This window comes from Tachyglossus aculeatus, chromosome 20 (genome assembly GCF_015852505.1).
Source record: "Tachyglossus aculeatus isolate mTacAcu1 chromosome 20, mTacAcu1.pri, whole genome shotgun sequence".
NCBI classification, from domain to species: domain Eukaryota; kingdom Metazoa; phylum Chordata; class Mammalia; order Monotremata; family Tachyglossidae; genus Tachyglossus; species Tachyglossus aculeatus.
The window spans coordinates 20,001-301,559 of NC_052085.1; the positions used below are offsets into that span (position 1 = coordinate 20,001).

A 281,559-nucleotide genomic window follows, 5' to 3' on the forward strand; every position below is an offset into this window, starting at 1 on the left:
TCACAAAACATCTCCCTCCTCTCGTCCCCAAAAACAACCTTGTGATGCAGAAGAGTCCCTTCACAGGGGCCGGGGATGTTCAGAGTGATTCTGGAGACGGGACTGTGAGCACCCAGAGATTAGACCCATCTATAGAATTAAAGGGCCCCCGGGTCTTCTCAGACCCACAGTCGAGTCAAACAGAACCAGTTCCGTGCACAGAGCCCCAACCCCCATATCCAGAACAAGCTTCTGGGTGAACAGTGGACTCCTCTTCCTCACTGCTCTCTCTCCCCCCCAATCCAGCTAACCCTATCCATTCAAACACACACGGGACCAAAAAATAAATAAATAATAAACACACAGACCTTCCCTTTGAGGTGACAGCACAGCCAACAGCTCCATCTCAACAACAGGGCAAGTCTGATACTTGACCCGATGGTCCAAACCACAGAGGGATAGTCCATGAGGCTGGGAAATGCGCTGGACATCTGCTATAGAGAAATTAAGAGCTAGTCAATCAAACAGCAAAGAGATGGTCCTTGAGGCTGGGAAGTGTGCAACATCTGCTGTAGAGAGTAAGTTAAAAAAAAAAAGTCTCTTCAGCAACCCAGCCCCCACCTTTGCACTGCCAGGCTTTGAGACTGAGGGACTTCTAGGAAGACAATGTAGACCTGGAGTGGAAGTTTACATTTATTTTGGGTTTTTTTATTTTTTTAAGATTGGGGAACTGAGGGCATGTTTGAAAGCACTGAGAAATGAATTAATTCAACACAGCAAGTGGTTGAAAATGAACAGGAAGGATGAGGGGGGTGGGAGAGAAAGGGGATTCAAGGCTTTAGGAGGGGTGTTAAGGGTAATCATCATCATCAATTGTATTGAGCGCTTACTGTGTGCAGAGCACTGTACTAAGCGCTTGGGAAGTACAAGTTGGCAACATATAGAGACAGTCCCTACCCAACAGTGGGCTCACAGTCTAGAAGGGGGAGACAGAGAAAACCAAACATATTAACAAAAATAGAATAGGTACGTACAGGTAAAATAGAGTAATAAATATGTACAGACATATATACATATATACAGGTGCTATGGGGAAGGGAAGGAGGTAAGGTGGGGGGATGGAGAGGGGGAGGAGGGGGAGAGGAAGGAGGGGGCTCAGTCTGGGAAGGTCTCCTGGAGGAAGTGAGCTCTCAGTAGGGCCTTGAAGAGAGGAAGAGAGCTAGCTCAGGGGGTTGCATAACTAGTCAGTTTGGAGGGGAATGATTTAGAATTCAGGCAGCTGTGAAAGCTTGAAAAAGAGTGAATATGATGTGCAGTAGGTGAGGAAGGTTTGGGGACAGGGCAAATCTAGTGGCTTCAGCTGTCACTGGAGTCTGATAGTGATAATAGTATTTAACACTTCCTCATTGCAGACCACTGGCAGTTACTTCACTGACAAGGAGTAAGAAGGACTGGGGATTTAAATCTATACCAGAGAGTGAAAGCAATAGGAATGGAATGGGAGTCCATGAAGGAGGTATACCATGGTTGCTGAGCAGGGGGAGAAAGTAAAAGTGAATTACTTCTCACCTCTGAAGTGGTCAAGGTAGTCCTAGTGCCCGGATTTCCCTCAACAGCAGTCTGTGGGATCGGTGCAGGAAAGGAGGTGGTCTAATGGTGCTCCTGGGGGCTGAAAAGGAAGGGGAAAAAAGTTTAAGTGCACACAATGCAGTTTCTCAGACATTCCTCCACTACCCCAAAAAAAAGCTATTATTCAACAGGCATCAGAGGACATTCACCTGGGCTTCTCCTCTCCCCCTCCATCTCCACACTCCCAAGGCAGGGAAGACTTGCATATACAAGGGCAAGAAAGCTCCAGGGCAACTGCTGTCTTAACAGGGGTATGTAAAGAGCTACATTACACACACACACACACACACACACACACACATTTGCCTTCCACACCAAATGCAACAACCCTTCAGATATGGATAGGTTCCTTCTGTGAGAGTCACAGATGGGCAAGGCAGCTCCAATGAAGGAGACTGTTGATTATTTTTTGACTCTTCTACTGGACCCCTCTCTCCCCCAGGTCTCAGACCTGTAGGCCTGGTATTCCTGAATTCAAATAACCTTAACTTCTGGGTATTGTAAAGTCAATTTCTAAGACAATACCTGCATTTTCACCTTTCCAGTTCACTCACAGCATCTCATTCTGTCTCTCACCCCTGACGTCGATCTAAAGTCCCCATAACTCAGTTTCTCAAAACAGGATAAAGGTGACTGCAACCTTCCCTGCCTTTCCTGACAGAATCACCTCCCACCTCTCCTCCCCTGAAGCAACTGTCCAACACAGAAGAGTCCCTTCATGGGAGATTGAGGACGTACAGAGTGACTCTGCAGACGGGACTGTGAGCACCCAGAGATCAGACCCGTCTATAGAATTAAGGGCCCCGGGTCTTCCCAGACCCACAGTCAAGTCTGAACAGAATCAGTGCCCTGCACACAACCCCAGCACCCATTTCCAGAAACAGCTTCAGTATCCACAGTGCCCACCTCTTGCTCACAGCTCTCTCCCAACTCACTTAAGCATAATCCCTTTCATTCATACACACACACACACACACACACACACACACACACACTCAAAAACAAAAACCCTTCCCTTTGAGGTAGCAATGGCTCCAACGGTGACAGGGCGGGTCTGAGATTTAACATGGTCCAAAATGGCAGAGGGATGGTCCTTGAAGCTGGGAAATATATTGGACATCCACTGTTAAGAGAATAAGACCTAGTAAATACCTGCCTTCAATCATCCCAACCTGGCCTCTGCCAGTAATTAAGGCTGTGGGACTTGTAGGAAGACAGTGTAAGCCCGGGCTAGAGAGCTTTTCGGAGGCGGGGGTGGTGGGGGGAGGGGGGGAGGTAAGATGAAGAAACTGTGGGCATGTTAGAAGGCAGTGGAGGTCATAGTTTGGCACAGCAGGTGAGCTTGGAAATGATCATCGGAAAGGGAAGAAGAGAGGATGTGAGTGAAGAATGGGTAATCAAAAGCTTCAAGAGACTAATCTAAGTCGGGCAAGTGTGACTTATTTGGGAACAGTGAGGATCAATGTGGAATACATGAGGAATATTTGGGGATGGGATAAATCCAATGGCTTCGGGTATCAGATTCCTGGGTAGTAGTAATAGTTTTTATTAAACACTTCCCAAGTGCAAAGCACTGTATTAAGCACTGATAGCTACCTCAGTGACAAGGAAGGAGTAGGGAAAACTGGGGATTTACGGCTTCAGTTAGGTCTGGAATCCATGATGAAGGCAATAGGCAAGTAAGTCAATGTCGGAGGGGAACCGCGGTTGCTGAGCAAGGGACAGCAGAGTTGAATTCCTTCTCACCTGCTAGGAGATGGTCCTAGTGCCCAATTCGCACCAGCTTCCCTCTGAAGCATGAAAGCAAGAAGGTAAGAGATCTGCTGGTGCTCCTAGAGGCTGAGAAGGAAGTGGGAAGAAATGCAGACAATTCAGTTTCTCTAAAGGACACATTACTCCACCCCCACTCATCAACCTATCGATGAAGATGTGAGAGGGGACACCCACAGGCAGCCTGGATTCCTCACTCTTCCTTCCCCCACCCCTAGGCTAGTTAAGGCCTCCATATAGATAACAGGAGGTCTCCAGGGCACCTGCTGAATAAATGGGGCTGAGGGAAAAACCTACAGTAGCCAGGACCATTTCTGCTTTCTGTGCTCCCTACTCCAACTCACGGAGGAGGCTATAGGGCTCCAGAGAAGAATGGGGTGGAACACACACACCCTATCTTGACACTGACCCCTCGCTTCCTCGTAAACAACCCGACAGATATAGAAGGGTCACTTTGGGGGGCACTGCAGATGCATAAAGCAGATCGAATGAAAGAATTGTTCACTATGTTCTACCCTACTCCTGCACTGGATCCCTCTCTCCCTCAAAGATTCCTCACCACCAAAAAAGTTTCAGACCTATAGGGTTGATATTCTTGACTCTAAAGATACCCCACACTTCTGTATATTGGAAAAATGAATTTAATAGCACAAATGCCTGCAATTTCAGCTTCCCAGCCTCCATGCAACTCATTCACTTTACCTCAAATTTGTCTCATGACAAGTATTTCTCACTAGAGAATGAAGTAGAAAGTGAACTTCCCTGCCTCTCTCCTAGAAGTATCCCCCCCCCCCATCTCTACCCTTCCCACCCCCAGAAGCAACTGCTAGACACAGAAGAGTTCTTTTGAGGGAGATTGAGGATTATAGAGTGACTCTGCAGACAGGACTGTGAGCACCCAGAGATCAGACCCGTCTATAGAATTAAGGGCCCCAGGTCTTCTTAGACTCACAGTCGAGTCAAACAAAGCCAGTTCCCTGCACAGAGCCCCGATCTTTTTGTCTAGAAGCAGCCTCTGTGTCCACAGTGGCCTCCTTTGGCTCACTGCTCTGTCCCACAACTCAGCTAATCTTAACCCCTTTCACAGATGCAAAAAAAGGAAAAAAAAAAAAAAGTCCCAAAACCTTCCCTTGGAGATAGCAATACAGCCTACAGCTCCACCTCCAGGACAGGGCAGGGCAGGTCTTAAAGTTGCCCTCTTAATCCAAGTGCCAGACAGATGATCCTCAAGGCCAGAAAATGCATCAGGCAGCCTCTGTGGAGATAATAATACCTAGTCAGAGTCTGCCATTGGTCAACCCCACCCCTAACCTGTGCATAGCCAAGAATTGAGGGTGCAGGACTTCTTTCCTGGTTTCAGATTGGGGCAAACAGATGGGCAGTGGAAGACAGAGAATAAAAGGGCTTCTGAAGTACATAAAAATACCGATGATTGGGGAAAAAGTTTAAAGCAGCAAAGCAGATTGCATTTTAGTAGGAAAATAGATTTTTAAATGGAATGCAATATAGGGTCTGGGTTCTAGCTAGCTGAATAGCTAAAGAGAATAAAATAAAGATACAGTGAGAAGGTTGGCATTGGAAGAGTAAAAGCACATAGAGTTGGAGTACAGGAGGAAGGAAAGAGGACAGGAAGAGAGAATGACTGCCTTGAAAATGGTACACGTTCAACTCGAGGTTGGAAACGAGCAAGTGAGGTTAAACGCAATACCTGCCCCTTGGGGAGTTTACTATCTCCATTTCCTCATCCTCTCCATCCCATCTTACCTCCTTCCCTTCCCCACAGCACCTGTATATATGTATATGTTTGTACATATTTATTACTCTATGTATTTTACTTGTACATATCTATTCTATTTATTAGTATGTTTGGTTTTGTTCTCTGTCTCCCCCTTTTAGACTGTGAGCCCACTGTTGGGTAGGGACTGTCTCTATATGTTACTAACTTGTACTTCCCAAGCGCTTAACACAGTGTTCTGCACACACTAAGTTCTCAATAAATACAAGTGATTGATTTCCCTTTCACAGATAAGATCTTTGATGACCAGAGAAGTGAAGTAAACTTACCCAAGGTCACACAGTACACCCACAATAGAGTTGAGATTAGAACCCAGGTCCTTCTGACTCTCAGGCCTATGTTCTATCCTCTACACAGTACTGCTTCTCTAAGAAACAGCTGGTCTCTGTATTGATAAGAGAGTAAATTATAGGTATGGTGGGGGGGCGGTTAGTTGCTGGAATGAGCTTCAGGAGAGGAAAGGGCAGAAAAACCCTTACCACGATCCATACTGGATGCAAAAAGAGGAAAAACTAAGAAAGAAAAAACAGTATTTAAATTACTTAACTGCAGGGGTTAGGGTTAGGAACAGTCAAGTAACCCTCAGGCCCTGGGTCAGCAAAATATCTGAAAATTAACAGAGAAAATCAGTCAGAATGAATTATTGCAGCCACACAATAGAAATAAATGAATCACCTGATCCTCAAAGCCCCAGCCAGGGCCAGACCCCTCCCCACGCAACCACCACAGCTATAACTAATTACCCATTCCCCCAGAACAGTAGCCCCTGCCTCCCCCGCAAAAAAAAAGAACAGAGAAACCCCCACAAATGACCCTCACTCAGCCATTGCCAGCAAAGAAAGTAGACATTCAACAGAACCTGCAGAAACAGCCCAGTAAAGGTTGCCACCTCGCTGGAGACTTCTATGGGTCAGGGAGCTTAATTGGGAGCAGCTGATTCGGGGGGGGGGGGGGGGGTAAGCAGGGGCCGGACTGGCCAAGATTTGCTCATCTCCCGGGCTGGAGCGGGAACACCTGAGCTGGGGATGGAGGGGGCGGGGGGGGCGCCAGCCTCCTGGAAGGAAAGCACAGAGGCCTCCATGGAGGAGGGGGGCTAGGGCGGGGCGGGGCGGGCCCCAAGAGTCACCCCGGAACCCCCCCAAGTGAACGCACTTTCTGGAAAGCCGTGGTCACAGCGGGCTAGCCGCCCCACATTTGATCTCGTTACCGGGGGTTTGACAATGCCATTATTCCCTTTTCCACTGACATTTTGGCTGGATTTGGCCCCTCCTGAGAAGCAGGGGGTGGGGGGGTGGGAGGGATCTCGGGGAGATGACGACAAAGCCCTCCGCCCCCACGGCTCTGCCCGGCCGGCCGCCCTGGAGGGGGAGGGGTCCCCTGCCATCCGGGGAGACGGACCCCCTTTCTCTGGATCCTCAGAGAGAGAATAATGATAATAACTGTGGCATCTGTGAAGCACTTACTATGTGCCAGGCACTGTTCTGAGCACCGGGGTACATACGAGGTAATCGGGCCGGGCACGGTCTCTGTCCCACGTGGGCCTCACCATCCTAATCCCCATTTTACAGAGGAGAAAAGTGAGGCACAGAGAAGGAAAGTGATCTGCTCAAGGTCACCCAGCAGAGGGTTTAGTGGATAGAACACGGGCCGGGGAATCAGAAGGACCTGGGTTCTAATAACTGCTCTGCCACTTGTCTGCAGTGTGACCTTGAGCAAGTCACTTCACTTCTCTGGGCCTCAGTTCCCTCCTCCGGAGAATGGGGATTAGGACAGTGAGCCCTTTGTGGGACAGGGACTGTGCCCAACCTTGCATCTACCACAATGCCTGGGACATAGTAAGTGCTTAACAAAGGCAATTATGATTATTACGTGGCAGAGTGGGGGTGAGAACCCACGGACTCTGACTCTTGGGCCCGGGATCTTTTGGCCTCCTCCAGCTCCGATCGACCGATCATATCGATTGAGCGTTTCCTGAGCCTAGAGCAGTCGGGCAGTTTTATTTATTGAATGCCAACTGTGTGCAGGGCACTGTACTGAGTGCTTGGAATTTACACCTTGTATTTACACCTGAGCTATTTAACACCATACTAAACACCTGGGTTGCAGTGTTCACAGTTTGTGTATGTTTTCTGCATTAAAGCCACAGTTTTTGTATGTTTATGCATTCAAGCTCCAGCTTTCGTAGAAAGCCTCGGGGCGGGGGACCAGGAGCCCCCCGCCCCGGGCCCCTTCCCGCACCCCTGAGAAGCAGCGTGGCTCAGTGGAACGAGCCCGGGCTTTGGAGTCAGAGGTCAGGGATTCAAATCCCAGCTCCGCCACTTGGCAGCTGGGTGACTTTGGGCAAGTCACTTCACTTCTCTGGGCCTCAGTGCCCTCATCTGTCAAATGGGGATTAAGACTGTGAGCCCCCGTGGGACAACCTGATCACCTTGTAACCCCCCCCCCCCCCAGTGCTTAGAACAGTGCTTTGCACATAGTAAATGCTTAACAAAGGCCTCCAAGAGGCCTTCCCAGACTGAGCCCCCTCCTTCCTCTTCCTCTCCTCCCCCTCCTCTCCTTCCCTTCCCCACAGCACCTGTATATATGTATATATGTTTGTATGTATTAATTACTCTATTTATTTTACTTGTACATATTTATTCTACTTATTTTATTTTGTTAATATGTTTTGTTTTGTTCTCTGTCTCCCCCTTCTAGACTGTGAGCCCGCTGTTGGGTAGGGACCGTCTCTATATGTTGCCGACTTGTACTTCCCAAGTGCTTAGTACAGTGCTCTGCACACAGTAAGCGCTCAATAAATACGATTGAATGAATGAATGAATGCATTTGTGCGTTTCATTTTTCCAGGGCTGGATCAGAGGGCACAAAGACAGACCCCCCTCCTTCGGGCTATGTCACCCTGTATTTATCAATAACAATGATGGCATTTGTTAAGCACTTATTATGTGCATAGCACTGTTCTAAGTGCTGGGGAGGATACAAGATGATCAGGTTGTCCCAAGTGGGGCTCACAGTCTTAATCCCCATTTACAGATGAGGTAACTGAGGCACAGAGAACTAAAGTGACTGCCCAAAGTCACACAGATGATGAGAGGCAGAGTTGGGATTAGAACCCATGACCTCTGACTCCCAAGCCCGGGCTCTTTCCACTGAGCCACGCTGCTTATTGTTCGTCCCCGTGACTGGGCCGTGAAGAGCGAAAGGTGAAGACTCAAATATGAGGTTCATGACACGAAGCCAGGCGAGCACTCAGAGGGGAGGAGTTTCTGCAGGATACCGAGGTGGATGGACAACCGATGGATGGTCTTGGGGTCCGGAACCACATTCTCTGTGTACATCTATATGGCTAATATTTAAGTGTTTACTATGGGCCAAGTACTGTGGGTCAGTGGAAAGAGCACGGGCTTTGGAGTCAGAGGTCATGGGTTCGAATCCCAGCTCTGCCACATGTCTGCTGTGTGACCTTGGAAAAGTCACTTAACTTCCCTGAGCCTCAGTTACCTCATCTGTAAAATGGGGATGGACTGTGAGCCCCACGTGGGACAACCTGATCATGTTGTATCCCCCCCAGTGCTTTGAACAGTGCTTTCCACATAGTAAGCACTTAACAAATGCCATTACATATGTATATATATACCGTAGTAAGTACACGCTGGGGTAGATACAAGCTGATCAGGGTGGACGGGGTACCTCTCCCACATGGGGCTCACTGTCTTAATCCTCATTTCACTGATGAGGTAACTGATGAGAAGTGAGGTGATTTGCCCAAGATTACACAGCAGCCGAGGGGCAGAGCTGGGATCAGAATCCAGGCCCTCATTCTATCCCCTAGGCCCCACTGCTTCTTCAAGGGGTTAGGGTTCGGGCCTACCTGCTCTGCAGAGCCCTTGGACAGCTATAAGGAAGAATGCGGTAGAACCGTTCACTGACCTGCAAAAATGTTGGTTATGAAAGGAGCCTCTGTCCTGCCCGTCGGCAGACTCCACCCCTTAGGACGGCACAGACCCAATCCACGAACAAGAGACCACAGACAGGCCTGAGGCTGGGGTTAAGAGATTTTTATGCATTGTTCCCCGTATGAGACCAGAGGGTCCCAGGGCTTATCTCGGGGGGCACCCGAAGGCGGTCAGAGACGACCCGGGTGGACGTTCAGTGACCGAGGCTCGGGTGGTCACGGCCGGGGGTGTCGAGGAATGGTGAATCCAGTGCTTTGCCGGATGGCTGCCGGTGGATTCCGGAGGGAAGCGGTCCAGCTGGTGGGCCGCGGGCCCGCGGTCCACGATTGTGGAGTCGCTGCTCTATCTATCACTGGCTTTATTTCGGTGGGGGCCGGTGGGGGAATACTGAGAGGAGATGAAGTCAAGGGAGGGAAAGAGCACGGGGGCAGGGGTGGCGGTGTGCAGGGAGAAAGAGTCCCCAAGCATTGCCTGCCTCCCTGCCCATCCCTCCCCGTGACGGCCACTGTCCCCCCTGCAATCTCTCCCTCAGGAGGGTCAGGGGGCACTTAGTGGCAGAGCTGGAGGGAGTTCAGACCCACAATCCCACCTATTCCAACCCTGTCCTCCCACTCCCCTTCACTGTGCCACCTCTACTGCCCCCCCTGCAATATGGGGCTGCAGAGATGGCCTTCGGGAACAGAAGCAGACACAGTCGCACGACCCCATCGCCGGACACGGAGCTTCTCTCTCAGCCACCTCTTTGCCTCGTTCTTCCTGGAAGCGGGGACGTCCGGGTCCGCTCTCAAGCTAGAGGGTAAAAATGACCTCTATGCAGATTTTTTAGACAAAAACCCAAGACAGAGATGAGAGCCTCGATATGGAATCGGCCCGAAATTCCCTCGCCCATACAATTCACGCCACGGATCACCGGGGAGCCCTCCTCCTCTGGAAGTCTTCTCCGACCCGTCCTATCTCGGACCGGGGGCCTCCAGCCGTGCCGCCCTGGAAGAAACTGTCTGCTGGAGGGGATTAGAATTTACAGAAAAAAATCATTCTCTTACACCAAATCCTCTGCTGAAAACAGTCGCTCGCTCTAGGCCCGACACACAGCCGGAAGAATCCCACAGACCTGTTGGTTACTCCTCCGTCATTCTGGGAGTCACGGTTGAACCCTGCATCTACAAAAAAGGCGAGAGAGAGAGAGATTTAGAGACTGTCCGGTAACTGATGGGGCCACCGATATACAGAAGATTGTCAACTCCTCCTGGGCAGGGACCGTGTCTATCGGCTGCATTATACCTTCCCCCGTGCTCATTACAATGCTCTGCACACAAACGTCCATCGTGGACTGAGATCGGTTCAATAAAGGGATGCGGGAGGAATCTGATCGCGCGGTGACACATAGGCTCAACTAATCGTTGGACATTTTTTAAAAAACAACTTCTTTAGAACGAGCCAAAAGTGAGAGCTTAGGTCTAGACTCTCTAATTCTCTGGTAGGAAATCCAAAGTTTGTTAGATCTAGAGTAATTCAATCAGTGGTATTTATTGAGCACTTACTTTGGAGACTAAGCACTTGAAAGAGAACAAGACACTAGTAGACCCATTCCCTTCACCCAATGAGCTCACAGTCTGTAAAGGGTTACAGCCATTACTATAAATAAATTCTAGATATGGACTACATAATAAAAATGGCATTTGTTAAGCACTTATTATGTGCTGAGCACTGTTCTAAGCACTGGGGTAGATACAATGGAATCGGGTTGTCCCACATGGGGCTCAGTCTTTACCCCCATTTTACTGATGAGGGAACAGGGAACAGAGGCCCAGAGAAGTTAAGTGACTTGCCGAGGTCACACAGAAGACAAGTGGCGGAGCTGGGATGAGAACCCATGACCTCTGACTCCCAAACCCGGGCTCTTTCCAATGAGCCACGCTGCTTCTCTAGATAATTGTCATAGCACTTTGGGAGCCTTTTCGAAGACTTCAGAACTCAGACTGCCACTCTCCCAGAATAATAATGATAATAATAATAATAATAATAATAATAATAATGGAGGCCTTCCCAGACTGAGCCCCTTCTTTCCTCTCCCCTCGTCCCCCTCTCCATCCCCCCGTCTTACCTCCTTCCCTTCCCCACAGCACCTGTATATATGTATATATGGTTGTACATATTTATGACTCTATTTATTTATTTATTTATTTATTTTACTTGTACATTTCTATCCTACTTATTTTATTTTGTTGGTATGTTTGGTTCTGTTCTCTGTCTCCCCCTTTTAGACTGTGAGCCCACTGTTGGGTAGGGACTGTCTCTATGTGATGCCAATTTGTACTTCCCAAGCGCTTAGTACAGTGCTCTGCACATAGTAAGCGCTCAATAAATACGATTGATTGATTGATTGATTGATTGATTGTTAAGAGCTTACTATGTGCAAAGCACTGTTCTAAGCACTGGGGAGGTTACAAGGTGAGCAGGTTGTCCCACAGGGGGCTCACAATCTTAAGCCCCATTTTACAGATGAGGTAACTGAGTCACAGAGAAGTTAAGTGACTTGCCCAAAGTCACACAGCTGACAGTTGGCCGAGCCGAGATTTGAACCCATGACCTCTGACTCCGAAGCCCGTGCTCTTTCCACTGAGCCACGCTGCTTCGCTGCTTCTCAGGAAAAAACTTACCCTTGAGACTTCTACCATCCTGAAGTGCAGGCTGAAAAAGACAGGATGAACTTCAGCTGGGGTTTTGTTCCTCCTGAGGAAGGGTCTCTCTGGTGTTTCCCTCTTCCTCGTCGCCGATTCCAGGGCAGCTCCAGCCTGGGCAAGGCCAAACAACGGGTATCACGGGGTCCTTGCCACCACCTCAAGTCTTCTCCCAGATAGGTACGTCCCGAAGCCGGACCCCATGCCATGTTGGGCTGCTGGTTCTGGCCGTCAGAGAGGACACTGAAGACCCTCGTGGCTCCTTCGCCGGGCTGGAGCGGGTGAAGCATCGGGGCACCGGAAGTGCAATCGAGTGCTATGGGGTTGAAGGAGGGGTGAATAAAGGGAGCAAATCCAAGTGCAGGTATTGAATCAACATGTTACAGGCTAAGAAACTGAAGTACGGCAATGTTAAGTGACTCGCCCAAGATCACAGAGCAGGCAAGAGGAAGAGATGGGATTAGAACCCAGGTCCTCCAATGCCCAGGCCTGAATCTTTCCTGCTCAGCAACACTGCCCAAACCCAAGTTTTAAGAAAAGATAAAAAGCACCCTGCCCCAAGGTCATGGTGCTTCTAACCTGTTCGGTAGGCCCAGAGTCCGAGAAATACGGTCCATCCGGTCACTGCAAAGATAGTAGAGCGGACCGGTGGGAATGATACGGGTGGAAACTCTTCCGGTGATCGTCGTCAGAATGAGCGGGAAGCTCTTCGAACCGTTGGGCCTCAAATATGGCTGAGCCCCAATACCGAGGGTAAAGTCCGACCGAGGGCAAAGTGACAAAGCCAAAGCCGTCTTCCCTCTTCCTAAAGCCCAGGCCCAAAAACCCAAATTGAGAGAATCAATTACCCAAGGTTCTAAAGCCAGTCCCTCATTATTCTGACACCAAAATTTTTCTCGCTCTGCCCGATACTCAGGCCGTTTAGACCCAATTGGGAGAGTTACATCTGGGGTTCGTGGCACTGTCGGCCCCGCTTTTGCTGGAACTCATTTTTATCGTTCTTCCCGGCACCCGGACCGTGAAGGCCCACAGGGGAAGACTCATATCTGGGGTTCGGCGAATGAAGCCGGCCCCCTTTCGCTGACATTCCTATTTCATTGTTTTTGCCGGTGCCTGGGCCATAAAGCCCCAAATGGGAAAACTGATGTCTGAGGGTCATGGCCTGAAGTCAATCCCCACCTTTGCTGGCACCCGTCATTTTTATTCTTCTCAGCGCCTTGGCCGTGAAGACCCAAAATAGGAACACTCAAATATAGGGTTTGTGGCATGAAGTCAGCCCTCCATTTTGCTAGCGCTCATGTTACTATTGTTCTTCCCGGCACCGAGGCCACAGAGACCCAAATGGGAAAACGCAAATTTTTGGTTCATGGCACGAAGCTAGCCCCTCTTTTGCCAGCCCTCGTGTTATTATTGTTCTTACCTGAGCCTGGGCCATGAAGACCCAAATGGGAAGGCTCAAATCTGGGGTTCGTGGTGGGAAACCAGCCCACGTTTTGCCAGCACTCACATTATCTGTTGCCCTTTTTGCCTGGGACATGAAGACCCAATTGGGAAGACTTGAATATAGGATTCATGGCATGAAACCAGTCCCCTGTTTTGCCAGAACCCATGTTATTATCAAGCTTTCAAATGCCTGGGCCATGAAGACCCAAAAGGGAGTCAAATCTGGGGTTCATTTCATGAAGCCACACCCTCTTTTGCCACCATTCATTTTTATTGTTCTTCTCAGTGCCCAGGCCTGGAAGACCCAAATGGGAAGACTCACATCGGGGGTTCATGGCATGAAGTCACGCCCCCTCTTGCCGGAATCAATATTTCTCTCTCGCCCCGGTACCTGGGCCATGAAGACCCAATAATGGAGTGAAATCTGGGGTTAGCAGCATGAAGCCAGTACCACCCTTTTGCTGGCATATTTTTATTGTTTGTTCCGGTGCCCTGGCCGTTAAAAGACCCAAATGAAACTGCTCAGATCTGGAGTTCGTGACATGAAGCCAGACCCCCCTTTTGCCGGCACCCAAATTTTTTAGTTATTCTCCCCAGTTCACGGGCCATGAAGACCCAAATTGGAAGGCTCAAATCTGGGGTTCATGGCATGAAGCCACTACCCCCTTTTGCCGGACCTCAAAGTTTTTAATTCTTTTCCTCCGGTACCCAGGCCATGAAAACCCAAACGAGAAGACTGAGATCTGGGGTTTGTAGCCTGAGGCCAGTTCCCTCTATCTTTATTGTTGTTCCCAGTGCCAGGGTCATGAAGTCCCAAATAGGAAGGTTCATATCTGGGGTTCGTGGCATGAAGACAAGGCCCTTTTGCCAGCATCCACATTTTTTCCTCTCCCCTGGTACCTGGGCCATGAAGACCCAATAGAGAAATAAAATCTGGGATGCATTGCACACCCTCTTTTGCCAGCACTCATTTTCTTTGTTCTTCCCGGTGCCCGGGCGACAAGGACCCAAATGGGAAGACTCAAATCTAGGGTTTGTGGCATGAAGCCAGCCCCCACTTTAGCTGGCATCCATCTTTTAATTGTTCTTCCTGGCACCTCGGTCATGAAGACTCAAATTGGAGGACTTAAATCTGGGGTTCATGGCATGAAGCCAGTTATGCCTTTGCCAGCAGCCACAGTTTCATCGTTGTTTCCAGTGCATGGTCCGTGAAGACTCAAATGGGAAAACTCAAACTGGGGATTAGTGGCACGAAGCCAGACCCCTCCTTTTGCCGGAATCCATAGTTTCAGTTTTATCTGGCACCACAGTCATGAAGACCCAAATGGGAAGACTCAAACTGGGGGTTTGTGACATAAAGCCAGCACCCACTTTGGCCAGGATACATGTCATTATTGTTCTTCCCAGTGTGTGGGCCATGAAGACCCAAATGGGAAAACTGTGGCATGAAGCCAGTTTCCCCTTTGCCAGCACCCATATTTGTAATTACTCTTCCCAGCACATGAGCTGTGAAGACCCAAATGGGAAGACTCAAATCTGGGCTTTGTGACATGAAGCCAGTACCCCCTTTTGCCAGGATACATGTCAATATTGTTCTTCCCAGTGCCTGGGCCATGAAGACCCAAATGGAAAGACTCAAATTGGGGGTTTGTGACATACAGACAGCAACCGCTTTGGCCAGGATACATGTCATTATTGTTCTTCCCAGTGCGTGGGCCATGAAGACCCAAATGGGAAAACTCAAATATAGGATTTGTGGCATGAAGCCAGTACCCTCTTTTGCCAGCACGCATATTTGTAATTACTCTTCCCAATGCCTGGGCCATGAAGACCTAAATGGGAAGACTCATATCTGGGGTGTGTGGCATGAAGCCAGTACCCCCTTTTGCCAGGATACATGTCATTATTGTTCTTCCCAGTGCCTGGGCCATGAAGACCCAAATGGGAAGACTCAAATATAGAGTTTGTGGGATAAAGCCAGCACCTGCTTTGGCCAGGATACATGTCACTATTGTTCTTCCCAGCACCTGGGCCATGAAGAACAAAATGGGAAGACTCAAATATAGGATTTGTGGCATGAAGCCAGATTCCCCTTTAGCTAGCACCCATATTTGTAATTACTCTTCTCAGCATCTGGGCCATGAAGACCCTAATGGGAAGACTCAAATCTGGGGATTGTGGCATGAAGCCAGTACCCCCTTTTGTCAGCACCCATATCTGTAATTACTCTTCCCAGTGCCTAGGTCATGAAGACCCAAATGGGAAGACTCAAATCTAGAGTTTGTAGTATGAAGCAAGTACCCTCTTTTGCCAGCACGCATATTTGTAATTACTCTTCCCAATGCCTGGGCCATGAAGACCTAAATGGGAAGACTCATATCTGGGGTGTGTGGCATGAAGCCAGTATCCCCTTTTGCCAGGACACATGTGATTATTCTTCTTCCCAATGCCTGGGCCATGAAGACCCAAATGGGAAGACTCAAATATAGGGTTTGTGGCATGAGGCCAGTTTCCTCTTTTGCCAGCACGCATATTTGTAATTATTCTTCCCAATGCCTGGGCCATGAAGACCTAAATGGGAAGACTCATATCTGGGGTGTGTGGCATGAAGCCAGTACCCCCTTTTGCCAGGACACATGTGATTATTCTTCTTCCCAATGCCTGGGCCATGAAGACCCAAATGGGAAGACTCAAATATAGGGTTTGTGGCATGAAGCCAGTTTCCCCTTTTGCCAGCACCCATATTTGACATTACTCTTCCCAATGCCTGGGCCATGAAGGCCTAAATGGGAAGACTCAAATGTGGGGTTTGCAGCATGAAACTAATACCCCTTTTTCTGGCATCCATATTTTTAGTGTTCCGCCTTGCACCTGGGCCATGAAGACCCAAATGGGAAGATTCAAATCTGGGGTTTGTGGCATGAAGCCAGTGCCCTTTTCTCAGCACCCATACCTTTTTCACTCTTCCCAGAGCCTGGGCCATGAAGACCCAAAAGGGGAAATCAAATCTGGGATTCGTGGCATGAAGCCAGCTCTCCCTTTTTCCAGCACCCAGATTTTAATTGTTCTTCCGGGCACCAGGCCACAAGGACCCAAATGGGAAGACTAATCTGGGGTTTGTGGCATAAAGCCAGCCCCCTTTTTTCAGTCATTCTGCCCAGTGACCAGACCCTGAAGCCTCACAGGGTCAGACAGGTCCATTGTCCGTCACGGTGGCCCTGCCCCTCGGTGCAGTGTGGGGGCTCAAGGGTCAGACAGGAACAACATCGGGTGGCCCTGCCCCAGGGGGGCACTTGCAGTGTCACACAGGTACGACATCATGGCAGCCCTGCCCCAGGGGCCTCTCAGAGTGTCAGATGATCACAACATCATGGCAGCCCTGCCTCCAGGGAGCTCAGAGTGTCTGACAAGCCCACTGTCAGTTGTGGTGGCCCTGCCGCCTCGGTGCGGTACAGGGGGCTCACAATGCCAGACAGGCACAACGTTACGGCAGCCCTGCCCCGGGGTGGGGGGGCGCTCAGAGTGTCAGATGGGCACAAGGTACAACATCATGGCAGCCTTTCCTCCAGGGAGCTCAGAGTGTCTGACAAACCCATTGTCAGTTGTGGTGGCCCTGCCGCCTCGGTACGTTTCAGGGGGCTCACAATACCAGACAGGCACAACGTTACGGCGGCCCTGCCCCAGGGAGGCGCTCAGAGCGTCAGATGGGCACAACATCAGGGCAGCCCTGCCCCCAGGGAGCTCAGAGTGTCTGACAGACCCATTGTCAGTTGTGGTGGCCCTGCCGCGTCGGTGCGGTGCAGGGGTATCACAATGCCAGAAAGGCACAAGGTTACGGCGGCCCTGCCCCAGAAAGGCGCTCAGAGCATCAGATGGGCACAATATCACGGCAGCCTTGCCTCCAGGGAGCTCAGAGTGTCTGACAAACCCATTGTCAGTTGCGGTGGCCCTGCCGCATCGGTGCGGTGCAGGGGGCTCACAATGCCAGACAGGCACAAGGTTATGGAGGCCCTGCCCCGGGGGGGTGCTCAGAGTGTCAGATGGGCACAACATCATGGCAGCCCTGCCTCCAGGGAGCTCAGAGTGTCTGACAAACCCATTGTCAGTTGTGGTGGCCCTGCCGCGTCGGTGCGGTGCAGGGGGCTCACAATGCCAGACAGGCACAATGTTACGGCAGCCCTGCCTCCAGGGAGCTTAGAGTGTCTGACAAACCCATTGTCAGTTGTGATGGTCCTGCCGCCTCGGTGCGGTTCAGGGGGCTCACAATGCCAGACAGGCACAATGTTATGGCAGCCCTGCCCCGGGGGGGCACTCGGGGTGTCAGATGGGCACACCATCATGGCCGCCCTGCCTCCAGGGAGCTCAGAGTGTTTGGGAGCCCATTGTCAGTTGTGGTGGCCCTGCCACATCGGTGTGGTGCAGGGGGCTCACAGAGCCAGACGGGCACAACGTTACGGCGGCCCTGCCCCAGGGGGGCGCTCAGAGTGCCAGATGGGCACAACATCATAGCAGCCCTGCCTCCAGGGAGCTCAGAGTGTCTGACAAACCAATTGTCAGTTGTGGTGGCCCTGCCGCCTCGGTGCGGTGCAGGGGGCTCACAATGCCAGACAGGCACAACGTTACGGCAGCCCTGCCCCGGGGGAGGGGGCGCTCAGAGTGTCAGATGGGCACAACATCATGGCAGCCCTGCCTCCAGGGAGCTCAGAGTGTCTGACAAACCCATTGTCAGTTGTGGTGGCCCTGCCGCATCGGTGCGGTGCAGGGGGCTCACAATGCCAGACAGGCACAAGGTTATGGCGGCCCTGCCCCGGGGGGGGCACTCAGAGTGTCAGATGGGCACAACATCATGGCAGCCCTGCCTCCAGGGAGATCAGAGTGTCTGACAAACCCATTGTCAGTTGTGGTGGCCCTGCCGCCTCGGTGCGGTGCAGGGGGCTCACAGTGCCAGACGGGTACAATGTTACGGCGGCCCTGCCCCAGGAGGGCGCTCAGAGCGTCAGATGGGCACAACATCATGGCAGCCCTGCCCCCAGGGAGCTCAGAGTGTCTGACAAACCCATTGTCAGTTGTGGTGGCCCTGCCGCCTCGGTGCGGTGCAGGGGGCTCACAGTGCCAGACGGGTACAATGTTACGGCGGCCCTGCCCCAGGGGGGCGCTCACAGCGTCAGGTGGGCACAACATCACGGCAGCCCTGCCCCCAGGGAGCTCAGAGTGTCTGACAAACCCATTGTCAGTTGTGGTGGCCCTGCCGCCTCGGTGCGGTGCAGGGGGCTCACAGTGCCAGACGGGTACAATGTTACGGCGGCCCTGCCCCAGGAGGGCGCTCAGAGCGTCAGATGGGCACAACATCATGGCAGCCCTGCCCCCAGGGAGCTCAGAGTGTCTGACAAACCCATTGTCAGTTGTGGTGGCCCTGCCGCCTCGGTGCGGTGCAGGGGGCTCACAGTGCCAGACGGGTACAATGTTACGGCAGCCCTGCCCCAGGGGGGCGCTCACAGCGTCAGGTGGGCACAACATCACGGCAGCCCTGCCCCCAGGGAGCTCAGAGTGTCTGACAAACCCATTGTCAGCTGTGGTGGCCCTGCCGCCTCGGTGCGGTGCAGGGGGCTCACAGTGCCAGACGGGCACAACGTTATAGTGGCCCTGCCCCAGGGGGGTGCTCAGAGCGTCAGATGGGCACAATATCATGGCAGCCCTGCCCCCAGGGAGCTCAGAGTGACAGACAAGCCCACTGTCGTTTTCTGTAGCCTGGGGGCCACAATGTCACATAGGCACAACGTTGCAGCAGCCCTGCCCCAGGGGGGTGCTCAGAGTGTCAGATGGACACAGCATCACAGCAGCCCTGCCTCCAGGGAGCTCAGAGTGTCTGACAAGCCCGTTGTCAGTTGTGGTGGCCCTGCCCCTCGGTGCGGTGTGGGGGCTCACAGTGTCACAGGCTCAATGGTAATGGCTGCCTAATCCTAATCCTACCCCCAGGAGGCTCATAATGTCACACATTCATTCATCCATTCAATCGTATTTATTGGGCACTGTGTGTGCAAATCATTGTACTAAGCACTTGGGAGAGTACAACAATAAACAGACACATTCCCATCCCACAGTGAGTTTACAGTCTAGAGATATGCTTACAGTGCCAGTGCCGGGCAGGTCCAACAACGTGGCAGCCCTGCCCCAGGTGGGCGCTCAGAGTGTCAAAGGGGCACAACATCACAGCAGCCCTGCCCCCAGGGAGCTCAGACAGGCCCATCGTCAGTCGCGGCCGCCCTGGCCCTCGTGCTCTGCTGGGGGCTAGGGGGTGGGAGGGGGGTGGCGGCGGCTCCTCGGTTTCAGACGGGCACAACGTTGCGGCGGAGCTCAGATTGTCAGAAAGGCGCATGGGTCCGAGGCACAAAGCCGGCCCCCTTTTGCCGACTAGTATTTTTAGTGTGCTTCCGGGCACCCGGGCCGGGAATATCCCAATGGGTACCGTCAAAACCTGGGTATATGATATGGAGGTAGTACGGCCCTTTGCCAGCACTCATGTTATCGTTGTTCTTCCCGGTGCCTGGGTCACAAAGCCCCAAATGGCAAGACTCAAATCTGGGGTTCGTGGCATGAAGCCAATTCCCCCTTTTGCCGGCACACATGTCGTTATTGTTGTTCCCGGTGCCTGGGCCATGAAGACCCAAATGGGAAGAGTCAAATATGGGGTTCGTGGCATGAAGCCCCTACCCCATTTTGCCGGCACCCAAATTTTTAAATTGTTCTCCTCAGTGCCCGGGCCATGAAGACCCAAATGGGAAGACTCAAATCTGGGGTCCATGGCATGAAGCCACGACTCCTTTTTGCCGGCACCAAAATTTTTTGATTATTTTCCCTGCTGCCCAGGCCATGAAGACCCAAATGGGAAGACTCAAATCTGGGGTTCTTGGCCTGAAGCCAGTCCCCCCGCAACTTTTACCGTCATCCATATTTTCATTGTTTTTCCTCAAAGCCTGGGCCATGAAGACCCAAATGGGAAGACACCAATCTGGGGGGTTTGGCATGAAGCCAGTCCCCCCTTTGCCGGCACCCACATTTTTCGTTACTCTCCCCAGCACCCAGGCCATGAAGACCCAAATGGGAACATTGAAATCTGGAGTTCTTGGCATGAAGCCAGTCCCCCTCATTTGCCGGCATCCATATTTTCAGTGTTCTTCCCGGCACCTGGGCCATGAAGACCCACATGGGAAGACACAAATCTGGGGGCTTTGGCATGAAGCCAGTTCCCCCGCTTTGCCGGCACCCGTATTTTTTCATTACTCTCCCCAGCACCTGGGCCATGAAGACCCAAATGGGAACATTGAAATCTGGGGTTCTTGGCATGAAGCCAGTCCCCCTCATTTGCCGGCACCCATATTTTCAGCGTTCTTCCCGGCAGCGGGGCCATGAAGATCCAAATGGGCACATTGAAGTCTGAGGGTTTTTGGCATGAAGCCAGGTCTCCCTTTTGCTGGCACTCATATTCTCATTGTTCTTCCCGGCACTTGGGCCTTGAAGACCCAAACGGGAACATTGAAATCTGGGGTTCTTGGCGTGAAGCCATTCCCCCCTTGAGCCGGCACCCATATTTTTATTATTCTTCCCGACACCTGGGCCATAAAGACCCAAACGGGAACATTGAAATCTGGGGGTTCGTGGCATGAAGCCACTCCCCACATTTGAGATATCCATATTTTCATTGTTCTTCCCAGTGCCTGGGCCATGAAGACACAAAATGGGAAAATTTAAATGTGGAGTTTGGGACGTGAAGCCAGTCACCATTTTTGAGAGTACCCATGTTGTTGTTCTTCCCAGGATGACCTAAATCTGGGGTTCAGGACATCAAGCCAACCCCCTTTTTCTAGCACCCGGATTTCTGTTTGTTCTTCCCAGTGATCGGGACAAGAAGATCCAAATGGGAAGACTAAGGCCAGCCCCCTTTTGCCACCACCCATATTTTTTATCATTCTTCCCAGCACCCAGGCACTAAAGGCTTACAGTGCTACACAGGCACAACGTTGCTGTGGCCCCGCCCTATAACATCACGGCGTATAACAGGTATAACATCACGGCGGCTCTGCCCCGGATAGGCTCACGGTGTCACACGGGTAGAACATTTTTGTGGCCCTGCCCTCGGGGAGGGGGACTCACAGTATCCGATGGGTCCAATGTTGGGGCGGCCCTGCTCGAGGGCTCACAGTGTCACCGGGGTACAACGTCACGGTGGCTCTGCTCTGGAAGGGCTCACGGTGTCACATGGGCAGAACATTTTTTGTGTCCCTGCCCTCAGCGGGGGGACTCACAGTACCGGATGGGTCCAACGTTGCGGTGGCCCTGCCCTCGGGGGGGGGAGGGGGGTCCCAGTGTCACACGGGCACAGTGTCACGGCGGCTCCGCCCTGGAGGGGCTCACAGCTTCAGACCACTCCACAGTTGTGGCAGCCATGCCCTCAGCAGTGGCGGGTGTGGAGGGAGGTTACAGCCACAGGTCACAGCCAGCCACCCTGGCTACAAAAATAATACCACTATTATCATTATTATCATCATTGTTGTTGATGACGACGATGGCGGCCCCGACCTCAGGGGGTTCACCATGTCCGACGGCTCCCAGGTTGTGGTGGTCCGCCCTTAAGGTGGCTCCCTGTTTGCGATGGAGAGCCCGGTACACTAGAGTAAGCACAATTTTACATTAAAGGTATTTAATAATTGTAGTTGCGTGCTAAACCTTTGGGAGGATTCAGAACAAACACACCACCACTGTACTTCAGGTGTTTACAAGTACTCTGCACAAAGCAAGTGTGCAATAAATACCATGGATTCATTGAACTGTACTCTCCTACATGCGTAGTTCAGTGCCCTGCACATATAAAGTGCTCAAATACCACTGATTTGAAGGGACACAATGATGATGGCATTTATTAAGCGCTTACTATGTGCAAAGCACTGTTCTAGGCACTGGGGAGATTACAAGATGATCAGGTTGTCCCACGGGGGCTCACAGTCTTAATCCCCATTTTACAGATGAGGTAACTGAGGCACAGAGAAGTGAAGTGGCTTGCCCAAAGTCACACAGCTGACAAGTGGCAGAGCCGACATTTGAACCCATGACCTCTTACTCCAAAGCCCGGGCTCTTCCCACTGAGCCACGCCGCTTCACACAAGCATTATTATTTTTTAACAACATTTGTAAAGTGCTTACTATTTACCAGACACCGTACTAAGTGCTGGGATAGGCATAATTTATCAGTTTGGACACAATCCCTGTGCCACCTGGGGCTCACGGTGTTAATCCCAGTGTTACAGGTGACGCGACTGAGGCGGAGAGCAGTGGAGGGCCTTGCCCACGGCGACGCAGTAAACACCTGGCAGAGCTGGGATTAGAATCCAGGTCCTTCTGACTTCCAGGTCCAAGTTCTAGCCACTAGGCCACACGGCTTCTCTGTTGTCTAATTCCTTACAACCGGTGGAAGAGAAAAGAGTAAAAACCAGAGAGAGCAGGAAGCAGCCCCCCCACCCTCAAACCACCCCCCACACCCAGACCCGAGGAAGCGACCTGCTCTCTGCCCCCAGGCTGGGCTCCTCGCCCGCAACCCCGCAGGGGCGAGACCATCGAGCCCAGTACCGCGGCCTCGGCGGGGACGGCCCCTCGACGCCCTCGACCGGTACATACCGGGCATCATTTTGAGTTCTGGGTTCTTTGTTTACGGTACTTGTTAAATGTTTCCTGTGTGTCAGGTACTCTACTAAGCATAAGGATAGATACAAGCCTATTGGACTGTGTCCAACCTGATTACCTTGTAGCTACCCCAAGCTTAAAACAGCGCTTGATACATACTATTATTATTAGATTGTGTCCCACATGGGATTCCCAGTCTTAATCCCCATTTTACAGATGAGTTAACTGAGGCACAGAAAAGTGAAGTGACTCATCCATGGTCACACAGCAGACAGGTGGCAGATTTGAGATTAGAATGCAGGCCCGTGCTCTATCAATCGTATTTATTGAGCGCTTACTGTGTGCAAAGCACTGTACTAAGCGCTTGGGAAGTACAAGTTGGCAACATATAGAGACAGTCCCTACCCAACAGTGGGCTCACAGTCTAAAAGGGGGACAGTCTAAAAGGGGGGGGGAGGGGGAAACAGTCTGAAAGGGGGACTCTACCCACTAAGCCGTGCTGCTTCTCAAGGTTGGAGAGGACAGTGTCCCAGATACTAGAGAAGCAGCGTGGTTTAGTGGAAAGAGCCCAGGCTTAGGAGTCAGAGGTTGTGGGCTCTAATCCCAACTCTGCCACTTGTCAGCTGTGTGACTTTGGACGAGTCACTTGACTTCTCTGTGCCTCAGTGACCTCAACTGTAAAATGGGGGTGAAGACTGTGAGCCCCACGTGGGACTTGATTACCTTGTATCTACCCTAGCGTTTATAACAGTGCTTAGCATACAGTAAGCACTTAACAAATACATTATTACAATGATTATTAGAGGGAGTGGGACAGACAGACCAACGTTCAGATACACAGAGGTGTAGACAGACATCAAGACAGACAGTGAGCATGCATCACCCGACACTCAGCCCACACGCCCCATGCGTCTGTCAGTAAGGCGTCCTCTGTCCCGGCCCTGGGGGACCCTCAACCCAAGGTCAGCAGTCACCCCAAAACCAGTCCAGTTTTTCCCCAAGACCAAGTTTCCCCAAAACTTTCCCCCAACCAGCCCTCACCTTCCAGCCCCTCCCACCAGCCCCAAATTAACAATCAGCCCCCCACATTCCCTCCCCAATTTCCCACATCCTCCTCCATCCCAGGCAATGCACAACATAGGCACCTCATTGGTAATGTCACAACCCATTAGGCACCCAACACCCTCCTCCTACCCCTCAACATGTGCATTTAAGTCATTTCAAAACCCTGGAATCAACCCCTCCCCTACCACCCCCACCCCACCCCCCACCCTAATGGCCCTCCCCAACCTTCATTATCATTGTCATCATCATCAATACACTTGTCATCAGCAATCGCAACAATTTCAGTCCCACACCCACCCTAAAAAAAGGGGGGGGGGGTGTAGCTGGAACAGCCAGAGCCCCCCTCCTTACCTGGACCCACGGCGGGCCACGCTCTGTCTCCTATCCTCTTCTAAACTGAGGAGGGCCACCCTCAGAAGCCTTATATAGGGCAGGGAGTAACCCAGCAGCCTCTGGGGCCATAAAGGGCCGGTGCCTCCTGATGTCATTGGGACGCACCTGGGGAAGAAAGCGGTAGTTAGGCCTGGGGGGGTGGGGGCCGGGCTGTTCTACGACACAGAAAACATCTGAGAATACACTACAGCAGAATTAGCAGACACATACCCTACCCAAATTATTTTGTTAATTTATTTTGTTTTGTTGTCTGTCTCCCCCTTCTAGACTGTGAGCCCGTTGTTGGGCGGGGACCGTCTTTGTATGTTGCCAACTTGTACTTCCCAAGCCCTTAGTACAGTGTTCTGCGCACAGTAAGCGCCCAATAAATACGATTGAATGAATGAATAACGTTAAGCACTTACTACGTCCTCTAAACTAAGCAATCAATCGTATTTATTGAGCGCTTACTGTGTGCAGAGCACTGTACTAAGCGCTTAGGAACTAATCTCATCCTCTAAACAGTTAACTCATTGTGGGCAGGGAATGTGTCTTCTTATTGTTATATTGTACTCTCCCAAGCGCTTAGTACAGTGCTCTGTACAAAGTAAGCACTCAATAAATACGATTTACTGACAATTATTTACATTAATATCTGTCTCCCCCTCTATAGGCTGTAAGCTCATAGGCAGGGAGTATGTTTGCTACTTCTGTGGATTGGACTCTCCCAAGCACTTAGTTCAGTGCTCTGCACAAAGAAAGCACTCAATAAATACGATTGACTGAGTGACTTAATTATTAACATTATTATCTGTCTCCCCCTCTATAGGCTGTAAGCTCATGGGCAGGGAGCATGTTTGCTACTTCTGTGGATTGGACTCTCCCAAGCACTTAGTTCAGTGCTCTGCACATAGTAAGCACTCAATAAATACCATTGATAGAGTTTGTACAATGACTAGAAATCGATCAAGACAGTGAGTACTGATAATAGTAATGATAATCATAGTATTTGTTAAGCGTTTACTGTGTGCCAGTCACTGTATGAAACGCTGGGGTGGAGTCAAGAAAATGGGTTGGACACATTTTACAGATGAGGTAACTGAGGTTCAGAGAAGTGAAATGACTTGCCCAAGGTCACCCAACACACATATGGCAGCGTCGAGATTAGAACCCAGGTCCTTAATACTACTAATAATTATGGTATTTGTTAAGTGCTTACTACGTGCCAAGCACTGTTCTAAGCACTGGGGTAAATACTAGATAAGTAGGTTGTCCCACGTAGGGTTATAATAATGACAGCATTTATTAAGCGCTTACTATGTGCAAAGCACTGTTCTAAGTGCCGGGGAGGTTACAAGGTGATCAGATTGTCCCACGGGGGGCTCACAGTCTTCATCCCCATTTTACAGATGAGAGAACTGAGGCACAGAGAAGTTAAGTGACTTGCCCAAAGTCACACAGCTGACAAGAGGCAGAGCAGGGATTAGAACCCACTGCCCCCGACTTCTAAGCCCCTGCTCTTTCCCCTAAGCCACGCCGCTTCTTGCAATTTTTGACCCAATGCCACAAATGAAAGAGCAGGCCTATAATTTGGGGGGAAAAGATATGATTATCGAGGCCGGCAAGTTTGGGTACAGCATAACCGCCATCTTTGGAAAGGCCTCATTATAGCTGTTTCGCCAAATTTCTGAAGGGCGTGGGCGCCATTTTGTGGCTAGGCAAAGTTACTGACATCGCCATGATATAAAAGGGCACGGACACCATTTTGGGAAAGGACATTGGAGCCAATTCCCCCATCTTACTTAAGGTTTTAGCCACCATTTTAAGGAAGGGCACTAATACCGGTAGAGCCATGTTTCTATAGGTCACGTTTGCCATCATATAAATGGACGTAAAAGCCTTTGGCGGAATGGCGGAAATGTATTCCACCACCACCACCATGTTTCTTTAGGATAAAAACGTCATCTTGAGGAAAGACAAGGAAGCTACAGTGGCCATTAAAGAAAGGCACAGTTGGTGATTCTTTCATGTTATCAAAAATGGGTCGGCGTCACGTTAGGAATGCAATTTTCGTGTCGCTCTATTAGTGAAGGACATAACCGCATCGCATTCTGTCTGCAGGGCCGAACGCCATCTTGGAGGAAGATAGAGACGCTTGTTCCGTCACTCTTCAGCGGGACCTGAACGCCATTCTAAGGAAAGGCAATAGCGTGGATACTGCCATCCTGCTGACGTATATGGACGCCATTTCGGATGTGGGCAACGTTGCCGTCGCCACCATGCCGTTTGAGGGTATAGACGCCATCTTGGGGGAGGGCTGTGAAACCGGTGTCGCCATCTTTCTGAAGGTCAGAAACGCCATCTTGAAGCTGGATAGTTACTTCCGACCCTATGCTCGTAGAGTGAACAACCCGCCGTCTTGGGGAAAGTTAGATCTCATTCTCTTGTAGGAGGGCCGCGTTCCCGATACTGCCAGCTTTATGAAGGGGTTAACTACCATCTTGGGGATGGGCAAAATTCCTGACGTCGCCTTGTAATTAAGGGACACAATCCCTATTCTTGGACATGGGCTATGTGATAATCATCACCATTTTGGTGAAGGACAAGTTGCCCGAAAAAGCCTCTTTGGTAAAGCAAAAGAACTCTATCTTAGGGATAGCAGTATGGCCACTAATACCATTTTGGGGAAGGGCACCTAGCTGCCAGCACCACCTTTTTAAAAGGCAGCCCCACTGTTTTGGAGATGGTTTCAGTTGTTTGGCAAGGGCTGATACTAAAACTTTGCATAATTCTCCTCTTTCTCGCCATCGACCCCTGCCCATGTCCTGCTTCTGGCCTGGAACATTCCTCCCCACTCAAGCCTTGCAATTACTCTCCCCACCTTCAAAACCTTATTGAAGACACATCTCCAAGAGGCCTTCCCTGACTAAGCCCCCCATTTCCTCTTCTCCCACTCCCTTCTGCATTACCCTGACTTGCTCCCCCTGTTCATCTCTCTTCCCAGCCCCACAACATTCATGTACACATCTGTAATTCATTTATTTACATTAATGTCTGTTTCCTTCCCTCTAGACTGTAAACTCGGTGGGGGCAGGGAATGTGAATAATAATAATAATAATGGCATTTGTTAAGCACTTACTATGTGCAAAGCACTGTTCTAAGCGCTGGGGAGGATACAAGGTGATCAGATTGTCCCATGTGGGGCTCATAGTCTTCATCCCCATTTTATTCATTCATTCAATCGTATTTATTGAGTGCTTACTGAGTGAAGAGCACTGTACTAAGCGCTTGGGAAGTACAAGTTGTCAACATATAGAGACGGTCCCTACCCAACAGCGGGCTCACAGTCTAGAAGGGGGAGACAGACAACAAAACAAAACATATTAACAAAATAAATAGAATATGTACAAATAAAATAAATAAGTAGAGTAATAATACATACAAACATATATACAGGTACTGTGGTGAGGGGGAGGAGGGGGGAAGGTGGAGGAGGGGCTGAGGCACAGAGAAGTTAATTGACTTGCCCAAAATCACACAGCTGACAGGTGGCGGAGTTGGGATTTGAACCCATGACCTCTGACTCCCAAACCCGTTCTCTTTCCATTGAGCCTCACTGAATGTGTCTATTGATGGTTATATTCCACTCCCCCAAGCGCTTAGTACATTGATCTGCATACAGTAAACGCTCAATCCACCCCAGCACTTAGGAACAGTGTCTTCCACATAGCGAGCGCTTAACAAATGCCATTATTATTATTTTAGGTTTTTTATTTTTTATTGTTAGTAGTATTATCTTCAGCAAAGAGGGCCACAGGCTGGGGAAAGGCAGGATCGCCGATAGCGGCCAGATTTGGGAAGTCAAACAGCCATAGAGAAGCAGCGTGGCTCAGTGGAAAAGAGCCTGGGCTTTGGAGTCAGAGGTCATGGGTTCAAATGCCGGCTCCGCCACATGTATGCTGTGTGACCTTGGGCAAGTCACTTAACTTCTCTGAGCCTCAGTTACCTCATCTGTAACATGGGGATTAAGACCGTGAGCCCCACGTCCAGCGCTTAGAACAGTGCTCTGCACATAGTAAGCGCTTAACAAATGCCATTATTATTATTATATTCTGGAAGGGCAAAGTCGCTAATGCACCACTCTCAGGGAAGGGCATTTCCGCCTACCGTCAATCAATCAATCAATCGTATTTATTGAGCGCTTACTGTGTGCAGAGCACGGTACTAAGCGCTTGGGAAGTACAAGTCAGCAACACATAGAGACAGTCCCTACCCAACAGCGGGCTCACAGTCTAGAAGGAAGAGGGGCATTCCCGAGGACAGAGTGAACTCTCACGATATTTTGGTGAAGGAAGCACCATCTAGAGAAGCAGCGTGGCTCAGTGGAAAGAGCCCGGGCTTTGGAGTCAGAGGTCATGGGTTCAAATCCCAGCTCTGCCAATTGTCAGCTGTGTGACTTTGGGCAAGTCACTTAACTTCTCTGTGCCCCAGTTACCTCATCTGTAAATATGGGGATTAAGACTGTGAGCCCCCTGTGGGACAACCTGATCACCTTGTTACCTCCCCAGTGCTTAGAACAGTGCTTTGCACATAGTAAGCGCTTAATAAATGCCATTATTAATATTATCTTAGCGATGGGTAAATACTCCATCTTGGAGAAGGGCATTTCTGCCGTTTCTGCCATGATTGCAAAGGGCGGCGAGGCCATCCTTGGAAAGGGCCGAGGGGTTAGGGGGACGGACGCCATTATGGGAAAGGGCGGGCGGGCCTGGGACGTAATCTCCGCCTGAAACCACCAGGGGGAGACGGAGAGGCGCCACCTCACACCAAAGCGTCTCGAATTCCAAGCGTCAACGTCTTTCCCTGGAGGGGGAAAATTCTCCACCGTGGCGGGATGGGATGGGATGGAATGGGATGGGATGGGGGCAGCATGTGAGAAGGAGCGTGGTGTAGTGGAGAGAGCACGGGCCCAGGAGTCAGAAGGCCATGGGTTCTAATCCCTGCAGCTTGTCTGCTGCGTGACCTTGAGTACATCACTTCACTTCTCTGTGTCTCAGTGACCTCACTTATAAAATGGGGATAGAGACTGGGAGCCTCACGTGGGACCAGGGTCTGTGTGCAGCTTGAATAGCTTGTACCCACCCCGGCACTTAGTACAGTGCCTGGCATATGGTAAGCGCTTAGGGAAGCAGCGTGGCTCAGTGGAAAGAGCATGGGCTTTGGAGTCAGAGGTCATGGGTTCAAATCCCCGCTCTGCCAATTGTCAGTTATGTGACTTTGGGCAAGTCACTTAACTTCTCTGGGCCTCAGTTACCTCATCTGTAAAATGGAGATTAAGACTGTGAGCCCCCTGTGGGACAACCTGATCACCTTGTAACCTCCCCAGCGCTTAGAACAGTGCTTTGCACATAGTATGCGCTTAATAAATGCTGTTATTATTCTTCTTATTATTATTATTATTATTAACAAATACCACAATTATCATCATTATTATTTTGATTGTTGTGGAGCAGGAAGGAATGAGGCGGGGCCTGCACCAGCAACATCCTGCCACTGGATCGTACTTCCCTCCAGAGGAACTGACAGTAGCCCCGGTTCCGTGGGGCTGCAGTCATTCATTCATTCATTCATTCAATCGTATTTATTGAGCGCTTACTATGTGCAGAGCACTGTACTAAGCACTTGGGAAGTACAATTCGGCAACATATGGAGACGGTCCCTACCCAACAGCCTGCAGGTTTTCTGATTGAGCCTTCCCCAGGCCCTGTTCGCATCCCCACTGGCAGAACCTGGCCCTGCCCACCTCCTACAGGTTCCCGCTCTCCTTGCAAGCCCAGTGGACATTGGCAGAAGGGGACCCGGGATGCTGATTTTCCCCGCAGCAGTCCATCTCTGCGCGTCCTTCATGCCTCTTCCCTCCTGGCACTCCGTGCTCCAGCAAGAACACGACTGGCAGAGATGAGAGAGTAGGAGTGATGCGATCAATTCCTTTGCTAGATTTTCGGGCTTGACGTCTCCAGGCCAAGGTCTGTCTCCAAACGCGTATACATCTGTCAGTGCCGTTCAAGAGATGGTCGTCGGCTAATTTCCCAGACTTCTAATTTCCTAAGGTGGTATGCAAAAATTAGCAGCATGTTTCCCATTCAGTAGGAATCTCTCTCTGGGTACACTGAAATCCAATTTTAGTTTTTGGGTAGTCTAACAAATACCTTACAGATTTTTGAAAAGACCAGAAGAAACACTCTACTTTGATTTATACCAGTTTGGGCATCATTTGTATTCGTTTCATGTACTAAAAGATGGTAGGTCAAACAGGAATACTATTATCCCGAGTTTGGAACTACTTTCACATTCTCAAAGAATAGTATTCCAGTAAATGTTTGCTTTGAAGCTTCAGCTAAAGGCTCCAGGACTTTATTTTCAGATTATTCTTAGTCCATAAAGAACATAACTTACGGCAATCAATCCAACAGTCGATGGCATTTATTAAGCATTTACTGTGTGCAAAGCACTGTACTAAGTGCATGGGAGAGTATGATACCACAGAGGTGATACCCACAATCCCCTACCCACTGGGAGCTTACAGTCTAATGGGGGAGACAGACATTAAAATAGTTTGTGGCTATGTACGTAAGCGGTGTGGGGCCAAGAGTGGGATTGATAGGAGTGCTTAGAAGGGACGGAGCCAAGCGTGCATGAGGCGCAAAAGAGAGTGGGAGTAGGGGAGATGAGGGATGAGTTGGGGAAGGCCTCTTGGTGGAGAGCTCAAGGGTCACGTACCTGGGGCACGGGCCCTTCTCCGTTCCGGGCCCCAGGCATTCGATTCCAAGCGCTTAGTACAGTGCTCTGCACACAGTAAGCGCTCAATAAATACGATTGATTGATTGATTCTCGTGTTCGGTACAAATTACCCGTGGGCGGTGGCAACGGCAGCAGTGGTCTGTGCCCTGAAGTCACCTAGTAAGTGCAGGTAAGATTTCCCTTCCCAGGTTAGCCATCTTTCCTCTGTGCCCGCTTCCTTGCTCCCATTTTATTTTCACTGTTGTTTTCCGTGGGCTTAACAGACCAGCAGTTAAAACGCTCTCATGATCTCCCCCCCCACCTCATGTCTCACGTTTCGGGTGCTAGCTACATCTTTGTATTAAGTGGAAAAATATCTTAAAGATTAGTTTGGACACTGGAATATCATAGGCAATATCAATGTACTCCCGAAATGTTCACAGACGCCACCACAAAACTATAAATTGGGTGGTAAGGTTTTAAAACAAATTTATTTTACAAATCTGAAAACACCCACACATCTGCTGTATTTACATAATATACAACAGTAAGCGCCACATACTAAGTAGCTTAGAGAAACAGTTTTTCTGTTCTCAAGAGAGACAGGAAGGTTATTTAAAAAGGGAAATTCAGCACCGCTTCATGATCCGAGTAGCTTCGTGATCCAAGCTACAACTTGGTATCCATGAGTACATTTCCATCCTTGTCCTTAATTCTCACACGCCCAGAAATATATTTTGTTTCTTGGTGACCGTTAGAATACACAGTCTTGACGGTACCATCTGGATATTCACGCCTCTTGAACTTGTCTGTGTGGAGTTCTGTTTGGCCATTATTAAATTCAATGATTTTATTGCCATCTCTGTAAAAATCAAAAGATGGTTTCAGCAAAGGAAAGAATCAAATCCACATATTCTGAATAGAAAGTGAGTGACATTAGGGATAAGGCCACAAACTAAAATGACTCGAACCTCAGAAAACTACCTTGAGCGTTGGTACTTGAATCATGGATTTTTCTGCTGTGTTCATTTATCTTGAATGTAAAGGGGGCACCCCCTTCTAATGACAAAGATGCATGTACATTAAAGAAACATTAAAAGAAGAAGTGGAAAAATAAGACAGACTGATCACTTCCTAAATCATGAAGGAAAAAAAAATTATAAACGTTCCATCCTCTCCAGCTAAATTTACCAGGGATGATACGTTGTTCAATGACAACAGCTAGGAGAGAATGAAAAAATTACTAAATTTTATAACCAACCGTCTTACCTTTGAACTCGAACAACAGTACCATCTGGAAAAATGCTTTCCTCTCGTCCATCCACAAATAAATTTTTAATGGTCTGATCAGGAAAAGTAATTTCTTTTCTTCCATCAGGGTAATGTTTTTCTGTTTGAGAGAATATTTTTTTGTGTGTGAAAAACATTAAATCTGTGAAGTGATTAGTTTACAAAGGATAGAGATTTTTTTTTTCCAATTTTCACCTATTTGTCCATTTGAGAAATGCAAGACCTCCAGTCCCTCTGGATAAGTAGTGTGAGTCGTCTGGGCCACGGCATAGTAATAAACCTGTGAAGTGAAATGAGTCGGCAGCAGTGAGGGCTTTCTGTTCACGAGAGGAATGAAAACCACTGGAAACGATGCACGGGCAGGAACCTACCACCCTCTGGTCAGGCAGGATCTGTTTCACGTCACCGTTGAAGAACGTGATGGTAATGGTCTTTCCATCAGAACTCACTTCTTTAAGGGTTCCATTAGGAAACAAGATAACATGGCAACCATTTCTCAAGACTTTTTCTACCTAGACGACAAAAACAGATGAAATGTGACAATCAGAGACTCCCAAATCACAGCACACAGAGCAGATCACCGCTGTCCTGGCTGGCGCCTTCTGGCCCTCTATGTGGCCTGGTTTCCCTGCGCACGGTCCCAAACGTTGCTCCTCCCTGCCCTAGTTGTTGCTCTCCAAGTTTGCTAGTTTCTCTTTTTTACCGGAGAAGGGGGTCAGTGCCTGTGACAGAAACGGCTTAGCTTAGCGGAAACTGCAGGAGCCTGGGAATCAGATCATTCGGATTCTCATCCCGGCTCTGATGCTTTGCCTGCTGTGTGACCACGGTCAAGTCGCTTCACTTCCCTGTGCCAGTTTCCTCTTCTGTAAAATGGAGATAAAATAACTGCTCTCCTCCTACATGGACTGTGATCTCCATGGGGGACAGAGACCGCCTGACCTGATAACCTTGAATCTTCCGCAACGTTTTGTACAATGCTCTGCACCCAGAAAGGACTCAAGAAATACCACAGATTGATGCTGATTATTATTACTATGTGCATAAATACAGGGCCGGCAAACAGATTTTCCTTACATCTGAAAGGCCTCTGCCTGATATGGGGTCTGGGAGGAGGGGCTGGCACAGAGCCCCTGGTTGGATCTGGCTGGTGGGCATGACGAGCTGCTCCATTGCCCCTAGAGATCCAACTCACCTGACACTTACCCCGCATGTCCTTGCACATCAAGCAGAAACTTCAAACCACTTGTTTCAAATTCTTCACCAGTTAACTCCCCCTTACAAAACAGGCCTCTTCAACTGCTGCTCTGCCCAGGGGCCCCGACTCCTTATGCCTCCTCCTTTCCACGGCCATAACAACTATGTACACGTCGATTTATGCACTCTACTATTTCACCATTTATTCACTGATCCAGCTCTCCATTTCCCTTATTTCCCTATCATGGATTGTTCTCTGTCTGTCTCCCCCGTTAGATTGTAATTTCTTTGACAGCAGGGATGGTGTCTCTTGTTGGGAAAGGAAAGGGTTAATATTGAGACGGAGGACCCCGTTTCTAGGGGAACCAGCTCCCCGAGAATTCTGTAAGGAGCAGAAACTACAGCGAGGCAATACTGAAACAGACTTGCTGGCACCAGATGGAAACTGACTAGTGCCCCCTGCCTCCCCCCAACCTGCCTCAGTCTCCCCCAACCAAACACTACAGATCCCCACCCCCGGGGGGAATGGAGGTGCAGCTTGGCCACCTGGGAGCTAAGCAGTCCCCTTGCATTGCCACAGCAACCAGTCCTGGGCAGGGGCAGAGATGATGAGATTTTTACATGGCGAGAGACTCGGTTGAACGGTCACGCCAACAAAACACGCGAGTACAGACTGAATCGGCGCAAGTGGCCGGGACAGGCGGAGACAGAAGTGACCAACACCACTCCCACTCTGGGTGACGCTCACATGAACGGCAGAACATAAGACGTGAGCCCGACGGGAGGACGGGTTTGGTGTCTGGTTTCCTGGGATCGGGTGTTCCCTACGGGACGAGGGTGTGAAGGCAACCCAGCCAATAAATTTAACTCGCCACATGTCATGGGGGTCACTTGAGGATGGGGAACAGGAAGGGGATGAGCGATGGGGGCCTAGTTTACTGCTCTGACCTCTGTCAAACTCTTCTCCCAAGCACCCAACTCACAGCTCTGCAAATGGGACGCGCTCAAGAGATACCACTGAAATGACTTTCAGGCTACAGGTGATTATACTGCCACTTAAAAGGGAGAGAACTAAAACTCTGAATAGCCCTGCATTGATTCTAAGAAAAAAATGTCCATTTTGATTTTTGAAAATTCCTGCCAAAAAAGTCTCCTCTGGGTATGACTGCAAGAGAGAATAAAATTGAGCCCTTATCATCTTACCTTTCCATCAGGGTGACTAATTTCTTCCTGAATTTCTTCTTCTTTAGATCCCAGAGGTAGGCAATTTGTCGATTCAAATATTCTGCTGGGGGAAGGATTCTGCAAAAGAAAACATTTTCACTAATTTTAAGGAACGCAGAACCCAACAGAGAAAGTCTGGCAAAAACAATTAAGGGCAGTAGAAGCAGGAGGAAAAATAAGGATAAAATAGGGAGTAGAGGAAACATCCAGGTAATGTATCGGAATAAAGAACTGACTTATACAATGGTAGATAAGTGCTGGGAATGGATTAAAAATAAACAGGTACCTTGAGTGACTGTGGGGTTAACATTCACTCACACCCTATTTATAACCATCGAGGCAGTTAGCTGAAACATTAATTATAATGTCTGGCCATTCAACCTATCAGAATAAAATCTGCAAACTTACTTCCATTAAAATCTTAGAGGATTCTGCCACACTCGCCGGTCTCCTATCATCTGAATTACTTTGGTCATCGGTAGGCATTGACCTGCATCTTCTGGAAAGTTTTTCTGTCAAAGAGCAAATTTATATTAGAAAACATTTACCTGGTAAACGCTCACCAGTGAAATACTGGTGTTTATTCCAAAAGGGACCTATTTACTTACAAGTTACCGCACCAGGCACCTATTCTCGGGTGGATACCTTGTAGTACTCCAAAGTGATTACCCACATCCTCCGGTGCTGTTAGAATGATTTAAAATGGCACGGCGTCTACGAATCAATTTTTGGTCCTGTACTTGGTCGTACTTCGTAAAGAAGATGAAATGGAACCAAAGACATTCTACAACACAGCCGTCTTTCCTTCTTCGGATGTGCTTAACTCCAATACCGGCAGCCTGCTACACTGGTAGAGTTTACTCACTCTGCCCTGTTTTTGTAGTTAAAAGGGGGCGTCTTTCCATAAAATAAACTACAGGGAAGGGGGAGGCAACAGAGTTTAAAGATATGTTCACATGGTTAGCAGGGGTGGAGGTGTACCCAAGTGTTTAGGTGACCAGGAGTGGCAGGAGAATGGGAAATAAAGTGGAGAGGTGAAAGTTCAATTTGGGAAGGCCTCCTGAAGGGGACGGGATTTCAGAAAGGCTTCGCAATAACTAATGTTTGGACTAGGACTGCGGCACGCTGGGTAGGAGAGGAAGGGGCACACCCTGAAGATGTTGTGAAGAAAGAACAAATGGGATTTGGTGACGGAATAAATATGGGCCCTGAGAGAAAAAAAATCGATAATAATGCCAAGTATGCAAGTTTAGGTGAGGGGAAGGGTGATGGCGGAGTCAACAGAGATGGTAGAGTTAGGAGGGAGAAGATTCGGGAGGGAGGATGAGTTCAGTTTTGGACACAGTATGTATACATCTGTAGTTTATTTACTCATCAATCTATTTATTTATTTATTTAATGTCTGTCTCCCCCTCTGGACTGTGAGCTCGTTGTGGGCAGGAATGTGTCAGTTGTGTTGTACTCTCCCAAGCGTCTAGTACAGTGCTTTGCACACAATACGAGCTCAGTAAATAAATGCCATTGAATGAATTTGGGAGGGAAGATGAGGAGTTCAGTTTTGGACACACAGAGCTTTAGGTGCCAGTAGGATTGCCCTTGTAAAGACAATCTTGGACTGAAGATCAAGGTATTCAATTTCTAGTTCCCACTCTTCTCCAGACTTGCTGTGGCGACCAAAAGGTCTTGGCTTGCCTTCTAAATGTAAAATTTACTTTCCTCTTAAATAGGAATAATAATCTTCCAACTAGACATTAACTACTCAATTACAGCAGCGGTAATGGTCTTTACTGAAGGAAATGCACTCTCCTCACTATAGAAGCGGCACTGTAAGCTCACAGTGGACAGAAAATGTGTCCGTTATTACTGTGCTCTCCCAAGAGCTTAGTAGGGTGCTCAATACATCACGAGCGACCGACTGGCTGACACGGTAGGCAGGCTCCCTGAGACAAGAAGTTTACACACTAACGAGGGAGATAGAGGTAAAAATAGTCACAAATTTTAAAACTTCTCGGAACTATCAAGGACTCTATAAATATCAATCAAGATTTGACTCAAGACCCGATTTCTTACCTTTTACCGTCGGGTACCCTTCTCCAGGCTTCTTGTATTGTGTTACTGAAGATGGGCTTTGACATTTCTGCGATCCTATTGATGAATTCTGTGGTCACATTACACATACTTGTTTTAGCTTTAAAACAAAAATCTAGTAGATGGGTCATATTATTCATGAAATGAATGCATGCCTAGCTGGAGTGGCTACGAACGGCCGCCTAGTTCATTATTTCACAGCTCACTTGGAGGATTTTGACCAACTTGAAGAAAACACGCAAGGATTAGGAGGGGAGGGTGAAGAAAGCATTTTACTCTCTGAGTGGCCGCAAAAGATAACAGGTTTTCCTCAGCATTCAGAGAACTGGGGAATCACGATAGTATAGCACTTCATCATTCTCCCTCTGCAAGTGTGGGACTTGGTGTTCTTCTAAATTTAAGATTTGTATCATTCAAATATTCCATTTTCCCAGCAGCACCCGAGCACAATGCTGTGCTCTCGCTCCCCACATCCAGGAGTGAGGCTGGGTGGGGGCTAGACTTCGGGGGTCAACTTGGGCCTGGCCCTGGGATTTTGACCTAGGCAGGGCTCCAACTGGGAGTTGGGGCAAAAGGGAGGCAAGGGAACAAACAGGGAGTGAAGGCAGACAACCAAGAGATCAGAGTCAAAACGTACCCCCCATTCCCCTTTCTTTGCAGGACCTGTTGACAGCTCAGTCTTCTGGTGGCTTTCAACAGCTTCCGCTTTCTTCCAGGCTTCGACCCGGAATCGTTCGATGACTTTGATTTCTTCCCGGAGGTCTGAATTCTCCCTCGCTAATGTTTCTATTTGGTTTCTCAGACGGCCATGTGTACTGGACCACTTTGCTTCTTTTCGTTTCAGATCCTCTTGCAATTCCATAATTTGCTGTTTTAAAGCCTTGAAAATAAACATCGGTTACAGTCTACGAAACCCAGAGATTAGACATTTCTCTCTCGGGAGTTTAGGCTGTTTTGACACAGCTACCTTCCATAATCAGCAGTAGTCTGTTAGAAAATGTTTCTAAAAAATTAAAATCTGCTTTGGGTAGTAGAGAGGAAAAGGGATTTGATTTCTTAGTTTGATCGCTAAGGCTCAGTGAAAGCCACCACGATCAGTGGCAAGCCCCTCAAGTACCTTCTGACATACAAAACTGATGCATTTGCCTTCAAAATAGGAAGATTTCAAGTAAAAGCTTCTAAGCCTACAGGTGCCCTCTTCAGTAGAAACTCGCAAGTCAGTTTGTGAGTCCAAGTAATTAACAGACTGCAAACTTCTTGAGGGGAAGGATCATGTCTACTCTATTGTTTTGCCTCTAGGCACTTAATACAGGCCTCTGCACACAGTAGGTACTCATTATGACTGTATTTATACACATAAATGGATGTATGCTCTAAGTGTGCGTATGGGTGTGTGCGCATGCGTGTTTATTGTGATACTGTACTCCCCCAGTTAGTACAGTGCTCCGCAAACAGTAAGTGCTTGATACCATTAAATGAATGAACGCGCTTAGAACAGTACTCAGCGCTTAGAACAGTGCTTTGCACATAGTAAGCGCATAACAAATACCATCATTATTATTATTATTATTATTATTATGAACAAGAGTTATTGACTGACTGATGCAAGTCACTGAGCTGAGGAAATCAGGTTGTAAGACACATGGCAATTGGTCGGTCACTCAGAGACCAATTTACCACCTTCCAGTCTGCGAACGAGTGGATCCCACCAGGCAATCCATGGTCTTCAGCAATAGTATGCAGGCAGGATGATTACATGCTATGTTTTGACTCCATGCCAACATTCTGGGCCCTGGGAGCTGGGGCCACAGTCTGGCGGAGGATTGGCTTGGGCCAGAGAAAGGGAGGCCATTCAGGTCTTGGTGGTGCCAGTGGGAAATCGGTCTCTGAGGGACTGACTGACCAATTGCCTGGTGGCTACAGCTTTATTTCCTGAGTTCATGTGACTTGCATCAGTCAATCACCAACACTTTGCCATCCTCCAGGAAGGAAAGCCAGCCTTCTGCTTGCCAAGCGTGCTACCACGGGACAATGCTGAGGGACCAGCACGAGGTCATCCGGCAGGGCTCGCCAACCACAGGACGACGTGACTCGCTGCTCCGGGGCCAGGAGGACACGCTGCCCATCCACCTTAGGGAGCCGAGTTAGTCGGTAGTTATCTAGTTGATTAGGTAGCCCCAGAGAACCAAATCTAGTTTCTAGGTCCCGCTAAATTGTATTGAATTCCCCACTGGGATCTTGAAACAAGGTAGAGTTGATCATTTGACTTCTGTAATCAAAGTCCAAGAACCTAACAGCCTGATGACTTACAGAGAAGTGAACAGTTTTAAGGTGAGTGCCAAAGAATGAAGCACCAGTAGTAGGTGCTTAATAAATTCCACTACTACTATCTAGATGCATGAAAACGGATTTCAGTCTGTTGCCTGAATTCATTATTGGCGTGACGCTAAAACAAGGCTGGTGCCCCACTGGTCATGGTAAAGCATTTGAAACAATTTCCATATACCCTCGCAAACACCTGGTGTAGTGCACAGCGAGCACTTGAAGTGACTGGGAGTGAGCGATTAACCTTGACCGGCCACTGTGAACCAAGGCTCCCTATATAATAATAATAATAATAATGGCATTTATTAAGCACTTACTATGTGCAAAGCACTGTTCTAAGCGCTGGAGAGGTTACAAGATGATCAGGTTGTCCCATGGGGGGGGCTCACAGTCTTCATCCCCATTTTACAGATGAGGGAACCGAGGCCCAGAGAAGTTAAGTGACTTGCCCAAAGTCACACAGCTAATTGGCGGAGCCGGGATTTGAACCCATGACCTCTGACTCCAAAGCCCGTGCTCTTTCCCACTGAGCCATGTGTTTTGTTTGGTTGTCTGTCTCCCCCTTCTAGACTGTGAGCCCGTTGTTGGGTAGGGACCGTCTCTATATGTTTCCTACTTGTACTTCCCAAGCGCTTAGTACAGTGCTCTGCACACAGTAAGCGTTCAATAAATGACAATGAATGAATGAATTAATGTTAGCAAGGAGCGCTTCCATTAGGCTTTCAACACAGAAGGGACTGTGCCTAGCGCCAATGACGGAAACATTCAACCCTACACCTGATCATCACCAAACAGAAAGGAAGAGCTGTATTTCTTGAATATTAAGGGGGAGGAAATTCCGGCAAAGGAGGAGCTTGTGAGCAAGAAGTCAGTAGCGGGAAAGATGAGACAGAAGCACAGTGAACTGATTTTAAGCTCTTCCTCTAGGCTGTGAGCTCGTTCTCTAGACTGTGAGCTCGTTGTGGGCAGAGAACATGTCAACCGTCTCTATTATACTGGACTCTCCCAGTCACTTAGTATAATGATCTGCACACAGTAAGCGCGCAATAAATACGACTGACTGATTGACTGATCATCTCGCAAGGTATTTAGATTACCAACTGGAGTGAAGTGGGATACATAAGCCGACTGAGGGCTTGAACACCAGGGATCAAGAGATTTTGCTTGGACACAGAGAGAAATTGGCTACCATAGACTCGGTGTACCTTCCTCCCCATCCTTTAATTCCGTGATGAGATCTGGGTGCTTCTCGTCTCACAGTGAAATCACTTTCTTGAGCTCAGCTCCCTTAGATTCGACTCCCAAATCCGGAGCTCCAGCCCCAATCTCCTACCTGCTCTGAAAGCTCACACATTTCCTGTTTTAAGATGTCTCCCATCTGGATATTTGGCAGCACCTTAAATTCAAAATGAACAAAAGCAAACGCCTGTTCCCCTCTTGGGTCTCTGGTCCTCCCAAGTAACTCAATGTTCTGGCTGTCCACTTTCAAACTGCCTCTATCCACTCAAACTTTTTCCCTCCCCTTTCAAAGAAGCGGCAGGGTGTAGTCGATAGAGCACGGGCCTGAGACTTGGAAGAGCATGGGTTCTAATTCCAGGTCCATCACTAGTCATCTGTGTGACCTTGGGCAAGTCTCTGTACTTCTCTGTACCTCAGTTACCTCATCTATAAAAGAAAATGGGGATTAAGAGTGTGAGCCCAATATGGGACAGGGACTGTGTCCAACCTGATTAACTTGTAGCAACCCCAGTACTTAGAACAGTGCTTGGCACATAGTAAGCACTTAACAAGTACTATAATTATTATTTATTCAAAGAGGCGAGCGGGATTCCTTGGGTGGAGCGGAGAACACCGATGTGGTTGGGAGCAAAGTGCGGTCAAGAAGACGGAGTGGCTCCAACGCGAGGTCGACCTCCCAGCCCACAGCCAGAAATTTAAATTTAAGAAAGCGGTAACCGGTCACCGTTGTGAGGCTTTCTGAGAAATCAACTCATGGGACCCAAATGATACAATGTGGTGTGGAAAAAAAGAAGACAGGCAGGCAGGGCCTGACCCAGGGCTGGAATTGCTGGCAGAAGGGTATGAACTATTAGAGAAGAATCAGCATCACAAGGTAACACCTGGATGTGGGAAGCAAGGAGTTAAACGTGATTCTCAAAATTACAGTCAGGGGAAACTAACCAAGAGGTTGGTGCCATTTACAGTTTTGTGAGGGACTTTTCAGCTTGGCTTTCAAAGAATATAGAGAACTAAACAAGATAGCCAGGGATGAATGAAGCCCAACCGCCATACTGACAGTTGGCAGCTGCTATGGTCAACCTTCACCCGCTGCTACACGACCGCACCAAAGATAACTTCCATACCTGAATTTCTTCACGTTCCTTTTTATCGGGAATGGCTCTTGCGGCTGTGGCATACTTTTCAAAGACTTTTCGTTCTCTTTGTAGTTTTCTCATTTCTTCCTTTTTAAAGTCTTCAAATCGAACCAATTCTTTTGCCTTCTGTTTCTCAAAGTCTGCAATTTCTTTTCTAAACGACCAAACATAAATACCACCTATCATCAAGGGGAGGCCTGTAATTTATTTATATTAATGTCTGTCTCCCCGCCTTTTAGGCTGTAAGCTCGTTGTGGGCAGGGAACGTGTCTGTTTATTGTTGTACTGTACTCTCCCAAGCACTTAGTACAGTGCTCTGCACGCAGTAAGTGCTCAATAAATACAACTGAATGAATGAATGAATGAATGAATACAGTGATAAAACTGTTATTCTTAGGTGGGATTTCTGATCAACACTGTCAGGATTCCTAAGATTCTGACACTTAGGAAGCTTACATTCCCAACAGTGGAACCAACGGGTTAAAAATTTCAGAACTCACTGGGGTCACAATGAATCCTAAATTGGTGCCATAGAGTGTGGAACGGGAATTTGGGGAGCAACAGTAAGCACTTAATAAATACTCTACTACTTGCAAAGAGGCTTAAAAAAAAAACCTTCAGGAAAATCTTGCAACAATAGTGATTTGTCCAACTGATCCATGGCAAAGCATCCCCTCGACCGTGGGACAACCACAGAGGGTTGCTTTCCACCAGGCCGGGGAGAGCCGGGCTAGCCTGGAGCTGGTAGGCAGGCTGGAGGAACAGACAACAATGCAGTGCTGGGCCAGCTGGGTCCTGTCGCCAGCTACGATAGATATGACTCGGGGGCAGCAGGCCACACGCTTACTTGAGCTCTACCTCGCCTCCAGTTTGCTTAGCCAGGAAATCTACAGCTCCAGCCACCTGAGGGACGGGCATGACTCTCACCCAGCTTGACCAACAGAGACCTTCCCAAGCCCCTACCATGGTTGGCAGACCAATGCCGATTCAAGACAACTGGGCAGACAGGCAGAGGGCAGGAAATATTCATTTTTTTCAATCAATGGTATCTATTCAATTGGCTCTCGAGAGCTTACTGTGTATAAAACACTGCACTAAGCACTTGGGGGAGTACACTGCAATAGAGTTGGTAGACGTGATCTCTGCCCCCCAAGGAGCTGACAATCGAGTGGCGGAGGCAGATATTAAAATAATAATAACAATAATTACAGGTAGGCAAAACGTCAGAATATGAGGATATAAACCTAAGTGCTGTGGCCCAAGTATCAAAGTGCTGACGGCATATGTGGTACAGAAGGGAGGAGAAATGAGGGAATAGTCTGGGAAGTCCTGCTGTAGGAGACGTGCTTCAAGTAGCACTTGGAAGATGGGGAGAGTAGCGGCCTGGTGGATGAGAAGGCAGAAGGAGTTCCAAGCCAGTAGGAGGGTAGGAACGCATGGACTGCACTTGTGTGACCCATTCCCACCCCGTTTGTCTGATCACTCATCCATCATCTTACTTGAGATACACCACCATCAGTGTTTCCAAAGCAACAACTGTGTACAGAGCACTCAATGTACAGACAGTTTGGAACACCCAATAAAAGTAGAACAGGTCCCAGCCTGCAGGCACTTAGAATCTAAAGGGTGAGACTGGCAGATGCATACAGTAGGAATAAGAGTAAACACATACGTGCAACTGATGAAAACAAAAGCAAAACCAGGTAACCTGACATACACGTAAATGCTAAGTAAGGGTGACGGCATGAAATGACCAGAAAAATGGGAAGAATCTGCACTAAATTCTGAAGACAAAAATACTTTGTTGAACAATCACCTATATTTCACTGGAAACTTTTACATCGGGTAGCTGTGGGATCCCTAGGCTTAAAATATGCTTACATCTACCTAGATAGATCTATCTGTAGGCCTCAAGGGTCAACGGTATGGAAAGGAGAGTGGATGGTTTGGCTTCTGTCCTCTCTAATAATCCGAGGGATTAAGAGGGTTGTTTCAATGATACTAAAATGAAAGTGTTTCTCTATTAACGAAAGTAATGATAATTGTCTATTTGATAAGAGCCTATTATGTGCCAAGCACTATTCTAGGCACTGGGGTGAGGGCAAATGACTGGTGAAGAGTTTACCTGAGCTTTTCCAAGCCGCTTTCTCTTTCATGGCGAAGTCTGGCTAGACAAGCATTTTCAGCTTTGAATCTTTCAATTTCCGTTTCCAACTCAAAAACTTTCTCTCTCAAAACCTGAGATTGGACACCGTCACCTGCAAGATAACATCAGATCATATACATTCTGTGTAACAAAATGACATAAATAAATGGAGCAACAATCTCCTGTCTAATGAAACAACAGCGATTTGATTAAGCATTTCTTCGCCTCCCCCTGAAATAGTGACTGTTGATCACACCACATGCCAATGGTGGGTTATGCAATTTTGTCAACTGTGCTACTCTTTTGTCAGTTACATAAAAATCTCCAAATTGGCATAACTTTTCGCAGGAAAATATGTCTTACGGAAGACAAGCGCAAGATGAGGAACGACATGGCATACCCAAAATTTTACAAATCAAAATGTGCCCATACTAAATCGTCTGTTGGACACATAGCCAGGCCCTAAAAATGAAACACAAGTGAACCACATATGAATGCCTAGAATGAACTCATGACACTATGAACCCACATCTAATTCCACATTAAATTTCTAAAGAATCCTCAATACATTACTTCAAACTGGTTAAAATGGTTGGAGCTTCTTGATGGCATTAAACAGAATCAGCAATAACAAAGGCAAGTTTTAAATATGCCAGGGGATTTGGGAGATCCACGAAATGAATTAATTCAATCGCATTAATTGAGCGCCTACCGTGTGCAGAGCCCTGTACCAAGCGCTTGGGAAGTACAAATAGGCAACATATAGAGACGGTCCCTACCCAGTGACGGGAATGGAGTATGCTTCTGAATTTTCGAGGAAGACAGAATGTTTTGATAAATCTACAGACTTCTGTTCAACGACTTACCTCCTCGTCGTTCTTGCTCAATATCCAACTTCGACTCACTCCCCGGGGAAGAACCTGGCTTCTTTTTCGGCTTCAGGGAAGGGAAGAGCTTCATCATGAGATTGGAGGCGGAAGGAGAATCTGTATCCCTCTCTATTGTACTGGGCTTGCAGAACTCCTCGTCCTTCCTTATTGGAGCCACCTTCCTTCTTATCGCTTTGTCTGGGGAAGATATTTCACTCTTATTGGAACAGTCTGCCTGCGGCAGTCCACGGCCAGGGGCGTCCGGATCACAGTCGGCGTCTTCGAGGTCAGTCCAGGTTCGGTCATCATCGAACTCCATCTCGCTCCTATTCAGACACAAAATCCTTCGTGGAGACGCCAACACTTTCTTACTTATGCTTTCGCCCATGCTGGACTCACTGCTGCTGGAATCTTTATCTGACAAATCCAGATCCATATCCCTGCTTTTACCTTCTTTTTTGGTGTGTCTAAAAGGTTCTTGGCAACCTCGGTTTTCTGGGTCGCCTTCTCTACTTACGAAGAACTTATCAGCACCCGCACCTGCGGTCTTTACGGTGACGTCTAGTTCGTCGGGGTCAGCTCGGACATCACGGCTGCTACCCTCGTTCCCCTCCTCTTCCTCTTCGTCCCTCACCTGCCATTCTATTTGCTCCTCAGCAGCCAGACTACCTTGAAATGCATTCCTACTAGCTTTGCTGGCCTCTTTCCTCTGAGTAAGGGATGAGGCTCTTGATTCACAGCATGAATGTGGCATTTCCCATGGATTCTTCTCTTCCTGCAGAAGATGATGGTCTGACTTTTTATTCGGGTTGTTTGGAGAGCTCTCCTCTGCATTTGTTTTCTGTCGCTGAGCTGATTTCACAGGTGTAGAAGACATTCTGCGGCAGGCGTTCTGGTCTCGTTCCAGGATTTTCAGTACAAAGGAGGAATTACTAGAGAATGATATTTCATCAGCAGCTTGTTCTAAGAACAGAAATTCATCTAACTCTAGATTTTCTTTTTCCTTTTCTCTTTCCCAGTTTTCCCACTTCTTCTGGAATGAAAGCTCTTGGAAATGTTCCGAGCCCCTTACAAGACAGCACGTAGGACTGTTAGGAAAAGAGAGGGAGTTGGACGTTGGAGAAGGGTTTGCTAAACCCTGGGCCTGATTTTTCACTTGGCAGCCAACTTCAACAGGTTGTGAGCACTCTAATTCGTTTTCTTTATTATGTTCCAAATGACTGCTATTTTCTACTTTGCTCTGGTCTCGAAACTGTCCCTTAAGTTTCTTCTCAGGGGGAACCATCGTGGCTGAACTGAAGTGAATTTTTCCACTGAAACTCTTGAGCACTCTTGCCTTCTGAGTGAGAAGGCCAGAACCATTTTTAAGTCTGGCAGCTTGAAGACATTTTTTAATGGGCGCAGAGTTCTCTGCGATACGCTCTTTATTTATAAGAGAAGTTTTCCTCTGGATCTGCTGTTTTTCCACCCTACCTATAGGTTGGTGCTCTAAAGTGCTTTGAGTCATTGCTTCGTTTACTCCGTGTCTCCGAAATTTACATTTAGCATTAGTAAACCTAGCTAAACCTTCTCCTCGTTTCAAAAACGGCCTTCTAGGCATTGTTTTGGCAACAGTAGATCCTTGTACTTCCTAAAAATCAAAGAGTAGTAGAGTTAATTTTGGAATTAACTGTGAAAGTCACCTTAGCTCAATTTTGAGCCAGTTGGACACCAACAAAAGAGCGACTTTTGTAGTACTTGAATATTTTCATCAGTTTCAATGCTAACCTGCAGCTGTTTTTGCTTCAGTTCTTCCTCTTCTATTCGAATTTGCTCCTCTAGGAATTCTTCAAATGTCTGCTTCCTCTCTTTAATAGCAGCTTTAATTGGCCTTAGAAGTGAAAGAAATAAATCTGCTTGATCATTATATATTAATGAGAGGGTTCCCAAAGTGGCAGACAGAAAAATGGCTATGCAAGTGGATTTATCATTAACTGTCAAGATAAAATTAAAAGTATTAGCTCAGTAAAGTTGTTATTCAGACGGGGCAGATCAGAGTACATATTCTAAACTGCAGCATTCATTCACTGAGCTGTCTGTTTTACTGTTAGAAAACAGGATGGATTTTTACAACCAGAAGGATTACTAAGAGGGTTAATCATTTTTTTTGGTTTACAACATAAGATTTTATATTTTATGGCTTTGGCTATTAGCAACACAAGATGTAATTCTAATTTCCTTTAAAATGCACACTGTTCTATAATAGGTATAAAGAGAGCCATGTTCTATGCCAGAGAGAAAAAAATTCTATTGTCACAGACAATGCAATTCAACCTTTAATAATAACATGTACAAGGCTGTCTGTTCAGGAGTATTTTTACCACCCGGCTGGCCACTTTTTCGAAACAGATGTGAATTTTGACCTTTGTCATCATTTTTATAAGTGAAAAACAAGATTCTGTGCCAGATTTGCACAATCGCCCTCTAATTCAAGTTGATGAGATTGAGCACTAAAAGTTTTGGCCTCAACGCTTCATTACAAGATTGCTGCAAAATCAGACAAACCGTGCTCAAGGTCTGGTAATCGGAAACAGACTTCCAGGAGGATTTTGTGGTGGGTTCTCTAATCTGGAACTCCAACTGGGAAATGGAACTGCGGTTCACTTGCACTGAAAAAATACTCTGGTCAAATAATTAGTGTCTTAAAATATGTTCACTGACCTTTCTTCAAAATTAGCCCCATCCCCAAACTTGCTTCCAGTGTAACTGCCAGAAGAATCTTCCCTTTTTGAGTTTAGGACATCAGTCTCTTTTCCTTCTTGTAGCTGCTCTGTTGTTTTCTCCCAAGGGGCGCTACATTCCTCTACAAAGCGAATGGTGAAACATTTACTTCAGTTTGAAATGGTCATCAAATATCTGCCAGTTTCCGTAAAGTTGAAAAGGGGACTTTCATAGTGTTGAACTACTAAGGCTTACAAAACCAAGAACTAAGCATAAAACTCGTATTTGCCTGAGCGCTAAATAAAGCTAGAATTTTTATTGTATCTAAACGTATTCAGTTCTCCCACACTACATTTTGGCTAGAACATAAGAGCAGAATTAGGGAAAACTGTTCTGATGACATGAGCCTACCCAGCCAGAGTGCCTGGCACTGGACACCATGACTGCTACAACACAAGTTTATCTTTATGTGTAGTTTTCACTAGGACAGAATCCCTACATTCTAGAACTAGGTTTATGATTAAAACTTAGTACATAAATGAAATCAGGACGCTAGTTTAACCATCTGTACATCATTAAAGAGAAAACATGGGTTGTGAATAGTGGCAGGCCCAAAACATCATTAACGGAGGTTTCCACATCATCATCATCAATCGTATTTATTGAGCGCTTACTATGTGCAGAGCATCGTACTAAGTGCTTGGGAAGTACAAATTGGCAACATAGAGAGACAGTCCCTACCCAACAGTGGGCTCACAGTCTAAAAGATCTGACCAAGGTGTCACCTTCCTGGTAACAAAGGGGGCGGTCACCCCCAAAGGCTTGGTACCGGAAAGCTCTCGGCATCACCCTCACGGATTTTTGGGGCAGGACGGGCAGGTGCAACTACCCCAACCCACCCCTCAGACCTGGAACGGAGTCAGAGGTGGCCTGAGCTGGTTCCACGATAGGACTCCACATCTTGGTTCCCACCAGCAGGATGCGGCGCTCTCCAGCCCCGACATCCAGTAAAGTTGTCATCGTCCCTCCTGGAGGTGGCCTTGGCGCCAGCCCCAGTTGAGGTGAACCAGCTGGGACTATCATGCTCCTTCTCTGTCCCACGGGCTGCCATCAGCAAGCGGCAGTACCAGGTCAAATCAGCGTGACGACCAGAGCGGGAGCAGGAAAGCCTGCTAGACAGGGAAGGGGCACAACCGCCCTGGCCCGCTAACTCCTGTGGGGGGCAGGGACCACAGCGGCACCGCACCTTAGTGGTAACGATGGGCTAAGGGATGGCTACAGTCCCCGGAGAGGGTCAGTTAATTCACGGAGCGACTACTAGGGACCGAGCACTGCACTGGACACTTGGGAGCGTGTCGATGACGACGACGACGGCCGACTGGCTTGCCCGTCCGAAACAACTGATGCATCTCCGCCCCAGAGAAGACATTAGGACTGAAAACCTGCGCAAAAACTGATTACAACAGAAGACACAGAGAGGCTCAACTATCCTCTTACCTTCCTCTCCTGTCCCCGCTCCTTTCCTTCCCCTCCCTTCCCCCTTTGATGCTCCACCACTATGCACAAATGAAAAGTTGGAACCCCTGCATCCAGCCCAGGTGTACCCCCACCCCACTCCAACCCCTCGCAATGGTATGACTGATTGATTGATGGATTTAAAGAGCAGATTTGACTCTCTGAGACCACGGGATCAAGCTTGCTGGAATCAATTCGCTTGTGAGGGGAGGGACTCTGACAGAATTATCTTGTGGAACGGGCCACATGATAGAAATTACCCCTGATTTTTACAGCCAAAGCTGTTTTATCCAGAACTTCTTCAACCACAAATCTCTTCTGATCAATACTTCCAGTTTTTCCCCCAATCTTGGGGGAAATCTTGACTGTGAAAAGTCTTTGACAACTCACTAAGCATGTAGCTGCCCTGGAGCATCAACATGAACTCCGTGGAATTTACTTAGATTACCAAAGAGCTTCGGCTCCACCGATGACAGCTCCTGTTTCGCTGATGTAAAATAAATAATAATGGTATCTGATAAGCGCTTACTGTCCCACACTGATTAATGGGGAGGGAGAACAGATATTTAATCCCCATTTGCCAGGTAAGGAAACTGAAGCACAGAAGGTAAAGTCACTTGGCCACGGTTTAAGTGTGGAGTCTTCTAGACTGTGATCCCACTGTTGGGTAGGGACCGACTCTATATGTTGCCAACTTGTACTTCCCAAGTGCTTAGTACAGTGCTCTGCACACAGTAAGCGCTCAATAAATACGATTAAAGAAATACGATTGAATGGCGTGACCTGAGTCACTCCATACACATGATTACCTATTGGTAATAATCACCAATTGATAAAGGAGAGTAAGTGTCCATAAAGAACTTTGAAAAAATGTAAACCCCAAATGGTAAATGGTACCTGAGAGTGCCTTCTGCTCAGATACCATCGTAAGTAGCTTCTCTTGCTCTTCCATGAGCCGCTGAAGCTGCTTTAATTGTTGCCTCTTCAGCTGTTCCTGTTTCTTCTGTTGTATTTCCTTTAGCTTTTAAATCACAGAATAATTACGCTTTATTAAACTGCCATTTTCCCTTGTTGTGTTTTTCTCCTAGCTTTCCGCTCATGCCACCCAAATCCCACGCATAAAGAAAGGAGCCCTCCAGGGTGTGATTATGTTCTACTTATGTATGCCGGGTCATTTTGATATGAAAGCAGCTTATCGCCGGCAGGGATCGTGAACCCACCCCAAGTGGCAGAGAAAACAATTCACCTACCTTCGATTCATCCATCTTACTTCCAAAGTAAGCGCGGATGCAAATGCACACAGTAAGTGCTCAATAAATACAACTGAATGAATCAAAAACCATGGTCTTTCCATTATTTTAAAATGATCTTGTCTAATACTATTCAACCTGGCTTCCCCCCGTGGGACTTCACTTTAAAATCCCTCCGAGTTGTTTTCTATTTTACGTATTTTAATTAATGTGCACAGTAGAAATAAGACCAATAAATAAATTCAGAACAAAACTTTTTACCTGCTCCAGCTTTTGAAAAAGTGGATCTTTATACGCTGCTACTTTGACATCCCCCATACTATCAGATACAGAATCATTTATGGACTCTTCCCTTTGATCTGGAACTTCTTCGCATGCCACCATTTGTCCGGTTTTAGGCAAAGGAAACCCTGCACACGTTTCAGTTGCGACCAACTGTATTAGGTTGGGATTGCTAGGTGCCAAGATATGCTCTTCAGAAAGGGAATCTTCACTCATGAAACTCCAGCTGTCTGAAAAAGGTGTAGTTTTAACGGGGAAATGAGAAGACAAACTTCTTATAGATTGATTTTCTCCATCTCTTTCCAAATCGGGAAGGTCACAGTTCAGTATGACGCCAGCACGAGAAGGATCGGTCAGCCACTGAGCTCCCAAGCTTGGCCAGCAGTTTAAATCTGGTGAGGTGGGCATCTGGAAATTCTTAATGTATTGTACACACTACTGATTAAAGGGGTGCATAAATTTTAATAACTAGGGCACCGCACTGTTACAATGACTACCGACTTTCAATACCTGCAGAGTGGAAGGGGGAAAAAAACAAAACATGGATTAAATTATAATGGGAGGCAAATCTTTGGCCAAGTTAATCAATCAACTGTAGCTATTCAGTGCCTACAGTGTGCAGAGCACTGTACTAAGCGCTTGGGATAATATAACACGACAATATAACAGACATATTCCCCGCCCACAATGAGCTTACAGTCTGATCTCTGCATCTTCAAACCACTATTAAATGTGGACCTTTTAATCAATGGCATATATTGTGTGCTTACTGGGTGTACAGTAAGCTTTTCCGTCGACGGTATACTACAGTTGATCGACGCATTCTCTGCCCACAAAGAGCTCACAGTCTACAGGGGGAGGCAGACATTCATACATTACTGAAAGGGGAACGGGAGAGGATAAGGATGTACATAAGTGTTCCGTGAGTGGGGCGAAAACTGATCCAAGTGCATGGCAGGACAGAAGAGAGGGCGAATAGGAGAAGTGAGAGCCTAGTCAGGAAAGGCCTCTTGGAAGAGGTGTGAATTCAGCAGGGCTTTAAAGGTGGGGAGAATGGTGGTCTGTCAGATATGAAGGTGGGGGCAGGGAGGGGGCGAGTTCCAGGCCAGAGGGAGGACACGGGCAAGGGGTCGGTGGTGAGACAGACAAAATCGAGGTAGAACGAGTAGGTTGGCGTTAAAAAGTGAAGGGTGCAGGCTGAGTGAGAGATTGGCGAGTTAAGGTGCGGTGGAAAGCCTGTTGAGTGCCTTAAAGCTGATGGTAAGGAGTTTCAGTTTGACGCAGAGGCGGGTGGGCAACCATTGGAGATTTCTGAGGAATGGGGAGATGGGGACTGAATCTTATTGTAGAAAAATGATCTGGACAGTAGAGTGAAATAGGAACTGGAAAGGGGAGAGCCAGGACTCAGGGTGGGGTGGGGGTGGGGGTGGGGTCAGCAACAAAACTGATGCAAAAGTCAAGGCGGGATCTGACAAGAGCTTAGCTCAGTCAGTCATCAGTGAGGCAGCCATCTGGATGGAAAGGAAGGGACAGAGTCTAGAGATGTTGCAAATGTAGAACCTAAAGGATTTCGTGACACTGAATGGAAGAGATGAATCGACGATAATCATCATCATCATCATCATCAGTCGTATTTATTGAGCGCTTACTGTGTGCAGAGCACTGTACTAAGCGCTTGGGAAGTACAAGTTGGCAACATATAGAGAGGGTCCCTACCCAACAGTGGGCTCACAGTCTAAAAGGGCGAGACAGAGATAATGCCAGGTTTATAGGCATGTGAGACAGGGAGGATGGCGGTGCAGTCTACAGTGATGGGAAAGTCAAGAGGAAGTTGACTAGTTCTGTTTTAATAATAATGACGTCATTTATTAAGCGCTTACTATGTGCAAAGCACTGTTCTAAGCGCTGGAAGCACTGTTGTAAGCACTGAGCTTGACTTGTGGTAGGACATCTAAACAGAGATGTCCTGAGGGCCACAGGAAACGTGAAACTGCAGAGGAGAGAGAGTGGGGGTGGAGAGGTAGTTGGGGGAAATCATCTGCATAGAGATGGCAGTTGAAGCCAGGGAAGCGAATGAGTTCTCCAAGGGAGTGGGCATATGCAGGGAATAGAAGGGGACCCAGGACTGAGCCTCGAAGGACTCCCACAGTCCTGGAGGGTGGGAGGCAGGGGAAGAGCCAGGAAATGAATTTGAGTTGAAGCGGTCAGCGAGCCAGGAGGAGAACCAGGAGGGGACAGTGGTAGTGAAGCCAAGGTTGGATCACGTTTACAGAAGGGGTTTACTGGTCCCCAGTGTTGAAGGTACTTTGGAATCACTCCGAATGTTACCGTATTAACATAAAACCCACTCATGTACCTGAGCCAAGCTATGTAAAATAAAAACCTTCCCGCGCAAGGGCCATATCTAATTATGAGGTTTATACAACCCCCAAACTATTGTACAAATTCACTAGTCACAACACTGACTTTTGCTACCTCCTTTTAACAGGGTCATTTAGAGTACTGGAAATAGGAAAAGTAAATTAGGAATTACACCGCCTCAATGGGGCCCCTTCACGTCGCCGGAAGGGTCAGAAGCTGGAGTCGGAGCCGGAGCCGTGGGGGTGGCTCTGGCTGCCGTTGGAACTGTGGGCCACGACCGGCCCGAACTCTGCTCCTCTAGACACAGTACCCTACTTAATGCTTTTGTTTTGTTTTGTTTGTTTGTTTTGCCCTTTGTGGGTATCCACCCTTGTCTTAGGCTGTTTTGGTGATTCTACTGTTTCATTTCTCTGTAGGTATCAGTGGCCAGTACCCTTTTCCCCACTGTATATTTAGATTGTGAGCCCCTTGGGGGGCCATGGATCTAAGTTACTTCCCACCTCTGTACTCTTTCCCAGTGTTTAATACGGCGCTTTGCACTCAGTAAGTGCTTAATTCCATTACTACTACTACTATTGCTACAGCAACAAGAAATTAGGTTAACTAATTTACCCATTCAAAGTAAGCACTCAATAAATCCCACGGATTGATTGATCCAAAGAGTAATCCTTTTCTGCTTTGATGTGGATACTTGGCAGGCAGAATTCTAGGCATAAGACACCAGGTACGTCCCTAAGGTAGTACAAAGGGATCAACTTCAGCAGAGTTGATGGCAAATGAACCACAGATTTAACTCACAAGAAGAGAGAATTTTTCCCAGCTTTTTCTAACTACCTACTCCATCATAAACAAAGAAAAAAAGGAGTGCATCACGATCTCCAAATCCCATCCTTTAGCCCTTCAATACATAAACAGATCACAGTATATATCCCAACAATATCTGAGAGTAAAGGCAACATGCAACCCTTTATCAACATCAAACATATTGCAACAAAAGTTGAAATAGGTTGAAAGTTTCAAGACTTAAAGTAATGAATTATTTTACAGCTCTTTAAAGGATTCTTAAAGTTACATCAAAATAGCAATCTGAGGGAAAAATCACACAAGTATCACAGTGAGAGAAGCAGCAAGTCGATTGATTATTATTCTCAGTCACTGAAGAATTCCTTAGACGAATGATTCGGCGTGCCACAACATAAATTTAGCTATTACCTCGGTTCTAGGTTTTTGTATTTTTCCCCCTCGACTTTTTACTTAATCACAAGCACTCTAATGTCCCACTTTTTATCAACGGGAATCATTTGGTATTCTTTTTAAATTAATAATTCAAAATTAGGGATAGGGCATATTCTTCCCCGGCTGTAAAGATAACAGGGAGAAATGGCTATTTTGAACTGTTTAAGAGTAGCCAAATTTGACCAGTTTCAGGATCAAAGATATTCGTTCAATCGCATTTATTGAGCGCTTCATGTGTGCAGAGCACTGCACTATGCTACTGGGAGAGTACAATATAATAAACAGACATATTCCCTGCCCGCAGTGAGCTTGGTCTAATAATTGACAATCTCGGAAGAATATCCCCAAAACTAAACACGGACGTTTTCCCCATCTTATAGCTTTCCACAGAGCAGAAACTAGTCTGGTACCCTCATCAAACCTGCTAAGACTCTGAAATGGGTTTATACAGTGAGTCCTCTTGTCTGGCACTCAAGATGTTAACAGTTCTAAATCACAACTGTTGGTCAAATTTTCTCTTAGTAACAAAACAGATGGAAAATGGGGAAGACACTGGACCTCCGTTGAAACCCCGTAGCCCTTCCGTACATAGCAACTCATATGGTTTGCTATGTGATCACTGACTCGTCTACCATAACCCCCTTTTCCTCCTTCCTCCTTCTGCAAATTCTTTTAGTGGCCGTCTCCCCAGAGAGATAGTAAGCTCCTTGTGGGCAGGGCTCATCAAACAATCCATCGATTGAATTTACTGTGCAGAGCACTGCACTACGCGCTCGGGTACCTACAATGTAACAAAGTTAGTAGACACGTTCCCTGCCCCCACAACGAATTTACAGTCTAGAGGGGGAGGCAGAGCAAAACATAAATAAATGACGGATCCGGGCATAAGTGCTAAAGGGGCTGAAGGAGGGACGAATAAAGGGTGCAAATCCAAGTATGCGAGTGACTCGGAAGAGGGGGAGAAGTAGGCATGAGTCTAAGCCTACTCTTCTGTCCCAGGAGCTCAGGACATTCCTCTGCGAACAATATGCACTCGATCAATCAACAGATCAGTCAATCAATCAATCGTATTTATTGAGCGCTTACTGTGTGCAGAGCACTGTACTGAGCGCTTGGGAAGTACAGGCTGGCAACATATAGAGACAGTCCCTACCCGACAGTGAGCTCACAGTCTAGAAGGGGGAGACAGAGAACAAAACCAAACATATTAACAAAATAAAGTAAATAGAACAGATAAGGACAAGTAAAATGAAAAAATAGTGTAATAAATATGTACAGGCATATATACAGGTGGTGTGGGGAAGGGAAGGAGGTAAGATGGGGGGATGGAGAGGGGGACGAGGGGGAGAGGAGGGAAGGGGCTCAGTGTGGGAAGGCCTCCTGGAGGAGGCGAGCTCTCAATCAATCAATCAATCGTATTTATTGAGCGCTTAATGTGTGCAGAGCACTGTACTAAGCGCCTGGGAAGCCCAAGTTGGCAACATCTAGAGACAGTCCCTACCCAACAGTGGGCTCATAGTTTAAAAGGGGGAGACAGAGAACAAAACCAAACATACTAACAAAATAATATAAATAGAATAGATATGTACAGGTAAAATAAATAGAGTAACAAATATGTACAGACATATATACATATATACAGATGCTGTGGGGAAGGGAAGGAGGTAAGACGGGGGGGATGGAGAGGGGGGCGAGGGGGAGAGGAAGGAAGGGGCTCAGTCTGGGAAGGCCTCCTGGAGGAGGTGAGCTCTCAGACGGGCTTTGAAGGGAGGAAGAGAGCCAGCTTGGCGGATGGGCAGAGGGATTGGGGGCATTCCAGGCCCGGGGGAGGACGTGGGCTCTACCCAACATCATCATCATCATCATCAACCAAAACCAAACATACTAACAAAATAAAATAAATAGAATAGATATGTACAAGTAAAAATAGAGTAATAAATATGCAGAGACATATATACATCTATACAGGTATATATAGACACACACACACACCCCCCAACCTGGTGTCAGGGCCCTCCCCGGCGGGAGACGCTCCCCCCGAGTTGGAGGCCAAACGGCGGTGGCGGACGCCGCTCGGCGCGTTCCGCTTCCAAATCGGCCGCCACCGCGGCCGGTCCCTGCTCGGCCCCCTTCTGAGCCCGAAGGCTTCTGGGAAATGTAGTCTTCCCTCGCTTCTCCCCCGGCCGCGGGACGCCACCCGCCGCGCCAAAAACTACAACTCCCAGCGAGCGCCGCCAAGGCGGACGTTAGGGAGCCAGGCCCGCCTCGCGCAGCGCCTTCCGACGGGGCGGGGGCGCGCGCGTTGTGCGGGGCCCCCTAGTGGCCGTAACGGCCTCTGCAGGAGCTCTGGGGATTTCTGCGATCGGACTCCCTCAGGGGAGCGGCGTATCAATCAATCAATCGTATTTATTGAGCGCTTACTGTGTGCAGAGCACTGTACTAAGCGCTTGGGAAGTACAAGTTGGCAGCATATAGAGACAGTCCCTACCCAACGGTGGGCTCACAGTCTGGAAGGGGGAGACAGAGAACAAAACCAAACGCATTAACAAAATAAAATAAATAGAATAGATATGTACAAGTAAAATAAATAAATAGAGTAATAAATATGCACAAACATATATACATATATACAGGTGCAAAGGAATGGAGTCCGATGCACATGTGAAGGGGATGGCCTTTGAGAGGAAGCAGGAGATGATGTCCTCTGGAGATACTGCTGGGAAGGATGAGCACATAAGAGCTGGAGGCATTCGATTGTATTGGCATTGTCTGCGTAAATCGGTGTCCCCCATTAGGGGAGGTACCTTTTCTGCGCTCGATAACTTACATGTATATATGTTTGTACATATTTATTACTCTGTTTGTTTATTTATTTATTTATTTATTTTACTTGTACGTATCTATTCTATTTATTTTATTTATTTATTTATTTATTTATTTATTTATTTATTTATTTATTTATTTATTTATTTATTTTATACAGTGCTCTGCACACAGTAAGCGCTCAATAAATACGATTGATTGATTGATTGATTTTGTTAATAGGTTTGGTTTTGTTCTCTGTCTCCCCCTTCTAGACTGTGAGCCCACTGTTGGGTAGGGACCGTCTCTCTACTTTGCCAACTTGGACTTCCCAGGCGCTTGGTACAGTGCTCTGCACACATTAAGCGCTCAATAAATACGATCATCATCATCATCATCAATCGTATTTATTGAGCGCTTACTATGTGCAGAGCACTGTACTAAGCGCTTGGGAAGTACAAATTGGCAACATATAGAGACAGTCCCTACCCAACAGTGGGAAAATAAAATAAATAGAATAGATATGTACAAATAAAATAAAAAAATAAATAAATAGAGTAAAAAAAACGTACAAACATATATACATATATACAGGTGCTGTGGGGAAGGGAAGGAGGTAAGATGGGGGGATGGAGAGGGGGAGAGGAAGGAAGGGGCTCAGTGTGGGAAGGCCTCCTGGAGGAGGTGAGCTCTCAGTAGGGCCTTGAAGGGAGGAAGAGAGCTAGCTTGGCGGACGATCGATTGATTGATATTGATTTACGAGGGAATCGGGGCCAGCAGAATCCCACGTGCACACATGAAGAGGATGCCTATAAATACAAGAGCGCAGAAGAGCCGGAGGCATTCGATTGTATCGGCATTGGCTGCGTAAATCGGTGTCCCCCATTAGGGGCGGTACCTTTTCTGCGCTCGATAACTTATACGTATATGTGTTTGTATATATTTATTATTCTATTTATTTATTTTACCTGTATACATCTATTCTATTTATTTATTTATTTTACTTGTACCTATCTATTCTATTTATTTTATTTTGCTAACGTGTTTGGCTTTGTTCTCTGTCTCCCCCTTCTAGACTGTGAGCCCACTGTTGAGTAGGGACCGTCTCTAGATGTTGCCAACTTGGACTTCCCAGGCGCTTGGTACAGTGCTCTGCACGCAGTAAGCGCTCAATAAATACGATTGATTGATTTACAATTTTGTATCGGCATTGTCTGCGTAAATCGGTGTCCCCCATCAGGGGCGGCACCTTTTCTGCGCTCGATAACTTATATGTCTATATGTCTGTACATATTTATTACTCTATGTATTTATTTATTTTACTTGTACTTATCTATTTATTTTATTTTGTTAATATGTTTGGTTTTGTTGTCTGTCTCCCCCTTCTAGACTGTGAGCCCGCTGTTGGGTAGGGACCGTCTCTCTACGTTGCCAACTTGGACTTCCCAGGCGCTTGGTACAGTGCTCTGCACGCAGTAAGCGCTCCATAAATACGATTGATTGATGGATCGATTTACAATTTTGTATCGGCATTGTCTGCGTAAATCGGTGTCCCCATTAGGGGCGGTACCTTTTCTGCGCTCGCTAACTTATATGTCTATATGTCTGTACATATTTATTACTCTATTTCTTTATTTTACTTGTACCTATCTGTTCTATTTATTTTATTTTGTTAGTATGTTTGGTTTTGTTCTCCGTCTCCCCCTTCTAGACTGTGAGCCCGCTGTTGGGTAGGGACTGTCTCTAGATGTCGCCAACTTGTAATTCCCAGGCGGTTAGTACAGGGCTCTGCACGCAGTAAGCGCTCAATAAATACGACTGATTGATTGATTGATAACTTAGCTGTGCACCTAGCAACGCTGAGAAAAAGAGTTTGGACGGACGGACGGTCCGAAGCGGCCCGTAGCAACGGGCTGGCGGGCGCCCAAGGGACGGCGGCTGAGACGCCCGTGTGGGGGTCCCGCCCCCGGCCCCCGGCCTGCGCGCTGATTGGCTCCGGCCCGGGAGAGCCGCTTTCATTGGCTCCCGGCGGGGGGCGGCGCCCGTTGATTGGCGGCGGGCGCTGTCCCGCCCGGCGGGGGCGCTGCCTTCTTCCCCCCTCTCGTGGCCGTTGGAAACCGCCCGACATGGCGGCGGCGGCGGCGGGGGCCGGGGCCCCGGGGCCCGTGTCCGTGCCCGTGTCCGTGCCCGCGCCCGCGCCCGCGCCCTGCCGGGTGACGGTGACCGAGGCGGCCCCGGGCGTCCCGGAGGCGGACGAGGCCATGAGGGCGGCGGAGGTGGGGCCGGAGAGCGACGAGGACGAGGAGGACGTGTTCGAGGTGGAGAAGATCCTCGATGTGAAGACCGAGGCGGTGAGAGACACAGACAGACAGACAGACAGACAGAGGCCGGGAACCCCGGGCCCCGGGAGGGATCGCCCCTGCCCCTGCCCCTGCCCCTGCCCCTGCCCCCCGCTCCTGCCCCGCCGGTCTCCGCTCCGCCGCATGGCCAAGCTCCGCCCTTACCTCTCCGTCCGAACCGCTGCCCTGCTCCTTCAAGCTGTCTCATCGTCTCCCGCCCGGACTACCGCTTCGGCCTCCTCTCCGATCTCCCATCCTCGTGTCTCTCCCCACTTCAATCCATACTTCATGCTGGTGCCCGGATTGTCTTTGTCCAGAAACGCTCTGGGCATGTTACTCCCCTCCTCAAAAATCTCCAGTGGCTACCAATCAACCTGCGCATCAGGCAGAAACTCCTCACCCTGGGCTTCCAGGCTGTCCATCCATCCCCTGGCCCCCTCCTCCCTCCCCTCCCTTCTGTCCTTCTCCATCGCAGCCCGCCCCCTCCGCTCCTCCGCCGCTGATCTCCTCCCCGTTAGGCCTCGCTCTCGCCTGTCCCGCCATCGACCCCCGGCCCCCGTCCTCCCCCGGGCCCGGAATGCCCCCAATCCCTCCGCCCATCCGCCAAGCTGGCTCTCTTCCTCCCTTCAAGGCCCTACTGAGAGCTCACCTCCTCCGGGAGGCCTTCCCGGACTGAGCCCCCTCCTTCCTCTCCCCCTCGTCCCTCTCTCCATCCCCCCGTCTTAACTCCTTCCCTTCCCCACAGCACCTGTATAGATGTTTGTACATATTTATTACTCTATTTATTTTACTTGTACATATCTATTCTATTTATTTTATTTTGTTAGTATGTTTGGTTTTGTTCTCTGTCTCCCCCTTTTAGACTGTGAGCCCACCGTTGGGTAGGGACTGTCTCTCTACGTTGCCAACTTGTACTTCCCAAGCGCGTAGTACAGTGCTCTGCACACAGTAAGCGCTCAATAAATAGGATCGAGTGATTGATTGATTGATTGATTGATCCCCCGATCCCCCCCGGCCTGTCCGGGGAGCGCGGACCCGCGCACTGGCCTCCGCCGGAGGGGCCTCCCCACCCCTGTCAATCCGTCGGTCGTATTTAGAGAATTAGCGTGGCTTAGTGGAAAGAGCACAGGCTTTGGAGCCGGAGGTCATGGGTTCAAATCCCGGCTCCACCACTTGTCAGCTGTGTGACTTTGGGCAGGTCACTTAACTTCTCTGGGCCTCAGTTACCTCATCTGTAAAATGGGGATGAAGACTGTGAGCCCTACGTGGGACGCCCTGATCACCATGTAATCTCCCCAGCGCTTAGGACGGTGCTTTGCACATAGTAAGCGCTTAATAAATGCCATTATTATTATTGAGCACTGACCATGTGCAGAACAGTGAACTAAGCGCTTGGGAGAGGACACCATACCAGACGTGGTGGACACGTGCCCTGCCCATGACGGGCTTCTAGCCTGGGGGAATTGTAGACCAACCCCCTCCTTAGCGGGGCCCTCACCCCTGGTTTAGCTTTGTGTCACTCATTCATTCAATCGTATTTATTGAGCACTTACTGTGTGCAGAGCACTGTACCAAGCGCTTGGGAAGTACAAGTTGGCAACATATACGGACGGGTCGTACCCAACTGCAGTCTAGAAGGGGGAGACAAACAACAAAACAAAACAACCGTCTCCCCACTGCACGGGGAGCTCCCAGAGGGCAGCGATCGCATCTCCAGGATCTGGCTTATTTACTGGTCAAAGCACTTAGTACAGGCCTCCGCCTGGAGTAAGTGCTCATTCGTTAATTCTGTTGCATTTACTAAGCCCTTATGGTGTGCGGAGCCCTGTACTAAGCGTTTTGGAAAGTACAACGATAGTGACAATCCCTGCCCGCAATGAGCTCACAGCCTAGAGGCGCAGAGACAGACGTCAATACAAATAAATAAAATTACATTTACAGTGACAGGAGCTTCGTTAATTCTGGACAATACACAATTGCTGTAAGCCCAACGTTAGCGGTTAATAAGGAAAAAGTGAAATCGTAACTTAATCGGTAAATATCATTAGTTGAGGCCAGGGAGGGGGCGTTGGAGAGGATGAGGAGAGCGTGGGAAAGGGGCAGGGGGGGCGGCGGGGATGGGCTGGGGGTCCACGGAGAGGGGAGCGGCCGCCGCCTGGGGAAACGCAAGCAAGCTCTTACCCGGGGGCCACCGAGCTGTGGACCCGACTCGCCAGATCCGGGTTTTCCTTCAGTCAGACCCATTCAGGCCTTCGCTCATTCTAATTTTCCAACTATGAGCCCCCAGGGTCCCCATCCCTCATCACTTTTCCCCCGAAACCCAGCGCTGATCGGGCCCAGGAAGCCGGAGAGCCCGTAGCCCAGCGGCACCCCGGGAGTCACCCAGCTTCTCGGCCGAGGGGGACTCTCCAACATCCCAAGCGGTAGCCTTTGGTTACCAACTCTGTATTATTTTGGACCCTCCCAAGCGCTTAGTACAGTGCTGTGCATAAATACACTGATGGAGTAGTAGAAGCCTAGAACGAGTGAGGGGAGGAAAAAAAGGGGCAGGGAAACACTACCCCGCCCCCCCCACCACTGTGCCACTGCCCTACAGTCGCTGCCTACAACCTTCCGGCAGTCAACCAACATCCTTTCTAGTTCTTCATAGCTGGCAACGGATTTTATCGTTGAGAGAATTATGCCAGCAGCGGGATGGCTCACTTTTTAATTCAACTGAACAGGAGGGCAGCAGTGACAGTTATTTGAACCAGTGTCTCCTATCTCTTGAGTGCCCTCTGGGAGTTGGTATTTTCTGGGAGCAATCAGAGTATTTACCACGCTTAGACTAGATAGCAGCATCCCTGTACTGTGCCAGGGCAAAGAATTCAGGTGCTGGGTGTGGGATCCTGGAGACCAGTCAATCAGTCATATTTATTGAGCGTGTACTTTTTGCAGCGTACTGTACTAAGCACTTGGGAAAGTACAGTATAACAATAGAACAGGCACATTTTCTTATACTGCTATAACAATATACAGACTCAGGATCTGGTCCCAGCTAACTCATTGGTCTGCTGGGAGACCTTGGTCAACTCGGTCACCTTTCAGAGCTAGTTTTCTTCTCCTTTAAAGTGGCTGTCATGTATTTTTAAAAATCCCAAGATCAGTTTTTTTCTTGGATCTGACCTTTTTCTTTTCAATGTCCACCAAGGTACCTAAAATTCAAAGGTAATATGGTACAGGGTTATAAATTATGATATACAGTGAGTATATTCATGTAACTTTTGAGAAAGTTTTATAAATGTCACAACGGGCCGCAGGACCCAGTCTTATACACTTCCCAAAGGCTTTTCTGAAAATTGTTATTAAACACTGGGAAAAGTCTCCTGCCGAGAAATAGACACAGCCCTCAATTCAGTCGGAAGGGAGAGGTGAGGTGGCAGATGCATAAGAAAATGATGAATACTAAAAACACAAAACAAAGGCAGTGATCATTTTAACGAGCAATAGGACAGTGTGGCGAGAAAAAGCAAAGTTTCAGACTCTGCACGGATCAGAGTCCAAACAGGGCCGCCACAGTGATCACTCGGTAGTGTTTACTGAACCACCACCGTCCTCCCCATCGTGGAAGTCTACATCTTTGGTGTAACCCTCGACTCTGCTTGTGTTCAACTGACGTCCACTCCGCTGCCAAATCCTGCTGTTTTTTCTTGCTGAGCCTTTCCCAGATCCACCCCCTCCATGCCACCCTTGTACAAGCCCTGGTCTTGACATAGCTGAGCTTTGGCGTTTGCATCCTTGCTGGTCTCCACGCCTCCTGCCTCTCGCCTCTCCAGTCTATACTCCATGCTGCTACACGGGTCATCTTTCATAAATTTTGCTCAGCTCATGACTCTGAGACTCTCTCTGTCACCCCCACCCATTTCCATCTGCTCCCTGTGGCTGCATCAAACAAAAAGTCCTCACAATCAACTTCAAAGCTTTCCACCTTACATATCTGCTCTTTTCTCCTGCTTTCACCCAGCTTGTCTTTATTCCTCACAGGCCAGCTTGAAAACTCCGCCTTACTCCTCCTTAACTCTCGACTTTCCCTCCTCTGTCCCCTTGCTCATGCTGGTCCCCTGGTTAGGAGCTTTCTCCCCCCACATCAAACCACAGCTTTTGCCACATTCAAATCCCTCTTAAAATCAAGCCATCAGTTGTATTGATCAATTGCATGCACAGCACTGTATGAAGCACTTGGGAGAGTACAATATAACAGGTTTGGTAAACATGTTCCCTGCCCACAGCAAGCTTCCTGTCCCAACTTCAACAAGCTTTCCTTGATTAATTTCCCAGTCCCTGAAGACATATCCCCTCAGGTAACTTTAGCACGTATAAACTTCCCCACACCCTCTCAAGTATGTATGCACCATATATATATATAGTATATTATATGTACACATACATATATATAATGTATATTATATGTACACATGCATATATATAATATATAGTGTATATATATATATATATGACCACTCTGTTTTTGGCCTTCCTAGTTGTGTTCTCATGTTTCCCCTGTTTAGAGTGGAAGATCCTTGGGGTAGGTAACACGTTGCTTCGTTATTCCTCACTTTGCAAGTTCCTAATGCAGTGCACCACACCAAAAATGTGCTCAAAATCTTACTTATGCTGAAAGGTATACATTTTTTTTTAGTTTTAATGGGCAGAAAAAGTTAGTGAACATCAACTGATATTTGTTTAGGCAGTACTCATTCTCCACAATTTTAACACTTTTCAGACGGCATCATTTTAGGAACTACTGTTTAGAAGCTTTATCTCTTACAGCTTTTGAACTATATCATCCTAAACAAATTTATATTATTGTGTCTTGTGAAGAGATACTCTTGTGGCTTTGCATATTTTCAGGGTTTATTTTTTATTTGTTTTTTTTCTTCCTACTCCAGGGTAAAATCCTTTACAAAGTTCGATGGAAAGGCTATACTTCGGATGATGATACCTGGGAGCCCGAAATTCACCTTGAAGACTGTAAAGAAGTGCTACTCGAATTTAGAAAGATTGTAGATAACAAAGCTAAACCTGTTAAAAAAGACATACAGGTATTGTGTGTGGTGTTTTTGTGCTCTTCTGCCTTGAAAGATTTGTCTTAGGGGTTGGTTCTTGGGGTTAGTCTAACTTTCCAGTAGGTACTGCTTAATCTCTCCATGTTGTGTGGGGTTGCAGGACAAGAACACATTGGCCTCTTTGTGATTTAATCAATCCATCAACAGTATTTGTTTGAGCGCTTACTATGGGCCGAGCACTGTTCTAAGCACTTGGGAGAGTGCGGTGCCAGAAGAGAGGCGGGCATGTTCCCTGCCTGTAATGAGCTTATAGCAGACTGTCCATATTGCCTACTTTTGCGTATTTCCCTTCTCTTCTCTGTCTCCTTTTTTATAACCATTTCCCTGCCTTAAAGCAGCTACACCAAGTAGTAGTCTAAGGGACGGGCAGACTGAGAGCTCAATCTGTCTGTCCTGCTTGTCACTAGAATCCAGGATCAGAGGAGAGGCAGGACCGTGACAGCTTAGGACTAGAATGAGTATTTTATTTTATATGTGGATTTCATTCATTCATGGCTAGCTCTGACTCCATCCACTACCAGGCGGCTTTTAGAGACTCGGGTTTTAATAGTTTTATTCGTGATTTTTAAACATGCCGAAACGCTTTGGTTTTGCCTACCTTTAGGATTCTTGGGAGTCTTCCTCCTGAAAGAATGATCATTCAGTAGGAACACTGGTGGACCTTGAACTTACCTAAGAGGACCCCTGGCTTTAGAGTATGAATTTAAATTATTTTGAAAAACTGCACACTGCACCTTTGACTCTCTCAGCGTGGGCCTTAAATTTGACAAGCACATATTTGGAGAAAAGAGGAGACCCAAAACTTTCATTTTATTGCCTAGTTACTGCCAATTTACAATCATTTCCTCCCAAACAATTTGTTTTCTCCATTGTGACTTGAATTAGGTCAACCTGTTAACTAAGGGCCCCTTTGTTACTGGAAAGGGAACGCCCAGACCTTGTCAAGTGCAGGTTCTCTAGGAAAAGCAATATTTTTATGTCACAACTTCAGCCTCTCTACTTCTAAATTTTCTTGAATTGTATTTCATCTAATAGACTTCAGAAGAGACCTGGGTTTGTTGCGAGAGAAATCTTAGAGTGTAATACCGTGGCTGGGATCCAGAGTCAATGGTGTTCGGTCGAGTTGAATTTGTTCCTGAGGATTGGAAGTGAACAAGAGATTAGAGTTTTCGTGTACTGGGCGCTACAGTTCTGAGCATTCAGTTGACCTGAGAGACTAGGTATTTGAGGATCTGCCCATTCCAGACTGGTGGTGTCCTTTGTTCTGTTTCAGTTTTGAAGTTGAAATGCTACACTTGCTCTTTAAACTTTACCGCTTCATTTATAATTGTCAGGCTCTTGCCTAGGCCTTCAGAGGAGTAATTCTGTTGAACCCTCGTGCTGCCAGTTTGCTAGCTTCCAGATTTTAAGCCAGGACATTTGGATTCCAAAGTGACAAGGAACCCGACAAGGTGTATAACTTTGAGCAGACCCTCTTTTTCCAGTTACCCCCCTCACCCCTCCCTCCTATCATCCCTTCCTTCTTCCCATCTACCATTTCTCCTTCCCTCCCTCCCTCCCTTCCTCTCTCCCTCCAAGCCAAGTGAAACATTGTGTACGTGAAATAATGAGTGACCAGGCCTGTCAGCTATTTACTTGTCCTTCTAGATAGAAAGTGAGAAATTTTCAAGATTGGAGCAAACTGTATGGAAAGATGAAAAAGTAAGTGTCACTTATATAGTTAAGAGCTGGAATTAGAAAAAGTTTAAGAAATTTGTATAGGTCTTCTATGCTGCAAAAGTATTTAATCTCCCGTAAAATTATCTCCAGTATATAAAGCTTTACTGTATTTAATGTGGGCCAGGTAGCATCGTTTAATGTAAGATATTGAGATTTCTTGCTATGGGAGGAAAGTGTCATAATAATAGTGATAATAATGTATTAGGAAACTAGGCAGTGAACTTTTCATGTTTTATTGACCTCTTCCCCCAGACCATTTTTATACAGAAATTCAATCACCAGAGTAAATATTGTGCAAGCATGATGAAACTTGCCTCGTTAAGAGATCTCAAGATGTTATCTATAAACGGGATCCAACTTTCCAAAGATCACATTCCAGAATGTTCATTCATTTATTCAGTCGTATTTATTGAGTGCTTACTGTGTGCAGAGCACTGTACTAAGCGCTTGGGAAGTATATATCAGCAACATACAGAGTCAGTCCGTACCCAACAGTGAGCTCACAGTCTAGAAGGGGGAGACGGACAAAAAACAAAACAAGTAGATACTATCAGAATAAATAGAATTATAGCTATATACACATCATTAATAAAATATAGTAAATATGTACAAATAAAATAGAGGAATAAATATGTACAAATATATACAAATGCTGTGGGGAGGGGAAGGGGGGTAGGGCAGAGGGAGGGAGGGGGAATGTTGATTCTGTTGTTAACAGTGACCATCACATAAATGTGATAAATCAACAAGTGTTGACTATGGCAAAGTTAAGATGGAGCCACAAGTCCACAGACTCATTTGATAGTGAAAATGTTAATAACTAAAGTACTGTATATGTTTTCAGGTTTAAAACAATATTCTTAAATGATTTGGAGATATACAGACTAGTCAAAACCTTAAAAATTCAAACCGTAATTACTAGTTTTCAGCAGTCACTCAATCAGTGCTATTTATTGAGCACTGTCCTAGGTGCTTAGGAAGGTACAATACAACAGAGTTGGTAGTTGAGATATCTGCCTGCCGGGAACTTGCAGTCTACAGCACAAGGGCCTGTTTTAATTTGTTCAAATAGGAAAGAATGGAAAGCCTTTATTGCCAGTGAAGCACTGAGATTTTTAAGTATTTGAAAATCAATCAGTGGTATTTGAACACTTACTTTCCTGTGGTCGATGCAAGATAATCAGGTTGGACACAGACCCTGTCCCACCCAGGGTTCCCAATCTTAATCCCTGGTTTACAGATGAGGTAATTGGTGCACAGAGAAGTTAAGTGTCTTGCCCAAGGTCACAGAGCAGACAGGTGGTGGAGCTGGGTTAAGATCCCAGGTCCTGCGACACCGAGGCCTCTGCTCTTTCCGCCAGGCCATGCTGCTTCTCCCTTTCAGAGGAGAACCTGGGCCTCAGAGTCAGCTGTTGAAGGTCTCTCAAAACACATTTTAATGTCATAAAACAGTTTGGTGTTTTTCACCCCTTCGGATATACCCAATAAACACTACCTCCTCTCCTCACCCACCTCTGGAGAGTAAATCTCACCTCTGCTTGTTGCTTAATTTCTTTTCCATCCCTCTCAACTGCCCCTAACGGTTTTCCATAACTAACTCTTTTTTGCTCGGTTTACTTGTTTGCCATCTTGAAAGGACAATACGCTGCGGTTCATTGATTTCAGGTAGGTATCTACCGTTAATTATCATTGTCGGGAAGCGAGGCGTTAAAAATATCAGTAGCCATTTTTTGCAGTTTTTACCAGTGTAGATCGAACATCAAGTTGAAGAAATTTTCTGAAGATCCATTTTTGGAGAAAGGAAGAAAAATCTAAAAGTGCTTCTAACGTTTAAAAATTTTCATTTTGTAGAGGCTTTCTTTACGTGATGATGTATTTGAGGCAGACTCTGATAGTGATTGGCACAGTGAAACAAAAGATGATACCTCTCCAAAGAAGAAAAAGAAAAAATCAAGGCATAGAGAAGACAAAAGCCCAGATGACCCAAAAAAGAAAAAACTGAAGACCGGGAAACTAAAAGAAAAGCCCAAAACGGAACTAGACAGCTCCTCGGAGAGTCTGATATTCGACGCAAAGCCAAAGAAGAGGATCTTGGAAGCTAAGGAAGATTTAAAGGACTCCAAAAAGCTCAAAAAAGAGGATTTAAAAGAATTAAAGAAAGCGAAGAAGACCGAAATAAAAGACGCAAAGGCGAAGGCTAAAGAAGATTGCAAAGAAAACAAAAAAGTCAAAAAAGAGAAACTTGGAGACTCTCAGGTAGAGGCTGAATGTAGCAGTGTATTGTATGATTTTTCTGGCCTCCTAACTGATGATGATCAGGAGGATTTACATTCTGATGGCAAAGAGGAGAAACAGAAGGTGCCGGTGGGAAAGGACAAGTTAGAACAGGATGTAGCGGAAGATGCGACTTCTGATCCACAGCCGGAGGGCACGCCGAGTGCCGAAGAGGGGGCTAAGAGGAAGAAGAAAAAACTCAGAAAGGCTGACGAGTACAAAGAAGAGAGTAGACGACTAGAAAACAAGGACCTCTGTGTAGAGAGGAAAAGTATGCATAAAAAACAGAAAGGTCAAGCCAAAGTGTCCCCAGGAGTGGATAAACTCCTCTCTGGGTTTGGCCACTTTCCAAAGAGTTTAAAACCAGGCACGGAAGAACGGAGCCGCAGGTCCACCGACCAACTTGGCGAGGTAAATGATCGGGTGGTTTGTGGGGCAAGGTGGGGGAGAAAAACGGTTAAAGCAGGCAGGTTGCCAGGGCGTTTCTCAGCTTGCTCATATCTGAATGTCATTCGGGTGGAACCCAAGTTAACAAGCGACAGGTTCCAGCCACCTCCAGCAGGTAGAAGTCGTAGTATTTTTTCGAGCCCTTATTGGGTGCTGAGCACTGTCCTCAGCAGTGGGGTGAGCACATGATAAGTTAGTTTAGATCCTAACCTGCCTCACAGTGAGCTGACAATATAGGGGGGTGCGGACAGGCACTTTGAAAAGAAAAACCCCCCGAGAGGCAACGAGCCCATGAGCAGTGAGCCCACTCCTTTAGACTGTGAGCCCACTATTGGGTAGGGACTGTCTCTATATGTTGCCAACTTGTACTTCCCAAGCGCTTAGTACAGTGCTTTGCACACAGTAAGCGCTCAATAAATACGATTGATGATTTAAAATCTATGGATTTGTAGGAAAGGGTAGCCGAATGACCTCAAAGTGTAGTTGAATGGGCCTCAGTGCTCCTCCCTGCTCCAGGGCATCGGCCTGGGCTCGTCATCCTCATCGGTCACATGGATTGCGAACCTACTGTGTGACTAGCATTGGACAAACAGAGTAAGTGAGTACAAAAGAGAAGTCGAAATCCCTGCCCTGAAAAGACTGCAGTCTAGCTGAGGAGACGGGCACCTCTGTAATAATAATAAAGATAATGATGGTATTTGTTAAGCGCTTACTGTGCGCGAAGCACTGTTCTGTCTGCTCTGACCATGTATATACTCTTGCTCCCTCCACCTGTCTGCTGTGGACACAAGTGCCACAGGGGCTGGGGTAACTCTGATGCTTCAGTGGCATGTGGGGGATTCCAAGGGGGAAGAGGAGAGATCTTTTAGACTGTGAGCCCACTGTTGGGTAGGGACTGTCTCTATATGTTGCCAATTTGTACTTCCCAAGCGCTTAGTACAGTGCTCTGCACATAGTAAGCGCTCAATAAATACGATTGATGATGATCCCCCGGGAGAGGTCTCCTGGAGATGTGAGCTCGGAAGGGCTTTGCAGATTGTTGAGCTGTGGTCTCAGTTAAGGGCGGGTGGTGGCATTTCAGGAAAGCAATCAGGGTGACGGCAAGACGGCGGTGGGAGAGATGAGACCGAGGGACAGTGAAGAGGTTAGCTCAAGAGCAACAGAGATTGCAAGAAAGCAGCGACAAGGAAGGCAAGAGCTGATCGAGTGTATTTAAACCAATGGTCAGAAGATTCGGCTCGATGCAGAATATAGACTTACACGCTTAGTACAGTGCTGTGCACACAGTAAGCGCTCAATAAATATGATTGACAATGCAGAGAGGAATGGGCAATCATTGGAGGTTCTTGAGAAGTGGGGAGATGTGCAGTGTGATGTTTTGAAAAAACGAGCCGGGCAACAGAGTGAGGGGAGAGGGGAGAGACTGGAGGCAAGGAGATGAGTTAGGAAACCGATGCGTGAGTGGAGGTGCCTGGATCAGCGAGGTAGTCATTTGAATGGATTCTGGAAATGTGGAGGAAAAACTGACAGGTTTTGGTGACAGAATGAAAACGGGTTGAAAGAGAGGTAGAACTCAGGGGCAATGCCAAAGTTGGGGCTGCTTCTTCTTATTATTAAATTTGTCAAGTGCTTACTATACCAAGAGCTGGGGTAGATTACTATACAAAAGTCCCGATCCCACAAGGGGCTCAAAGCCTAAGGGAGAGGAAAGAGGTTTTTTTAGCCCCATTTTACAAAGGAGGAAACAAACACAGAGAAGCTAAGGGATTGGCAGCAGGCAAGTGATGAGGCTGCGATTAGACTCCAGATCTGACTCCCAGTCCTGACTCTTTCCGCTAAACCACAGCCAAAGCAGTCGACAATGTTAGGAACTTCTAGAAGGGAAAACCCCATTTAGTGGTGCTGACCCCTGGGGTCCTGGGCTAAGGAGAGCTAAGGTGGGTGTGGATGTTAACTAAATGCATGTATTGACGAAATGCCCCGCGAACGTATTACGTGGGCATTTCCTTCCAACTAGAGTGTCCTAAAGGTCCTGGCTTTGGTGCAGCTGGACTGCTTTATCTATGGTGCGCTGCCCCTGTAACATAAGAACGTTTTAAAATGAGGTCAAGCTGAAAATTACAATCAGCACAATTTGTTTAGAGTTGAGTCTTCCAGGAAATGTGGCAAAAGTCATTCCAATGGGGAAGGTAAAATGAATTTTTAGTTGCAACAGACTAATGCTGGAGGAGCCCCACTGCCTTGTGCAGACTTTGAAGAGCTAGTTCCCAGGGTCATTTTCTATACTGTTTTGGTTGCCAGGAAAAAGAATTGAAGAAAACTGAAGCCAAATTTTCCAAGAAGCATGATTCTGAGAAAGAAGAGAAAAGCAGAAAGGAGCAAAAAGGATTAAAGAGTGAGTGGAAAATGCTAGTATTCCATAACTGATTTTATTTGCTTTTGGTTTTTTTTTTTTACAAAGTTTGATTTAGAATCATAAAAAAAAGGATTTTTTTAAAGACCACAGTCTTTCAGTGTTCATGCTGTGATTTTCACTGGATAAATTCTATCAATTTGAATAAATTATAAAATCAATTCATTCTTATACACCCGGAAGTAAAGTTTAGGATTATAATGATAAAAATGCTGTTTCTCCCCCCGCCCTCCCCACCTCCTTTTCATTCTTTTGCCCTCCCACTAAAGTCCCTGCAGTCGGCTGAATTTTCCTCACTTCCCAGAGAGGCCAGGGCCAGCGGTGCATCCTCAGAGTGGAGCTGAGGGGAGCGCTACATCTCATCCCCTGGGCCCAAGCAGGAGTCAAAGCCGCGCCCCAGATGGTAGCTGCGTCTCCTCCAGCTTATCTCTGAAATGCGTGGTGGGCAGTGCCCCACTCCCCCACCCCAACCCCGAAATGGGGTTGAACCCTACCCACAGTACATATTATTGGGCCAAATCTTCTTTCCTCTCCAATCCCCCCCCCCGGGGCCAACCCCTGCAGGTAAACCCTCCTGGAATTTGTGCATCCCAGTATACAGCTCAGAGACCTAGATTCCAGGAGACAGGAAGGGAGCTGAGGAGCAGAGAGGAAACTAAAGTGAGGAGAAGAGCAACCTACCAATTTCCAGTTGCTATGAAACATGTTCAGTAATTTTCAACACTGATAATAATAATAATGAGGCATTTATTAAGCGCTTACTATGTGCAAAACACTGTTCTAAGCGCCGGGGAGGTTACAAGTTGATCGGGTTGTCCCACCCGGGGGGCCTCACAGTTGTAATCCCATTTTCCAGATGAGGTAACTGAGGCCCAGAGAAGTGAAGTGACTTGCCCAGAGTCACACAGCTGACAAGTGGCGGAGCCGGGGTTTGAACCCATGACCTCTGACTCCAAAGCCTGGGCTCTTTCCACTGAGCCATGCTGCTTCCACTGATGTATCTACCACTACTAAAGATCAGACAGTACTTCCAAAATAATTTTAAAAGCCCCCAAGGCTGACCTCTCTCCCTCTCCAAATCTACCCCGTAGGAGAAGGGCCAAATTGAATCGCTCTCCAGAGGCGGGGGAATAATCACTTGCCTGGGTAACTTACTTTCGATGTTAAAATCGCCCTTGAAACGCTACTGGGGTGCTCACTGAGAACGTGAGCATGCTCAGTAGATAAGGTGAGTTCGGTCGCTTGCCCAGGGCAGGTAACCGTGCAGTCTCCCTTTTCTTAGCCAGGGATGCGGGGAAGTGAGAAGAAACAATTGGAGAATCAGTCGGCCCCACGGTGTGCTAGAAGCTCTTGCAGCTCTCTTTCTCCTGTAAGACAGAAAAGGAAAAAAATTGCATGTTTTCACTAAATGTACGGTTGTCTTGAATACTAGACTGCTAGTTTGTTGAGAATCTCGGAGTTGTCTAGAATGTGAATGAAAATATTTCCACTACAGAATCGGATTTTCTTCTTGGTCTTTTCTCTAAAGCTTTGTAATTGTTTTCTTTCCCTAGCCTTTAAGGAAATAAGTGCCTTTGATTTAGTTAAGTTAACCCCAGAAGACAAAAATGATTACTCCGAGGGTAACCGAAAAAGAGAAGATGCATCACTGGACTGTAAATTTGTAGAGGATTACAAAACCAAGGAAAATAAAGAATTATATAAGGAAAGGAGGAGCCTTAGAGAAGAGACTGATACGTGGGCTTATATAGCAGCAGAAGGTGATCAGGAGATATTAGAGAGCATGTGTCAAGTGGATGACCATTCTGGTAAGTAGTATGAAATGTGAGACTCAGGACCGAAGAGTGTCCATCAGTCACCCTGCTCCTCCCGCTCCCTTTGAGGCAGCGTGGCTAAGTGGAAAGAGTCCGGGTTTGGAGTCAGAGGTCGTGGGTTCTAATCCCCTTCCGCCACTTGTCAGCTGTGTGACTTTGGGCAATTCGCTTAACCTCTCTGCCTCAGTTCCCTCATCTGTAAAACGGGCATTAAGACTGTGAGCCCCACGGGGGGCAACCATATCACCTTGTATCCACCCCAGCGCTTAGAACGGTGCTCGGCACATAGTAAGTGCTTAACAAATACCAGCATTTGAGCGGTCATTTCCCGGGAGCTTTGTGTTCAAACCCTCTCTTTTGTGTGGCCCCATCCTGCTCCCTCCCTCGCATTGTTGCTCCTCGGAACCTGCACCGCGAAAGAGGCTTTAGAGCTTACAGTTGGGTCTGTCACAGTTCTCTGACGCTTTTGAACTCTCATCTTGCCAAGAAGTTGGAGCTCTCCTTCCCTCCAGAGGATTATCCGCGGCCTGTATTTGGTGCTCGGGGAGGTTGCCACTGAAGACTACAAATATAGAGATTGTGGTCTTGTTTTTCCCTTGAGGCCGACGGAGAATTTGCAAGGCATCATCATCATCAATCATATTTATTGAGCGCTTACTGTGTGCAGAGCACTGTTCTAAGCGCTTGGGAAGTACAAATTGGCAACATCCGAGCGCTCGGCCTTCCTCTGTCTTCTTGGATGGGCAGCCCACCTACCTGGGCTTCTCTTGGCTTTGTGTACACTAGTTTCCACTTCTCCAGCCCTCAGGCCTCCCTTGCCTTTCCTACACTGGGTTGCTCTAACCCATGAGTGGCTTCCTCTCCTCGTCTACTCTGGCCACCGAGGCTTCTCTTCATCCCACATCCTCCCACCTCATTTATTCCTTTGTTTTTGGTAAAGCCATAAAAGATGCCAAGGCCTCATAAGTACCTTGAGTCATCATGCTCCCTAACCGAGTTCCAAAACCTTTCTGCTGGCAGTCACCCTAATGATGAGCATTGCTATTTATTGAGCGCTTCTCGTGTTCAGAGCACCGTACCGAGCGCTTGGGAAAGTAAAATAATGGAAGTTGTTAGACGCGGTCCCTTATGGCCCGCATGAGGAGCTGCCTGTGGGAAGCGACAGCCAAGCCTTGATCCGGTCGTGTTAGGCCAGGGGCAGAGGGAGTCCATTCTTCCCTAGAGCCAAATTTACGTTAACTAGAGCTAGTTGCTATATACTTCAGAATATTTGGTCGATTATTGTGGGAAATAGGACATCATTTTTAAGGTAGGGGGGAGAGCTGGTTTTGGAAGAGGGCAGTGGTTCAGTGTAAATGTTCCTTAATTTTGGTGAGGAAAAATACGTATTTCAAGATTAACGCTTAGGTGGTACAAGAGAGCAGCCATAATTAAGGTTAATGTTCTGTGTGACTGACAGATGGCAGGCAGCAAGTTTTGAGCTTGGGTATGGACCTGCAGTTAGAGTGGATGAAAATGGAAGATTTTCTGAAGCATCTCGATGGAGAAGATGAGACTGTTGCTGCAGCAGATGCAATCCCAAGTAGTGAGTCATTTTAGATTCTTGATTATCATCTCAAAAATGACTATCAAGCAAACAAATATTTGTTCATATATCTGTGTCTCCTTTAGCCCTTCTGAGGGATGCAGTGAAAAATGGAGACTATATTACTGTGAAGATTGCACTTAATTCGAATGAAGACTACAACTTGGACCAAGAGGTAATCTTAAGGGAATTCTCTTGAAAGGAAATTTCAAGGTAGTTCTTGTAAATGATCAGTGCATCCAAATGGTTAATCAATCAATCGTATTTATTGGGCGCTTACTGTGTGCAGAGCACTGTACTAAGCGCTTGGTAAGTACAAGTCAGCAATATATAGAGAAGGTCCCTACCCAACAATGAGCTCACAGTCTGGAAGGGGGAGACAGACAACAAAACAAGTAGACAGGTGAATGAGAGAGATGAGTCGAGATTAATGCCAAGGTTACAGGTTTGTGAGATAGGGAGCACAGTATGGAAAAGATGTCGGGAGGACAGCGTTTGGGTGAGACGAGCTTGATATTGGACATGTTTAGGTCAGATAATCCTATTTCCTTCCCACTCACCCTATTCCTTTTTTTAGTGATCTTAACATGCCCCATTTGCTTTAATTTTGTCTTTCACTTCAATTGTCTTGACATCGTCCTTAGACTGTTATAACCCAAGCTTTCACTGCATATTTGCCTACACTCACATTAATCCAAAATTAACATCAACCAAATCTGTCAACTTTCTGGAGGCCCAAGTGACCTCTTGATATCAGAGCCCCCTAAATTCGGTACAGTAAGAAAGAAATTGGTACTTTGCATTCATCTATCCTGTCAAAAAAATTAAAAGAGCCTTGGACCACCCTGTGAGCTCTGGTTGGGCAAAGAACATACCCACCAACTCTCCTGGATCGTTTTCTCCAAAGCACCTAGTTCAGTAATAAGTGCTCAACAAATACCATCAATTAGTTGACGCGACTGAAATGTTGGATTTTTTTGTTAGAGGTGGTGCATCCTGAGTGGCACTACATTGAAATTAATTTAAAGATGTTCTAGATCTATTGAGTACAACGATACTAGTTCTGCTTTACAAATACAACCGAAAGATCTGGGGGATGTTGTATCTTAAAAGACTTCCATCACGTTCGGTTTGAATAGGCATACCTGGCATACGTTTGACCTGAGAGAGAGCTAAATAGCATCAAAAAGGTTTGGTCCTTGGAAGGCTTTGGTCTTCAGTGTTAACGGCCTCAATTAATTTTGCACTGCCGTGACAGGACTCCAGCGGAATGACCTTGGTGATGCTGGCTGCGGCCGGAGGGCAGGATGACCTCCTGCGCCTCCTGATCAAGAAAGGGGCTAAAGTGAACGGCCGACAGCGCAACGGGACAACGGCCTTGATTCACGCGGCTGAGAAGGTCAGAGGGCTTTGGTAACCGGTGGGTCCGGGTGATCTCTTTAGGAGCCACGGAAGACGTCTGATTCAGGGATGCTTGATATAGAGACGTGCTTCTAGGACTGGTCAAAAATAACACCTTCACGCTTAACTTGCCATGAAACAAAGTCGGCGTTCTGTAATCGGGGTGGCGGTTGAGTTAGCAGCACCCGTTTCCTCAGCAAAACTCAACAAATATTGATGAGCAGACAAGAGAAGGTGACAGAGACCACGTGCTCAAATCTGTGAACTTCATGTGGAAGCTAGGTGTGATACCTTTTTCAGTTCTAGGAAAATATATAGATATGTTTCCCCTTAAATAGCGTTTAAAATTCTAAAATGTAGCTAATGAGAACTGAAAAATAGGGAACCATTCACTTTCCTTGTTGTTACCTGGAGGGCGAGCCCTTCCATCTCGTGCAAAAGGATTTTCAGCCTGCAGCTTCCCTTTTAGAAAATTACCATGTTAACGTGGACTTTTGATTGGGCTGCTCCTATTTTAGGGTAAAGGGGTACCAGTGAATCCCAGCTGAGATTAAATCTGGTTTGAATTTTTTTACTAAAATGAATTTCACAGCTGGTTTTTATGGTGGAGGTCCTGGTGAGGAAATCAATTTCCAAAAAAATTGAATAATTGAACACATCACCAGTTGGAGCAAATTGTAGACCACTGAGCCAGTTGGACTACTGTTGTCCCATAATGAAAGTAACCATAGCAGTGCAGAGTTACGGTTCAGTCCTCATTGGTGTGATGACCCCACACCAATGAGGTCCCTTGGCAGAGAGCAAAACCAGGTGTGGTGAAAGTAGTTGTTGAGCAACAAGAACTTTTTTTGAATAACAAAAAAAACCCAAGCAACTGTGCCCCATAAGCAGGGACATTCAGAACGTTTTTCCTGTCGCTTCTAAGCGCCTGGCAAATACCTTACTATTCTGCCTTGCCAACATCGCTAAAATCTGCCTTTTCCTCTCCGTCGACACTGCTACCATGTCGATGAAGTCAAGCATATTAAGTGCTTCCTGTGTGCAGAGCACTGTACCAAGTGCTTTGGAGAGTACAGTATAACAGAGTTGGTGGACACATTCCCTCCCTGCAATGAGCTCAGCATTTACTCTATCTCCCGTTGACTACTGCATTTGCCTCCCATCTGTCCCCACTTCAGTCCAGACTTCACTCTGCTGCCCAGATCATTTTTCTAGAAAACCGTTCAGTCCATGTTTGTCCACTCCTCGAGACCCTCCAGCGGTCGCCCACCCACCCACCTCGGCATCAGACGGTAACTCCAAACCACCAGCTTTAAAGCCCTGTAGCTGCTCGCCCCCTCCTACCTTACTTGGCCGGTCTCCAAATCCAACCCAGCCTGCACACTTCAAGCCTCTAGCGCCGGCCGACTTCCCACGCCTCAGCCTCATCTATCTCACTGCTGGCCCCTTTCCCATGCCCTCCCTCTGGCCTAGAACTCCCTTCCCCTCCATATACGCCGTATCACCACTCTCCCCATCTTTAAAGCCTTATTAAAGTCACATCTCCAAGAAGCCTTCCTCGAATATGCCATCTTTTCCCTAGTTCCCTCTCCCTTCTGCATCCACCAATGCATTTAGATCCGTTCCCTCTAAGCAACTGATATTCACCCCACATTTAGCTCCACTGCACTTATGTGCAGGTCCATAATTTGTTTATTTTAAAGTCTGCCTCCCCCTCTACACTGTAAGCTTGTTGTAGGCGGAAACCTGCCTGCCAACTCCATTGTATTGTACTGAATGAAGCACTTAGTACAGTGCTCTACACATGGCTAAGTGTTCAATAAATACCATTGATTGATTGAAAGATGAACCAAAAAAGCATGCAGATAAGTTGAAAAGCAGATCCAATTAGAAAGATCAGTTTCTGGGTTGGGAACCTTCACAGAGGAATGTTGTAGAAGAGCTGGCAGGACAGAAGGTAGGTGTAGCAGTTTTAGATTACCTTGCACGTGAATATTAATCCATGATACTGTGTTCTTCTTGTGTGGTCTACCAGTGGACTGCTAACTGAAAGAAATTTGTAAACACTTTAGAAGTTGTCTAAAACCATATTTAATGAGTGTTTATCCTTTTTTCAAAGAACTTTCTAACTACAGTGGCTATTCTTCTGGAAGCGGGAGCCTTTGTGAATGTTCAGCAGAGCAATGGCGAAACTGCTTTAATGAAGGTAAGACTGTTTCTATTATTGAAAATGCTTCATGACCGTCTTTCAATTTGTGCTTAACGCAGGGGTACGTGTTCTGTTGAGTCTTCAACTGTTTGAGGATTCCCAAATATCTGTCTCCCTGTTTTCTCTGAATTATTGGTTAATAGGAACTTAATGATGACACTTAACGATGGTCCTTACTTTGTGCTGAGCACCGGGGCAGATAAAAAGACGATGAGAACGGATACAGTTCCACACCGGATTGACAGTCAGATATTTCCCTACTTTACAGAGGAGGAGATGGAGGCCCAGAGCACGATTGCCTTTGACCACGGTCACCTGCCAGGCCAGTGGCGTAGCGGGGTCTCTAACCCATTTCTTGACTCCTAGTCTGCTCTGAGTGACAGAAACTAGCAAGCCAAATAAAAATTCCTTGCCTCTCACATCATCATCATCATCAATCGTATTTATTGAGCGCTTACTATGTGCAGAGCACTGCACTAAACACTTGGGAAGTACAAATTGGCAACATATAGAGACAGTCCCTACCCAACAGCAGGCTCACAGTCTAAAAGGGGGAGACAGAACAAAACCAAACATACTAACAAAATAAAATAGATAGAATAGAGATAGGCCCCTGACTCGGGCAGATACAGGTGAGGACGGGCACATGCAAGCATGCACGCACACATGGGCAGGATGCAGAGAGGAGGCAGCCCCCTGGGAGGGACATGGACTATGTCCAAATTGATTAGCTTGTATCTCTCCCAGTGCTTAGTACAGTGGCTGGCACATAGTAAGTGCTTAATAAATAAAAAAATTAAAAGCGATCTAGAACTGAACCTCGAGGGACTCCCACAGCCAGAGGTTGGGAGGCAGAGGAGAATTGGAGGAGACGAAGTGGAGGCAGCGGGTTTAGACAGGGTGGTGATAATTATGGTGTTAAGCGCTTACTATGCCAAAAATATTAGCAAAGAACAATCAGAATAAATGATTCTTTATTGAACACATCCATGTATACACATGCCGATAGGCACAGATGGATACATGAGTATTAGTTGGACTACTTGCTGGGGCTTGGTGGCGAAAGTAAATGAAAGACAGGTATGTGGTTTGAACTGCTCAATCTGCAAGCCAGTTCCGACTACAACCCAGTCCGCACAACATTGCTCGTCTAACAGCAAGTTACTCGCTGTTCCTCGATCTCATCTGTCAATCGGTTGTAAATAGTGAGCGCTTACTGCATGCAGAACATTGTGCTAAGCGCTTGGGAGAGTATTATATAACAGAGTTGGTAGACACGTTCCTAGACTGCAACGAGTTTACAACCCTTTGGCCCACATCATCCCTCTGGTCTGGAACTACCACTTCTGCTCCCTCCCTGTACAGCAGACCACAACTCTCCGAGCCTTCAAAACCTTATTTAAGTTGCATCTTCTCCAAGAGGCCATCTCTTTTGGGTTAAGATTAAACCCTTTTCCCCCTTTCTCTTCTGTATCACCTGAGCTCTTAGATCTATACTCTTTGAGCACTTACATTCACCCCATCCTCAGCCCCACAATACCAGTATGTAATTTATTTATGTATAGACTGTAAACTCCTTGTGGACAAGAAGTGTCTACCAATTTTGTTGTATTGTGTTCTAACAAGCACTTAGTACAGTGCTCTGCCCAAAGTAAGTGCTCAGTAAATACCACTGATTGATAGGCCAACTCTGAAGCTCTGAGTCCATTATCTTGCTTTTGCCCATTACCTTTTTAGAAGCCAGAAAGTTCATTTATGGGGAAAAAAGGTTGATTACTTAGGTACATTTGGACTTCTCAGATTGTACGTATATAGCATTGAAAAGGCCCTTGAAAAATCATCCAATCCCTGCCCTTGCTCTGCGACTGAAATCCAGGGAGAGGGTTCTATATACAGTCTTTCTTTTCACACTAAAAACTGGAGAAGCGCCTAGCGTCAGAATAGTACGTTCTCATGGTGTGTGTGATGAGGCTCAGGGCAAAGAAAAGAAAGAATGAATAACTCTTCCTTTGGTCACAGCTGCCTTCATTTTTCGTGCCATAGGCTTGCAAGAGAGGAAACTCTGATATCGTACGACTCGTGATCGAAAATGGAGCCGACTGCAACATCTTGTCAAAGCACCAGAACAGCGCTCTTCATTTTGCCAAACAGTGTAACAACGTGTTGGTGTATGACTTACTTAAGAACCACTTAGAGACGTAAGTATTCAGAGCGGATTTATATCGAGTCCGTGGGCTGCCAAGTGGATGGTTAAATCTTTCTAACAGGTGAAAAGCTTGTTAGTTTTTATCTCCTCCAGAAAGACCCTGACGACTCTGGGGAGGTGGAATGAAGCTGTACTCTTCCTTTGCTTAGACTCTCAAGAGTGGCGGAAGATACAATAAGAGATTACTTTGAAGCCCGCCTTGCCATCCTAGAACCAGTTTTTCCGATAGCGTGTCATCGCCTATGCGAAGGACCGGATTTCTCAACAGAATTCAATTACAAACCCCCGCAGAACATGGCAGAAGGTGAGCTTTTCTGTACTGTCGCTTGACCTTTCCTCAGAGGGCAGGTCAGATGCTAAGCTAAGTCATTGTGCAAAGTCTGTGGGCGGGCAGAGTCGGGGTTCCTGGGCCAGGTGAAGTCTGTTCTGTCCCCTGAAACACGTTTCGACCACAACACAGGTGGGGAACTTGGGGTCCGGGATCCTACAGCTGCCGGGCTGTAGCGCCAGTGCAGAGGTGCACGCGATACACGATATGTTATAAAACGTTACAAGTGCAGCTTTTCCTTAACCTGGGTCTTGCTGCCATGCAGCCCTTGCTTTCTAGGAGTGGAGTGGGGTATTAAAGACGAATTGCTTCAAAGTAGAGATCCATAAGGTTCTCTTTCTTTCCTCAGGCTCAGGAATCCTTCTTTTTGTTTTTCATGCTAACTTTTTTGGTAAAGAAGTAATCGCTCGGCTCTGCGGACCATGCAGCGTACAAGCTGTAGTTTTAAATGATAAATTTCAACTCCCTGTATTTTTGGTAAGTTTTCCACATACCTAAGATGACTGGTAAACTGCTCTGCCAGGCTGGGGGGCAGACGAGGTGCTTTGAAAGTGGAACTTTTCAATCAAAAGTTAACACAACCAAACACAGGACAGTGGGAATGTGTTTTCTGGCCCCGTTGATTGCAGCCCTGACTGAGCAGAAGCCAGTCGGCTTTCTGCGACTTAATTTGTGCCCCTTTTCTGACTGGGTCCCGAGGGACTCTCCTCCTCAGCCAAACACACCATAGTCTCGACGAGGCCGGCCAGCCAACCAACCGGCCCTGTTCTCACGCCTGTCCTGCACATGGGACAGGAGATGCTTTTTGTGCTCACGGTAAATACTCACTCTTGTCCATTTCTTTATTTCTAGGATAGTCACTTTGTTTACTCCTTCAGCCCTGTCCCTGGACTTAATAAACTTTTTATAAGATTGAAAGAAGCTCCCTCTGCCAAGGTGAGAGAACTACGTCACGGCTCTATGGAAATGCCCCTTTGAAGGCAGATGATGGACAAATGTGGGGTAGTGAGAGCTGTTGGGTACTGTCACCTAAAAAATGAAATATTCCCTTTCTTGGGCAGAGCCCACAGACATGACTTGAGTAGACAGTAAATACTATCACTTGATTTGAAGCCTCAGTTGGCCGCTAGTGTGGTTTCAATCCCTAAATGATTGAACGATCGTCACCTCACTGGATTGGCAGAGGAGTAAAAATAAGCAGTGAGAGATCCAGAGTAGATGATCTCCAGGGGTCTGCCAGACTGGGCAGGCCTGAATTTGACAGTAGCTCAAGGTGGCAGAAGACACCTGGAATTTGGCACGTCCACCGCCAACCCACTGCGCCCTGGCTTCGTACACTGCCTTAGCGGCAAGGGGACTCCGGGTCTGAGGGCTTGGGGTGGGTCAGTGGAGCGAGTTTGAGAGCCATTGCCATCAGTTTCAAAGTTCACTTATACAATATGGGGTGGGCAATGGTGTTTCATGACAGTTGCCAAGGTGAGTTTTGTAGACCTACCACATGACCTTTCTCGCACACTAATTGTACCTTTTCCCTTCACAGGTGAAGTTGCTAATAAGTGCATACAGAGTTCAGTTGCAGTGACTACAACAGAGGAATGAGGAGTGCAGTTGGGTTGCATCAATCACCGAGATCCTCCTGCTTTGAAACATCCGTGGCACCCACCAGGACTTTTCTCTTTTTCATCAGTTTTACCAGTAACCTGCATGCTAACTACTCTGGGACAAGACTGATCAGGGTCATCTGATGTTTCGTACAGCATAGGTGCAAATATTTGTAGTATCCGGATGGCATATTTGAGCTTTTCCACAATGTGGAGTGATGCTTACAAGATTTCTCAAAGAAAAGATCTTTCTCATTTATAAATGGGAGATTATCTGCTGGGGGGAATTATACCTGAAGATTACTGCTGTCTAAAGTAGCCTAAATACTGAATAAAGAATGGATGTGTGTGTAGTGAAAGCTGTGGAGAAGAAAATTGTTTGTTTAGGTCACGGTTCTGTCCCGATTAGGAAGATGAGAATGCATCGCCCTATTGACTCTGGGGTGATTGGTTTTTGTTCACTGTCATCCTTCCACATGAACTACAGGAAAGACGATACTCAAGATGCATTGTTAATAAATGAACCCAAAAGGGTTACCACCCAGATTTCACAGGGTCATTTTAAAATGCCAAGCATAAGAGCACATACAAGAGAAGCAAATTGGACACAGCCCCTGTCTCACCGCCTAAAAGACAGAGCAATATCTCATCTCCACTTTGCAAATGCAGACAGCAGGCCTGTTCTATTATGTTTTGGGTGATTATTTGGAAAGGTTTTAGTCTCACCTGTGCCTTACATTGCTAAGTATAATTTTACATACTACCAGGTGCTATGGTGGTTACCAAAACTAGTCAAGAAAGTTAGTGTTCGTGAGCGTAAAGATTCCTCACCAGTACGAGGGTTTTGATTTTTACGGAGAGAGCCTGATGTTTTGTGAATGTCAACATTCCACTACAACTTCTGCTTTTTTTGTCTGAGGCACAGACAAGTTAAGTGACTTGCCCTGTGTCACACAGTGGACAAGTGGCAAAGCTGGAAATTGAACTCAGTTCCTAATTCCCAGACCTGTGCTCTTCCCACTACACCACACCGCTTCCCTCAGTTAGATGTGTTCTCTTAATAAAGCTCTACAAGAGAAGTTTCTTCACTATCAAAATACTGTCAGTTTTCATGAAACATTTCAATTTTCTGGAGTGTCACCATTTAAATAATAATAGCTCCACCACCTGCTTTCAAAAGGCTTATTGGTCCTGCTTTTAGGCTAGAAATTTATATAAGTATCTAGCAACTGAATACCTGTCCTGCTTGCTATTACTGCGTCTACTGCCAACATTTTCTGAATCTCAGGACTATTATAAGGAGTCAGGAGAAAACATGAAACTCTAATATATTGTAGCAGTATTGGAAGACAGATGAGTGACTGTCTAAAAGTTAATGTAAAACGCAAATGAAAAGTTCAGGTACTAACAGCAGATATAATCAATCAATGGTATTGGAGTGCTTACTGTATGCAGATGACTGTACTACACAACTGGCTGAGTACAACACAATGGAGTTGGTAGACACAGTCCCCAATCACCAGGAACTTATAGTCTGGAGAGGGAGACAGACAGTAAAGCAAATTACAGGTATGTAAATAAGTGGTGGGTGTGAATAGCAAGTGCTTAATGTTCATGTAGCTCCAAGTGCACAGCTCATGCAGGAGGAAGATAGGGAAATTTAGGAGTTTAGTGTGGGGCGGCACTCTTGGAGTTGTGACTTTGAATTTGAACCAGGGGAAGAGTGGTGGTCTGTCATATGAAGGGGGAGTTCCGGGCAAGGGTTCACCCCTGAGATAGATGAGTTTGGTGTGGTGAAAGGAGTGAAGCATGAGGACTGGGCTATACTAGGAAATCAGCAAGGGAAGATAAGGGGGTGAGCTGAGTGCCTTACAGAGGAGTTTGCGTGGGGAAATACGAACTGAACGTTCTTTTAGCAAAAATCACCCACCAGGCCGGCAGCAAAGTGAAGTGAGGACTATAGGTGGGGAGACACAGAAGGCTGATGAGGTTTCTCAAAGGTCTGATACAAGTGCTTGGATTAGCGTAGTGTCAGTTTGGAAGGAGAGGAAAGGGTGGATTTTAGTAACATAGTAATTATGGTATTAAATGCTTACTGAATGCCAGCCACTGGGTTCGAGATAGAAGGTAGTCTCCGTGCTTCAGTTCACATCACTTCCATTCTTTTGTAGAACAAGGTTATTAAACGCAGAGTCAACTGGTGAGACGTCTTGCTGGGCTAGGGCTTCAATACATAAAACAGATGCATTTCACACATTTCTGTGGGAGATAACTGAATGGGAGTTACTGCTATGTGATGTTCAGAAAGGAGAACCTGGGTTATTTGGGGATTAGAGGGTAAAATAGGCACCCGTTCAAATTTATGCATTATTACGATCAATAACAATAATAGTACGTGTTAGCCCTTACTGGTGTAGATACAAGCAAGTCGGGTTGGACACAGTCCCAATCCCCATTTTACAGATGAAGTAACTGAGGCACAGAAGCAAAGTGACTTGCCCAAGGTCACACAGCAAATTGTGGAGCCAGGAGTAGAACCCCTGATCTCCTCCATCCACTACGCCATGCTGCTTCTGTTTCAGAGGAACTAGGAGACTAAATCTGATATTCAGTCAGTTAAGTCTCACTGGATTGGCTGATAGCCAAGAACAATACTGCGTCTAAACTCAGAAAGATGTATTCTGTAGAATTTACCTTCTGATGAGGCCACTGACAAGGGAATATGTTCAAAAAGCTGCAGACTTCTTTCATTTGTTTGGCATGTCAGTGCAGTGCTCACTAAATAGCTTACACGTGGAAAGCAGCTGTGATTGACCTCACACCTTACATGCTGCAACAGACAGACCTACTCTCAGACAAAAATCATCCTTTGTGTTTTGCATTTTATTTGATCTGATTTTGTTTTCCACTATACCTCACATATCACCTTCCTAGACTGCACTAGAAAACGTCTGCAAACAGGGCTAATTTTTCATGGACCTGAGGTGAGGGGTACCAGGGGTGGTATTTCTTTGGCGTGCCAATGGCAGACACCACAATTAGTTCCCAAAAGTAATCTCCCCACCACCCCCCCACAACCCAAGGAAGAGATGCTCACAGTGGACAACAATAATCAAGCTAAACTTGTTAATACAGCAAACAATGAAGGATGCTACATATTTTTAGAGGTGTAATTATAGATGTTATTTACATGTTCTGGTTGAGAATTATTTTATATTGAAATAAACCCAACATGTTCTTTAACTTCATCCAGGATTGAGTGGTAAGTACGAGTATCTATTATAATTTTCTGTTCTTGAACATTAGGTCCCACCTAAGCTCAACTGTTTTCCAGGGCATCCAAGTTTCACTGAGAGAGATAGCTTTCCACGTCCAACGTCCCCTTCACAAACCAGCATTTAAGTACAAACTACTGCCTCCTAGGTCCTGGGGAAAGCTTTATTTTGCTAAGGCAATATAGAATATACATTTTTTTTTCCCCTGGGAGAAATGACCTCTTAAGTGCTGCTGTAAAATAACACTTATTTGCTCACAGACCCATCTGGAAGCAAGCAGTTGTCTCCGGGTCTGGGTTCCCCACACACGAATCCCAGCTTTCCAGTCTGCAAAAGACAAGAACAATATAACCTTCAAGCACCTGAAGAGGCATCTCAGCCAATACGCATCTTTATATTATAGTGCATTTTCAGGTGAATTTTTTAGATCTTGGGAACACATTTTTACAGAAGCCAAAAAGGATGATTTCACCCGGGTGAATGGGACTGTCAAAAATAGTCTTTAAAGGCTTTTCTTTTTCCATTCTGTTCCTCAAATTTATACATTGCATCTCAACACCTTCATTTTGTATGAGGAAGCAGCAGCAAACACAATTCAAAGAAATCACTTAAGACTCGGTGGGGGGACAAGGAGGGCAGGATTTCTGTATTTTACTGCAATCATCAAGTCAGGTGCTGGAACAATACACTCAGACTGTTTTCTTTTTTCAGATAAAAGAAACCAAACTCTTCAAAGGAAGGAAGAAAAATAAGGCTGCCTCAACTGACTTTGTGCCTTAAAGGCAAAAAGCTATATACTAAGCAGCAACAGTATTTTGTAGCTACACAGAAGGGTGGAGTAGTTTAAAACGGACAAACTGTCTCGACCACAGACCCCAGTGCATACACACCCTGAATTAGGCCAAATCCACCCAAGAGGAAGGGAAAGGTCATTTTCAGTACAGACCTAGGTTTCCCTGGGAGTGGTAGGAAGGGCAGGAGCTTAGCTCATTCCTGTGGAAGGGTCCATCCGTCTTCCTGCCTGCAGAAGAAAGGCAAAGGAAATGTTTCCTGCGACCTGAAAAACACTAATCTCCAACCCCCTCTAGACTGTAAGCCTTTTGGGGGCAGGGAATGTGTCTTATATTGCACTGTACTCTCCCCAACACTTAGTACAGTGCTGGTACATGGTAAGCAGTCAATAAATACAATTGACTGATTGCTTAACCTGGCCAAACAAACAAATTCAATGCAGGGATTATCATTTAAATCTTGATTCAATACCTACTTCTCTTAATTGTTCATTTTCTTCTGAAACTTCCCCTGGGAGTTCAGCCCCTGTGGGCAGGAATCACATCTTCCAACTCTTGTACTGCATTTTCCAAGCTCTTCGTACCAAACAAAGTGCTCAATAAACACCCCTGGTTGACAGAAACCCTCTGTCTTTTAACTCACACTCCAACTGCTGAAGTTTCTCATACAAAATTTCCAGGATCCACCCCTTCCGCTACTTTTCTACACGCTAAATGGATCATCAAATTACATCTAGGCCGATGAGGGGAGGAGAGACAGGGGCAGAATTATTTTGTTAGTGAAATGATCCAAGTGGTAGAGTGAAGTATGGAGTGAGGAGAGGCTGGAGGCAGGGAACTTGGGAACAGCCTACCCTAAGTGCCTGAATCAGTGTGGTAGCAATCTGGATGGAGCAGAAGGGTTGAATTCTGTAGTTTTGGATATAAAAATCAACCAGATATAGTAACTGAATCTGGTCTGAAGGACAAAGAAGAGCCAAGGTTGGGGGCTTGTGAGACATGGAGGAGAGAGTTGGGGAGGACAGAGTTTGTGAGGGAAGGTGTTGAGTTTGACATGTTGGCAAGGTACTTCGCGTTACCCTTTTTGACCCCTTAGCTCACCCCTGCCTCCTGCCTAGGATTTCCTCCTTCTATATATCCCATTAATCAGCACTCCCACTTTCAAAGCCCTACTGCTCTCTCATCCAGGAAGCCTTCCCTGACTAAACTCTCATCCCCACCTCTCAACTGCTTCACCCATGAACTTAGTACCACCTACTAAGCAGTTGGGCACTCACTGCACTCCCAGCACCCTTGATTACTTCCCCTACCTGTAATTCCTTTTAGGGTCTCCCCTGCTAAACTGTCTGTACATTTGCCTTGCCATCTTAGTCTACTGTACTCTTTCACACAGTACAGTACTTGCAGAGTATGCACTCAATATCACTGAGTCAATGGTATTGAATGCTTACTAAGTGCAGGGCCCTGTATTAAGCACTTGGAGCACAACACAACAGCTGGTAGACAAATTTCCTTCTCACAATAAGCTTACACATTACTAAAATTAATTGACATGTGGATAGTGGCTTGAAGTGGCAAGCAACCATTGGTATGGATTACAGTGGCATGCATTTATGTGCACTCCTAAAGGCCATGGCTTGTCTTTTCCATGGAAATAGAGAAAAGCCATCAATATGGGCATTTCTTTGCAACCTGGTAGTTGTGTTCCTGCAAGGCTATCTATCCACCTTCCACTAGGCCCTGCTGCTCTTCCCTGAAACCTCAAGCCTGTCGATGTGGTGACTAAAACTGGCACTATCCAAGAGGCTGGCATTCAAGAATGGAGCTTCCCTTGCTGAATAAGGAAGCTCTCTCCCGCTGCCCATTACTGAATGCTTTAATTGCTTCCCCCTGCCTATGATTTATTTTAGTGCCTGTCTCCCAATCAATCATATTTATTGAGCACTTACTGTGTCCAGAAAACTGGACTAAGCACATGGGAAAATACAACAGAGTTGGTAGACACCTGTACTCCCCCAAGCCCTGGATAAATACCATGGATCGATCGATTGATTCAGAGAACAAAACTAACCCGAAACACAAAATACAAATTCCTCCTCTAACTAACCTACCTACAGTGTCACTTTAGTTCCCCGTTTAGGAAATGAAAAATCCTGAAATGAATCATATAACTCTTCAACAACGAGAAGATGTGGTAGAAAGCTTCTGAGGGAAGGCAAACAGACAAAACCCTACCTGAAAATCAAACTTGATTTCCGGGCTCCTATCCCACCTTCGGGAAAGTTTTACTCCCTTCATCTCCATTTTTCTATTTTAACACCCTAGAAAGGAAACGAAACAAAGTTAGCCTGCTGTGAAACGGTTCAACGGATCATAAAACAATCTGTTACTTAAAACTCCTAACTTAGCAAAGAAACCAATGCGGACTGGACCGTAACAGTAAAGTAGTACACCACATATATTTATACAATTGTGATACTCTCCCAAGTTGTCTTCTCCCCTGGAAAATAATCCTGATTTGCAGCCACCGAATTTCTCACTTGCGTTTCTGCTTTCCTCTAGTCTTTCCACCTGTTCCCCACTCATACGGCTGCCCCCTGAGAGGAATAACAACTGGCCCCAGGGAAAGCAGCTTCTGTAGGAAGGCAGGGCTGGCCAGCTGGCTGGGCCAACAGCCTGGAACTGAGGGCACTGCGGCTGAGTCCTGGACCTTTACAACACTCTGCTTAGAAACTTGTGGACCATTACAGACTCCTCGGTGTGTAAAACTCTGGGGAGAGGCCATGGGATCTCAAACATCACACCATTATCGCCACCTACAAGGAGTAAGACCTGGAGGCAACCCGCTAATCTCCTTTGCTGGTGAAATCCTCGCTACGGTCCCGGCCTCGCCAGTTACGACTGCCTGCTTCCAGGATCATAATGAACTTTCAAAGCTCAGACCACGGACCACAATGGACGCTAGAAATAGACGAAGAGAAAAGCATTAAACCTGGCAGTGGACACGTGAGGGGCAAACACAAAGGGTTGGTTTGGATCTGGGTGGAGGTGGGCACGGCTGGCTGGGACGGAGTTAGGGATGCCCGTTTGGATTTGTTCCCCATTGTGTGTGGTGTACACAGGTTGTAAAACAGGTTCTGTCTCAACCAATTTATTCTATGTGGCCTTGCTGGCAGAAACAAGAAGGGACCTGGACACTGGGACTGAAATCCCCTTCTGATCACCCAGGAAGCCCATCGCATTCAACGGGCTATGAGCATTTTCTAAGGTCCTAGAGATGATCATTCAAGAGTTGTTTGCTATAGGCACATGACAAGGCTCATCAGCTTGGCATCGAAACCCTACAAGCAACGAACCAAAGGTCTTCATGGGCGGCATGGAATTTAACACCATTACAAAATTTGGTTCTGTGGCAGCAAAAATAGGCTGGGAAATTAAAAAAAAAAAAACCCAATCTAATGGCCAACTCCGTTACACTGTCCTCTCCCAAGTGCTCAGTACAGTGCTCTGTCCACAGTAAGCACTCAATAAATGCCAATGATTGCTAAAGGCCAATTCCCACTTTGGGAGATACTCAGAATGTGGGAGCAACATGGCAAGAGGCTTCAGAGCGAAATGGAAGTCTAGAGTTGTACCACTGACTAACCTCCTCCATGGTGGAGAGACCACAACTGGCCTCCCTGCCCGCCCGCCACCATCACCATAAGCGCTTAGTACAGTGCTCTGCACACAGTAAGCGCTCAGTAAATACGATTGATGATGATCACCGCAGCCGACGCCCGGAGCGGTGCCCACAGACTCATTCAATATCAAGTACAAGGGCAGGCTCACAAACCTATCAATCAATCGATGGTATTTATTAGTCTCCTGGCATTGAAGCCAAGTTCTCCTCAAAACCAATTCAGTCTGGCAGGACTTACAAGGAGAATGGCCTACAGCTACTATATGCTCAGGGAAAAGAGGAAAGATGTCGTAAAACACAGTCCTAGGAAATGTGGCATCACAATGAAAGCTGGACCAGCTGGAGGAAGGAAGGGCTCAATAACAATAATATCAGCAACAAGATGATGACAATGGCATTTGCTAAGCAAGTACTATGGGTCAAGCACTGTTCTAAGAGCTGGGGTAGATATGAGTTAATCCCACTGGACACTGTCCCTATCCTACATGGGGCTCATAGCCTAAGTAGCGGGGAAAACAGATACTGAGCCCTCCCGCCCCCCTTTACAGGTGAGGGAACTGAGGGACCGAGAACTAAAGTGACTTGCTCAAGGTCACCCAGCAGGCAATTGGCAGGGCTGGGATTTGGCCCCCAAGTTCTCTCCATTCTACAGTATGCTCCCCAACATGCTCTCTGTTCCCGGTGGTCAATGAAGTGCTCAATCAATAATGTTGAAAGTGGCAGGATCTTAATTGACATAATCAAAAAAAGCAAATAACATGGTGGGCAAATCTCTGCATAAGCATGACTCAGAACTGCATTCTCCACACTCACATCCATAGGCAAAGTGCACTGCTGGCGACTTCAGCATTTTTGTGTAGGAGGTGAGTGGTACTGGGGTGGTGAGTGGTACTAAGCGCTTAGTACAGTGCTCTACACACAGTAAGCGCTCAATAAATACGATTGATGATGATGATGATGATACTGGGGGTGGAGGGGGAGAGAGTGTGTGTGTGTGTGTGTGTGTGTGTGTGTAGAAATCAACTACACCTTCTTATTGCACATTGAAACCTGCTTCTGACGACCCTGCCACTTCCACAGAAACAACCTTCTTTATTAACCAATGTTGCAAACTACTTGAAAACACTTCAGAAGTCACACATCCTAAAAAGGCACTTATAAAATGGCCTCTGGACCGATAAATGGTACAAGTGTTGGAGCAACTGCCCAATGCTGCTCCCACAGTCCTGTGTGAGCATGACTCCAAGAGGGAGTGGTGACCATCACATTTTCCTCCAATCATCCCATGGCATGATACAGGTGGGACCACGAAACAGGATTAAGGGAAAAGAAAACCCAATAAGGCACCACATCCTGCAAAGGGATCCAAGGCCCAAATGTTCCCTGGTCAAGGGACTGTGATATTCAGTTGTATTTACATGGCAGGTGGCAAATTCCAAGGGGCAGGAGATGTGGTATCTGGGGCAACAGGGAGGGAAGCCTTCACCCCTCCTTTCTGCTGACTTCCTCAGCTCCACTGTGGCTTACACATGGTAAACCGAGCTGGGAGTGAAGGCAGAGCACAGACAGAGAAAGGGGGCAGGGAGTCGGAGATATGCACAGGGCTACCTGGTGGAGCAAGGAAAGGACAAGAAGCAATTGCAGAGATTGAAACCAACTAATTGAGGTAGAAATTGGGGGGAAAGCCCAGGGAAATCCAGAGTATTTCTTTTCCATGATTTATATTCCAAAATCCTTCTGGTCATTTCCCAAATTGTAAGATTTTGTGATGCTTCTATTTAAATCATGCAATTGGTTGAAGTAGAAAGGGCCACAAAAATGAAATTGGGAAATTCCTGGAAAACCCTGTCACATAAGAGTACGGTTTAATAGGCCGCGTTTTAATAGGAAATGAAAGACCACAATGTTAAATGGCCAAACAACTTTCTAGAAGTGGACTTACCTGACTTCTCGCATCCCATTTCCCTCTCCGAGCTCCTCACACATACTTAGAAAAATAGTAAGATGAATGTGAAAATTTCAAATGAACGATGGCACCTCCAACTTCCAGCTTCCAGTCATAGTGGAGGCAGCCAGAAATCCCTGGGACCAGATACATATCCACGACTGGGGAAGCAGTGTTCTCTCCTGCTCTTTCTGAAACTCCACAAGCAGGACTTCCCCCTCATCAATCGTATTTCATCAATTGTATTTATTGAGCGCTTACTATGTGCAGAGCACTGTACTAAGCGCTTGGGAAGTACAAATTGGCAACATATAGAGACAGTCCCTACCCAACAGTGGGCTCACAGTCTAAAAGGGGGCGACAGAGAACAAAACCAAACATACTAACAAAATAAAATAAATAGAATAGATATGTACAAGTAAAATAAATAGAGTAATAAATATGTACAAACATATATACATCTATACAGGTGCTGTGGGGAAGGGAAGGAGGTAAGATGGGGGGGATGGAGAGGGGGACGAGGGGGAGAGGAAGGAAGGGGCTCAGTCCGGGAAGGCCTCCTCAGTCTGGGAACCACAGCCTCAACCGTGATCACGTAGAACCACTTCACAAGTCTGCGAACCCCAGGATGTGTGGCTACAGAAATCAGAGCTGCAACTCTGAACCTGGAAATCACCGCAGTTTGGGAGCTGGCTCATGGCCTCCCAGCAGGGAAAAGCAGTGTGGCCTAGTAGAGAGAGCATAGGTCTGGGAGTTAAAGAACCTGAGTTCTAATCCCAGCTCTGCCATGTCTGCTGTATGCCCTTGGGCACGTCACTTAATTCCCCCGGGCCTCAATTCCCTCACATGCGAAAACGGGGGTTAGGTCTGTGAGCCCCAAGTGAGCCGTGGACTGTGTCCAACCTGGTTGTTTTCTATCTCCCCAGTGCTTAATACAATGCCTGGCATAAAGTAAGCACTTAATGAATACCTCCCACTTAGGCTGTGAACCCCGTGTGGGACAAGCACTGTGTCCAACCCAATTATCTTGTATCTACCCCAGTCCTTAGTACAGTCCTGGAAATTGTCAGCGCTTCACAAATATAATTAAAAAATAAGCAAGCAACACACACACACATCCCATGTCCCCCCCTCCCCCCTGCCACAAACCACCAAAAAACCCAGAAGCTTGCTATCCCAGCTTCTACTTTAATGTATCAGACAACAGTTTGCTAAGAGCAGAAACCCCCAGAAATCCTCTTAAATTCCTTGGGGACAGTTATGGTAGGGGAGCACTTATCTATGAATAGTCTAGAATCAAATTTCTACTTTAACCAGCAATGTACTTGGACCAAAACCAAAAGCCTTGGTAAAATCAAGTAAACTACATAATTCTCTTTTACCTGACCTGAAATGTCAACTACCCTAGAGCATTTACAAATCAATCAATCAATGGTACTTATTGAGCACTCACTGTATGCGGAGCACTGTACTAAGTGCTTGGGAGAGTACAATATAACGGAGTTGATAGACTTCTTTCCTGCCCACAAGTTTACAGTCTAAAGAGTTGAAAACATGCCCCATTCTGCCTCCAGGATGCTTGCACATTACCTGGAGAATCTCCTCGCCCTCCACCTCTTCTGCTGCTTATCAAGATGTGCCAGTTACTGTTACAGAACAGAAATTCCCAGAGCCTCTCTTCATCTTATATTCTCTCTCATATATCCTTTTGAACTCTCAGTGGTAAGTTAACACTAAAAGAAATTCATTCATTCATTTGTTCATATTTATTGAGCACTTACTGTATGCAGAGCACTGTACCACGTGTTTGGGGAATACAAATTGGCAACATATATAGACCGTCCCTCAACAAAGGGCTCTCCCTTCAGGTGTCTTGCTGAATTCTCCAGTCGAGCAGTTTTGCAGAGCCACAGACTGCAGCTAATCTCTCGCTCCCACTCTAGCTGGTTCTGGCTGCATTGCTGCCCCTGCTCCTGCCAAGGCCTGATTTTAGAAAGGATAGACCATCACTCCACACCCTTGCTGCTTCCCATTACCATCAGGAAGTACCCTTCCCACCGCTTCTGGTCGGCTGTGATTCGGGGCAAAGCTCGCACTGTTGTTACTCCTGGAGCTACCTCAAATACCTACTAGGAGGATAAAAGTTGGGCCATGACTGGGAGGGGCCTATGAAGTTAAGGGCCCAGCTTTGACCTTTGATCCTGCCAGTCCAGAAGTGCTAATTCCCATAAATTAATCAATCAATCAATCGTATTTATTGAGCACTTACTATGTGCAAAGCACTGTACTAAGCGCTTGGGAAGTACAAATTGGCAACACATAGAGACAGTCCCTACCCAACAGTGGGCTCACAGTCTAAAAGTAGTTTTAAACTACTTACTTACTTAAAACTAATGAAAAATTAGTTTTCATCCATCTTCTACTCTGCTAGTTTTTCACCGCCTGATCGAGGGGTCGTGTGCTGCTGAACTCAGGGTTCTGTGAAAGGTAGTAATGTCCGGTTTTGGCATCACATCTTTCCCTCATCCCCTGATGGCAGCTGCATTAACATCTAGCCGCCTCTCTTGAGTCTTTGAATTACTGCCCGGATCTCCTTTCCTGCTTTTATTTTCTCACCTTACTCCCACACTCCTGGACATCTTCTTGGTACCTCAGCGGTTATCTGCCCCAATTTCCGCTCTTGTGTTCTTCTAGGTGTTGTGGTACTTTGTTAAGCCAAGACAGTACAGTCCAGCTCTTCCCACGTCTTCCCCTCCTTTCTTGGTGGGATTTTTGTATATACTGTGTATAGTGTATAGTAGTCTCATCGCAACTCTCCAGCTTTTATAGAAAAGTGTGCCAAGTACAGCCTCCTTCCTCAGGAAGATTGACACTCGGTTTCCTAGGCTGTTAAAAATCAGCTTTGATCTAATTAATTCTCTCGATCTTTCATGGAAACCCAAACCCATGGATCTGTATCTGGCCCCAGGGACACCTGGCCATCTCCGAAATGCCTGGAAGCTGTAAACTATATTAGGTGCCATCACTTATTGGAAATGTTCACATTCGTCTACCTACTTTTCCAAACATTTGTGAGGAGCTGAAAGGGCATGGGGATGAGAAAAATCAGCTATGTCCATTTCAAGAATGTTGTTTGGAATTTGAACATTAACTATGGGTAGGTTCCCTAGGGGGTACCTTTGATTTTTGCCAGCAAGTAGGAAACAACAAAATTCACCACTCTATTGGCTTCATCAGACCACTACGTCAGGAGAGTAGTTCCAAAATGCAAGAAAAAGTTCAGGTATTGTGCCGTCTAGGATGGCTTGGCAGTAGATTTCTGGTTGGTAAAAGTTTTCCTTCACCACAAGTTTTACACCTTGGAGTTCTTGCAAGCGTGCTCAAAAAGGCCAAGCAGTTTCTTTGTAAGAATGGCTACTCTAAGCTCTTAAGGCATTCTGCTTTTTTTTTTACTTCTTCACCTTCACTCAGAGGATTACTACCACTGTTGATGGCTTTCCTCTGCTCTCTGGAATAGGAACAACTAAACATTCGTAGAGCATGACTTCCATTCTACCAACCAATCCCCAAATAGTATATGAGTTCAGGGCACTAGACTCTTAAACCTTGCTTCTCTCTTTGGGACAAACTGCATAATATCCTTTAGTCTCTTCATTGACCTTAGGTACATATTGTGATTTACTGACACTAATGTCTGTCCCCCCCACTCTAGTCTGAAAGCTCCCTGTAGGCAGGGAGTGAGTCTATAAACTCTGTGGTATTGTACTTTCATAAGTGGGTACTTAATGCAGTACTCTGCACAGAGTGACTAGTGCCTGTCACAAAAAACTGAGGATACTCTCCTTGAGGACACACAGAGCAACTAAAGCTACTGTGAAAAAGATTTCACAAACAGGTTGCTACTGACTGTTTTACAAGTGAAAAAGTGCACATTTGCCATAGTTTTCCACTGAGCACCTCCAAATGACATTAAACTCACCACCACTCTATAGAGGGGTAGGAAACATGTGAAAAACAGCTTCAAACACTCTAGGGAGGTGTCCTCCAAGGTGAAACACGAATACTGATAGAGACTGAGCAACCCTATTCATTTGTATCATTAGCAGTAAAGGGCAAAGGTGTTCTAGGAATAGCTCTCCAGTTAAACAGCTAAGTGAAACAGCAGGAAAAAAGGGAAACAGAAGAGCATTACAATATTTACACAAAGTATTTACTTCTTTACAAGGGACTGATTAAATGACCCTAAAACTATCGCAACCTTAATTTTACATGACGTACAAAATGTCAGCTCAACAGAGAAGCACCCACCAAATCTACACTTGTTCACTGACTACTACCCCAGAGAAAGTCATCCTCAGTACCCGAAACAACCATGATCGAAAGTGTCAGAGGGACTCTATAAATTCTATGAAGCACTTGGCTCAGTCTGTAGGAGCCTATTTGCTCTGGTCCTCAACAAGCGGGCACTATCAATTGTGTCCAAAAAATAAACTCACACCTGAGAGGAGATAAACTCTATAGACATAAAAACGACTGGAGTGTTCGGTAGGGAGAAATGGCAAGATGAAAGACTCTGTATATCAATTTATTATAACTATAATTGTGGTACTTACCACACACCCTTACTATGTGCCAGGCACTGTACTAAACACTGGGGTAGATACAAGTAAATTGGGTTGGACACAGCCCAGTCCCTGTCCCACAAGGGACTCACAGTCTTAAGCTCCATTTTACAGATGAGGTAACTAAGGCACAGAGAAATTAAGTGACTTGCCCAAGGCCACACAGCAAAGGGCAGACCCGGGAGGCCCATGCTCTGTCCACTAGGCCAAGCTGCTTCTCTTATGATTACTTGATCATCAATATACGGCATCGTATCTATCAGTATACTGCAGTACATTACTGCTCAATTCAAGTAACATCTTTATACACAGTACACACAGATGCAAAGTACATGTAGTAAGTCCAATTACGCTAGCCAAGTTTAGGAATCAAATAAATAAAAATCAAAATGTCTTTAAATTGATGAATTGTAGGAGTCACTGCAAGGACATACGAATTTCCTCTCCAGCTACAACACTTCTTTATAAATATGAAATTCACAGATTCCTACAGGTATAATTCTGTAAATTCACATTAATGAAAAACCCGCTGAAAGTTCCCCAGATTTGAGAAACTCAAGGGTGCAATTATGTAAGATTAAAAAAGTGAACCCAGCTAATAAAGACAGCATATATTTTGTGACTGGAAAAAAAGCACTGTTAACAGAACCTAAGAAGATGCTGGGCACCTACAATAAGGCTTGAATTTGGCTTTCTTTATTCACTGGACAGAACCCTGGAACTTGCTACCCTTGAGACTGAGAACCCTTGGCACATGTGGCTCTACAATCACCTCTGTTCCTTTAACAAATTCCCCCACTGTCTCAGAGTACCTCTTGCAATCCCCATGTGACATTTACATTTGAATTATTACCACTCAGGAAATTTTACATGTAATTACTTGGAACGACAAAGGGCCCCTCTTTCCATTAATGTAGAATTGACTGGTACTCCCATCCTGAAGGTCATCTCAGGCCCTGCTTGGAAGAAGTGAGAAGCGCTTAGTACAGTGCTCTGCACACAGGAAGCGCTCAATAAATACGATTGATTGATTGAGAAGAGGCAGAGACCTAAAGAAACCCTCCATTCCAAAGAGGAAAACTTTATCAGATCAGCAGCAGCGAGAAAGTCAGAGGCCGGCAATCACCCAATGGACCTGTCCCTCTGCGTTCTGGGGCTCCAAGCTGCCGGAGGGGAGTGATTCTTCTGTCCAGACCACTGTGGGAGATCACCAACCAATGCAATGCGTGAGGTGAAAGGAAGAAAGGTGTTACACACTTAGATTTCTGCTTTATATTGGCCCTCTCTCCTCCCACAACAGCAACAACCAAGAATTGGCAAGGTTTGCACGCATGCACCCCCGCCCCCCCCAACATCTTCCTAAGGGAACACAATCCCTCCACAAAGTTACCCCTCAGGGGAGGCAGAGCCCAACCCCCCTGGAAGACAGGGCAGCACCCATTCATCCATGCCTCTGTCTCCCAGAATGACTCTCCTCCGCCAATCCTCGGAGGGAAACCCCTCCTCCAGCAGCATCTCCAAAGAAAAAGGCCACCAGGACGTTGGTGTTAGGTGCTACACCATGTGACCACTGTTGCAGTCCCTACGGACCGACCGCCTTTAGCCGACTTAAATCTATTAAAACCCTGATCTTACGTGGCTGAAAAATTAGACACTATTTCATGGTATATTGCCATGAATTACACATAAACTGAACATTGTGCGTGATTTACAGCCAGTCACAAATGACCACTTTCATGACTAAAAATCAAGCTGCTCAAATTACTCCCTAAAATGACCAATAACCATGGTTGGAAGAACACAGGAATTACGTGCCCGGGCCCTGTGCAACCTTCTTCATAGGACACTGAGGGCAATAAAAACATGTTTTTTTTATGGCACAATATCTCACACACAACTGAAAGAAATGGCACACATTTAGAAACAGATAGGTACCACCCCCTCCAAAATACCCCCAGTGAATACAATTTAGTTTTCTGGCTTTCCCTGACTGTAAAAGAGACAGTAGTCATGGAAAAGAGATGTTTGTTGAAATACACAGAAGAGCAACTACTAGTAATGGAAATACGATCTTACAAGCAGTATTAGGACAGACCCGTAGATTAGAAAGAAATATTCCCACTCGCTAAGTCACGTTGCGAGGAGAGGATGAAGGGAAACGTATTGTAATATGCACTAAATCATACCTGGGAAATCAGCTTTTCCTTCATTTCATGGCCAAACCAAAATCCACTTTAACTGCTGAACTTGCCTCATCTGGTAAAACACTCCTTAAAACTTGGCAGTTATCAAAATTCAACATGTTGAATATGAGATTTTTATTATTACAGTAGCAAGCAGTTCATGGTTGTAAGCAAAATAAAAACATTGTGGCTCATGGATGTTATATGGGGGAAATTATTCTAAAAGGGCAGTATATAAAGGAAAATTAAAATCTGATTCCTCAAGAAAATTAAATGGGTTTGTGAGGAAAATTAACGGTAACTAAATATAATAATAATAATAATGTTGGCATTTGTTAAGCACTGTTCTAAGCACTTGGGGGATACAAAGTGATCAGGTTGTACCACGTGGGGCTCACAGTCTTAATCCCCATTTTACAGATGAGGTAACTTAGGCTAAGAGAAGTTAAGTGACTTGCCCAAGGTTACACAGCAGACATGTGGCGGAGCCGGAATTCAAACCCATGACCTCTGACTCCAAAGCCCGTGCTCTTTCCACTGAGCCACGCTGCTTCTCTAATTCTAAAGGTGGCCCTTACCCTAATTACACTGCATTAAAAGAATTGAAAATCAAAATTGTCAATTACAATGGAACTAGACAATTATTCCGGACAATTTTTAGTTTGAAAAGTGACCAAAATAGATGCATAAATCAGAATGACTTGCCAGGGATTGAAACCTGACACATAGTTTGGGCTGTCCCTTCACTTGACTACTCCAAATGATGTCAAGCCATTTATTTCTACCTTCTAGAATCTTACAAGAGAATTTCAAAATGCCTACGGGAACATTTTCCCTTCTTGGGACTTGCAGAAAAGCACACCACGGTTCGCTCCAGACTTTGGGAAAGTATGTTTGATTGTGACTCAGTCCCTGGGAACCCCCTCCAAGAGGACCACCTCTTGGGCGTGGAAAAATCTTACCTCTCCAGCCCTTGCCGTGCAGGGGTCCCCGCTCTAACGCTCGCTCTTCATTTAGCGTTCTCTCACGACAGCTCTGTGAAGTTTCACTGCGGGGAGGCCTTAAAGCGTGCTCTCACTCTCACTTGGCAGAAACGCTCTGCTTTGGCAATGCATCATCATCATCAATCGTATTTATTGAGCGCTTACTATGTGCAGAGCACTGTACTAAGCGCTTGGAGCTTTACCTTGACTAAACCACCTCCTTCTTCCACTCAGTGTCTCCTTTCCCACCCCCTCAAACCTATGATGCATTTTGACTCGGAACAGAGATTAAAATTCCACTTCAACGGCAGTTTGTTTTTGCCTTAGCAGAAGATAATAATAGATCTTTACTATGTTAGCACAAAGTACTTTTTTGCTGGATATGCACGCTAACCCTCTCATGTGTACACATAAAAATATCCCAATTCGCGGCCTTATTGGTACAGAGTTACTTTACTATTCGATCATGTACCTGTATTTTGATTTATTCTTCCCAATCACTTTTTTTCAATATATAATGTTCTAGTCCATTTTTTGCATCTTGGGAGGGCATTAATTTACATTACATTGTTTCCTGTGGAAAATTAAATTTTACTTAGCACTTTCTTGTTTGATACTCTGTGAGCCCTATGTGGGACAGGAACTGTGTCCAACCCAATTACCTTGTATCTACCTAAGTGCATAGTACAGTGCCTGGCACATAGTAAGTGCTTAACAAATGCCACAATTATTAAAGCATAGCTTCCCATAGGAAATAATGTACGGGGCCATAATGCATTCCCAAGATCTGAAACACTGACCCAAATAATATGAATCTATTTGAAAAGTGATAGACAACCCAATACACTTAGTTATATGCTCAAATAGCATCTCCACAGAAAGGGAACCACCTCTCAGTTCAGTGTGAGCCCACTGTTGGGTAGGGACCATCTCTATATGTTGCCAACTTGTACTTCCCAAGTGCTTAGTACAGTGCTCTGCACACAGTAAGCACTCAATAAATACAATTGATTGATTGATTTGTTCATGGAATCCAGTACAAGAGCTATCCAGGAGACCCTGGCTATCAAGCTCATTTCTAGACTGTCAGCTCGTCATGGGCAGGAAACATGACCGTTAATTCTGTTGTACTCTCCCAAGCACTTAGTACAGGGCTCTGCACACAGTAAGCGCTCAATAAATACGCCTGACTAATTAAGCAGGCAGGCAAAGGGTCAGTTGCATGCTCGCTCTCTCTCTCTCCATGGAACAATAACATCAACAATACAAATCAATCTTTGACTTACCTTGGTAGCAGCAAACAAAATTGCTATTTTACAGGGCTACTTTCAACCACATTAATAAAATAATTGAGTAGTCTCCCAACAGATTGTAATGCCAATGTGAAACATCAGTATTTAGTAGGTGAAAACAGTCAAAGAGCGCAAATATATTTTAATCCTCTTTTAAAAATCAAGGTCTGAAAAAAATATTCCAATTTAAAATATGTACTTCTCACTAAGAAGTCCCTGAGGTGGTACTGTTAAGTGCTGGTCAAGTATGCTCCATAACACATTAGTGAATCAAAGTCTATTTCAGAAGTGTAATTTAGGACCCTTTGGAAAGAGTTCCTTAAACATACAAAGCCCGTTTTCTTTCCTACCGGGCAATCTTTGACTCCACACTTTCCTGCAAGGCTTTAAACACTTACAAAAAAGATCATTTTACCTGCTTAGTCCAAATTACGATATAAATTAAATGGTGCTGAAATCTGATACACTAAAACGTGGCTGTAGACTCCATGAGGGCAGGGACCACATCTTCTCGATATTACCTAAAATCCTCACCGCACATTCAATACCCTGCATGCAGCAGGTTTTCCAGAAATAATTTTTGTTGCTCTCACCTTCTCTTGGGTCTGCTTAAGAAATTCACTTTACGCTTTAATAGAAAAGCACAACCAAAAAAAATATTTATTTATAAGTCAATGTTCGGTAGTCAAAAATAATCACCACTCTTTTGTAAAAACTTGCGGGTGCACTTACATGACCACTTATACTGGCCCACCCAAGCTTGCTTGCATTCTTCATCAGTATAATTAAAGCAGGAATTAACAGGTTTAACCATTCATCCAATTGGTACCAAACATGTTGCAAATCATAACCAAGTCCAGTTCTCATTATCTAAAGAATCATTTTTTTTTCCCTTGGACTGTTCAGCTGCATCAAATATCCTTGACTTTGATGTTTCAGTCAGCACCGAATTAAGTCTGCTAGCAGCTCTTGCTGTCCCATCCGTTGAAACCCCTAAGGTCACAGGTCCCGAGAAAGCCAGTTAGCTGAATATTCGCCCCCATTTTCTCATCATTTCAAACAAAACACCAAGAAAGTAAATTCAAAATTCATGCAGGACAATTTCATATCTGTTTGGATTGAGAGTCTCAGATTTTTAGTCCACCTTTGATTAACAGGTCAAGCATAATAAATGAATACCCAACCCAACTTCCCTAGCTAGAAAACAAGCCTAGCTAAACTCTTTCTACATCTGTTTTGCATTTTCTTCGGCGGGGTGGGTTGGGAGGTAGTCACTAAATTATGTGTGTCTTTAAAGCAGGCATCACACGAACGCCTCAATATGATGAGCACGCATTAGAAAGCCAAACATTTTAGGACAATAAATAACATGAACAATGATGGTGGTACCATCTTGGCACTTTTACATATATCAATTGACAGAGTGATTCAAAAAGGTGGGGATAGATATAATTATGCCACTTACAGGTGAGGAAACAAGGACACAGACACTAAAAAAGGGTTTACTCAAAGTCAAGGTCAGTGGCAGAACTTAACCCTCTGGATCTGAGTTAAAAACTCCATTGGATTTCCCCTCCTCTATTTTGTTTGTTTTGGAAGGGTATTTACCAAGTGCTTACTATGTGCCAGGCACTCTACTAAGCGCTGGGATAGACACAAGCTAATAATCAGGTTGGACTGTCTCTGTCCCACACGGGGCTCACAATCTTAATCCCCATTTTACAGATGAGGTAACTGAGGCACAGAGAAGTGAAGCGACTTACCCAAGGCCACACAGTAGACAAGTGGCGGACCCAGGTCCTTCTGGATCCCAGGCTCATGCTCTATCTACTAGGTCACGGCACTTCTTGTTCGTTTTTCTCATCCTCAAACAGGTGAAAAGGTGGCTGATCTTATTCAAATTTTCTACTACTAAATCTGCCAAGTTTCCACAAGTCACAGAAAACTTCAAGTACAACTTTGATCTACTGAATGAATCACATAGGGTACGGGTGGCTGTACCCCCGGGCAGGGCATTTCACACTCGTTGGCCACTTCCCTGTGGCCAGTAAAAGAAAGGGAGAGGAGAAGGAGAAGAGCTAAGGCTAATAGTGCTCTGTACAGTTAGGGACGGGGGATTAACGCAGAGAAGCAGCGTGGCTTGTACATATCTATTCTATTTATTTTATTTTGTAAGTATGTTTGGTTTTGTTCTGTCTCCCCCTTTTAGACTGTGAGCCCACTGTTGGGTAGGGACTGTCTCTATATGTTGCCAACTTGTACTTCCCAAGCGCTTAGTACAGTGCTCTGCACACAGTAAGCACTCAATAAATACGATTGATGATGATGATGATGCATGGGTTCTAATCCCGGTTCTGCCACTTATCGGCTGTGTGAGTTTGGGTAAGTCACTTAACTTCTCTGTGCCTGTTCTCTCATCTGTAAAATGGGAATTAAGACTGTGAGCCCCACGTGGGACAACCTGATCACCTTGTATGCCCCCCCAGCGCTTAGAACAGTGCTTTGCACATAGTAAGCACTTAACAAATACCATTATTATTATTGTTGTTATTATTATTATTATTATTATTATTATCCTGCAAAAATGACCCCAGCTAAACAACTTCCTTTCCGATCCCTCTGTGATTGGACAGGAAAAGTGTCTGTTTACTGTTCCATAGTACTCTCCCAAGCACTTAGTTCACTGTTTAGCACACAGTAAGCACTCAATAAACCGAACTGAAGGAATGTATGAGTGAAGGAATGATTAAAGCCCAAATTCAATCACTCACTGGATAAGGACACTGACTGGTATTTAGCATGACAGAGCTGTACAGAATTGAAGGAATGTATAAGTGAATGAATGATTAAAGCCCAAATTCAATCACTCACTGGATAAGGACACTGACTGGTATTTAGCATGACAGAGCTGTACCATATTTACATTGCTAGCGCATATTTACACTGCTCTTTGATCACTAAAACAGATTTATTGCTTATCACTGCACTGTTACACGAATATTGTTTTGGTCATTTTTTGAATCTCACATGGTGTTTGTTTTACGTGGAAGGCAGCAAGGCTTAGTGGAAGGCACTCCTACTGGGAGGCAGATCTGAGTTTTAATCTCAGCTCTGCCGCGTACATGCTATGTGATACTGCAAAAGGGGGTTAAAATACCTCCCTTCCCTCTTCAGACTGGACCGGGACTGAGCACAACCTAATTATCCTGTCTCTATCCCAAGATTTAGGGATATTTACTTTATTTTGTTAGTATGTTTGGTTTTGTTCTCTGTCTCCCCCTTTTAGACTGTGAGCCCACTGTTGGGTAGGGACTGTCTCTATATGTTGCCAACCTGTACTTCCCAAGCGCTTAGTACAGTGCTCTGCACACAGTAAGCGCTCAATACGATTGATTGATTGATTTAGCACATCACCTAGGTCACAGTAAGCGCTCAATAAATACGATTAAGTGATTGATTGATGTAGCACATCACCTAGGTCACAGTAAGCACAGGATACCATTATTATTACCATTATTTTTATATCCACTGAGAAACTGCTTCTGATCCCGGCTCTGCCACTTGTCTGCTGTGTGACTTCAGAAAAGCCACTTCACTTCTCTGTGTCTCTACCTCACCAGTAAAATGGGGATTGAGAACTGTGAGCCCCATGTGGGACTGGGACAGTGTCCAACCCAGTTTGCTTGTCTCCACCTGAGCGCTTAGTACAGTGCCTGGCACACAGGAAGCACTGAAATACCACAGTTGTTATTATTATTACTTTGGGAAACTAATTAAGAGAATTAAGTGAGGATGTAGAAATATCATAGAAAAGCAATAAATGTCTACAAGTGGGATCAACAAAACAAGGGGAAAATTTCACCTTGGGCAAAGGGAAAGATGAAACCAATACATATTTATTCAGTGTATTTAAAGTTGAGCACAGAAATAAAATCTTCAACTATAGGTAAACTCAATGACATTCTCATTTCCATGATTAACAAGAGAAACCCTAATACTACAATTGAAACGTTCAAACAAGAATTCTAATTTCAACAACAATGGCTTTGGGAGGTAGACTTTTTATCCACAAAAAAAAAACCCAAATCACATCACTTCATCTGCTTAGGTCTTTAAATAATCAAACATAATCAAACATAGCACTGTATAAGAAAAAGTATAAGGTCTAACACTGCCCTCAAAGAGCTTACATTCTAATGGGTAAGACAGGTTACACTTGTCTCAGACTACATTCCTGCCCCCATTAGCATGTGCCCAGTAAGACTAGACTGGCACTAGCAGGGATGAGAGGGCACCAGCGACACGACACAAACCACTGTCAGAATAATCCAGTCCTTTGTGTGGGTTCTCAGTCTTTATGACGGAACCAAGGTTCTTCTGACATTTTTGACAGGAGATTCCCTATCAAGACAAGCTGACGTAATTTAGCAGACTAATATTCCAGTTTGAACATTTACTCTGAGATCAAAACTTCAAAACATCTCCCCAGATCTCCAGTTTCTTGTCCCATTGTTCAGCCTTCCCATCCATTAAGCCATTGCGGTCATTCCCAGCTGTTAGGTGTGAATGCAAACCTCCCACCCTTCTCCTCCATGAAATGGGTTGCTGCTCCATTTTAGGTACGGACCTCTTCTCCCACGTTCAGACTCTGCTACGCTAGTCCACGGGGGCGTTGGCTGTCTTCGTATTCTAGCCGGCCAGCCCTCATCCTTAAATTTTAGTTCTTGAGGTTCTGCTTTTTGATGTCAGCCTTCATCCTTAAGTCCTATTCGTTGTGGTTTTGTGCTCTGACGTCGGCCCTCCGATTACACCACTTCACAGCGTACAGCACATCCCCTTGGTTCTGCAGCTTGTTTTTTATTTCACCCTCCAAGATAACTCCACCCCACCACAAAATCTGTTCCTCCACCCTAACATTGTTCAAAACAGAACATCTGTTCTTCCCCCAGAATTAGCTTGGTTCGAAACAAGTTCCCAGGGACATGAATTTGAATCCTAGTTCTGGCCAAACTACTTATCTTCCTCTATTACTGGACAGCAACTATCTTCCTCTATTACCTACTGGACAGCACCCCGTGCTGTCATTCACTTAAATGATCTGTTATTTGTGATGTTTCGGCAGATAAAGTGAGGAATGACGACCCCACCTCTAGCTTACTGTATCTTTTATTCGCATGTAATTACCTGATCCTGTGCATCTTGAAAATATTATCTACCTACATGCTACTTTGGACAGTGCCATCTGTTCATGAGTTTTAGAGTTATTTCTCTTTGACTTCTGTTGTGCAGCTCCCAGGACATAACTGGGGGAGCCTTTCTGACAAACACGTAGTCACCAACCAGAGGCCCACAAATCTCACTTGGTAGTTGTAATATAAATGAGGAAGGTTACCAGAGCACTTAGGGCAGATCAAAAGAGTAAGTCTCTGCAGGCCAGGGAAGAATGTTTCACAGTATTAGATTACTCTTTTTCTAAGGTCGTTTTTATGACTCAGACCATTCAAAAGCTGAGGTTGGTGCTTGCAGAGGTTAAAAGAAAGTGTACGCTATGGCCAGTTACTCAGTGCAGAGCTCTCTCCATTAACATTTTGCAAGAACTGTGTCCAAGTGCACTAAGGACCACCTTTGAGCATTTACACAATTATGCTTTACAGCAATATCCCACATAAGCTTTATTATTGTAACCCATAAAAATGTTATCAAACTTTTCCCTATATACCTTCTCATCCACTCACCACAATGCTACCAGATTTTTAACAGCAGAAACATAACGCTTAGAGACAAGGAACAGACACCAAAACCTAGGAGAAAGTTAAGGATAATGAAGGAAACCAAAAAATTTAGTTCAGACAATAGGGCTCTTACAAATAATAAATGGTTTAATCAATGGTATTTATTGAGCGCTTACCATATGCAGAGCACTGTACTAAGCACTTGGGAGAGTACAATACAATAGAACTTGCAGACACGTTCCCTGCCCACACGAGCGTTCACATTTATTCAAATTCTCAATAGAGACCCCTAAAAGGTAACTGAGTCAAGAATTTATGCAATGATTTCAAAAAACTGACTCAATCTTTAAGAGTCAGGGTCTCGAGAAGGTCAAGCAGCAACCAAACTTAGTGGCTCTCAAATAATATGGATGGCTGTTTACAGGCCTAATAATATGGGTGGCTCTGGGTGTACAATACAAATTTTCTTTTGGAAAGCAAGCTCATATATGCTTCTTTACAAGTTTCAGAAAAATATGAAATTAAACATTTTGTTGGTTGATAAATGATTAATGCATCAATTTTGCTTGGTCTCTGCCACTGCCTCCAACGGACACGCTTTGCTGTAGAGGAAAAAGTACAAAAACACTCACAAAAGCTACACAGGTAACTTCTCATTAAGGAATTAAAACAAAAACCCAAAACACTGTGTTTAAAATATGAAGAAAACTGATTCTGGATAATGCCTGGGATGATCCTATCTGATACACATTCTACCGGCCTATTTGGAAGATGAGTCTAGAAAACTGAGCCGCCATGCATGACTTTACATTGACATGCAACTCGAATGACCCCATATTCCACTCTGTGTTCTTGAGAAGTCTAGAGGAGTTACAAAACAGAGCATTAATTATTCTAGAACTTATTTTTGAGATGCAAATATGGGCTTTATTTTTATGTGGTTTTGTTTTCAAGTCCAATTTTAATAATAATAATACCAATAAGAATAGTAATAGTAATATTTATTAAGTACTTACTATGTGCCAAGCACTGGGGTAGATAGAAAACAATTAGAAAACAATGATAATAATACCAATAAGAATAGCAACAGTAGTATTTATTAAGTACTTACTATGTGCCAAGCACTGGGGTAGATAGAAAACAATTAGGTCACACACAGGTCCCTGGTCCCTTACGGGGTTCACAGTCTACACAAGAGGGAGAATGGGTATTTAATCCCCATTTTACAGATGAACACACTCAGGCGCAGAAGTTAAGTGACGGCCAGGGTCACACATCAGGCAAGTGGCAGCAGGATTAGAACCCAGATCCTCCAACCCCCAGGTCTGTGCACTTTCTGCGAGGTCATGCTGCTTCCTTGGCTGCCCTGCTACTCTACAAGAAATTAATAGACGAGAGTAGAAAAGAAGATCTCAGAATAGAGACCTGGTGAGTGGTAAGAGAAGAAAGTCTGGCTTCATCACAGAGGGTGCTTCTTCCCTCACTGGAATATAACTATGATTCTTGGCCTTTTTCATTGCTCTGCACCACTAAGAACGGCCCCTCACCCCTACTACTTTATCAAGCTGCCCATTTGGTTTCCTCCCAGGACTTCCACGAGACTCACTGGAGCGGAGAGGGGGAAGGTCTCTCAGACAAAAATAAACCAGAGTTCGTGGCTACATTTCCCTCCACCAGATTTTGGAAACTCTGCGACCGGTCTCCAAAAACTCGCTTGGAACTCCCCAAGACCACTGGTATAAGTTAAAATAAGGACTTTCTCAGTCCAGGAGACCATCCTGAACAAGGTAGTGATATTTTACATTCGGAGCAAATTCTTCATACCATTATCTTACATTTATTATATACACTTCCTTAAATTAAAATCACGGTAAAAATCTAGATTTTGAAACGAAGTAAAATGGTAAAAGACCTCCCCCCATCCCTCCCACCACAAAATCCCTCTTAATTTGGGAGAGGAAAATGAAGGGAGGTTAAGATCCTGACCTAGATAAATTCCAAACTGTTACGATAATTTAGTGTTCAGTTTTAACCTGCTTTCAAATCCAAAAAATTAATATAAACTCAGATAATGAAGGGCATAAAATAAAAAATGCTAAAAAGGGGTGGGGGGGTGGGGGGCAATTCCCCACAGGCCATTTCATTATTACAATTAAAAAGCTGAGGAGGAAAAAAGTTCAGATTTAGACCTTTTAATTCAATATGCATAACAGAATGGAATTAGAACTAGTGAGGTTTTACCACATCCCAACAACAGGGTGAGACCACTTGTAGTACAGTAAAGAGGAAACTATTTCACAAAGCAATAAGTTCTTTACAAACAATACTGTTCCTGACCATTTGTTTAACAAAAAAGGAAAAAAAGTGTTTTGTGACCTGGGCCATGCGCTCTTTTGAACCGACATATCCAATACTCTCAGGAAGCTCAAGGATTAATCCCAAAACAGTGAATCTAGCATTTGGTAATAAATGCTAGAAATAATACAGTTGCTTGTAACCTGACACTGCACAATGACATCAGAAACACACCTGCCAAAGGGGATTCAAAAAACAAAAATCAAATTAATTTCATTTCAAAAGTTTTCATAGTTACAATAGGGATTTTTTTCACCATAAAATTTGATAGAACAAAAGCAACTCATCAAAACGGGTGAAGCTGAGAGACGATTACCTCATTCGTTCATTCAATCGTATTTACTGAGAGCTTACTGTGTGCACAGCACTGTACTAAGCGCTTGGAAAGTACAATTCGGCAACAGTTAGAGACGATCCCTACCCAACAACGGGCTCACAGTCTAGAAGGGGGAGACAGGCAACAAAACAAAATAAGTAGACAGGCATCAATAGCATCTGACAGTGCAGAGAACCCAACCCCTCTGCTCGTCTGGTCACGTTTGCGCCAAGACGTTGGAGCGTTCACAAGAACAAGAAAACCCAAACGTGAGCCATCACGGACTCTTGTAGGTCGGACACCTAGTTTGATGCCTTTCCCTTTACCCACTGGCTTTGTGGTGCAAGAGTATGCTCAAAAAAGCAATTGGGCTTTATATTGACAGTCATCATGAATTCTGAGGTCAAAAAGGAGTTTTAAAAATTGCATGTCCATGTTCTGTAAAAATTCGAAACAGAAGCCTATGCTAAAACAGGAAAAATGGAATTCGCTAAAACAAATCATACTCCTTTTTTCCATTCATGATATGGATTATCCACAAAAAAGATTACATATTTATCTACAAGTACCTGGATCTCCATATTACATTCAGTTCAAGTAATTGCCAAGCATGAAACACAATGTATGCAAATATGCCCTTAATACCTCAGAAAGAAAGGATACCAAAATTTTTTCAAGCCCCGAGAAAATTAACTGTTCAGGAATATAAAAATTAAGATTTGAGATTCAAATGACACACTTTGGAAAAGTTTAACAGGGAGAGCACAGAAGTTCGGGTGAACATTTTTCTTTGAATGACCCATTCTCATTCTATTCCCCCAGTTACCTCCCTACTTCTTTCCGCTCAGTAACTGTAGCACAGATAACAACCGAGGTCTTTGAAAATATTTGCAAAATCATTACATAGAACCATGCACAGCATAGCATTCTCATCCCCAATCTCTGACAACATTTTTGGGGACACAGTCACAGACCAGTGCACTATTTTGATCAGTCCAATTTATTTATTTATATGAGTCTTTAAAACATTTAAGTTTCCTTTTCTGAGGATGAAATGCTTTTATATTTGCAAATGAATTTTTGAAAATGATCCAAATCCACTTAATTTCAGTTTAAAAGCATACAATTTTTGCAGTATATCTGAGCCCCCAATTACAATTAAAAACAAAGGATTTTTGCCACATATTAAATGTTTTTCGGCAGTACAATATGCTATGCCATTTCATATGTTAAATGAATGGGGATCTGACACAAATTTTTTTTTTTTATGAGAGTGGGGGGCGCACACTTGCCCACAACTTACTCACTCCCAAAGGAGTGTCTATTTCAATTTGCAACAACAGGCCCAGTTTCATATCTTTTACAATTTACACACTGCATTCCTGGGGGAGAATTTCCATTGCAATCAAACTCGCACCAGCCACTAGCCCTTGTAAACTTTTCGTAAATCCTATTAGAAAACTGATTTTAAAATCACAGATGTTAAGAAAATTTGTAAATACACTGTACCGCAAAGGAGATTTACCTTCTGATAAACAGCTTTTTTTTTCCAAGAATCAGAATGTTTATTTGGAAAATTCAACACAGAACAAGTATTTTCTTGATACCCCTACTCTGACTTTGCTCTATACAATGACAGCTTTCATTTTACAGAACAGGGAATGGTTTATATAAAAAAAATGTGTATTTTTCAAATGCTAGTCTAGCCCTCCTCTCCCTTCTTTGCACGGGGTTACAGCTAAAAGGCATGGGATTTAGAGAGCTGGCTTGCTAAGTTAAAGCGCACACAATGTTACCGGTTACAGCAAAGTTAGTAAAACCATAAAGATACCTCTAAGAACATTTCAAAAGTCTTTAAAGTGATTTATTTATTGTGATCAGATAACTGCACGGTTTACAGCACGGTGGCATTTTTCAACTTGGCTGAAGTCACAAACACATTCGACGTTCACAATGATGACTCTCATCGTTTCTGTTCTAAACTACAAGGCTTGTGGCGAAAGGAAAGATACAAAAACTGGGGAACTTACAAAAGAAAGATTCTTTTTCAAGACTACATTAACAAAACCATTTCTCTCAAACAACAGGTAAAATTATAACGGCATACCCACTGAATTTGTTGGCGTTAACATCTAGGAATGAAAGAAGTTTTAATATCTGCGACGCTTGTTAGGTCCTTCAAAGTTGCCCCCTTGGTTTCCTCTCCCAAAGCCACCAGGCCCACCACTCACGGGCCCCACACCACTCAGTGGAGGCTGAGGAGTTTCAGTGCCTGTTCTACTACCCATAGGTGAACCCATCTGTGTTGGTGGTCCTTGTGGGAATCTATCATTATGCTAAAGCACCACATCACAAATAGGAAGTCCATTTGGAACACGCCAAATGTAAGTGATAAGAGATTGGCAAAATCCCAAGTGGTGGTGTCATGAAGTTCGGCAGAAAGTCCAGCAGAATCAGGATCATACATAGAAGGAAGAAAGGAGCAATTCAATTAGTTTCTAGGCAAAAAGCAGCTGAAGAATTACAACTTGCTACGGTTAAGCCCCAATTTCACGAAACAAAGAATCATCAATGGTAAAAAAAAAAATAAATAAATAAGAGAACTATTGTATCCAACTTAGTTTTTTCCAGAATTACATGCTTTTTAAAGAAATGCTCCCTCCAGAAAAGGGCTGTGTGCAGATTCGACCAGAGAAAAATGGTCACAAATTTTGCAACTCAAGAAAAAACTGGGCTGCGGCATCATACATTTACGTCAATTGAAACTGTCATTTACTCTATAAAGTACTATAAAACTGTTGAAGCAAAAAGGTATTGATTCACAAAACAAAGTATTCATGTTACGGGGTTGCAAAATATCTAAGCTGCTCTGGAATAATTCTTAATAAAAACAAATTACTGAAAAAGACTTCTAAGCTAATGTGCTACAGAAGGCGTAACTACAAGCCTCTGAAGTCAAATGCTTTCTCATTTTCTGGGTAATTATATGTTACAACCCACAAGAAAAAAAATCCCATTAGCCTTTGAAATGTAAAATGGCATTAGGGTAGACGGGAAGGGGAGAAAAGATTTTTAGAAAGCCACGCCAATGTACATCAGAATTCAAATCTATAAAACACATAAAAATGTCATCACATGCTCAACTAGAGAGTAAAGAGGCCACCCTCCCTCAATTCATTGCAAATGTTTGCCTTTAGTTCCATGTATATTAAAACTGATTAACCCAGTACATATGGTTGCCCACCAAAACCAAAACAATTTATTGTGGTTCGGCACTGTACTTGCTCATATTACTCACAGTACAGAGCTGATGTTTTTACCAATCTCTTCACAAAACAGAATTATTTTAGGGTTAACAGTTCCCAATTTTGCCATGGAACACTTCACTTAAATCATGGTTACAGCATACACCAACTCCCAATGTGGGAATAATCTGTTTCACTCTCAAACTAGCACACATGCCTCCTTAAAAAGTTTTTCCTCTATCCAAACTTCACTTGGCCATTCTTCAGCAAGTGTTATAAAATGAGACCTATCTTTCTCCTCCTAACCGCCCAATGTTCCTGGAAACAACTAGCTAACTTTGTGGAATTTTAACCATGATGACAAAAGGAAAAAAAAAAAAACCATCAAAATTTGAAGCACATTAACTTAAAATTTGAACCTACCCAAAGATACCTTCACACTATATTATGCTACCAAACACAAAATGGTGTTCCCTAAATTAATCCTCGCCACCAGGTTTAGTAATACTGAACCATTTCAAATATTCATATCAGCAAAAGTAGCCAGCATTTAAATTTTATTCTGACGGTAGAAGTCAGATTCTCTACTACTTTTAATACCCCGATTTAAAATTCATGAAGTGATTCGGGCTTAAACTAAATGTTGTTACAATCCTTACAAATTAAGGCCGCCTGCACTGACAGGTTCTTATGGGCCCCGGACCAAATTAATTTTTTTTTATAACTGAATGAAATACAGCCAAGCTGACAGCCAGCTGGCCCATTAAAGCTAGAAATCACGGCATTTGACCGAAGAGAAATTACAGGCACAAAAAAACCCGTGTTCTTAGCTATTGCACGAATATAGAATGCAACATCCTCTAAAATCCCAAAGACGATTCAGATTTACTGAATCAGGTACCCGATTCATCGCATCTCTCCGTACCGAAATGTTTTAGTGTCCTAAAACCATTTTTTTCCCGGAGGCCGTTCCTTGTTTTCCATGGAACGAGAATTTTTTTTGGCTTCCCCACCTAAAGTGCTGCTCTTCTACAGTAAGTGTGAAGTTATCTTTGGCGCAGAGTGTCTCGTGACAGAATTATGCGGGAAATAAAGAAGCTGTATGATACATTACCACGGCTCCATTATCTGGCATCATTGGCGTTCCCAGACTGGCAGCTCCATCTGGCCCCATGGCAGGACCAGGACCCAGAGGTGGGCCTGGGATAGTTCCTCGGTTGTTCATATTCATACCCATCATTGGAGGAGGACCTTGGTTACCAGCAGGTGCTGGGCTAAACGCATCTATGCAAAACAATCTATACTTAGAGCTGTCCTATCTTAACAAGCATTAACAATCACGTTACAATATTTAAGAGATCTACTATGCATAATTTCTTTGGCTCAAGATCATTTTTACTTCGAGACTGCACATGCGGTTTAAGTACTCGTGCTGAAATCTGTCTCTTTTGCCTGAGTATTGCCTCAAGTACCCAAGATCTACAATCCAAAAGGCAAATGGATTCTCTTCCCTACCCAAATTACAAAATACATTTCCAAGGGAGTGTTGCAGAGAGTTTACATAAATGCTCAAAAAGCATCAGGTGCATTAACTCCAATGTAATTAGGCCTAGTTTTTCATAAGGAGGCCATTTTAGTTACGGCACCATTGAGAATAAAGTGTAACTGTGTACACAGTGAACCTTGTCAAAAGAATAGTGACTAAAAATGAGTTTTAGATTATAAAAGTTCCTTAACTTTGATTCAAAGAATATATCTTCTTAAACACAAAGTAACTATTTCATTTCTCACAATGAACCCACTTTTGAAAAGATATGCTCTCTAAGGGAGACATTTCAAAGAGCCATTATGGAAAACACCAGGAAAGAGTTCCTGGGGGACTTTATGACTAGTTATGCAAAATGTAACCAATACTGAAATAAAGTTGATTCAAATTAGGATATTGAAAATGGATTTTTTTTGGTTCCATAGAGAATATATTTTTAAAAATTACAACTTAAATGTTTCCCAATAAATGATTTTTAGAAAATGTACACGAAAAACAATGACCATTTGATTATCAAAATAGAATGAGTGATTAATGTGTGTGTTATTAATGTGTGTGTTTCAAGACACGACTTGCAAGATTTATCTAAAAAATGAAATGCAACTAAGATTCTAAGAACCTCATATAATAAAGGTAAGTGCTACAGACCAACTATGGATGAGATGAATGCAGGCTTTGAGTGTTTGTTTTGTTTTACAGTTCCAAACAAAGCCCTAAACCCCTTTTAAAAAGACTTTGACTAGTAAAAGTCTCCGTGAGAAAGTAATTCCTGATTTTTACTTCCCCAATAAGTCGGGTTAGACCATTTGAAAGGAATTGAATTGGAAGTTGAAAAAGCTCAAATACAGTCAGTCAATCTTCATGACGACTTAGCCCCTTAAACATTTCCGCCCCCCACATTGACTTTGAAAATTCATCTTACCAAACCCACTGTTTAATCAATTGGGAATACAAAAGTCTTTGGCTCCTTACAAACTATCCAATGCCACTTTACATGGGCCACACTCAACAGTCTTTCGGCCTCTGGGCTTTTTTTTTTTATTTTATCTGATGGTAAGTGTGCTCAACAGATAGGGAATGGGCCTGGGCACCAGAGGACCTGGGTCCTTAATCCCGGCTCCGCCATTTATCTGTTGTGTGACCTTGGGCAAATCCCTTAACTTCTCTGGGCCTCAGTTACCTCATCTGTAAAATGAGGATTAAGACTGTGAGCCTCATGTGGGACACCGACTGTGTCCATCCTGATTAGCTTGTTTCTACCCCAGCACTTAGTACTGTACTTGGCACATAGTAAGCGTTTAAATACCATCTGAAAAGGGAAAAGGATGGAAAACTTAATTTTTATTTATATAATTTTTCACTAACTACACATAACTTAAAAGACTGACTTTCCTAAAATAAATAAAACCATGAACTAGAGAGAGAAAAGGGAGCAAAGAGGCATTTAGCATTTAAACTCTTCTCCCATAGACAAATTAAGGTAAGCCCTCCATATCTCTTCCCACTTTAATTTTCTGTCATCTCTTAGCTGTGCTGAGACAAGTGACGGGACATGTACTAAAGCATAGGTAAGCACGTCAGAACACACTGTCCTGAACCTTGTTAGTGGATAAGAGCACAGGCCTGTGATTCAGAAGGACGTGGGTTCTAATCCCAGCTTTTCCATTCATCTGCTGTGTGACCTTGGGCAAGTCATTTAACTTCTCTGTGACTTAGTTACCTCATCTGTAAAATGGGGACTCAGACTGTGAGCAACACGTGGGACTGCGACTGTGTACAACCTGATGAACTTGTTATATAATAATAATAATGGCATTTATTAAGCACTTACTATATGCAAAGCACTGTTCTATCTACCCAGCTCTTAGAACACTGCTTGACACAGTAAATGCTTAACAAATACAATTATTATTATTATTATTATTATTATTATTAATTACTATACGACTATGCAGTGGGGCTAGGGTCACTTGTCTGAACCCACCCCGGGATCTAGATCTATCAGAAAGGCCAATGGCCTTGAGGAAACAGAATTTTAAGTGTCCTTAAGATCATCTGCATTACCGTCAGTCTTTGGTGAGAGCTTCAGGTGTTCAAAAACATCCATAAGGTCCTGCTGAGCCACGTGGGATATAAGTCCTCAGCCCGATTAAGCTAGGCAGGCAGGTATGCTGGGACAAGTGTGGTCAGTGATCTAGTCTGGGGTTTTCTGGTGTAGATCTTAGGTTTGGGCTTTTAACTCTCTATTTGAATGCACATTCCTACATCCGTTTCAATTGTATCACTGACTAAAATATTATTTAAATAGCACTTGTTAGCCAACAGGTGTAACCAAAGTTTTACAACTCTTCAAAGGACCTCAGGACAAGGATGCCCTTTGGATTATGGTCAGATTCCATATTTCCTTAACCAATCGATAAATCACTAGTGCTTAATGAACGCTTACTCTGTGCCCGCACAGTATACTAAGCACCTGGGAGAGCAACTGATAGTAGAGAGTGGATATGACACCTGTCCTGAAGATATCCTTGTTCCTTTTTAATACCTGAACTGGTAAAGCACCTCACTGGTTTCTCACTCTAGGCATTTTAGCAAGCTGGCCTCTGCTTTACAAAACATGGAAGTCTAATAGTCAACTTTTCTTGGAAATCATCTAAAACACAGCACCAAAGTCACATGGATTATTTGCACTAGATGAAGGTGATGACAGTGATGATGACTGCATGAGGAGCTTTGAGCACACTTCTTCTTGAGACAAGAAGTCAGCAACAAGGAAATGATTTGAAGGACCTCTTACTTGGTATTTAGATTATCTGTGGGGAAGTGAGAGTTGGGTTTGTTTGCCTCATCATAACTGAGGTGGCAGCAAAGAAAAGGGACTTTAGAGTAAGGCCTCCTGATTGTTTCCCCTTTACACACTATTCAAGCTCAGATGATAAAAGAAAAAAAACTTTATGGGTGAATAACCATTATGTTTAACTGTTATTTAGACCTCTTTGCACAGATCATAACTTTACATGGGTATTCTGTTGGGTTGCATTTATCTTAAATTGGCAATACAATGTTGGGTGCATCTGCTTCATGTTGGATTAAAGTTCATTCACATTCGTTTGTGTTCTTTACTGTATACAATTCAATTTTGTATTTCATAAATGTTTCCAACTTATTTTCCCTTGAATTTCTTCCAAGTGCCCACAGTAATTAATGTTTTGAAAGTCAAAAAATATCTTACATTTCACTGTTCCTTAATATCTATTTCCTAACAGGGTTCAGTTAAGCATTAGCAAAGAAGGGAAAAATACTAAGTGGCTATTGTCTAAAAACCTCATCATAATACTTTACAGACCTTTCAAGATAAATAAAAAGGGTATTAATGGTAAAATAACTAAATGGTAAACTATTAGACTTCCCACCATTAACTTCCCCAGAATAGATGGTGGTACATTGTAATTCAGAAATATAGTTTTCAGTTTTTGAAAAGAGCCATACCAATACCACTAAAATAGCAATATTGATACAAGGTAAGCCATATTAATGAATGTACAAAATTAGAATTAAAGTTCTTGGTATTTACAGTGATCCAATATGTACTAGTATTTAACTGATGCAACATTTACCTCAACTGATACTTGCAAAACCTCGTTCATTTCCCAATGTTCTTACCCAAATTAAACGATATACCAAAATATGACTGCAATTTGCCCTGTTTTAGGAAGCAAATGCACAAGATTCTCTACCATTAAATGTACATTCCATAGAGTCAGTCTGTCACTTTTATACAGTTTTTACAAACAGTAAGTACAGTCCCGAAGAATCACAAGTAAGTTTCAGAAGCCTTTTGCTCCAGATCCCTACCTCCCATGTTTATTGCTCCACGGGGACCCATATCACCCATTCTCATTTCCTGTTCTCTCTGTAAGTAAACATAGTTGTCACAGTCAACCTATCAATCTTAATACTTTATAGTTCCCATTTAAATAAAACAGTAATATTTGGACAGTTTCTCTAGATAAAAACACATTTGAAAATATTTCAAATCAGTTACAAGGTATAGCAATTCACTACTGAAAAGACTTTCAGTTTAGCAAGCTTTTAAAGTATCTGACCAAGCCTTATACATATGTGCATTTACAAATGCAACAAGGATGCAATACATGCTTCAAAGCACAAAAACAACTCAACGATATTGGACTTCTTTCGCCATTGGAGTTTTTAAAGTTATGGTTTTTAATTTGTCACACTTACTTGCCTCCATTTTAGATCACGAAATATGAAATGATACACCTCTGCCTGGCTGCTAGTTAAATTCAATGTCTTGTGCTTTCTTCCCAGGTTCAGCTGTGCTACTAATGTTAAGGTCAGTGATTCAAATATAAAATACCTTTAACAAACTAAGTTTGAAAACCAAAACACTTGAAAACAAGGAAGGTACCCCAAATGAGTGCACATTCTACTAACAGTTTCCTTTCAGTGGAAAACAGGTTAAAGCAATCTGCTCCTTGATGCACAAGTAAAATTCATGATTAATGAAAGCAAGCCATTCAATTAGTTTAAACCTTCAACAGATAGTTCCTTCTCTGGTTGGCAACAGTTACCATATGTTGTCTGAAAATAACTTACGCAGCTTAATACTAATATCCACGAGAAAACAGATTGTCCATAAAATCATGTGAACTATTTCAGTGCAATTTCCTCAAATGCACAATACGTTAATTTAGTGCTTATTCAAATACCAGATAGAACACACGCAAGTTTCTCCAAGGATCTGACGATGAAAAGTCAGATTCCTGCTCTGCCTCAAATATGCTGGATCACTTCCAGGCTCACTTTCTGGTTCACCTCCAACCAAATCTTCCAATAAGGCCATCGGGTTGATTTGGTGAAGGCTATTAAATTCATTCTCCAAAGATCCACCAACTCTTGGTGGCCTTTTGAAGGAGGGACTTGAATCTCAAAAAAATAAAACAAAAAAAGCCAACAAAAAAATTGATAATGTATCAAAAGATTTAACTTGTTATTCTTCCGAGGAATATTCTGACCGTTCATCTGTTTGAAGAGAATTAACCTTAAACAAAGTACCAAGAAATCAAGTCAATATTAACTGCAAAGCAATAAATGTTATGTTAATTTGGAAATATTCCTCCACACAATTGGGAATTGGCCCACTGCATACTTTCCAAATTAAGTCCTATAGTGAGAACTGCTGGCTTAGGGTGCGATTGCATGATATGTGACAACCTCTGTTGCTTAAGAGAACTCCGGTTTGGGTGCCACCATCTTTGAATTAAGTAACACAGAAAATCTTGGACTCCATTTGAAAGCTCTCAAGTCACCTTTGGGTGCTTCCTCATAATGGTTTTCAAACTTCCTTGCCAGATTAAATAATTTATTCTGGACCTAAGCATCAATGCTGCCACTGCTGTGTGACAGGACACAATTCAAGATGCCATTTAGACAGGTTAATTTTATTAAGAGGGAGGCAAATGAGAGAACAAAAATGATTTAGGTGTACTGGCCGAGTTTAAAATGTCTACTAGTTAGACATAGAGGAGGGAGAGAGGGAGAGAGAGAGAAGAGAGGAGAGAGAAGAGAGAACTCCAGTCCTAAATAGAGGGTGGTTTTAACAGTACTATGTAAATTAGATTGGGATATAAAGGCCACATAGAATGGGAATCAAATAAAAATCACCAACACCTTCCAGTTTATTAGTACAGTAATGGCAACTCATTAACAACCACCCCAGTTGCTCTTCCTCCTGCCTTAGAACACCAGCCCTTGACTTTAAATTAACAGGTGTCCTGCAATAAAAATATTTCACCTAAGTCCCTCCTCTATACCAGAAGGGAAGTTTGTTGGGAAGGGTCATAAATGCAATTTCCCTTTGTAGGTCTAGTAACTTTGAGAATGATCACCTACTGGCCCTATGATTCTCAGGCTAATAGCACCAGTAGTAATAGCATTTATTACGCACTTATTGTGGGCACACTACTGTACTAAGTGCTGGGAGAGATACACAGTTGGGAATTAGAAACAGTCAAACAGTCCCTCGTGGGTCTCACAGGAATCCTGCTTCTGGTGACCAGCAGCTCTGTTTTCCTTCCACTCTGCCTCCCAGGATCCTTGTAAAGGTAAATTAGAGGAGTGGTAGTTGCAATAACTGCAGTAATAATCGTGATATTTCCTAGGCACTACCTACATACCAAACACTTTACTAAGTGCTGGGAGAGATATAAGATAATCAGGTAAGACAGTCTCTTTCCCTTACGAAGGTCGGAATCTAAGCAGGAGGGAGAACAGGGATTGAATAGCCATTTTACAGATGAGGAAACTGAGGCACAGAGAAGTTAAATGACTTGCCCAAAGTCACACAGCAGGCAAATGGTGAAGCTGGAATTAGAACACGGGCTTCCTGATTCGCAAACTCGTGCAGAAAGTTGGCACATTCTCTTTCACAGGGAAAGGGGGAATCCAGAGAGAAGCAGTTTGGGAGAGCCAGAAGATATTGCTCTCCCTCAAAAGCTAGGGAATTCACATTCAACAGCACAGATTCATCCTTAAAAGTTATCAATCTTCTAATACTCAAAATCTTAGGTTGAGAAAGTGTTCATTTTACAATTGAGATAACTGGAACAACTGTAACATTCACAGTGTTCCCAAAGCCCATAGTGTAAGAGGACAGAAATAAGCCCCATATTCAGGTATGACACATGATATACTAGAAAATGCCACTTCTAATAATTCAAAAACATACCAAAATATTTTGTGGGCCATTATGGGAGTTTCTGTTACCTTATTCAGACTTCTGTTCAGGAGGTCCAAATGATTTCCCTGAGTTATTGTGGAAATGGAATGTGGAAGAATTTTTACCTATTAATTATCCAAATAATGGCCAGCTAAGTCACTTCATTTCAGTTTTATATAGTTACAGAAGATATTTATTGGCAGTCATCACTTTCAGACTTATTTTGGGATGGTTTCAGAATTATCATTCATTATCATTCTCTACTTCACTCAACATATTCCTCAACAAAGCAAACATGAACACATCCAAACACACATATATATGCTCAACATATGCTCATAGCTGTAACTTGTCCATATTTAATCCAATACTCTACAATGGGATACACTTAGGTTTGATATGAAAACAATTAAGAACTTTTTTACACAGAGTTTCTGCTTCAAGTGCACTGACAATGATCTTCACTACATAAAAAATGTTAACAGTAAATCAGTTAGGAAAGAGAAGAGAAGAACCACCAAAGTTAAACATCCTTGCCCAACACAGCTCATTGTGCCGGGACTTGAAGTGAGAGGAAAATTGTGGCTCACTGAGGCGGAATAGTAGAGAGAAAATATTTTACAAATTTAATATCCATAGGCAACACGCCAAGATTCTGGCCAACATTTAAGAACATAGCAAAACAGATGATCTGAACTACAATATGTTAGGGGATATGTAGAATGGTATAGCTCCTTTTAGACAGCCTGCCTCATAATTCTATTTTATGCAAAGGAGTTTAATGTTCATCAATATTAAGTGATTGCAATTCTTGCTTCATAAAAACTCACCTTTTTCAGTAGATTAGCAGCCACAAAGTTAAGAACGGAGAATATACTGGAAAAATCAGTAACAAGACTGAACGAAATAGATCAAATAAAAGCTAAAGCAAAAGAATGCAAGCTTTAGTAATATTTCGAATTTCTGCCAACCTAAAACATACAAAGCGGGTAAGTCTGGCTTCATTTTCTACCAGGTACAAAGAAGTTGAAGACATTTTTTTTTCAACATGCAATTTTTTTAAACTCCACCTTGCAGCAACACTAAACAGCACCCTTGAATAGATATGTCAGTCAGTAATCCAATCATTGTTCTTGCTCCACTTGTACAATGGCTCTGAAATAAATTGTTTGCTAGCACAAGAGTTAACACATTTTTACATTAAAGTAACTACATTGCATTAGAATTCCCTCCACACTCTTCAATGGTTAGAAATAATGCGAATTCTCCTTTTGCCTACACAGGGCAACAATACTCACCTGTTATCCAAAACTGGTCTCTGGCCCAACCCGAACTAGAAAATGAGCACAAGGAATGGGACTGGAAAGAGAAACGTAAAGCCTGGGTGGGGCCTAAACCACCCCAAGTCACGTGGTCACAAACAAAAAGAAACTAAAAGGCAGCAGATTTCATTTGCATGAACAATGCTTTTGAAAGATTCAAGAGGTAAATAAGCAATTATAATGATAATCCATTCATTCATTCAATCGTATTTATTGAGCGCCTACTGTTTGCAGAGCACTGGACTAAGCGCTTGGGAAGTACAAGTCGGCAACATTTTTGAGGCAGAATAAGGCTACAGAATGGAAATTGGCCAAAGTGATTCCAAGGTCTTCCAGGGTTTCCTTTAATGCTGCCTATAATACCTGCCCTCCCCTACCCACCATATTATACACAGCAGCACTGGAAACATTTAGGGACTTTGGAATACTGCTGCAGGTAATACTGGAATGCTGCTCTATATGATATTGGAAAACTGTGATATGTAATTGGCAAACATTCCACCCTTTCCCAAGCAACACAATTTAGACACCTGTCAAATATAACCACTCCTGCCCCATCCCCAGCCCCCCAAAAAGATGGCATTAATATTTACAGTAATAGGCTACATTAAGGCTGTGGGGCATATTTCAAATAGCATTTGATGCAGGGAGAATGTAGTAGCCGAATACCTAATGTGCCTGTTTAGCTCTTGCATTCTCCCTGGGTCAAAGATTAATTCCAGCTTAAAATAAAAAGTCACTACTGTTTTCCAGGGAATTCTTTTTTGTTTTCTACCTCATTTTACAACTTTTCAAAGTCTTTGTTATTACAAGAACTCAGCAACAACCAAAAAAACCCCACAAAATTACCAGTTTGCGAGAGCTGGCCCAAATCTAATTCTTAAGTTAAGGCTTAGCTGTGCTGTACACACTCCTCTGAAACCACTGTGTTTACAATTAGAGGATCAGAGTGTCAGTAATGCACAGGCCGGTTCCCCTGCAAGCTTACACAGTCAGGAGTACCATCTTCACACCTGAAGACCAGCTAGATGACAGGAGAATGTATAACCTTCACTCTTTGTGATAATACTCTCAAACAGAGACCACGGAATCTAAACACACCAAATACCTAACAAATATCCTTCTGAGTTTCACAATTAATTCAGCATGAGGTAAACTACTATTTTATTTTACCATGAAGTCCAGAAACCTCAATAAATGGCATGCCCAGGGGCAGAGACACCCATGGGCCCAAGCATAGAATAGCACATTACAGGGGTGAAAAAAAGAATGTAAAAACTTAAAACTTTTATATTAATTACACATAATGCTTGCTGACAGATTACAAACCTTGGCCACCTGGTAAACAGAATGTGGGTGATCTTTATGAGGCTGAAGTGACCTACAAGTGAGCCCAACAATCAATCAATCCACCGTATTTATTGAACACTTGCCATGTGAGAGTACTGTACTAAGCGCTCACGAGAGTACAATCTAACAGAGTTGGTAGACACATTCCCTGCCCACAATGAGCTCACAGTCTAGAGGAGGAGACAGACATTAATAGAAATAAACAAACCGCAGATATGTACATAAGTGCTGTGGGGCTGAGGGAAGGGTGTGAATAAAGACAGAAAATCAGGGTGATGCAGAAGGAAGTGGGAAAAGAGGAAATGAAGGTTTAGTCAGGAAAGGCCTCTTGGAGATGAGCCTTCAATAATGCTTTGAAGATGGGAGAGAAATTGTTAGGATATGAAGACGGAGGGTGATCCAGAGATCAAGGTACAGTGAGTAGGATGGCATTAGATGAGTAAAGTGCACAGGCTGGACTGTAGTAGGAGAGCAGCTAAGTGACGTAGGACGGGACAAGGTGACTGAATGCTTTAAAGCCGACGGTCAGGAGTTTCTGTTTGATGCAGAGGTGGATGGGCAACCACTGGAGGTTCTTGAGGAGTGGGGACACAAGGACTGAACGTTTTTGTGGAAAAATAATCCAGGCAGCAGAGTGAAGGAAGGACTGAAGTGGGGAGATACAGGATCCAGAGGAGTCATCAAGGAGGCTGATACGGTAATCATGCTGGGTTAGCACAAGTGCTTGGATTAGTGCAGTAGCAGTTTGGATGGAGAGGAAAGGAAGGATTTTAGCAATGCTGTGAATGTTGAATCTACAGGATTTAGTGATAAGATTCAATATGTGGGTTGAAGGAGAGCGATGAGGCAAGGATAATGCCAAGATTACAGGCTTGTAGGACAGGAAGGATAATGGAGATGTCTACAGTGATGGGAAAATCGGGGAGGACAGGGTTTGGGTGGGAAGATAAGGAGTTCTGTTTTGGACATGTTAAGTCTGAGGTGATGGCAGACCATCCAAATAGATTTGTCTTGATGTCTTTCATTGCTACAACACCACATAGTGTGGAGCTCAGTATAAACAATTAGCTGTAGGGGGAAAACGTACCTGAAGGAATATCTTTGATCTACAATATCACCAGTTGCTTTACTAAGCATATGAAATGTGGATAACAAAAACTGGAACATTTGTAAAGCACTTACTATGTGCCAAACACTGTACTAAATGCTGTGGTAATATGATCAGCACAGATTCAGTTCCTGTGCCACATGGGGATCACAATCTGAAGGGAAGGGAGAGCACGTACCTTATCCCTAATTCTTATAAGCACAGAGCAGTGAAGTGACTTGCCCACGGTCACACAACTGGCAAAAGACAACCAGAATTAGACCCCAGGTCACCTGTCTCTTAAGCCCACATTCTTTCCACTAGGCCATGCTAATTGATTTTTTACAACTGAATAATAAACTAAAAAGGAGGATTAAGTTTAGTTCCTAGAGATAACAACAATAACAAAAACCATCTGTCTTTGGGCTTGCTCTTAGTCGTACAGTGCTTTGCACATACTAAGCACTTAAATTCCATTGACTGACCTATTGACTCCGAAATCATGTAGGAATTTATGATGTTGGGTAAATTAAAGATGAACTATATTTTCAAATGAAGCAGAAATGTTAGTGGTCCATACGTGTGGTTAATGACTTCATTCTTAGAAGTGTTAAATTCACCCATTTATACTCAGCAGGTCTGTTGATCTGTTGATGCCAATTTGTACTTCCCAAGCGCTTAGTACAGTGCTCTGCACATAGTAAGCGCTCAATAAATACGATTGATTGATTGATTGATTGTTGATCAAGAGTTAGTCTTTGCCCCTTGCCAATTAAATCATTTTGTTGCTTTAGGCCTCGGTTTTTTTGTACCTTGCGCGAAGGGCCTCTTGGCCACTTTATGCTTCAGTAATTTAGGGAACTAAAAATCAGTATTTTAAAATTTTTCTTCAGCCCAGGATTATCTGGTCTTTGTTAAGCACTTACTATGTGAGAAGCACTATCTTAAGCACTACATGACTATGAAGGTTGAATCGACAGGATTTAGTGATAGATCAATGTGGGCTGAATGAGAGACGAGGCAAGGATACCACCAAGGTTACAGGCTTGTGAAACAGAAAAGCTGGTGGTGATGTCTACAGTGACAGGAAAATCAGGGAGGACAGGGTTTGGGTGGGAAGATAAATTGCCGTCATTCTTACATTTGATAAATTAAAATTTTAAAACAGAAAAACAGCATTATTACTAACATTATGGTTATGGTATTTATTAAGCACTTACTCTGTGTCAAGCACTGTTCTAAGCACTGGGAAAGACAAGTTCATCAGGTTGAACACAGTCCCTGTCCAACTTGGAACTCACAGTCTAAATGGGAGGGAGTAGGGTTTAATCCCCATTTTACAGTTGAGGAAACTGAGGCACTGAGAAGTTAAGTGACTTGCCCAAAGTCATATGGCAAGCAATCTGCAGAGCTGGGATTAGAAACCGGGTTCTCTATTCCCCAGGCCCGTGCTCTTTCCACTAAGCCACCCTAAACCTTAAAAATTCATCCTTAGACACATACCCCATCATTTACATACAAGATCCCAAAATCACTTGCTAAGCACAGCCATTCAAGGGCTCTATGGAGTCCCTAAAATTACTATATTTCTTGTAAATCACATTTTTAAAAACCCTATCAGATGAAGAAAAGCTCGACAAGTGATTCGTTGAAGGAACTTGGTGGCAGAATCAGAGTTGGGCAACTATTAAACAGTTCTGTGTTTTAATGCCTTAATGTCTCTGCGTGGGGCAGGTTGGGGAGCCACCCAAAATGGCAATTTGGTATCACATTCCTATAAGACTCAAGATTCCACATTATCTGATAGAAACAAGGGGCAGCAAAGGCAAAAACAAGTTTTTTTAATTCACTGCCTTCTCTAACCTCCAAAATTTTCTCCATATTTCTGATCTAAAATTTTTCCTAATCTTTGTTAATGCTATCTCTTTGAAGTCATAAAAAAACCTAGAAAATAGAGTATCTGTTTACATTTGGGCTGAATCCAGTGGAATTCTGTGGCCAAAAGGGCAATTTACACTGCTTTTTAATGATAATTGTGATGGCTTTTAATAGATGAACCAAGCATTTTATTCAGGAAATCACAGAAAACAGGAACAAAAGACCATTCAAATTCACGTTTACTTTTCATTCCAAAGGATTTCGTTGCAATTAGCTTCATATTTCTGGGCCGGGCCATCGATTCAACTATCAATGCTGTGTTTCCAAATCCTATGGGCTCGAGGTGCTACGACAGCAGATCTGGGGAGTACTTAGGCAGAGGTTTTCCTTACCGCTGGGTTATGAAAGAACACAACTCTCACATTTCAAAGCTGGGTGTACTCTACACTGTAAGCTCCTTGTGGGCAGGGAAGGTGTCTCCAAACTCTATGGCATTGTACTCTCTCCCAAACAGTATAGTGCATTGCACATTGAAGTACTCAATAAATAACCACTGACTCCAAGTGCCGCTCCAAGTGCAAAGTGCTATTTCCTTGCATTTTTTTGCAGAATACTGTCTCATGTTTTATACAATGTACGATTTTTCTTAAACAAAAAGATATACTTTAAACATACCATGAAGAATCAGTTGTATTTATTAGGTATTTTACTGGATTAAACTGGATTAAAGTGCATGTAATTTTATGCTCTTAAGTGGGGCTGAAGAGATACCTTCAAATGATAACTGTGGTATTTGTGAAGTGCTTACTTAGTGCCAAGAATTATACATAGCACTGGGGTAGATTCAAAACATGCCTACCAAAGGAGGTGCCTGTCCCACATAGGGCTGACAGTCTAAATGGGAGGGAGAACAGGTAGCTGAGGATAAAGAGGCACAGAAAAGTTAACTGATCTGCCTAAGGTAACCCAGTAGGCAAGTAGAGGAGCTGAGAATAGAACCAAGGTTGCCTGATTCCCAGACAGGGTGTTTCCACGAGGCTTTAATTCTCTCAGCAATTACAACACATCCTCAAATTATGAGAAGAGGTGGTTTAAATACCAGCTAAACCATTTTAACCTTCATTTGGAAAGACCTAATGTTCCATTTTTTTAAACAACTAGATATGCCATAACAGTCTTTAAGTATATGGTACACATCCTGTGTTCTAAAGAAATGTTTAATAACCACAATTTTACTGCAGAAGGAAATTCAGGATTCCAAGAAATCATACACAGCACTAAATCTTCAAATACATTTGAACTACTTTGACTTCTTAGCTATAACCCTGAAAGAATGAAACAAAGATTTAACAACAACCTTCAGTTGTGAATACACATTAATACATTCAGCAGTAACTTAAAAAACGAAACAATAAGGGAGAAAACATGAACAATTTTCCACCAGATGAATCAGTTCTGAGTTAATTACACTTTCATATCAGAGTAAAAAGATGTTTGCACACTCGGCGTTAAAACAGGAACACTAACTATAGCTTGCATCCTAAAGTTTTAAAAACTGTGGCCAAATCAATGCTCAAACACAGATTACAGCTAGTTGAAACAATGGTTCGGTCCAAGTTGTTTTACATCCAAGTACCACATGTTACAGCCACGTTTTCCCCCCGTGAATCCAGGTTCTCGGCTGCCAAATCAGGGTTCTATCAAACTGAAAATCAGACTATTTTAAGAAAATCTCATCAAGAATTAAAAGAGGAAGGATGATTTGCTTTAAGTTTCTGGATTCTCCTTACCACTTCCTTCTCACCCACCACCTAAATCTCTTCTCTCCCAGCCACATCCTTCCAGGTGTTTTTAAAGCTGTTTACTAGAAATGACTCTATGAGGTACAGATAATATGGACTTACCCTCATTTAAAGAAATGTACCCTTGACAGAATATAATTTTAAACTGGCCTCTAAACTCCCAACTTGAAATAAGTGCATCAAGGTGCCAAAAGTAGAAATTTCATTGCTGAAAATATGGTTTTGACATGTTTTATTTTGTTGTCTGTCTCCCCCTTCTAGACTGTGAGTCCGCTGCTGGGTAGGGACCGTCTCTATATGTTGCCAACTTGTACTTCCCAAGCGCTTAGTACAGTGCTCTGCACACAGTAAGCGCTCAATAAATGCGATTAAATGAAGACGATAGAATGAATGAAAGTGCAGAAAAAAAATGAAGATGACTGTTTCGTATATCCTTGTAAAACAAAGGATTGTACCCTGATAATCCACTCATCTAAAAATGCAGTCTATGGAAATGGACATTTGTTACTACGTAGTTCAAGTACTTGGGGCACACTGGGAGAAAGGGCTAGTTTTTACTGTATGTGCCCTATCAGCTGAAATATACTGCAATTCCATAAGTCTGCATATGTCTAAACTATGGACAAAATCTGTGGTCTTTCTTGGTCCTTAGCACCTATAGCTGGTGTCCATAAGGAACACAATTCATTAAAACGGAAAAGTCATGTTGAAGTTTTAATCTGAATACAATAATGCTTCCTAATCCAGTTCAAATTCCAAGTCTCTGCCTGCTTCGCTGACTGTCAAAGGTCTATTTTCACAACAAAGGCCAACTCACAGCCCTGAACCAAAGTCACTGAAAGTCAAATCCCACCCTGTCCCCCAACAAAAATGGTAGTTTTGTTCTACTTTTAGTTACAAAAGAAAATCCAAATATTTTACAATCGTGATGTAACTCCAAGTTACGACCCAAATGTACCCAGCCAGGGACGGCTACCACAAACTCCACTATCAATCCCCAAGGAGCAAATCAGAGCCATGAGGCCTAGCGAAAGGAACACAAGCCTGAGAGTCAGAGGACCTGGGTATTAATCCTGTTCTGCCCATTTTTCTGCTGTGTGGCCTTGGGCAAGTCAATCATTAATCTGCACTTCAGTTACCTCATCTGTAAAATGAACATTAAGACTATGAGCGCCTTGTGGGACATGGACTGTGTCCACCTGATTAGCTTGTACCTATCCCAGCACCTAGTACGGTGCCTGGCATATAATAAGTGCTTAACGAATACAATTTTTTTTAAATCCCCTATTCTCACGGCAGGAAGATCTTGTCTGCTCTCCTTCTCTCGGGCATTAGGATGAAGTGCTATTGGGGGCACATGGAGGACGGCAGCTCAGGGGGTGAGGGGGTGACCCCACAGACAGGTCCCAATGCGTGGACCCAACAAGGTCCTTTCATTCATTCATTCATTCAAATCCTATTTATTGAGCGCTTACTGTGTGCAGAGCACTGTACTAAGCGCTTGGGAAGTACAAGATGGCAACATCTAGAGATGGTCCCTACCCAACAGCGGGTTCACAGTCTAGATGGGGGGAGACAGGCAACAAAACAAAACATATAAGCCAAATAAAATAAATAGAATAAATATGTACAAGTAAAATAAATAGAGTAATAAATATGTACAAACATATATACAGGTGTTCACTTCACTAGGCCACACTACTGAAAGAAAATTTTGGTTATGCGCAAGAAAGAACTTCTTTGTTCCAGGGGTAATTAGACCATTCATTCAATCGTATTTATTGAGCGCTTACTGTGTGCAGAGCACTGTACTAGACAAGAGAACCAGGTGAGAGAGAGAGAGGAAAGGCTGGGAAGCTCATTCTCACACTGACTCATTCATACTCATTCTTTCTCATTCCATCTCCCGCCCATCAGTGTACCCTCCCAGGGCCCCTTTCCCTCCCAGTCTGAGTCCTGCCCCACTCCAACCACCTCCACCTACTTCCCTTTCTCCACAACCGTTTCCCCCTCTCCCCTTTTCGCTATCCCTCAACCTGATTTCTAATCTCAGTCAGCAATGGGGGTGAAAAAAGGATTATTTATTCATTCAGAACTACCAAATTTTAGGGGATCATTTTAGTTTTGGAGCAATCTACATCCTTTACAGATTACAGAATAGAGACACTGAGTTCACACATTTTATCTACTTCCAATCCACAAGGTATCAATTTAAAAGCTACAATCACAAAACAGTCCCTGGCTCAAACTGTAAATTCCCAAAGCTCTGTATGACTGTTCTTTTTATGGGGGCAAGTAGGGGGGTGCAATTAGACAGGTGTCCTCTGTGTTATAACTCCAGTACTCCTGGGAAAACAGACAATTCTCAGAGAGAGCCCTGTCATCCTACTGTCCAGAAGAATGGAAGTTTCTACCACAGGGACCCTCACGAGACATTTATGTAAATAAATATTGAAAATTCATTCATTCATTCAATCATATTTATTGAGCGCTTACTGTGTGCAGAGCACTGTAATAAACACTTATGAAGAATCAAAATCACGATTAAGATTGTAAAATACCTCCCTAACAGTTTATGCAGGATAGAGACTGGCTTGGTTAAAAAATAAAATAAAATAAAAAACTCACAGGCACAAGAAAAGGCACAAGATTTGCATTTTTACAATCTTCAGAATAAAATGCATGAGACCAAATTTCAATTTTGTCAGCAGGTTTACTGCAACTCTACATATGGCTAAGCTACGTTATGAAAATTGAAATTTTGAAATTAGTTTTAAAAACAAAACGACTGCCTCAGTCTCAAACACTGAGACTGGAATTTAACATTTTAGGATATTACTCTCGACCAAAATATATCTGTAGTATTTAAACATTAAAAAACGCTGCAAATTACATGTCAATTTTGATAAATTGGGGGAAGCAGCGTGGCTTAGTGGAAAGAGCACTGGCTTGGGAGTCAGAGGGTGTGGGTTTTAATCCTGGCTCCACCACTTGATAGATGGTTGACCTTGGGCAAGCCTCTTAACTTTTCTGTGCCTCAGTTACTGCATCTGTAAAATAGGGATTAAGACTGTGAGCCCCACACGGGACAGCCTGATTACCTTGAATCTACCCCAGTACTTAGAACAGTGCTTGGCACATAGTTAGTGCTTAACAAATACTATTATCATTATTATTATAAACAAGTTATCACTAAAGTAATAAAATAAGTTTCCTGTTTCTATAACAAATTTAGAAGAACCATTATTCTTCCCAACATCTGTTAAGTCTGAATGGGTTACACTAAAGCTAAAATTATCCATTAGAAATAAAGGAAAAATGGATTTAATTCCAATTAAAGCATTCTTTTCTGTACAAAATAAGACCGATTTTGCTTTTGCTTTTTCTTTTTTTTTTGCCTGTCAGTTGGCAAAAGTAGCCATTGACCTCTGCTAACTGCACTGTTGGGAGAAGAGATTTAAAAAAAATGTGCCAGCTTGCAAACATCTTTGGACCCCTAAAGAAATGAGTAGCATATACTGAACCATTACTTGCATATTATTGTAATTGAACGCTAACTGGTAATCAGTCTCTTGGCACTTGATTTCTTGGCTTTGATCGAGAAGCATCATAACTTAAAAGATTTACTTAATTTAATCTTTGTGGTTTGAATTATTTATCCTTTATTTTTATAGCTTCTTTTTTTCTTTATCCTTTGTAATGACAATGCATCAATGTGCTCCATTCACTTTATAGTAATTTAATGGTCGTTCATTTATTTGCCTCTGGAATTAGAGAGACATTTTATCCAGAAGAGTACATTTAAATGCAGTGGAGATGCAGGAACCAAACAAGGAAATCAGGAACTATACATTTTTAAAATTCCTCAACTAAGAAATTAAACTCTACAATTATTTGAGCCAAGTACACCTGTCATTTAATGTTAAATATTCATGACTAAAATCTAATTTTCAACTATTGTTCAACCAATTTTCATTTAGGTTTATGAACATTACTTAAATAATAGCCACACAAATAGATTAGAAACAAAAATATGAGATTTATGAAAGACTATTTTCTAAATTAAGGAGTCAGAATACACGAACTATATTCAACCTTGCAATGAGGTGACTATTGGAAAAGCAGAATCAATTATTCATATTAATGAAGAAGAAGCTATTGCTTGGATAATTGACTATACATGGGGAATTTGCCTCTAAAGAAAAAATCAGTTCAACAATCCCAAGGCTTTACTGCACTGATTTTGGAATGAAAACTCAGGTACCTGCGAAAAGCGGAATGCTTTTTTTGAGCATCTAAATTTTGCCCTTTCCCAACAAGGGATCTAGTTCTGATGATCTTGTGTCATCCCTCGCACATAGAACAGTGCTTGACACACAGTCAGCACTAAATTTCTTGGAACCCCCCTTCAACCCCTCAGCTGCCTTCGACACTGTGGACCACCCCCTTCTCCTCAACACGCTATCCAACCTTGGCTTCACAGACTCCGTCCTCTCCTGGTTCTCCTCTTACCTCTCCGGTTGTTCATTCTCAGTCTCTTTTGCAGGCTCCTCCTCCCCCTCCCATCCCCTTACTGTGGGGGTTCCTCAAGGTTCAGTTCTTGGTTCCCTTCCGCTCTCGATCTACAGCCACTCCCTTGGTGACCTCACTCGCTCCCACGGCTTCAGCTATCATCTCTACGCTGATGACACCCAAATCTACATCTCTGCCCCTGCTCTTTCCCCCTCTCTCCAGGCTCGCATCTCCTCCTGCCTTCAGGACATCTCCATCTGGATGTCTGCCCGCCACCTAAAACTCAACATGTCCAAGACTGAACTCCTTTTCTTCCCTCCCAAACCCTGCCCTCTCCCTGACTTTCCCATCACTGTTGACGACACTACCATCCATCCCGTCTTATGAGCCCGCAACCTCGGTGTCATCCTAGACTCCGCTCTCTCATTTACCCCTCACATCCAAGCCGTCACCAAAACCTGCCGGTCTCAGCTCCGCAACATTGCCAAGATCCGCCCTTTCCTCTCCATCCAAACCGCTACCCTGCTCGTTCAAGCACTCATCCTATCCCGTCTGGATTACTGCATTAGCCTCCTCTCCGATTTCCATCATCCTGTCTCTCCCCACTTCAATCCATACTTCACGCCACTGCCCGGATTGTCTCTGTCCAGAAACGCTGTGGGCATGTTACTCCCCTCCTCAAAAGTCCCCAGTGGCTACCAATCAACCTACACATCAGGCAGAAACTCCTCACCCTGGGCTTCCAGGCTGTCCATCCCCTCGCCCCCTCCTACCTCACCTCCCTTCTGTCCTTCTCCAGCCCAGCCCGCACCCTCTGCTCCTCTGCCGCTAATCTCCTCACCGGGCCTCGTTCTCGCCTGTCCCACCGTCGACCCCCGGCCCACGTCCTCCCCTTGGCCTGGAATGCCCTCCCTCTGCCCATCCACCAAGCTAGCTCTCTTCCTCCCTTCAAGGCCCTACTGAGAGCTCACCTCCTCCAGGAGGTCTTCCCAGACTGAGCCCCCTCCTTCCTCTCCCCCTCTTCCACCCCCCCGCCTTACCGTCTTCCCTTCCCCACAGCACCTGTATATATGTTTGTACGTATTTATTACTCTATTTATTTTACTTGTACATATTTATTCTATTTATTTTATTTTGTTAATATGTTTTGTTCTCTGTCTTCCCCTTCTAGACTGTGAGCCCACTGTTGGGTAGGGACCGTCTCTATATGTTGCCAACTTGTACTTCCCAAGCGCTTAGTACAGTGCTCTGCACACAGGAAGCGCTCAATAAATGCAACTGAATGAATTAATGAATGAATGAACCCAAGGAATTCCCAAGAGGGACGATGTCCCCACACTGAACCCTCTAAACCAGTCAAGGCATTTGCTCCTGCCCCTGCACTCAGTGACTTGAAGCAGATCACTGCTCCATTAAGGCAAGAGGGTTGAGTTCTGCCCTTTCCCAACCATGAAAGAGCCTGTGTAGAGACCGAGGAGCTAGAAGTCACTTGGGATGATGCAGGGGCCTCATTCACTCAATTTGGGCAACAGCCTAGTCTCCTCTCCCTGGCAAGTAAGAGGTTTAATGCCACTTCCTGCTTGCTACCTGTCCACCTTCTACTCCACATCCAGCAGACCACTACTCTCTCCACCCATCCTCAAAACCCTCCTTCAGGAAGCCTTCTCTGACCAATCTTTCACTTAATTCCCCCCTCTACTGCATCACCTCTGCACTTTTTCACCCCCTACGCACTTGGGTACTCATTTTTCCTTCCTTCCCCCCCCCCCCCCCCCCCCCCGACAGCACTGATGTGCACATCTTCATATTCACTCATTCAATCATACTTATTGAGCACTTCCTGTGTGCAGAGCACTGTACTAAGCGCTTGGGACGTACAAGTTGGCAACATATAGAGACAGTCCCTACCCAACAACGAGCTCACAGTCTAGAGGAACGGCCTCACTCTCTCCCCGATCTGTAATTTACTTCTCCCGGTAGATTGGAAACTCTTGGAGGGCAGGAATCATGTCTACTAACTATAATAATACTCTCCCAGGCTCTTGGTCCAGTGCTCTGGAGTCAGAGGTCACGGGTTCAAATCCCGGCTCCGCGAACTGTCAGCTGTGTGACTTTGGGCAAGTCACTTCACTTCTCTGGGCCTCAGTTCCCTCATCTGTAAAACGGGGATTAAGACTGTGAGCCCCATGTGAGAGAGCTCACCTCCTCCAGGAGGCCTTCCCAGACTGAGCCCTCTCCTTCCTCTCCCCCTCCTCCCCCCACTCCCCAAGCCTTACCTCCTTCCCCTCCCCACAGCACCCGTATATATTTGTACATATTTATTACTCCATTTGTTTTACTTGTACATGTTATTTATCTATTTTATTTTGTTAATATGTTTTCGTTTGTCATCTGTCTCCCCCTTCTAGACTGTGCGCCCGCTGTTGGGTAGGGACCACTTGTACTTCCCAAGTGCTTAGTACAGTGCTCTGCACACAGTAAGTGCTCAATAAATACGATTGAATGAATGAATGCTCTGCAGCGCTCTATAGTAACTGCTCAATATATACCACTGATTGAACGCCCAGTTCTACCTGGGTAAGGATTACAAGAAGAGGGTGCTCTGGGGTGGGTGGGGAATGTTAGCGAGGTGGATGGAGGTCACATTTGGGGCAGTCCCCCCGGCAGGAGACTTTAGGATTGGAATGTCATTCCCTAGTGACCCTAGGGCTGGGGAGACTGGATGAACTGTGGGACTGCTGGAGCCCAGCAGGCTCCTGGGGAATGGAAACCCTATTTAGTCATGCCCGGAGGAGAGCGGAGAGGTACCTGTTGTTAGGTTAATGGGAGTGAGTCTATGAGTTCTGCAGGGTAAGGCAGCAGAAAGGAAATGGTAGGGACGTCGGGGGGTTGGAGCCCAACCTCCTTATCAAGCTGTCTGCTAAACTCCTTAAAAGTTCAGATCCCCGAGATAGTGGCTTTGAAATAGATCACCTGGATGAGTTCAACCCTCCCTTGGAAAATATGCAGATAATCCATAATCTGAATAATCGGCCCTGAGATAAGTGGGAGTTTACAGTAATTCCCCCAAGTAATCTAGAAAGTAGGAAACAACCCTTTAGGCCACTTCCCAAATGAATTCCATAAGTATCAACAAACAAAAACCATCACCCCAATATATCAACAAAGACATGCTCCCAAACTATCTCAGCACTTGGAGTACCAACAGGAAAACGTTCCAAAAAGAAGAAAAGTAACTAGGAAGGAAAAAAGCAGTTTAATACAGTTTAACCTTAAATCGAATACAATCAACATGTACAACCACTGACATTATGAAAGTGACTCAATTTTTCTAATGGGGCTCAACAGAATATATCTGAACTTCGATGCTAGCACTAGAGAACCTCAATAAAGAGAAAATTATTTCATTTTTACTCAAACTTACCATTTGAATCCTCCTTTTAAAATGAAGTGGGGGGAAAAAAGCATGTACATTAAGAGTGCACATTTCCAAAGCCCTTTCAATATATTATAGAAACTAGAGGCAGTGTTTTTCCCAAAACAAAGGACCTTACCATTGAACAAACAATTTTGAAATATTTAATATACTGCAAATCAGCACATGGTATTCCATTTGCCAACAAAATACACCATGGGATGGGTGGAAGTATAAGCAGAGAAAAATGGCACCATAGCCACACACTACACGTGTGCAAAATTTAGTTCCTGCCACAAAAATGAATGTAAGAGATGTACTCTATTATAAGCTATTTGCAACGCTTATACTGCAGAGATATTGGACAAATGTGCAAATCAAGAAAAAAATTTAGTGTCCTATATTAAGTAAAAGGTGATATTTTCTAGGTCAATTCTAAACAGTCAATGTTTCCTGTGCAGTGTTTTTCCTTCAATTTTGCAATACTGTATTTCTCAAATCTGTTTTTCTCTCATGAACAAGGAACAAAGCAAGTTACACTTTCTTCATTAATTTCTCGATTTCCCAATAAAACATTAGAATAAAATCTCAACTTCCACATTACAATTGCCAGGGCTCACTAGAAAATTTCTGTAAATATTCAAAAAAGCAACTTTTCCATTTGAAGCTCATTTACTGATACAACTCGGTTGTATCATATTCTCCCATATGCTTGGTACAGTGCTCTGCACATAATTAAGTGCTCAATAATTACTACCAATGATGACAAGGGGAATAATGTTTATAGAAGTGAGGGAAATTTGCAAAGGGGGAAATTTCATTGTATTTACCCCAAAGGGTATACAACCCTGAAGAAAAAGAGGTATGTCAAAAAAAAAGTTTGACTACTATTTTTTTTCAATTATATTGTTGATATAACACATCAAATTTATTCAGTAGCATATGAGATGATTGCTTTATCCTACTCTCTATGCTTTGACAAAAAAGATTCCTTGTATTTTTATTCAGAAGCATTTTGGATGCTTTCTGGACCCCTAAAACTGATTCTTCCAACATCTCCAATTTAAGATTATCCTCGCATGGTATGAAGAATCAAAAATTAATGTTTAAGTTATATTCAAGGAAAAATGCATTCCACGCAAAGGCTTCCTACATGACACATCAACGCAACAAGAGCAGGCCTGAATGTGTGGTTATACAATCACCAAAAGTACAAACAGGTATTTCCTGATGTTAACAGACACTACATAAAAAAGGGTAACTAGACCCCGGGAAACCCATGTTGCAAATTCAACTTTATACAAGTAACACTATAGACACTGTACTGTAAAATGATAAAGCTGAATTAAGTGTAAGTATGCCTACACACCTAAGTTCTTTATTTTAACCTCACTTTGACATTCTATTTGACTTCATTTGAAGTACAGTAAATGCCAACCGGAAGCTCTAAAATTTGCTAGCTTGACTTCCTGTACCTGGATAAAAGATGTTTTGTTTGAAAACAATAGCTGAAGCAAGGAGAGACACTAGACTCAGAACTTCAGGTAAGGATGAAGATTAACCTGGATTCTCACCTGCAATCTCATCTTTTTATGAGAAAGAATGCCACATATACAGAAGGATAAAATACGAATAGAAGTCAACATATGAATAAATGCAATTTTTAGGAAATTTTAGGAAATTTTTAGGAAATTTTAGGAAATTAAAGAAAACCTAATATGCACTCTAAGCAAAAAATGTTTCCCTTAAAGTATGCCAAATAATTACCTTCCAATCATCCAAGGAACCAGGATAATCATCTTTCCAAATGCCAGTTTTAAAAATTTCAAAATGAATCAATTAGCATTTCACTTACATTTTCCATATAGTTAGGTTTAAATCCTTCTTGCTGCCGTCTCATTTCTTCCTGTTCTCTGTGACGTATCATCTCCTCTTCTCGACGCCGGTGTTCTTCTTCATGTCTGAAATGATTTCTTTTATTTAGACCCCGGTAGATGTGTGAACATCACCTTTAGGACTTTAGGCGGCAACCAGTGTGTGCTGAGGGTTGTCAGAGCTACTAAAATATAAAATAAAATGAGCAGAATAAAATGTTGGGACGAGAGGGGAGGCACAGCGGGAAAGGTTCGGAGGTGAGGCGGTATCTCGTCCCAGCCAGAAAGTCCAGGGAGAGACAACATGGCCCTATTACTCCCAATGAAGTCAAATCAAGTCAATTAATAGTTTTTGTAGTCTGCCTACTGTAGAGCAGAGCACTGCACCAAGAATTTGGAAGAGTATAATAGAGGTAGAAGAAATGACGATCCCTGCCAGAAGGGTGTCACAATTAAATGAAAAATTTACTTATTGGAACAGGGGGGTCATTGATGACCTTTGAGAGAGCAGTGTCTATGGAGTGATTGGGGCAGAAGCCAGATTTGAGAGGAGCAAGAAGAGAATGTGACGAGAGGAAGTGGAGGCAGCAGGTGTAGACATCTTACTCAAGAAGTTTAGAGTGGAAGAAAGTGGAACGGTAGGAGGAAGATGGGGCACCACCTGAAGGAGGCCGTGGGGTCACGGAAAGGTCTCTGTGTCCCCTCGGCCTTCATTTCATTCCCTTGGGGAGTTAGCTATTTTCATGGCTTCAGTTATCGCCCTCCACATAAATGATATCCAAACCTGTGTCACCATCCTTAGAGTGTTGCAGTTCCTCCTGCTCCCCGGACTTTTTCACATGCAAGATTTTGAAACACTTTCACCTCAATATGGCAAAAACTGAACTGCTCATCTTCCCTTTTAAACACATTCCTTCCATCTTTCTCGCCAGTTAACACTACCAGACCTTCCTCCCCCTGAAGCTTGCAACCTTGGTGTCATTTTTAACTCCTCTCTAGTCTTCACCTCCCACACGAGGTTTGTCAAAATTCTGCCATTTTAATCTACGCACAATCGCCTGGATCCACCCGTTCCTCTCCATCTGTACAGCTGGTCACCTCCCAGTCTCCAGCCTCTGCCTCAGTTCTATCTTATGCTCTGATGCAAAGAGATAATCTTCTAAACAAGTTGCTCACGACACAACACCTCCTTCCTCAAAAACCTCCACAGGCTACATACTTCTCCCTACATCAAAAAGAAACTCCTGACAACTGATGCCTAGGCTCTCCACCCCTGTTTCTGGCCAGTCATAATCCAGTAAGCTTCCATTTTCCCTAACTAGAAAACGGTGGAATTCCTCCTCCTCTGTTTCACAGTCCACACATCTGATACCATAGGAATGCTGAATGATCAACTGGACAATTAAAGCATTTGACAGTTTTAAAAAACCACTGCTAAACACAAACTGAAAATACTACATGACTCCAAAACAATGCCTTTCTATAAGTAATCAGAACAATAATTACAAATGATTTCCTTTCATAGGAGAAAGACAGAAATACATACATAAATTTAAGTTTCTCTGTTGATCAGGGAAGCAGAATAGCCTAAGGAAAAAACATGAATCCGGGAGTCAGAGGCCCTGGGTTTTAATCCCAGACCCGCTGCTTACCTATTGTGTGACCTTGGGCAAGTCACCCCTTTGCGGTGCGTCAGTCCCTTCATCTTCAAAATCGGAATCCAATACCTGTTCTCCCTCCCACTTAGAGGTGTGCTCCACACAGCACCTAATTAATCTCATATCTTATATGTCCAGCCAGCTCCTGCTCCACACCACTGGTGTCCTGAGAAGCAGGAACTCGGGTGAGGGCTCACAACCGGAGGGAAAGCTGATTTGCAGCCAGAGGGAGATAGCACACAGGATTCACTTAAAAAATACCACATTTATCATCGTCATCATCATCATCACCATTCAGCAAAACTGCTCTGGGAACCATGGAATTCCCGCCCCCTCCACCTACTTCCCTCACCACTTCCAGGCTCAGAAAACAGAAAATTCCCAACTCTTAACTGAACAAAGATTCCACAGCATCTGTCCTCCATTCCTACGGCAGGGAGGAAGGAGGAAAGATGTGAGACTTCAACTTCAAACAGTCAGGCCCTGGGGGTGGAGTCTTGGCTGTTGGCCTTCCTCTCACCCATGTGCTAATCCACTATCCAGTTTCAAATTGAGGGTTTTATTATAATCTACTTTCACTGGTCACGTACTGCTAGATTCCTCTACAATCAGATCACATTGTTTCACGGTAAGCTGAGCAACTAGCCAAAACGAAAGCTCCTTTATTGCTGTACTTTCTGACAAACTGGATTTACGAAGAGGGCATCACAATCAACTTCAATATCTACCTTAACTGTATTTGCTTCCGTTTCTGTAGCTCCTGATTTCTAAGTTCTTCCAATCTTCTCAGTTCTTCTTGGCGCCTCATCAGATCTACAAAACATAAATTTTATAAAACGGTCATTTTCCAATTTCCTTTCAAAAACAATTTCACGTAAATTCTCTTCAGGGGCACCCAGTGAAGTTTTCTCTATGGGACCGCGTTCCAGAGGTGACTGAAGTTTACTGGTGGGCCCAAGGTGGGGATGCCATGATGTCTCAACAAACGTTCGGGCTCTAGCCTGGGAAAGTTCCAGCCAGCTCCCATTCCATGCCACTGCTGCCCTGAGAGGCAGGAACTCGGGTGAGGGCTCACAGTGGGAGGGAACGCTGCCTTACATCTAGAGGGAGATGGGCTGCCAAAGGAAAAACCCAGTCTGGGTGTGCCATCCCGCAGGCTCTGCGAGCCCGCCAAAACCAGGCTGGGCAGAACTGGTCAGTAGTGGCAGGAGGCCTCTCCCAGCCACCAAAAAGCTGGTTCCAGAGCATGCTCAAATTGAGCCAGGTAATTCCTGGGCAGTGGGGCTGCCGGAGCTGAGGCCAGGAGGACCTGGTCTGGCCAGCCTTGTCTGACTGGCCCTGCAGTCCTTGGGCAGGCAGCATTGCCTCTTGGCAGGAGCCTTCACCTTCTTCAGGAATGTGGGGTGCTGGGAGGGGGAGAAAAAGGGGGTAGAGGTGTGGAGTAGCTGGCAATCGCCTAACACTTTGACTAGAGCAGGGTCCACAGGGCCTGGCACAATAGCCCCACCTGCCTCTCCATGCCTTCAGACTTACTCCCACCTACACTCAACTTTCTTCAATATTCTGAAGTCAGCAATAGAAAACTGGGCAACAACAGAAAAAAACCATATCACTTTCCTCCCACTCATACCTCTCTTGCATCCCGTAACCTCCAAACTCAAAGGCCTAGACATCCTACCTCCTGGCAGGAGCCAACTTGGGCTCTCTCCTCTCCTATACCAGCTTCCAAATCTCATTGTCTGCCTGCAGTTTAATAAACAATAATAAAAGGCTTCTGAAGAAGGGAATGTTACAATGAGATTAATACTTCACAAAGATTACTTTTTTTATATTGGGTCTAGGATACTTATCATCATCAATCGTATTTATTGAGCGCTTACTGTGTGCAGAGCACTGTACTAAGCGCTTGGGAAGTACAAATTGGCAACATATAGAGACAGTCCCTACCCAACAGTGGGCTCACAGTCTAAAAGACTTATAAAAGACTACTGATGTTTATAGAGGGAAAAGCATGAATTTCCGAAAATATAAATCTAGTAGAAGTCCTCTTTGGTCAGCCTTTCCTATAAATGGAACTGAAGGACTATACTTCAACAAATTATTTACTAAGCACTCTTAAATGCACTGTACCATACTAGGCACTAGTAATTTTAAATACTATTAAGTAGTGAAAGTAACATTCACTGGACAGGGGACTTTCAAAGGACAGTTTCATTATTCGATAATAATGGCTGCTTCTTAGTATTTTACAAACAAAACAGAATACTGTGATAGGAAATTGTTTAATTCTGGATGGAACAGAAGTAGTGTGGCCTAGTGGAAAGAGCATGGGCCTTGGAGTTGGGGGACTCGGGTTCTAAGCTCCAAATAGTTGCTTTGTGGCCTTGGGCAGATCATTTGACTGCTCTTTGTTTAAATACCATAAAAAACAGAAACACTTATCTAACATAATAAATGGGTTCAATGGCACCCATCACTTTCCTTTTCTCCACTTTCACCTATAAAATTACACATTTTCTGCTTTATAATTTGTCGGAAAATTGCATTTGAAATGAGTAAATTGGCCCAATCTTCAGCATGTCTGAAGTTCTAAATGAAGCCCCCAAGTTTTAAGAGCCCTGGTTTTTCCTCATGCCTTTTTCCTCTCCCACCCCTACCACGATCTTGCTTCTCTCCATCTTTCCTTCACCTCTCTACCCATCACTCTCCTTTGTACATATGGTTTAGTAGCCAGTCAGCAATACAATCCAAGGCATAGCTCCTCAGGCCCAAGGATACTGGCAAAATGTGCCACTCACTGTCCCACTGTAGGCCACAACTGGGCCACTGGAGAAAGAAGTGGCCATGCCCATAACAAACACACCTGTACTTTTTTGATGGGGCAAATCAGCAAGGCCTGGACCTTTCGCTCATCCATTTTCAAACAAGGAAAAGAGGGGAAAATATCATTCAAGAGGCCACAGACCCTCCTTCCAACCTTTAGAGGAAAAACAAGCTACAATCGAGACCAGGTGACAGCTGTTTTTTACCTTGCCTCATCAACATTAACTGATGTTCATGTCTCGCTGCTTCCATTTCTGCTTCTAGTTTCTCTTTGGCTTCTCTGATGTTTCTGTCAACCTGCTCTCGCTGTTGCTTTTCCATCTCATCAAGAGCTTTCCATCGAGATGCATACTCAAATTCAAATGTCCCAGGCTGAGCAAAACGTGGCGGCTGCTCTCTCTCCCTAATACAAATTTGCACAGTTAACGCAGAGCACAAAATGTATGTCTGAAGGACACCGCTATTCAAATGTTTGTTTGGAATACTATAGAGCATATTTCTAATTTTAAGTCTGTTTGAATAATGAAAATTTTAAAAACGCAATGATTTTGGTTAGAATGTCTAAATCCCAAAATTCTTTGACAGCACTTTCTTTTAAAATAATGTTAGGGGCCTAAAACGCTCAAAATAGTCTTCTATTTCACTTCAGTTTTACAAGTGATATTTGAATTTCTTAAAAATATGATACTTAAGCATTATTTTATCAAGTAGGCCCCCAACGTTTCCCCCAGAAAAGGGAACAAGCAGATCATTAAATCTTTGAAATAAAGTTAACACATATGTATTCATACCACAGCAATTTCCTTTCTAAAGCAATCACGCAAACCAATCTTATTTATTGGGCGCTTACTGTGTGCAGAGCACTGTACTAAGCGTGTGCAAAAGTACAATATAACAGTTGATGGCCACATTCCCTGCCCACACTGAGCTTACAATCTAGAGGGGGAAACAGACATTAATACGGATTACAGATATAGACATAGGTATTGTGGAGTTGAGGGTGGGGTGAAGAAAGGATGCAGATCCAAAGGCACTCCTACAAATTCTCCAAGTGCCACACAGGTGAATACACTGACTGCGTACAGGCAGGAAGTGTTGGAATGGGTAGGTGCTACAGTGAAAGTTTCCCTTCACATAAAGTTTCACATGAAATCAACTCTTGTGTCCGATATAGGACTGAGTGTACATGTATCCAACGCTGTACATATGCAAATGGCATCTTAGCAAAGCAAAAAAAGAAATCCTAAAAAAGAAAATATCTTTTTGCCTTTTACCCGGAACTTTTCTCCCATTCATATATTTATTAAAATTACTGCATACGTTCGCAGGCAAACCTCCCCTTCCGTCTTTCTCTCTGTCCCCTGAGTTGCCACATCAATAACACCGGAGGGGTCACGCTGACCTTTCCTAGCCATCACACTTAAATGATCAATTATTGGGACTTAGCCAAGACTGTTCACACTATCCCTGGAACAACATTCTCAGAAGAAACTTACTTGTGATACTGTTGGGTTTTTTGCATTAATTTCTCTGGTAATCCATCTTCATCATCAAATTGCTCCATGGGTTCTACAATGACTGGGCGAGGAGTACTGAAAAAGATGATTTTATAGAGCTTGATTTCAGATCAATCCACTGTGACTGGTATGGGATGGTTTTCTGATTTTCTTCAAGCTCTGAGTAGATATTACATAACATGAGCAATTTCCACCTTGAATATTGGGGGGGGGGGGGGGGGGGGCGGGAATGCCTAAGGTTCCCAAAAACAAATGTGGTAACCACCCAAGAGCGCTCCTGATCATCTCCCGGTCAGATTCCACCAAAGGAACTCAATAAATAATTTGGTGGAACGTTGGAACTCCACACTAGATTTATGATATTCTGTCAGAACTGCTTAAATATTTCCAAATGCAAGCAAGGGAAAATGTGCCAAAGGGACTCACATTTGTAGCTCAGGAAACCCGCCATGACAATGTGGGATGCACAACTAGAATTATGACTGAAATTTTTCAGGAATTGGCGGGGGGGAAGGGATCAGGGGAATTCCAGCCGCTGTTTTCTCTTGGTGGCAATGTTTTGCATTGCTCGGGTCTTTAACCTAGGACTCACCCCAGGGCCCAGTCCAAGTCCAGTGGACACCAATTAATCACTGAATAATCACTGAGCACTTACAGTGTGCAGAGCACTGAATTAAGCATTTGGGAGAGTACAACACAACAGAATGTCCCGGGCCCACAGGGAACTTTACGGTGTAGTGAGGGAATGAGAAACTAAATTCTGGGTTCAGCAGGTTTCTTAGTAGTAGTCGTGTTTATCGAGCATGCACTTGGTGCAGCACTCTGTTCCAAACACTTTGGGAGGAGAGAAAGAATAAGCTACACTTTCCCTGCCCACAAAGACCTTACACTCCAATGGGGGAGGACAAATCTACAAACACCTACACAAGCAGTCAGATAAGCCAATAAGCACCCATACAATACTGTTGAGAATCATATAAATAAGAGGAAGCCAAGACAAAGGTAAGCTCATGGAAAGCAACAGTTTTCTAATGCCTGTTCAACGACAGACCGCATGTTTGGGTGTAGACACACCACACAATACAACCTGGAAAATGCGGTTATCGTATGGGGTATCTTTTCAAAGACATGCATTTCATAAACACTTAGTACAGTGCTCTGCACACAGGAGGCGCTCACTAAATACAACTGAATGAATAACTTAGAAGCCGTTTCAGAACCTCTAGAAAAGAAATATGACATTCCATAGAGAAGCAGAGGAAAAAGGAAAAAGCACAGGTCTGGGGGTCAGAGGACCTGGGTTCTAAACCCGGCTCTGCCATTTATCCACTATGTGACTTGGGCAAACCACTTAACTTCTTTGTGCCTCAGTTTCTTCAACTGTAAAACAGGTTTCGATACATGTTCTCCCTCACACTGTGAGGCCACTAGGGGACAGAGATTGTCCAACCTAATGATGATTATGGTATTTGTTAAATGCATACAATAACAATAATAGTATTGGTTAAGCACTTAGGATGTGCTAAGCACTGGGGTTGATACAAGGTAATCAGGATGTCCCACAGGGGGCTCACAGTCTTCATCCCCATTCTGCAGATAAGGTAATTGAGGCACACAGAAGCTAAGTGGCTTGCCCTAGGTCCCACAGCAGACAGGTGGCGGACCCGGGATTAGAACCCATGTCCTCTGATTTCCAAGTCTGTGCTCTTTCCACTAAGCCATGCTGCTTCTCTGTTATGTTAAGCACAGTTCTAAGCACAGGGTAGATGTGTTAATTACATTGGTCATAGATCTTGTTTCACATGGCGCTCCCCGGTCTAAGTATGGAGGTAGAACAGGAACTGAATCTCCACTTTACAGTTGAGGAAACTGAGGCACAGAGAAGAGCAGTAACTGCCCCAGGGTCACACAGCCGACAAGTGGCAGAGCCAGGATTAGATCCTCTGAGTTCCAGGCCCGGGCTCGCACCGCTAGGCTCCGCTGATCCACTAATCACCTTATATCTCCTCCAGCACTTAGCACAGTGCTTGACACACAGAAGGCACTTAACACATACAAATAATTATTATTATGCTACTCTGTCACTAATCCATGGTTTATTCTTCCTTAAAGTAATTCAAATCAAAATATCACAATTTAAAATAAATGACCTGTAATAAGATTACAAGTCCTGGCAGTAGTAGATTTAGAAACCTGTGGGCAAGAATCATGTCCAACTCTGTTGTATTTCCCAAATACTTAGTACCATGCTCTGCCCAAAATAAATTCTTCGTACCATCAGTAGACTGACTGTTGTACTGGTATTCTCAACTTGGGTGAAGAATTACCCCAACTTCAGCTATACACTGGCCTTCCTTCCTTTTTCCTTCCATTGTGGCAGACTGTTTCCTACTGAATATTACTGCACTTCTCTCTTCATTAGAGTTATATCCTTCAATTGATTCATTTATAAACAAATCCAGTTTCTTAAATGGAGACTTTCTGGTCTCAATTTTAGCCAATTCAGGGAAAACCTTAACTTCAGCTCTTTGGGCACCATAAAATGATACGCTGGATGGTCCAAGTTGGACGAGCTCCTCGATGCACGATGATTCTTCTGAGTAAAAGGCAAATGCCGATGAAATGCCCGTTGTGGGCAGGGAATGGGTCTAGCAACCCTAGCTGATCTCTCCTTCACTGCAATCTGGCATTTCCTCCTGCCTTCAGGACATCTCTACTTGGCTGTCCCACCGACACGTCAAACTTGCCCAAAACAGCACTCCTCATATTCCCAAAAAACTCTTGTCCTCCCCGGTTTGACTTTCCTATCACTGCAGGCAGTACCACCATACTACTCGCTGTATCTCAGTCTTGTCTATCGCACCACTGACCGCTCGCCTACGTCCTACCTCTGGCTTGAAACATCCTCCCTCTTCTTATCTGACATACTTTCACTCTCCCCATCTGCAAAGCCTTATTAAAAACACATCTCCTCCAAGAGACCTTCCCAAACTCTCACTTCCACTTCTCCCACTCCCTTCTGCGTCAACCTAGCACTAAGATTTGCACGCTTTATTCACAGCCCCACAGCACTTACGAATATACCTGTAATTTATCTTTATTTATATTAATGTCTGTCTCCCCTCTCTGGACTGTAGACTCAAAGGGAACGTGTCTACCAACTCTTACACTGAACTCTCCCAAGAGCTTGGTACAGTTCTCTGCACACAATAGGCGCTCATTAAATATCTGCACTACCGGCATCATCAATTTCTAAGCTAAGGGGCCTGCCTAGTTCAACAACTTGTTGGGCTATTTTCAGGGATTTAACACTTGAAAAAAATCAAACCAACTGTGGATAGAGCTTCCTCCAAGACTCATTCACTACTGATACCTTAATCTCAGCCCAGATAAAAAGACGCGGAGAGGGCTCCACAGTCTACTCAACTGCAGTACTCAGCCAGAACATTTAATCTGGATGAGCACAGGCATAGGGTTAGTTCATTCATTCACTCATTCCTTCATTCAACTGTATTAATGAGCACTTTGTGCAAAGCACTGTACTAAGCCCTTGGGAGAGTACAACTGAACAATAAATAGACACATTCCATACCCACAACAAGTTTAAGGCAGGCTGAACGGCCAAGGTAATGGTATCGTGGGGTGTTGTAACCCACGGTAAAAGATAACACAAAACAGGCTGTGTCCTTGAGGTGTCTGTGATCTGGTGTATGCCTGAATCTGCCCTCATGTCTAGATGTCCCAGAATATACTAACCCCTCTACAGCCTTAGCAGCTTTATCACAAAAATTTATGAGGAAAGGTGTGACTCTCCTCAAGCAAAAGCTTTGTATCCAAGGAGAGAAAGGGAAAGCCTGCTACCCCCTCCGCACCCCCCACTCCAAAAAACAGTACCAGGCACGGAAAGCATTAAGAAACAACCCTTTTGTGTTAAAAATGTGGCTGGGACTGTGGGTTCTGTATTGGCCTTTTCACACAGGTGCACATAAGCACATCATGGTGTTTCCTTCAACTATGAAGGGCTACTATATATATACTATGTATAGTATATAAATATATGTGTATGTGTGTGTATCTATATATAAAACAAAACTCTCCTCCCACCAGCCTTGATCTTTTCCCTAGCGTTGTGTTTCTAAGCATTTAACACAATGCTCCACCATCAGTAGTTGCACAATACCGTTGCTGTTGTCACCCCAGAATTCAATGTGGCAAGCACCATCATCTTAAAAACCGCAAATTCTGTTCTAGGTATCCAGCGCATCATCTAAAATGAGCCCAATTTATTTAGAATTTTGAGTGGACTTCAAAGGTATCCCAGATAATGGACTTTGAAGGTTTTTTTTTTTAATTGTTGTTTTTGTTTTGGTGAACTGACCCAAGCCTGAGGAAGAACAGCTAGCTACATGTATTCCAAGACACAGGAAACAGAAGTAAGCTAACGATGATGCCTGAGTTCAGATGAAATGAGGTAAGAATTTTAGGGATATTAAAACAGGAACTGCTCTACGGAACATTTTTCAAAATTGCTTCCCTATACTCTGCTCTACTGCCCCTCCCTTTTTCACATTTTTTCACATTGCTGGGTCTCTACTTGAGGCTCAAATGTCACCTCCCCGTTTCCCATGATGGTGAGAAGTGGGAGAGGATACTTTCTTCCTCTGCTTTTTTTAAAAGTTAGGATGAGAAGTTGCTGGGGTTTAGGATTTCCATTTAGAAGTGGTGGCCCTTCGGGGCCCAGTAATTCTGTCTTGGAATTGGGCAGATTTTCAGAATCAAGGCATTGGAAATCCCTAGAAGGGATTCACCATTCACACATTGCTTTCTTTTTTCCACCAAAATATTATGAAGTCATGAATGCACAAAACTTCCTTGAGAGATCAGGTATAATAAAGTTAACAGGCTCCTGGAGTAGAAAAGAAAATCCTGGACCCAAAATTATAGAAAAAAAAAGAAAGAAAATTAGTGGAGGAAATATAAAACAATATTGTTTACCAGTCCGGAAACTACCTACCTCTATGTTTTTCACCCACTCCCAAAGACTTCAAGAGTCTCGCATTGAGTAAAATGCTTTTTTCAGGCATCAAACAGCAGAATTAACTTACGTTGTTAACAAGAATGCCCCATCTCCACATCTTTCAAGAGCCTTCCGTGCTGGAGGTTTTGCCGCAAACTCCACAAACCCTTTTCCTGTCGCTCTACCTCGATCATCCACTACAACAACAGCTTTCTCCACTGGCCCGAACTGAGAAAACGCTTGTTCTAGAAGCTCGTTGGAAACCACAGGTGAAAGGTTCTTGACAGTTAAGGCAGCTCCATGTGTAGCAAAGCGAATTCGGAGTGGTCTGCTCTTCAAAATAGTGCCATCAAGCTCTGCCTTTGCAATTTCAGCCAGTGTTCGGGATTCCTTTTAGAAAAAAAAATATACTTTTATAACTGATACTACATGTTGTCAGTCCCACTGTTCTTCGATAGGACACCGAGAAAAATCTTGGCTACCCAATATTCCCCGAGTTGATTCTACAACGCTTTTTGCTACTGACATTTTCAACTGAAAGAATGACTGTGGATATTGCTTTCTAATCTAAGAAATATTCTTAACCTGTACTTTTTATTAAAAAATACGTAATACTGTAGCTGTCTATAAGACTTACCAATCCAAAAAAATGTGTTAAAAGTGGTATTTTAAATGCCATTAGACATTGTAGTATACAAATGTCACAAGTGATTTAAAGGCCTTTTTCTTTTCCTGGCCAAACAATTATATAGGAAATTTCAGCCGGATTTTTTTTAAAGGAAGTATTTCCACATAGGTAACCTTTTAAAAAATATGGAATCTGACAGTGTGGGCACTGATGGGGGGTGGGGGGACTTCACATTATTTCATTTTATCTGGGACACTGAGTTTTTATTTAGGAAGTAACCACCATCTCTAACTGCCCTCTCTTGTATTTACCATATTTGGCTGAATTGGTATACCAAATAAAGAGGAATCTGAATGGAATTTGTGTGTGCAATAGATATCCTTACAGGAATTTACTGCCAAACTGCATCTGAACCCTCCATGGTCATTGCATCAGCTCCTTTGAAGTGTTTCAGGTTGCCCAAGCTTGGGGATATGCTTTAAAAATGAGCCACCTCTTGGTCCTCAAAGGGAAAAAGTTCTGCTGTCCCCTGACACACACACACTTTTTTTTCCTCCTCTTAGTTTGTGAGCCCAAGGGACAGGTACCATGTTGAATTCCCACCTGTGTATTTTCTACCAGCACTTAGTGAAGCAACATGGCATAATGGAAAAGAGCCCAGTCCTGGGAGTCAGAGGACCTGGGTTCTAATCCCAGCTCTGCCACGTCTGCTGTGTGGGACCTTGGGCAAATCCCTTAACTTCTCCGTGACTGTTACCTCATCTCTGAAATGGGGATTAAGACTGTAAACCCCATGTGAAACACGGACTGTGTCTGATCTAATCGGCTTGAATCTACCCCAGTGCTTGGTACAGTGCCTGACATATAACAAGAGTTTCAACAAACAAGGGGGAAAAAGATAAGGGGGGAAAAAAATCTCTGTGCCTGAGTCCCTCACTTGCACAATGGGGACTCAAATCCGTTCCCCCTCCTACACTGTGAGTCCCATGTGAAACCTGATTACCCTGTAATTACCCCAGCCCTTAGTTCAATGCTAGACACATAGAAAGCACCTAAAATCACAATTATTATTATTATTACAGGGCTCTGCAAGTAAGGGCTTAATAAACCCCAGCGCTTAGAACACTACTGGCACAGAGTAAGTGCTTGACATATACCATTAAAAATAAATACTATTACTATTATTACATGGGTTTGGTAATTAGTTGGTATTTAACTTCCAAAGTAATCTCTCCCTTCCAAAGCAGAAGCCACATACCCTTTAAATGGAAGAAAAAGAATACTGTTTGACAGACTTCAATTTTCAATGAAATGGGTAGTTTTGTACATACAAAACTTGAAGAATTCTAAATTGAGCCTCAGGTACCCCTAACGTCTTTTACGAGCCACTTTCTCCCTAACTGCCTCCAACTTGCTGAGATGCTAAAACCAGGCTATCAAACCTTGATGCCCGCCAGATGAATTGTAGTTGGTGGGAGGGTGTTGTGGGTGACAAGGATCGTTTCTTCATAGGGTCTGACAGGCAAGCCCCACTCCAGAACCATTTTTTCTTTCCTTTAAATCAGATTCAGTGTTAATATTAAGGCCTCCTTTTTTAAATGTCGCCCCTTCCAGGAAGCATGCTCTAATTGATCCCTCCACCCTCCTACTCCAGTCATTCCACTGATGGATGGACAATCTGCGCAGAATGACAGATGAGCCTTGGTCCTGATGCTTCAGGGCTGCGAAGCCCCAAGGAGGAACTGAGTATAGTGCCAGAGGTCTGCAAAATGCCACCAAGTGCTTCTGCTGGGGCAGAGTACAACATGAGGGCAGGCGGGGAAGGCGCATAGCAAAGTGAGAATGAAGGGTTTCTCCTCATGGGACTCGCTTATGGCCAAGTGACCTCTCAACATGGTGCCATGTTGTGCTGCAGCAACAAGACCCAGAGGGTAGCTGCTCCTGTCTTTGCTGGCCACACTGGCCAACTATTTTTCAGAACTCCCGTACACATCAAGAAGTGCCCTAGGCTGCTCTCTGACTGAATTAGTGATGTTTGGTATTATTTGTGAAACACCTACTATGCACCAAGCACTAAGGCAGACAGAATATAAACAAATCGGACAAAGCTTCTTGGTCAGAAAGTTTCATCCCTGGAGGCACAGCCCCTAAAGGCAGGGACAGTACTAGAACCCAAGTCTCCTTTCTGTATTTTTACAGTCCTCACAAGCACTTACTAAGCTCATTGCACTCGGCTGGCCCTCAACAAATACCATCACCACGAATATCATTTGGAATTATACTGACTACATTTGTAAAGTCACTAGCACAGATTTCAGGGACTCGGCCCTGTAACTGAGTATAGAGCACACTTTAACATGAACCGTTTTTACTGCTTGCAGTTTGGAAAGCAGCATGGCCTGGTGTAAAGAGCCCAGGACTGGGAGTCGGGACACTCAACTCCCAGCTCAGGCCACTTATCTGCTGAATGACCTAGGGCAGACCACCTAACTTATCTATACATTGGGGATTAGAAACCTGTTCTCTCACCCCCTTTCTGAGCCCCACCTTGGGCAGGGGCTGACTGAGATGTGATTACGCTACAGCTACCGTGCTTGGCGCTCGGCCCCAAATTACAGCTACTGAGCCCTCACACAGTGCTCTGCACACAGTAAGCGCTCAATAAATACGATTGAATGAATAAGAAAACCAGAATCCAGTTCACAGACTGTATTCTCCATTTTCCCACAAACACTATATTATAAACGGAGAGATCACAACGTTTCTATTTGGCTATGGAATTCTTAATGAAATAGAGTTCATTATAATGACACCACCAGGGGCCAACTTTCACTTTCTGATAAATTCAATGGCTTCCTTTCCATAATTTGACTCCTACTGGAAAGAACTACGGTATGTGGGCCAACAAATATCTTGTTTGCTTAAAAAAACCTATTACTTTGTCATCTAACGGTCTGTGACTGATATTTACTCCGTGTGTCTAATATCCACGTTTCTAAAACCTGTCCATGTTCTGCCACCGATCAAGATCGGTTCTGAGGGGAATAGATATTTGCCTTTTATAATTCCTGTGGTAAAACTTTCATGACCATGAACCGCAAACTGGTTTGAGGGTATAGCCAAGTTCTACCACCACTCCAATCGTCTTCTCACTGGGAACGGCCGCTCCCATGACAAACCCCTGCCCTTCGCCAAGCGTTCTCCAGCAGGATGACACCAAAGCCATAGAAAGTGGATCTATTGGCGCGGTATTCCGTTTTTAATAGGTGCGGCCCGTTTCCATTGTTCATCCAATTCTGGGGGCCGGAGTTACGCCCCAGAGTCACTTTCTTTTCCTACTTGGGACCTCTCCGGTGGCGCTCACCATCTAGGAATGAAAACCGCGGAGTTCCCAATGCCGAGGTTCCCCCGGACGGGCCCGGGCTTGCCTGCGGTTCTCGAACACCGATGGACGGATGTATGCCTGCTTCCCCCCTTCAAGACTGTGACCCCATTGTTGGGTAAGGTTTGTCTCTGCTGCTGAACTGTACTTTCCAAACGCTTAGTACAGTGCTCTGCACACAGTAAGCGATCAATACGTACGACTGAATGGATGGATGAATGGATGTCTGGTTCCCCCCTTCTAGACTGTGAGCCCGTTGTTGGGTAAGGTTTGTCTCTGCTGCTGAACTGTACTTCAATCAATCAATCGTATTTACTGAGCGCTTACTGTGTTCAGAGCCCTGTATTAAGCATTTGGGGAGACCAAGTTGGCAACATATAGAGACAGTCCCTACCCAACAGTGGGCTCACAGTCTAGAAGGGGGAGACAGAGAACAAAACCAAACGTATTAACAAAATAAAATAGAATAGATATGTACAAGTAAAATAGAGTAATAAATATGTACAAACATATATACATATATACAGGTGCTGTGGGGAAGGGAAGGAGGGAAGGAGGTAAGACGGGGGGATGGAGAGGGGGACAAGGGGGAGAGAGAGATAATCATATTGATTGAGCGCTTACTATGTGCAGAGCACTGTACTAAGCGCTTGGGAAGTACAAGTTGGCAACATATAGAGGTGGTCCCTACACAACAACGGACACACAGTCTACAGTGCAGAGAAGCAGCGTGGCTCAGTGGAAAGGGCAAGGGCTTTGTAACCAGAGGTCATGGGTTCGAAACCCGGCTCCACCACATGCCTCCCGTGTGACTTTGGGCAAGTCGCTTAACTTCTCGGAGCCTCAGTTACCTCATCTGTAAAATGGGGAGGTTCAATCAATCGTATTTATTAAGCGCTTACTGTGTTCAGAGCCCTGTACTAAGCGCTTGGGAAGTCCAAGCTGGCAACATATAGAGCCGGTCCCTACCCAACAGTGGGCTCACAGTCTAGAAGGGATGACTAGGGGATGACTGTGAGCCCCACGTTGGACAACCTGATCACCCTGTATCACCCCCCCCCATCAATCAATCGTATTTATTGATCACTTACTGTGTGCAGAGCCCTGGACTAAGCGCTTGGGAAGTCCAAGTCGGCAACATATAGAGACAGTCCCTACCCAACAGTGGGCTCACAGTCTAGAAGGGATGACTAGAGGATGACTGTGAGCCCCACGTGGGACAACCCGATCACCCTGTATCCCCCCCATCAATCAATCGCATTTATTGAACGCTTACTGTGTGCAGAGCCCTGTACTAAGCCCTTGGGAAGTACAAGCTGGCAACATAGAGAGACAGTCCCTACCCAACAGTGGGCTCACAGTCTAGAAGGGATGACTAGAGGATGACTGTGAGCCCCACGTGGGACAACCCGATCACCCTGTATCCCCCCCCATCAATCAATCAATCAATCGTATTTATTGAGTGCTTACCGTGTGCAGAGCCCTGTACTAAGCGCTTGGGAAGTACAAGTTGGCAACATATAGAGACAGTCCCTACCCAACAGTGGGCTCACAGTCTAGAAGGAATGACTAGAGGATGACTGTGAGCCCCACGTGGGACAACCCGATCACCCTGTATCCCCCCCATCAATCAATCAATCATATTTATTGAACGCTTACTGTGTGCAGAGCCCTGTACTAAGCCCTTGGGAAGTACAAGCTGGCAACATAGAGAGACAGTCCCTACCCAACAGTGGGCTCACAGTCTAGAAAGGATGACTAGAGGATGACTGTGAGCCCCACGTGGGACAACCCGATCACCCTGTATCCCCCCCCATCAATCAATCAATCGTATTTATTGAGCGCTTACTGTGTGCAGAGCACTGGACTAAGCGCTTGGGAAGTCCAAGGTGGCAACATAGAGAGACAGTCCCTACCCAACAGTGGGCTCACAGTCTAGAAGGGATGACTAGAGGATGACTGTGAGCCCCACGTGTGGGACAACCTGATCACCCTGTATCCCCCCCCCACAATCAATCGCATTTATTGAGCACTTACTGTGTGCAGAGCCCTGTACTAAGCGCTTGGGAAGTCCAAGCTGGCAACGTAGAGAGACGGTCCCTACCCAACAGTGGGCTCACAGTCTAGAAGGGATGACTAGAGGATGACTGTGAGCCCCACGTGGGACAACCTGATCACCCTGTATCCCCCCCATCAATCAATCAATCGTATTTATTGAGCGCTTACTGTGTGCAGAGCCCTGTACTAAGCGCTTGGGAAGTCCAAGCTGGCAACATAGAGAGACAGTCCCTACCCAACAGTGGGCTCACGGCGGCTAGAACAGCAATTTGCACATAGTAAGGGCTTAACAAATACCATCATTATTATCATCATCACCATCAATCGTATTTACTGAGCGATTACTATGAGCAGAGCACTGTACTAAGCGCTTGGGAAGTACAAATTGGCAATATATACAGACAGTCCCTACCCAACAGTGGGCTCACAGTCTAAATTATTGTGATTAGAGGGGGCGGCCCGGGCCCTCGCCTTTGTTCGTACCCAGAAATTTCTGGAAGCGTCCGGGCGGCGGGGGGGAGGGCAGGGGGCCGCGCCAGCCCTCGCCCCGCCTCCGCCGGACCCCCGGCCGACCCCCGCTCGGCCGCCCAACCACCGCTAGACGAATAATAATAATAATGGTATCTATTAAGCGCTTACTATGTGCAAAGCACTGTTCTAAGCGCCGGGGAGGTCACAAGGCGATCAGGTTGTCCCACGGGGGGGCTCACAGCCTTAAGCCCCATTTTACAGACGAGGTCGCTGAGGCCCAGAGAAGTGAAGCGACTTGCCCAAAGTCACCCAGCCGACAATCGGCGGGGCCGGGCTTCGAACCCACGACCTCTGGCTCCAAAGCCCGGGCTCTTTTCCACTGAGAAGAGAAGCAGCGTGGCTCAGTGGAAAGAGCCCGGGCTTTGGAGTCAGGGGTCGTGGGTTCGAATCCCGACTCCTCCACATGTCTGTTGCGTGACCTTGGGCAAGTCACTTCACTGAGCCTCGGCGACCTCATCTGTAAAATGGGGGTGAAGACTGTGAGCCCCAGGTGGGACAACTTGATCAATCAATCAATCGTACTTACTGAGCGCTTACTATGTGCAGAGCACTGTACTAAGCGCTTGGGAAGTCCAAATTGGCAACATATAGAGACGGTCCCTACCCAACAGTGGGCTCACTGTCTAAAAGGGGGAGACCTTGTATCCCCCCCAGCGCTTAGAACAGCGGTTTGCACATAGTAAGCGCTTGACGAATGCCGCCGCCACCATCATCCTCCTCACGGAGCCACGCCGCTCCTCGAATCTCCCGGGATCTCCGGCCGGTCGGCCCCGGGGGCGGGCTCACCAGGCGGATGAAGCCGAAGCCGCGGTCCCGGTTGATGAAGACCTCGCTGGGCTCCCCGTAGCGCTCGAAGAGGCGCTTGAAGTCCTCCTCGGTGATGTCGGTGGGCAGGTTCCCCACGAAGAGGCGGCAGCGCTGGGTGTAGGTCTTCTCGCCGGGCTTCAGGAAGCTCTTGATGTCGATGGTGAAGCCCGGGACCGGGACCGGGACCGGGACCGGCGGTGGGGCCGGCGCCGGCGCCGCCGCCGCCACGGTCACCGCGGCGGCCTCCTCCTCCGGGCGCTCCTCGGGGGCCGCCGCGGGGGGCGGGGGAGACGCCGGCTCGGCCTTCACGGTCAGCGCCATGGCGGCCGCCGTCGTCGTCGCCGTCGCGGTCGTGGTCTCCCCATCGCCGCCGGCCGCCGCGGCCGCCACCACCGCCGCCGCGGCCGCCGCGGCCGCCGCCTCCAAGGCCCTGAGGCGGGCCGGGTTCTTCTCGATGCGCACTTGCTTCAGGTTCCCGCGCAACATGGCGGCTCCTCCCGGTGCCTGGCTGGGCGGCCCGGCCCGGCCGCCTCGGCCACCAGCGACCCTGCCAAAATGGCGCCGCGCGGAGCTGCGGCTACTTGGAGCGCCTCGAGCGCGGCCCCGCCCCCAGCGCGCATGCGCTCGCGCTGGAACGTTGGCCGCTGTGACGTCACCGGGCCTCGGCGCGCGCGCGCGCGCGCGGCGGGCGGCCGTTGCGGCCTCGCTGAGGCCCGCGGACAAAGCCCCAGCTGAGGCCCCTGCCAATCAATCGATCAATCAATCGTATCGATTGAGCGCTTACTGTGTGCAGAGCACTGGACTAGTCAATCAATCGTATTTATTGAGCGCTTACTATGTGCAGAGCACTGTACTAAGCGCTTGGGAAGTACAAATTGGCAACATATAGGGACAGTCCCTACCCAACAGTGGGCTCGCAGTCTGAAAGGGGGAGACGGAGAACACAACCAAACATACTAATAAAATAAATAGGATAGATATGGACAAGTAAAATAAATAAATAAATAAATAGAGTAATAAATATGTACAAATATATATACATATACACAGGTGCTGCAGGGAAGGGAAGACTAAGCGCTTGGGAAGTCCCAGTTGGCAACATAGAGAGACGGTCCCTAGCCAACAGTGGGCTCACAGTCTAGAAGTGGGATGCCCTTTTAAATACGATTTTAAATAATCGTATTTATTATTTGTTTATTTATTCAAGGCCCTACGATTGATGATGATTTATTGAGCGCTTACTGTGTGCAGAGCGCTGCACTAAGCGCTTGGGAAGTACCAGTTGGCAACATGGAGAGACGGTCCCTACCTAACAGTGGGCTCACAGTCTAGAAGGGGGATGCCCTTTTAAATACGATTTTAAATAATCGTATTTATTTATTATTTATTTATTTATTTATTCAAGGCCCTATGATTGATGATGATGATGATTTATCGAGTGCTTACTGTGTGCAGAGCACTGCACTAAGCACTTGGGAAGTACCAGTTGGCAACATAGAGAGACGGTCCCTACCCAACAGTGGGCTCACAGTCTAGAAGGGGGATGCCCTTTTAAATGCGATTTTAAATAATCGTATTTATTTATTTATTGTTTATTTATTTATTTATTCAAGGCCCTACGATTGATGATGATGATTTATTGAGCGCTTACTGTGTGCAGAGCACTGCACTAAGCGCTTGGGAAGTACAAGTTGGCAACATGGAGAGACGGTCCCTACCCAACAGTGGGCTCACAGTCTAGAAGGGGGAGACAGAACAAAACCAAACACATTAACAAAATAAAATAAATACAGTCAAACAATCAATCGTATTTACTGGGCGCTTACTGTGTGCAGAGCACTGCACTAAGCGCTTGGGAAGTACAAGTTGGCAACATATAGAGACAGTCCCTACCCAGCAGGGGGCTCACAGTCTAGAAGGGGGAGACAGAGAACAAAACCAAACATATGAACAAAATATAAATAAATACAATCAATCAAAATAAAAATAAATACAATCAATCAATTGTATTTATTGAGCGCTTACTGTGTGCAGAGCACTGCACTAAGCGCTTGGGAAGTTGGTAAGTTGGGAAGTTACACTGTGGACCACCCCCTTCTCCTCAACAAGCTATCTGACCTTGGCTTCACAGACTCCGTCCTCTCCTGGTTCTCCTCTTATCTCTCTGGTCGTTCTTTCTCAGTCTCTTTTGCAGGCTCCTCCTCCCCCTCCCATCCTCTTACTGTGGGGGTTCCCCAAGGTTCAGTGCTTGGTCCCCTTCTGTTCTCAATCTACACGCACTCCCTTGGTGACCTCATTCGCTCCCACGGCTTCAACTATCATCTCTACGCTGATGACACCCAAATCTCCATCTCTGCCCCTGCTCTGTCTCCCTCCCTCCAGGCTCGCATCTCCTCCTGCCTTCAGGACATCTCCATCTGGATGTCTGCCCGCCACCTAAAGCTCAACATGTCGAAGACTGAACTCCTTGTCTTCCCTCCCAAACCTTGTTCTCTCCCTGACTTTCCCATCTCTGTTGACGGCACTACCATCCTTCCCGTCTCACAAGCCCACAACCTTGGTGTCATCCTCGACTCCGCTCTCTGATTCACCCCTCACATCCAAGCCGTCACCAACACCTGCCGGTCTCAGCTCCGCAACATTGCCAAGATCCACCCTTTCCTCTCCATCCCAACCGCTACCCTGCTCATTCAAGCTCTCATCCTATCCCGCCTGGACTACTGCATCAGCCTTCTCTCTGATCTCCCATCCTCGTGTCTCTCTCCACTTCAATCCATACTTCATGCTGCTGCCCGGATTATCTTTGTCCAGAAACGCTCTGGGCATATTACTCCCCTCCTCAAAAATCTCCAGTGGCTACCAATCAAACTGCGCATCAGGCAGAAACTCCTCACCCTGGGCTTCAAGGCTGTCCGTCACCTCGCCCCCTCCTACCTCCCCTCCCTTCTGTCCTTCTCCATCGCAGCCCGCACCCTCCGCTCCTCTGCCGCTAATCTCCTCACCGTACCTCGTTCTCGCCTGTCCCGCCATCGACCCCCGGCCCACGTCCTCCCCCGGGCCTGGAATGCCCCCTATCCCTCTGCACATCCGCCAAGCTCGCTCTCTTCCTCCCTTCAAGGCCCTGCTGAGAGCTCACCTCCTCCAGGAGGCCTTCCCAGACTGAGCCCCTTCCTTCCTCTCCCCCTCATCCCCCTCTCCATCCCCACATCTTACGTCCTTCCCTTCCCCACAACACCTGTATATATGTATATATGTTTGTACATATTTATTACTCTATTTATTGATTTATTTATTTATTTTGCTTGTACATGTCTATTCTATTTATTTTATTTAGTTAGTATGTTTGGTTTTGTTCTCTGTCTCCCCCTTCTAGACTGTGAGCCCACTGTTGGGTAGGGACTGTCTCTATATGTTGCCAACTTGTACTTCCCAAGCGCTTAGTACAGTGCTCTGCACATAGTAAGCGCTCAATAAATACAATTGATGATGATGATGGCAACATATAGAGACAGTCCCTACCCAGCAGTGGGCTCACAGTCTAGAAGGGGGGAGACAGAGAACAAAACCAAACATGTTAACAAAAGAAAATAAATACAATCAATCAATCAATCAATCGTATTTATTGAGCGCCTACTGTGTGCAGAGCACTGCACTAAGCGCTTGGGAAGTTGGCAACATATAGAGACAGTCCCTACCCAACAGTGGGCTCACAGTCTAGAAGGGGGAGACAGAGAACAAAACCAAACATATTAACAAAATAAAATAAATACAATCAATCAATCAATTGTATTTATTGAGCGCTTACTGTGTGCAGAGCACTGCACTAAGCACTTGGGAAGTACAAGTTGGCAACATATAGAGACGGTCCCTACCCAACGGCGGGCTCACAGTCTAAAAGGGGGAGACAGAGAACAAAACCAAACATACTAACAAAATAAAATAAATAGAATAGATATGTACAAGTAAAATAAATAGAGTAATAAATATGTACAAACATATATACATATATACAGGTCCTGTGGGGAAGGGAAGAAGGTAAGATGGTGGGGATGGAGAGGAGGACGAGGGGGAGAGGAAGGAAGGGGCTCAGTCTGGGAAGGCCTCCTGGAGGAGGTGAGCTCTCAGTAGGGCCTTAAGTCCCCAAGGCCTCGATGTCTGCTCTATGGGCCTTAAGCGTGGCTCCGTGGAAAGAGCCCGGGCTTTGGAGTCCGAGGTCATGGGTTCAAATCCTGGCTCTGCCAATTGTCAGCTGTGTGACAGGGCGAGTCACTGAACTTCTCTGTGCCTCAGTTACCTCATCTGTAAAATGGGGATGAAGACTGTGAGCCCCCTGAGGGACAACCTGATCAACTTATAACCTCCCCGGCGCTTAGAACAGTGCTTTGCACATAGTAAGCGCTTAATAAATGCCATTATTATAAAATGGTGAAGGGTGGAATTCGTTCCTGGATTGGACTGTCACCTAACGGAAAGCCCCAGAAGGGCCTGCAGGATGCCACCCTGCCTCCCCCTCTGTCTCCCGCTGCCTTCAGGCCAGAGACCTGTCCCCGGGGCTGGAGTGGGTCAGCCTGAAGCCAACCTCAACCGGACTCCATCCCTTCCCCGGACAATATTCCACAAGAGACAAAGCGTCAAAATTACTCTCCAAGCCTCTGTCCAGGAAGGATGATCCCCTTCTGCCTGCCCCTAATAATAATAATAATGTTGGCATTTGATAAGCGCTTACTATGTGCAAAGCACTGTTCTAAGCGCTGGGGGGGGGATACAAAATGATCAGGTTGTCCCACATGGGGCTCACAGTCTTAATCCCCATTTTACAGATGAGGTAACTGAGGCTCAGAGAAGTGAAGTGACTTGCCCAAGGTCACACAGCAGACATGCGGCGGAGCCGGGATTCAAACCCATGACCTCCGACTCCAGAGCCCGGGCTCTTTCCACTGAGCCACGCTGCTTCTCCAAAAATGGCATTTATGGCATGCAGTGAGCACTTACTATGTACGAAATGCTGGGATAGATTCAAAGGTATTGACACAGTCTCTGCCTTGCACGGACTCAACAATCTTAACCCCACTTTACAGTTAATAATAACAATAATAATAATGGCATTAAGTGCTTACTGTGCGCCAGGCACTACACTAAGCGCTGATGAGGAAACTGAGGCCCAGAGAGGTTAAGTGACTGGGCCTTGAACTTTCCTACTGCTGGGCTCTTTCCATTAGGCCATGCTGGTCGTGTGTGGCAGCTGACGGGTCTCAGAGTCCTGGTTCATACCATACTTCACGCCGCTGCCCGGATTGTTTTTGTCCAGAAACGCTGTGGGCATGTTACTCCCCTCCTCAAAAATCTCCAGTGGCTACCAATCAATCTGCGCATCAGGCAGAAACTCCTCACCCTGGGCTTCCAGGCTGTCCATCCATCCCCTCGCCCCCTCCTTCCTCACCTCCCTTCCCTCCTTCTCCAGCCCAGCCCGCACCCTCCGCTTTGCTGCTAACCTCCTCACCGGGCCTCGTTCTCGCCTGTCCCGCCATCGACCCACGGGCCCGGAATGCCCCCAATCCCTCTGCCCATCCACCAAGCTGGCTCTCTTCCTCCCTTCAACGCCCTACTGAGAGCTCACCTCCTCCAGGAGGCCTTCCCACACTGAGCCCCTTCCTTCCTCTCCCCCTCGTCCCCCTCTCCATCCCCCCATCTTACCTCCTTCCCTTCCCCACAGCACCTGTCTATATGTATATATGCTTGTACATATTTATTACTCTATTTATTTATTTATCTTATTTGTACATATCTATTCTCTTTCATTTTGTTAGTATGTTTGGTTTTGTTCTCCGTCTCCCCTTCTAGACTGTGAGCCCACTGTTGGGTAGGGACTGTCTCTGTATGTTGCCAACTTGGACTTCCCAAGCGCTTAGTACAGTGCTCTGCACACAGTAAGCACTCAATAAATACGATCCCCCTCGTCCCCCTCTCCATCCCCCCGTCTTACCTCCTTCCCTTCCCCACAGCACCTGTATATATGTATACATGTTTGTACATATTTATTACTCTATTTATCTTACTTGTACATATCTATTCTATTTATTTTATTTTGTTAGTATGTTTGGTTTTGTTCTCCGCCTCCCCCTTCTAGACTGTGAGCCCACTTTTGGGTAGGGACCGTCTCTCTATGTTGCCAACTTGGACTTCCCAAGCGCTTAGTACAGGGCTCTGCACACAGTAAGCGCTCAATAAATACGATTGATTGATTGATTGATTGATTGGTTCGTGGGTCCCGGCGTGGCCCCGCCCCTCCCGCGGGCCCGGTGGGTGCCGAGCTCATTGCCCGGCTCTGCAGTAGCGTTAGGTGTCCCGCAGAGGGCGCTGGTTCGGGGTTGCAGTTGCGGAAAGCTTCCAGCAGGGGGCAGTGTCCCCGGAGCCCTGACACGCGCTCATCACATCATCATCATCATCATCATCAATCGTATTTATTGAGCGCTTACTGTGTGCAGTGCACTGTGCTAAGCGCTTGGGAAGTACAAATTGGCAACAAATAGAGACAGTCCCTACCCAACAGTGGGCTCACAGTCTAAAAGGGGGGGGACAGAGAACAAAACCAAACATACTAACAAAATAAAATGAATAGAATAGGTATGGACAAGTAAAATAAATAAATAGAGTAATAAATATGTACAAACATATATACATATATACAGGTGCTGTGGGGAAGGGAAGGAGGTAAGATGGGGGGGATGGAGCCCAACAGTGGGCTCACAGTCTAGAAGGGGGAGACAGAGAACAAAACCAAACATACTAGCAAAATTAAATGAATAAAATAGATAGGTACAAGTAAAATGAATAGAGTAATAAATATGTACAAACATATGTACATATATACAGGTGCTGTGGGGAAGGGAAGGAGGTAAGATGGGGGGGATGGAGCCCAACAGTGGGCTCACAGTCTAAAAGGGGGCGACAGAGAACAAAACCAAACATACTAACAAAATTAAATAAATAGAATAGATATGTACAAGTAAAATAAATAGAGTAATAAATATGTACAAACATATATGTACCAACGTGGCCCCGCCCCTCCCGCGGGCCCGGCGGGTGCCGAGCTCATTGCCTGTCTCTGCAGTAGCGTTAGGTGTCCCGCAGAGGGCGCTGGTTCGGGGTTGCAGTTGCGGAAAGCTTCCGGCAGGGGGCAGTGTCCCCGGAGCCCTGACAAGCGCTGCCCTCCTCCAGGAAAAGCGGGGCGGCCTGGGGTCTCTCCTAAAGCCCTGGGCCTGGGCTTCAGCTTTGACCTTGACCCGGGATATTTCCTGCTAAGAGACAGTATTCCTCCTCCTTCCAGGCCTCCTCGTATCAGTATTCAAAGCCCGTGTTCATTCATTCATTCAATCGTATTTATTGAGCGCTTACTGTGTGCAGAGCACTGGACTAAGCACTTGGGAAGTCTAAGTTGGCAACAGGTAGAGACGGTCCCTGCCCAACAATCAATCAATCAATCGTATTTATTGAGCGCTTAAGCGCTCAATAAATACGATTGATTGATTGATTGATTGCAGAGCACTGTACTAAGCGCTTGGGAAGTACAAGTCGGCAACATATAGAGAGACAGTCCCTACCCAACACTGGGCTCACAGTCTAAAAGGGGGGGACAGAGAACAAAACCAAACATACTAACAAAATAAAATAAATAGAATAGATAGGTACAAATAAAATAAATAAATAGAGTAATAAATATGTACAAACATATGTACATATATACAGGTGCTGTGGGGAAGGGAAGGAGGTAAGATGGGGGATGGAGCTCAACAGTGGGCTCACAGTCTAGAAGGGGGAGACAGAGAACAAAACCAAACATACTAGCAAAATTAAATGAATAAAATAGATAGGTACAAGTAAAATGAATAGAGTAATAAATATGTACAAACATATGTGCATATATACAGGTGCCGTGGGGAAGGGAAGGAGGTAAGATGGGGGGGATGGAGCCCAACAGTGGGCTCGCAGTCTAGAAGGGGGAGACAGAGAACAAAACCAAACATACTAACAAAATTAAATAAATAGAATAGATATGTACAAGTAAAATAAATAGAGTAATAAATATGTACAAACATATATGTACCAACGTGGCCCCGCCCCTCCCGCGGGCCCGGCGGGTGCCGAGCTCATTGCCTGTCTCTGCAGTAGCGTTAGGTGTCCCGCAGAGGGCGCTGGTTCGGGGTTGCAGTTGAGGAAAGCTTCCGGCAGGGGGCAGTGTCCCCGGAGCCCTGACAAGCGCTGCCCTCCTCCAGGAAAAGCGGGGCGGCCTGGGGTCTCTCCTAAAGCCCTGGGCCTGGGCTTCAGCTTTGACCTTGACCCGGGATATTTCCTGCTAAGAGACAGTATTCCTCCTCCTTCCAGGCCTCCTCGTATCAGTATTCAAAGCCCGTGTTCATTCATTCATTCAATCGTATTTATTGAGCGCTTACTGTGTGCAGAGCACTGGACTAAGCACTTGGGAAGTCTAAGTTGGCAACAGATAGAGACGGTCCCTGCCCAACAATCAATCAATCAATCGTATTTATTGAGCGCTTAAGCGCTCAATAAATACGATTGATTGATTGATTGATTGCAGAGCACTGTACTAAGCGCTTGGGAAGTACAAGTCGGCAACGTATAGAGAGACAGTCCCTACCCAACACTGGGCTCACAGTCTAAAAGGGGGGGACAGAGAACAAAACCAAACATACTAACAAAATGAAATGAATAGAATAGATAGGTACAAGTAAAATAAATAGAGTAATAAATATGTACAAACATATGTACATATATACAGGTGCTGTGGGGAAGGGAAGGAGGTAAGATGGGGGGGATGGAGCCCAACAGTGGGCTCGCAGTCTAGAAGGGGGAGACAGAGAACAAAACCAAACATACTAACAAAATGAAATAAATAGAATAGATATGTACAAGTAAAATAAATAAATAGAGTAATAAATATGTACAAGCATATATACATATATACAGGTGCTGTGGGGAAGGGAAGGAGGTAAGAATGTGGGGGAGGGAGCCCAACCGTGGGCTCACAGTCTAGAAGGGGGAGACAGAGAACAAAACCAAGCATACTAACAAAATAAATAGAATAGATATGTACAAGTAAAATAAATAGAGTAATAAATATGTACAAACATATATACATATATACAGGTGCTGTGGGGAAGGGAAGGAGGTAAGATGTGGGGGATGGAGCCCAACAATGGGCTCACAGTCTAGAAGGGGGAGACAGAAAGCAAAACAAAACATATTAACAAAATAAAATCAGTAGAATAAACATGTACAAGTAAAATAAATAAATAAATAGAGTAATAAATACATACAAACATATATACATATATACAGGTGCTGTGGGGAAGGGTTGCCTTGACTGGTTCAGAGGGCTCAGTGTGGGGACATCGTCCCTCTTTGGAATTCCTTGGGTTCATTCATTCATTCAGTCGTAGTTATTGAGCACTTACTGTGTGCAGAGCACTGTACTAAGCGCTTCGGAAGTACAAGTTGGCAACATATAGAGACAGTCCCTATTCAACAGTGGGCTCACAGTCTAATGGGGGAGACAGAGAACAAAACCAAACATACTAACAAAACAAAATAAATAGAATATATATATATATACAAGTAAAACAAATAAATAAATAAATAAATAAATAGAGTGATAACTATGTACAAACATATATACATATAATACAGGTGCTGTGGGGAAAAGAAGGAGGTAAGATGGGGGGGGGATGGAGCCCAACAGTGGGCTCACAGTCTAGAAGGGGGAGACAGAGAACAAAACAAAACATATTAACAAAATAAAATTAGTAGAATAAATATGTACAAGTAAAATAAATAAATAGAGTAATAAATACATACAAACATATATACATATATACAGGTGCTATGGGGAGGGAAGGAGGTAAGATGGGGGGGGATGGAGCCCAACAGTGGGCTCACAGTCTAGAAGGGGGAGACAGAGAACAAAACAAAACATATTAACAAAATAAAATAAGTAGAATAAATATGTACAAATAAAATAAATAAATAGAGTAATAAATACATACATACATACATACAGGTGCTGTGGGGAAGGGTTGCCTTGACTGGTTTAGAGGGTTCAGTGTGGGGACATCATCCCTCTTTGGAATTCCTTGGGTTCATTCATTCATTCATTCATTCAGTCGTATTTATTGTGCACTTACTGTGTGCAGAGCATTGTACTAAGCGCTTGGGAAGTACAAGTTGGCAACATATAGAGACGGTCCCTACCCAACAGTGGGCTCACAGTCTAGAAGGGGGAGACAGAGAACAAAACAAAACATATTAACAAAATAAAATTTGTAGAATAAATATGTTCAAGTAAAATAAATAAATAGAGTAATAAATACATACAAACATATATACATATATACAGGTGCTGTGTGGAAGGGTTGCCTTGACTGGTTTAGAGGGTTCAGTGTGTGAACATCGTCCCTCTTTGGAATCCCTTGGGTTCATTCATTCATTCATTCAGTCATATTTATTGAGCTCTTACTGTGTACAGAGCACTGTACTAATCAATCAATCAATCAATCGTATTTATTGAGCACTTACTATGTGCAGAGCACTGTACTAAGCGCTTGGGAAGTACAAATTGGCAACATATAGAGACAGTCCCTACCCAACAGTGGGCTCACAGTCTAAAAGGGGGAGACAGAGAACAAAACCAAACATACTAACAAAATAAAATAAATAGGATAGATATGTACAAGTAAAATAAATAAATAGAGTAATAAATATTTACAAATATATATACATATATACAGGTGCTGTGGGGAAGGGAAGGAGGTAAGATGGGGGGATGGAGAGGGAGACGAGGGGGAGAGGAAGGAAGGGGCTCAGTGTGGGAAGGCCTCCTGGAGGAGGTGAGCTCTCAGCAGGGCCTTGAAGGGAGGAAGAGAGTGAGCTTGGCGGATGGGCAGAGGGAGGGCAAGTAAGCGCTTGGGAAGTACAAGTTGGCAACATATAGAGATGGTCCCTACCCAACAGTGGGCTCACAGTCTAGAAGGGGGAGACGGACAACGAAACAAAACATATTAACAAAATAAAATTTGTAGAATAAATATGTTCAAGTAAAATAAATAAATAAATAGGGTAATAAATACCGGCACCCAACCTCCTTTGGGGTAGCATGGCTTTTTACTTCTCATGCAGCATCCTCTTCAAACCCTCTTTTGCTGAATTTACCTCACAATCTCATCTGTTGGTCCTGACTTCATTTCCCAGAATACTTGATGAGGGGGCCAAAGAACACACCAGGGGCTCTCTGGAAGAAAAGGACCGTGGTTCAGTTCCGCGATCATATGGCAGCCCAGCCCCTGGACAAGGGCATTCACAGAGAGAGATGCTTAGTGATCCATACAGAATAATTCAAGCAGGCTAAGGTACATTTATCAATCAAACAGTTATTGTCTACTATTTGAGTTTTTATCATAGAATATGAAGAAGCAGTGAGGCTGGGAGTCGGGACTCTGGGTTCTAATCCTAGCCCTGCCACTTGCCTGCTGTGTAATGGTGGGCCACTCACTTGACTTTTTGTGCCTCTGTTTTCTCATCTGTAAAATGTGGATTAGTTACTGCTATCCCCCCCTCTAAATTTTTAGACTGTGAGCCCACTGTTGGGTAGGGACTGTCTCTATATGTTGCCAATTTGTACTTCCCAAGTGCTTAGTACAGTGCTCTGCACACAGTAAGCGCTCAATAAATACGATTGATGATGATAAATTGTGAGCATCTTGTAGGGCAGGGACTTTTCCGATGTAAACACATTGTATCTACCTCAGTGCTTGGTTGAGTGCTTAGTATAAGTGCATAACAAATACCACAAGCATTATCATTGTGGCCTTTTGACATTACAATAGCCCTCTTCCTCTCCTCACAATTTCCTTTGCCTCCTCAAACTCCTTTGTTGGAGATGGTTAAAGTCTGTCCGATTTCTCAGCAAAAGCTCTCAGCTCACCTTTAACAGCCTGAATTTCCATATTGGCTCGCTCGGGGTTTTTTTGTAGTAATAATAAGGATAATTTTGGTATTTGTTAAGCTCTTACTATGTGCAAAGCACTGTTCTAAGCGCTGGGGAGGATACAAGGTGACCAGGTTGTCCCATGTGGGGCTCACAATCTTCATCCCCATTTTACAGATGAGGTAACTGAGACACAGAGAAGTTAAGCGACTTGCCCAAAGTCACACAGCTGACAAGCGGCAGAGCTGGGATTTGAACCCATGACCTCTGGCTCCTAAGCCCAGGCTCTTTCCACTGAGCCATGCTGCTTATAGCTTTTATTAAATGCTTACAGTGTGCACACCACTGTACTAAGCACTGGGAGAGAATTTTGTACATAACCTCACAAAGGTTTTTTCTTTCTTAAAAAAAGTAGTATTTATTGAGCACATACTGTGCAGAGCCCTAGACTAAGTGCTTGGGAGAGTACAACAGGGGTAGAATGTTCCTTTCCCCAAGGAGCTTGCGGTCTAATGAACTCGTGATATAAAAATTAAATCAAGCACACTAGGGTTTTTGTGAATTATCTTTGTGCTCAGAGAAGGCACCTCTGATAATGAGGTGCAGGAGGGTGCCCACAGACACAAAGGCCTTGTGCACACCACAAATTGTCCTTTGTAGTGTTATGGTGATTGCGGGACCTGGTGCTGATTTTTGTATTGTCACCAAATCCTGTCTATTCTACCTTCATTCACAACATCGCTAAAATCTGCCCTTTCTTCCCCATTTAAACTACGACTGCACTGATTTAAGCACTAATATCTTACCTTGACTACCGCATTACCTTCCTCCCCTTCTCCTGCCTCTCCCCACTCCAGTCTATACTGTTCTGTTGCCCAGATCGTTCTACTAAATAAACATTTAGTCCTTATTTACCCCGACCTCAAGAACCTCAAGCGGTTGCCCATCCACCTCCGCATCAAACAGAAACACCTTACCATTGAATTTAAAACACTGAATCATCTTGCCCCCTCCTACCTTGCCCCTCTCATTTCCTACTACAACCCAGCCTGTGAGCCCGTTGTTGGGTAGGGATTGTCTCTATCTGTTGCCGAATTGTACTTTCCAAGCGCTTAGTACAGTGCTGTGCACACAGTAAGCGCTCAATAAATACAATTGAATGAATGCATACTTCACTCCTCTAATACCAACCTACTCGTTGTACCTCAATCTCATCTGTCTCGCCACAAACCTCTCACCCACGTCCTGCCTCTGGCCTGGAACGTCCTCCCTCTTCATTTCTGACAGATGATCCCTCTCCCCACCTTCAGAGCCTTCTTAAAATCATACTTTTTTAAAATGGTATTTGTTAAGTGCTTACTGTGTGCCAGGCACTGTACTAAGTTCTGGGAGGGATGCAGCTAATCAGGTTGTACACAGTCTCTGTCCCATTCTGGGGTCACAGTCTTAATCCTCATTTTTCAGATGACGTAACTGAGGCACGGAGAAATGAAGTGACGGGCCCAAGGTCACCCAGCAGACGTGGCAGAGCCGGGATTAGAACCCAGGTCCTTCTGAGCCCCAGGCCTGTACTCTATCCACTAGACTATGCTGCTTCTCCTCCAAAATGCCTTCCAATCAATCACATTTATTGAGTGCTTACTGTGTACAGAGCACTGTACTAAGTGCTTGGTAGAGTACAATAATAGACACATTCCCTGCCCACACTGAGCTTACATTCTAGAGGGGGAGACAGGCATTAATATAAATGAATTATAGATATGTACAAAAGTGCTGTGGGGCTGAGTGGGGGGCAGTGTGAATAAAAACAGCAAATCAGTGCAACGCAAAAGGGAGTGGGAGAAGAGGAAATGAAGGTTTAGTCAGGGAAGCCTCTTGAAGGAGATGTGCCTTCAATAAGCCTTTGAAAGTGGGGAGAGAAACTGTCTCAGATATGAAGAGGGAGGGTGTTCCAGGCCAGAGGCAGGGTGTGGGCGAGAAGTTGGCGGCGGGATAGATGAGATCAAGGTACGGTGAGTAGGTTGGCAGTACTGGGGCAAAGTGTGGGCTGGGTTGTAGTAGGAAAGCAGGGAGGAGAGGTGGAAGCGGGCAAGGTGATTGAGTGCTTGGAAGCCGATGGTAAGGAGTTTCTCTTTGATGTGGAGGTGGATGAGCAACCCCTGGAGGTTCCTGAGGAGTGGGGAAACGTGGCCCTAACGTTTTTGTAGAAAAATGATCCGGGATAGGACGTGTCCTTGGATTAATGTGGTAGCAGTCTGGATGGAGAAGAAAGGACAGATTTTAGCAACGTTATCATCAATCGTATTTATTGAGCGCTTACTGTGTGCAGAGCACTGTACTAAGCGCTTGGGAAGTACAAGTTGGCAACACGTAGAGACAGTCCCTACCCAACAGTGGGCTCACAGTCTAAAAGAATAATAATGACATTTATTAAGCGCTTACTATGTGCAAAGCACTGTTCTAAGCGCTGGGGAGGTTACAAGGTGATCAGGTTGGCCCACGGGGGGCTCACAGTCTTCATCTCCATTTTACAGATGAGGTAACTGAGTCCCAGAGAAGTGAATTGACTTGCCCAAGGTCACCCAGCTGACAAATGGCGGAGCCGGGATTTGAACCCATGACCTCTGACTCCAAAGTCCGGGCTCTTTCCACTGAGCCACGCTGAAGAACGTTGTGAAGATTGAACCAAAAGGATTTAGTGAGAGATTGAATATGTGGTTTGAATGAGAGGGACGGGACACGGAAAACGCCAAGGTTACTGGCTTACGAGACAGGAAGGATTGTGGTGGTGTCTACAGTGATGGGAAAGTCAGGGAGAGAAGAGGGTTTGGGTGGGAAGATAAGGTGTTCTGTTTTGGACATGTTAAGTTTGAGGTGACAGCAGGACATCCAAGTAGACGTGTCTTGAAGGCAGGGGGGAAATGCAAGACTGCAGAGAGGGAAAGAGGTCAGGGCTAGAGATGTAGATTTGGGAGTGATCTGCATAGTAGTTGAAGCCATGGGAGTGAATGAATTCTCCAAGGGAGTGGGTGTAGATGGGGATCCAGAACTGAGCCTTGAGGGACACCCACAGTTAGAGGGTGAGAGGCAGAGGAGGAACCCGTGAAAGAGACTGAGAATGAGCAGCCAGAGACATAGGAGGAGAACCAGGGGAGCACAGTGGCAGCGAAGCTGAGGCTGGATAATGTTTCCAGGAGAAAGGTATGGATGACAGCTTTGAAGGCAGCTGAGAGGTAAGGGAGGATTAGGATGAAGTAGAGGCTGTTGGATTTGGCAAGAAAGAGATCACTGGTGATCTTTGAGGGCGGTTTCTGTGGAATGAAGGGGATGGAAGCCAGATTGGAGGGGATCAAGGAGAGAACTGGAAGAGAGGAACTTCTCCAATTAAGCCTTCGTTTCCTCTTTTCCCACTCCCTTCTGTGTGGCCCTTGCACTTGGACTTGAACGTTTTATTCACCACCCTCCATCCTCAGCCCCATAACACTTATGCACATATCTGTAATTTATTTACATGAATGCCTGCCTATCCTTCTAGACTGTTACCTCATTGTGGGTAGGGAGGCCCTTCTGAGAGCTCACCTCCTCCAGGAGGCCTTCCCAGACTGAGCCCCCTCCTTCCTCTCCCTCTCCTCTCCCTCTCCATCCCCCGGACTTACCTCCTTCCCTTCCCCACAGCACCTGTATATATGTATCTATGTTTGTACGTATTTATTGCTCTATTTATTTATTTTACTTGTACATATTCTATTTATTTTATTTTGTTAATATGTTTTGTTCTCTGTCTCCCCCTTCTAGACTGTGAGCCCACTGTTGGGTAGGGACCGTCTCTATGTGTTGCCAACTTGTACTTCCCAAGCGCTTAGTACAGTGCTCTGCACACAGTAAGCACTCAATAAATACGATTGAATGAATGACTCTGTTGTACTGCACCTTCCCACGTTCTTATACAGTGCTCTGCCCACGGTAAGTTCTCAGTAAGTACGATGGACTAACTGATCTCATCTATCTCTTTGCCAACCCCATGGCCATGTCCTCCTCCTCATCTGGACCTCCCTCCCCTTTCAAATAGAACAGACCACCATCCTCACTACCTTCAAAGCCTTATTAAAAATCACATCTCCTCCAAGAGACCTTCCCTATTAAGCCCTCACTTCCCCTACTCCTTCTCCCTTATGTGTCGTCTACGGATTTGGATCGGTACCCATTAAGCACTAGCTATTCATCCCACCCTCAGCCCCACAACACTTCTGCACATATCGATAATTTATTTTTAATGGCTCTCTCTCCCCTCTATAGACTCTTTGCGGGCAGGGAACGTATCCATCAACTCCGTTGTGTTATATACTTCCCCAAGTGCTTAGTACCGTGCTCTGCACAAGTAAGCACTCGGTAAAACACACTGATCGATCGATCAATTTTGCCCACTTGTCTTTTGAACCTTCTGGTGGAGAAGAGCTACTCCCTTCAGGTCTATCATTGCATGGTTGGACAACTGACCAAGTTTAGTTCAGCAAAGATACAAATAAAACTAACACCTTTCTTCCTCTTCTTCCTCCGCTCTCTCCTCCTCGTCCCCTTCCATTTGCCCTGATGTCCTCAGGGGGCCCCAGAGTCAAGCTCATCATCATCATCATCATCATCATCATCAATCGTATTTATTGAGCACTTACTGTGTGCAGAGCACTGTACTAAGCACTTGGGAAGTACAAGTTGGCAACATATAGAGACAGTCCCTACCCAACAGTGGGCTCACAGTCTAAAAGGGGGAGACAGAGAACAAAACCAAAAATACCAACAAAATAAACTAAACAGATATGTACAAGTAAAATAAATAGAGTAACAAATATGTACAAACATATATACATATATACAAATATATATACATATATACATATATCATCATCATCATCAATCGTATTTATTGAGCGCTTACTGTGTGCATAAGCGCTTGGGAAGTACAAGTTGGCAACATATAGAGACAGTCCCTACCCAACAGTGGGCTCATATATATATATACATACATATACATATATGGATTGAAGTGGGGAGAGACACGAGGTCAGCTGGCAGCAGGCTGAGGAGCCTTATCCAACCCAACACCCGCTGTCACTCTCAGAGTGGGGGTGTGGCACTTTGTCTCCACAGCACAGTCAAACATCCTTAAAGTGGGACGGACCGAAACCTTTGCCAAAATGCTCAAGACGGATCTCTTTTATCCTGGGTTTAGCCTGAGGATGGAACAGCCGCAGTGAGGAGAAAGGAGGCTTGAAGATTATTTCCATTTCTTCTTCAAATTCCCATTCAGTTTCCTATTGCTGATGTGATATTGGATCATTATTTGTAGCTTGGTCATATACTATCACGCTCAGGCCATGCTTACCTGGCTAATGAAGTGGAATGGAAAATCATATCTACTTCACTCCTCACTCTCGGCTTCAAGGCTCCTCATCCCCTCGCCCCCTCCTACCTCACCTCCCTTCTCTCCTTCTCCAGCCCAGTCCGCACCCTCCGCTCCTCTGCCGCTAAACTCCTCGCTGTGCCTCATTCTCGCCTGTCCCGCCTTTGACCCCCGGCCCACGTCCTCCCCCTGGCCTGGAATGCCCTCCTTCAGCACATCCGCCAAGCTAGCCCTCTTCCTCCCTTCAAAGCCCTACCGAGAGCTCACCTCCTCCAGGAGGCCTTCCCAGATTGAGCCCCTTTTCCTCCCCCCTTCCCATCCCCCCCGCCCTACCTCCTTCCCCTCCCCGCAGCACCTGTAAATGTTTGTACAGATTTATTACTCCATTTTACTTGTACATATACTATTTATTTTGATAATGATGCGCATCTAGCTTTATTTCTATTTATTCTGATGACTTGACACCTGCTCACATGTTTTGTTTTGTCGTCTGTCTCCCCCTTCTAGACTGTGAGCCCGTTGTTGGGTAGGGACCGTCTCTATATGTTGCCGACTTGTACTTCCCAAGCGCTTAGTGCAGTGCTCTGCACACAGTAAGCGCTCAGTAAATATGATTGAATGAACGAATACCTGCCTACTACCAAGTTCTCTGGAAGGAAATACATTCTGTCCCAGAGAAGGAAAGGAGGGAAAAATGGAGGGAGGAAGAGCGGACACTTTTGAACTCTACAGATTTTTGCCCAATCCTCTGGGCGTTACCGCTGATGATGACTTGATTGTGCCATATTTTGAAGGATGCAAAGTTTAGCAGTGAGGCTGCCAAACAAAGATGCCAAGATACCTGCCTCCACTATACACTGGTTTACCTTACCTTTAACATACTTACACAAGTCTGTGCATCTAAGCTTTGTGGCTTTTCATGATATGGAGAAAATCAAGCACATCATTAATCATACAAATCACTTAAGCGAATGAAAACAATTATTGAGAACTGCCCAACATAATATCAAAGGGATTTCCACATGTGGAATAAATGTTTAAGGTGTAGGGAAGGTAGGGCAGAAATTAAAATAACAACAACTTGGTGATTTCCAAGATGGGGGTCAAGGAACCTAACCGAGATCAGAGAATGACGGAATTGGAGTAAACCCTCCCCGGAGAAATAGATCTCCTCCGGTGAGATGCCTTCTTGTCCAGGAAGGCAGCCAGTTCTTCCAGGGCAGACAGAGGCTGAGCAAGCCTAGATTGAAGAAATCTTCTAGGATCAATATTTGACCCAAGTCTCTTGGGTGGGGCATTACATTGTCTTCAGCTCAGGTGTTCTGACGCCCATAGGGAGGGTTGAAGGAGGGAGGATTCTGAGGGGTCCAAAGAGACGGTGCTTTTCTTCCAAGACTCGAATGAACCTTGGGGGTGATACGGGAGAAAGAGTGGGAGCCTGTGGAGCGGGGAGGTGACAAGGGGAGCTCTGGTTGGCAGGGAACTTGTCTTTTACCAGTACTGTACCCTAACAAGTGTCAAGAACAGCACTCTGCACAACGTAGCGGCTCAGTCGATACCACGGATTGATTGATTGAGGTCCAAAAGGGGCCTAGTCTCTCGGGAGCTCCAGGCACGAGCAACTGAGAATTTGACCCTAAATATTCAATTCCCAGTTGAGTGAGTGACTTTGAACAAATTAATTACTTGGTCCTTCCTCTACCTTAATGAAAATGATTTGGAAGGGTGCTGTGAGGCTTCAAGTACTAATTTTGAAATTCCCAACTCCTGTTAGCAAAAGAGGGGCATCACTCTTCTCTCTGTCTGTCACTTACCTGTGGCAAGTTTTAGACATCCCCCCTCCCCCCGGACTGGACTTCCTCCTACATTTCAGCCCTCTCCAGGCCCCACTGGCCAGAGGACCACTTCCCCCATCACCCGGATGGGCCCGAGCTCCCTCCACCCGTTCCCCTGATAGGACAGCAAGGTGTCTCACCTGCTGGAATTACCCAAGATTACCCAATCCTTGCTTCGCCCTCCTATTAGGAAGGAGAATTGAGAGTTAACTGCGTGAACAATTAATTTTTGGAATACTTTGGCCCTTCCACACCCTTTAAATAGCACTCTAAAAACTCTCCCGCAATAATGTTGAGTGAATAATGCATGATTAAAAGTTTAAAAGGCTTCAATCTTCCTTTACCCAGTTTCCCACAACACGAGTGCCGCTAAGAACCTTGGCATTTTAAAGGCTACAACACATATTCCACTGGACCAGCCTGATACTGAACATGAAATGTAGTTTCCTCCCGATCTATTTCCAGTTGTAATCTGAAAGCCACTAGTGGGCATTGCATGCCTTCGTCCAGGTTTACCTAAATTCTGTATTTTCCTCCTCTCACCAATTCCAACTTACCACTTTCTGACTGCCACCTCACACCCTGGAATTTGGATCCACTCAACCTATCCCAAGCTACCCCACCCGTCCAGGGAAAGCTACCAATGCCCGCTTCTCTGGATGCAAAAATCAAATCCGCCCTTTCCCCCAAACGCAGCTCCACGACCCCCTCGCTCCCAGGCTTCAGCCGCTGCCACTGCTGTACTTGTGCAGCGCAATGTAGCTGATGGAAAGCCGGGCACCAGGCTGAATTCCGTCACTTCAAATTCACCTTATTCTGCTCTAACATCACGCTCTGTTCTGTATGCTACCTATTTTATTCCTCCAATTTTTTATGGTAGCTGTCAGAGCTTTTTAAAAAGTGGCATTCCTTAACCCCTCACGGCACTTATGTCCATATCCATAATTTATTTACTCACTTTCTGTCTCCCCCCTAGACTGTAAGCTCACTGTGGGCAGGGAATGTGTCTGTCGCATTGCTTTGTTGTATTCTTCTTAACCCCTCACGGCACTTATGTCCATATCCATAATTTATTTATTCAATTTCTGTCTCCCCCTCTAGACTGAAAGCTCACTGTGGACAGGGAATGTGTCTGTCACATTGCTTTGTTGTATTCTTCCAAGTGCTTGAGTGCCCTGAACAAAGTAAGCACTCAGGAAACATGATTGATTGATTGATTTACAGATGAAGGAACAGAAACACAGGGAAGGCAAGTGACTTGCCCCAGGTCACAGAACAATTCTTGGTAAAAACTGGCCATCAAGAAACACTAATTAATAAGTCTTTTTAAAACAATGTCAATAAGAATATTTTTTAAAAAAATTAACTATTATCTTCACTATTGAAATGTACTGATAAAGCCTACTTCTATTTCTACATTTTACAATGAAGGTTTCCCTTACATCTTCGTCGCATTTAGGTTATCATGAAGGATACTTCGGAGCAAATGGAATGGGATCCTATTATACCGCCAAGACCAACGGGCAATGCTGAAGTTCAGATTGAGCCCCTTCAAACTATTACACCAATACATGGCAAATGACTCCCAAACCTTTCCATTTGGATCTGATCCCGTTATAAGACCTTGGTATTGAGTGCACTAGTACTTTGAGAGAGGCAGAGGTTGAAAATCATCCAGTCGTTGCAACACTGGCTCAACTTTTTTTGGTGGTTTGGCTAAAACATCATTCCAGAGAGAAGACTCCATCTCCATCATCATCAACCAAATAGATCTGAGAACTTTTGTACTGAAGACAAGGACAACATGTTTGCCAATGACAGCAGAATCGGTAATGACTTGTAAGAATGTATTAATGTACATGTAATAAAATCACACGTGTACTAGAGCTCTTGATTTTTTAGGACAAGGTCACTGTATTGTGTCAAAGTTGGCGGATGAACAATTATTTAAGGTCTTCTATTTTCTTATGCTGCACGGTTGAAGCACCTGGTGGTAAGACGAGACGAGTCCGTAGTTATCTCTTTAACCAAACGGTCATGCCTAGATGCCGCACTTTGAAAGGCAGGCTGCAAGTAGTTCCCGGGGTGGGCAAAATAACGATAATTTCTGCAAATTCATGGGACTAGGGATTGATTCCTTGGGGACAGCGTCAACCAAAAGCTTACACGAAAAAGTCGAATTTCTACAATCTGACTTTACATTAAACGGGCTGAATACTTCTATCGATGAATTTAGATACAGTTTACAGAATCCTTCATGGATAATTAATTTCACGTTTATTATCCCTGAGTTGGACACGAAGTTGTAACTTCATTAAGCTGGGGACTCCATAAACTTGCCGTGCGCAATCTCACCAGGCACTTGTTTTCCCAAACCTCAGTTGTGAAGCCAACTCGAGGTGCCCGGGCCTCTCCTCCTGCCAAGGCGGCTGAGAGCTCAAGAGTTAATGCAGCAGGAGCGGCAGCGGGGGGTGATGGGGTGGTGGTGGGGTGACAGGGGTGGTGGTGGGGGGTGACGGGGGTGGTGGCGGGGGTGACAGGGGTGGTGGCGGGGGTAACGGGGGTGGTGGTGGGGGGTGGCACGTGGTCCTCTCTCTCTCCTTCAACGCTCTCATCTCTAGGGCCACAGGGGTGGCCGCCACCCCTCAGGGACGGGCCGGGAGGAGGACGGGGCAGGGGAGAAGAGGTGAGGGGAAAGCAGGGGAGAGGAGGGAAGAGGAAAGGATGGCAGAAGAGAATAGAGGAGAAGGCAGGGGAGAGGAAGAGAGGAGGGGAGGGCAGGCGAGAATAATAATAATGATGGCATTTGTTAATCAATCAATCAATCATATTTATTGAGCGCTTACTGTGTGCAGACACGATCTTGCTCACAAGGATTTAATGCGGGAGCGGAAGTTAAAATAAATTTTATAAATATAAATTTTATATATGCTTTTTTTTTTACTCTATTTTATTTGTACATATCTATTCTATTTATTTTATTTTGTTAGTCTGTTTGGTTTTGTTCTCTGTCTCCCCCTTTTAGACTGTAAGCCCACTGTTGGGTAGGGACTGTCTCTATATGTTGCCAATTTGTACTTCCCAAGCGCTTAGTACAGTGCTCTGCACATAGTAAGCGCTCAATAAATACGATTGATGATGATGATGATGCAGAGCACTGTACTAAACACTTGGGAAGTCCAAGTTGGCTACATATAGAGCCAGTCCCTACCCAACAGTGGGCTCACAGTCTAAAAGTTAAGCGCTTACTATGTGCGAAGCACTGTTCTAAGCGCTGGGGGCGGGGGGGGGATACAAGGTGATCAGGTTGTCCCACGTGGGGCCTCACAGTCTTAATCCCCATTTTCCAGATGAGGCTCAGAGAAGTGAAGCGACTTCCCCAAGGTCCCGCAGCCGACAAGTGGGGGGGCTGGGATTCGAACCCTTGCCCTCGAGCTCCCAAGCCCGGGCTCTCAGAAGGGGCCGGGGGGGAGGGACGAGGTGGTGGGGGGCGCGAGGCCGGACATTCGGCCAGGCCTTCGAGGAGGGCCAGGCTCGGGGACTCCACTTCAATCCATACTTCATGCTGGTGCCCGGATTATCTTTGTCCAGAAACACTCTGGGCATATTACTCCCCTCCTCAAAAATCTCCAGTGGCTACCAATCAATCTGCACATCAGGCAGAAACTCCTCACCCTGGGCTTCAAGGCTGTCCATCCCCTCGCCCCCTCCTACCTCACCTCCCTTCTCTCCTTCTACTGCCCAGCCCACAACCTCCGCTCCTCCACCGCTAATCTCCTCACTGTACCTCGTTCTCGCCTGTCCCGCCATCGACCCCCGGCCCACGTCATCCCCCGGGCCTGGAATGCCCCCAATCCCTCTGCCCCTCCGCCAAGCTAGCTCTCTTCCTCCCTTCAAGGCCCTGCTGAGAGCTCACCTCCTCCAGGAGGCCTTCCCAGACTGAGCCCCTTCTTTCCTCTCCCCCTCGTCCCCCTCTCCATCCCCCCGTCTTACCTCCTTCCCTTCCCCACAGCACCTGTATATATGTATATATGGTTGTACATATTTATTACTCTATTTATTTATTTATTTATTTATTTTACTTGTACATTTCTATCCTACTTATTTTATTTTGTTGGTATGTTTGGTTCTGTTCTCTGTCTCCCCCTTTTAGACTGTGAGCCCACTGTTGGGTAGGGACTGTCTCTATGTGATGCCAATTTGTACTTTCCAAGCGCTTAGTACAGTGCTCTGCACATAGTAAGCTCTCAATAAATACGATTGATTGATTGATTGATTGCCCTCGAGCTCCCAAGCCCGGGCTCTCAGAAGGGGCCGGGGGGGAGGCCCAGGGGGAGGGGGGCACGAGGCCGGACATTCGACCAGGCCTTCGAGGAGGGCCGGGCTCGGGGACTCCGGTGGGCAGGAGGAGCGGGAGGAGGAGGAGAAAGAGGACCCACTGCTGGGTAGGGACTGTCTCTATATGTTACCAACTTGGACTTCCCAAGCGCTTAGTACAGTGCTGTGCACACTGTAAGCGCTCAATAAATACGATTGATGATGAAAGAGGACGGGGGGCGGGGGGAGGGCAGGCTCCGTCCCCTTCCCGTCCCCTCCCCTCCGACGAGCGCCTGTCCAGACTGCTGAGGGGGCGGCCGCAGCTCCCTCCATTTTGGTCGAGGAGGCGGGGAGCGACGTCAGGCCAGCGGCCCCGCTCCTCCTCCTCCTCCTCCTCCCCGTTCCCGTCGTGTGGTGGTGGTGGTGACGGTGGCGACGGCGGCGGCGGCGGTCCCCTCAGAGGAGGGCGGCCGGCCGGCGGGCCGGCCGGGGCCGGGCTGCCCCCTTGGCCGCCCCTCGGGGCCGGGGCTCCGCGGGGACAGGGGTCCCGGCCTCGCAGTGGCCTTTGCTTTTCAGTTGGTCCCCAGCGGCTTCTGACAAAATGGAGGACGTCGTCGCCGCCGCCGCCTCCTCCCGCTGCTCCCGCAGCCATGACGGGGGAATGGAGAGGGGGAAGGAGGGATGGGGGGGGGGGGGGGGGCAAGGGAAGACGGTTCCCCAGTCAATCAATCAATCAGTCGTATTTACTGAGCGCTTACGGTGTGCAGAGCATTGTGCTAAGCGCTTGGGAAGTCCAAGTTGGCAACGTAGAGAGACGGTCCCTACCCAACAGTGGGCTCCCCAGGGGACGGGAGGGCGGACGAGCGCTTGCCCGAGGGTCGGCGCTTGTGATTTTCGAATACTCAGGTGCGCCCCCCCATCACACGCATATATATATACACACACACACACACACATATATATACATACACACATATATACATATACACACATATATATACACACACATATATACACACACACATATACACACACATATATGCATATATACATACACGCATATATACATGCACACACATATATGCGCACACACACATATACACACACACATATATATGCACATATACATGCACACACATATATACGTACACACACATATATACATACACACACATACATACACACATATGTATGCACATATACATGCACACATATATATACGTACACACACACACATATACATGCGCACACATATATGCATACACACACACATACATAAGCATATACATACATGCATATATCTATATCTATATATCTAGATACACACCTGCACGCACACGGCCCTGTCTCGTCCTGCTCTTTTAGACTGTGAGCCCACGGTTGGGTAGGGACCGTCTCTCTACGGTGCCAACTTGGACTTCCCAAGCGCTCAGTCCAGTGCCCTACCCACAGTAAGCGCTCAGTAAATACGACTGATTGATTGATTGATGGATTGCTGTGCCCTGTTCTCCCTCCATCGCCGACGGCTTCTCCCCTCAAGGGGTTCGGGGGGAGGTGTCGTCCTCGGCTGCCCCGGCCTCGATGAGGGCCTAGGGGACAAGAGCAACCGCGGCCTCGCTCCCTCTCTCCGTCCCTCCCCTGTCGTCTCACCCTCCCGCCCGCCCGCCGGCGCTGGGCAAGGAGGTGATTTAGGTTTAGTGCCGGAACCCGATGGCCCCAGCAGGGGGAGGCAGAGGGAAGGGAGGGCAAAAGGAGGGGACCGGGGGAGGGGGGGGGACTGAGGGCGGGGGAGGGGGCGTGGCCCCCGCGAGATTGACGGGCCCGCGGGCCACCCCGCCGAGAGGGGGCGCCGAAGGACGGCCCGGCTCGCCAATCGACGTACCCCGAGCGCCCCGTTCCGCGCTCCCGGCCGCCCAATCAGCGCCCGCGGGGGGCGGGGCCTCCGTAAAGCTCGGTTGGGCCGCCGCCGCCGCCGCCGCCGCCTCCTCGGCGGCGCTTAACCCGGGACTGGACCGGACCGAGCGGAGTTGTGCGTCTTCCCCGAGGAGGGGGGAAGGAGGTGGGGGGGGGGGGGCGGGAACGGGGACGGGACGGGAGGCTCGAGCCGCCCAGCCGCAGCCGGAACCGGGTGAGGATTAGCCCACTCTCGACGCAGCGCGGGTCCGCGGGGGGCGAACGGGCGGAGATGGGGGACAGCCCGGGTTGGGGGCCGGCCGGGCCGGGCCGGGCCGCCCGCACGCACGCACCTCCGCGGCGCCTTTCCGCGGGGTGGGCGGGCGGGCGGGCGGGGCGGCGGCGGCCGGGGGTGGACGGTCGCCCCCGGCGCGCTGGGCGGCGGGGGGGAGGTCGCGGGGGCATTTTCTGGCTCCGCGAGGGGAGGGGAGGGGAAGGGCGACGTGAGGGGGCTGACCCCCACCCCCCCACCGAGTGCGGGCCCGGGGGTGCTGCCCCGGGGGTGCTGCCCCCTCTCCCCGCCCCCCGTGGGTCGCCCTGCCCTCCCCTCCCCTCGTCGCTGCGCGGCGGCGGCGGCGGCGTCGGCTCCGCACGTATTGTTCGGCCCTAATGGCGGCGAGCGGCGGCGCGGCCCGGCCCGGCCCGGCCGCGGGGGCAAACCCGGGCTCGGGGCAACCGGCGGGGGCAGGCACGAAGATGGTGGCCCAGCGCCCCCAAGTTGGGCGGTAATAAGCCCCTCCTGACGTCGAGGCTGCGCCTGGCGCCCCCTCCGCCCTGTCACCCCCCGCCCCCCCCCCCTCCTCCGGCGGGGTCTCCGTCTCCCTCCATCCCCTCGAGGGAGCGGGCGGATGTGCGCCGGCCTGGCCGCCCCCCCTTCCCCCCCTAATCTCTGTTTTTTTCTCCCCGCCCCACCCCCCCCCCAGGAGCGGGCAGCACTTCCAGCCCCATCGGGTGCAGCGCCGGCCGAAGGCCCGGAGGACGCCCCCCTCTCCATCCCTCCCGCCCGCCCCGCATTGTGAGTGGCTCGTCTGCCTTTATTTGTGTCCGCCGTTGGGGCCCGGCCGCGCGCCACGACGGGGCGAAGCCTCCCGGCCGGGCCCCCTCCCCGTTGGCTCCGGTGGGAGGAGCCGCGGGGCAGTTGCCCCGGGGCGCAGCCCCGCTACCGGCCGGGGGGGGGGCGCTGTTGCCCGCAGCGCGGTGGACCCCCCCCCCCCCCCTTCTCCCCCCCGCCGCCGCCGCTGCTGCGGCAACCTGGGCCCCCGGCGGGCTCCTGCCGCTGCTCACGTTCCCCGCGGAGGGGCGGGGCATATCTCCGGCGCCCTCTGGCGGGACGGCGGGGGAACAGCAGCCAGCCGGCCCGCTCTCCCGGGGAACGCGCCCAGCCACCCTCCTCCCCCCCCTCCAACCAACCAATCAATCAGTCGTATTTATTGAGCGCTTACTGCGTGCACAGCGCTGTACTAAGCGCCTGGGGAGTACAAGCTGGCAACATCTAGAGACAGTTCCTACCCAACAGTGGGCTCACAGTCTAGAAAGGGGAGACAGAGAACAAAACCAAACATACTAACAAAATAAAATAGATAGGTATAAGTAAAATAGAGTAATAAATAGGTACAAACATATATACATATATCCAGCCTCTCTCCCATTTCGTCTCTCTATCACTCAGTCAATCATCATCATCATCAATCGTATTTATTGAGCGCTTACTGCGTGCACAGCACTGTACTAAGCGCCTGGGGAGTCCAAGCTGGCAACATATAGAGACAGTCCCTACCCAACAGTGGGCTCACGGTCTAGAAGGGGGAGACGGAGAACAAAACCAAACATACTAACAAAATAAAATAGATAGTACAAGCAAAATAGAGTAATAAATATGTACAAGCATATATACATATATCCAGCCTCTCTCCCATTTCGTCTCTCTATCAGTCAATCATATTTACTGAACGCTTACTGCGTGCAGAGCACTGTACTAAGCGCCTGGGGAGTACAAGCTGGCAACATGTAGAGACAGTCCCTACCCAACAGTGGGCTCACAGTCTAGAAGGGGGAGACGGAGAACAAAACCAAATCAATCATATTTATTGAGCGCTTACTGCGTGCAGAGCACTGTACTAAGCACTTGGGAAGTACAAGCTGGCAACGTATAGAGACAGTCCCTACCCAACAGTGGGCTCACAGTCTAAAAGGGGGAGACAGAGAACAAAACCAAACATACTAACAAAATAAAATAAATACATAGGTACAAGTAAAATAAATAGAGTAATAAATATGTACAAACATATATACATATCCAGCCTCTCTCCCATTTTGTGTCTGTATCAATCAATCACATTTATTGAGCACTTACTGTGTGCAGAGCACTGTGCTAAGCGCTTGGGAAGTACAAGTCGGCAACACATAGAGACAGTCCCTACCCAACAGTGGGCTCACAGTCTAGAAGAGGGAGACAGAGAACAAAACCAAACATACTAACAAAATAGAATAGATAGGTACAAGTAAAATAGAGTAATAAATATGTACAAACATATATACATATCCAGCCTCTCTCCCATTTTGTGTCTGTATCAATCAATCAATCACATTTATTGAGCACTTACTGTGTGCAGAGCACTGTGGTAAGCGCTTGGGAAGTACAAGTCGGCAACACATAGAGACAGTCCCTACCCAACAGTGGGCTCACAGTCTAGAAGGGGGAGACGGAGAACAAAACCAAACATACTAACAAAATAGAATAGATAGGTACAAGTAAAATAGAGTAATAAATATGTACAAACATATACATATATCCAGCCTTTCTCCCATTTCGTCTCTCTATCAATCATATTTACTGAGCGCTTACTGTGTGCAGAGCACTGTACTAAGCGCTTGGGAAGTACAAGCTGTCAACATATAGAGACAGTCCCTACCCAACAGTGGGCTCACAGTCTAAGAAGGGGAGACAGAGAACAAAACCAAACATACTAACAAAATAAAATAGATAGGTACAAGTTAAATAGAGTAATAAATATGTACAAACATATACATATATCCAGCCTCTCTCCCATTTTGTCTCTGTAACAATCAACTTATTGAGTGCTTACTGTGTGCAGACCCCTGTACTAAACGCTTGGGAAGTACAAGCTGTCAACATAGAGAGACAGTCCCTACCCAACAGTGGGCTCACAGTCTAGAAGGGGGAGACAGAGAACAAAACCAAACATACTAACAAAATAAAATAAATAGAATAGATAGGTACAAGTAAAATAGAGCAATAAATACGTACAAACATATACATATATTCAGCCTCTCTCCCATTTCATCTCTGTATCAATCATATTTATTGAGCGCTTACTGCGTGCAGAGCCCCGTACTAAGCGCTTGGGAAGTACAAGCTGGCAACATATAGAGACAGTCCCTACCCAACAGTGGGCTCACAGTCTAGAAGGGGGAGACAGAGAACAAAACCAAACATACTAACAAAATAGAATAGATAGGTACAAGTAAAATAGAGTAATAAATACGTACAAACATATACATATATCCAGCCTCTCTCCCATTTCATCTCTGTATGTTGCCAACTTGTGCTTCCCAAGCGCTTAGTACAGTGCTCTGCACACAGTAAGCGCTCAATAAATACGATTGAATGAATGAATTTCGGAGGATCAGAAATGGACAGAAAAAACTTACAGCCACAAACGCGCGGCCCTGCCACCTTCCCGTCGGGGGGTTGCTTCGGTGTCCCCGGGCCTGGGCCAGCGCGGCCCCTCTGCTCACCGCCCTACCGGGTTGCGGGGGGACTGGAAGCGGTTTTCCCGGGAGCGGGCTTCTCCGCCGGGGCCGTTCAAGAGTCATTCTTCCAGGGTTGGTTGGTGTGGGCGTTTTTTCCTCCCGCCTGCGGAAACAATGATAAAGTAGCGCAGTGAGGAGAAAGTCGCCATCGCATCTCCATATACAATGTCTGGGGGAAGGTTGGGGGATTTTTCTGGGCTGGGGTCGTTCGCTACAGGCCGCTCCGGCGAGTCGGTGTCGGGTTCCGAGCAGAAACCTCCCAGTGGAGGAAGCCCCCAACTGACAACAGAAGAAAAAGTGAACGCAGCCCATGTGCTTGCTGAGGAAAATTCCCAGAGGAGGGGACCACGTTCAACTCCACTTCAAGAAGAAGAAGAAGAAGGGAAAAATAAAGGGCCCCAGGGCCTATCTCTAGCTAACAAATCAAACACCCTTTTAAGTAAAAAGAGGTTAGAAGGCTCTGAATTTTCCTCAAACTCAGGGCAGATTACTGGAGTTTTTAATTTTCCACTTGAAGCAAACCCTGCACATACAAGAAAGTTGTCAAACTTTGAATACGTTCACCCAGACCTATTTTTGTGGTTGCCTAGTCATTCATTCAGTCGTATTTATTGAGCGCATTTATTGCGATATCAATCAATATCGATTGATTGATTGAGCGCTTAATCGTATTTATTGAGCGCTTACTGTGTGCAGAGCACTGCACTAAGCGCCTGGGAAGTACAAGTTGGCAACATAGAGAGACGGTCCCTACCCAACAGTGGGCTCACAGTCTAGAAGGGGGAGACAGAGAACAAAGCCAAACATATTAACAAAATAAAATAAATAGAATCAATCAATCGTATTTGAGCGCTTACTGTGTGCAGAGCACTGCACTAAGCGCCTGGGAAGTACAAGTTGGCAACATAGAGAGACGGTCCCTACCCAACAGTGGGCTCACAGTCTAGAAGGGGGAGACAGAGAACAAAACCAAACATACTAACAAAATAAAATAAATAGAATAGATATGTACAACTGCAAGTTGGCAACATATAGAGACGGTCCCTACCCAACAGTGGGCTCACAGTCTAGCAGACATATAACAATAACCTGCATAAACTCCAGATATTCTAAAGCCTTCAAATCTGCACAGTATTTCTTTGAGGTAGAGATGGATGTTGAAGAGTATATCCCCACATGCTTCTGCATTATTTATATATTTAGCAAAGGATATTTTTCCCTGGTCAAGGCACAGAGTTGAGGAGCCATCAGTGACATTATTTTTTAATGGTATTTGTTAAGCAGTTTTAGTAAGTGCTAAGCAATGTCCTAAGCACTAAGTTAGATACAAGGTGATCAAATTGGGTACAGTCCCTGCCTCACACAGGGCCCCCAGTCTTAATCTCCCCTTTTTAGATGAGATAGCAAAGGCACAGAGGATGTAAGTGACTTGCCCAAGGTCACATAGACAAGTAGCGGAATTGGGACTAGAAACCAGGTTCTCTGGCCCCCAGGCTCAGGCTCTTTCCACTAAGCCACGCTATTTACTGAGGCTTCACAGTGGATGCTACTGTTTTCTCTTCCTCCCACAAGGATTAGATATTTTGAGGGGAAAGGGGGCATGCTTTGAAGGAATGAAGTCCTTTAAAATAAATAATTTAATTCAAAGCTTTCACATGTTTAAAATGGGCAAAGCACTTACTGATACTTTGCACCTTGGGGAAGCTTTTTCTGAACTCAAAGCTCTTCATCCAATTCTCCTGATTTCCCTGTGTGAAAGGTTTCAAGTGGTCAGTAGGTCAGTAGCCTCCATTTGGGTGGGTTTTAAATTCTTGAATAGAATGATTGAGTTATCTAGTCACTGGGGTTAGTGATGGAGTTGACTGAAAACAGAAATGAAAATTTAAAATCCAGTTCCTTTTTAGTCAAAATAAATTCTTGTCCTTGTTCCATGAAAAAAACACCAAAACAAAATGCCTAAAATTAGTGAAGACTTCTTGATTATTGCTATGATCTTTTAGCAAAGACTATAGGATGTATAGATTTTGAACACAAAAATAGTAGGAAGAATAAACATTAGTCCCCTGTAGCTGGAAACTGACCTGAAAATACTAGTTGTCACCTTCATTAGATCAAATATTTCTTCTAGGCTTCAGTACTGAAAGAAAAACAAAACAATTTCCTAGGACACTTATTCATTTCTGACATGAATAATATGTATCTACCCCAGTGCTTAGAACAGTGCTTAGCAAATAAGTGCTTGATAATGATGGTATTTGTTAAGCACTTATGTGCTGAGCATTGTTGTAAGCACTGAGATAGATATAAGGTGATTAGATTGTCCCACTTGGGGTTCACAGTCTTAACCCCCATTTTACAGATGAAGTCGCTGAGGCCCAGAGAAGTGAAGGGACTGGCCCAAAGTCACACAGCTGGCAAGTTGGCGGAGTTGGGATTAGAACCCAAGACCTGACTCCCAAGCCCTTGCTCTCTCCACTAAGCCACACTGCTTAACAAAAACATTACTTAACAGTAAACATAATAACATTATTAATTTGTCATGACTTTTTCCATCTGAGGCATGATCACAGGCCAGTATATTTGATAAAGTGATGAGCTTGAGACCTCCCTCTCTCAAGGGGAGTGGCAGGAGACCCTACAAAGAGGCTCACCAAACTGGAGCAGGCCGACAGCAACGCAGTGCTAGTGTCTGCCCTGGCTGGTCCCTGGGCCCAAATCTTTTGCATGCACACACCCCCGCTCCCCACCACAAACAAAAACAAAAAAACAGCTCTTGAAAGGGAGAGTGATATTTGTGGGTAGAGCGCTGCCTGGGAAGGATGTTGAAAACCAGGCAAGTTCTGCTTTGGCCTAGCCTAGCTTGAAAGCTGGTCACAGTCCTGCAGGCCTCCAGCAATCCAGATGCACTTGCTCGTGTTTTTCTTTCTTTCCCTCTCCTTCCTTCCCCCGCCACCCCCCCGCACCAACCCAAACCACGTAAACAGGGTGCAAGGAGCAACTAGTGTCAGGAGGGGATGTGGGTGTAGGGTCTAACCACAGGTGCAAAGCACCAGGGAGCATTTATCCATGTTGAATATTTCGGGGAATCACTTTTCAATTGCCTTGGGCGAATCTGAACCCTAATGCACGCACACAATTTGGACCCCGCTCACCCGAGCATATTCATTCATTCAGCCGTATTTATTGAGGGCTTACTGTGTGCTTACCGGACTAAGCGCTTGGGAAGTACAAGTCGGCAACATATAGAGACAGTGGCTACTCAAGAACGGGCTCACAGTGTAGAAGGGGGAGAAACGACAAAACATGCAGAGAAGTGACAAAGCCGCCAGGATAAATAGAATTACAGTTATATGTACATCATTAAAATAGAGTAGTAAATATATACAAGTAAAATAGAGTAATAAATCTATGCAAGTGCTGTGGGGAGGGGATGGGGAGGAGGAGAGGAAAAAGGGGGCTCAGTCTGGGAAGGCCTCCTGGAGGAGGTGAACTCTCAGTAGGGCTTTGAAGGGGGGAAGAGAGCTAGTTTGGGGGATTTGTGGAGAGGGCATTCCAGGCCAGGGGTCGACAGCGGGACAGGCAAGAACAAGGCACAGTGAGGAGGTTAGCGGCAGAGGAGCGGAGGGTGCGGGCTGGGCTGTAGAGGGAGAGAAGGGAGGTGAGGTAGGAGGGGGGCGAGGTGATGGACAGCCTTGAAGCCGATAGAGGAGTTTTTGCTTGATGCGTAGGTTGATAGGCAACCACTGGAGAATTTTGAGGTGGGGAATGACATGCCCAGAGCATTTCTGTACAAAGATAATCCGGGCAGCAGAGTGAAGTATAGACTGAAGCGGGCAGAGACAGAAGGAAGGTAGATCAGAGAGAAGGCTGATGCAGTAATCCAGTCGGGAAAAGATGAGAGATTGAACCAGCAAGGGAGCGGTTTGGAAGGAGAGGAAAGGGCGGATCTTGGCATATCTATCTTGAGTGACGTGAAGGTAAGGTGAAGCATTTTCAAAAGAGTCATTTTAATAAAATTCAGTCTATCTTATTTCACAGTAAATGGTAAACACCTTTCTGTCCTTTAGGAAAGGGTCTATATTCCACTTTTTGCAGTGGCTTCAAACCAAGATTTATTTTAAGTACAATTTCAGAGTTATAAGATTTACGTGAAATTCTATTTATATGGCTTCAAGTTTAAAGATTTTTTCCCTTTTATGCTTTTTGTCTTAGGTGAATCATGTGGCACCTCCAAGTGTTCCTACCCGAAAGTCCAAAAATATTAGAAAAAATTCCCTGAAATAACATGGAATCTAGTGAATATAGATCCAGTTAAGCAGTCATAGTAATTAAGAAATTTCTTCTGTTCATTCATTCATTCAATCGTATTTATTGAGCACTTACTGTGTGCAGAGCACTGTACCAAGCTCTTGGAAAGTACAAGTTGGCAACATATAGAGACGGTCCCTACCCAACAGTGGGCTCACAGTCTAGAAGGGGGAGACAGGGAACAAAACAAAACATATTAACAAAATAAAATAAGTAGAATAAATTTGTACAAGTAAAATTAAATAAATAAATACGTACAAACATATATACAGGTGCTGTGGGGAAGGGAAGGAGGGGGAGAGGAAGTATCAAATTGAAAATGCTATTTTGGTACAGATTATTGTAATGTACCCATTAAGGCCTGGTCATAGACCCTTCTTGATTTACTCTAGGGTTAGGAAGAAAAAAACCTCTAACTAGAAAATATGCATGTCAACATACATTCTTCAGTATTGTGCACAAAATTAGACTGAGTGCCTGGTGTAAGTATTAGTGTCAGTGCTGTTTGAGTGGCTGATGGGTTCCGAGACTTGCAATCCAGGAGTGCTGGGGTGGGGTGATGGGATGACCTCAAAAGAAAGGTCTCCAAGACCATGCAAGCAAATACAATTTATAATGTCTTTTATATGTCTTGGTACTGTAATTTTGGCATGGAAAACGAGTGCCTCCCAAGGGTGGTCACGAACCAGGGCAGGGTTTTACAGAGCCAACTGCCGCTTGTTCAAACAACTGGTTCCTTGGGTCTCGAGTTTCTCTTGTGGGACCACTTCTCTGAAGTTCTTTTGGGCCCTCCTAAGCACTCAGTACAGTGCTTTGCTCACAGCAAGTGCTCAATAGATACTGTTGATTGATTGATTGCTCATTAGCACTTCCACCAGCAGTTGGGCAATTAGTTCTGGCATAGATTTAGTACTTACTGTGGGGCAGGCACTGTGCTAAGCACTGGGGTCAATATAGGAGACTGAGATCAGGCAGCAGGCCTGTCCCACATGGAACTCACAGTCCAACAGGAAGGAAGAGTGAGTGTCTCGAGATGAGGAAAATGAGGCCCAGAGAAGATGAGTAACTGGCCCCAGGTCCCCCCAGCCAGCCAGTGGCGGAGTTGGGGCTACAATCCTTGTCTCCTGACACCCCGTTCCAGGCTCTTGTCAGTAGAGAAGGCATTTACTGAAGTGAGTCAGTCCTGCCGACTGAGTCGCAGCTCCAGTGAAAGGTTACCAAGGCATCCAGTTCTGGATTTAGGGCTCCACAGCCCACCGCTGACAGCGAGCTGCACTCACTTGGGCCTCATGTGGGTCCTGCACGTACGAAGCCTTTGTGTGTGCTCTTGTTCGTTGTGGTCCGTTCCCCAGTGGGAGCATGCTTGGCTGCGGGGAGGGAGTTTAAGTGGCACCAAGCGAGCGAGCCAGCAGCACCATCACCAACTCCAGTGCGGGTTCTGGGGCTTGAAGTCTCAGGTGCCAGACTGGCCCGATGCTCCCCGGTGGGAGACACCTCCTTGTGCGGAGGAACGGTCCTCGGGGGAATTAAGCTTGTTTTGAATAATGCATTGCAGAGGGTGGCGAGGGACGGGATGGACAGACAGACGGACAATGGGGATTGAGGTTTTCTCTCAGTAGTATAGAGTAGTGAAGAACCACAAAAAAAGAATAAGATGCAGGTGGCGAATTGGTATGCAGTCCAGTGCTCGATAAATGCCATCGATTGGCCATATGGGGATTGAGGGATGACCATGGAAAAGCAAGGCCACGAAGGAAAAAAACAGATTATGTTACATGAGCCTCAAACAGAACTAAACCTAAATTGGAGCCTGCTGTTTTTCTGAACTCTGTAGGTATTGGTTTGTTTTACCTGTGTCCTTTGCTCTGCATTTCCTGTTTCCTGACAGACAGTTTTTATGTGCTCTGAAAAGCTTGTTTAGTTTGAAGGGTTTTTTTGTTTGTTTTTTTGCAAAATATGTAGGCTTCCTATATGTTAACTCATAGCTGTAGTCCTAAGGGAAATAGAGATGTGTTGATCAATAGCATATATTGCTAAATCAAGCCCATACCCCTGAGTTAATGTTTAACTGGACACGGTTTGTTTTGCACTGAAGAAAGACTCGGTTTCTCTAGAAGTGTAAAAAAAAAGGAGACAATGAAAAGGTCCTCATTGGATGGGAGGAAAAGGTTTAAGTGGTTGTACTTGTCCTGTTTTAGTCAGTCAGTCATATTAAGCATTTACTGTGTGCAGAGCACCGAGCTAAGCATTCGGGAGAGTACAGTGTAACAGATGTATTCCCTTCCCACAAAGAATTTACAGTCTAGAGGGGGAGACAGATTTTAATATAAATAAAATAGAAATAGCTACATAAGTGCTGCGGGGCTGGAAGGAGGGTTGAATAAAGAAAGCAAGTCAGGATGATGCAGAAGGGAGTCAAAGAAAAGGAAAAGAGGATTTAATCAGGGAAGGCCTCTCGGAGGAGATGTCTTCAATAAGGCTTTGAAGGGGGAGGGGGAGAGAAATTGTTTGTCATATGAGGAGGGAGGGCATTCCAGGCCAGAAGCAGGACGTGGGCGAGAAGTTGGTGAGATAGATGAGATTTAGGTACATGAGAAGATTGGCAAAGGAGTGAGGTGTGTGGGCTGGATTGTAGTAGGAGAGTAGAGGTAAAGTTGGTGGGGGGGGGGGGAAGGTGACTGAGTACTTTATAGCCATTGGGGAGGAGTTTCTGTCGGAGGTGGATAGGCAACCACTGGAGGTTCTTGAAGAACACGACCTGAATGTTTTTGTAGAAAAATGATCTGGGCAGCAGAGAGAAGTACAGACTGGAAATGGGGAGAGACAGGAGGCTGAACGGTCAGCAAGGAGGCCGATACAGTAATCAAAGTGGGATAGGATAAGTGGTTGGATTAATGTGGCACCAGTTTGGATGGAGGGGAAAGGGCAGATTTTAGCAATGTCGTGAAGGTCAAACCTACAGGATTTAGTGATGGATTGAATATGTGGGTTGAATGACAGAGAGGAGTCAAGGATAACACCAAGGTTATGGGCTTGTGAGAGAGGAGGATGATGGTGATGTCTACAGTGGTCCCTCTCACCAATCCCGAAAGGAAGAGGACATTTGAATCGGAGAGAAATGTGGGATGACAAAAGTGGGTGGTGGTTCCAGGCACAAGTTGCAGTGAGGAAGAAGTGTCCAAAGGAGGCTGAAAGGAAGCTGCTGGGGGAGTAAAGTAGAAGCAGTTGATCACAGGGCTGGTGACCAGTTGACCCCATGGCCTGCAGCTCCTTAGGGCCACCTGGGGCCACTTGGAAAGCCTATGCACTCCCTTTGATGCCTGCCCTCAAGAACTACCTTTAAGGCCTTTGGCTTAAAAGGCAGTACTTAGTTAAGTGGTTTGTGTAGGAGTGGTGGTTTGGGAAACTGGGTGAGAAGGACCTGGGTTCTAATCCCCCTTTTGCCACTTATCTGCTGTGTGACCTTGGGCAAGTCACTTAACCTCTCTGTGCCTCAGTTACCTCAACTGCAAAATGGGATGAAGAATGCAAGCCCCATGTGGGCCAAAGACCATGTCCAATCTGAGTAGCTTGTATCTACCCCCAGCACTTCGTACAGTGCCTGGCACATAGTAAGCACTTAATAAATGTCATTAAAAAAACCCAAAAAATAACCTGTGGTTTTTCCAGACAGGCCTAGGCCAGGCTGTATTTTGGGGATGGTGAGAGGCTTCGCCTCCTGGGTGGACACAGTCTTGGAAGCCATTGGAATTGGGCAGGATGGGAAGGCAGTGGGATGCATAGACCCTGAAATGGATAAAGGGGTGATAAAATGGGCACCTAGTGTGTCTGTTTGTCAATGGCTGATGACCTGAATCAGGCAGGAACTCTGCCTTATTTTGGGCCTCTTTGGGTGGCTGAGAGTCAGCTTAGGGTGGAAGCCTGCCAAGTAGCCAGTTGTAGGGCTGTTTGCCACAGTTTGTTCAAATGAAACAAGGGTGAACATGGTGAAAGAAGATAAACTCTAGGTTGCCGCAGACAGAGCCTCCCTTGGTAATGTTCCTGTTAAGCTCGTGGTGGCAGGAAACGGGTCTACCAACTCTGTTTAATTGTACTCTCCCAAACTTAGTACAGTGCTCTGCATAGAATAAATGCTTAATAAATACCATTGACTAAGCATTAAAAATCCTGTTATTCAAAGATATCTATTGACAGCTTGTTGTGTGCAGAGCACTGTACTAAGTCCTTGGGAGAGTACAATACAACAGAATCAGAAGACACTATCCTGCCCAAAACGAGCTTACAGTTAATTCAGCTGTTCTTCACAAATCAATTTTTGAGTCTCCTCTGTGTGCAAAGCATTGGACTAAGTATTGTGGGGAATTCCAAGGGAAGTGGGTCAGCAGGTCTCTGCCCTTAAGGGGTTGGCAGTCTCTAAAGGAAAAGATGCGGCAAACATAAAAGTGCAAATAGCAGGAAAAACCATTACCCCACTCAGAGCTGTGTCAAGACTCCCACAGATGTTGAAGGGAATGCTGTAATGGTTGAAATGGCTAAGCTGGGATGCGGAGTTAACCTGAACAGGTACTGTCGGTGAGGACCCGGTCCTCAAGGAGCGCTTGGTCCGAAAGAGAAGGGTGGCGGGAGGCTGGGAGACATTGCATGCGAGGAGAGTGGCATGTGTCTTGAACCTGGTCTAAAATAACTCTTTGGGGACGTGGGATGGAGAGCAAGATTCCTTTCCTGAGGAGCAGCGTGGCCTAGTGGAAAGAGCATGGGTCTGGAAACAGAGGGCCTGCGTTCTTCTTCTGGCTTTACCATTTGCCTGCTGTATCACCTTGGAGAAATCACTTAACTCTTCTGTGCCTCAGTTCCCTCATATGTAAAATGGTGATTCAATATTTGCTCCCCCTCCTCCTTAGATTGAGCCCCATGTGGAAAGGGACCTTGTCCTACCTGATTAACTTTTATCTACTTATCTACTTAACTTTTATCTACTCCAGTGCTTTGAACAGTGCTTGGCCCATAGAAAGCGCTTAACAAATAACACTGTTTTCATTTAAAAAATAATAAATGGGCTGTTTATTAGGTGGCAGGTGGTTCAATAAAGGATGGAGGTCTTCAAAACATTTTAAACAATTGGGAGCTACTGTAGATCCACTCCCCTAGACAGAGCTAGGCAGTGTTTGTGCTCACTGAACTGTCATGTGATAGTGGAATTGCCAGCCTCCCCCAGCCTTAGGAAGGCAAGCCCTTCGACTCTCAGCTCCTTGCCTCGCCTCCCGAATGCCTCTCTGCTTCACACCTTCCTCACTGGACCTGGCCTGGTGAGGGACGTTTGGTAGGTGGCGGGCGTACACAGAGTCTTCAGGCTCTTTTTTAGACTGTGAGCCCACTGTTGGGTAGGGACTGTCTCTATATGTTGCCAACTTGTACTTCCCAAGCACGTAGTACAGTGCTCTGCACACAGTAAGTGCTCAATAAATACAATTGATTGATTTTCCAGATAGGGGTCATGTAGTAGTATTGGGAGGAGGAGGTTTAGCTAGCCATTCACGCAGTGAGTAGCCCCCTAGGGTACACTCGAGAGGGCAGGCGATTGGAAGTGGTGAGGGCCCCTTAGGCGCTGCCATGGAAAATGGTGAGTCTGTGTAGCTGCCGAAATGGCCGACTCAGTATTAAGCTGGAATACTCAAAAGAGGCTGAAAAAAAACCATGGTTGAGAAGGGGAAGGCCGTCCCTGGCTCTCCCCAAACCAGCAAATTCAGGCCTGGGAGCTGGAGTGATTGCCGCCCTTTACTTGCCGTATAATCAATCAGAAAATCCCATTGTTAAATTTGTTTCTGTAAATTAAATAATGATGGTATTTTTAAGCGCTTACTAAGTGCCAAGCACGGTTCTAAGCACTGGGGTAGATACAAGGTAATCAGGTTGTCCCATGTGGGGCTCACAGTCTTAATCCCCACTTTAGAGATGAGGTAATTGAGGCACAGAGAAGTTAAGTGACTTGCCTAAAGTCACACAGCAGCCGGGATTTAGAACCCACCTCTGACTCCCAAGCTTGTGCTTTTTCCACTAAGCCACGCTGCTTCCCTGAACTGATCCAAAATCATTTTAACTGTGGATTGACCAACCTGATTGGACGCCAAGGTCTTGCTTTGAAATAAACCATAATTCCTAATAAGAAGGTGTGCCTTTTAATATCTTAGCAATCAGCATTTGCTTTACCTTTCCCCGGGATACTTACTACCAAGGGAGGGAAAGATGAGGTCTTTAAAAGAGCTTCAAATAAACCAAAAAGCCAGAACTAGAAACAAGATACAAGGTAATTTGGCTGGCCAAATCCCTGGCCCACATGGGGCTCACAGGTTAAGAGGAAGGGGAGAGCCAGCTGTTTTATCCCTATTCCTCAAATAAGGAATTGGGCCCAGAAAGGTCATCCTGCAGCTGGCCAGGGGCAGAGCTGGGATTAGAACCTGGGTCTCCTGACTCCCAGTCTTGTGCCCTTTCCACTAGGCCGTGACCGAAAAATACCAGCAGTGCCCGAGCTACCCTAGCGCTTAGGGCATTGATGTTCTGACTAGCTCCTTCTTGGAGTCTTAGCCATGATGTCTAAGACTTGGTCCTGTATCTAGTTCTGCTAAATTTAGAATTTTATTGCCATGTCAAGAGTATTTGGAAAGTCATCCAGTTTGTGAAGTTTAGTTGAGAGACTGAAACTGAGTCCTCATGCCTCTTCCATTAGCTTAATGTTTTGCCTTCAGTTAAGTGGTTTATTTGCTATGCCTCAGTTTCCTCAACTGTAAAAAAAAAATTAACATTCTTCACAGGAGTGCTGTGCACCATTACTCATTAAGAACATTGCAGTAAAATTTCCATATGAAAATAGATATTTCTTTTAGGGTTAAAGGCGCCGTAGTGCAAATGAGAATTTATTTCGTGACTAGTTGGTAAAGAGCACTATACTACATCCTCCTGAGCAGGACTGGCCTGAGGCAGTGCCTCGGGGTCCGGGGGGAAAGGAGAATGATTTGAAACACATTTGAAAATCAATATAAGAAACGCTTAAAAACAAAACTGCACTGCTAGATTCTCTAGTGTCCTCTGTACTTGGGGAAGAGGCCACCGATGGGGTGGGGAGGAAAGTCCCTCATGGGTTTATATGTGACTGAAAAGCTCAATAAAGTCCCGACCACAGCATGCACCCACGCAGCCTGACCTTGTGCTGTCAAGGTGGGTGTTTGCATCCCCCTTATGCTACTTTTGCCTTCCTGTCTCGATGCTTGGGTCACTTCAGCTCAAGAGTTCAATAAAACAGAAAACAACAATAACAAATACTGTTCTGAGCTGGCATCCTGGCAGTGGTGATAATTTAGTGGAACTTCACTTATGTAATTGCATTGAGTGCATTTATTTAGACTCTGGGGGCACTTATTTTTTAGAATCTGTAAAACAACCCCTTATAGAGTTAACACCAACAGTTACCCAAGCAGCAGCCTGTTCCATACCCAAAGAGGGGGCTATCTGGGCAGTGTGAAGAGCCAAGAAACAACACGATGGCAGGTCTTGGGGCTTGTCAGTCCTTCTAGTCCTTTGACTAGAGGCCCTGGGAGTTGAGCAGATTCGGGCAGATTCATATCCAGGCTTTTTCATTAGGTTTAAATATGGTACCTCTGCATCTGCTGCCCTGGCTTGGAGTGGTGCCTGACCAAGAGCCCCTCTGGCCCAAGGACCCCAAGTTCCAGGTGTGCCTGCGCCCTCAGCTTCTTGCTGAGGCACTGCCCGAGGCCAATTCTGCCAAGGAGGATGTGGTAGGATGCTCTTCACAAACTAGGGGCTCAATACATTCTCTCCCTGGATCTAGGAAGGCTTCTCCAGAGGTAGCTAATGCAATTAGTGCTGAAAAAACAGTGTGGAGTCAGTCACTTGTACATTTTGCCCAAACCTCTAAGCGTCTTGTGGAGGAGCTTCACAAACTGCTGCTGGAGGCTGATACCACCCTAACTTGGGAAATGAAAGGCCAAAAATCAGATGGGAAAATTGCTGGAACACTTTACCAGTTTTCATGGGTAAGGCCAGAGCTTGACTTGTGTCGGGGGTCAGCCTTAGAGCGTTCACACCTTTGGGGCAGTGGGAAGCCCAGGAACCCTAATCCTGAGAATAGGAAAACTCATAATATATGTGCACCATGACTGTTTATTCTGGCCCCACTTTAGGCTCTAATCAGGGAGATATGCATTGTTGGAAGAGCATTCCCCAATTCCTTTACAGTCTTCTGTCCAATGAGGAATGAGAACACGTGTTATGGGAGAACTGTGCTGCTCATTGTCTTTTATATTCAGATAGTATTGAGTGCTGCGAACAACCAGAGTTATTTCCCCATTATGAACCTGGACTTTAGTCATTGGAGTTTTTGGTTACATTAGAGTGTGGGTGCTTTATTTTAACCACTGCTACATGGTCACTGTCGTAATTAATCAGAATTTGTTGTGATTGCAAGTCTACCAACTCTGTTGTATTATTGTACACTCCTAAGTGCTTGGCACAGTCCTCTGCACACAGTAAACATTCAGCAAATAACATTGTTGATGATGTTTGGCATTTCTTACCCAGGGTAGTCACAGGACTGAAATAGCAGAAGACAGTGCAATAGATAGGTGAGGTCAAGAGTCATTTTAAAACCACAGAATTGCATCATTCCAGTGAATTGACTCCATGTAGATGTGGATTTAACTTGGCTGGGAAAGAGTTTGTGGGGTTTGTTTTGTTTCCCTGAAATGGAGTTGGGGGACCTTTCACTTCTGGGCCATTAGTGGTGCTGTGCTGCTAGATTCAGTATATTTGAACAGGAAGCAGACTTAGTTGGGGTGGTGATAATGATGAGTGCTTGAACTAGGGTAGCAGTTGTTTGGGTGAGGAGAAAGGGTTGGAAGTGGCAAACGTTTTAGAAGGAGAAGGGACAGGCTTTATCAGTTGAATGTGAGAACTGAATGACATGGAGCAGTCAGGGGACATCAAGGTTATGGGTTTCTGTGACAGGGATGATAAATTAGGGTGGGAGGGGAAGGTTTAGGCGGGAAGATGACAAATTCAGCTTTGAACAGATGAGTTTGAGGTACTGGTGTGACATAGCAGTGGAGACGCCTTGGAGGCAAGCAGAGGAGGAGGTGTCAGTGCTTGGAGAAATAGAGCGAGTTGAAGCCGTGTGAATGGAAGAGCTCCCCGAGACAGAGTGAAGAGTGAGAGGAGTGGGGACAGAACAGAGCCCTGTGAGGCGTCCCCAGTTAGAGGATGAGACATGGAAGAAGAGCCAGCGAAAGAAACCAGAGGAGAGGTCAGAGAGGTAGGATGAGAACCAGGAGGGTACCGTGATGGCCAAACCAAGGAGAAGGGATGGCTGACCGTGACAGAGGGGGCTGAGAAGTTGAGGAGAATCAGGGCAATGTAAAGTCCTGTGGATTTGGCCATGGAGAGGTCACTGGTGACATTTGGAGAAAGGGCTCTTGGTGGAATGAAGGAGGCGAATACCTAACTACTGGATCAGGAAGAGAGTTGATGGAGAGGCGTGAAGGCAGTGGGTATGGACAAGCGCTTCAAGGAGTTGGGCCCGGGAAAGAAAGAGGGAATGGGGACTGGTAACTGCAGGGGACAGTGGGGCCCAAAGAAGACTTCTTTAGTATTTGGGAAGGCAAGGGTTTTTGAAGGTGAAGGGAAGAAGCTACCAGAGAGGGAGAGGTTGAAGATAGCTGTGAGCATGGGAACAACTGTTTCCAGGAGGTGAGAGGGGATTCAGTCAGATTTAGGTAGAGAGCCAAGTGAGAGGTCTCCTTTTGAAGGAGGCAATAAATACAGCTCAATTGAATCAACCAGTGGGTCATATTGGAGTGCTTTCTCTGTGCCGAGTACTGTACTTAGCCCCTGGGAAAGTATAACATAACCAAGCTGGTAGACCAACAACAACACCGAGTTTACAGTATAGAAGAGGGAAGTAAATAATGTAGAATATGAAGAAGACACAGTGATAAGCCCCCTCCTGTTGGCTTCTGTTTTACCGATCAAGTAGTTTTCTATCAATCAAATCAGTGGTATTTATTGAGTGCTTACTGTGAGTGGTGGCACTGTACTGAGCATTTGACAGAGTACAATACAGCAAAGTTGGTAGGCACAATCCCTGCCCATGAAGATCTTACAGCCTGCCCGGGAAAACAGACATTAAAAATAGATTAGGACTAGGGGAAGTAGTAGAGTATAAGAATATTTCCGTATTGTGGGGCTGGGGTGAGTATCAAAGTGGTTAAGGGGGTACCCAGCCAAATTCATAGTTGACGCAGAGGGGAGGGCAGATCGGGGTCATCAGGACTCTAGGAGGATGACTGGGCGCCCCAGCAGCTTCAGGGGGGAGGTGGTGATTTTGAGGAGTTGTGGGGGTTGAAGAGAGAGCCGAGTTATAGCAAGACAGTGAATATGAGATGGCACAAGTCTGCCAGTTATCTGGATTTCTGCCAGCTGCACAAATACAAGAGCAGTGGAGGTGGACCGAGGGAGTGAGCCGGGTCTGGCGACAGGGAACTGGGGACTAGGCCCTGGCTTAGGCCCTAGCTTCTAGTCCCTACTAACATCTAAGCCAGGGCAATGCTCCTTAGAACCTTTTTAAGCAAATGTTAGGGGAAACACTTTTACGGTTTTCACCTCTCTGCCCCTCCTCCTGGTAGGAGGAACAAGGGTTGAATTGTGAAGGTGTGGCCTGATACTCTTTGTTCAAGTTCTCCTGATGTAGTGGTTAGAGACCAAGGAAGTACAGTATGAGCAACTTGCACTACAGCCTACCCACTCAGTCTAATTTTACCAAGGGCCTCGCTTGTATCTGAGATAATTTCACAGAGTGCTCCACCTTCCATTTACCTGTTTTAATATCTTTTACATCACTTATTGCTCCATTGCCAGGATTCAAAAATTTAGTACAGTGCCTTGCGCACAGTATGTGCAGCAATAGATACTATTGATTAATTAATTCAAGAGCTGGAACTGGCCCAAGTGTACCATATAGTTTTAGCTTATTTTCAATATAGGGATGGCAAGGGATGCCAGGGAGGGAAAGTCCTGTTTTTTGGCCATGGAGCCCCCTCTTTAACCCTTGTGACAAAGATGACCCCGAGGGACCCTTTTCCAGGGTCAGAAATGGAAACCTAAGCATCCCTGTGCACCTGCTGCCCTGGTGTGTGTCAGGTGTGTGTATGGAGAGGGGGCTGGGGTGCAATACATCGAACCTCTAAGCTCGGAGGAGGGGGCTGCACAGTACTCAGAGTTCTGACCCTGGACTCCTCCCCCAGCCAAAAATGGGACCCAGAGAACCGGGAGGTTGGACTTTCTAAAAGCAAAATCCACAGTGGCACCTTCACTCCTCCGTTCAGTGCTTCCAGGCTAGGGAAACCCTGCTCTAGTCTCACAGGACTCTTGTGATCCACAGCCATCTGTTGCCACAAAGGAGCCCCATGTTGCTAGTTTTGATTTATTTTTCCAGGCTGCCCAAAGCTATCCTTTAGAAATCAGAAATGACTTTTTTTTTTTTATCTCCAACATTTCTTTTCATTGGGCCCTAAAGTTTCAGGATTGCACTAGTCTCAAATTGGTTCTGTTGAACTTCGTAATGAAATTAATATTAGTGAGACTTGGAATTTTCATGCCTTGAAATTTTTTTAAATCTTTTCTATGTTGCTCTAATATAAATTGGTCCTGACTGGGAAGTTGCTCTCCTTGGTGAAAAATTGCTTAGGTTCCACAGAGTCATTTTGCACTTGAAAATTTAGATGTCAATGGAAGTATTTTAAAATATATATTTTTTTCCTTTTCCAATTGAATTTTTGTTTTATAATCTGTGTGTGTTCTTGGATTCCAGATTTTACAAGTGTCGATATAAGTGGTGAACGAAAAGGCAGAATAGCCTATAGATGCTTCCTGTATAAACTCAGTACTCCTACGATACGGGGATTGGGTTCTTGCAAAACCCTGCATGAAGGAAAATAGTGGTTTAGTGCCGCGTCCTCCCCCAACCTCCCCGACATCTGCCGCACACATGCTCGCAACCCTCGTAGCCAAGACATTCATTAATTCCCTAACCACACATTGTAGCCAAAATGCAGAGAGAGGTACTTTGGACTGGCTAAGATATTGTCAGGACTGGAAAAGGGATGTTGTGGCCCCATCATTTCTGGTCAAGCTTTCTCCCCTTTCAACTCTGAAATGGTGATAGCCTGTGACATTTTTCCTGATGCTCCATATGTTGAGAAAAACCCTAGGCAAACATCTGAATGGCACAGCTGAGCCCTGCTTGCAAGTCTTAGCAGCCGGGAGCTCTACTGCTCAAGTGTTTTGGCAGGGTCAGTAAGCATGTGACAGTGGGGACCCTGCAAACGTCATGCGTTGAAATTTTCAGGTCTCGGATGAAATTTCACATAAAGCACATAGTAAAATCTCATTTGCAGTGAACAAATGACCCAGTGCCATGCCGATGCAGACAAAGAGCAAAAATGTCAGGCGGTCTTCATTGTGAGGAAGTACAACTTAATGTGCCGTGGAGAAGATCATACTGATTGCAAGGACGTGGTGATGGGCTGTGAGCTGTCAGGCAATATTCAGACAAGAGGTGCTTTTTAAAGGTGTTCAGTAGTGTGTATATGGTGACAGCCCAAAAAACAAATCAGAAATGCAGGGCATCATCAGGGAAGGAATAGAAAGCAAAGGCAGAGGTTTGTCCTCATTTGAATACCTAAGCCATGGAGCCAGCTTGCCAGCTTTCAGGAATGTATTCTGAGAATGGAGATTCGAGGGATGGAGAATTGCCGCCACGTGAGGGGAAGACCCACTTGAGCCCAGAGCTGCTTTGTGTGGTGGTCCGTCTGAGTGTGTGTACATTGGGTCTGGTTCACACCTATGTCTCAACCCCCATCCCTCAAGAAGGAATATTTTGTATCCCCTCCTTCCTCTCCACCTCCTCCCCTTCTCCATCTCCCCCGCCTTACCTCCTTCCCTTCCCCACAGCATCTGTATATATGTATATATGTTTGTACGTATTTATTACTCTATTTATTTATTTTACTTGTACATATCTATTCTATTTATTTTATTTTGTTAATATGTTTTGTTTTGTTCTCTGTCTCCCCCTTCTAGACTGTGAGCCCACTGTTGGGTAGGGACCGTCTCTATATGTTGTCAACTTGTACTTCCCAAGCGCTTAGTACAGTGCTCTGCACACAGTAAGTGCTGAATAAATACAATTGATTGATTGTATTGAGGCCATATTTTTTGGTCAACAAATAATAGTTACCAGTCTTTCTTTGGAGGATATGGCTGGCTTAGGGGAAAGAATATGGGCCTGGGAGACAGAGAAGTCGGGTTCTAATCCTGGCTCGGCCACACTCCTGCCATGTGACCTTAGGCAAGTCACTAAACTTCTCTGTGCCTTAGTTTCCTCATCTGTAAAATGAGGATTAAATACCTCTTCTCCCTTTGCCTTAGACTGTGAGCCCCTCATGGGTCATGGACTGTGTTCAACCTGATTATTCTGTATCTACCTCAGTGCTTAGTACAGTGCTTGATACAGTGGAAGAGCTTAACAAATACCATCGTCATCATCATTATTATTATTATTACTACTAGCTAGAAGTGTTTTGGTTTTTCATTGATTTGGTGGGGCAGCACACTCTGGGCTCCCAGCAGTGGCGTGGGGCAATTGGGGCTCCACCAAGCACAGTAGCAGATACTTTGGGATGTGCTTTGAGGGAGTCAGTGGGGCCTAATGAAAAGTACCAGAGTCTGGGGAATCAGGAGACTTGGGTTCTAGTCCTGACTCTCCCACTGGCAAGCTTTGTGACCTCAGTCAAGTACCGTAACCCCTCAGAGTCTCTTTCCCCCCTCGCGATAGAAATGGATAATGCCTGTCTACTTGTTCTGCTTTGTTTTCTTGTCTGTCTCCCCCCTTCTAGACTGTGAGCCCATTGTTGGGTACGGATTGTCTCCATTTGTTGCCGATTGTACTTTCCAAGCGCTTAGTACAGTGCTCTGCACACAGTAAGCACTTAATAAATATGATTGAATGAATGAATAATTGAAGTGATTGCACACCAAAGTGGTGATATTACTACTGTCATCATCATTATTATCATCATCATCAACAATAAAGTCACCCATGTCATCCTGGCCACTGGTAAAGAGTGAAAAGAAGTTGGGGTAAGGCAGTTCAGACTTGAGGTTTTATTGGGATGCTTGGACTGGGGACAGCTCTGGGTCAAGTTGGATTAAGTCACATCTGGCCGGGAGAACTAGTGGTGGGTCATACTGGTAGCTGCAGGGGAGGGTTCTTGCTCTGATGAGAGTGTTTTGGCACTGACACAAAGGTCCTTGCAGATATCCTCCTCCTTTGGAAGTTTGCAGTGAGTCATCTAAATGGCCCTGGATGCCACCTGCCAATTCCTTGACAAAAGTTTCTACTCTTAACAGGCATTACTGAGTATTGCAGCACATGGTACCATGTGTAGTAGCAAACCTGAGAATCCCCTTCAAATATCACTGTCAATGATTCAGCCTTAAAATAGCCAAAGATGAGAGAACATAGTTCAGATTCAGGGGGAAACAACATTAAATGAATAAAAGAACCAGCATGGCCTAGTGGAAAGAGCCTAGGCGTAGGAGTCAGCTCTTGGGCAAATGACCCCTCTGGACATGTTTCCTCATCTGCAAAATGAGGATTACATCCTCCTTCTCCCTACTTAGACTGGCGTGGAACGGGGACTGTGTCCAACCCAATTACCTTATATCTATCCCAGTGTTTAGTACAGTGCTTTGCACATAGTAAGTGCATAACAAAAACCATAATTAATTTTGAGAAAAACAATTTGGGGTGAGACAGCAGCTATGGTGGCTAATTTCTAGGAAACTTGTTTACTTAGGAAAGCAACACGGTGAGTGGCTAGACCACAGGCCTGAGAGTCAGAAGGTCATGGATTCTAATCCCTACCCTGCAATTTGTTTCCTTTGTGACCTTGGGGAATTCACTTAACTTCTGTGGGACTCAGTTACCTCATCTGTAAAATGGGGATTGAGATAGTGAGCCCCACATGAGAGAGGGGACTGTGTTCAACCCAATTTGCTTATATCCACCCCAGCACTTGGTACAGTGCCTGACACATAGTAAATGCTTAATAAATACCATAATTACTATTATTAATTATTATTGAGGATAGCATTGGGCTAAGAGTCAGAGTCAAGTCCAGAGGGATCGATTTGGATGGTTTCTGGCCCATATGAGGCTCACCATTAAAAAAGTGTGGGAACAGTAGCCACTCGCAACAAGAAATATGGGGTCAATTCAGCCAAATCCTCCAGTCAGTAGCCTTGAAATTGGCATTGCTGCTGGGAGAAGATGGTCCTCAGTGTTCCCTTGGCCAGACTTGGACCGCCCCTCCCTCCCCCACAAATTCCGGGCCCATTCTCATGCTGGCAAAGTAGGCCTCTGCCTGCATGCTCTCCAAGCAGGCGAGTCTTATGAGAAACAGCATGGTGTAATGGATAAAGCACAGGACTGAGAGTCAGAAGGTTATGTGTTCTAATCCCAGCTTCGCCACTTGTCTGCTGTGTGACCTTGGGCAAGGCACTTCACTGTGCCTGAGTTACCTCATCTGTAAAATGGGGATTGAGACTATGAACCCCATGTGGGACAACCTGAATACCTTGTATCTACTGGTATCTACCTTGTATCTACAGGAGAAGCAGCGTGGCTCAATGGAAAGAGCCCGGGCTTGGGAGTCAGAGGTCATGGGTTCAAATCCCTGCTCCGCCACTTGTCAGCTGTGTGACTGTGGGCAAGTCACCTAACTTCTCTGGGCCTCAGTTCCCTCATCTGTAAAATGGGGATTAAGACTGAGCCCCCTGTGGGACAACCTGATCACCTTGTAACCTCCCCAGCGCTTAGAACGGTGCTTTGCACATAGTAAGCGCTTAATAAATGCCATTATTATTATTATCACTGCAGGGCTTAGAACCATACCTGGCACATAGTAAGCGCTTAAATACCAGAATTATTATTGTTATTATTTCCCTTGCCCTGGGAGGGAGGCAGTCACTCCAGGCATCAGGAGGCTGGGTTACCTGAGCATGAAATTCCGCCAGGGGCCTGGTGGCTCCCTTAGTTTGTGGTTTGAAGCTGCTGAGAGTCATAAACGTGGGGCAGCATCGAATCGTCCCCTTGGGGAGAGATTTTCCATTTCTGCTCGTCCATCCAGGAAGAACAAGACCACAGAGCTTGTCTTGATCATTGAGTCATTTTTACTTTTTGGCCCCTAGCATACTTTGGGACTGTCATCATTCCAGTTTTAATTTGACTACTGCTTTTCATGGTATTTTGCAAACGGTGAAATGAACTGTGAAACTACCATGGCCGAGCGCTGTGTGAACGAACTTCAGAACATCTGGCTCTGCTGCTCTATTTGCACCATCTTCTTTGGTTTAAAAATGACTTTCTAAAGCAGTGGCTTTGAGAGAGCAATATCACTTCCATAGAAATTGTTGGCCTTGGTGGGTGGGCAAGGGGGTTGGTTCAGGTTATAGAGAAGCAGCGTTTGGGCAAGTCACTTCACTTCTCTGGGCCTCCGTTATCTCATCTGGAAAATGGGGATTGTCTGTGAGCCCCACATGGGACAACCTGAGTACCCTGTATCTACCCCAGTGCTTAGAATAGTGCTTGGCACATAGTACGAGCTTAAATACCAACATTAGTATTATTATTGGGAGGAGCATGGGCTTGGGAGTCAAGTCGTGGGTTCTAATTCCTACTCTGCCACTTGTCAGCTGTGTGACTTTGGGCAAGTCACTTAGCTTCTCTGTGTCTTAGTTATCTCATCTGTAAAATGGGGATCAAGACTGTGAACCCCAAGTGGGACAACGGACAACTCTGTATCTATCCCAGCGCTTAGAACAGTGCTTGGCACACAGTAAGCACTTAAATACCATCATTATTATTATTATTATTCAGGCAGAGGGTAAGGGGACGGAGTTCATAGGGTATTTGGAGCCCATTTTGTTTCAAATTGAGATTGAGCTGCTGCTGCTTGCGCCCAGAAGATTGGAACCCATTTCTCTCCTCATTTGACTACAGTGCCAGAGGGTGGATTCCATTTGAGTGACCCGACTTGGAGCTTCTCTTTACCCCACAGAATGAAAAATACTGGCATCACAGTACTGTAATGGAGTGCGGGGAGGCTCCCCAGAATAAGCATTCCTCGGACCTCATGGAAGAGGCCCCTGCTGTTTCTCTTTCCTGAGCTCCACTCATCCGCTGTATGGTTTCCTGCACTGCTTTGTGCACCCAGTTCTCACTTTGTGTTTCGGCAGGAACACGCTAGGGAATTAGGGAACTTGTCTGAACACGGGAGTGTGTCATTGTGTCAGGGAAGAAATGTCTGTGCTTGCACCCCCAGCTTCAAAACAGATCAGTACTACAGCGTGCCCTCCCGTTTTCATGTGGGGTTTGTGAGAAGGCCACCCTGACAGTAGAAAGGAGAGTGATGTAGGTCGGAGGACCTTGGGACTCCTCTTCCCTTGTGGCCCATCACTGAGAACTGCAGGGACACCCGCTGAAACTGGAGTGTGGCTAAACTGAAGGGTGGGTTTTTGTTTTTTTAACTGGGTCTGATGAGTTGGCTATTCTTGCTTTGTCAGCAAGATTCAAATGTGAATTATTACTATTGTTCTATTTGTTTAGCGCTTAGCCTGTGTCAAGCACAGTTCTAAGTTAATCAGGTCGGACACAGTCCTTGTCCCATGTGTGGCTCACCAATCAAAGGAGGAGGGAGACTAGGCATTGAATCCCCATTTTAGAAATGAGGAAACTGAGGCATAGAAAAGTTATGTGATTTGCCCAAGGCCACACAACTGGCAGAGCTGGATTAGAACCCAGGTCCTCCTACTCCCAGGCCTGTTCTCTTTCCACTAGGCCATGCTGCTTCTCATAGTATTCTTATGAGGGATTAAAGTTAATTTGGACTGGATAGTGTTAGAAAGTTTTGTCTTGGAATTATATTTTGAATTTTAAATAAAATGTATACATGCCTTGGCTATAGGATACAGTGAAATATCAAAATCAAATAAATTATGTTTAAAGACTAGCCACATAAGGCCTTTAGTGAGAAACATCACTGCATGTATACTTTCCTATAACTTTTTCAAGTGTATGAGTTCAAAAACAAAACCTGTTCCTCGTTTGTATGCTTTAGTAGATCCCCACGGGACACAGATCCTGGGTGGAATCCAGCTTGAATTGTGGTCATATTATGTTTACCATTTGTTTTTCACACCCGGGTCTTTCAGCTGTTCTATTGTGACAGTTGTATTCTTTGGAGAGGAAAGAAATCTGCAGTTTTACAAGACATTTTGAGGCTTTCCAAAGACTGTCTATTCCATTGACACAGTTGAAATTGTCCTTTGCTGCCTGCTTTTTGCAGCCCTGGATGTCTTTGATTGTTTCTTTTAATTTCACAATCGTCCTGAAACCTGGGCAGGATGTTGCGGGCCATGGGGAAGCATGGGACTCTAGATTGCCATATATCGGGGTCCCTCTGGTATCTCTCAGTCACCTACCCTATACTACATTACTAAAGTTTTGATAGCATTATACTAGTCATGAAAAGGAGAAAGAAACTCCAAGAATATTTTAAAATTGGCTTTAAAAACACCTTATCTTAAAACACCACGTTGATTGGTTCTTGTTTAAGTCAATTTTTATTGATTACCACCAAAATACTATCCAGACTGATCCAAAGCCAAGGTAAATGGCATGATAAGTGATGGTGTTTGACAGAGAAGGGCACTGAAGAGTGAAAGTTTAAGTCCCAGAGTGTTTCACTTCTGAAGACTGAGAAACACTTAACTGACATAGTCTCATTAGCAGGTAGGTGTTCAGAGAGAAGGTGTGTAGCAAATCCATCCCCACACTGGGGGAAATGAAACAGGCTGTGACTGACCCAAGCTCAGGGCAGTGTTGGGAATACCATCCTGGTCTTCTGACTCATAGGTCAGTCTCTGAGATCAGTGTCTTTCAAAATGGGTGTTGAGTAAGATTTGCATGTTGGTAACAGATCCTAAGACTCTGAGCAGTGCCATATTGAGTGATGCTAGCCAGGATACTCCAGAGGCGAGTAAGGGACATGCCAGATGTGCCTGCTTCTCATGCCCTCCAATATGTGTATGCACAAGCATAGAAAGTAGGTCCTAGAAGAACCAGGAACCTTCTTTAAAGGTCCATCTAATCAGTCATATTTATTGAGCGCTTACTGTGTACAGAACACTGTATTAAGTGCTTGGGCGAGTATAACAGAGCTGGTTGACAAGTTCTCCGTCCACAGTGAGCTTACAGTCTAGAGGGGCGGTGTCTCTTCCCCTCCCAGTTTGCTGCAGTCTTGAAGAGGCAAGACCCCAGGCCTGTCATCATACACTTTTAGGCATCTATTTAATCATTGTCATTATTATTATTCTACTTAAACACTTACTATGAGCAGAGCACTGCACCAAGCTCTGGGGTAGATGAGATAATCAAGTTAGACATAGTCCCCTGCCCAACATGGGACTCACAGACTGCAGTAGTAGGAGGGAGTAGGATCTTCTCCCCATTTTACAGATGAGGAAACTGAGGCACAGATAAATTGTGACTTGCCCCCAGGTCACACAGCAGATAAGTGGCAGAGCCATGATAAGAACTCAGATCCTTTGACTCCCAGCCCATGCTTTTTCCACTCAGCCATGGTGCTTCTCACACAGGATTTAAAAAAAAAAAAAAAAAGGCCTAATCCCATTGGGATATTGGCATAGGGCAGCTTTCTTTCCTACTATCAGGACTACCTCCTGCAGGATTCGCCTCCCCTATCACCTTTCCTGTCTCTAAATACTCTGGCCCTTCTGCCTCAATCAGTCAGTTGGTATTTATTGAGCACTTAACCTTGCGCAGAGCACTGTACTAAGCACTCGAGAGTACAATACAATCTGACACATTCCCTGTCCATAACGAGCTCACACTTTAGAGGAGACAGTCATTAATATAAATAAACTATGAATATGTACATAAATTCTGTGGGGCTTGGAGGGGAGAATGAATAAAGGGAGCATGTCAGGGCGACGCAAAAGGGAGTGGGAAAAGAGGAAAGCGGGACTCAGTAAGGGAAGGCCTCTTGGAGATGTGCCTCCTGTACGGCTTTGAAACAGGGGAGAGTAATTTTTAGATAAGAAGAGTGAGGGCATTCCAGGCCAGAGGTGGGTCATGGGCAAGAGGATGGAGGCGAGACAGATGAGATTGAGGTACAGTGAGTAAGTTGGCATTAAAGGAGCAAAGTGTGCCAGCTGGGTTGTAGTAAGAGAGCAGCAAGGTAAGGTAGGAGGGGGCAAAGTGATTGAGTGCTTTAAAGCTGAGAAGGAGTTTGATGTAGAGGTGGATGGGCAGATGGCCAACCACTGGAGATTCTTGACAAGTGTGGAAAATATGGCCTGAACATTTTTGTACAAAAGTGACCCAGGCTGCAGAGAGAAGTATAGACTACAATGGGGAGAGACAGGAGGCTGGGTGGTCAGCAGTGAGGCTGGTACAATAATCAAGGTGGGATAGGATAAGTGATTGGATTAATGTAGTAGCAGTTTGGATGGAGAGGCAAGGGCTGATTTTAGCTATGTTGCAGAAGTTGAGCCGACAGGATTTAGTGATGGATCGAATATGCGTGTTGAAAGAGAGAAAGGAATCAAGGATAATGCCGAGGTTACAAGCTTGTGAGGCAGGAAGGATGTTTTCTACAGTGACGGGAAAGTCAGGGGAAGGACAGGGTTTGGATGGGAAGATAAGGAGTTCTGTTTTTAATGTGTTAAGTTTGAGGTGACAGCAGGACCCCCCAGCACGGTTATTACTAGTGGAGCCCCAGGTTTGCGTGCCCACAGGCTGTGGAACTATGCTCTTCTAGTCCTAAGGTGGCCACCTCTCCCACCCTCCTGGGAAAGAGGCCCTGAGCTAGCAGGGACTCTGGTTCCTTACAAGGAGAAATAGGGACTGATCAGCACAGCTTCATATCTGGTAAAGTCAACTTTAAGCAACAATTTCATGGATGTAAAAGAAAATTGATTAGAAATTTAGTTTGTTTTTTTTTTGTATCTCAGGAAGGGATAGTACAAGTTCATAAAATTTTTGCCCTTGAGCTAATATTGTTTCAGATTGATGTTCTTTCTCTCTCTTCTCTCCCTCCCTCCCCCCCCAAACAGGTCATCTGGCATGGACACAGGTTCCGTGGGAGGATTAGACCTGACAGAACAGACTCCTGTTTTATTAGGGACGACAGCCATGGCGACTAGTCTCTCGAATGTAGGGAATTCATTTGGAGGTCCAGCTAATTCTTTAGTTCCCAGACCCAATAAATTTCAGAACTCATCAATGGAAGATGACGATGACGTCGTTTTTATTGAACCTCTCCAACCTCCACCAACTTCCGCCCCTGCTCTGGCTGATCAAAGAAACGTGACTTTTACTTCAGCAAAAAATGAAGAGCTACAAGGAAACGATTCCAAAATGCTTCCTTCCTCAAAAGATTTGTCTTCTCAGAAGGGAAGTATAAGTGAGACTATTATCATTGATGATGAAGAGGACATTGAAACAAATCAAGGGCCAGAGAAAAATGCTTCCAGTTTTACTGAGCGGAGACTTCCTGAGGCAAAAAACAGAGCCAATGATTTGGATTTCTCAGCTTCCAGTTTTTCAAGAAGCAAGGTAAATGCAGGAATGGGTAATAGTGGTATCACCACAGAACCAGACTCTGAAATTCAGATTGCTAATGTTACCACGTTAGAGACAGGTATAAGCTCTGTGAATGATGGCCAATTAGAAAACTCTGATGGGCGTGATATGAACTTAATGATTACACATGTAACATCACTGCAGAATGCCAACATGGGAGATGTGTCTAACGGACTGCAGTCAAGTAATTTTGGTGTTAATATACAAACGTACACCCCATCTTTAACTTCACAGACCAAGACTGGAGTAGGACCTTTTAATCCTGGTAGAATGAATGTGGCAGGAGACGTTTTTCAGAATGGAGAATCTGCAACTCACCATAATCCTGGTAAGCAGTAACTTTTCAAAGGCCTGTTATTCATTTTACTTACTTTCCCAGAGATTCCATAGATCATGGTTTTTTGTTTGGTCTTTCCCAGTTTTTAAACTGATGGATTGGTACTAGGTAGGGTGTGGGTGTTGGGGGGTGTGTGCGTGTGCATGCATCTGTCCCCAAAGTTATTTGGCTAGCAAATTAATACTGAGGTGAGCTTGGCCTCGGACCCTGGCGGAGTTTCCTTCATCACCTGCTAACTTGGGTTGAGTAAGGCCGGAGACTTTCTGTGCAGGTAGGTGTTCTCCCCGCCCCAACTAGGCTCTCCATAGACTATATGTTGAGAAGTACTGGGACCTTGCTACTGTCCAGTGAAGTGGCTGGAGTCCAGTTATGGTGACAATACTTGAGGTCAGGGGTTCAAATCCCTGCTCTGCCAATTGTCAGCTGTATGACTTTGGGCAAGTCACTTAACTTCTCAGTTACCTCATCTGTAAAATGGGGATTAAGACTGTGAGCCCCCTGTGGGACAACCTGATCACCTCGTAACCTCCCCAGCGCTTTGAACAGTGCTGTGCACATAGTAAACACTTTATAAATGCCATCATTATTATTATTATTATCCTGGTTGGCTCCCTGTGGCCTTTTTGCCCCCCTCTTTGAGAGTGGGGGGGAGAGGGAGGGTCGCACATTGCTTTGATGGAATGCAGTTTCGACTTCCAATTGCCTAATTATTGTATTGAGGGAAAGCAAATGTTTCATCCTCTTCAGACAGAAATGCTTCTGTGTGTCATTTCAGTCACCAGGAGAACAAACACAAGAAAACCAAAGTTCAGAAATGTCAAAAATCAGATCTAACCAAAAGGGGGCTTTGTTTCCTCAAACTTTTTAAGAGTGGCAAAACTCCAGTCCTTGTCCAAGATAGCTGCATACCAGGTTTTGAAAAGGTAGATTCTTATCACATGAATGCAGTGATTAATTAGGGTTTCAAACGGCTTAAGTGATATGAAATCATTGCCTCAGCTATCAAGCAGTCACATTTATTGTGTACTTACTATGTGCAGAGCATGATTTAAGAGCTTGGGAGAGTGCAGTACAACAGAGTTAAAAGTCATGTTCCCTGCCCACAAGGAGAGAACATTTTAAAGGGGGAGCCAATGTGTTAATCATTAGTATCATAGTAAAACAGGGATGGAAACTTTTTAAAAAGTAGCTATGAAAAATGTCCCTTTAGCCATGCTATTGGGCAGGGGTTAATGCCCTGTTCTCTTTAAAAATACTTAAATGTTGCCTCTCTGAATACAACTGCGAGTGAGGAATTTGGGGGATGGAAGCCATGTGGAAATAGCCAGGCTACCCTCACCGGATAATCAGCCCTGACACTGGATTGCATCTTTGTAAACTCTTACTCCATGTTGGTTCTCAGCAACGCTGAGAGTTCTGCAGGGTTTTCAGATATTGTCTTTGCGTGAATGTGTGGTAAGAAAAAAAATTCAATATAGCCTTTTGAGAGCCTTCGTTCCCACCTGTAAATTTTTGTTGGGCTAGATAGACTTAGATTGCAGCTGCCCCACAAGAAGACCCTGAGGGTCACTGGTCGGACAGCTGTCAGCCCAGTTTCCTTGGTGGTGAGGTGTGGGTCCTGCAGAGCTAGTTAGGTTGCTACTTTTAAACAGTTTTTTGGCTTGGTGTGTGAGTTTGCTCCCGGCTGGATTCGGTTTGCCGAGTCTTCTTCTCCTTTGTCTTCCTCAAATGCTTGTGTTTTGACTACATTTCACAATTGGTCAGAGTCAGTGTTTAGATGTGAGTGAATTGGCTAAATTTGGGCAAGACAGATTACATTTTGGAAAAAGGATGGGTAACGGGGAGTAACTTCCAACTGAAATTAAATCCCCCAAAACCCTGTGTCTAGGGGAGTGAGAGACCATGGCCGTGGGTTTCCTCTCTGGTGTTGATTGGAGGAAGCCCAGTTGGCCTGACACCATACAAGTGATCTAATGTGAGATGACTCTGTTTGGCTCCCTGGTGACTTTTGAGGGGTTAGGATCTCTTCCCTTCACATCTGGAGCTGGGAAAAGTGGAAGATGCCGAGTGCCTAGTGTTTGAGAGAACAGTAGGGGAGCAGGCACTTTAAATAGCAAATTTCACACCAGATAGAAAGCCTATAAGGCTGATGCAGTGTTCATCCTTTAATTTGGCAGTGAGAAGAGCCCTGTCTTCTTGATCAGTTTTTTTCATGTTTTCTAAGTGCTTAGCACAGTGCTCTGCACACAGTAAGCGCTCAATAAATACAATTGAATGAATGAGTGCCTTGCTCAATGCTGAGGGGCAAGACAGGATCACCAGTATTGAGGCTGCAGATAAAAATGTTTTTAAGTGTCTCTAAAAGTGGTTTTAATTTAAACCATTGAAAACTGTGGACTTTTTCAAAATGTTATTTCTGGTTAACCCCCCCAACATTTAACAGGTATTTGTATAGCATGTTTGGGTGAAGAACTGTTAAGTTACTCTTTCATTTCCATTGTGTCTTTAAGATTCCTGGATATCCCAGTCGGCTTCATTTCCTCGAAATCAGAAGCAGCCAGGGGTGGATACTTTGTCCCCAGTGGCCTCCCTTCCCAAACAGATTTTCCAGCCTTCTGCACAGCAGCAACCCACTAAACCAGTTAAAGTTACTTGTGCAAACTGCAAAAAACCTTTGCAGAAAGGACAGACTGCATATCAGCGAAAAGGATCAGCTCACCTCTTTTGTTCCACTACCTGCCTTTCCTCCTTCTCACACAAGCCTGCTCCAAAGAAACTCTGCGTCATGTGCAAAAAGTAAGGACTGTTTTAACACGCCTGGTTTTCAACCAAACACATAAATGAGTACCAAAGACAGAGAAATTTTAGAAATTGCACAGTATTTGTATTTGAGAGAGTTTGCCTTAATACTAATCCTCTACTTTGGACACAGTGAATACTGTCATTAGTTGTGAAAATTTGAGATGACTTCCAAGACTGTACCTTAAAGTTGGGAGTTTACATTTTTAGGGCTTATGAATTTTCATGGTATTCTGTAAATATCGTTATACAAAGCATATTGTCGGTCACATTACTGTGTATTTTCTCTAGACAGTCTCCCTCCCTTGCTCCTAGTCTTTTTTTCTTCCTGAAAATTCTCTCCTGGGCTTTTGCAGAAGGAACCAACCCTTTCTGCTCCCCTAGTACTCCCCACTCTGTGGATGGAGGTCGGGGAGGAGCATCCTTCTCTCCTCCAGTGCCCCAATTTCCTCCTGCCCTGCCTCACGCAGAGCAGTCACTCCTTAGCTGAGGTGGATGGGAAGGAAGGTGCGTCATAATTCTCCTTTGAGACTTCTTGGGGCTAATCTGAAAAGGCTCCCATGAGGAAGTGGGCCCAGAACTGTCACTTAAGAGGGAAAGAAGGCAGGGGGTTTGGAGGCAGGACATTTCCCCAATATGAGATGGTTGGGGTCAAGGCATTAGAGGTGGAATATTTCCCCTGCAAGGACCTCAAGGAAGTAAACTTCCCTGGAATTGTGGGATCCAGCTGGAGGTGAGAGCAGAAGGATATGGTAGGGCCAGCTGATGGAAAATTTTAAAGACAGAGGCTCGCCAAAGTGTTGCGGGAAGGTTCGGTAGGGTCGTGGACCCCCAAGTGCTCTGGGGTGAAGCCATAGGCTTGGAATGTGACCTGAGCTGGAATGCATGGAATGTATAGGTGGAGTTTCCGGAGTGGGTAGGAGGCTGGTGGGTGGAGTCTTCCAGCCACAAAGACTTCTGGGGTGAATCGACACGGAGGAATTGATGGCAGGGCTAGTGGTTTGGGCAGGGCCACTCGCACTTCTCTCCTCCCGGCAAGTAAATGTTGCTACGGAGACACAGAGTACAATGAATGAGGAGGCAGGCAGCCTATTGGGATGGCTTTGCCAAGGCCTCTTATATGCAGGACCCGTTGTTGGCCGGAGCGCTCAACAGCACTTGCCTGTGCGGGCCACCCCCTGCTCGGAGCCAGATGTCTAGGTTTGAGAGAACCCAGATCTGCCAGGAGTTGGGCTGGGGATTTGCAGTCAAAGACCTAGAGGAGTGGTTGGTTTTCAGCAGTTTTGGAGAAAAGAGGCATCTGGGGATCAGCTGACTGGCTGGCTGACAATCAGCCTAACAAAATTTAGTGTGCCAACAAATATTTTCCCCTAGGAGAACTCTCTAGCGGAAACAGGTACTGAAGCTACTTTCCAGGTGGCCCTGAACCAAGGTGTAACTGCTTCCTCATTTATATGAGGGGAAAAAATGGTGACCTATAAAGATGTGAGAAAATCTAGTACCATGATAATGTGCATGCTGCAGTGCTTATTAGCCAGGTGAAAAAGAGGATGAGGGGAGTACCACATGGATGTTCCTCACTGTCCAGATGTCTGCAGACCAAATCAATCAATCGTATTTATTGAGCGCTTACTGTGTGCAGAGCACTGTACTAAGCGCTTGGGAAGTACAGGTTGGCAACATATAGAGTCGGTCCCTATGGCTGGAAGCAATAATAGTTTTGATGTTTAGTGCTTACTGTGTGCTGAGTACTGTGCTAAATACTGGGGTGGATATCGGATAATCCGGCCAGACACAGTCCTGGTCCCACAGAGGGTCCGTGGTCCAAAAGCAGGTGATGAAGAGTTTGTTCTGTGTTCCCTCATGATGAGGACTGGAAACGAGGCAGGCAAAGAAAACCCGGGTAACTAGTAACTTGGGGTGTCTTGGTTTCAGGACTGGATTCATTCAGACCTGAGGTGGAAAGCAAGTGGGAATGGAAGCCGATTTTACTCTACTTGGGCTCAGGATTAGAGGAAGGGGTGGCGACCCAGTGGAAAAAGTGGTTTCTGTTAACGAGAGGCTGCAGTGAGGCACCAGGGCCTTGGAAAGCACTTCAGAGTTGCTTGCCACACTGCAACCCTGGGAGAGGCATTCGTGGGGAGAACAGGGAAGGGAGCTGGTGTGGGCTAGGTGAGTACCTGCAGTGGGGCATCTTTTCCAAGACGGAGCTAGAAATTCTAAGGACCACAGTTGGGGATGCTGTCAGTGGAGGGGTGGTTGCATTGAGGTAGCAGAGGAGGCTGACAGTTAGGGCTGATGGCTACACGGGTCAAGGGTCAAGACTGTGACTGGAAAGTAGATGTGAATTTTGGAAAGTAGGTGTGAATTTTGAGCAGCTACATAGTTTACAAGGAACCAAGGATGTTCAGGGAATTGATATCATTTTCCTTTTTTAAGCTCTAAGATCTTTGTCAGCTCTATTGTAAAATTGTACTTGGCCTATATTTTCCTCATATTCCTATTTTCAATGACTTTTTTCTTTTGTCCATACTAAATGATGTTTCTCCTCCTGTGATGAAATTGGAAAGTTTCGAAGTAAATTTCAACAGTTTCGGTTTCAAAAACACAGTCATCCTTCTGTATGATTTCTCAGGGATATTTGCACAAAACACTGAGCAGTCAGTTGAAATAGCTTTCCCCATTTAATAGTCTTCTACCACATTTACCCTGTTAAGTTAGACTAATAAGACTAATTAAAGGATTTATTTCACACTGTGCCAAGCACTGCTCCACACTGGGGTAGAGTCAAGACAACCAGATCTGTCACAGTTCCTCTCCCACCAGAAGGTGGAGGGAAGAAGGGTGGGACAAGTTTGTCCCCACTATTATACAGATAGTATAATATATTAGATATAAGATATTATACAGATAGGAAAACCAGGGCACAGAGAGAGAGAGAGAATGCCCAACCCAAAGCACCCAGAAGCCAGTGACAGCACCAGGACTAGACTCTGGGTCTCCTGACTCCCAGGTGTACTCTTTCCAAGTAAGCTGTGCTGTCAGTTTTTGTTTGGCAGTGTCTACCAAAAGGTTTGACCTCACTGAATCCCAGAAAAGTCTTAAGAGATTAATAAATGTAAACCATTAAGCAAAGCCTAAGCACTAACTCCCGCTACCACGGTTCAGATTCGAGGCTGAATTCAGACCATGGATCTGCCAGGTTGTATAAGAACATGAGACTGAGGGGCATAACTCACAGCACTGGTGTATTTTCTGAAATGAGTTTTTTCATGTTCTGCCGAGTCCTGAGATTGAGATACGGAGGTATAGATAATAATAATAATAATAATAATGGCATTTATTAAGCGCTTACTATGTGCAGAGCACTGTACTAAGCGCTGGGGAATTTACAAGGTGATCAGGTTGCCCCATGTGGGGCTCACAGTCTTAATCCCCATTTTACAGATGAGGTAACTGAGGTCCAGAGAAGTTAAGTGACTTGCCCAAAGTCACACAGCTGATGAATGGCGGAGCCAGAATTTGAACCCATGACCTCTGACTCCAAAGCCCGGGCTCTTTCCACTGAGCCACGCTGCTTCTCTGTGTGCTTCTCACTTCTCTAAAGTGCCATGATCTTTTCACCAGGGCCTGGCAGGCTTGCCTTTACTGATCACTTTCCTGTTTCTTACGGGACAGGCACATCTTGTGATTGAGTCAAGCCTCACATCTTCCAGGTTCCTGTCCTTTGCCTCTCTAGGACTGTGGCATGGGAATCTCCTATTGGGAATGAGGGACAAGTCACAGACCTGAGACCCTGGGCAGAGAAATTGGTGATGGTGCTAGTAGTTTGCACAGCAGCACTCCCAGACTCTTCCCCTCCAGTCACGTTCCCAGTGGGATGTGGAGTGCAGCGAGTGAGGCATCAGGGAAGGGGCCGCCTTGTAATGACCCCATGAGCCCTGATACCTCAGCTCTTTAGAAATGTTTTCTGTTGGCTGTGGGGCCGGGTGGGCAGCCTGTCCTGGGGAAACAGTTGCCACATAGTAAAAATCACAGGCCTAGGAATCAAAGGACCTGCCTCCTTATCCTCTACTGCTTGCCTGCTGGGTGACCTTGAACAAGTCACTTCACTTCCCTGTGGCTCATTTTCCTTACCCTGTAAAATGGGAGTGAAATATGTCTCCCCTCCCCCTTAGACTGTGAGCCTGATGAGGGTCAGGGGCTGTACCCACCTGATTACCCTGGATCTACCCCAGTGCCTACTTAGCCCAGTGCTTTGCACAGAGCTGATCAGCGCTTAACAAGTAATAATAATAATAATGGTATTTGTTAAGCACTTACTATGTTTCAGACACTGTACTAAGCACTGGGGTGGATGCAAGCTTTCCATCACCTTGCCCCCTCCTACCTCACCTCCCTTATCTCCTTCTACAGCCCACCCTGCACACTCCACTCCTCTGCCGCTAACCTCCTCCTGTGCCTCCTTCTCGCCTGTCCTGCCTCTGGCCTGTAATGTCCTCCCTCCACACATCCGCACATTTTGCTGAATTGTACTTTCCAAGCGCTTAGTACAGTGCTCTGCACACAGTAAGCGCTCAATAAATACGATTGATTGATTGATCGATCCGCCTATATGTTGTCAACTTGTACTTCCCAAGTGCATAGTACAGTGCTGTGCGCACAGTAAGCACTCAGTAAATACGATTGAATGAATCTGCCAAGCTAGCTCTCTTCCTCCCTTCAAAGCCCTACTGAGAGCTCACCTCCTCCAGGAGGCCGTCCCAGACTGAGCCCCCCCTCCTTTTCCTCTGCTCTTCCTCCTCTCCCCATCACCCCCACTCCCTCCTCTGCCCTACCCCATTCCCCTCCTCACAGCACTTGTATATATTGGTATGTATTTATTACTCTATTTTATAATGATTTGTATATCACATTAGCGTGGCTCAATGGAAAGAGGTCGTGGGTTCAAACTCCAGCTTCGCCAGTTGTCAGCTGTGTGACTTTGGGCAAGTCACTTCACTTCTCTGGGCCTCAGTTCACTCATCTGTAAAATGGAGATTAAGACTGTGAGCCCCCATGGGACAACCTGATCACCTTGTAACCTCCCCAGCACTTAGAACAGTGCTTTGCACATAGTAAGCGCTTAATAAATGCCATCATCATCATCATATATCTATAATTCTATTTATCTATTTTGATGGTATTGACACCTACTTGTTGTTGTTCTAGGTTGTGAGCCCACTGTTGGGTAGGGACTGTCTCTGTTGCCAAGTTGTACTTTCCAAGCGCTTAGTACAGTGCTCTACACACAGTAAGTGCTCAATAAATAAGATTCAATGAATGAATGCAAGTAAATCGGGTTGGACACCATCCCTGTCCCACATGGGGCTCTCAGCATTAATCGCCCTTTTTCAGATGAGGTAACAGGCACAGAGAATTGAAGTGACTTGCCCAAGGTCACACAGCAGACAAGTGGCAGGACTGGGATTAGAACCCATGACCTTCTGTATCCACTACACCATGCTGCTTCCCAAATGCCACTGTTATAATTTTTATTGCAGCTCCTGCTCATACCTCTCATTACCTGCTGGCAATCTTGTAATAATTACCAATTTCAGGTGTTAGTGACTGGGCAGTGAGACTGATCCCTTGAGGTGTTTACAGAACCAGCTCCTCCTCACCCATCACAGATGTGGATGTCAGTTAGCGAATTCATTTGTTTTACATGTTTTTCAACCTCTTTAGAAATTTCTGTATTACAGTGCAATTTACCCTAACGATCATCCTCTAGGTAGTGTTGAATGTCAGGAATATTAAGTAGGAATTGTTAAGTACGAATCTTAGTATGAAGTGCTGGGGTTCAGAGGAATTATCCAGTGCCAAGTCTTCAGTTCTTACAATGTGATGTATTAAAATCGAAGTGGAATTAGATTTTCAAAATCTAATGAAGTGGTTTTTAAGAATTAAAAATCAATTTAGTAAATATGGGTCTTTATCCTCACAGGGATGGGGGATGTTAGATTTATGCCCCTCAAGTTGGAGGACCGGCTTTCTCTGCATCCTCTCTTCCAGTAATAAAAGTAATAGTAATATTATTTTTTTAAATGCTTCCTCTGTTCTGAGAGCTGGGGTAGATACAGGATAATCAAAACAGATGCAGTCCCTGTTCCCCATGGGGCTCGAGTCAAATAGGGAGGGAACACGAATATTCTTCCAATATTGTACATAAACTAATCATACTTGTTGAGTGTTTACTATGTGCAGAGCACTGTACCAAACACTTGGAAGAATTCACTATTAAGAGCTGGTATACGTGTTCCCTGCCCGCAAAGTGCTTACAGGCTAGAGGGCAAGAAGAAGTTGAATGACTTGCCCAAGGTCATCCATCAGGCAAGGGGTAGAACCGTGGTCCCCAGACACCCAGTCATGTGCCCTTTCCACTCCAGGGCAGCTGTTGGGCCTTTTCTTACCCCATTCATTCATTCAATCGTATTTATTGAGCACTTACTGTGTGCAGAGCACTGTACTAAACGCGTGGGAAGTACAAATTGGCAACATAGAGAGACGGTCCCTACCCAACAACGGGCTCACAGCCTTGAAGTGGGGAGGCAGCCAAACAAAATAAAATATTCCTGGCCGCAGGGCTGCCCCAGGAGAGTTCATACTGTAACCACACATCTTTTTTCCCCTCCCACCCACCGAGGGCCATGTATCACCAGTCCAGAGCCTTGTGTGTTCAGTGGCCTTGCTGTGTTAAAGAAAGTGATGCTCTGCTCCTCTCCTTTACTCCTTTCCCTAGTCCTCCACCCCCTCATTGTACAACTATGCCAGGACCCCTCCGACAGGCCTAACCCTTCACTGTTCACGTTTACGCCGTTCTTTCCCGGAAGCCCTGCCCAAGATCTTAAGGAATAGGAACACAGATCCCTTCAGAAGTGGCAGAGTTGATATTCCAAACCACGGCTGTCTTCATTATAGAGGCTTCCCCTGGTTCTGAACTTGAAACAATACATAAAAACTAGGCTACTCCCACGCAAATAAAATATCTCCTGCCCCCTGCACACACACACTTTCATTCATTCAGTTGTATTTGAGCACTTACTGTTTACAGAGCACTGTATAAAGCAATTGGGAGTGTACAATGTAACAATAAGCAGACATGCTGCCCGCCAACAACAAGCTTAAAGTCAGTATCAGACAGGCCCAACGTCACAGCAGCCTTGGTCTTTGGGTGGGCACACGATATCAGACAGACACAATGTTGCCGTGGCCCTGCTTCCTGGAGGCTCACAGCTTCCCGCAGACACAGAATACGATGGCTGTGCCTTCGGGGGGGGGGCTCACTATCAGAGAGGCACAGGGGTCTGAGGCATGAAGCCAGCCCCTTTTTACTGGCCCTTATATTTTTATTGTGCATCCTGGCACTCGGCCCATGAAGACCTAAATGGGTACAGTCAAAACTGGGATTCGTGGCATGGAGATAGTTCCACGTTTTTCCAGCACCCATGTAATGATTGTTCTTTTTGGTGCCCGGGCCGTGAAGACTCAAATGGGAAGACTCAGATCTGGAGATCACGGCATTAAGCCAGTACTCACTTTTGCAACCACTCATATTGGTAATTACTCTTCCCAGCATTTGAGCCACAAAGACCTGGGTTTTTTTGTTTATGTATCTGTTAAATACTTACTGTGTTTCAGGCACCCTATTAAGCGTTAGGGTTGATACGAGCTGATTGGATTATGTCCAACCTGAGAAGTAGCAGGGCGTAGTGGAGAAGCAGCATGGCATAATGGATAAAGCACGGGCCTGAGAGTCAGAAGGTCATGGGTTCTAATCTCTGCTCTGCTGCTTGTCTGCTGTGTGACCTTGGGAAAGTTGCTTCACTTCTCTGGGCCTCAGTTACCTCATCTGTAAAATGGGGGTTGAAACTATGAGCCCCATGTGGAACAAGGACTGTGCCCAACCCGATTTGCTTATATCCACCCCAGTGCTTAGTACAGTGCCTGGAACATAGTAAGTGCTTAACAAACACCACAATTATTACCTTGTATCTACCCCGGCTCTTAAAATGGTGCTTGACATATACAGTTATTATCAGTTCATGTCCCACATGGGACTCCCAATCTCAACTCCCATTTTACAGATGAGGTAACAGAGGCACAGAAAATTGAAGCGACTCGCCCAAGGTCACACAGCAGAGAAGCTCTTCTAACGCCCATGTCCGTCTTCTATCCATTAGGCCATGCTGCTTCTCATGGTTAGAGAAGACAGTGTACCAACCCTCCAGATAGTGGGAGCGGGACAGACAGATGTACAGACAACGAGCGTGCACCACTTGACACGCATCCCACAAGCCCCGGGCATCCGTCAGTAAGGTATCCTCGGTCCTAGCCCTTCAGGACCCCCAACCCCAGGTCCAGCAATCACCCCAAAGCCAGGTCTGACTTTCTTCTAGACCAAGGCCATCTGATCCCAAAACCTTCCCCGAACCAACTTCCACATGCCCCCAACTCCAAACTAGCAAGGGCAGCTCTCAGCCTCCAGCCCCTTCCTCCTGAGACACTCCCCAAGCCTGAAACCAACAAAACAATCAGCACAAGTATCTCCCCACATTCCCTCCCCAATTTCCCAAACCCTCCCCTACCTAGGCAATGCACAATATACACATCGTTGGCAATGTCACAACCCATTAGGCACCCCAACACCCCTCCCTTGCCCCCCAAAATGTTCACTAAGTCATTTATGAAACTCTGGAATCAATCCCTCCCCCCCACACCAGCCCAACCCTAATAACCCTCCCCCAACTTCATCATCATCATCAATATAATAGGCATCAGCAATCCCCGCAATCTGTCCCACACCCACCCTACAAAAATGGGGGGTGGGGGGTAGCTGGACCAGCCAGAGGCCCCCCACCACCTTACCTGAGCCCACAGTGGGCCATGCTCTGTCTCCTCTCCTTTTGCAAACCAGGGCAGCACTGCCTCAGAGCCTGATTTAGGGCAGGGAAAGGCCCAGCAGCCTCCAGGACCGTAAAGGGGCAGTACCTCCTTACCTCATTTAGAGGCACCTGGGGAAGAAATGGGTTGATTAGGGCTGGGGACCGGGCTGCCCTACAACATTGAAAACACCTGAGCCCAGATCTGTTCTTTAACGCAAGGCCAGCAGAGCTCTGTGTGGAGGTGGGGTTGATCAATCAGTCAAGTATATTTACGAATTGCTTACTGTGTGCAAAACACTAAGTAAATGGGAAAATATAATATAATATATAATAAATATAACAGAGTTGGTAGACACATTCCCCGCCCTTAACAAGCTTAGATTTCTAGAGGAGGAGTTGGACATTATCAATCAATCAGTGATATTTATTTAGCACTTAATGGGTGCAGAACATTCATTCATTGTCAGTCATATTTATTAAGCATTTACTGTATGCAAAGCACTGTACTATGCACTTGGGAGAGTACAGTCTAACAACAAACAGACACATTCCTGCCCACGAGCTCACAGTCTAGAGAGGGAGACAGAAAGTAGTATAGAAAGATAAATAAATAAATAAATAAAAGAAATTGCAAAGCACTGCACTGTCCAGTACAACAGACTTGGTTGACACGTTCTCTGTCCAAAATAAGCTTACAAGGTAGTAATAATAATAATTGTGGTATTTATTAAGCGCTTGCTGTCTGCCAGGCACTGTACTTAGCAATAGGGTGGTTACAAGCAAATCAGGTTCATTCATTCATTGTTGTATTTATTGAGGGCTTATTGTGTGCAGAGCGCTGTACTAAGCGCTTGGGAAGTACAAGTTGGCAACATATAGAGACGGTCCCTACCCAACAGCGGGCTCACAGTCTAGAAGGGGGAGACAGACAATGAAACAAAACATATTAACAAAATAAAATGAATAGAATAAATATGTACAAGTAAAATAAATAGAGTAATAAATATGTACAAAAATATATACATATATACAGGTGCTGTGGGGAGGGGATGGAGGGAAGGCGGGGGGATGGGGAGAGGGAGGAGGGGGAGGATGGAGGGAGCTCAGTCTGGGAAGGCCTCCTGGAGGAGGTGAGCTCTCAGTAGGGCTTTGAAGGAAGGAAGAGAGCTAGCTTGGCGGATGTGCGGCGGGAGGGCATTCCAGGCCAGGGGGATGACATGGGCCCGACGGTGGGACAGGCGAGAACGAGGCACAGTGAGGTTAGCGGCAGAGGAGCGGAGGGTGCGGGGTGGGCTGGAGAAGGAGAGAAGGGAGGTGAGGTAGGAGGGGGCGAGGTGATGGACAGCCTTGAAGGTTGGACATAGTCCCTGTCCCATGTGGGGCTCACAGTCTCAATCCCCATTTTACCAATGAGGTTAACTGAGGCACAGAGAAATAAAGTGACTTACCCAAGGTCACACAGCAGACAAGTGGCAGAGCTGGGATTAGAACATGACCTCCTGAGTCTCAGGCCCATGCTCTACCCACTAGGCTATGCTACGTCTAGAGGGGGAGACGGCCTTTACAATTATGGATTAATAGTATATAAGGATACGTATATAAAGACTAGGGCTGAGGGTGAGGTAAATAATAATAATAATAATGATAGCATATGTTAAGCGCTTGCTATGTGCAGAGCACTGTTCTAAGTGCTGGGGGGATACAAGGTAATCAGGTTGTCCCACATGGGGCTCACAGTCTCAGTCCCCATTATACAGATGAGATAACTGTGGCACAGAGAAGTTAAGTGACTTGCCCAAAGTCACACAGCAGATAAGTGGCAGAGCCGGGATTAGAACCCAAAACCTCTGACTCCCAAGTCCAGACAGAGTCTTTCCACTGAGCCATGCTGCCTCTCTTGAATAAAAAGGATGCTAATCCAAGTGCAAGGCTGAGGCACCCTTTCACTTGAAATTATTATTTTTTGGATTGGATGGGGCGGGGTTGGGGAGATTGGGCCTTAGGTTTTGCAGTCTTGGGGTCAGCTCCAACCAAGGCACTGGAGTGTGCACCTAAACTTTCTTCAGCCTGAGGGCCCAGTGGGTCTTGTTGGCTTTCACTTTACTTCTCTGTGCCTCAGTTACTTCATCTTTAAAATGGGGTTTGAGATTGTGAGCCCCACGTGGGACAGGGACTGTGTCCAACCTGATTACCGTGTATCGGTCTCAGTGCTTAGAACAGCACTTGGCACATAGTAAGTGCTTAACAAATGCTATTATTATTATTATTATTATTATTATTATTATTATTATTATTATTTCTTCACTCGTCCAGCAACTGTGGGGGTTGGGTCTGGATTGGGTTACCAGAACTGCCACCTGACCCACACAGAGGGTCTATGTGCAGTCGGGGTGAGAGTGATGGGATTCAAGCTGGGATCTTGTCCAAAGCCTTGTGCCTTTATAACTTCCCTCCCAACTGAGGAAATCATGGGAACCAGATAGGGTTGGTATGACTAATAATCATTCATTCATTCATTCATTCAGTTGTATTTATTGAGCACTTAACTGTGCAGAACACTGTACTAAGTGCTTGGGAACTACAAATCGGCAACATATGGAGAACGGTCCCTAATAATTGTGGTATTGGTTAATTGCTTACTATGAGCCAGTCACTGTACTAAGCCGTCTTCTAGACTATGAGCCCGTTGTTGGGTAGGGACTGTCATTATGTATTGCTGAATTGTACTTTATAAGTGCTCAATAAATATGATTGAATGAATGAATAAATGAAGGTGATTGAAATGGACACAGTCCCTGTCCCACATGGGGCTCACAGTCTTAATCCCCATTTTACAAGAGGTAACTGTGGCACAGAGAAATGACTTGCCCAAGGGGTCACACAGCAGACAAGTGGTGGAGCTGGCATTAGAATCAAGTCCTACTGATTCCCAGATTCATCCTCTTTCCATTAATCATAATAATAATGATGGCATTTATTAAGCACTTATTATGTGCAAAGCACTGTTCTAAGCACTGTTCTAAGTGGTCATTAGACCACGCTGCTTCTGTAACTACTGTAATATCGTGGTTTACTGCATTCCACAGAGGTTCGGGATCCTTGGTTTAAATTAAATGTGTGACCCGGGTATCAACTATTTCGATGCTTTAAAACTTTTATACTCTTAATTTTTATCTTTCAGAGACATAACAACAATGAAAGGTACCATTGTTGCACAAGTGGATTCAAGTGAATCTTTCCAGGAGTTCTGCAGCACAACATGTTTGTCACACTATGAAGATAAGCAGAATCCTTCCAAAGGAATCTTAAATAAATCGAGATGCACAATTTGTGGTAAACTAACTGAGGTCTGTTTCCCCTCCCTCTGCCCCCCCCATATCGAATAAATCTTAAATACTCTGTCCAGATTTAAAGCCTAGGGTAAGTAAAATTTTAGGCCAGGAGACTCTAGTAACGGATCCTGATTTCAAGTCCATTTATTCCCTAGATACCTTCTGTGGGTTGAATAGGCTTTGAAATTTTTGGGGGGGGTTAGGGAGGACAGACATGTCATGTTTTTCCTTATTTGCAAGGCTGCAGCAAATGGAGGCTGGAGCACTGAGGAAGGCAAAGGTCACCGATCATTGTCCCAGACACTGCCTTTTGTTCAGCAGCTTTTGTGATTAAAAGTAATGGGGCACCTCAACTTTTTTCAAATTCATCATGTGACTGGCAAGCTTTTTAGGAATTACTGGAATAATTCCTAGGACAAGACATTCCAGAAGACCTCTAGAAGTCAGCTCATCCGTCGCGTGCCCTTGTTGAAGCTGCAAACCAGGTCATTGCCTGTCATGTTCTTGACAGTCTCCAGGAAAAAGATCAGTGCACCTGATCTTGTGCCATTGCTGATTTCGCTCCCGTTTCCTTCGGAAGCGACTGTAGGAAGATGACAAGACAACAAGGAACATTTTTTTGTGTGCACACATTATGTCTGGGACTGTGGGTGCAGCTTCAGCCTCCTCAGTCGCACGTGGCCTACACTCATAGGTGAATTTCACCATCACCGCCAGTGGCCACATCATATAATACGAAGGGTACTCCTATAAGGAAGATGACGGTGATGATGATGGGATCTTGAAGAATGGATGAACCTCAATCCCGATTTGTAGAGCCTGAAAACTTGGACGGAGGAATTAATTATTGTGTCAATGGTGTGTGCGGCGCCACTTGCACTGCGGAGTGCACGTGGAGGTGTTTTATGTGTAGGATCCATTGGTGGCCAAGGTGAACGAGCGCAGCTGGTGCCTGGGCTGTGATGCAATGCCCTTGTGGACAGGCAAGCGGCCATCTTCTAGCCATACAAAGCCATCGAACAAGCGGTGATTTGTACCTTGGATGATCCTCGGCCATTTTTCTGGTCTCCTGCAGACCCTAGCAGTGGAGCCTAGATTGAGGGGTAGTCCGCAAGAATGGTAGGTGAGCCTAAATCTGGGCCCCGAGAGCTTGCGTGGAGGGACAGGTTTCGATGCAAGAGGTTTGCGCAATGCTGTCATCCCCAGTGGTCATGGTCCTGCCGGGGCACAGAGGGCAACAAACCAGTAGGACGGGGGATAACCAACTGCAACGTGACGCACACATAGAAAACCTACCTAGAGCCAGGGGGACCGCAACCCGTGGCCGGAGCTGGATCCTAGGGTTGGACCAGTTGGTCAGAATCGGCTGTCTTGCATTTTCATTTGTCCAGTTCTCCTGTTGTGCCCCAAGGAAGAAGGCAGGATCAGAAACGGGCCACTGAAGGGCCGCGCATCATGCAGTCTTCTCTGTAATGACCTCAAACAGGGCTGACTTCTTGGCGCTCCAGGGATGGGGTGGCATCCTTACCAGAGTAGTAGAAACTAAAACCACCTGAGAACAAGCCAGGGCTGAGACAGGATAGGCTGGGGCCGGTTGGGGAGGTGGTTTTCAGGGTGTACGGTGCAAGCCAGAGGTGGCTGATGGTGTCCAGAGTGCGAACTGGAGGAGGCATGGGAAATTTGGGTGACGGGACCAGCCAGAGAATGAGCTTAGCGGTACTAGGGAGGGCCCCAGCAGAGGCACTGGGAAAGGGCCTCTGGTGGGGGGCTTAGAGAGACTGGTTTGGGGAGATTAGGAGAGCAAGAAATCAAGTCACTGTGGCGTGAAGCCCTGTTTTTATGCAGGCAGTGATGAGCAGGTCAGGCAAAATGAGAGACTCTCCTGCTGAGTAATAGTAATAGTTATGGCATTTGTTAAGCACTTATTGTGTGCCAAGCTCTGAGCAGGTACAAGATCATCAGGTCAGACCAGACCCTGTTTCACTTGGAGCCCAGTCTGAGGAAAAAGTGAACAGGTATTGAATCCCCCATTTTACAAATGAGTAAACCGAGGCACAGGGAAATGAAGTGACTTGCCCAGGCTACATAGCAGGATTAGAACTGGAGTTAGAACCCAGGTCCTCTGACTCTCAGGCCTGTGTTCTTTCCACTTGGCCAGGCTTCTCTCCCAAATGTGACCTTCTTGGTGATAATCCGGGTTGCTTTTATCTCGAAGGAGGCCATAGAGTTCTGTGCCTGACTTCTTCCTCCTTGTTTTCAGGTTCCTGTAATGTGAGAAATAAAGTGTCAGATTTACTGCCCAAACTGTTGCTTTTCACGTATGGCGCAATCACAGGAATGTGTGTGGTAGACACTCCCCTTTGCACTGTACCTCTGTTGCCCCTCCACTAGACAGGCGTAGGGTGTGAGGCAATCAGAGGAATATGGTGCCCCTGTTGCCCTGCCCTAGTGGTCTTGGGAGGGGGTGAGATCATAATTTGCCTGCTGAAAGAGGGGGAAAATTTTTTTAAATCAAAATCATGCTCAACACCCAGGTATTTTTCCTACAAAGGTGTGTCTCAGAATTGTTGATTTGTTGGCACACCCAGCTATGAGACCAGTGGCAAGGGGGTTTACAGTGCCAGAAATGGAACTGACCTTTAATGAGAAGTTCTTTGGTGGCAGCAGGGTGCTGGCATGCCTTTAAAAACCAAACAGACCCAAGCAAAGTGACAGTCTTCCATTTTTCTCTTCCTAGTTCAGGTGATGGCACCCTTCCTACTGTCTTTCTCGATCATTGCTGAGCTGACTGACTTATTTACACAAAATTCTCTGATCATATTCCTCGCTCTCATCCCGATGGTCTTGTTGCTGTAGCAGCTTTGCCTAGTCTATAGATCACGAGCCTGGGAGCCATAAGGATCTGGGTTCTGATCCCGGCTCCCCTACTTGTCTGCTGGATGACCTTGGGCAAATCACTTCAGTGCCTCAGTTACCTAATCTGAAAAAATAGGGATTAGGACTGTGCACCCCTTGTGGAACAGGAACTGTGTCCATCCCAATTTGCTTGTATCCACCCCAGCTCTAAATACAGTGCGTGGCACATAGTAAGCGCTTAACAAATATCACAATTACTATTATTATTGTTGCCAATTCATTCATTCATTCAATCATATTTATGGAGCGCTTGCTGTGTGCAGAGCACTGTCCTAAGCACTTGGGAAGTACAAGTCGGCAACATATAGAGACGGTCTCTACCCAACAACGGGCTCACAGTCTAGAAGGGAGAGAAAGACAACAAGACACAACATGTTTGCCAATTCTATTCTTGCCCTTCATTGTTCTTCCATCATTTGTAAATCGTTTGTCTTGGTTGAGCGTAAGCCCTTTGAGAGCCGGAACTGCGTCTTCCTGCAATTGTGCCCTGCTTAATGCCTAGAACTCTGCTCCACCCAAAGGTTGTGCCCAGTAAATACCACCGGTTGATTGATCGAACTAAATTAGTTTGGAGGTCAGAGTGGGAGTTGGAGAGGCGCTTCTTCAGGAAGGCTGGCTGTACTTCCTCCAGGTTCCTCTTTGCCACGCTCACTAGCCCTTCCGCTGTGTACAGAGAGGGCTCTCCTTGTCGAACAACATGTTGGGTTAATTTGGTGGGCATTTAATGGAAATTTTTGACACTGCATCAGATCTGTTGATGGGTTCTTTTGATTTTTCCTTTTAGATTCGTCATGAAGTTAGCTTTAAAAATATGACTCATAAGCTGTGTAGTGACCACTGCTTCAACAGATACCGAATGGCAAACGGTTTAATAATGAATTGCTGCGAACAGTGCGGAGAGTACTTGCCCAGCAAAGGAGCTGGAAATAATGTCCTTATGGTCGACGGGCAGCAGAAAAGGTTCTGCTGCCAAAGTTGTGTCAGTGATTACAAACAGGTAATCCATGCTGGAGTCAAAACTCACCTTTCTCTGGGAAAATACTTACTTTTTCTGGATGGGGAATTGCTGTTGTCATTTTGTGTGTAATGAGAGCATGTCTGGCCGGGTCAGTGGCCTCTACACACTCATTGTTTTAGCAGAGGGGACTGCTGTAGAGGCAGCGGAGACCAGAGGTTGTGTCCCTCTTGAGTAATCTTGGCTGTGGTTATGGGGTATTTCGACGTCTCTCTTACTCCAAGGGGAAGTTTAAGAACTCGAAGAACTAAGAATCAAGTGATGGAAAAGTTGCTGAAGCCCCTTTCCTTTCTTCTGCAGTATCTCTAACTTTAAGCAATCCATCAGTTGTATCTATTGAGCACTTACTGTATGCAGTTTTGAGCACTTGGGAGAGTACAGTATAATGTTCCCTCTTCACAACAACCTCACGCCTGTTCTTCTGGTCACTGAGGCTTGGAATCTGTGTGCGGTTAGTAGGTAGCCAGACTTCTTCCTAGGTAGACTGTGAAGTGTTAATTTCCTCAGCCCGACCTCCTGTGGGAAAGGAGTGCTCCTTTTCTACTCCTGTGTCTCTGCCTTGTGTGGCAGGGCATGGGGACTTTGCAGGTGGATGTGTGGGGGGCAGGGGAATGGGGGTCAGGAAGGGAGGCCTCCTGATTAGCGAGGAGTGTTGACCCCATTTTGGGTCAGCAGTCTGGAGGAGGGAGGGAGGCGTCTCTGGGGACATTGATTCTGGGCAAGCGACAGGTGCTCTTGAGAAGGACCTGGCTTAGACTTCTTCTGAAACTGGGGACTTGAAGTAATTTTCAGGGTGTTACCCAAGGCGACTACCTGGAGGGTCCCTCTCTCCAAGTTCTGGTCACCATAGGTGGCCCTGGCAGGTTAGAATCGGCTGCTTCAGAGAGCGAGCTAGAAAAGTGTCTCCCTCTTGGGCGTGGAAGTAGTTTTTTATAAAGATTTAAATTTTGCATAAGACTGGTTTCAAGGGAAAAGTGGAATTTCAGTATTTTATTTCTCAAGAAATCCTAGAAGAGTAAAACGGGCCATTGTAAGAGAGACGGGGCACAAAACTTTATGCCCTGTTGTCGGAGTAGTTTGCTATCAGGAGGATGTCATGTGTGGCTTATAATTTGGTTTTAACATCGCCGGGAATGTATGCATAAAGGCTTCTGAGAATTCCAGGTTGGTGCCTTTTTTTTGCTAGAATGAACTGGCAGCAGAGTAGCCGCTTAACAAACAGCAGTGTAACTTGCTAGTACTCTAAAGGGAAGATGACCCAGGAATTGTGATGGTGATAGTGCTTTGAATTTCATTGGCAGATTTATAAATTTGTGCTTTGCCTTTGTGTTCTCTTCCATTTTTAAGTACCACTCACTACATAGGAGCAGTTTCTCCACTGTCACGGTGGGTTAGGTGGCCATAACAAAAGTTGTCAGTTGCATATTGTACAATTTGATTAATCCATGGTGTAGTTTCTGAGGCTTGGTTCCCTTACAATTTGCCCTCGAACATTTTTTAAATTAATCAATTAATGGTATGTATTGAGCGCTTACTGTGTGCAGAGCACAGTACCAAGTACTTGGGAGAGTACATTCAACAGGGTTGGTTGACATGCTCTTGCCCACAAGGAGCTTCCAGTCTAGAGGGCTGCTCCTTTGTTGTTAAAGCAGTGTGACTTAGTGGATAGAGCACGGGCTTGGGAGTCAGAGGTCATGGGTTCTAATCCCTGCTCCGCCACTTATCAGCTGTGTGACTTCGGGCAAGTCACTTAACTTCTCTCTGCCTCAGTTACCTCATCTGTAAAATGGGGATTAAAACTGGATCCCCATGTGGGAAAGCCTGATCACCTTGTATCTACTTCAGCACTTAGAACAGTGCTTGGCACATAGTAAGTCCTTATCAAATACCATGATAATTATTATTAATGTTTTGCTGCCTTTTGTCACACCTGTAGTTCTTTGAGAAATTTGGGATGTTATGAATTATTGAATGTTACTGATAAATCACCTTGAGCCTGGAACCCTCTGAGTCGTTGGAGCTGTCCATCTCCCAATTTTACCGACTTCAGAAGTATTTACAGTGGCTTTGATTGGGACTGGTCGAAATTGGACTGTGACCCAGGCCCACTCCCTTGAAGACAGTAATATAACCCGGAGCGGGATGCTGGGGAGGGTCTGCTAAAACACCCTCTTCAACTCTTGATTTGTTCCCTTATGCCTTGTCCTGTTCCCAGTCCCTTGTGAACTTTCCCCTCCCCGGGCTCCTGGAGCCTCTGTATCTCTGATTTGGTCTCCTCACTGGGCTTTCCCACTGCTGCAACTTGTTATGTTGCCAACTTGTACTTCCCAAGCGCTTAGTACAGTGCTCTGCACACAGTAAGCACTCAATAAATACGATTGATTGATTGATTGATTGCTGCAGGCCAGGGACCGTAGTGTCAACACCCAGCGGACACGGACCCACTCTGGTGCTTGTCCCTGGGCCCTGACTGCTGCTCGCTATTGCAGGTTCAAATACTTTGTTTATGATCGGGGAGCTTGGGAGGAGATTGGAAATTGGGTCTTTCGTTACATCAAAATTTGATTCTCGCTGTTGTGTTAAATTTCATCTTTCTAAGATGCCTTGATTGTAGCCTCAAGTAAATGCTTCGGCACTGTTTTTCCATCATTGAGCTTCAATTCACAGTTCTTGCTTGAAATTAAGATTTCAAAGAATCATGATCATGCCGATTTTAAGGTCTGGTTAACGTCATGGTGTTCCTGAATGGTGGATTGAATTACTTTTTACCACCACGGCTTTTGTCATTCTTAAGTGATTTGTTTTTATCGATATAGGCCCTTACCTACAAAACCCATTTATTATTATCAGCCCCACTTTCTGCCAGATTAACCTGTAAAGTGTGGCAGTGGCTGGACAAATTCTTTGGAAGCCTCAGATCTGCCCTGTCAATGATGAGCTCAGATTCAATTTGATCAGCAAAGCCTCAGCCCCATCCTGAGACAGATACACACAAACCATCACCACCACCCTCCCCACCCCCTCCAGTACTATAGAAATAACCAGAATATGTTGACTATTAGTAATGAGTTAGCGCGTGACAGAACAGGAGAGTACTTCAAATGAAGGGGATTCTGTAGACTACCTAGAAGTTAAATAGATGAAATTCCATCATTTTAAACTAAAAGTGAAGTTAATTATTTTTTTTTCATATTTAGAACTCAGAAAAGTGTTTGTTTTTCCATTTGTCATCATTGCATTGGATCAAAATTAGTTTTACTCTTGGATAAATATCAACCCCGCCAGTGCTTTCTAAAGTAGCGGCCCAGTCTGCCTAGAATCCAGTTAGAGGGAAGAGGCCCTAAATGTAATATTTTTAGAACACTTCGTAAAAAATTCATTTGGTTGGTAAGTCTCAGAATTATGAGGAGCAGAGACAGGGAACAGGGAGCCAAGTCCAATATACCAATGCAGTGATACTGTTCTTCTGGAGAAGGAGCAATGTGAGGTACAAGAAGAGAATTCACTATTAGATTCTTGAACCACCTAGTGCAGCCATATTCATGGATTGAAAAAACGTCTGGAGATCAAAAACATTTTTTGGTCCGGCAAAATTCTATGATACTTTTTAGCACAGTGGCTTGCTCAAAAATGCTTAGTAGCTGGGAGGACATGCCATCTTGCTTGAAGTTGAGTAAGGCTCCCTATTTGGGTCAGTGTTGCTTTTGAGGCGGCCAGTAGGCTAATCGTGGGGCCTCATGTCAGGTTATTCCCCAGAGCTCAAAGCTGAGAAAGCCCCAAGCACTGCCTATCAGAGAGTCCGCCCAGTTGGCCCTTGGGCCCTGGCTTGCAACCTCACAGTCTCCCCTTAATTTCCCCCTTCACCTTCTGATCTCTTCCACCTGAAGAAGCAGCTACACCATGTTTCCCTTGGGAGAGGGGAGAGGAAGGGTGGGGAAATCTGTTTCTTCTTTAGGCACATTTCTAAGCTGCAAGGAAGGTCCAGGAGGGTTGCCCCAGTCTGGCAACCCCAGGCAGCTCGTGGACATCTCCTGGGCATCCTTGAAGGGGGAATTTCCTTCCCTTTCTCTTGCTGCTGCCTGTTATGGAGGGCAGAGGGCCCTGGCTTCCTCCTTTGGGAAGTAAAAGCCACCCTGCTCCCCCCCACCTGCCCCCTCACTCCACCTTGACCCTCTGCCCCAGAGTTACTTCTCCAGGAGCCACGCTGCGTTTGCCTTCTCCACCCTGTTGCCTCAACTCAATTCTGGCTACAGAAGCTGGCTGTTTCCGCAGTAATGCTCCCTTCGGGCAGCTCAGTTGCCAGTGGCACCTGCATCTCAATGAGTGTTGGTGTGCCGCCGGTTGGGAAGTGTCCTTTTTTGACCCTTCCCCTCCTCCTAGAGTTTCCAGACAGGGTTAAGTCGTGGGTTGCCATGCCATAACGGATAATTTATCGGACTCAGGATCGTTCCTGCTTCCAAGGAGTCAGAAACACATACAACCCATTGGCTCACACCTCCACCGTGTCGTCCAACTCGAGAGATAACTGTCCCTGAATATACATGGGTCTCTGTATATTTCTGTAATGAGGTGGCCCTCTTCTGCCACTGAGAGGAAAGAGTAGAGGACTGCCCTGTTTAGAGATGCCTTTGGAGGAAGGCAGGGCTTCAAGTACCTCCTTGTCCCAGGAAGTTTTTGAAGCTCTAAGCTCTCCAGGCACTCAGAGAAAGACACTTATGTGAAGAGCTGACGTGGCTACATACCTTCAGGGAGCCCAGGTTTTAAGGAAGTCATCCCACTTGGTTGGGTTTTCCCTGCCCAGACCTCCTTTGGGAATTAGGGAAGGACACATCAGTGACAATGATGAGACTGACATGTGGAAATGTCAAAAGTACAAAGCCCAAAATCAACCAAATCAGCCATGGTGAGAAATTTACACATGATGGGTTCTATGATGGACCCCCTGCCCTGGTCCTTTCACACCTCATTACAGCAGTGGGAATCTCAGACCAGTCCCTCCTACTTTCTTAGGCTAATGCCATTTTCTCTCTCTCAGCTTCTTCCAGAGGAGAGGCAGGAAAAGGTTAAGGAGGAATTGGGTTGGATGTGAAAGGGAGGCAGGAGAGACAGATCAGGCATTTTCTGTATGTTTGATAGCCAGGTGTGGCGCATAGTAGCAGTGCATGGGGCCCAGATCAAGAGCTTGCACTTTGGTTGCCTAGCGTCAACCAAAAGAGGGAAAGCGGCTGGACAGCCTGACCTCCTCCTCCCTCTACCCTCTACTTTCTTTTCCTCCTGACCCCTCTTCAACAACAACTAAGCTCTCTCTCCTCCTGTTGCCTGGACATGGGGCCTTTAAGGTGTGGAGGTAAATCTCGCTATACGGTATATGGACAGTGACTCCTTTATGACCCCTCTTAGGGCAAGCACTGCTCGCCCTCAGTACTTTCAGAAGCTCTAACTCATACATGGTGAAGCTCACCATCCCGTTTTTTCTCCTCCCCTAACCTCTGCCTTTTCTGAGCCTTTTATCGGTTTATCTCTACCCTCCCTTGCTCATTTGCTTTCTCCCCTCCTTTTCCCTCCTCTCTCCTTCCTTATTGATAACCTGATCAAGTTAAAGTCTTTTTTCTTTTTTCTTTTTTTGTCCCTGGCTAACAGCCAGATTTGATTTTTGACTTTCCACTAGAGGTCAGTTTTCATTCTGCTTGATTTGGCATTTTCAACCTGCTTCACTTTTCACGACTGAAGGTTGGGCTGGGCAGTAGTGGTTTCAGCAATGGCTCAGTGGAAGGAGCACAGGCTTGGGAGTCAGAGGTCATGGGTTCTAATCCTGGCTCCACCACTTGTCAGCTGTGTGACTTTGGGCAAGTCACTTCTCTGTTCCTCAGTTACCTCATCTGTAAAATGGGGATTAAGACTGTGAGCCCCTTGTGGGACAACCTGATTACCTTGTTCCCCCCACCCCAGTGCTTAGAACAGTGCTTGGCACATAGTAAGCGCTTATCATTATTATTATTATTCACCTGAGGATACTGGTGTGCCTAAAGCCATTCCTCTGCCAGGTTACAGGCTGGGGAGCAAGGCTGGGTGGACCTCCTTTCTGCACCCTTTCTGTCAGATTGTCAGAAATGTCCTGGCATATTTTAGGAGTTGAGTTTAACTTGAACCCTGCTCACTCCCATCTCCCTCTCCTTCACCTTCCATTCCCTTGTTTTTATTCTAGAAACCCCTTCTCTTCTTGGCCTTGATTATTTCTCTGTCCCAGGTTGCTCCATAGGCACCCTGTGGTGAGGTAGTGTTGTTTTCTTTTTTAATCTATTCTATTTTCTGGGTTGACAGATGCCATCAAGGAACAATTTCAGTTGAAACATCCTAATGAAATAATTTGGTTTCTTTCCAATCCATTGTCTAGTGCCATGGCAGGCTTGAACTCTGTCTGAGTCTAATTTCTTAATCTTTTTCCAGGTAGGTAGCCATCCTACCTTCCTGAAGGAGGTCAGAGATCACATGCAAGACTCCTTCCTAATGCAGTCAGAGGTAAGAGAAGGGGATGTGCTTCAGCAATCAGAGTAGCAATTGTGGAGCCAGGCCACAGGGTTTATGTCTGACTTGACCACTGTCTAATTGGTTGCATTAAGTGCTTGCTACAGTGTTCTGCGTAAAGCAAGCGCTCAGTGAATGCCATTGTTTGATTGGAGCAAAACCCTCTAAATCTGCTGGATTTACTCACATAATTACCCCAGTTTTTGGCCTCACTTTTGCAACTCAAAAACAGGAGAGAGGGACTATTACAATCATACCAGGAATTGAGTATAGAAGAAGGGGAGCAGGAGATAAGAAAGGGGCTGGTAGGTGGGGAGAGCTAAAAGCACTCCATAGCACTCTCCCAAGTGCTCCATACAATAGACACTCAGTGAATTGTGTAATCCCCACCCCAGAGACCTCCTTTGCCCTTGTCAAAGAAATTCCTCACCCCCCAACTGTGAATCTGTAGTCTGCTTCTTTTTCACATTCTGACCATTCTGCTCGCCGTGTGCCATGGCATGATCCTGTAACTGCGGCTTTAGCACGTTCTGACTCTTCTCCTTCTACCCTGGCATGTGCCGCCATTCTTGATAAGTGCAAAAATAATCTCTCACTTCCTCCTAAAAGATCGGGGTGCGGGGGGAATCACGGAGTGGAGGCAATTATGCAAGTACATTTGGTACTCCCATCTTTCCTCCTTTTCTTTGTGAAATGGGGCTTAATTGGGTTACTTTCTGCATCCTGAGGATGTTTGTGAACTGCTGTAGATTACTATGGGAAAGCTAGTCATTATGCTTTTTTGCAAAGCCTGCTGCCTTGCGTGTGCACCGAGTGTTCAGAGACATAAACTCTTTCAATGCCTTGCCATTTATTGCCACTAATTCCTGTTGTCTTTCAGGTGATCAGGAGTGAAACTTGAAATATTCATAGAATTTAGCCATATTTTCTAGACTAAGACAAGGGATAGAAAGTCAAAGGTACCACACCCTTGACTTTGAGTCATTATGGGCGGTGAACTTGTCTGCTAAGTCTAATTCTGTTGTAATGTTCTCTCCCAGTTGCTTAGTGCAGTGCTGTGCACATAGTAAGCATCCAAATACCATTGATTGGTTGACCTTTAGATTCTGGCACCGGGGAGTGGATCGTATTCATTCATTCTTATTCATTCTTAATCTCATTCCTCCAGGACAGGATTGTGTGGGTTACCTCTGTTGCACTCTTTCAAGAGCTTTGACTGCAGTAGATAATCAACCCTTAATCAGTGTTCTTCATTTGATTAGTTGAATACAAAAGGATTTCTCTGCAGTACTCCCCTTTAGTACCCACAGCCCTGTTGGCCAGAGAGAATGAATGGGTGCTGTTGGGCCCAGTTCCTTTTGGTGGTGTTGGCTGGGCCCAAGCCAACCCAGATAGCCATGGCAACTCATAGCTTCTTGTTTGGGGCTTGGCCGTGGTACCGGTTGACCTGGAAGTGAGTTGAACGTCACAACAACAATAATAATCATAATAGTAATAATAGTAATATTGGCATCTGTTAAAGTGCTTCCGTGAGCTAAGCACTGCACCAAGTTCTGGGACAGATATGATACAGTCAGGTCAGACACTGTCCCTGTCTCACAGTCTAAAGAAAACGGGAACTAAAAACAGGAATTGAACCCCCATTTTATAGATCAGGGAACTGAGGCCCCAGGAAGTCAAATGACTTGCCTAAGGTTGCACAGCAGGCAAGTGGTGAAGCTGGAATTTGAACCTAGGTCATCTGACTCTCAGTCCTTAGCTCTCTCCACGGGGCCACCCCAGACGTCCAGGGGGTTCTGGATTAAGTGCCAGTTGCCTTGTGGACTACTCTGTGCCAGTTAGTTCCGAATTAGGCCAGCCCAGAAAGGTGCTGGTCTCGGCATGGGTTGGTTCCGGACCAGACACTGGATTTCTGGTCCACAAGAGGCTTTTAACTCAGTGGCTTTGTGTGGCCTCTTCCTCCCTCTCCACATGCCCCCCGCCCCCCTGAGTGTCTAGCACGCAGCCAAATCGGAAAGACTGCTATTACAGTTCGTGCCGAACACTCATTGTACAAGGAAATTTTCTCTTTTAAGAATTTCTGAGGTCTCAGTTTTCACAAACTGCTTATCAGTAAATTGATTGAATATGTAAGGGTATTGGTTGTTTTCCAGGTAAATTAGGAAGTGAGTTATCACTCTTTTTTAAGCTTTCAAGTTTCTTAGATATATTCACTTTGGCTCCACTGACATTATGTTTTTAATCAGGTGACTTGCGGATTCACAAGTGGGTTAGCGGTATAGTCACTGCTGATTTGATGTCTAGTTTTCACCTTCTATCCTTAATTTGCATTTGTGGGGTATTCAGCATTCATTTTGTGAGTGGTGAATCCCAAGAATGTTTAATGAGCACAAAGAAAATTGGCCATCCATCTGTATGGAACACACTGAAATGAGACCCAGCCCACTGTGAGTCATTTCTGCATAAATGATCACTGGTAGTGGATTAAGGGTTATCATTGATCCACTAATCGGAAAGCAGCATGCCTTAGTGGAAAGAACACGGGCTTGGGAGTCAGAGATCGTGGGTTCGAATCCCGACTCTGCCCCTTGTCAGATGAGTGGCTTTGGGCAAGTCACTTAACTTCTCGGTGCCTCAGTTACCTCATCTGTGAAATGGGGATTAAGACTGTGAGCCCTGCATGGGACAACGTAATTACCTTGTATCTACCCCAGTGCTTAGAACAGTGCTTGGCACATGGTACGTGCTTAAAAAGTACCATCATTATTATTATTTGATGTGAAAATCAGTGTAGCAGCAGCAGCAACAACAGTAATAGTGAAAAAAGCATCCAGAATGTTGCTGCCTCATGGCAGAGTCATTCCATCTCTGTTTTGGGGCAGAGTAAGGGTACTTTATGCCCAGAGGACCACAAAGACTCCCGAAGGGTGCAACTGAGGCATTAAGGCAAATGAAAAGTCACATGGGCATAGCTAACTCATGGAAGCAACAACCCCGTGCTTTTCCCATGCCAGCCTGGGCTCCTGTCACGGTCTTGTGATGGGTGGTCTTCCTCCCGAATGCTTAGAACCCAAATCTCTGACCTGGTGGAAAGGAAGGGAAGACCTACATCATTCATTTCTTCATTGTTGGGGGCAGGGTTTGTGGTTTGTGAATGTATGTATACATACCCATGCACGCTTACTATGTGTTAAGGGCTGGATAATCAGATCTGACACAGTCTCTGTTCCTAGCAGCCCTTATAAGCAGACAGAGGGAGAAAAGTTGTATCCCCATTTCATAGATAAGGGAATTAGGCCCAGAGTGATTGTTATTTTCCTAAAGTCACATACTTTTCCGGCCCTCCACCAAACAGTGACTTTGTAACTGCTTTTAATTTTAATTTATGTGGATTAAGTCTTTGAAAAATATACGGTGAAATTTAAAAGCAGCTAAAAGCTTCAGAAGCTTAGGCTGATGCTTAGCAATTGCAGTCTATAGGCAAAGGTCATTTCATAGTTTGAATGTTATTTTCAGCTACTGCATTTGATGAAATCTGTGGGGCATGGGTTGTGTCCAACCGGATTTGCTTGTATCTACCTGAGTGCGTAGTACAGTGCCTGGCATATAGTAAGCACTTAACAAATACTTTAAACAAAACACCGGGCCTCTCTCGATTTCTCATCTTTTTACTGGGCATTGAGCTTGGGAGGTGATAAAATAATTATGTTAGTTTTTCAGTTAGGCAATTAAGTTGTTTTTAATGGTTTTTTTAATGCCGCAGTACGTGGCAATGATAAGTTTTAGCTAGCATCAGATATCCAGAGTTCCTTTTGAATTATTTTTTGATTGCCCACGTAAATGCCGGTTGACTGGAGCACCCTTTCAGTATTGGAAATCACGTCGTAAATCCTTTTTGCATGTGGGGTTGAATACTGTATGATCCTTGGAAAAAGTCGCTAAAATGTGGCTGATGATAACTGGGTATAGGAGTAAAACTTTGATTAGTTTATTTGGGCTCTTATTATCCAGTTTCATTCTCCTCACCCTAATCCTTCCCTCTTCCCTTCCCCTCCCCACCCCTCCAACAAACTGACAGTATCAGTATTTGTTGGATTAAAATCAAAGGCGTAAAATATTTTAATAGAGTAGTGGAGGGAATCTCCCATCGTGAGTGGTGGATAAGCCTTGGCCCTGTTAGATAATACGCGTAGCTAATGCTGTAACAGTGTTTTAAAGAAGGCAAATAAAAAGCACCTCTACTAAATTTCTACTGTGGCTGTTGGTGTGGGTTATTTTTTTAATGACTTAACTAAGATATTATTTTGCTTTGTTTCATGTTTTAGAAATATGGCAAACTCACAACCTGTACTGGTTGTAGAACTCAGTGCCGGTTTTTTGATATGACCCAGTGCATAGGTCCTAATGGATACATGGAGCCATACTGTTCAACTGCTTGCATGAATACACACAAGACTAAATATGCAAAATCACAAAGTAAGTTCAAAACATTTTTATCACAATTGATAGAAGCAGATTCCTACTCAAATTATTGTGCACCTATGGCTAATACTTTCCCAATCTTTCTCTCCCCTCTTCCCTCACCCACATGTGCACACTCTGATGTTCTGGCTTTACTTTTTTTAGCTTTCCTTCAATAATTGATTCATGTAGGCTAGCAGAGTGAAAAGTGGGGCTGCTTGTCTTTAAAACTTTTCTTTTATTTGGTGGTGGTATTGGGTTTCCTGTGAATCTATCATTTCTATTATTTAAATTTATTTCTAAAATTCCTCCACTTTTTCTCAACTGTTTTTAGCTGAGGTGTTTTTAACCTAATAGGATATATGAGAACATGTGTGTCTCCTCTATGTGGAGTGTAGGTCACAGTGAATAAATAATCAACAGACCAGCAAGAAACTCCAAAGCATCGGGGGGTTTATGAAGAAATACACTTCCGTCCATCTCTGATGGCACCAGCTCCTTAAATTTGTGCTTCTCTGTGTTCTTATGTAAAATCCGATATGGACTCTTTCTACAGGTGTGGGAATCATTTGCCACTTTTGTAAGAGAAACTCTTTACCTCAGTATCAAGCCACAATGCCTGATGGAAAACTGTACAACTTTTGCAATTCCAGTTGCGTAGCTAAATTTCAGGTTTGCCATTTTCATTTTATCTTTTTTCCTGTGGGCAGTACCAGATCCGTATGTGCACTGTCTGTCCATCTCTGAGATAGGTATTTGGAGGAGATGTATGCACTGTCTCTACAGATGGACATTTTTTACATTGTTGCACCTAGACTTGATAGAGTGCTGTGATGGGCACTGGGGCAGGAGGTTGGATGTGGTCAAAAAAAGGGAGGGCTAAAGAAGCTTGAAATCATAACTGTCCAGAGTGGGAGCAGGTGTCCTACAGCCTAGTGGCTGAATGGAGCTCAGTTAACCATGCCAAATGACTTGCAAATAGATACAGTCCATAGGCACGCAGTTTGGCAGTGAGCTATGACCTTTTTTCCGAAATGAAGCCCCTCCAGTGTTCCAGCCGAATCGTTGTCATGGTCACACCATGCCCTGCTCTCCAGGAACATGCCCCTTGGCCAGCCTTGATTCTGGCCTCTCGATTGAACCAGAAATTGAGGGTGGGCATCTTGGTGAGGATTGGGCCACTAAGCGCCTCATCTCACTGCAGCTGGACCCTTGCATCACTTGCCGGACCCTCTGGGCTTGGACTTGGGAGTCCGGACAACCATAGACTGGCCGAGCCCCCATGCCGGGGCTGGGGTCCGTCTTGGAGCACAGACGCCCCCAAGCACAGCCATCCCCACTCCGCTGAGGGCAAGAAGGGGATTGATGGATGTCGGAAATACTTTGGACTCAACTAGCAAGACTTCTAGATTTTAGAATGCCTAAATTACTCCTTAGTTCTGGAATAATTGAGCTGAGCACTTGAATGTTTTAGATGATGTAGTTAGTTGACTTGTTAGACTCAGTAGAAGATCAAGCCATATGATATGCAAATTCAAATTAAAGTAACTTTCAATTTTGGTGTCTTCCAGGCTCTTAGTATGCAATCGTCTCCAAACGGTCAGTTTGTATCTCCAAGTGATATTCAGTTGAAATGCAGTTACTGCAAAAACTCATTTTGTTCGAAGCCAGAGATCCTGGAATGGGAGGCAAGTGATGGTTTGATTGCACTTCTGCTAGCGTTCAGGCGGGGGACGATAAACAGCCATGTGCAGTTGCTTGAATAACAGTGTCTGCAGCTCCTCAGGCTTTTTTAGGGTGAAAGTGCCTGCTCTTTCACAGAGACTGTGATAGTGTTCCACAAATTCCCATCTGGCTCTCTTCCTTTGGGATGTTTGTGTCAGTGTCACCTGACCCTGAAGACGTATGTGCAGTCAGTTTCTCAGTTTCCTCTAAAGCCTTCCGTATGGGTCCTGCAGCCTGATCCGGTGGCTCTGATGTCTTCTGTGCAAACAGTCCAGGAGTGGGAATCACACTGGCCTCTTCCTCAGAAGGCCAAACTTAAGAACTCCCCGAGTTGTGGGCTGCTTCCCTTCCTGGGGGGCCCCAGATATACATACCTCAATTGCCAAAGCCCCCCAAATTCCTTGTCCATTCCCTGTGACATAACAAAACCTCTCATAATAATAGCTTTATTGCCCCCTGCAAGCCACACACATACTTCCAATTCACCTCCAGTGGGTTGGGGAAGCTAGCTGTCTTGATCAGCAGATGTTACATCATACAGTTCTTCTTGGATGCATTCCTGAGTGCCTTAAATTTGACATAGTGACTGTTGTTTGCTACTGTTACTGCTTTTGATAAATCCCTGGGTTCAGTTTGATCTTAAAATGGCCAGTACCTATTTTCGACTTCCCTCAGGTAACCATTTGTCATGTTTTCTTGTGAATTTAGAACAAAGTGCATCAGTTCTGCAGTAAAACATGTTCAGATGACTATAAGAAGTTGCACTGCATAGTTACATATTGTGAATACTGTCAAGAGGAGAAGACCCTACACGAAACAGTTAATTTCTCTGGTGTTAAAAGACCATTCTGTAGTGAAGGTATGTATTTAAACAGAATTTAATAAAAGCATTTATTGAATAATTTTTTTTTTTACATTTTAAATTGGGGACATCAGAATTAGTAGTAGTGCTTATTAAGCGCCTACTGTGTGCAAAGACCTGGGAAGAAAGTTACCCAGATGAACGAGATGCAACGGCCCCTGGTCCCCAAGGGACTCTCAGTCTAAAGTGAAGGGGAGAGAGGGGGCTGCTGACAGACATATAAGTGGAGAGGAAAACAAAAATGAGAAATGACAGGTTCAGTGATAAACATGATACCAGGTCTCTCCCTTTAGAAAAGCTCTCATAAGTCTGGTGGCCCACTGCCTTGGTCTCTGAGCTTGAGAAGAGTTTCTCAACCTCTTCGGACCTCAGGTTTACTAGCTGGATAATGATGCTTTTTCTTCCAAATCTTCTGTTTGGGTACTAAAATAATAATAGTGGGTAAGAGCTTATTATATCAAAGTACAGTGCTAGGTCCTGGGGTAGATGGAAGATAGTCAGAAGGATCATAGTCTCTGTTCCATATGGAGCTCACAGTCTGAGGGAGTTTCTTCATAAGAAACAAATGAAGTCACTTCTTAAGAAAACACCCTGAAAGTCAAAGGACTGTGTAAACACAGTCTATGATGCTTATTTTAAATAACAGTAATCACCAGGATATCTCATAAATGATCCAGAGCAGAATGCTGTGAGCTGGGGCCTTCAGTTCACTAGTTCAGTTCAGTGTTTCAAACCTGATTCAGGTTCCTTGGCTAGTTGTCAATCAGTCAATGGTTTTTATTGAGCACCTGCTGTGTGCAGAGCACTGTACTAAGCACTTGGGAGAGAACAATATAACAGAGTTGATAAGACATGTTCCCTGCCCACATGTATCCACAAAGTTCAGTACAATATATGATCTACTTTAAGGGGAATTCATTTTTGTATGGTTGGGGTTGTTTGTTGGCTGTCTTGACCATAAATTCATAGGAGAATAGATCCTGAATTTTAAGGGAGGGTGAGAAATAGAGAGATGCCACTGAACAGGTAGGTACTCTTTACTTCCAAGTTCAGAAAATGTGAAAGTAAGCTCTAGATAAATGTAAGATGATTATGGAATTTTGGTTTTGCTAATACTAGTAAGTTAAGGGTGTAAGGAAACCTGAGAATGTTTTTCAAGATGATATTGTGTCCAGGTACTTCCCATAGTCCTCTGTGGTCTTAGCTGACCAATTCGTATTTTAAACCCAGCCAAGGAAAATCTGACGGGGTTTAATTTTTTTTTGTAGAATCATTGGTTGAAAATACATCTTCATTTTCCTCTGCATTGGGATAGGAGTTTGGCCATTAGTTTATGGCTGCCTATTTTAGCCATTTACGGCTTTCTATTGAGGGCGGGTTTGGGAAAGCAGGACGGTGGTTGTCCCTGACACTATTCTCTGGGATGTGTACTTACTCCAGCTGTCGGCACTTACTCCGTGTTGGCGCGCAGTCAGAGCCGGGTGCAGGACTGGGCTCAGGGGTGGCTTCTTGTCTTTCTGCTCATTGGTTCTCTACTCTAGGCCCCTGGGCTCCCACAGAACCCCTACTGCCCAAGAGAGACCGGGCAAATGGAGAAAGTGGCAGGGTGCATGAGGTAAGGTGGTGGCGCGGAAGTGGCAGCACATGCTGGCAGTAGGGGAATGGTGTAGAAGCCCTGAGTTGTAGGAGAAGTAGGTATGAGCTGTGGTCCGAGGCTTTTGTGTCCCCGAGGCATATGTCGTGGGCCCTGTTTCAATGCCTGGTGCATTCTGTCTTATCTGGGTAGGTTCTTTGCACTTGGCCTACAGCCTTATAGAATTTCACGCAGCACAAGTCCTGAAAAAACTGTCTAGGCTGCTTCCTGTTGCAAGATTGGTAGTCGTCCAAAAAAAAGCCACTAAATTTTGAAAGACATTTTGATAGATGTGCCGAGTTTTGAAAGCCCACTGTGAGTTTGTGGGGACTTGATGAGAGAAGTTCACAAAAACAAATGTTGCGTATCAAAAGGCCCTCTCAAACGAGGCAGACAGATAGTATGTTTTACCAGGCAGCAGCAGGTGGACCCATTTGGGGTGCAGCAGCAGGAATGGGTGAATTATTTTCAGCCAAAGGTATAGGATAGGCGAATGGTAAGTGACACATGGGCCCAGTTGTCACGTATACCTGGTGTTTCTTGGCCAGAAACCCAACATCAGCATCACCTTGGAGCCTGCACATTTTGGGTACTGTACCATACTGCTCTGAAGTCACACTGAGGTTTTGGAGCCTGTTTTTGGCCTGGGAAAATGAGGACTTGTTTTCTAGCTTTGGTTTGGAGGTAGAATGTGAAGCCATCCTATGTGGCACTGTTGTTGGGGTGGGAGGGCTGGCTGTATGTGTTCCCTCTGGAGAGAGCACTGGGCAATCTCTTCTTCCTGCTCAGCCTTCTTGGTGATATCAGTGCCCGTGACCAAGTTCTTCTTTATAGCTGTCATTTGAAATAGTTTATTTATGGCAGGAAAGAAGCAGGAGAAGGGTATGCACAGGCTCGTGAGCAGTATAGTTCTGCACTTCCCTCATCATGGCTTTCTTCAAGAACCCAGAGACTTTCCACTTATACCTTCCTCCTCTTCTCTACTTCTTCTGTCTTGTGTTTCACCTTCTTCAGTTCGTCCCCTTCACTGCTTTTATTGTCTGATTGGTCATTCTCTTTCTGCCTTGCCCTTTTTCCACGGTTTCCTGTATCCTGAACATATACATTCAGCTCTTCAAGCTTTACTGTGCATTTTGGGTAGACCATTATAAGGGAATTAGGGAAACGTCCTTCTGACAACATGCATCTCTCTGGATCCAGCATGATGTGGTGTTGAAAGAAGTGGTTGTGTGCATGCATGTGGGATACCGTGATGCAGGTTTTCCTTAATAAATTATTCACCAAAATAATCATGTCTTCCAGTAGAATTGAGTGTAGGTTTAGGTGGCTCCAAGCTTCCCTCCCCATTCGGGGAATGGGCTGCAGAGGATAAAGCCAGGTCAGAAGAAAGCATTCCATCTGGAAAGAATCTCTGGTATCCTAAAGACCAAAGATGTCAGTGTCCTAGGAAAGTAATCACCTTAGGCCAAACCCTCAGGTGCTTTTTTTTTTTTATAGCTGATGTCAGCGGGGGTTCCCGTCTCCCAGCCCCACAGCACTTATGTACATATCTGTAACTTTATTTGTTTGTAATGATGTCTCTCCACCCCACCCCCACCCCTGGCCCCGAGACTGTAAGCTCATTGTGGGCAGGGAATGATACTGTTTATTTTGGTATTGTACTTTCCCAAGTGCTTAGTACAATGCTTTGTGCACATTAAGTACTCAATAAATACAAATGAATGAATGCATGGTGTTCAGAGGTGACGTGAATATCACACACACACACACACACACACATAGTGGCTGGGGGAAAAGGTGAATAAGAGAAGAAATTTTCCTTTCTGAAGCTCCTGATTTTAGGGGGTTTATATTAAATTGAGCATCATCTTAATTTTGTGTATATGCAAGTATCCTCTTTGGCAGAGGTTAACTGTAGTTAAAAATTATAAAGGTATTTGATGTGTATTATTTTGTCCAGTTTATGGTGTTGACCATTAGGGTGCAGAAAATTTGATGAGTTGATGTATACTAGTGAGTAAAGTTTGGGTGCTGATGTGAGATGGTGTGGGAGGCCTAGAGGAAAGAGCCTGGGATGAGGAGACCCGGGTTTTAGTTCCAGTTCTAATACGGTCCTGTTGTGTGAACCTGGGCAAGTCCCTTTACTTCTCCATGCCCCAGCTTCCACATCTCTAAGAAGGGGATGGCACCAGCTTTCTCTGCCTCTTGGGTTGTCATCCCATGTGTCCAAGATGACCAGCACCCAGTTGCCAGTGTTGGAGATGGAAAACTGGACTGATTGGACTCTTCTTCATCTGATCCAGTACTGACATTCATGATGTTCCTGGACAGTGGCATATTGAATCTTAATTTGGGAGAGAAACAAGAGCCTGGGTTCCCCTGTGACTGGCTTAGTTTAGTGCTGAAACTAATCCACTGGCAGATCCTCTCTGCCTCTGCCCTGTGCTTCCTCTTTTAGACTTCTCTCCTGGCCTTGATATTTCTTCCTTTAGCCACTGCTTGTTAAATACACTCAGAATTGAAGAGGCTTATCACTTTGATTTTATTTTTTCCACTGGATTCTAAATGGATTGATACCTCAACAGGGTTATAAGTGTACTTTTTAGTAGGATAAAATCGGAACATTATTTATGTTAACTTCTAAAACATTTTCTTTCAGGTTGCAAGCTGCTCTATAAACAGGATTTTGCAAGACGTTTAGGATTGAGATGTGTTACTTGCAACTACTGCTCCCAACTATGTAAAAAGGGAGCATCTAAGGAGCTTGATGGTGTAGTGAGAGATTTCTGCAGTGAAGAGTGCTGTAAAAAATTTCAAGATTGGTACTATAAGGCAAGTAACCCAGAATTTTTGATGACTACATCACAGCTGCTTTAAATAATCTTTAAAAAAAGGAGTTGCCGCATTTGAGTGCCTCATTAGAGATGTGACCCCTCCACTTTAAAGGGTGAACATGCAGTAGGATGACTGCAAGACAACTTCTGTTTTGAAATAACCAATGGCTTTGTTGTTTGGGTTTGCTATTGTGCCTTAAAGGAGCCTTTTTACTCTTGAAATGTTAGCTATTTTTGGTGGAGAGGAAAATTACTTGGGTGACCAAAGAACAGCAGTTTTTGTCTTTTCAGGAGTTCAGCTTTACATATTGGACTTTCTTTCTGTTGGTAAGCATTTTCCATCTCTTAGAAACTTTTTTGGAGGCCAATTTTAAAGCATCTGAAGTAATGAGAGATTATTTTTGTTTTGAAAGTCCAGATGCAGTTCAGTTCATTTGGGGGTTACTGTACTTGATTTAGAGACTTTTGATACTTTTAGTGTTTTTGAGTTCAGCAACCAGTAAATGGAGAAGTAAGAGTCCGAAGGCCTTGGCTTTGGCAGGGGTCCCCATTCTGGTCTGCACTGCCCAACAGCGATTGTCCCACAACCCTGGGGAGGCGGGGTGAGAAAATTGGCCAGGGGTAGTCACATGTATCACTGGAGGAAGTATTACTGGTACCTGGGCAAACCACATGGAAAACACCTCACTATCTAACGCTGCCTAATGGATGCAAATTCTAAATTGTAAGAAGACAGAACTCATCATCCACCAATCTAAAAATTGTGTGCTTCTCTAAAGGAATTAAATTAAAATTTGAAATGTTGGAGAGTAATAAGCAGCCCAATTTTGAAATTGATTGGAACTAACTCTGAAGACTTGGAGGATTTCATGGAATGTTTTCAGAAGATCTACAGCTAAATATAGATTTTTTTTTCTAATGCTGAAAAATCTATTCAGTAATCTTTGACAGTACATTTTGCTAGTTCATATAGGGGCAGTATCTCAATTGTCAGAAATTAAAAGATTGAGGCTGAAATTTTGATGTAGCTTGAAAGGTTTTATGCAAAGCTATTGCGTTTTTGATGCTGTTGATTTAAACTCTAAAACTCAGGTCTAAAGAGAGAGAACCACCAGGTGGGGGGAGAAATGGTGAAGTCGGGGGAGAGAGTCATGTCGTCGTCGTCCTCCTCCCCATCCCAATACACAGGTTGACGCATTCTTTGTATAGTGAACCACGTTTTTGTGCAAAACCCAATTCTCCTCAACAGAATGCCATGTCTGTGCACTGGCTCTGCCTGAGATTTCGTGGCAAAGGCTTTAGCTGAACACTGACTGAATAGAACTGAACTGAATAGAATCATTGCAGAGCCTGATTTTGTTTCAGGACTTTTTTTGGAAATGGATTCTGAGTGAATCTCAGGCTTATAAAAAGCCAAATTTAGACATAATCAAAGTAGTGGCCCCAATAATCCCAACAGTACTTTCAGCTCTAATCATTTTGTATCTTACTAATAGTTAGGAGGGAAACTCCATCATAATGATTAATTTTTTGATAGTTTATATTCTTATGCAACGTGATGCTTAACCGGTGTTGTTAACATATGACTTGTTCTGCCTTTTAAGGAAGATGGATACGATCTTGAAAACTTTTATATTGTGTCCACCCAATTTGATATTCATTCCATCTGGTATAGAGACATCTATTATTTTCTTCCCTTGAAAGTTAAGATTAATGCTCTGAAGTATAGCAAGAAAGAGCTCACACACATTTACCCCAGATTTGTAATTTGTTCTATCTTGCGATTTGTTTTTCAAACTATAATTGTAATTGTTCTCATTCATGCAATGTCCAATGTTGGAAATTCAATAAACAGTTTATTTTTAAAATACAAGAATATTTTTAGTGAAATAGCCAGTAAATGACCTAGTTATGTTAATGACAGTATTTTATCCATTAAACAAGTTTTTATTATGTATTCCTTGTCTTATTTTGAGCCCATCAAATCTTTGTGTAACTAGCGAATATTTTTGTTTCCAAGTTAATTCGATATGAATTTAAGGTATGAATGCCAAAAAATTGCCCACCCCAAACTCAAAATCCACTAGCCCAGAACAGGCAACAAGGCAAGTAGCAGCGCCAGCATGTCAGCACATTGAACCAGGGTGTTTCCACCTCAGGTGAGAAGCACAGATGCCTGGTCCTGCCTTGGCCGGTTGTTTCTGAACCTGCCCACAGAGAATCGAGGCATAGACACTGTGTGAGACACTGTGGGCAGGCCTCTGGACTTAGGGAGTTATCAATTTATCTAGGAACACCATACCCACTCTCCCAGGACATGTGTTGAGTGAGCAGACAAACTCCTTCCACTCCAAGGTTTCTCTAGAAACATTGCAGCCTTCGCAAAATGACTGATTTGTGTGAACTCCTGTACACACGAACACACTCTGCATTATCTGTTGTGGCACATGGCCTCAACAGTGTGAGTCCCTAATCGGTGCTGTATCCCGGCCTTCCTGAAAACTACCTGGCAGAATTCCATCAGTAAATGTGGAGTCTCACTCACCTCCCTGACGTGGTAGCAAAGAATTAGGAGAAGCGGTGGTATCTACTTAGCATCTCCTTTGTGTAGGGTGCTACACTGAGCCCTTGTGAAAGTATAATAGAAATAAAAGATTTGAGCTCACAAGTAACCAGGCAAGTTGGACACACAAACACATCTAGGAGGAAGAAGAGTGGAAAGATGAGTAAGTACTTAAATAGTAGAGAGTGTAAATCCCTATGCACTTGAGAGTATTAACTAGAAGCAATCTAAGGAGTTTTTACTGCACTCCAAGCTGTGTAAAAACTTTGTATAAAAGCTTTGTTGCATCCAAAATTTCCCCCTTCACAGTGGGCTTTTAATACTTCTTTTGGTTGATGCTGATGTTGAAGGGGAAGGGATTTGGTAACAAAGCTTTGTAAAAGATTACCCAACCTGCACAACCCCTTGTCAGTAAAAAAGCACATCACCGAGTCAACTAGAGCCATGGAAATCTTCTTTCAGCTTTTTCACCCTTCCGTACCCTAACACAGACATTTTCCTCCTTGTTCCCAAATACTTCCCGCACCATTTCTGCCTGGGGAAGTGGGTCTTAACCTTGTCACCTCGGATATTTTTCATTTTAATTTTTAGTGTTTCTTTCATGATTGTAATTAGTACAAGATGCCCACAGGTCAGAAAATGCTTTTGATCCCTAAAAGCTCGTGGTTCACTCTGAACTATATTTATAAAGTGTACACTTTATACACTTTCCACTCGTGATTTTCTTGGCCCCAACCCATACTGAAGATTCAGTTGAGAAAGCAGCCCTGCCCAGTTTTGACTGTGCGGTGGCTCTTGGGTCCACTACTACAGTCATCAAGACTTCCCTCCTGCTTATCTCTTTTCAGATGTCAAGGAGGAATAAAAGGGGTTAAAAGTAGGAGTGTGAAAGGAGACTTATCCTATTGAGTTCTGGGCAGCATCTGCCTCTAACTAGAAGCCCTTTTCCTAGCCCAAATACCCTCGGTGGATGTGAAGTTTGTGGTCTCTCTTTGCTAGGTAAGGCTTCTACAGAGAAGCTGTCCCTTGCGCCAGCTCTCATATGATGCCCCTTCAATGACATTCTCAGAGACATTGCTGCCGTATATAAACTGCTTCAGAGGGGTCTGTGAGCAAGCCTTAGTGACTGTTGAATTGATCTGCAGGATGTGGGGACAGGTCTTTCCTCTTTTTTCACATTTCTGATTTTTTTAAACAAATTAGATTATCAAAGAACCCTTTTTCTAGAAACCGGTGAAACATCTCCTTTCCAGCCTTTAGTGTTTCCCAGGCTTTTCCTGCAGTTCATTTCTGTCCTTGGCTAACACAAGTCCAATTGGAGTCATTCACTTGGATGGTTCTCTGTGGTAAGGAAGGTGAGAGAGCCATCCTTCCTACTTGCATAGTGATGGGTTTCTCTTCTTTTTTTTCATTAGAAGGAATGTTACTACTTGGTATCTTTTTGGTAAGGGTAGCCATTCAGCCGTGGGCTGGAAAGATCCCTGAGTTTGGGCAGAAGTCCCAAATGCTAGTTCCAGTTTTATCACTAACAACACAAGCTCAGGCAAGAATTTAAGCTATCTCTAGCTCAGGTTTTTGCCTGTATATTCAGGGTGGATAATCCCATCCCTGACTAACTCCAAGGGATGCTGTAAGGAGATGTGAAAGGGACTCAATCCAAATGCTCTAGACTGTGAGCCAGTTGTTGGGTAGGGACCGTCTCTATATGTTGCCAACTTGTAGTTCCCAAGCGCTTAGTACAGTGCTCTGCACACAGTAAGCGCTCAATAAATACGATTGAATGAATGAATCTCCCAGCAGGAGAAGCTCTACAGTCAGTTCTCTCAGAATGTGGGAGTTGTTTTCCTGAAGGACCGCATGTCACAGAAAACCCATGGTTTTGTGTGCACGCCTTGACCGCCGACATTCACGTGCACACGACCGTTGCTTCCGGTACCACGTCCCGCTCTATCCCGACAGAGGTGTGCCATGGAAAGAATGTCCTCTGCTTTTCCAACGGCAATCTAGGAAAAATGTTTAATGAAAACATGTTGCAGGAGAATGATGTGCTTTTATATGTAATTAAAATAGGTAGTAGTAATAAAAAATGTAGGCTGTGAAAATGTAAGAAACTGATTAACACTGGCCACAATTTAGAATGCCCTACTAGTTCTATCTCACATTGATTTTTACTTCAGTAACGAATAAAGGTAGTTAATTTGACTAATAACCACATTATATTTAGAGGCCAGCTTTATCGGAGGAAAAAAACATAATTAAAAAGTTTAGAGTTATGGAAATTATTCTTGATTACAGCTGAGGAAGATGAAGGGGTTCCAAATCTGTAACTAGGAAATCCGGGCATTCTCACTGTATTTAAGGTCCTGGCTGCCTTTTCCAGGCTGCTGGTCAGAAATATCCCTCTCCCAGCCCCCCCAGACACACACACACACACATGCGTGCGTGCACACACACATCTACAAGCCTAGTCTAGTGGAAGTATATGCCTAGTGATTTCCCAACTAGCTAGGGCCCACTATCGAGAACCTTTTTACCAGGAGGTCCATTGTAGCCTCTTACATTAGCCACATTTAGCCACTCAATCAGTTCTGCTGACACTGTCCTTACAGCTTTTGACTTGCCTAAGGAAAATCAGTCCTCCTCCTCGACTTAGCTTCTCATCCAGGCCTTTCAGGTGGATTGGGTCGATAGGAAACTAAAGTCTATTCGCTGCCTGTTTTAAAGTTGTATTTTCTTCTATTGAAACAGAAGAGGGCAATTAACACTGAAACTAGTTGGCATTTTGTGTTCAGCATTCCGTGGTCAAAAATCTCTTTTGGTTTACTGTGCTATTGGAATGTCTCAGAACTGGCCTTGGGCAGTGTTTTTCAGTGAAATGGTCACTCGGTTCCATCAACTATGGGTTGCCCATGGCAGATTTTTGTGGGAGGTCAGCATTGCTGTCTCCAAGCCATCTGCCCTCGTTGGCTAGGTAGGTCCTGGTGCATCTGCCCATTCCCATCTTGGACCCAAGCCACTATCCCCATTCTGGATTAACTCCTACTTTAGCCTGCCATAAATGTAGGTAGCCAAGAAGTGATCATTTGTCCTTATTTCAGTACTAGCCTTAGGATAACCAAAGCCACTCATCTCACAAGTATCAGAATTGGCCAAGAGCCTTTGCAGCAAGCTTTTAGAATAGCTTGGTCCCTGGCCCCACTGACTCCTGTAATTGTTGCTGCAAACCTTCCTCCTGCAACCTTCCTAGAGAAAGAGAAAAACCTGCCCCAGAACCCAGAGATCTTAACCTGAGTGGCAGCCCTTTGGCCTAATGTGGTATAAATTTCCCCATTTTAAAATACGAATGGATGTCAGCATTTAGGTGATCATGAAGTTTGAACTCACAGCCCCACTATCAGAGTTTCAGTCTGAACTTGAAAGGGGAAATGCTAATAAAACAACCACAGAGAGTCCAGCCAACTCCATTTTTAGGGCAAAGTGAGGAAAGGCAGGGCCAGATTAATGAAAAACAAGGAAAAGGAGAGATTTTGAAAATGAGGGTTTAATGTTAAAGTTCCATTTAATTGGCTAGTTTAGGTCTCAACTGTTCCAGCAATAGTAAGTGCTAGAGACGTTACTGTTAAAAGTTACAGTTTTGAACACCCACTGAGTGCAAGGCATTGAACTTGTACTGAAGTTTAAGTACTCTTCCATGGTGGCAAAGCAAGACTTACAGATGTGGAAGTGAAAATGAGTATCTTTTCTCCCATCCCACCTGTGAGTGCACTCTGACCAAATTCCAGTTAACAGTGGAGGAGAGAGGCAGGAGCCTGGTTTACCAACAAACTGGGTTATCTGCCCCAGAATAATTGAATTGTCCTTAAATCAATCAGTTGTATTTATTGAGCAATTACTACATGCAGAGCCCTGTACTAAGCACTTGGGAGAGTACAATACAACAATGTTGTATTATATGTTATATGTATTATATGTTGCCAACTTGTACTTCTCAAGTGCTCAGTACAGTACTCTGCACACAGTAAGCACTCAATAAATACAATTGAATGAATGAATGAATGAACACAATTAGCAGACACATTACCTGCCCATAACGAGCTTATAGTCTAGAGGGGGAGACAGACATTAATATGAATAAATAATTTATAATATAATTTAATGAATTGCCTCTGCACTTTCTTTGAATTGGTTATTTGATGTGTGGTGAACCATCATTTCCAAGTCAGATCCCTTCCCACCCTGGCATTGAGTTTTCCTGAAATCCCAAAGCCCAGGTTTCCAAGAAGGTGGGCTGTCTTTTACACCGACAGGGAATGACCTTGCCAAAGAATCCTTGTTCTAGGCTAACAGGTACCAGGTTCCCATTGCTGGAAGGCCAGTGTAGCACACCTTTCAGCACCTGTGCCGATTTTCTCAGACCTACAGATCCAGATGTACGATGTTGAGCAAGTAAAAATTGGGCTCAAATTGAAAATTTGACTCGGAGGACTGTACTACTCCCTTCTAATGCTTACTGTCATCAGATGTTATGATGCAATAACAGATTGGTAAGTAGAGGGCAGGCATTTAATGAACCCATGAAGGGTTTTGCTCAAGTTAAGATATTTTGCCTCTCTTCCCCCGGCTTATTAAGGAGTGTTTTTTGTTTTTTCTTAATTACTTTAACCTGTAAAATAATCTTTCGGCCATGAGAAATCTTTAAGAACTGTGGAGAAAATACCATGTCATTTTAAGAAGTCTTTTAACGTTCCTTCTTAGGGCCTCTTATTTGACAATGTCTGAAATTCTCCTTTTATGTTAAGGCTGCAAGATGTGACTGTTGTAAATCTCAAGGGACTCTTAGAGAACAAGTGCAGTGGCGTGGGGAAATGAAACATTTCTGTGATCAACACTGCTTACTGCGTTTCTACTGTCAGCAAAATGAGCCCAATATGGCGACCCAGAAAGGACCGGAAAACTTACACTATGGTACGTGATACTTATATTCCCTGGAAATTTTCTGCTTCAATATTGAGCTGTGTAATTCTGAAGCCAAAAGTAATTAATATAAATAAATTTAGCTCACCTTTTTCTCACTCAAATGTAAGCTTACCAACGTTATTGGATCCACAGTGCCAAACCCAAATTTGCCAGTGGTTGCCTTTTTCTTAAAAAACGGATGAGATGTCTTGTGCCGGGTGGGGGTGGAGAAGTAATGGAGTTGAGGAACATCCAAAGTTGTGGATTCTTTCCTTGTTTCATCTCCCAAGCAAAGGCACACTGACCTTCACCGTGGATCCAGACCCTTTTTTAAAGCAGAGCAGCTTGGGCTGGGAGCCCTGGGCACAGCACGGGGGGTGCCCAAGGAGCCCTTACCAGGTATAAGGGGAGACATGGACCAAAGAGTCAAAGACCCCAGCCAGCACCATCACTGTCACATGTGCCCAGTCCTTCCGGCCCTGACCTGAGCACAAAGCTGGCTGAAGGGTAGCTTCATAAGGAGGAAACACTCCCTCATCTCTTCCTCTTTCCACCAAGCCCACGCCTTCATTTCTCATCTTACCCACTCCTGCTGCTGCCCCTGAAAGGACCAACCCAGGTGGGGGGGACTCTCTTTTTGACACACTTCCTCTTTTTCTCTTCTCTCTCACACTTCCACACTCTCTCACTTTCCCTCTCATCTCCCCAACCGGAACCAGGAGTCCCAGCATCTCCTGCAGGTGTCTCGCCCCTTACCTCTCTTCCTTTTGCAGATGCCTCTGAGAAGGGCTGAACCGTCCTGGCTGACAGCAGTCCTGGAAGCCCACCCGGGAGGCTAGAGCATGAGCCTAGGAGTCAGAAGTCATGGGTTCTAATCTCAGCTCCACCACTTGTCTGCTGCGTGACCTTAGGCGGGACATTTCACTTCTCAGGACCTCAGTTACCTCATCTGTAAAATGGGGATTGAGACTGTGAGCTCCACATGGGACAGGGACCTGATTTGCTTGTATTCACCCCGGTGCTTAGTACAGTGCATGGCGCTTAACAAACACCACAATTATTATTATTATTACCTGATGCAGCCTTCACTGGGCATGGAACTGTCCTCTTCATGGGATGGGTGGAGGGGATTTGAATCATTCCTGATGTCTGGAGGCATGGAGGGAAGGGAAAAGGTTTGGATGGAGGGACTGAGGGCGAGATTAGGTTGCCCAGGTATTTCCCGGTTAGATAAGAATAATGACAGTGGCATTTGTTAAGCGCTTTCTATGTCCCAACCACTGTACTAAATGCTGGGGTTGATGCAGTGCCATCAGGGCACACCCAATCCCTGTCCCAAGTGGGGCTCACAGTCTGAGAGGAAGTGAAACAGGCATTTAATCCCCATTTTACAGGTGAGGAAACCATGTCCACAGTAGGCAAGTGACAGAACCAGGACCGGAACCCAGGTCCTCTGACTCTAAGGCCTGTGCTCTTTCCAATAGACCATGCCATTTCGCTAATAAATGCCCCAGTTGAAGGTGTCTGGGGGCTTTTCTTGGCCCTTTGATGACCCTGCTGCAATTGCCCTCCTGCTTTATAAAGGCATTTTCCTTTTTACGGGTAAACGTAGTTGAGTTGAGCAAGTACTAAGTCAAATCCACCCAGTTCTCAGTTTCCCTAGAGTGCTTGCAGAGTCCATGTTAGGGAAAACTTGTGCTATCTTACCATGATCGAGGCCAAACACGTGTGCACGAGCTTTTCTCCTGACACCCCGGTGCACTGGCTCCAGACAGGCTCAGGTTGTCTGATGAACGTTCCCTGGTTCCCCAACTTCGTTCCAGCAGTCAGGTGGAGTGACATCATGTCTTGGGCAGAGCTGGATGATTCTGAATAGGTTTTCTTTACCAGCACTCAAATAACATCAAAATTCATTCTGCTCCGGTAGCTTTCTATGAAATGTTACCAATAAATGAGTCTTGGTAAGCATAGAGCGTTTCAATTCTTTTCTGAATGAATTTACCACGTATACTCTGCCTGTAGATTCCAATGAAAAAAGCTTGGGTCAGAACTTCAGCAGGAAAGAATGGCCCAACAGAAGCTTCAAGAATTCCTTATGTATTAAGAAATCTTCCACGAACAATAGTTTAATCCCTGAATAATTAGGAGTGGAAAACTGAAAACAGGGAAACCATCAGGCTGTAAGGACCATCGCAAAAGACAGTTAACCACTGAATAAATCTTGCAAAGTTGGCTGATGAGTCTGTATCAGATGACATTAATTTCTCTGCTGACAAGGAACTCATCAAGTCTGTTGTTTGGGGAAGCAAGCAGGCAGAGGTGAGAAGGCAAAGTCTCAAGGATTCTCCTAGGTCCCTGGAGTTTTTATGTAGTTTTTATGTGTCAAAATTGGCCAAATCCCAGTGGTAGAGGACCCAAACAAATCTTAATTATGGAGGAAAAAGCTAAGATGTTCTATTAATGACCCGTCAGTGCAAAATTGTCCCCTAAAACTTCCTTCTCAGCATAGTTTGTATTCTCATTTCAGTATTTTCAGCATTTAGAGGCGGTCTTCTTGGGTGGTTTAATTAGAGCCTAATAATTTCTAGTTGAACAATGTTGTTTTAGATGCTAGAGCAAGTTGAAAGAATTGTCTAATCCAAAATCTGTTTATATTTTTAGATCAGGGCTGCCAGACCTCACGAACGAAAGCAACAGTAAGTATATTAATATAAACATAGGTTAACATTGCAGTTTCTGACAGGGAAGCTATTCTAGTCAAGGAATAATTGACTGATAATTTTCCTATTTTAGCTTTTTATATAAAGATTGCTACGGTCTAGGTCCACATTATCTGTCTCTTTTTTCTCAGCTCCGCAACATTGCCAAGATCCGCCCTTTCCTCTCCATCCAAACCGCTACGCTGCTAATTCAAGCTCTCATCCTATCCCGTCTGGACCACTGCACTAGCCTTCTCTCTGATCTCCCATCCTCGTGTCTCTCTCCACTTCAATCCATACTTCATGCTGCTGCCCGGATTATCTTTGTCCAGAAACGCTCTGGACATATTACTCCCCTCCTCAAAAACCTCCAATGGCTACCGATCAATCTGCGCATCAGGCAGAAACTCCTCACCCTGGGCTTCAAGGCTGTCCATCACCTCGCCCCCTCCTACCTCACCTCCCTTCTCTCCTTCTACTGCCCAGCCCGCACCCTCCGCTCCTCCACCACTAATCTCCTCACTGTACCTCGCTCTCGCCTGTCCCGCCATCGACCCCCGGCCCACGTCATCCCCCGGGCCTGGAATGCCCTCCCTCTGCCCATCCGCCAAGCTAGCTCTCTTCCTCCCTTCAAGGCCCTGCTGAGAGCTCACCTCCTCCAGGAGGCCTTCCCAGACTGAGCCCCTTCTTTCCTCTCCCCCTCGTCCCCCTCTCCATCCCCCCGTCTTACCTCCTTCCCTTCCCCACAGCACCTGTATATATGTATATATGGTTGTACATATTTATTACTCTATTTATTTATTTATTTATTTATTTTACTTGTACATTTCTATCCTACTTATTTTGTTGGTATGTTTGGTTCTGTTCTCTGTCTCCCCCTTTTAGACTGTGAGCCCACTGTTGGGTAGGGACTGTCTCTATGTGATGCCAATTTGTACTTCCCAAGCGCTTAGTACAGTGCTCTGCACATAGTAAGCGCTCAATAAATACGATTGATTGATAGAGAACAGTGTCCCTCATGGAAGCAGAGGGCTGAGCTGCGCCCGGGCTTCCCCTCCCCAAGCCCCCAACTGCCCAGCACTGCCCCTGCCATCTCACCTCCTCTCTCCCATACTGTGATGGACCTTCATCTCTTGGCCCCGCAGACACCTGCTTTCATTCACATCTGCCTTCTTGCTTTTGATTTTGTTTAGCACTGTGCTATTTTATTGAAAAGCTATACTTAGGAAGTTAATACTAGTAGACTTTTAGTTTCAAAATGCAACATTCTTCCCGCTCCTCCCTCCCCAACCCCAATTTGTTACAGAGAAGCAGCGTGGCTCAGTGGAAAGAGCCCGGGCTTTGGAGTCAGAGGTCATGGGTTTGAATCCCGGCTCCGCCACACGTCTGCTGTGTGACCTTGGGCAAGTCACTTAACTTCTCTGAGCCTCAGTTACCTCATCTGTAAAATGGGGATTGTCTATGAGCCCCACATGGGACAACCTGATCACGTTATATCCCCCCAGCGCTTAGAACAGTGCTTTGCACATAGTAAGCGCTTAACAAATGCCATCATTATTATTTTGGCATAGAGGCCAGGAGCAAAGCAAGAAAGCAGGCAGCAAATTGGAAAAAGGGTATTGTTTCTGTTACTATTTTGTTTTTTTGAAGGGTGGCTCCTATTTTCCTTTTTTAAGAAGGAGTTTAGCTTTATTTAGCCAATAGAGGGAGCTTAAGTGCTGCATAGGGTATGTCCAGAATTTGTCCTGACAATAGTTTGTCCTTCTAAAAGGCAGTGGGAAATACAAATAAAGATATAAAATCTCAAGTATTTTCACACTGGGCACTTAATTCCTTGAAGTTCAATCTGCTCTGCCATCCTGCATGTTTTTAGGGTGCATTTTGGGTAGAACACCGTGAAGAACACACGCTGAGAAGCAGCGTGGCTCAGCGGAAAGAACACGGGCTTCGGAGTCAGAGGTCATGGGTTCAAATCCCAGCTCTGCCATTTGTCAGCTGTGTGACTTTGGGCAAGTCACTTGACTTCTCTGTGCCTCAGTTACCTCACCTGTAAAATGGGGATGAAGACTGTGAGCCCCACATGTGACAACCTGATCACCTTGTAACCTCCCCAGCGCTTAGAACAGTGCTTTGCACATAGTAAGCGCTTAATAAATGCCATTAAAAAAAAAAAAAGAACTGGAACGATCTTTGTTCCAGCAAGACAAGTCTTTTGGATAGGTCGGGGTATGGTGTCAAAAGAAAAAGTCTTGCAAGGGTGCCGGCCCAGCATGGGCCAAGGCAGAGGTACCATGATGCAGCTGCCGCCCTCTCGCAGCGGGTCAAATTGGGGGTCTGATTTTATTTAGCACTGTGCTATTTTATTGAAAAGCTATACTTAGGAAGTTAATACTAGTAGACTTTTAGTTTCAAAATGCAACATTCTTCCCGCTCCTCCCTCCCCAACCCCAATTTGTTATTTTCCTTTTAAATTTCCTTCATTTGCTGGCATGCTTTGGGATATTTAGCCCAAAGTCCGTTATTTCGGATGCATTTTTTTGCAACGCTTGACAGGAACTAGCTCGTGAAACAGAGCCACCCCCATCCTGTGCAAGTGGAGGCAGCATTGGTTTAGCCCAGGCCAGGTCGCCGGCCTGCCCGCCCCTGACCCCCAGTGACTGTGTGTGTCTTTGTTTTTGCTTTTCTGTAGGGTTCTGCACCTCCTCCGTCACCAACGCCGAATAAGGAAATGAAGAACAAGGCCGTCCTTTGCAAACCTTTGACTATGACAAAGGCCACATACTGTAAACCCCACATGCAGACGAAGTCTTGTCAAACAGGTAACGGTTGGATATTGGGCTTTTGCAGAATTCACTTGAATTTTATTGGAACACGAACTACTGCCAGCCAAACTTTGAGTTGTTAGTGTATTGCATTTTATTTCACATGTAAGCAGGCATATTTTGGGTTTTTCAGAAGACAATTGGAAGACAGAACATGTCCCAGTGCCTATTCCAGTACCTGTGTATATCCCAGTGCCCCTGCACATGTACAGTCAGAACATTCCCGTTCCCACGACTCTACCTATTCCTGTAAGTTCTATTTTGCTCATTAAACTTGAGTTTTAGGACCCTGCTAAGACAAGGCAGTTATTAGCTGTAATAACTGATGTTTAACATGCTGATGCCAATTGAATGCAAACTGATGAGGGCCAAGGGCTCTGCCTCCCTAAGGAGGCAGGCACTCCCAGCCCCCTATCCCCTCTTCATTCCTTCCTCCTCCTTCTTCCCCCTTCTCTTTCCCCCTTCTGTTTTTCCTCCTGCCCTCCTTCTCTCTTTCTCTCTCTCCCCTCAACTACCCGTCATTACCAAGGTCTCGTGGCCATCCTGCTGGCTCCAATCTAGCGTGAGGCAGGGGTATTGGATGGCCTGGAAAAATGAGCGCAAACATGCGTCATATACTTATTGCAAAGGGAGCGGTGTCCAGTGAGGTGCCAGAAAAGAGGAAGCAAGACGTAGGCCAGAAAGAGGGTCACTCATCACCTTGTCCCCCTGAGAGAAGAGCTGGAGGATTTGAGATCTATAACCCAGAGCCAGGCTATTTCTTCATTCAGGGTGTTTATCTGCCTTTCTTCACTCTGAACGGACTACAGAGTTCCTCCTCTAGGACACTACTCTGCCTTTTAGCAAGCTACCTGGTCCGGGGCATCATTTTGCTCAAAAGATGCTCCTTGGCCATCTGCAGTCCCTGGTTCCCAGGGCTTCCCCAGTGTCTCTGTTTGGGTTCGGGGTCTTTGGGTTGTGGTGGTTCACAGTCAGGGCCAAACGGTAGACTTTGCAGTTGCTTTCCACCCAGCAGGTCAGTCTGCTTTAACAATGTGCCTTGCTGGGTTACTAGGTACCTGTTCCAATTTTTCTGCCTACCACGCTGGACAGTAATGAGAAGATCCTTGCAGCTGTTGAGGAGTTGAAGAGTAAAGTTTCTTCAACTCCCCCTGACACTGAGCTACTAACGATGACAGATATGATGGCTGAAGATGAGGAGAAAGCAGAGGCGACAGATATAAACAGTAAGCTGTAACGTGTATGTACAGAGATAGCTGGGTAGAGAGTTGTCCTCCACGTTTGAAGATGACACTGCAGACAGTGGGATTTCACCATGGGGGCGGGGGTCACCTATGGACCACCGCCCACGCTCAGTGCTCAAAAACATGGTCTCTGTGCCCTTCAGGGTGGCATTGCGTCCCTCAATCGGACTGTCCAGTCTCCATTAGATTGTAAATTCTTGGAGGGCAGGGAATGTGTTTCTTTCTTCTGTTGTGCTCTTTCAAGCACTGACTTAATACAGTGCTTCACGCTCAGTAGATGCTCAGTCATTTCCACTGATTGCTCTGCTGATTGACTTATAGGATGCTGCCACATGGCACTGCTTTCTCTTCAACCAAGACGCCAACCTGGGGCTGTTCACTTCCATGGGAGGTGTGGGGGGCATCACCCTCGGCAGCAGGCCGTATACGGGAGCCGTTTTCGCAGGAGTGATGATGGGGTTCGCTGAGCCATCCATCCTCTTGTTTCCACTCCCTGGAGAATCAGGTGCACACATTGGAAGACTAACAGGTGGAATGAGTGCCATGCTAGCCCAGAACAGTGTCTCAGGGAGACCTTTCAGCAGTGGCACCACTGACTGGGCCTCGCTGGCTTCCTAAGCCATTATTGACTAATTTTTTCCCCCGTGGTATTTGTTAAGCACTTACTATGTGCCAGGCACTGTACTAAGCACTGGGGTAGTTGCAAGGTTGGCTCACGGTCTTAATTCCCATTTTACAAATGACGGAACTGAGGCCAGAGAAGTGAAGTGACTTGCCCAAGGTCACGTAGCAGACAAACAGCAGACTTGGAATTAGAACCCAGGTCCTTCTGATTCCCAGGCCTGTGCTTCATCCACTAGGCTACACTGCTTCTCTTGACTAGCGTGGTTGGGGTTTGTTCCTAAGGGCCTTGCAAGGCCTAAAGAGAGACTGCAGGTCACATCTTTCGTTTGCTTATCTGGGAAGCCAATTGATAAATTACTTAGAAATACTAGGAGAGAAAGCTGGTGCTGAGTAGTATCTCCTGGTAGTGAAAGTACTCACTGTTTTGAAGTTCTGTCTTAAGTTGGTGCTCCAGGCACGTGCATTCTAAAACTAGGGGTTTTGTCGGCTTATTTGTGTGTTTCAGCTATGTAGAATGATATCTGAGGTGAAACTGCATTTGGTTACAGGTGTGATCATTGAAACAGATGTGATCATTGATGCAGAACTGTTGAAAAACTCTGCTCTGGAGACGCAAGCAAATATGCCTGATGTCCCATATGAACCAGATCTGGACATCGAAATTGATTTTCCCAGAGGTACTAAAATGATTGCTGTTCTGTGTTTATGTAATAAGTAGAGTTTTTGTCATTTTCTCAGTAAGTTTACTGGCCCAATGTGACTGGAACAAAGATATGGTTGGAGAGAGTTTTCCTGGGAAAGCATCCATTTCTGATCAGGCATTCTCTGGAACTGTCCCTCCAAACACAATGGTTTGGGAATAGTGGGCTAATTGGCTCACCTCAGGATTCCCTCTCCCCCTCCCACCTCATGCCCCCTAGGAATCCCAACAGCAGCAGGTCCCCGACTCACGAATACCACCTTTTTGTGTCTGTTCCTTTGCTTCCTCCACCCGTGAGTCTCATGGAAACGTGAACATTGCAAACTGGGTCGGTGTATGGCACAGGGTAGCCCGGTGGTCCACCAGGCAGGGCCACAAAATGCTCAAGGGGCCTGTCTGATGATGGTTCTCCTCGTCACCCACCCAGTGGTAGTGAAATAGCTGTCTAACAGCTGGAGCTTGTCCTATGCTGCTATCTGTGGTATGTCACCTTCCTGGCTCCCCCCAAATTTTAAGTCCTCCTCCCGTAACTTTTCCTCTCTTCCCCCATCCTGGAGCTCAAGGCTGTAAATGTACCAAACCTTCCATGCGGGTATTGCTTTTTCTTAATTGCAGCCGCTGGTTTGCGTGAGGGGTTTCCTGCTTGGGGAGCTTTTCCTGCCTCACTGGGAATTTTGTGAGAGGGCCAGTTGTTAGGAGTGGGAGTGGTTTGGAGTGAAGGGTGCCTAGCCTCAGGTCAGGAAAGTAATCGGAAGTGGCAGTTGAAGCTTGCTTCAAAGACCTGCTTGCTTCAGCTTTTATCTACCTGAAGTTTAACTTTCTGCCACTCTTTCAGGGTCAGGCAGTAAAATCATCACTCCCTGGATAAATGAGTAGAATAAAGTTTTCCCTGTGATTTCCATTCCTATAGATAGAAAGGAGGTTAGAAGAGACATAAGTCAGTCAGTCATTCAGTCAATCATATTTATGGAGTGCTTACCATGTGCAGATCACTTTACTAAGTGCCTGGGGAAGTACAGTGTAACAGAAGAGAAGAATTGATTGTCCAAGCTATGCGTGATTAATAAACCCCCTATTGTTGGATTCAAATCAAGTGGGTCCCACTTGCCCCATTGAGAAATGAGTGACTGTGGGAGCCTAGAGGGTTGCTTGTTCCCTTGTCACCCACTTCTTGCACTCTCACCGGGCCCCTCCCATCCTCCCCTCCCTTGGCCGAGAATTCGGGTCATCCCTGCAGAGTCAGCGGACAGGTAGCAATTCTTTCTCAGGAGCTGGGCTGCCCTGAGGCAACAGAGGTGAAGCAGGGTGCCCTTCAATCCCTGCGCCGTCTGCTGGCTCTGAAAAAAAAAATGTGTGTTTGGGAGAAGCATCGGTGGTTTCTAGTGGGAGAATAATGAAAAGCAAGGCAGGAAGGGAAGGAGTCATAATTGTTCCTGAAGAGCTCGAGCTAGGGTGCTTGCAGATTGTCAGAAGAAGATCAAGCAGATTTGCTTTGTCCCTTGTGAAAGTGATATTTTATCCATCAAATCCCTGGAAATAGCATCCCTGAGATCACGTGTTTTGGTTTCCCAGTTTTGGAGAACAAGAGTTAAGGTCTCTGTGGGGCAGCAGTTCTAATCCTGGGCAAGGCCACCAGGCAAGGCAGGGTGGCAGGCAGGCTGCGGGGGCCCAAGGGCCGTCATGGTGAAATGCACGTTTGCCTGGGCTTTCAGCCTTGCATTTGATTGTTTTCAGCTGCAGAGGAGCTGGACATGGAGAATGAGTTCTTGTTGCCACCTGTCTTTGGGGAAGAATACGAGGAACAACCGAGACCTCGATCCAAAAAAAAGGTATAGATCTTGAGTAAGAAGACACCTGCAACTGTTCTCCAACTGGTGTGTGGGGATAGCAAGGACTCTGAAATCTCTTTCCTCTCTTCACTGCTGCTTCTTTTTTAGCTTTAAACCCAGCGCTCGGCAAGGCAGGGCTGAGCAGGGAAGGGGAGAGCCAGAAGCCACACCTGAATGTGGCTCTGGCCTACAGCCTGCCCCCTGGGAAGCAGCTGAAGTAAGACCCTGAAAGACCCCTTTATGGGTCACTGGCTGGCCAGGGCCAGGGCAGAGTTGAACTCACCCAGCTCCTGCCGGCTCTGCTACTCCAGATGCCCTCCTGCCCAGAGAAACTGTTACCTCACATGCCTCACATGACCCACCCTGGTAGCGGGGAGCATGGGGGTCACACCAGTAGGAAGTGCCAGAAAGGGCCAGGTTCAGGGCTGTTGCTTTCAAATTAGAGTTTTGGTGTTGCTGCCATTTTTGGTTGCATTTGAACTTGTTATTGAAGTAGCTGATTATTTGGCTAGTAGTTAATTTGTTAGATATGATCTATGAAATTTTATCAGCAATTTCTGAGCTCCTGTTTTCCTAGGTTTATCTGAGTTTCCTGGGCCATGTAAGAAGATAGCTGGCTTTCTCCAGCAGGTAAAAGCAAAGTGAGGATGAGGAGCAAGAACAGGGCCAAGAGAAGGCACTTCCTTAAGTGTCACTCCCACTCCAGGCTACTGAGAGCAGCTCCCTGTGGGAGATGCTCTTGGGGCTATGTTCCAGGGCTGGATCTGGTTTGATTCTCTGAGGCCTGCCCCAGCACTCAGCCCAGGGTTTGACACAGAGCAAGTTGTTAAAAAATGCAGTAACAGATTGTCACTGCTCAACCCCAAGACCTGCCCCCTGACTATGCTGGCTTTTTCATCTACCCAGAGAACCAAGTGATGAGATTGATTTGGATCTTCCCCATATCAAACAGCCCAGAGGTTGTGCTAGCAACGTTTCCCATTTGCCTCACTCTCTTACTCCAATGACATCCTTTTAGTGGAGAAAATGTTTAAGCCAGTTCGTGTTCCTCAGCAAGAGGAGGTCATCATTACAAAATGTGCCTTTCCTGAAAGGCTTCTATCAGAATTTCATCCTGCTGACAAACCCAATGTCAAATGTGGAGTTTTCCAGGCCCGTTCCCCGAGAGGGACACTTCCCCCACCCCCCATCCTCTCGTGGGAGTGATTGGAAACAGACAATCTACGTAAGCAATGTAAGAGACAATTCTATTCTTCTGTTTGATCACCACTCATAGGGAGCAAAGAGAAAGGCGGTATCGGGGTACCAGTCCCACGATGACAGTTCTGACAACTCAGAATGTAGTTTCCCTTTCAAATACACCTATGGAGTGAATGCCTGGAAACACTGGGTCAGAACTCAAACCCTTGGGCACGACCACCTGCTGTTGGATGAGCTGGAATCTAGTAAGTGCACTGGTTTCCTGTTCTTAGAGCACTGTTTTCTTTTTTGAGGTGGGCGAGATTTTGATGCCCGCCAGAAGCTAAAAATATGGAGCTCAGGAATGGAATCTTTAAAAAGATAAAATTTAAGATTCAGGTATTCGTTTTGAAGTTGCCTCATAGGGTGCAAAAATCACTCTAAAGGGGTTCTTGTTCTTCAGGAGCAGGGCATGACTAACTTGGTCACATGATGTCATTTTTTCTAGCCAAGTCAGTGAAGTTAAAAGAGGACTTGCTCTCTCACAGCACCACTGAGCTGAGCCATGGACTGGCCCGTTTTGTCAATGAAATCCGAAGGCCGAACGGAGAGAGCTATGCCCCCGACAGCATCTACTATCTCTGCCTTGGGATCCAGGAGGTGAGTCCCAAATCCTGTGGCTGCCTGCCTGCTGCACAGCAGGAGGAGACTGAGGAGAGTGGTGGTGCAGGTGGGTCCCGGGAAGGGTGAGAAAGCCCCAGACACTTTGAGTGGTTGAGAAATAGCAGTTCCATTGGTCTGGAATGACCAGAAACAGTGCGAGAGAAAGATGAGAATGGAGCCTAGGAGATTGGTGAGTCATACTTGGAAAAGCCATATTTCCAACCTGGACCCATGTGGGTAGGCAGGATGAGGAGGGGAGCTGTAAAATAGGAAGTTGTATGGGTCCAATTTGCAAGGGCAAGTATATTTTTCAGAGGATCTTTCAAGGGAAATATCTGTTTGGGTGCCACCTCCCTAGATTGAATCCCTCAGAACCAGGCTGATCCGAGGGAAACAGTGTGTGACTGAGGCTACATCTGAGGCCACACACTACACTGGGCCTGCACCGGCATTTGCCCCGGCACCTGCCCTCTGCTTGCCCCATCTGCTCCAGCGTCAGCCCCAACATCTGCCTCAACATCTGCCCCATGCTGGTACTAGTGCCTACCCATGCCTGGCCCAGCATCTGCCCTGTGTCTGCCCCATACCTCTCCCGGCACCTGCCCCACGCCTGACCCCGCATCTGTCCCATGCCCATCCCAGCATCTGCCTCTTGCCTGCCCCAGCATCTGTTCCAGAACATGCCACATCACTTGCCCCATTGGTATCTCCATCTCTTCCTGCTCCACAGACTGAATACTTTCCAGGGCCAGCCCATCTCCCCACCCTCTGTCTGCGGGGGCCGGGGCAGGGGCGGGAGGGGGAGATGTACCCAGGGTGTCTGCAGGCATTCATCCAAGACACACCTGCTTTTTCTCAGTCGCTCCCCAAAAACACAGAAAGGGCCCAGCCCCATTCCAGAATATCAGAAACAAAGTGGCTCTCAGACATTGGCAAAAGGCATGAATTCTAGTAAATGGGGCCTTTTATCCTGAGCTCCCAGGTAAGCATTTGACTTTGCCCCATATAGACTCGACCGCCGACTGTCTGTGGTGGAGGGTGTAGGAGGGAATGGGCGTATAGTAAGCATGCAAAGTTCCAAGGGGTATCCACCAGTCATGTCGCCAGAGTAAACAATGGCCAGGAATAGCAAGTTGAGAGAGGAAATTATGAGTAAAACTCTTCATTGCCCTCCCAAGTGCTTAGTACAGTGCTCTGCACACAGTAAGCACTCAGTAAATATGATTGATTGACTGTGCTATCAGTATAAATAAGATTGGTTGATTGACTGTACTACCAGTATTTGAGGCACCAACTAGGTGTAGTGTAGCCTCTCCTACTCAGTGAACTTGTGATCTAAACTTGATTCTTCTATTTTTAAGTTGCAGTTGACCTGTGTTGATTAAAATAGGCATAGTTAAATACGGATAAAGGCTAGACAGTAAAGGACCAGTTCTGGTTGTCTGAATTATCTTGTTGTTGCCTCAATTCTAAACTCTCTCTCACAGAGGAAGGCAGTGATAATAGGTAAAACTGCTGGCAATGATTCTTTGAGGTCCAGAGATTGGGTTGGTAGAGGAGTATCTGCCATACTTTCTACAGCTTGGTGCTGCAATTGAGTATTTTGTAGGTGGGGTCAACTTGTGTTTTAATGGCTGCTGCCAAACTACTTTTCAGAGCTCGTTTTAGTTCTGTCTCATTGTTTTGGAGTAGGAAGTCAAATTCAACTTGTTCTTGCTTAATTACATTTTAAATTTTACTGTCAAATATACAGAACCATATAATAAGACTTATTACCAAGGATCGGCTGCTCCGTGGGTTGTGTTGTGCATTATTGTTTAGTGTTGGCTCCTGTATTGTCTGCTTTCTGACTAGAATTCTGGGCAGAGGTCTTGTTTCCAAGCACCATCATTAATTTTTCCATATTCCTAAACTCTTAAGTGTGAGGATAAGGTAGGCCAAATTCCAGTTCTATGCATAATATAGATTCCAGGACATAAATAACTGCTATTTTTAGGAGAGGGGGCCTGTTTTTCTGCCTGGCACTTTGCTGATTCCTCTCTCATCAGGCTTGTTCTCGTTAAGATAATGTTGATACCAGTTTCTTTTAAACACCACTATTCTTTTTGGAAATGTCTGCAGAGAGAGCAGAATCCAATTTGATTCAATTATAGTAAAATTAATTCCTAGAAAAGTTCCCATAAAGCAACAAATGATATTTTAAAGGTAAGAATTCAAGAAAGTCGCAGGCTTTTGGTTGTGCGTCTGTGGGCACCTGTAGCTCTATGGGAGTGAATGTTAGCAGGGGTAATATTTTGTCATCTAAGCACTTACCATATTTACAGTTTTGGTCCCTTTCACCTGTACAGTTGGTGGCATCCGGGTTAATATGCCTCACATATAAAGCATAACCATGAAAATATTTGTGTTCCATATATAGGTCTTAGACTAAAGATTGTTGTTTGAAAGAACTTTAAACATATTGATGATATTCCTGTCAAAAGGGTTGGATCAGATATAATGAGTTTACTTTTATTCAATTATTCATTATATTTTATTGTTATTGTAACATCTGTGTTTTGAGCAGTCTGCAAATCATAGACTGCCCTTAGGAAACAACCTAAATCCTTCATGCAGAAGCTTCACGAAGGAAGCTAATTATTTATTTGGACTTATACAGCACCTTTTCTCTGGAGAAATCAAGTTGTGTCAATTAAACCCAAATTTTGTGTTCTGAATAGTTTTAAAATGTTGAAGCGGGAGAGTGGGTGGGTTAGGTGAGAGGAAGAGAGGAAAAGAGGTAGGAGGGGCCAGACAGACACAAAGGGTGGATTAGTACAAGCAGGAAAGGATAGTATGAAAGTGCAAGGGAACAATGGCAATTTTCACCTTCCCTTTACCACTAAGGCCGCACCACGCTCAGACCCTTCCCCAGGATGCCCTCTCTGCCCACCTGGCAAGAGTTTTTTCATGTTCTCCTCGGAGAGCCCTTTGTGCTCTCTTCACATCCTGCTGTGGGACTTGGCCTCCCAAGACATGCCAGATGGGCGCTCGTGGCTTGTCTGCCCAGCAACTCACCTCAGACACTGCAGTTGGGGGAACAAGGAAGGTTGGGAGGACAGTGGGGTGGCTGCTGCCATTGGCCCATTTTATAATAATACTAATGGTAATAATAGTTTTGGTTAAATGCTTACCATGTGCCAAACACTGTACTAAGTGCTGGGGCAGTTTCTAGATAATCAAGGTGGACACGGTTCCTGTCCCAAATGAAGCTCACAGTTGAAGTGGGAGGGAGAGCAGGTGAAGAAACTGAGGCACAGAAAAGTCAAGTGACTTGCCCCAGGTCACAGCGGACAAGTGGCAGAACTGGGATTAGAACCCGGATTTTCTGATTCCCAGGCCCCGGCTCTTTCCACTTGGTCGTGCTGCTTCCAAGCTTTCATTGTTCCAGATGACCCTTCCAGCAGCCCTAACTTTGCTCTGACTTCTGATCTGTCTCCCCACGTCTATCTCTGTCAGCCATAGATTCCCCAGAAATTCTTAATCTTCAATCTTTGTGGCCACCACAGTGTCCCATGGTAGGGCATTCCATAGATCCCACTTTCTACTTGGAGTAGGAAATTGAGTCCAGTTCTGGTGAGTCCGAGATGTGGTGGAAGTTCCCCCAGCGTGCTCCTATTTTGGCATCCCAGTTTCATGCTCTCCTTTCGGCTCTGAGGTCCAGTCCCAGCTCCGGCTTCCTTTCCAGGTCCAAGCTTACTACTTACTCTTGCTTCCCCATTTCCCTGTAAGTTGAAAAACTGTTTTCTTCTTTTATTCGTAGTACTTGGGTGGTAGCAATCGGAAAGACAACATATTTATTGATCCAAGTTACCAGGCATTTGAACAAGAATTAAATAAAATCCTCAGAAGTTGGCAACCAAGCATACTTCCGGACGGTAATGTTCTATATGTTGGAAATCCTGTTTCTTCCATGGGGTCAGCTGTATTAGGGTGACTGTACGCATTTGTGCTAGTTAGTAAATTGGATTCTAGTTAAGAGTATTGAAAGAAGAGACACATTTGGAAGACAGGACTTGCTGAAAATAGGAGCACTGGCCTGCATTTAGTGAAAGTTGAACTTGCCCGTATTGCTGGGATGGCAGGCGTTCTGCTGGGAAATAGGCTGGTTCTCAGGACCTGCCCACCATTCCTAAGAAGGGAAGGCATCTAGCCCATGTCTAATGGGGAAGGAGAGGTGCCAGGACCCCTTCTCCAGGCAGCGAGTGGCACGGCCGGAAGGGAAGATACAAGGTGAAAAATAGTCTTTCCGGCCTGTGTCTGGATTCTAAACTGACTGGGAGCTTGATTGGAAAGATAATTCCTTAGATGATGATCCAGGGGACTGGAATGTGGCTCTAATGGTCTTCTAGTGGGCAAAAGTGCACACATTCTAAGCGTAAGGGAGGGTGTCCATTTGACCTTTATTTATTTATTTATTTATTTATTTTACTTGTACTTTTCTATCCTACTTATTTTATTTTGTTGGTATGTTTGGTTCTGTTCTCTGTCTCCCCCTTTTAGACTGTGAGCCCACTGTTGGGTAGGGACTGTCTCTATGTGATGCCAATTTGTACTTCCCAAGCGCTTAGTACAGTGCTCTGCACATAGTAAGCGCTCAGTAAATACGATTGATTGATTGATTGATTGACCTCATCTTCCTCCCTGCAATTTTTTTTTTGTAGAAAAGAGAACCAGTTTTTCTAAAGTGTGTTTCCTCTAACACTCCCTTCTATTTTAGGGTCAATATTCTCTCGAGTGGAAGAAGATTATCTCTGGAGGATTAAACAGCTAGGATCCCACTCTCCAGTAGCCCTCCTAAACACACTCTTCTACTTTAACACTAAGTATTTTGGCCTGAAAACAGTGGAGCAACACTTAAGACTTTCCTTTGGCACGGTCTTTAAACAGTGGAAGAAAAATCCTCTCACAATGGAGAGCAAAGCTTGTCTTCGATACCAAGTGTCTTCCTTGTGTGGAGCCGATAGTGAAGGTAGAGTGCCGAGTTTTACTTTGGAATTGACCCTTCCAGAGGCATCCTGCTCAATAGAAGCCCCCCACCCAAAATAGGGGTGTGGTACCACAGAGGGCAGAGCCCCACGTCAGGAGCCTGCCCGTGCCTATCACACTCTGGGCAGCATGGTGGGCAAGCACAGAAGCCCAACAGGACTGGGACTTGGTGTTTTCTAGATGGCCCTTAGCATGATCTGACCGTTTGTTTTGTTTTTAAGATAAAATTTCAACTGGAAAGAGAAAACATGAAGACGACGAACCAGTGTTTGAACAAATTGAGAACACAGCCAACCCCTCAAGGTGTCCTGTGAAAATGTTTGAGTGCTACCTATCCAAGAGGTAAATGTCTTACCAAATTGAAATAGATACTTGGGGCGGAGCACATTCACATCAACCAGAGGCTGTGGAAATAGACCGCATTGTTTTCCGAGCTGGCCCACGACCTCCAGCCCAGCCCAGAGAAACCCCAAGCTCTAGGTCAGGTGAAGGGTGTCTTCTCAAAGGTTCATTATGGGCTTTGGTTCCAGGTCGGGAGGCTCTGGGGCTGTTCCAGGAATTGACCGGTCCCCAAAACTAAGCATCCACTGTGCACAAAAGTTACAGTCTCTGGGCCCCTGCTGCCTTCCCTGGCACATTGGATTTGCCTGGACACCACATCGGTTGTTGCCCAGCAGAAAGCTGAATCCTTCAGAGGAGGTGTTATGCCAGGCCATCCGGTCCCTTGGCACCTGCTCCCAGGTGTTCTCGGTGGTCACTGGGCCTGTGACTCATCTCCAGGAAACTCTTAACTTGTGGGAACCAAACCGTGCCCACAGGCATGGGTAACCCCAGCCAGCATGCCCATACAGCCTGGCACACCAGCCTCAGGCCGCACCGTCCTTACCACCTGCTCCACCCTGCCCCGTCCCACCCCTCCCCGCCCCTCTGTGGTCCTTGCCATTGTTCTGGGTCCTGCACCACTCCCCGTCTGCTCGGGCCCCAACTGGGGCCCGGGACCACTGAGTGGCAGTGCAGGTGGCGACAGCCAAACTCTGGCTGCTGCTGTGGATCTGGGAGGCTCACCCATGTTTGCCTTAGGCCCAATCCTGCAGTGTCCAGTTGCTGTTTGGCCACTCAGAGTTGTGTGGCTGTATCACAGCTAGTTGTCATATCACCTCCCACCCCTGGTTTATCCTTCCCACCTTTTCTCTTTGATACCCTAACTCATCGAGGTGATTTTTCAGGAGCTCTCACAAAGCTAAAGGCATCTTGTGCACATGGGCATCGGTGCCTGTCCCTTACTCAATGCCAGAAATGGGGGTGAGAACAAAGTACTCAGACTTGAAACAGCTTTCGAGAAAAGGAGGGCAGGGGAATGGGGCCTGCCTGTCTACCTGTCTGCCTTCCTGTCTGTCTGCCTTGTTACATTCTGTTTGAAATGCTATGCCGGGGGGGCTCCCTTTCTCAGTCTGCAGATGGATGGCTTTCTGTAGCCATAACACTAGTTTCAGAATTTGCTGGGGAACTACAACAGAAGCCTGAGATGCATTCCCTGCCCCTAAGGAGCATGCCCTTTAATCAGTACTGTGAGCAGAGTACCATACTGAGTGCTTGGGAAAGTTCAATACAACACATTCCCTGCCCATCAGGACCTTTCAGTGTTTAATGAGGGAGACAGCTTAGATATATAATAATAATAATTGTGGTATTTGTTAAGAGCTTACCGTGTGCCAGGCACTGTACTAAGCACTGGGGTGGATACAAGCAAATTGAGTTCATTCATTCATTCAGTCGTATTTATTGAGCACTTACTTTGTGCCGAGCACTATACTAAGCGCTTGGGAAGTACAAGTCGACAACATATAGAGACGGTCCCTATCCAACAACGGGCTCACAGTCCAGAAGGGGGAGACAGACAACAAAACAAAACAAGTAGACGGGTGTCAATACCATCAGAATAAATAGTTATAGCTATATATACACCATTAATAAAATAAATATAGTAGATATGTACAAATAAAATAAGGAGTAATAAATATGTACAGATATATACAAGTGGGGAGGGGAGGGGGTAGGGCGGGGGGGGGCTATGGGGAGGGGAGGAGGAGAGAAAAAAGGGGGGTTCAGTCTGGGAAGGCCTCCTGGAGGAGGTGAGCTTGACACAGTCCTGTCCCGCATGGGGCTCGCAGCCTCAATCCCCATTTTACAGATGAGGGAACTGATGCACAGAGAAGTGAAGTGATTTGCCCAAGGTCACACAGCAGATACGTGGCAGAGCCGGAATTAGAACCCATTACCTTCTGACTCCCAGTCCCCTGCTCTATCCGCTCTACTGTGCTGCTTCTCAAATATATCTACTTCTCTAAGCACTCAGTAAATCAATCAGTTGAATTTATTGAGCACTCACTGTGTGCAGAGCACTGTACTAAGTGCTTAGGATAATACAACAGAGTTGTTAGACGTGTTCCCTGCCCACAGAGAGCTTGCAGCCAAGGGGGAATGATGACTGGTGATGCTTGGTTGATTGATGCAACCCGCAATATCCCATTCCTGTTTGGAGTGAAGGAAGGGTTGAAAATTGGGCCCAGTCCCCATTTGTTTCCAAAGATGTGACGATCTTCTTTCTCCCCTCAGCCCACAGAACCTCAACCAGAGGATGGATGTTTTTTACCTTCAACCCGAGGGCTCCAGCTCCTCCGACAGCCCTGTCTGGTACTCGTCAACGTCGCTGGACCGTGCTACCTTGGAAAACATGCTTGTACGGGTGCTTTTAGTCAAAGATATTTATGATAGAGACAATTATGAACTGGACGAAGACACGGATTAAAACAAACTTTGATTCGGAAGCCGTCGGGGGATAAGAGAACAGCATTAGATAGTCATGCTGCTAGACCTTTATTACAGAAACATTTCAAGTTGACTCCTTTCGTTCGAGTTTTGTAGCAGTGTGCCCACACTGGGTATTACCATGTAAATAATCTGTGAGTGAAAGCTGCCATTATTCTATGTAGTGGTTCTAGGATACTTAACATCACATTCAAATTCTTTTTTTATTATTTATTTGATTAGGTATGTTTGTAACTTTTTACATTATGAAATATGAATGAGAATGTGCCATGTGTAATTTTTTTTCTTGTAGTAAGAAACATCCATATTGCACAACTCTACTGTTGCAAAGCTTCCATGAAAGGGGGCTCTTTGACTGAGTTCTTAAACCAGATGGTTGCATATGGGTAGCACTACTAAAGTTTAGAACTTGCAGTGTCTTTCAGAATTTTTAAATAAACTGTAAACTAATAGGTTTTTCGGGGGTTTTTTTGTTTGTTTTTTTACTTTTTAGTTACTGAAGCCTTACAAGGTTGTGTAGAGAGATTCCATCTTATGTACCAAAAATAGACAAGGGAATGCTGTCAATATTGGTGTATGTAATGTGAATCTATTCTGGTGAAAAAACCTTTTCTGTTGCCCTTATTAAAACTTTAGTGTCCTTTCCTCACTTGTGACTCTCTGAATCACCCCAATAAATAAACCCCACATGAAGAAAGACTGCAAGTTGAGAGAGCATGTAACCACCAAGACATTTACCTCATGAAAGTATATATGATGAAAGCACTGTACTTTTTTTGTGTTTCTCTGGGGCCAGCCACAAGTCCTGGGGCCACCAGGGTTGCTCTTGGTTTGTCCCTTGTGCGCTCAGTGAACTGGACCACCACGATGCAGTGTTTTCTGGTTCCTGGTGTAAAATGATCTCCAATTGTCTCTTTCAATTTCCTCCTGTGCCTACATCTGAAAACAACCAGCACTCTCTCTTGATGGCAAGGAGTAGAGGCGTTGCAGAAAAGCAAAAGAATTATTGAAAAACAACCCTGGATTCACCTGTTTCTTCAAGAAAGGGCTCATTCCCCACTGGCAACCAAACTCCCCTGTGTTTAAAGGCTTAACTCCACCCGTGGGGCCCCCGCAGATCGCCCTGCACTCTGCTAGGAAGATGATTGATGTCGCAGGGCTGCTGGCACCTTGAATAATCAGAGGGCGACAATTACTAAGACTCCAACAGTAAGGAGGAACTAGGGGAGAAGAGAATGGATAAGATACAGCACATCTCGATGTAAATCATACCTGCTGGGTTGTGTGGCTTTTAAAATTCAAGTTCCTTCTTATAGAAGATTGCATTTAAAGGCGCTGTGCTTCTGAGTAGCGATTTATACTTTTGGATCTGTTTGAAATCAGGAAGTTTGCTTAAAATTTGACTTTTCTTGGGCACCGAGAGAAGTGCTGATCTTGGACTGTTCGTAAACGTTCTTGGGGCTGATTCTGGAGATCCGCGGATCAGCTTAATTTTTCTTGTGTCGAAGTTTCCGGACTGTCGTGGTGACGTGGGCTGGGGCTGCGGTCGGACAATCCGACTGTTCTCCATTGTGCTGGGGAGATGGCTCCTTGCCCACGAACTCCTGTCCCTTTCCCATCAGCAAAATGTGTCAGCCCATACGCAAGATGCCTGGACAGCCTTTGGAACGATAATGTGCTCATTTTGCCGAAAAATAGAATGGCTGATGGCTGATGTGCTCAAGCAAATCCTGGCAGAAAAGAATTCCCTTGTAAATACTCCTGAGCTCTGCCTTTGCGGTTTATAATCATAATTGCGGAAACTTTCCTCTCTCTCGATTAATGTTTTATGCCTAGAGACCTCCAAGTCAGATTTCCAGCAGCAACCGTTCTCTAACCAGCCCCACCTCCTCCTTCCACAGTCTGATAATAATGATAATAATAATAATAGCATTTGTTAAGCGCTTACTATGTGCAAAGCACTGTTCTAAGCGCTGGGTGGGGATACAAGATGATCAGGTTGTCCCACGTGGAGCTCATAGTTTTAATCCCCATTTTACAGATGAGGGAACTGAGGCTCAGAGAAGTGAAGTGACTTGCCCAAAGTCACACAGCTGACAAGTGGGGGGACCGGGATTAGAACCCATGAGACTTTTTTTTTTCTAAAAAGTCCAAGGGGCCTCCTAGTCTGATTTAGAAAATCATCCATCATTCAATCAGGCAATCTAGCAAGCAATAGTATTGAGTGAACATCTACTGTGTGCAAGAACTGTACAACAGAATTAGTAGACATGAACCCCACACCGAAGCAGCCTACAATCTAGCAAGGGGAAATGTTTCCATTTTCTCACCTTCTCTCTGTTTTGCAGACTTGTTTTTTGGAGCCCTCCGAACCGAAGTCTGTTGGCAATTAGAAGGTGGCTGACTTAAATCCGGCTTTTATCCTCAAAATAGTGTCCTCCGCCAGGAGCAAGAAAGGACTTTCGCCACCGAGGGTTAGGCCAAACATGGTGAATGTCTGGCGTGGTGCTGTGTAGCTGGATGGGCAACAAGCCCCTTCCTTTTCCTTACTCTCTAAACTTTACCCAGAAAATGTTTTGTGGATGAAGAGGAGGCTTCCCGGAAAGGCATGAGAGGCAGTTTGACCTTTCAGGCCCTCCTGGTTGTAATCATGGATCCTAAATCCAGTTCAAATCATCTTTGGGGCTGTGGGGGGCTCGGTCTGAGACAATCTCCTTGCCAGGTTCTTGAGACGCCAGGCCTCCAATTAGTCTGCTGGGAATCAGACGGGAAGCCACAATTCTTGATTGTCCCCAAGCCTTGCGTTCGGAATCGAGGCCAAGGCCACCCAATGTGCTGGGACTCCGGCCTTTGGTTTTAATGCTCTTAAGAATGGATTTTTGCCGCTTAAAATCAGAGATCGCAAATGAAGTATTGTATTTGCTTTGTTCAGGAAACCAGCTAACCTAGAAAATTAAACTTTCAAGATGCATTCTCTAAGAGTTAGGTGACACCGAAGAAACGATTAAGTGATGTTTCTGGGTAAGAAACCGAGATGATGTTCCTTACCACGAAAAAAATTCACTCTTTGAATGGTCACTTTTGCTCTGTAAGCTGCAGGACTGGTTCTTGTTTTGCCATTAAAAACTTATTAACAATTTGTTGTACCTGGTGCGTTCTGGGTCGGGAAGAAAGTGAGCTCGCAAGGTGCCCCAAGCACGCTCGGAAGCGGATTCCTGTGATAAGAAGTAAGTCAGCGGAGGGAAAGGCTGAAATGAGGAGGTGGGAGGTTTCACTTGCTGGAATTGGGTGGGATCCAGCTCCCTCGGTGCTCTGGGACAGTGCTGCAAGCTGAAATCAGTAACGCCCACTCTAGACCTGTCCCACACAATTTCCTTTTCCTTTGGCATTTCAGATTATTCTTCTGAAGTTGTATATTCCAAATGTTTCCATAACTGCCCTGGTCCAATAAAACGTCCAAACTCCCCCCAAATATTTCAGAGTATAATTAATAATCTTCTAAATACAGATGGAAATGGAGTTCACTTTGTTTCCTTTATTGAGCGGGATTTAGGGGTTGTTCTCTGTGTGCTTTGGGGAATTGGGAAGGAGAAAGAAGGTAGTAGTCCTGCCCTCCGGGGTTGCGTTGAACAAGGAAAAGTGGTTTATAAACCCAGGATTATGTTCAGACAGGGGCATGTGTGCAGGCCAGCGTTTCTGGAGCAGACAGGGTAAGCCATGGTAGTGGGAACCTGGAGTGATGACTGAGATGTTCATTCAGGCAGGGTGAGCTGCAGGCAGGGGACTTGAGCAAAAAACTTTAAGGGGCAGGAAGGCAGGCAGGAAGATCTGGGTAGCTAGAGGCAGCCTGGGTTGGGAGGGGAAGTCGGTGGGTGGAGTCCCTTGAAATGCGGGATCAAGAGTTTGGTTCAGAGAGGTCGAACCCTGCCCAGGCTGAGCCCAGCAATGGCACCGAGGGGCCATCACTGCCGGTGGCTGGGCCAAAGGGAGTTTCACGCACATGTGTGAAATGTGGCTGAGTGTGGCACACGCATGAAGCATTGCTTAAGGAAAATCATAAAACTACCACACTCCTCCATGGGCACGTGGTTTGGTTCACCTTAATTCAGCTCACTGCCTTAGCAGATCTGATAGTTCCATGTGCTTTGGAGAAGTGGATTGATGTGTTCAGCCAGTGCTTAGAGGAGATAATTTTGCTTTTGTTTTTGAGATGGCCTGGAGCAAGTTGAGGCTGGAGTTTGTGGCTGCCCATAAAGCTACTGTAGTTATCCAGACACAACGATCAGGGCGCGGGATTGTGAAGTCCTATTGAAAAAGAAGAGTCAGGGGCTTCAGGGATGTGGAGTGGCCCGGTGTTGGTCTGGAAGCAAGAGGACCCAGGTTTAAGTCCCAGCTCTACCATCAGCCTGCTGTTTGACCCATGGGCAAATCAGCCTCTCTGTATCTGTTTCCTCATCTGCAAAATGGGGATTAAATACCTGTTGCTAATAATAATAATGATAGCGATAATAATTATTGTCATATTTGTTAAGCATGTGTACCAAACACTGTACCAAGCACTGGGGTAGATATAAGATTAACATCCCCTTAGACTGAGTGTCCCATGAGGGACAGGAACTGTGTTTGATTTGGTTGTATTGAAACTACCTTAGTATTTAACACAGTGCTTAGCACATTGTGCCTGGAACTCCTTTCCATTTCTTATCCGACAAAACACCACTTTCCCCATCTTCAAAGCCCTACTAAAATCATGCCTTCTCCAGAAGCCCTTCCTAGACCAAGGTCTCATCCCCACTCCCACCCTATTTTCCCTCCCTACTGCTTCACCTATCTACTTAGTCCCACTCCCTAAGCACTTAGGTATTCCCCGAATCCCACAGCACTTATGTACATAGACCTTTACTCTGTTTCTTCCCATTTCCATAATTAATTTTAATGTCTAGATTGTAAGTTCATTGAGGGCAGAAAACTTGTCTACCTACTCTATTATGCTCTCCCAAGAGTTTAGTATAGTGCTCTGCACATGGTTAAGTGCTCAACAAGTACCACTGATGATGACAGTGGTAGACT

At 45.5% G+C, this 281,559-nt stretch overlaps 4 protein-coding genes across 12 annotated transcripts; 2 read left to right on the top strand and 2 right to left on the bottom strand.

Annotated features, from left to right (window-relative positions):
- Positions 1 to 31,615: 31,615 nt before the first annotated feature.
- On the bottom strand, positions 31,616 to 56,087 carry LOC119941636 (centromere protein J-like). The gene is made up of 16 exons (XM_038762179.1): positions 56,002 to 56,087; positions 50,384 to 50,914; positions 49,770 to 49,893; positions 47,358 to 47,499; positions 46,425 to 46,527; positions 44,655 to 46,287; positions 43,768 to 43,900; positions 41,631 to 41,796; positions 37,580 to 37,822; positions 36,925 to 37,012; positions 35,263 to 35,366; positions 34,834 to 34,932; positions 32,808 to 32,948; positions 32,632 to 32,716; positions 32,416 to 32,536; positions 31,616 to 32,008 (listed from the first exon to the last, which is right to left on the bottom strand). The coding sequence occupies exons 2-16, from the start codon at positions 50,810 to 50,812 to the stop codon at positions 31,816 to 31,818; spliced, it is 3,804 nt and encodes a 1,267-aa protein (XP_038618107.1). The 5' UTR covers positions 50,813 to 50,914; positions 56,002 to 56,087; the 3' UTR covers positions 31,616 to 31,815.
- A 2,842-nt stretch (positions 56,088 to 58,929) lies between these two features.
- On the top strand, positions 58,930 to 82,603 carry MPHOSPH8 (M-phase phosphoprotein 8). Its single transcript, XM_038762150.1, has 15 exons — positions 58,930 to 59,154; positions 64,071 to 64,223; positions 65,895 to 65,948; positions 67,818 to 68,651; positions 70,989 to 71,082; positions 72,654 to 72,908; positions 74,374 to 74,499; positions 74,586 to 74,674; positions 75,758 to 75,898; positions 78,020 to 78,106; positions 80,153 to 80,307; positions 80,465 to 80,619; positions 80,993 to 81,120; positions 81,496 to 81,579; positions 82,184 to 82,603. Exons 1-15 carry the CDS (start codon positions 58,930 to 58,932, stop codon positions 82,223 to 82,225), a joined length of 2,622 nt encoding a protein of 873 aa, XP_038618078.1. The 3' UTR covers positions 82,226 to 82,603.
- PSPC1 (paraspeckle component 1) lies at positions 72,072 to 157,168 on the bottom strand. Of its 7 annotated transcripts, XR_005455218.1 has the most exons (11): positions 156,594 to 157,168; positions 149,297 to 149,598; positions 144,171 to 144,266; positions 142,881 to 143,077; positions 140,580 to 140,664; positions 138,175 to 138,280; positions 88,546 to 88,631; positions 86,466 to 86,540; positions 85,782 to 85,846; positions 84,341 to 84,468; positions 72,072 to 72,467 (listed from the first exon to the last, which is right to left on the bottom strand). XR_005455218.1 is itself a non-coding variant. In XM_038761965.1 (9 exons), exons 1-9 carry the CDS (start codon positions 157,098 to 157,100, stop codon positions 111,701 to 111,703), a joined length of 1,566 nt encoding a protein of 521 aa, XP_038617893.1. In that variant the 5' UTR covers positions 157,101 to 157,168; the 3' UTR covers positions 110,941 to 111,700. The 7 variants fall into 7 exon arrangements, 6 of the variants coding, with proteins under 6 accessions (XP_038617894.1, XP_038617896.1, XP_038617895.1 ...); XM_038761965.1 differs by lacking the exons at positions 72,072 to 72,467; positions 84,341 to 84,468; positions 85,782 to 85,846; positions 86,466 to 86,540; positions 88,546 to 88,631 and adding exons at positions 110,941 to 111,745; positions 113,780 to 113,949; positions 118,067 to 118,124; XM_038761963.1 differs by lacking the exons at positions 72,072 to 72,467; positions 84,341 to 84,468; positions 85,782 to 85,846; positions 86,466 to 86,540; positions 88,546 to 88,631 and adding exons at positions 110,941 to 111,756; positions 113,780 to 113,949; positions 118,067 to 118,124.
- Positions 157,169 to 211,470: 54,302 nt separating this feature from the next.
- Positions 211,471 to 277,138, top strand: ZMYM2 (zinc finger MYM-type containing 2). 3 transcript variants are annotated; one of them, XM_038761495.1, is made up of 24 exons: positions 211,471 to 211,963; positions 212,225 to 212,318; positions 214,838 to 215,123; positions 227,232 to 227,397; positions 231,083 to 231,295; positions 237,761 to 237,832; positions 242,164 to 242,314; positions 242,856 to 242,971; positions 243,871 to 243,987; positions 244,733 to 244,883; positions 249,179 to 249,351; positions 256,716 to 256,881; positions 259,534 to 259,568; positions 262,261 to 262,390; positions 262,527 to 262,642; positions 263,448 to 263,619; positions 264,810 to 264,938; positions 266,696 to 266,790; positions 268,067 to 268,235; positions 268,478 to 268,629; positions 272,435 to 272,549; positions 273,392 to 273,643; positions 273,882 to 274,002; positions 276,277 to 277,138. In XM_038761495.1, exons 1-24 carry the CDS (start codon positions 211,472 to 211,474, stop codon positions 276,467 to 276,469), a joined length of 3,876 nt encoding a protein of 1,291 aa, XP_038617423.1. In that variant the 5' UTR covers position 211,471; the 3' UTR covers positions 276,470 to 277,138. The 3 variants fall into 3 exon arrangements, with proteins under 3 accessions (XP_038617423.1, XP_038617421.1, XP_038617422.1); XM_038761493.1 differs by having other exon boundaries at positions 211,471 to 212,318; XM_038761494.1 differs by lacking the exon at positions 237,761 to 237,832 and having other exon boundaries at positions 211,471 to 212,318.
- Positions 277,139 to 281,559: the final 4,421 nt, after the last annotated feature.

Bases quoted from the DNA above. Each gene is read 5' to 3' on its own strand.
- ZMYM2 (XM_038761493.1), top strand. From the start codon at position 211,472: ATGGACACAGGTTCCGTGGGAGGATTAGACCTGACAGAACAGACTCCT. The intron at 231,296-237,760 runs GTAATCCATGCT...ATCTTTTTCCAG, and splicing joins GTGTCAGTGATTACAAACAG to GTAGGTAGCCATCCTACCTT. The intron at 268,236-268,477 runs GTAAGTGCACTG...CATTTTTTCTAG, and splicing joins GTTGGATGAGCTGGAATCTA to CCAAGTCAGTGAAGTTAAAA.
- LOC119941636 (XM_038762179.1), bottom strand. From the start codon at position 50,812: ATGCCCACCTCACCAGATTTAAACTGCTGGCCAAGCTTGGGAGCTCAG. The intron at 32,949-34,833 runs GTAAGATGATAA...TTTGTCGTCTAG, and splicing joins TTAGTCACCCTGATGGAAAG to GTAGAAAAAGTCTTGAGAAA. The intron at 32,717-32,807 runs GTAGGTTCCTGC...TTCACTTCACAG, and splicing joins TCCTGCCTGACCAGAGGGTG to GTTTATTACTATGCCGTGGC.
- MPHOSPH8 (XM_038762150.1), top strand. From the start codon at position 58,930: ATGGCGGCGGCGGCGGCGGGGGCCGGGGCCCCGGGGCCCGTGTCCGTG. The intron at 68,652-70,988 runs GTAAATGATCGG...TTTGGTTGCCAG, and splicing joins CCACCGACCAACTTGGCGAG to GAAAAAGAATTGAAGAAAAC. The intron at 81,121-81,495 runs GTAAGTTTTCCA...CTTTATTTCTAG, and splicing joins TTCAACTCCCTGTATTTTTG to GATAGTCACTTTGTTTACTC.
- PSPC1 (XM_038761963.1), bottom strand. From the start codon at position 157,100: ATGTTGCGCGGGAACCTGAAGCAAGTGCGCATCGAGAAGAACCCGGCC. The intron at 144,267-149,296 runs GTAAGTTAATTC...CATCTTTTTCAG, and splicing joins GGGGCATTCTTGTTAACAAC to TACTCCTCGCCCAGTCATTG. The intron at 118,125-138,174 runs GTAAGTGAAATG...GTTTACTTACAG, and splicing joins AACCTAACTATATGGAAAAT to AGAGAACAGGAAATGAGAAT.